General features: G+C 39.1%; 1 protein-coding gene across 1 annotated transcript; it reads right to left on the bottom strand.

The window, feature by feature from the left end:
- Positions 1-94281: 94281 nt before the first annotated feature.
- On the bottom strand, positions 94282-242368 carry Smyd4-3 (SET and MYND domain containing, class 4, member 3). The gene is made up of 9 exons (XM_067151401.2): positions 242030-242368; positions 214758-214902; positions 197493-197665; positions 163921-164152; positions 148344-148560; positions 136807-136972; positions 123889-124093; positions 109624-109963; positions 94282-94509 (listed from the first exon to the last, which is right to left on the bottom strand). Exons 1-9 carry the CDS (start codon positions 242331-242333, stop codon positions 94315-94317), a joined length of 1977 nt encoding a protein of 658 aa, XP_067007502.1. The 5' UTR covers positions 242334-242368; the 3' UTR covers positions 94282-94314.
- Positions 242369-243994: the final 1626 nt, after the last annotated feature.

The following is a 243994-nucleotide window of genomic DNA, read 5'->3' as shown; positions in this document are numbered from 1 at the left end:
ATGTACACCTACCCGTCGAAAGAATATTGGAGCAAACTGAAGCATTTTAGATTACACATTCCACTTATGCGTAATGGTGGTTGCATATGCAGCAAGGCGCATCTTGCCTCGTCTCGAGTTCGAATAATGCACGCCTCCAGTATCCACGTACGTGTACCTACAGTAGCCGTCAGGCTCTGTACATAAACCACTCATTCGTGTACCTACCAGTGCCTACATTGCCAGAATGCGTATCCTTTATAATTATGTTATACTGCGTCAAAATAGAACTCGATTGAAATGAACGCCCTAGTCGCTTGTTGACACGTATTTACGAAATTGAGATGGTCCGTGGTTGGCTATTCGCATACTTGGCACAAATAACATTCAGCTCCGACTACCTGTAGGCCTACTACACTCTGCTCGCCGCACTATGTGGGGACAACGCTCTCGAGATCTCGAAATTTCTCGCGAAAAATAGTGCCTGCATTAGTCTCGAGAAATCATGAGACCTCGTCTCAGATTGCCCATCACTACTTGACATCTCCACTATTCTGATGGATGATTTCCTAGTGAAACAGTCAGTGGTTGTGTTGACTGGATAAAGCTTTTCCTTGACCTTAGTCTAGTTGGTTGCATCCTGATGTCCAGACAGGGGAAGGCGCAAGTTTTAAGTCTGTTTCAGGCTCTTCGGCTGAGGTCTCATTATTACAGGTGGTGGTATTCGTATCAAAGGGTATAGATTTTTGATGGGAGTTGGTTTTAGGCATCCTGTAATGATGCATACCACCTCGTTAATAGAGACAGGTGCTGTATATTCTGCTGCTGAGAAACTTATAGTCGCAGCTGATACGTGAAGAACATGAGGTTGGGCACTTCATGATGTGTTATTTTCTGGATGATATTATTCCTTCCGCCAAACCTTTTGCTTAGCATCACTGGAGTGTTGTTTGAGAGATGAGGTTCGGTCCAGTTTCACAGGTCTTTTGGTGTTACTGTGTTCAAGCTCCTTTTGTCTCCAGTGAACCTTGAGTTTGCTCCTTGCTTCTGTATTCCTTAAATGAAATCACACATCTGGGTTTCACTAGGATTTTGTTTGAGGTGATGCACTGCATAGTAAACTGAAGTTCCTTGAGGGATTGGTCAGTTTTATTTCTGACCTCTTCAGTTGTGCATCTCTGCAGCCATGTAGTCTACATCTACCCCAGTGCTTGACGTCTGGCTGAATAGGCTGGTTATTGGTGTAAATATTATGTAGCAGAGGGGCAAGGCCATTCTTGTGAGATCTGCAGCAGCTGTTTCTGTTCTGAAGTGTAACATAGCGTCCCTTTTGAAGGATACATTTTACAAATCTTATCAAACCATAATCCTTAATTGTGTAGTATACCTCACGGATTAGATGAACTTGAGACAGCCATTTCTATGGCAAAATTCAAGAGAGCATATATATGTGCTTTGCATTTATATGCCTAAAAATGTATTGCATCTTAATTTAAGGATGACTATTGACTATTAAACGTGTTGGCAGAAGGGTGCTGCTCATAGGGAACAAGAAGCTGGGCACATCCAGCTAGAAGAGACCTACATAGATTACTAGGCCCAGTTTTTCACTACCTGGAGAGGTCCATGGTTAAAAGAAAGGCCCATGTAGTGATGGGCAGTCTGAGAAGAGGTCTCGAGATTTCTCGAGAATAACGCAGGCACTATTTCTCGCGAGAAATTTCTAGAGATCTCGAGAGCGTTCTCCCCGTATTGGGTGGCGAGCAGCGTGTCGTAGGCCTACAGGTAGTCGGGGCTGAATGTTGTTTGTGCCGAGTATGCAAATAGCAAACCACGGGTCTTCTCCATTCCGTAAATACGCGTCAACACGCGAATAGGGAGTTCATTTCTACCGAGGTCTATTTTGACGCAGTATAAAATAATTATAAATCATACGCATACCTGGATACTAGAGGCGTGCATTATTCGAACTCGAGACAAGGCAAGATACGCCTTGCTGCGTATGCAACCACCATTACGCATGAGTAGAACGTGTAATCTAAAATGCTTGAATTTGCTCCAGTTCTTTCGACAGGTAGGTGTACATCGTTAAGGCTAGTACACACCTAGCAACAAAGTCGCGGGACATTGTATGGGGGCAGTTGCGAGGCGCTGATCCTAGACTGTTCCGATACTATGTCCCGCGTCCACGTCTATAGAGCCAGTTGCACTACAGGAAGCGGCGCGAAATGGCGCAAGAAATTGCTTTATGTGCTTTTAATGTTGTGAATCTTTTTCTCTATCTCGTGAATGGACACAGTGAACTTTTTAGCCAGAGAGGCCATTGCTTCCCTCCTTTTGTCTCTGTTTTTATACTCGATAGACATAACATCCCAAAGACAAGGGAGGGTGTGTAAATCCTCAATGATTTTTAGAGTAGTTTCCATCGCAAAACAATAGACCACGAAACACAACACCAACACGTGGCGGCTATCTGCACACTGGCATCGGCGTGTCCCGGGACTTTGTCTCGCGACACGTCCAGATTACATCATATTGCGCATCATTTGTATCATGTATCCCATTTCGAATGGGAGATCTGCGACATGCAACTTTTGTATCGCGACAGTCCCAAACACGGAAAAAATATCGTAGAACATCCCTGGAACTTGTCGCGCTACACGTGTTCCGCAACTTTGTCGCTTGGTGTGTACTAGCCTTTATCAGACCCCACATTCAATAACATATGACCACTGCTTGTGTTTATCGATATTTTGGTGACGAAGGAAATAATTCCTTACAATGTTATAGAGTATTCGCGTCATAATTAGGTACTTCGATATATGACGGCGCAGTGTGTAATTGTGTCTAGTTGTACGCGACAACTTGAAGACGATGTCCGAAACGCAATGTAAATCGTGGATGTCTGTTTTGAAGAGATGTCACGTAGCATAGCCCGCTGTATTTATTGTTTAAAAGAAGTAAAATACGTCGGCAGAAATATTTTTGGGATGATCCGGCACTTACAAACGCATAATATCAATGAAGATGAATCGTCACAGAACACCTCCGCACAGTGCGTAATTTCAGAAATCTAGCCGGCCAAAAACCGTATCTCGGAAACTAATGGACCGATTTACATAAAACTTAGTATGTGACTGCTATTATTGGAGGTAATTAAGTGTGTGGTCAATCAAGTGCAAAGAAAAAATCACTACGCCAGGAATATAATTAGTATTCTTTGTAATTTTAACCATTTCTCGTTATAGCTTTAATTAATTAAATAGATGTTAATAGTGAGACATGCTGTTTAGAATCTTTAAAAACAGATATACAGATGTACTTGCCAAACAATTTAGTCATTAGAAGCAGTTACATCAGAATCGCTATCGTCACTGTCATTATCTCCTTCAGCAGAACCAGCTACAGGAGGCTCAGACAGTAAGTTGAGCACTTCTTGTGAAAGCGGAATCAAATTCCTCCTCCTTGATTTCCCTTAGCTGGTAATATTAGGATCTGATGATATAAGTAGCCTATGGAAAAGGTTATTATTTGTGTCTTTCTGGAAGGTTTCCTATTATCTTTATTCCTGGTCTCCTGGGCTTCCTCGGAGAGTTGTCCAATAGGTATAACACAGTGCCTAATGACCTTCTCTCCATGAACCAAGAGTTTGTGCAAAGTTACAGCCATGTTGTACGATTTGTATTTTTATAAGTACAATTGTATAGTTTCCTTTGCGTACATGCCAAATGTCACTTAATCAATGACATACCTACACGAAAGAGTTTCTAAGATGGCACGTAGATGGTTTATTAAATTTATATCTACTCCAGTAATATCCGCAGAAGTGGAAGCCTCTCTGAAGAACCTTCTAGCAGTTTCCATCATTGGTATTGCCAGCACTTCGCTTCGGATATCAACCAATAGATGGGTTTCCTCCCTGAACTTCTGTAGTGAAGTCATCTACAGTATTTATTTACCGCGTGTGTGTTTTAGGCTTTAAATCAGTGCGTAAATGTATTGTGTTGAGTGAGAGTTATGCGATAAGCCTACGTGTGTGATTTATTTCTTTAACATTAATACTGTGATCTTTTTTAGTCATCTGCAGTATTTATTTATTACCGTACATCTGTTTTCTAGCTTTTATTGTCTGAATAAATGCATTAATTGCAATTAATTACATCCCCCGCTCCTCGAGCCCATAAAATTATTTGTCTATTTTCTCTCGCCATGAGCCATATATTTCAGTGCTGAGGTTTCTTATGTGCCGTAGTTTACCTCTGATTCTGTACAAACCAAAAGTGGCCCCTGTAAAACCCACGCCCCCTTTAGTTCATAAAAGTCATTTGTAGCTTACTTTCTTCAGTATTTTGTCTTGAACTTACATACTGAATTTTACAAATTTATGTGCCGCCGTTTTCCCGTGATGGCGTTGAACGGAGCCGTTCGATATGGCAACCCCCTGTTGTCATAAGAGCAATACTGTTTTCTTAACATGGAATGAGCTATAGTACTGGCAAGCACATCCTGACATTGTTGTGATGCACGTCCTTCTGCAAGGTTCATTCTCTGCTCGAACCAACTTTTATACTTCAGCAATTTGTCCTTTTTTCTGCTATATTTTGCCCAGCGTGATCGAATTTCAGCACACAAAATATTGACAGATTTCCTTATTGACTTGGATATATCCTCGGAACAATCCTCAAATCCTAAATGTTCAATGAAAACATTCGCAATATCATCGTTCCGCTTATATTCCCTGCTGTTCCTCAACAGCTCGAAAACCGACCTCCGGGTTACAGAGCACGTAGCTTCTGAAAAAAAATTAATTACTCTCATGCTCGCGCCTGGTCGCAGCAAAAAGTCACTGTTTTCTATTCATTAAGGTATAGATAATTCATCCAAAATATTTTCATTGCGGAAATTAAAGGCAAACCATTTTGAAAGTCAGCTCAAATTAGTATAATTAGATAGCGCTTGGACACCCCGTATCTGACTTTTAAGTGCATATTCCGGACAACAATATAGTAATTTTCAGAAAATGCTACATACTATATAAAATACATACCTTCATCCAATATAACCACATTGCAATCTAAAGAAATATTTATTTCTGCCGTCTTTATTGAGCCCTCACATAATAATAACTGCGCGCTCGCCTCGCCAGAATATGATGACCTAACGGAGGAGAGCCACTTTACGCCTTCGGTAAGATTAGATAATCAGACAGCGCGAATTTTCAGTACTGAATTACTGTAGGTATCCAAGAGTCTTATAAACACGACTCACAGAAAATGCGCACCAAATACAAGGGTTGAAAATATTATTTTTGGGCGGCTGGATGCTAGAAATTACCCACTGTGCTCCGTCCCGATCTGCATCACAAGAAACTACCCTGTTGACAACGATTGCGGGGTATCCAGGTAGGAGTACATCCTATCTACCGTTATTACCAAATTATACGGGTTATTTAGCTAAGAAGTCCACCTGAAATAACTCGTGAACAGTTTAAGATACTGACATTCTGTTTTCACTTACATTAATGGTATTAAGGAGCTCATAGTTCAACATGCAGTGCTTTCCTAGGTTTTTGACAAAATTTATCGTCACACACGTTTCTATATGAGAACTGCTGATGATATACCGTACTATGAAGCTTACACTCGCAGTTACTGGGACGTCGCAAAGCTCGCAGCACACGAGAATTGGTCTCGAAAGCGTTGCCCATCACCCTTGTCGACAGAATAGGAGCAAACTCGGACATTTTAGATTACACGTTCCACTCATGTGTAATGGGGGTTGCATAAAGTATCGCTAAACACACTATGTGAATGGGCAGAGAGAAACGACATCCAGATAAACGAAGAGAAGACGGAATTGGTAGTATGTAGGAAAGGAGGAAGACTCACTGAAGCAGAGAACATCAAATGCAATGGCAAACTACTCAAGAGGGCTAACAATTTTAAATATCTAGGTATCACAATTCAAACAACGGGAAAGAGTTTCAGTTTACATATAAGATCTAGAGCAGTGGCGGCCACTAGGGCTATGAATGAAATCAGAAACATCACACAACTATCGATCAGCACAGCTATGGACTTGTTTAGGTTAAAGATACTACCTGTTCTGACGTATGGCCTAGAATTAGTGAGAGAATACCTCACGTACAAACAGCCGGAAGAATTGGAGCGAGTAAAGGCTAGATACCTGAAGAGAATTTTAGGAGTCCCGCAGAATGCAAGATCGAGGCTAGTGTATGAGCTTACCAGGGAGACCTTCTTAATAGAGGATCTGAGATGCGAGCTCATACTTCAAGCTAGTACCAGCTTCAAACAGCTTATACAAGATCTGCATGAGAAGAAAACCAACATACCAGAGGACTTCTATGCAACATCTGCTATGCAAAAACAGGACCTGGATGGAAGCTAATCATGATATGCGACACGTGACGATGAAATTGGCGATCCATGGTTTCCACCACAAGGTGTGCTGCAACAAATTATTTCACGAACCAAATGACGAATGTGTGTGTGAGTTGTGCTTGGAATTCTGTGATAGATACCATATTGTGAAATGCAGGAATAGACAGAAATCCATCGTAGCTTATAGCAAAGAAAAGTAATGTGTATGTAATGTAAATGTAATGTAATGGTACTCTGCACGGCATGTGCGCGTTTTTTCAATAATAATAATAATAATATGTAGCAAAGCACATCTTCCCCGTCTCAAGTTCGAAGGATGCACACCTTTAGTATCCAAGAAGGTGTAGATCCTCTTTCCAGTCAATCACAAATTAGGCCTCTGCAGGGTTATTCGGCTAAGATGTCCATCCCAAATAAGTCGTGAGCAGTTTAAGATACTGACATTCTGTTTTCACTTTCGTTAATGATATTATGGGGTTCATTGTTGAACATGCAGTACTTTTCCAGGCTTTTCACAAAGTTTATTGGCTCACGCGATTTCATATGAGAACATTATTTCACGCAATAACTGCTAATGATATACTGTCAAGTTTACACTCGTAATTACTGGTACGTCACACAGCTTGCACTACAGAAGAATCGATTTCGCAATTCTCGCGAGAGTCTCGAGCGTTGTGAATGTAGTGAATATTGTCAAGTTTTCCACAGTTGTTGACTGGCCAGAGGAAACTGGCCACGTAGTTCGAGAGTTCGATGCTATTGCTCGTATGTTGGTGTATTGATGGAACACTAATAAACATTGATGCTCCTGTGGTAGTACATGAGAGCGACTTCACTGATAGGCAAGGGAACCATTCCATAAACTGCATGGTAGTGTATGGGCCAAATCTTAAGTTTTACTATGCAAGTGCTAACTTGCCTGGAAGTGTGCTTACCTAAAATATGAAGTGAAATAATGTCTTATAAAAGGCAGCTATTCACACAGACAAACTCCTTTAACCTTTAATATACAGGAGAAAATAATAAAATATAAATGCAAAATCATACATTAGCTTCTTCAGTCACTCAATTTGTTAAAATATAATATACCCCCTTCGCACCTCTTTTATATTCTCATCACACTTTGTACGGTTCTTTGTGTATTGAGACTTGGGTAGGCCCAAGTTTCAAAGCTTCCAGTTTTGATTTACCATATACATTTTTATTTCTAACAGTTCGTTCTGAATGGCTGTCTTCTTTCTCCCCTCAATTTCCAGATAATCTGTGGGGTGAGGTGAAGCCTCAGAGGAAATTATCTTCCATAGATAAGGCAATTTTATGAATATTCCTCCACTCTTCTTTCGTGAGTGAAGTATAGAAAGTGCCAAACAAACTTTCTTTCGCTTCCCTGATTTTATTCAGCATAAAAATTTTGCTTGCAACATGTTTCTGTTTAGGATTACTCATGTTTGACTCCACTTGGCTATTTCACAGAAATCAGCTGACTTGTAAGACTTGTAGTGAAAGGTGGCAACCTTACAATTGTAGAAATTTTGTTTATGAAACAAAAATTTCCTACAAGTATAGGAACATCCACTTGTAACTACAACTTGTACGCTTGTAGACTTGTAGATTTATGAAACAAGCCCCTGCTCTTTTATGGCCTTAGCACAACTATACCGTTTATAAAATGCTCACGAATATGGTAAAAATAATTAGCGGCAGCGTTCTTTCTATTATTTAAACTATAATGAATGTGTAAGACGATCATAGCTCAAAGTAACGCTATCTGTCGTTTGGACAGGAAGTGTTTATAAGTACTACAACGTGCTAGCACTGCACCACGGCTTGCGGTAGCTACGGTGGCTAAATCACGCATCGCTGCTCTTGTATCAACAAATCTGGTTGGTACACTTTTTTTCGATTAACGCCGTGTCAGTGACTGTAATATGGTCACATGGCATCCTGTTCCAAAGAGTGAATTTATATTTGGTCCTGAAAAGGATCGTTTTTATCCGATATTACGTAGCCAGGTTGGACTACGACATGATGGTCTGTAGGTATAAAGTAGGGTACCCCGCATATTCAGTGTAATAAGTGTTCGAAATGTTGACCACCTTGCTTTATGCAGATTTCAACACGACGTTTTAAAGACATTCTTGCATGTTGTAACATGTCAGGTGTAACAGTTTGGCATGCCTTGGTGATCCGTTGCCGGTAGGTGACCAGCATCTTCAGGCTCCGGTGCATACACTACATGCTTTAAGTGAGCCCACAGGAAGAAGTCAAGTGGCATTAGATCAGGTGATCTGGCGGGCCAGTGAAAGGGTGCACCACTCCCTATCCATTTATTTGAATATGAACCATGAAGGATTCTGGACGACTACTGATCCGTCAGGTGGAGCCCCGTCCCGTTGAAACCACATTCGTAATGGATCGCGCAGTGGCACATTCTCCAGCAACTACGGGAGTTCATTTTGAAGAAAATGAAGGTAGCGCGCTCCCGTTAGATGTGCGTCAAAGGAATATGGTCCGATGAGGTAGTCATCCAAGATCACACGCCAGACATTTACTCGCCACTGCACTTGAAATGGGCCCTATCTTACCCAGTGTGGATTCTTCGCGCCCCAATAGTGCATATTGTGCCAATTCACGACACCATTGTTTTCATGATTCGGCTGAAAACAGGACTCTTGACAAAAGGGCTACATTATTGGTCACCCTGAGTAATGTCCATTGACAAAATATTCCTCTAGCATCGAAATCACGTCCGCGGAGCTGCTGGTGTAACTACAGATGGTATTTCACCCGTCCCTGGCTCACCAGGGCATTATTTAAGCAACTTAGTTTCACAAATAAATCTTTGAATGGCAATATGTTAGATGAAGACTTTGGAAGTCAATCCCGGGCATTGAAGTCCCATCCTCCTTACTTTCACTGTCTTAATGGCTAAGCTCAAGAGAATACGGGCAATGGACTGTTCGATAAAAGTGGGCACTAAATTTTAATATATTGAAAGTAGGGTGTTATATAATATGAGAGGAATACACTATTCTACTGAAATGAGAAGAATGTTCACAATTTGAAAACATAAATTTTAATTAACTGATAGTCACAAGAATATAAAATTACACGAGACAATGCCATAATATCACATGCCAGGAATCAATTCCATGGATAATGCCTCCATGTTCCTGTCAGTCCGTAATATCTCTGACTATCATTTGGCATATCCAAATCATCTTGTTAACACGCCCCTCTGAACTTTTCACGTCACATTAGATAAGGGCTTAACTTATTACCGGTACCCGCTGGTATCTATTATATTAATGAACAACATCACATAATTATGTATATACACATGAGTGGCACCTCTCCTGAAGTAAACACTGTCAATTTGTATCCATCATGGTGGTGAGGTATTGTATGAAATACAGCTGCGTACACTCCCTTAATCGTGAAAATCATATCGCCGCATTTTGTATATTAGGTTTACTTGACTACATTAATTATATATTACAGTATCGCCTATGCTTATTTATCCGGGGTTTATCTAATTCTACTATATCACAAAAGTGGACCCAAGCAACGCTGGTTTCTTGTAAATCACCACAAACATCCTCGAATCGTAAACACACATGAAATAACACGAAGAAAGAACAATCACCTGGAATTACATCGACAAATAATACACTTCATACACAAAAATGCATATAGACACTGTGATACTTTCAGGTCTCTTGGTATTGGTCCAAGGTCGTCGCTATGACGCGGTATCGGCTTCGTGTCTGGGACCTTACTTATTGCCAGGTGAGTCATTCATCGTGTTTCTGGAATGTGCTTTGAATGAGGTTATTGACCCTTATGTTACCCGATATCGACAATGCCTGAATGTTTGTGTGTATGTGTGAGAGTCAGCGAGGGGTTTAAAAGATGATGTATCGGTCAGTTAATTTACATTCCTTTTCTTATATCCTTGCGTATTTGGTTTTCACTTCGAGTACGGGGTTTATTATTTAATCTTGGTCTGTGTTATGACCGTTTTGCTTGTTCATGTGGCCGCCATTATTGTTTTATTTTAATTCGGGTGACGCGCACGCCCGTTTGTTTTCTTTGCCTTTCGTGTTACTCTTTGGTACGAAGGTGTTCCATCCCCGGCCATCCCGATACCTGCATACCAACGAGCTAGAAAGAGGACTATAGAGTGGCTAACATGGCTGCTACAGCGCTCTGGGTGGTGCCAAGACGAAATAGCGACTCCATAGTTTAAGCGCCATTCATATAATTTCTTCCGCATACGGTGCGATACTTTTAACAGATTAGATCGAAGAAATTATGCTCTCTACGTGTGTGGCATGCAATTGCATAAATTGTAGAGAAAACACGAAGAATAAATATCATTTCAGATAAGACTTTTTTTTACTAATGTACACAGTTTTGGGCGATTAGCAGAATTACGTTGCCTGTGTAGCACAATCCAGCACGTGTACATTAGGACTACTTTTATTTTCTTGTAGGAACTGGCAGCCAAACACGATAAAAATGTATCCTACCTGACTAAGTGGCTCAGACGGTAGAGCGCTAGCTTTCTGAGCCCAAGTTGCCATATTTGGTATTTGAAGATGCTCAGATAGGTCACCTTTGTGTCAGTAGATTTTCCGGCCCGTAAGGGAACTCCGCCGGGGCAAAACTCCGGCACTTCAGCTTCTCCGAAAACCGTACTAAGTAGTCGGTAGGAAGAAAAACCAAGACCACTATTTATTATTACATTGTATCCTACAGAGCACATTTCCCCAGCATTTTGAAAATAAATATAAAGTGAACAACGGTGTTACAAGTCCTACATCACCACTACTACTGAGCGAGTTGGCTACGTGCTTCGCGGTATATAGCTCAGCTTGCATTCGGGATATAGTGAGTTCTAATTCCACTGCCGACAGCACTGATAGCTGGTTTTCCGTGGTTCCCATTTTCACATCAGGCAAATAGGGGGCTGCTGTGCCTTAATGCCACTGAGACTTCCTTCGCAGTCCTAGCATTTCCCTATCCCATCGTAGCTATAAGGCGTGTCTGAGTGGGTGCTACATAAGGCAAATAAAAATCGGCGTTACCATAATCTTCTTCCAAAGATAACCGAAGTGAATTATTCAGGAAAGTTAACTTATGTGATTTAAGATCATTATCACAAGAAGAACCGTTCTCTTTTTCAACAATTATTTCAAATTGTTTATCCTACAAATTCTTGTTATTATTATTATTATTATTATTATTATTATTATTATTATTATTATTATTATTATTATTATTATTATTATTATTAAGGGATACTTTATCACACCATTGTTCACTTCAAACCTTGTACCCCACGGCTCTAGAATACTTATTTTTCGTAAATTATTATTAGTTTTACGTCCTATTAACTACTTTATCGGATAAGCCGAGGTGCCGGAATGTTGTCCCGCAGGAGTTCTGAGGGATATGAGCACCTTCAAATACCATCGTACTGAGCCAGGATCGAACCTGCCAAGTTGTTTAGGGTCGGCTCCTTGGCTGAATGATCAGCGTGCTGGCCTTTGGTTCAGAGGGCACCGGATTCGACCGGGTTGAGGATATTAACCGGGTAGTCGACAGTTAATTACTCTGGATCCGGGACTGGATAACCTTCTTCATCTACACACAACAGAACATACTACAAACCACTACAAAAACATTCAATAGTAAATACATCACTCCACCTAGGGTTGGCGTCGTCAAGAAGGGCATCCGGTCGTAAAATTAGGCTAAATCCATACAAAATTCCAATTCCAGGTAAATGGAAAGATACTAGGATTTATTATTATTATTATTATTATTATTATTATTATTATTATTATTATTAAAGTTATATGAATTATTTCTCGATGTTATATTACTTTGCTCAAGGTGTTCTGTTCTATATTTTCATTCCCTGTAAGTGGGTCTAAATTTTTGGCAATGTCTTGTGATTTGTTTTGTAATTCGGACTACTGGAAATGCGCTAATTTTCTTTCTTTATACAATATGTAAGTATGTAGCCTGTATCTTGTATTTTTAATGTCCTTTTAAACAGACATTGCGCATCTTTGAGTGCTTTCCTGATTTTTAAAAAAAACTGTGAAACGGTATTTATTCCCGCAGCCTCTGTACTTGCTTCACAAGCCCACTCGATTTGATCGCTTACAATATGGCGGACGTGGCTTTCAAGTAGATTCAAATATGGTGGTCCAATAGCCAGTCTATAGTCCTCTTTCTAGCTCGTTGCTGCATACCTTCATATCTACCAACGAGCTAGAATAACATAGAGGGGCTGTATACCTGACATCAGCGCTCCCTGCTTGAAGCAAGTTGATAAGGGGCAGCCATGTTAACGGTTGTCAAAACAAAGCGAATTGGCGCGAGAGCATACGTTGAGGTGACAGGGAGATCGTGCATGCCAATTTAATTCCATAAGTTTTAAGAAGTGAAAACATAGATTCTCGTTTTCAAGTATGCCAGCCGTAAGCTCAGCGTATGGTTGTACTAATCGGAGTAATTAAACCAAGGATATATCGTACTTTTAGTAAGTATTACTGAATTATAGCCGAGATTACTTTTTGTAATTTCTGTTTGTAATTAAATCTATTTTATTGTTTACTTAGCGAAAGTACGGATACCCACGGTAATTATTTGTCGAATTTTGTTTCAGATTTCGTTTAAAGAACAAGGAATTAACCGAACAATGCGTTGTGAGGGCGAAAAGAGATAAATGGTATCCCACTCAATTCAGTTGCTTATGCTCGGTACATTTCCAGCCCTATTTAATTTTCATTCACATTTACAAATAAAGAAAATGGAGCGCCCACCACCAAGAAAACGTAACCACAAAAAATCACTTATTTCGTTCAAACGTACACCAAGTATGGTAAATACAGTATTTTACTGCTATTTTTGAAAAGTATACAGCCTTTATTGTAGATGTCTGTTGCCTTGGTTTTTAAAACTATGCCACACTTCATAATGGACAACTTTCGAGCTTACCTTTCAGCTAGTAATCCCAGTATGATGTGGTAATGGGAGAAACATGATATCCCCCCTATATTATAATAAATAATCACACTAAATGATTATTGTGGTAAAGTATTCGTGGGCCGCCTCTGTGGTGCACTGGTTAGCGTGAGCAGCTGCCACCCCTGGAAGCCCGGGTTCGATTCACAGCTCCGCCACGAAATTTGAAAATGGGCACGAGGGCTGTAACGGGATTCTAATAGCCTGGGGAGGTCAACTGAGTAGAAGTGGGTTCGACTCCCACCTCAGCCATCCTCGAAGTGATTTTCCGTGGTTTCCCACTTCTCCTCCAGGCAAATGCCGGGAAGGTACCTAACTTAAGGCCACGGCCGCTTCCTTCTCCCCCCCCCACAAGGCCCCTGTTCAGCATAGTAGGTGCAGCCCGCCCTCACAGTTGTATCCCCCGACCCAATGTCTCATGCTCCAGAACACTGTCCTTGAGGTGGTAGAGGAGGGATCCGTCGCCGAGTCCGTGGGAAAAACCAACCCGGGAGGGTAAAGAGATTAAGAAAGGAACACAGTACTCATGAGGATGCAATAAATTTTAAAATATGAACAGAATGAAGTTGTAACCTATTGTAGGTCCCTATGATTTTAAGGTTTCCTGTCATAAATATTTACGTCCATCGTTTTTATTCTAATTTACGCTTAACCACAACAGCCAAGCAGGGTAACGCTTTTGTTCCGATTTCGAGGCCTATTTGTATGTCACGGTGCGATGATTTCGAACTACCCTACAATCAACTGATCGTGATGTTGGCCTCGTGCCGCAATATGATGAAGTGGCGGTATTCGCTTTCATGCTTCAAGCTTTCGGCAACGGTCTTTAATTCTCCCCCAGCGATTCTAAAATGCGCATTTTCTACACTTTTCGTCATTTAAAGGCCATGTCCCCTTGCTTGTGTGACCACAGGAAACATGGCGGACTTTCGTTCTATTAGGTTCACCCAGGCAGCGCTTCCGCCTCTCTATGTTATTCTAGCTCGTTGATATCTACCTTTTATTTTGCTCTACTGCGTGATGTTTTGTGATCTTTTGTCCTCGCAATGGTTATTGTTGTTGTGGCTGTAATGATGGTGGAGCATTGATTAATGCTCGGAAAATATTAAGCGAATTACTTCGCGGAAAGAAAGGACCAAAATAAATCCGTGAGGATTGTTTGCTTTTAAAATGTTTCAGTGTGATGTGATAGAATTCATTCAAGTGGTGAGCACTGCAACCGTCCAGGCTTCTCCAGCCAGACTAATTTAATATACTATCATTTTACGCGATATCACTCGATATCAAGTTTATCCGCCATCGGCAATTATTCGTAATATCATATTTATTCAACGTCAAGCATTTGTAAATAAGGCTTTTGCAATCATATTACATAATTATAACATCATTTATTATTTAAATTATTATATTAGGTAGGATAGGAATTCATTATGTACTGTAAATATGGTCAATATGTTGAGACATAGTTGTTGTCATTTCATCTCATACTTGTGTATACGGAAAAGGTTATTCTTATAGCGGGGGAAAATTACATGAATCATTGGGTTAAACTCATGAGCCAAGGCAGTAAACAGCGACCTGCGTGCAAGTCTAGGCTTGCAGACTACATCATCGTCACGCCTACTGGTCTTGTCAAGAAGAAAGAAGAGGGAGATGATAATGCGATCTACGAATCAGATGCTTCGTTATATAGAGAATTGATATTGAGCTATTATCAAGATTGGGGAGAGCCCGGTGATATATTATGTAGCGCGGAGCATTCCTCGATTCACGGAGTCACGGATACACACTCACATCGCTACTTCTGCTGAGAACCTATCTACTATTAGAACTTCTACTGTGAACATCTACTTTGAACGACGTTATTGATTTTGAGACAGTGTGTGGTCTCTCCGAGACATAGTTATTTTTGTACAGTGTGTTGTCGCTTCAACACTTTACTCAGCTGCGGTTATGTTATCGGATCTGCGTGAGACGAAACAAGCTTATGGCTTGTGTTATATTCAGTAAATCTTCTGGACGAAGAACTAAGTTTAGTTCAAGTCCATGGAATTTGGTACAAGTCTGTACCGTATAAATAGTATAGCTCAGTTGGATTGAGATTTCTACTAACATGGAAAAATTCATATCTCTGAATTTTCTCCTCATACGATCAACGCTGATCAGTTTTTACAAGTATAGGGCCAATGTCTAATTTAAAGACTAGGCAATTAGGGAGTGCTAGTCCAGATAGCCCGTACCACATCAGAGAAGGAAGGATGTCCATGGAGCCAATTCTACATCGAGAAGAAGAGAACGAGTAACCACGGAAACCAGATGACTTCAACGGAAACTGCAATTGGTGAGCTTCAATTAGATAAAGCAAACAATAGTAATTTGAGTAACGTAAATTCTAAATCCCTCCACGCTTTAAGGAACTTTTCCGATTCATCTCATTTTTTGTATAATAAATTCATTTGTATTTTATATTGCGTTAATTTTCTTTCTCAAACGATACTTAATGGTTAATTATTTAAAATCCTACCCCTGTAATTTAAGTATAAGTCTCTATGGTAGTAAATATAAGTTTTGCTTTACAGTTTTGTTTAAAACTGTAACGCTGGCGCCCATACATCACATAGAGAAATGGGAAACCATGGAATGTTAATTGTTTCTATTTGCGTGGCAATTTGCGGGCAAGCCACATATAGTTTATTTGATATTCATGTGTCCCAAGGTATTAACTTTCGTCTCCTCTAGTGAGAAGCTTAGGGTCGAACAGTTACAGCACGTCGTAATTTATTGTTCATCTAAATGTTTGAGGTGTGTCATTCTCGATGACTTACGATTCTAGCTTCGATTAAGCTGAAGGACAAATGTATGTATCCCTTCAATACTTTATTCTTTAATTTTCATTGGTGGCTCCGTTTTATTTTATTTCTTTCTGATATGTTTATTTAAATAAACCCTCATTTCAATTTTTATTGGAATTTCATTACATTTATTTAGTTACTTCCTTGTCATGCATTATTAATGAGGGCCATCTTCAGTTCGGGGCCGTTATCTGCCTTATCCTGATCGGGATCCACGCCCTCGAATCTCCCGTCGTGTTTTATGTATTCCGTCATGTATCATTAGCGAGGGAGGGGTATGGTACAGTTCCATTCCCGTGAGTTCCGGAAACAAATCGCTTAGGAAAAACGTCCCATGAGTTCCTACCGCGTATTCACGCCTGGATAAATAAGCCAATGAGTTCCACCAGTTCCGAATGTCTCTGGAAAACGCAGCTGTCAGTTCTGAGGTTTGACCGGCTAATAAGAGTACGACGCGACCTTGAAGAGTTAATGGCCTTACCACTAAGAGCTATTTTCAAGTCATTTGTGTTTGTGTCTCTGAGTGGAGCAGATAAACATGGACTTCACAACTAGCAGCAACGGAAACCAAATTTTGATATGTAATGGTTACCGTTTTATAAGAAACGCGACAACATATCAAGTAAAGTGTGGATTTGTGCTGCAAAGCCATGCGCCGCAAAAGTGATTTAAAAAAATCGGGAATTGATTAAAGAAGTGGACCATGATTGTGTTCCTGATGTGGTAAGCGTTGAAGTGATCACTGCAGCTTCCATGGCCAGGAAAAAAGCTCGCGAGGAGAATAACACTTAAGTCTCACAGGTAAGGATGATGCATATAACTTTCTTATTGCTTCTCTTTATTTATTTTTTACACGCTATTTTATTAACCAAAATACAGAAAATGTCTATAGGGTTGTTGGATTTTTGAGTCACTTTAAATTATTATATTAAATATAAGGCTAAGATTAAAACATGAATGATTAAATAATAAAATATTTATCTTCGTCTAATATGCTAGAAATAATGTCATCATACTTAGCGATCTAATATGATACATGTGATATGCTTACTTATTTAGCAATTATTGTAATTTAACAATATTATAATAATTAATTACATAACTACAAGCGGTAAAGTGAACCATTCTAATGCCACGTATTTTTTTCAGATATACGACGAAGAATTCGGACACTTGCATCAGACAGGATACGAGTTAGTGACTCAAATGCCTCAGTTCCAAAGTTTAAAGAGTTCCTTGTACAGACAGCGGAGTGAGGCACAAGGAGTGCCGAAAGAACTAATGCATCGAGATGAAGTAAATTTAGCTGAAGAATATGTATGCCCGATGGCACAAACTTCTTATTGGCTGACGTCTTTGAAGGTGACAGAGTATTGATATTTGCGAGCCTTAGAGGCAAAGAAATATTGAAACCAAAACACACTTCTCAATGGACGGCACATTTAAGAGTGTCAGTAAGCAGTTCTGTCAATTGTACACCATTCATGTAGACTTGGGAAGCAACAAAGTGGAGATCAATGTAACGCCTGCTGTTTTCGCACTGCTTCCAAACAAGAACAAAGCCATTTATGTTCACCTCGTCAAAAAATCCTTGATGTAATACCTGAATGGCCACCTCAAATAGCAAAGATGGATTTTGAGGTTGGAGCTATCAAAGCGATAGAAGAAGTATTTCCAAGAGTCGAAATGCAAGGTTTTTTTTTTCCACTTAAGCCAAAGTATTTGGAGAAAAGTGCAAGAAATTGGGCTTTCGGGTATGTATAAAACTAGCCGGGAAATCAGAAACACCATCATGCAGTGTGCTGCCTCAAACCAGAAAAATAAGAAACGGTTGGCTACACATTCATAGCACGGCCCCGGACAATGAAAAGTTAATCGAGTTTCTTGATTACTTTGTCGAGCAATGGCATGAAAACGTGCATATTCGGATTGAAATGTGGAATTGTCATGGGAAGAGGCATAGAATCCGCCTATGTGGTGTAATGGTTAGTGTGTTTAGCTGCCATCCCCGGAGGCCCGGGATCGATTCCCGGTTCTGCCACGAAATTTGAAAAGTTAAACGAGGGCTGGAACGGGGTCCACTCCGCCTCGGGAGATCAACTGAGTAGAGGTGGGTTCGATTCCCAACTCAGCCATCCTTGAAGTGGTTTTCCGTAGCTTCCCACTTCTCCTCCAGGCAAATGCCGGGATGGTACCTAACTTAAGGCCGCGGCCGCTTCCTTCCCTCTTCCTTGCCTGTCCCTTCCAATCCTCTCGTCCCCCGCAACACCCCTGTGCAGCATGGCAGGTGAGGCCGCCTGGGTGAGGTACTGGTCATCCTCCCCAGTTGTATCCCCGGTCCAGAGTCTGAAGTTCCAGGACACTGCCCTTGAGGCGGTAGAGGTGGGATCCTTCACTGAGTCCGAGGGAAAGCCTACCTAGAGGGTAAAGAGATGAAGAAGAAGAAGAGGCATAGAACGAATAACTCTGTAGAGGGTATGAACCATAAGCTGAATTTGAAATGCGGAAAACCACATCCCCGTGTAAGAGACTTGGTGTTGTGTTTGAAGAAGGAATCTCAAAATTCAGACGAAAAAATTATGCGGGAAAAGTCGAATTTGCAAGCCACAAGAAGGAAAAGAAAATATGTTGCAATGGATGACAAAATCAAAAGAGCTACTCAACAGTATTTTTAAAATATGCTTCTTTTGGTGTACATATTCACTAGAGTATAAAGAGAAGAATAATTCAGTTAAAAGATCAATTTGACGAAGCTACGTGCTGATTAGTAAGTGACTTGTAAATAAGATAAAAATTCAGTTAAAAGATGAATTTGACGAAGCGACGTGCTGATTACTAAGTGACTTGTAAATACGATTGAAAAACAGTTCAAAGACGAAGCGACATGCTGATACTAATTTAAGCATTCTATAAATATAACTCAAAACTGATTATTTTGACGAAGGCACATGCTGATACAGATACTGACAAGGCGAAAGCTGCTTATGGGAGCTACCGGTCCATGGCGTCCGTCCCCGATGTTTAGAGGAGTCAATTCATTAAAGAGGGCACGCACGCCCGGCTGGCACTAACAATGGACCTTATTTATTTCCGTAATAAACAAATTAATGCAATTTTTCTGTAGAAAACGAAGCTGAAACTCGTTCAGTTAGTGCTCGGAACTGACGGGACTCCCTCAGGTAGTATAATTGCCAGATAGCTAATTCGCGAAAGGATTCGGAACTGGAGGGAATCGGAACTCATGGGAGGACACGAACGGCCTACCCGAGTAACGATCAAGTCCCTGTAGCTCGCTACGTATTTCCCTCTTTGTAACACGTCACAGTAAATGATTTCTCTTTGTTTTATATGAGCGTCACACGTTCAGTCAGACACCACTCCCTGGCTACTCTAGCACTTCTATTAGTTCGATTAACGTCCCCCGATACTGCTCTTGCCTTAATCACGGTAAGTAATCATTCGTAGAACATAGCCTCTCGCTACGTTTGAGCGATCACCAGAAGTGACCCGCTCTCTAAAGATTACCCCCTCTAGGGACACCATGACCTTGAAGTCGGTGTGGGGGCTTGTGTGCTTGTTGATCCCGAGGGCTGTGCCAGCTCAGGGTTACCCATGCTGGATAGGCCTCGGTGTAGGGCCAGACTAACAAGGTATCCCCCGAGTTGCTTGAGAGGTGTCTGTGCTCTTTATTCTTCATCACTATTTCTACCCTTCTATTCTCACCATCTTTAATTTCATTCCTCTTCCTGTCTGGCCACCCTCTCTGCCTCGGGTAGATTAGGCTAGACATTACAGAAAAATAAAAAATAAAATAAAAAAATTAAAAAATAAATTAAAAAAATAAATTAAAAAAATAATTAGGTTAGTACGGAGGTTTTATCCTCCCCCAATCACAAGTTTCGGGTCGTGGCGAGGTGATGCATGGCTACTGGGAGAGTAGTTCCAAGCGACCCCCTCCAGATACCGGGCGCCCTCTGGAGTATATAGCCTTGCCTCCGGTAAATCTCCTTGGCTCTGCCGGAGGTCGACCTCTTATTTCCGTGAGTACTCGTGGGACAAAAGACGGAACCTCTTTCTCTTTCTTCTTTTACAAAGGGTGGCACCCTTCAAAAAACAGCGTCAAATATTGGTAAAAAACGTAAGTGGTATACTCCAGTTCCTGTAGACTACATGAGTGACGAACGTCTTCCTCGATTCCTGGTTCCTTCCAGGGCCGATGGTAAAAGTTTCCTTGACGAATGTCCTTTTATGATAAGCAATTCAATCGAAGAAATTGTTGCTGGTGAAGTCGACGAGATGCGCAAGCTCCGAGATGGATCCGTACTTATCAAGACATCTACGGCTGAACAGTCCAGACGGCACTTAAAGCCAAGTTATTCGGTAAGGTAGAGGTGAAAATCGAGAAGCACCAAACCCTTAACTCCTGCAAGGGAGTTATATTCCACAGGGATTTGGTTAAGTCTTCCGATGATACAATGATCCGGTACCTAGCACGTCGGGGTGTAACCGATGTGAAGAGGTTGAAGAGGCGTGTGGGTGATAAGCTACTCGATACGGGTGCTTTCATCCTTACCTTCGACGCTGAGACCATACCTGAACGAATAAAAGTAGCTATGTATCGTCTGACTGTTCGTCCGTACATTCCGGCACCAATGAGGTGTTATAACTGTCAAAAGTTTGGCCACACCTCATTGCGATGTACAGGTTCGACGACCTGCAAAATGTGTGGGAAGTGCGAGCATGCTGGGGTTGAATGCACACCACCACCTGTGTGCGTCAACTGCCCGGGGACGCATGCTCCAATCTCCAAGGAGTGCCCCACATTCAAGCGGGAGAAGAAGATCCAGGAGATAAAAACGCTGGATAAGCTATCTTATCCAGACGCCCGGAGGAAGTTCAAGTCCATGGCTGCTCCGGAGTTCTCCATCTCATTCGCGGAAAAGGTCGCAAACGTACGGATCACTCCACAGAGTTTTGTACTGAACACCGGTACTGAAAATGCATTGAAAAGTCAAAGCCAGCAACAAAATTCAGTAACTAAAGAAACTGGAGATTCAGCATATGAAGCACCGAAAAGAGCGTTACTGTCGACGTTGCCTGGGAAGGGCCCTTCCCAGGAACGTTCGGCTGGGAAGTCCTCCCCCAACAGGGCGGGGGGAAAGACTTCCCCAAATAGGGCTGGAAAGTCCAGCCCCCCTTCCAGATAATAAAGGAGGAGAAGGTGAAGCCACAGAGCTCCCTTAAAACATTGGAGAAGAAGCCTTCTTCTACTCAGTCGGGGTTCACAGGATCACCGAAGAAATCCGGCAAGCCATCTGCCGGCTCTCCTCCCAAAAAGAGAGAAACGGTGGGCAAGAGCGAGAGGCCCCGACGTCCTCTTGTTCGATCACTTTCTGGAGAACCTAGTTCTCCCAGGAAGAAGGCCCACTGTTCCAGACCAATGAGATCACCGTCCGCGGAGGGTCCAGTCACCGCGCCTCCTTCTTCTGAGGAGACAATGGAGACTGAGCCACTCATTGTCGTGGATGGTGACGACAATACCGACAACAACGGCGGAAAATGGCAGGTAGTTGACAAAAAGAAGGGCAAGCAATTGTCCTAATTTCGCAACACTACCAATCCACACAATGGCACTATTGCAGTGGAACTGCAGTAGTTACCACTGTCGCCTAGCTGAGTTACGTCAACTGATATCCGTCTATGCGGCCTCCATAGTCTGTCTACAGGAATCTCGATTGAGACCTGGACACGACACGACTATGAGAGGATATCGTCTTTATTCCAAAGACAGAGTAGCTGTGGATGGCGCGGCAACTGGGGGCGTTTGTACCCTAGTTCACTCCGACATCTTCAGCGAAGAAGTACCGCTCCGTACTCAGCTAGATGCAGTTGCAGTTCGCACTCCGTTGCCAGTAATGACAACGGTTTGCAACGTGTACTTTCCACCGGATTATAACCTTGATTTGCATGCACTACAAGATTTGATCGCTCAGTTGCCTCCTCCTTTCCTCATGCTGGGGGATGTGAACGCCCGTAACACACTATGGGGTTCTCCGTCTTCCTGTTCTAGGGGGAGCAAGCTCGAGCGAATGATCAACCTATTTGATCTTTGTGTGCTCAATACAGGGGAATCGACACATTTCAGTAGCGCGCATGGCACATTCTCACACCTGGATGTCACTTTGTGTAGCCGTGCGCTAGTTCCCCTGCTACGGTGGCAAGTTCACGACGACTTCTGTGATAGTGACCACTTCCCGATAATTCTGTCTCTCTTGAATCAAAGACAGTCCGAAGTACCCAAGCGCTGGTTACTTCGGCGGGCAAATTGGCCAGAATTTACAAAACGCGCAGTGATGGCTGATGATATGCTGGAGTCTGTTGACGACCACGTCTCTTCAATTACTACTGGAATTTTGGCTGCTGCAGAGGAAACAATTCCTTCCTCGTCCGGTATTCGTCGCCGGAAACAGGTCCCAAGGTGGACGGACGAAATTGCAGCAGCCATACGTGATCGCCGACGGGCTTTTAAGCATTATCGTCGGAATCCTACGATGGCCAATCATATCGCATTTAAGCGTCTGCGCGCGAAGGCCCGTTTTTTGATTAGAGAAAGTAAGAAAGCTACGTGGGAAAAGTGTGTGTCATCCATCACGGCACATACTCCGTCATCACAAGTGTGGACAAAACTCCGCCGTATTGTCGGAGTACAGAATGTGCCCTCAGTACCCGGAATCTCCATTAATGGAGATATAGTTACGATTCCTTCAGTCATTGCAGACCACATCGCGTCACATTTCGCAGATACGTCCAGCTCTAGGAGATACGACCCTGCATTTCTTCCAATTAAGCGCGAAGCAGAGGCCCACCATCTCTCTTTTGCCTCTAGTGCTTCGCATCCCTACAACGTGCCCTTCACGGAGTAGGAGTTGCGAAGTGCACTTGCGCTATGCAGAGATACGGCTCCTGGACCGGACAAAATCCATAATCAAATGCTTAAGCATTTGAGTGTCAGATGTCTCAAGGATATCCTCACCCTATTCAACAGAATATGGAGTGAGGGAGTGTTTCCATCTCAATGGCTTGAGGAATTGTAATACCAATTCCCAAGCCAGGTAAAGATCCAAAACTTCTGGATAGTTATAGGCCAATATGCCTTACAAATGGCCTCTGTAAGCTATTTGAAAGGATGGTTAACCGGCGTCTTGTGTGGGCCATGGAAAGGGATTGCCTCTTGTCTAAGTACCAGTGTGGTTTTCGGTCTCATCGGTCTGCCACTGATCATCTGGTCAGACTGGAGAGCGCCATTCAGGAGGCCTTTCTCCGGAAGGAACACTTAGTCGCCGTGTTTTTTGACCTGAAAAAAGCTTACGATACTACCTGGCGATATGGGATTCTCTCCACTCTACACCAGTGGGGATTTCGGGGAAATTTGCCAACGTTTATTGAGAACTTCATGTCCCTCCGTCTCTTTCGAGTCCGAGTAGGGAATGCATTTTCTCAATGTTACGTTCAGGAAAATGGAGTACCTCAGGGATCGGTTCTGAGTGTCACGTTGTTCGCAATCGCCATCAACGGCATAGTTGCCGCTGCTGGGCCCGCAGTCGTTCCATCGCTGTATGTAGACGACTTAGCCCTACATTACAGCTCCGGAAGGGTGGCGTTTGCAGAGAGACAGCTACAGCAAGCTATTAACTGAGTCGACAGATGGGCCCTGCAACATGGTTTTCGATTTTCAGCAGCGAAAACCTCAGTTGTACACTTTTGTCGACGTCGGCCTGTGCATCCCGAACCAGAGCTCCGCTTGCGAAACAGTGTCTTACCAGTGGTTGACACCTGCAAATTCCTGGGTCTCCATTTTGATAAGAGACTTACGCGGCAGCCCCACATCCGTCAGTTAAAGGTTGCCTGCATGAAGAGACTTAACATGCTTAAGTTTCTCAGCGGCACTTCGTGGGGGGCTGACCGTGCGGTACTGCTACGATTTTACACGGCGACGGTCCTCTCCCGAATTGACTATGGAAGTGCGGCTTATGGCTCAGCATTAAAATCTACGCTGAGCCTTTTAGACAGTATTCACCATAGTGGAGTAAGGCTGGCAACGGGTGCTTTCCGTACTAGCCCCATTCCCAGCCTACTCGCTGAAGCGGGAGTTCCACCTTTACGGATAAGGAGGCAGCAGTTACTCCTAACGTACGCTGCCAAAATTCGTGAAATGCCGCTACATCCAAGCTATCAATGCATCTATCGCACCCAATATCATCATCGGTGCCAAGACTGGCCGAATGCCACACGGCCGGTTGGGTTTCGGATTGATAGCTTGTGTCATGATTTGAATATTGATATCGGTGGTTGTCTTGAACGAACTCTTAGCGAGGTACCTCCGTGGTTGGTTCCTCGACCGGATATACGTCTAGATCTGCTCCGTGGACCCAAGGTGAACACGGATTCCTCCGTTCATCGGAGGTATTTCCAGGACTTTGTTCACCAATATCCGACCGCGAGACTTATCTTCACGGATGGTTCTAAAATCGGAGATAATGTTGGTTGCTCTTTTGTCATTGATGATATGAGTACGAAGATCTCGCTCCCTAACGTATGTAGCGTGTATACTGCAGAGCTTTACGCCATCTTAGAGGCTCTGCAGTTTGCACTGCGTGACGAAAGAAGCCACTTTCTGTTGTGTACCGATTCGTTAAGCTCTCTGCAGTCTATTGAAACCTGTTTCTCGCAACACCCACTGGTGCAGCAGATACACGACCTTCTAGCCAGGTTAAGCGATGCTAGCACCAGAATTACTTTCGCGTGGCTTCCAAGCCACGTTGGGATTGCGGGAAACGAACTTGTGGATGAAGCAGCAAAGGAAGCTGCACTTTTACCTCCAAGACCCGTCAATGTACCTGCTAAGGATATTTGTTCTCAGCTACGTCAAACCATCTTGGCGTTCTGGGAATCGGAGAGGCTAGATATCCAAACTCCCAACAAGCTGAGAGCAATTAAGAAGACAACTACCGTGTGGCGGTCCTCTTTCCGACCTTCACGGAGAGAGGCCATAGTACTGTGCAGGCTGAGGATAGGTCATTTACGATCCACGCACTCTTATCTCCTAAAGAGGGAAGACCCCCCAGTGTGTTCTTGTGGTGCCGAATTCACCGTGCCCCACATCCTCACAGAGTGCGCCGATCTCTCTGGCCTAAGACGGAGCCTCGGCCTGCAGGAAACACTCGAACCCATACTAGCCGATGACGCGACTACTGCTGATCTCGTCATCCGCTTAATGTGCGACAGTGGACTTATCAAGGGTATGTAAATTACAAGTGTACTGTTACTCAGGGAACGTACGTTCCCTTTTGATACGTTAGTAATCCTTTCGGCCTAGTTTTATAATTATTTTTTGTTTTATTTTGTACTGCGTTTCCAAATTCCTTTGTTGAATAAATAATTTTGTTTTATATTTTAAATTTATTTTCCACTTATTTGTTCAGAGAGGATGATTACCTCGTTGTACTTCCTCTTAAAACAAAAATCACCACCATCTCTAAAGATTATACGGTATACACGAGCCGCTGCTGATTTTAATAGTCTGCATTCCTTGAGTATGTGAATTCGGAAATTACATTAATCTATATTCGCACTCCACACTCATTGTCTTACATCATAACATTGATTACGATATATTTGTATCGGTCGAGCACGGGATAAACTTCTACCTCACACACTTAATTAAAAATGAATAACACATAATATTTTTCAGTATAACTGAGCAACACTAGATTCACTCTGAATAACGAAGTTTCAAACACGAAGGCGTAAAGGCTGCTTTAGAATGGAATAATAGGACTGGTTCGACGGTTTCTTTTATAGGGATCAGGCTTGTCACCTGGGCAGTAGCGGCTTTTCAGGTGCATCAGGTACAGCCCGGCTGCACTAACATTTCTCAAAACAATTGTCTATCATTTTCTGCATCCCTACATTTTCTGTTTAAAACATATTCGTTGAAAAAACCGAAGAGTGTGCTCTATATGTTGTGATTACTCAACATGCGTAGCGCTCATACTTAAGCAAGCACCGCTGTTCGCTTCCTTTACGAGAGCTGCGGACTGAGTGCAGCCTTCTCAATGCTCACAGCAGTGCGGGCTGATTTGTGACGTGTAACACAACGGTTGCCATGACAACGCTCAAGACTGTCTTGAGTACGCATACGGTTGTATTTTGCGGGGTGCAGCCCAGCGAGTCTCTGGGATATTCGGCTGCTTGGCTCGAAATGGGACGATATTATCCGAACCCACCCGAACGTGTAACCCGCCCTCTGCTTAGGTTGAACCACCGCCGTCTCAAGAGGATCGAGACGGCGGTGGGTTGAACACATGCTGGCTCCTACAGCATTGCTGCCAATATTAGTATCTCAATCTCACGCTAAAACACAAGCAAACAGAGACACATTTACTAGTATATTTTGTCGCGAGAATTGTGGCTACTGTTACAACAGCTGTAACAAGAAGCTTCTTATAAATTTGAAAGTGTGGTGCACGGAGTATTCTTTCATAGTGAAAATAAATAACCGTTATTATAATGTGAATCGTGGCCGTGTGGCGGATTAATTGTGAGTGAACTGTAAATAACATAAGCGCATTTGAAGAGCATGTAGTAGCACAGCTCACACGGTGAGCTTTTGGCGTTTTCGTAGTTACTATGTGAAGCGTAGAATAATTACCGGTATTGTCGTATGGATGTTTGGTGAGGAAGTGCGTTTGAAATTCATTAGGGAAATAAATATGTAGTATTATAGTATTTAAATCTTTTCTTATACTGTGAAAGAATAGTGTTCCCTCCAAAGCGTGCTTTAACATGGAACCCTCCGTGGATTCACTTTGTATTTTAAGAGAAACTCCGTTTTCGAAATGGAAGGAGGAGGATAAAAGAGAAATTTTATCAATCGATCGTCCCCAGCCAGTTTTGACTTATCGGAAAATAACAGGTACTGCCTCCGGAAAGATGTACACACGAACTTTCCAAGTATCTTGGTATAGTAGTTATCCGTGGTTATACGGTAGTCATTATTTGTAGAAACACTCTTGTTGGCCTTGTCTTATTGTTGGAGTGAAACAGGGAGTCTGGAATCACACAGCATTTGAAAATATGTTCTGTGCTACTAGGTCTTTCCAAAAGCACGAAGGTTCCTCGGAACATATAAAAATGCAGTGGGATTTAAATAACTTAAGAAGAATCAGAATCAAATTGCTGACGCTTTAAGAGAAAATGCTCGTCTGTACATCACAAAAATTAATGAGAATGTGAGGCTTAACAGACTTTTCATGCGATTACCAATCGATGCAGTTATACTTCTTTCTAAGCAGGAAATGGCATTTAGAGGCCATGATGAGAGCGACTCCTCCTTAAATAGAGGGAATTTCAAAGAACTGTTGAAACTTCTAGTTTCCAACAGCCCATTAGAAATGCAGCAGCATTGTGCTTCTATAAAGAAAGTTTTTAGCGCAGAATATAAAACTATAAAATGTGAGTTAATAAACTGCATCTATACCTTCATTAGGGATGCTGTGAAAGAAGAAATTTTAGAAACCTCTTTCTTTTCAGTTCAGGTCGACGATACAACTGAGAACTGATATCACAAATAAATCGCAGTGTTCGGTGATACTTCGGTATATTACCCACAAAGGCGCGCTAGTTGAACGCTTTCTTGGTTTTTTTGACGTTAGTTCGGACCGTACGGCGATTACTTTATTCAGCTTGCTGCAGACTGTATTGAGTGAAATTTCCTACAAAACTAAATTGATTGCCCAGTGTTATGGCGGAGCTAGTGTCATGGCAGGTCATCTAAGTGGTCTTCAAACTAAGGTCAAGGAAGATGACCCTCAAGCATTATTTGTACATTGTTTGGCACACCGATTAAATCTAGTGGTAAAGCAAAGTATTACCAACATTTCAGTGTGCCGTATTTTTTGCGAGTCTTGGTGGTATTCCTTCATTTATTCATTCATCAGCCAAAAGAACTTTCGTCGCTGATTCAGTAATTGCGAAGCGAATACCATCTGGAGTGGATACACGTTGGTCGTCACATGGGAAACTTTTAAGCGTGGTTACCGAGGAGTGGGAGGGATTAAAATAATTGTTTGAAAGACTCATGTACGATCCTCAGTCAGACGAAAAAACCATTCGCCAATCAGAGGGGTTGTTTAATAACTTCAATAGCTTCCAGTTCACATTTTTGTCAATAGTATTCAATGACATTTTTGAGCATGCTAATATATTATTTAATGTGCTCCAAAAGAAGTCTCTGGACGTTTACTTCTGCATCTCAAAAATAAGCACCACATGGCAACTGATACTAGGTAAAAAGAATGAAGAAACATTTAAAACCTATTTTCGTACGGCTGAGAAGAAAACCAAAATTGAACTAAAAAGACATTCTGGTTTAAAAACAGAAAGTAAAATGCTTTGTTTTCAGATACTGGATTTAGTCTGCGTAGAGATTGATACAAGATTTCAAGATATGCAGAAGCTACAATTTCTTTGCTTAGGGGATAGTTCTAAGTTTGAAGAAATTTCTAAAATCCTCCCTCTTGATGCACTAGAGAAATTAAATATCTCTTATCCCACGACATTTGACACACATAGGTTAAAAAATGAACTTCAGTTTATCTATTCTGATTCCACCATCAAAAATACCAGTTTGGAGGAAATAATTCTTTCGCTCAATAAAAATGAACTCACGGACGTTTTAAAAGAAGCGTATAAATGATTTTGTTTAATACTTACCATACCGTCTACCAGCTCCTCAGTAGAAAGAAGTTTTTCGTGCCTTAAGCGGATAAAAACCTACTTAAGGAATTCAACATCGCCGGAGAGGTTGACTGCGCTGGGAACCATATCCCTGGAGAAGTAACTGCCCAGCGACTTGATGGATACAATGCCCTTTTACGATGACATCATTGAGAAGTTCGCTGCTTCAAAGGACCGAAGAATAGATTTAACGTACAAGCAATAGACGTTACCGAATGTAATATTTAGTTAATGTTATACTGTAGTTACATTGTGCTTTTTAAAGTAATTGCATGAAAATTATACAGCGGATATTTGTAGACCTTACCAAAAGATCACTCCGATCCCTTATTTCCTCCTAGCTAGATTATCCAACACACCTATTCAAAATGTACACGTTTACTACAGATGCGAGTGCTGGGCTGCACCAAACTTACAATCCACGAGCCGCCACTGTTCCTGGGGAGGTAGTAGGTTCCGACCCCTTCTGAATACTCGCTCCGCTAGTACTGATTTCTCAGAGTCGAGTAAGTAGTCAATTTGTAGCCCTTAAATTCTCCTTTCCACTGATCTACCCTAGTTTCCTGCTTATCGAATCACTGAATCTCTCGTAATCTTATAAGATTTCTTTTATAAATTCCCGCGTTGGCTATTATCTTCTGGAGAGTCCTTCACTTCTTTCGAGCGACGGGCCTCTGAAATCTGTTTACCATTAAGGGCACCTATCTAAGGCGCGTCATTACCACTGCATTCATAAAGTAGTACGTCTTCTGATATCATTAAATAGCATAAATTACGTTGATTCAAATGAGTCCTTACTCGTAAATTTCCAAATCTGGTATCAAAACATTATTATTATACATACATTATCATTATAGACTGTTATGCCTTTCAGCGTTCAGTCTGCAAGCCTCTGTGAATTTACTAAATGTCTCCACAATCCTCGATTTGCAACTAGTGTTGTGGCCTCATTTAGTTCTATACCTCTTATCTTTAAATCGTTAGAAACTGAGTCTAACCATCGTCGTCTTGGTCTACCTCTAGTTCTCTTACCCTCCACAGAAGAGTCCATTATTCTCCTAGGTAACCTATCCTCCTCTATTCGCCTCACATGACACCACCACCGAAGCCGATTTATGCGTACAGCTTCATCCATCGAGTTCATTCCTAAATTAACCTTTATTTCTTCATTCCGAGTGCCCTCCTGCCATTGTTCCCACCTGTTTGTACCAGTAATCATTCTTGCTACTTTCATGTCTGTTACTTCTAACTTATGAATAAGATATCCTGAGTCCACCCAGCTTTCGCTCCCGTAAAGCAAAGTTGGTCTGAAAACAGACCGATGTAAAGATAGTTTCGTCTGGGAGCTGACTTCCTTCTTACAGAATACAGTCGATCGCAGCTGCGAGCTCACTGCATTAGCTTTACGGCACCTTGATTCAATCTCACTTACTATATTACCATCCTGGGAGAACACACAACCTAAATACTTGAAATTATCGACCTGTTCTAGCTTTGTATCACCAATCTGACATTCAATTCTGTTGAATTTCTTACCTACTGACTTCAATTTAGTCTTCGAGAGGCTAATTTTCATACCATACTCATTGCACCTATTTACAAGTTCCACGATATTAGACTGTAGGCTTTCGGCACAATCTGCCATTAAGACCAAGTCGTCAGCATAGGCCAGACTGCTTACTACATTTCCACCTAATTGAATCCCTCCCTGCCATTTTATACCTTTCAGCAAATGATCCATGTAAACTAAAAACAGCAAAGGTGAAAGATTACAGCCTTGTCTAACCCCTGTAAGTACCCTGAACCAAAAACTCATTCTGCCATCAATTCTCACTGAAGCCCAATTGTCAACATAAATGCCTTTGATTGCTTTTAATAATCTGCCTTTAATTCCATAGTCTCCCAGTATGGCGAACATCTTTTCCCTCGGTACCCTGTCATATGCTTTCTCTAGATCTACGAAACATAAACACAACTGCCTATTCCTCTCGTAGCATTTTTCAATTACCTGGCGCATACTGAAAATCTGATCCTGACAGCCTCTCTGTGGTCTGAAATCCTGGTTTTCATCCAACTTCCTTTCAACGACTGATCGCACCCTCCCTTCCAAGAAGCCAGTGAATACTTTGCCTGGTATACTAATCAGTGAGATACCTCGATAGTTGTTGCAATCGTTCCTGTTCCCTTGCTTATAGATAGGGGCAATTACTGCTTTTGCCCAATCTGAAGGTTCCTTACCAACACTCCACGCTAATTTTACTACTCTATGAAGCCATTTCATCCCTGCCTTCCCACTATACTTCACCATTTCAGGTCTAATTTCATCTATTCCTGTTGCTTTATGACAATGGAGTTTATTTACCATCCTTTCCACTTCCTCAAGCATAATTCCACCAACATAATTTTCCTCCTCCCCTTGAGCTTCGCTGTTCACAACAGCACCATGATGATTTCCTTTTACATTGAGAAGATGTTCAAAATATTCCCTCCACCTCTCCAGTGATTCCCTGGAATCTATTATGAGTTCACCTGAATTACTCAAAACACTGTTCATTTCCTTTTTCCCTCCCTTCCTAAGATTCTTTATTACTGTCCGGAAAGTTTTCCCTGCTGCTTGACCTAGCCTTTCCAGGTTGTTACCAAAATCTTCCCATGACTTCTTTTTGGATTCAACAATTATTTGTTTCGCTCTGTTTCTTTCATCTACATACAACTCCCTATCTGCCTCGGCCCTTGTTTAGAGCCATTTCTTATAAGCCTTCTTTTTACGTTTACAAGCTGCTCTCACTTCATCATTCCACCAAGATGTTCGCCTTTTCCCGTCTTTACACACAGTTGTTCCAAGGCATTCCCTGGCTGTTTCTACTACAGCATCCCTATATGCCACCCATTCACTTTCTATATCCTGAACCTGCTTAATGTCTACTGTTCGAAACTTCTCACTAATCATATCCATGTACTTCTGTCTAATTTCCTCGTCCTGGAGATTTTCTACCCTTATTCGTTTGGAGACAGATTTCACTTTCTCTACCTTAGGCCTAGAGATACTTAGTTCACTACAGATCAGATAGTGGTCTGTATCATCGAAAAATCCCCGGAAAACTCGTACATTCCTAACAGATTTCCTGAATTCGAAGTCTGTTAAGATATAGTCTATTATGGATCTGGTACCCCTAGCCTCCCACGTGTAGCGGTGAATAGCCTTATGCTTGAAGAATGTATTTGTAACAGCTAAACCCATACTAGCACAGAAGTCCAGCAAACGCTTCCCATTCCCATTAGCTTCCATATCTTCCCCACATTTACCAATCACCCTTTCGTATCCTTCAGTTCTATTCCCAACTCTCGCATTGAAATCGCCCATTAGCACTATTCTATCCTTGCTGTTTACCCTGACTACGATGTCACTCAATGCTTCATAAAACTTGTCAACTTCATCCTCATCTGCACCCTCACATGGTGAATACACGGACACAATTCTAATCCTAATTCCTCCAACTGACAAATCTACCCACATCATTCGCTCATTTACGTGCCTAACAGAAACTATGTTCCGTGCAATGGTATTCCTGATAAAGAGCCCTACCCCAGACTCTGCCCTTCCCTTTTCTAACACCCGTCAAGTACACTTTATAATCTCCTATCTCTTGCTCGTTATCTCCCCTTACCCGAATATCACTTACTCCTAGCACATCCAGATGCATCCTCTTTGCTGACTCAGCCAGTTCTACATTCTTTCTTCCACAAGCCCCATTAATATTGATAGCTCCCCATCGAATTCCATTTCGTTCGCCAAGTTGTTTCCAAGGAGTCCCTCGCCTGTCAAATGGGAGTGGGACTCCGTTACTCCCATAGGTCCGAGACTTGCTTAAAATGTTCTGAGCTCGGTCGATTCATGAAGCAGGATGCTGCCCTACTTGCACATAGTCCAAGTGAGGATCTCTCCTCTAACGGGTTATGGGCCACCGGTGGATTGTATAGTCCTAGCCGCCTGAGCACAAGGAGGACCACGACTCAGAATATGTCCGAGATGCCCACTCCCATTCCATAGCAACTGGTATCCCGACTCTCAGGACCACTTACTAGGCCACTCAGCCGTTGCCCATGGTTCACGAACTAGGACGTGACTACAGTAACCCACAAACATGAACCTATTATTATTATTATTATTATTATTATTATTATTATTATTATTATTATTATTATTATTATTATTATTATTATTATTATTATTATTATTAACAAGTGAACACTATGAGTTGGCATCAGTGAATATACAGGGAAATGACTAAGAATGTCCAACTCTTGCGTTAAAACACTGTAAATAAACTCCGCTTTCTGACCTAAATGTTCACCGCGCTTGGCGTAGGTGTTCTCTTCTCACTTTGCAAATAGCGCAATTCCCAAGGTCTCACTTTACATAGCTCTCTTTCTCTCCGTGCGATTAAATATACCCTCCAGTGGCGGTGGGCCCTTAGGGGCACAGGGGCACGTGCCCTGTCAAGTTTTTGCACTCAGAATTTCAGGAAATAATTTATAATTTAGTTGGGCTACCCTACAGCCGAACAACAGAATTATTTCTACAAATATTATCACGACAAAATGTTATATTCTTAACTGGATTACGGATTTTGGTAGGTATTTAAAACAACCATGTCTTTAAGCACGAAGAGAGGATACCTTTTGTACTCGTATTTAAAGAGACAAGCTGTTGCTGTCAGTGCGACAATAATGACTGCAGGAGTCTTGCGAAGCGAGTGGCAGGCGAAATGTGCTGCTCTGGGCACTAGACCGTCTTGTGCCCAAACGACGCGCCTGCGCATTAGAACACAGTATTTGAAGATGGTGAAAGTCCATGACAGCTGTGGGCTTGTGTGGGTGAGCGGGCGACGGGGAGTACTTCTGGTTGGGCACTCAGATCCTTGAGGCCTTCTGCAGCGCATGCGCATAGAGCAAATAACAGATCACGAGAAATATCCGCGCTTTACAAACATCAGAGTAGCCAATTCACCAATTCTGTAACTAAAGTAAATCCAATAATATTTTAGTCTTGTTTATTTAAAAATGCGTTCATATCGCTCATGCAGGGATTTAGTTGCTTTCAGATGTTTTCATTATTAAAATAAGTTATCTTAAATGAGGTTACCGTGTTTCTAATAGGCCATTTAGCAGCTGCCAACCTTATTCGGGTATCAAGTTTTGGAGAAATTGTACTCTCTTTCCGGAAAATATTCCGCGTCAACCGTAAACAAGTACCCGAAAGTGAACAAAGCCAGGCTCAGGACCGAACTTGAAGTGTTATATTCCAGAGTAGACGTGCGTGCGGCAGATGGTGCTGCGGCGCTTTTGCAACTTTTCCTGCGCAACAATATGCAAGACACTTTCAATGAATGCGTTAGGTTACTGAGCATCATTGTTACAAACCCGACGTCGACAGTGGAAAGTAAAAAGTTTTTCTCTACTCTAAATCGAATAAAGACCTTCTTGAGGAATACGATGAGTCAAGACAGACTAACAGCCCTGGCGATGCTTTCAATTGAAAGTAAAATGGTACGTTCGATTTCCGACTTCAACCAGCGAGTTATCGAAATATTTGCTCAAGCAAAGGATCGAAGAATAGACTTCATCTAAAAATGAGAAGGTTAGTATATTCATTATTACTTGACTTGTAGGGGAACAGGTTATAAACGAAATGAGGATCAGCTTATCCCCTGCCATTTAGCTCAGTGAAATAACACTTGACCGGAAATGGAGAGGTCACGGGTTCGTTTCCTTTGACCCCACCTTTCACTGTCTTTTTCCTTGGTGTTAATATCTAACTGGCACCAACTGTAAACGGAATAAGCTGATTTACAAGTCAGTTGTTAGTGTATTTATTCACATGCGCATTATTGTTATATTTTGCAACCGATACCTTAAATATCTACTTGACTGTCCATATAATTTTATAAGTTGTGCCCCGCCGGATAATTTGGCCACGGGCCGCCACTGATACCCTCGCCCTTCGAGCTGGCGCAGCGCCACTCGTATCCCGGTCTGGGTAAAAGAAATGCTCATTTCAACCAAATATGTCGAAGAATGACGCGGAAAACGGCATATATTATTTGTTGGGCCTAATGACATGCCTATTAGCATGGCGGTGAACGGTTACAGTATGGGTGAAATTTATTGTTATGCAGTGTACAGATACCCGGAAAAGATTCGTACACGTCACATTATGTGAGAACGGGACGTACATGTGCGTAGATTTAGGGGCAAATATCAAAAGGTAATATAAATAAAACACGGATTGCATAGCTTGGATTGTTAGTTGTTTATTACCATCAAGATTTGCTTGCAATATGAATGTACGTCTGAAATAAAAAGGACAACCACATTCCCTTTAAATAATTTCACACGGAAAAAGTATTCGTACACCATATCCAGTCCGAGATGTTTGTTCATTTTTCACTACATCACACAGAGGGGTATTTAGCCCGAAAAGCTGGCCAAAAGTCCATGTTTAAAATGCAAGTCATTTTCGGAATGCATAACTTCCTGTCACAGGCAGATAGATAAGGCGTTGCTACGGCAGAGGTTTGTTTGCGTATTGTGCACTGATAAGCGGTCGAGCTAGTCTGTAGTTACTAGGGATGGGACAAATGGTTACTTTCCAGTATAATGTTTCTGTGTATCCGTTACACTGTAGTATTTGGTTGGAGTATTAGGATATAAAAGTAACATAATAAAAGTTGCAGGTCAACTTCTGGAAGGAACATTCCTTATGCATGTTGTCTCTTGTAGCCCCTAACCACACCTTAGCAAGCACTTATAAATACATTACTATATCTTTATCTCGCTTTCTTCTCTCCCACTGTGTCTTTCACTAGCTCGTCACTCACATTCTTAACTGTTCTTGGAAAAATGTTTGCAGTGAACCATTTACATTCCGAAAACTAATACCAATACTTCGAAACCTTCATGTATAAGAAGCGCCGTGGCTGCTATGTGCATTCATAGATGTGCAAGGATCTGTAGTTAAACAGGATACAGTAGGGAGATCCCTCAAGCTGGAAATGATGATGAAGAGGAGTCTCCAACAGAAACAGAGTGCTCCGATGAACAAGACTGGAAAGCATCATCTGAATAATACATAGTAACAATAATGTCTAATGCGGCGAATGGCAAAAGTGATTACAGGATATACACATGAATTATTTCTTACTTAGTTCAGTCAAAGACATATTTCTTTCGTGACAATGCGAGGCATGATATCTATCACATCGCTTGCCACACCACAAGCACACACATTGAAGATCTGGTACGTGATACGCCTTACGTTAGCAGCACTTACCATGAAATCCGTGAATAGCAAAGCGGGTCACTGAATGTCTCAATTCGTAACCGCTATCTGTCCACTCTGTCACTGTCATCGCATCAGTAGAGTAGAATTCTTCCCATATTTCTTCTTCCTTCCTCTTCAGTTCGTCCAAGATATCTGCATTGCTCGTAGTATTGTAGATAAGAAAAAGCCCGCCTGGTGGCAATGATCGTTAAGGCGCTGAAGTCTAAACAGTGTGACACCGAGGTGAGCAGGTTCGAGTCCCGTTGGTCGAAAAAATGTTCACCATCAAAATGTTGGCCGGCAGGGTAGGGGAGGTGGTGGTATACAACTCCTAATCACTAGATTGCGTGCCAAAAGCCTGGATTAAATTCCAAACCTCTCCGCAGTGCTCATATGGAGTGAGGGCAAATGACGCTGTTGATGGCGATTCGTCAGTCGGATGGGAATGTTAAGCCTTGAGCAGACCCCTTCATGCTATTCAACAGGAGTAGGCTATGTGCCGGCACTGGGTTTCACCCTCTCCCTGCTATCATATATCACGGTATTCATTTCATTTCATCTCATTAACTCATCTGATGAGGTTGACGTCAAGAAGGGCATTCGGTCATAAAAACCCGCCACGACAGATTCATCTCACCTCACACCCGACCCCGTAGGGAAACGGGACAAGGGTTGGACAAACAAACAATTGTAGCTATGACATAAAAGAAATAATGAATCTCATAATAACCCCATTATGTTATTTTATGTACCGGTATGTAACTGCCTTATTATCCAAACACTGTGTTCTCTACGGTTTCGCAGTACAGAAAATATCACAAAATAATTTTGGCCATCTTTTGCATTAAATATCCCTATGTGCTCCGTCGGCTACCCCTTTGCCTTCAATCAATCAATCAATCAATCAATCAATCAATCAATCAATCAATCAATCAATCAATCAATCAATCAATCACTACTGATCTGCATTTAGGGCAATCGCCCAGGTGGCAGATTCCCTATCTGTTGTTTTCCTAGCATTTTCTTAAATGATTGCAAATAAATTGGATATTTATTGAACATCTGCCTTGGTAAGTTATTCCAATCCCTAATTCTCCTTCCTATACATGAATATTTGCCCCAATTAGTCCTCTTGAATTCCAACTTTATCTTCATATTGTGATCTTTCCTACTTTTAAAGACACCACTCAAACTTATTCGTCTACTGATGTCCTCCCACGCCATATCTCCACTGACAGCTCGGAACATACCACTTAGTCGAGCAGCTCGTCACCTTTCTCCCAAGTCTTCCCAGCCCAAACTTTGCAACATTTTTGTAACGCTACTCTTTTGTCGAAAATCGCCCAGAACAAATCGAGCTGCTTTTCTTTGGATTTGTACCAGTTCCTGAATCAAATAATCCTGGCGAGGACCCAATACACCGGAACCATACTCTAGTTGGGGTCTTACCAGAGACAAATATGCTCTCTCCTTAACATCCTTACTACAACCCCTAAATACCCTCATAACCATGTGCAGAGATCTGTACCCTTTATTAACAATCATATTTATGTGATTATCCCAATGAAGATCTTTCCTTATATTAATACCTACATACTTACATTGATCCCCAAAGTGAACTTTCACCCCATCAACGCAGTAATTAAAACTGAGAGGACTTTTCCTATTTGTGAAACTCACAACCACTCTTTTATACCCGTTTATCATCATACCATTGCCTACTGTCCATCTCTCAACAGTATCGAGGTCATTTTGCTGTTGCTCACAATCTTGTAACTTATTTATTACTCTGTACAGAATAACATCATCTGCGAAAAGCCTTATCTCTGATTCCACTTCTTTACACATATCACATATGCAAGAAAACATAAAGGTCCAATAATACTGCCTTGAGGAATTCCCCTCTTAATTATTACAGGTACAGATAAAGCTTCACCTACTCTCATTCTCTGAGTTCTCTTTTCTAGAAACAGAACCACCCATTCAGTCACTCTTTTGTCAAGTCCAATTGCACTCATATTTGCCAGTAGCCCCCCCATGATCTACCGTATCAAATGCCTTTGACAGGTCAATCGCGGTAGAGTCCAATTTACCTCCTGAAACCAGGATATCTGCTATATCTTACTGAAATCCTTCAAGTTGGACTTCAGTGGAATAACCTTTCCTAAACCCAAACTGCCTTCTATCAAACTAGTTATTAATTTTGCAAACATGTCTAATATAATCAGAAAGAATGCTTTCCCAAAGCTTACTTACAATACATGTCAAACTGACTGGCCTGTAATTTTCAGCTTTATGTCTATCACCCTTTCCTTTGTATACAGGGGCTACTATACCAACTTTCCATTCATTTGGTAAAGTTCCTTCACGCAAACAATAATTAAAAGAGGACTTCAGATATGGTACTATATCCCAACCCATTGTCTTTAGTATATCCCCCGAAACCTTATCAATTCCAGCTGTTTTTTTTTTTTTGTTTTCAAATTTTGTATCTTACTGTAAATGGCATTGCTGTCATAGGTAAATTTTGATACTTCTTTAGTATTATTCACCTCCTCTATCTGGACATTACCCTTGTAACCAACAATCTTTACATACTGCTGACTGAATACTTCTGCCTTTTGAAGATCCTCGCATACACACTCCCCTTCTTCATTAATGATTCCTGGAATGTCCTTCTTGGAACCTGTTCCTGCCTTAAATTACCTATACATATTCTTCCATTTTCACTAAAATTTGTATGGCCGCCAATTATGCTTGCCATCATGTCATCCTTAGCTGACTTCTTTGCTAGATTCAATTTCCTAGTAAGTTCCTTCAATTTCTCCTTACTTTTACAGCCATTTCTAACTCTATTTCTTTCCAACCTGCACATCTTTCTTAGTCTCTTTACTTCCTTGTTATAATATAGTGGATCTTTACCATAATTGTTACCATAATTTTTTATTATTGCCTGCAGTCGTCGTGCGATGGAAGCAACTAAGTTCCCGGTAACCGATTACGCATTGTTGTTCCATTCTTCCAGTATGTCAGTTTTGTAGATCATTCCTGTTGGAAATTACCCTGGATCGTAATTTTCTGTCCAATATCTCCCATACTTGCTCTATCTGATTGATGTTGGGGAACTGAAGGGTTGTAGGAAGATGCATTGGCACATTGTAAATTATCCACGTCTTTGTATTGTGGGCGGTGTGTTTTGGACCATTGTTATGCATGAACATGGATTTATATTCCAAACCTAGTTTTCTAGCACAAATACGTTTTGAGAATATTTATGTAGCATTTGCTATCCATGGTTCCATCTATAAATCACAAATTTTCAGCCCCGGCAGCACTCATGACCCCCCCAAACAAGAATCGAGCCCCCTCCATGTTTGACTGTAGCAGTGAGATTTCTGAGGTCCAGTTCTGTGTTCGGTTTTCGCCACACTAATCTTCTCCCAACGGAACCAAATATTTTCATCGATAAAAATCACACGCTTCCGAAATTCGTTCTTCTTATCCACATGTTTAAAGTGAATTCTAGGCGTTTATTGCGGTTCCTTGCACTAACAAATTTCTCCAAGACACTCGACCATTACACACTGCTCATTTCAAGGTATTTCGCACAGTATCCGTACATACCTTTTCGCCCCGCTTCTCCAACTCGGCAGCAATCTAAGGGGAACTAGTTTTCGGATCCTTTTTCACAGTTCGAACAATAAACGTCCTGTCCGTCTGAGTCAGTACTAGGGGACGATCGATTCTGGGCCTGTTCCGTACACTTTTAGCCACACAATACCTGTCAATGATGATTTGAACTCAGTGGCGTGCGGTAAACACATTCGTTACACCAGCTACAAAATGTTTTGAAATATAAGCAATCGTAGCCCCACTACACTCTCTAAAGTCAACATTAGCATTTGATAAGACTGCATTTTTCGTGGAGAGGTCTACCTGAGAGAGGTCTCTCAATAATATTTTCAACCACACACTCGCTCATATTCCCAAATTGATATTCACGGCAAAGACGACACCATCACAACTTCATTTATAGCAGAAACAATGTACTTACAGTTTCAAGCGGTGACGCTTCGTGATAGTACATTTATGGTTTCCACAAAAATACACTGGGGATATTTGTTTTTAATTTAAAAGCCCAGCCTAAACTGAATCAGCAATGCTTAACTCGTATTTTACCGCCACCGAACTTTTATATTTTCACTCGCTTACTGAATGTACGTGAATCAACGACAAACGAGGGAAAATATACGTCATGACGTATAACGCACGTTATATTCACGAAGAATGGGACACAACTCACGAAAACTTCACCTGTTGACCGAGGTGGATTGATTATTCGTGAAATCTCAGACATGGACTTTGTTTCATTGTGAAGCTTGATAATTATTTTCCGTTCCTCTTGTGTTGTTTCGTGCTCTTTCCGTCCCATTGCACTTTTTGGACCTTGCGTCAACTGCAGGCGTACCCAAGCGATTGTACGTGGACTGCAGTATTCGCGTGCCACCGCATGTACACGGGCCTGGAAAGGACCCAACATGTGACTACAAGGCCCTGTTTCTTGGTAAACGAATACTTTTACGAGGTGCGTAATGTCATACTCAACAAGTACAATCAAAGATCTAGACCTGTTGATGCAAAGAAATGGGGCAAAAGATGTTCAGGCATTACGTCTCGTTCTATAGTAATCCATACATTCCCCGCGCATATCAATATATTTATCCAGAGACGTCATGAATGTATAAATAGTCATCATTTTCAAGTGTACGAATACTTTTTCGAATACCTGTACGCATGACTGATGGCAGACTGATGTTAGCCTTTTGTGCAAGTGTACGAGTATTAATATGAAGCTTATTATGGACAGTGTCCAAAATAGCCTCTTCATTTGAACCAGACGTTATAGGAGCATCTTTAACGGAAGTTGCCCTTCCGAGCGCCCCAGTTAACCGCAATCTTCGTCCAAGGTTTCGGAACGCATTGGTAGTCGGTAGTCTTCTGTCAGGAAAAAGCTCGTGATAGAGACGTTGCGACTGGACTGCGCTCTGCCTTGTTTCCCCATAAATGAGCAACGTACTCGTCACTGGAACACATCGTGAGCAGTAGCGGCGATTGGGAATTAGAAGTGGGGAGGGGAAAAATATACAGACAACAGGGTTATAGCGGTCGGGGGGCAGGGGGTTATACACATCAAAACTGAACAAAAAAGCTACAAAATGGTAAGTTTTGATGCTCGTTGATCGAATTTCGACAGCGAGGTAAAAGTTGACAATTTACTTAAGTGCGGCTTAATAATTTTTTGAGATTTTGATTCAATAAAACGTTCACCAAAGAAACAATATTACTACTGTATTACAATTAAATAGAAGTACGGCGTGATTATACAATTAAAAATAATTTACTATTTGACTACACTCTAAGAAACTAACAGACAATATTAAAGAGAGGCAAATTGACGAACGCACGCGGCAAGCAGGTGAATCAAACTTCAGTGTCCACGACCTTAGCAAAAATATACCCCTGTTACCCTTCCTCATAGCATTTACGAAGTCTCCACTACTTGCTGTAGCGCTGTGCAAGTCGGTTAGCCGCGACGAATGCCATTTTGTGGTATTTTCGATAATAATTTGGTTAATAATTAAAATTGCTTTTTAATAATTTCTAGTTTCAGTCGACTAAAATGGAATAAAATGTAATGGCCTCTCTACAAAGTGGGAGAGGGGCGACTGACCCCCTCGCCTCCACCCCCTAGCCTCCACCCCCTAGCCTCCACCCCCCTAGATGTCCCCGCTACTGATCGTGAGTGAACGAATACGTGCTGTGATGTAACATGGTAAGTGTGCATAAACATTGTGTGTCCGCTAAATGGGGCACGATCTCTCGGTCAAGAAAGAATTTTTAAAAAACATGCATAAGGTGGAAATTGAAATACTGCATTACCGATATTCAGACTCGTTGGGTCACGGAGCGTTAATCGATTCAGCCACAAATACAACATACACGACTCTCGCTAAAGGATTTTTACTTAAGTATGGTCGTTCGACATCGAAAGTTAATATCCGTGTCAGTATTCAGTAATGTTTTACAGTGTTCAATTTACTTTTTACCATTACGGAGTACGGGGCATACTTATTAATTCGACCGTATTTTCTCCATAAATTAGCAACAACTCAAAGTACTCTTCATAGGAATACTTCTTTATCTGTTTACCCTCCAGGGACGGTTTATCCCTCGGGCTCAGCGAGGGATCCCACGTGTACCGCCTCAAGGGCAATTTCCTGGAGCGTGAGACATTGGGTCGGTGGATACACCTGAGGAGGATGACCTGTACCTCGCCCAGGTGGCCTCACCTCCTATGCTCAACAGGAGCCTTGTGGTGGGATGGGAAGATTGGAATGGATAGATAAAGAAGAGGGAATGAAGCGGCCGTGGCCTTACGTTAGGAGAAGTGGAAAACCTCTTCCAGGATGGCTGAGGAGGGAATCAAACCACCTTCTACTCAGTTGACTTCCTGAGGCTGAGTACACTCCGTCCCAGCCCTCGTACCACTTTCCAAATTTCTTGGCAGAGCCGGAAATCGAACCTGCGTCCCCGGGGGTGGCAGCTAATCACACTAACCACTACACCACAGAGGCGGACTTCTCATTTTCACATTCAGGCACATTCCGGGACGGTATCTTAGAAAAAGGCCCAAGACAAATTCCTTCCCAATCCACCTCCGTCCATCCATCCATCCATCCATCCATCCATCCATCCATCCATCCATCCATCCATCCATCCATCCGTCCGTCCGTCCGTCCATCCATCCATCCATCCATCCATCCATCCATCCATCCATCCATCCATCCATCCATCCATCCATCCATCCATCCATCCATCCATCCATCCATCCATCCATCCAGGAAAGATGCCAAATCAGAGCGCATCCCTTAAAACCAATTGGAAAAAAAATATTGACTATTATTGTATCCCCTCTAAAATGAAGCGCCTCTGCCGTTCGAAAAATTTGCCTTATGTTGGGCTAGAACCGCTAAGTTGCCTATCATCGCACACTTTATGCTCCAGCCCCAAACCGTTTCGGCCACGAAGTCAACATACATGATACTTGCTAGAGGTTTACTACTGAAGTAAGCCGTTCCACCTCGAAAGTTAATATGCATGTCAAACTCTTCAGTGATGTTTTACAATGTTCATTTAACTTCTTTACATGGAATTACGGGTACCTGCTTCATTTCAAGGCGCAATAAATCACATGTTTGCAGAATGGTCCTTAGTATTTGGTGTTGAATTGTGCATAGTAGTTTCTCCTTTGCTAGGTCCTTGGATCAATTTACAGTGATGACACACACGTAGTGGGGAGCCTTATCAACCATAAGGAGAAATTTCAAGTTTTTGGTGTTCATAAAACTAAATTATAAGGAATTTTAAATTATATGCATTATTTGGCCTGCATGTCTCCAAGAGAAAAGGGGCTAGTGAACCATCCGGGATTGTGTATATAAACACAAACCTGTCTTGATGAATTCCCGTCTTAATTATCACACGATCAGATAATGCTCCAACTTCTCTAATTCTCTGAGTTCTGTTTCCTAGAAATATAGCCACACTTTCAATCACTCGTTTGTCTACTCCAATTGCACCATTTTTGCCAATAGTATCCCATTCTACCCTATCAAATGCATTAGATAGGTGAATAACAATACACTCAATTTGTCCTCCTGGTTCTAAGATATCTGCTATATCATGCTGGAATCCTATAAGTTGAGCTTCAGTGGAATAACCTTTCCTACACCCGAACTGCCTTCCATCGTACAATTAATAATTTTGAAAACCGGTCTAATACAAAGCTTACATGCAACACACATCAAACTGACTGGTCTGTAAATTTTGACTTTATCAACCCTTTCCTTTATACACAGGGGCGTCTATAGCAACTTTCCATTCATTTGGTAGAGCTCTTTCATGCAAACAGTAATCAAATAAATACTTCAGATATGGTACCATATCCCAACACATTGCCTTTAGTATATCTCCAAAAATCTTATCAATTCAGCTGCTTTTCTAGTTTTTTAACTTTGGATCTTATTGTGTCATTTGAGATGAGACACTACCGCCAACTGCTCAGAATATCATATGTTGACAGAATAAGTAACACTAAAGTAATCCAATGCCTGAATAAAGAGCTAGATGACACGCACAACTTCTAAAAGAAGAAACTTGAGTACCTTCCCCGAATCATTCAAAAGGATAAAAATAGACACTTTCAGCTTATCTTACAAGGTAAAACTGAAGGAAGGAGAAGAAGGGAACGACGGAGAATATCTTAACTACGGAATCTACGAGAATGGCATGCGCTCAGTACCCCAACACTTTCCCGAGTTGCTGAGAACAAGAACCACTGCCCTGGCGATAGTCGACATCCAGTGAGGATATGGTACACGAAGGAGAAATATTATTGTAAATGTCTTTGTTATTGTACATAAATGTCAATACTTTATTAGTATTAGTCACCTCCTCTATCTGGACATTATCCTTGTAACCAACAATCTTTACATACACAGTTCAAAATATTAGAGGAACATGCTTTGTAACATCTGGTATGTGAACGTTAATTTGGTAGATGAGGTTCCATTGGTCGTACAACATACCTTGAGACCTTAGCCATTCAGGGTATGTCATATAGAAGTTATACTCTATCTGTAGGCGTAGTCATGCATTAAAATGTCAGTTAACCTCTCCAAAAAAGTGAACAGCGGTGCGTCCGTGTGTCGTTGTGAGGTACACAGACTACTGCGGTCATTTGAGCAAGTTGTACGTAAACCAGCACATCCCATGAGACACCTTAACGAGGTTCAAGTCGCAAGGACCGTCACTTTGATCCAGGAAGGATGGACTTTATGTCCTGTTGCTCAAAGTCCTCCATCAGTTATTCGACAGATCAGTTCACAAGGAGGGTAGGACAAGGTCGTGGACGCATGACAACCCCACAGCATAACCGATATATGACCATTTTTGAGTTGCGGCGTCGTTCAGCAACTGCCAGGGAACTGCAACAAGATCTCACGAGGGTGATTGGAGTCACGGTGTCCGACCAGACAGTAAGGAACAGGATAAGAGTATAAGAGAAGTATCCTACGATCCAGACGTCCTGTTCAAGTGCCCCATTTAACGCAGCAACATCGCGCAGCTGGCCTTCTGTTTGCCCGCAGCCACGTCAACTAGCAACTTTGCCAATGAAGACCTGTGTTGTTCACCGACGAGTCCAGATTTCCCCTGACACAATGTGAGGGGCGTCAACGTGTATGGAGACGCCGTGGTGAGCTGTACATGCCAAATATTGTCCAGGAAGGCGACCGATTCGGATACAACATGTACGCCCTTCCTGCGTCCAGGTCGGCCAACGTACAAGATTCCCAGTTAACTTCCCAGGGCTTATCATTTTACGAAGTTGGAACTTAAATAGTGGCAACTATTTATTTACAACAGATACAAAAGAGTTACATGTTAGCAACCTTTACTGTGCTTCAATGTAGTCACCAGCGTTGTGTATAACCCGTTGCCAGCGATGTGAAAGTCGTAGTATACCTTTAGCAGAGCCTGTTCTGTTGATGGTGCGAATGAAGCGATCTACTCCCCGTCAAATCTCTGCAACAGTTCTGAAGCGAATGCCACGAAGTGGTTCCTTCCTTCATTTTCGGAATCAAATCGAAGTCACAAGGACTTAAGTCCGGGGAGTATGGTGGATGGTACAGTACTTCCCAGTCCCATCGACCGAACAAATCAGCCACCGCTTGCGCTGTATGCGCCCGAGCATTGTCGTGCAAAAATGATGGGTGGATTCTGCAGAAAGTGATGCCGCTTCCTTCTCAAAGCAGGTCGCAGGTGGTGCTAAAACGAACAGTAATACTGTGCATTGACGGTCTGCCGTGGAGGATTGTAATGCGTTAGGATAACATCATCACAGTCGTGCACGAGGATCACCATAACTTTCACCGTACTGGGGCTCTGACGAACTTTCGACTTTCGTGGTGACCCATAATGACGGCATTCGTGCGATTGGCGTTTCAGTAATGGCTCGTGCGATTTGGCCTATGTCTCGTCCAGGGTTATGATACGGCGTAATAAAGTCTCTCCTTCGTGCTCATAGCGCTTTAAGTGCGTCTTAGCAGCGTCGTAAGGCAATTATTTTATTTTTCCGTCAAATCATGCGGAACCCATCGTGATGAAATTTTTCGCATGCCCGGGCGTTCCTTCAGGATGTAAAGCACAGTCGTTTGCGCTAATCCGGTTTCTTGGGTGAGCTCACGAATCGTCTGGTTTCGATCACTGTCCAGTAACGCGGCAAGAGCATGCACTACTTCTTCACTGAAACTCGTAGGACGACCTGCCGGATGAATATCCGCCGCAGTTTGCCGACCATCGTCGAAGGCTTTTACCCAACGTACCACTGTTCTGTAAGGCAATGCCGACTCCACGCAAGCCTCTTGAAGACCTTGATGACACTGTCGTGCTGTACGACCTCTGGCACATTCAATCTTGATCGAACTCCGTTGTTCCTGTTTGGAAAATATAGTGAAAACGTTACCTTAGGGCGCTAGCTCACAAGTGACTGTGTTTCTGTCGCTTATGTGCACGTAGGTAACGTGGGATGTGCGAGTCCATTTGCTCTGAGGTAAGGTAGGTATGTAACCAACATGTGTTATCAGCGCTAATATTAGATTCCGTTGCATAGCGTCTCCACAGCAGTGTTGCCATTATTTGACCTTTACATTGCTGCGCTCGCAATATTGCGAGCGCGGAGTGTGATCCGTGCTCTGCTGCGCCCGTAATATTGCGACCGTGACATTCTTCTGACTTTATCAACGCAATACTCCCAATGTTGACGTTAGAAATCATTCAAACTCCGTGGGCGGATACACGCATCTCTCTGCAGTAGATAGGAGCTTACGAAATGATAATCTGTTGATTCATTCATGAGTTATTGAGATAAATACGACACACTGCTTTACGAGCTGCTCTGCGGTATGCCCGGCGTGCAAGCTAGCAGTGCGGCCCGCGTCAGGGATGAGTAAGCTACAGTATGTCGACCGTCAGTAAAGAGCGCGATCTTACCGAATCCGAGGTTGTAAGAGTGCTATCCACATTGTAATCGGAAGATGAATATTCCGATTTTAGTGATTTCAAGAATAATGGTGATAGTGATGATACCGGTTACAATAAAAGTACAGAAGTTGTCCAACCAGCCAGGGACAAAACGCTTAGACTGTCAGAGAGACATTTTCCTTCCCCTGTACCACCCACCCCGAAGAAGATATTTCCTGCTAGGTACTGCCATGTGTGTTCAAACACCTCGCTTGATGAGAAGAAGAATAAGAAAGTAGATATATGTGTGAAAAATGTGACGTTGGACTCTGTGTACACCCCTGCTTCAGAAACTACCATACCCTAGTAAGGTACTGAAAGAGATGAACTTGTTTCATGCGAATGAACACTTCCAAAGAAGACATGCGATTTGAAAAAATGTAGGCAACCCACAGTTTTGGAATTACCAGTTTTGTAAAACCCTTGATTAACTGGTCTGGACCATTTTTTATTTTGATATCAAACCAAGATGTATAGGATTTTTTAATGTATCCTCAGTGTTTTATCTTGAATAATATTTTACCGTAAAATTTAGATATTTTTAAACTCATTTTCGACACCCCTGTAGTTATTGTCTTCAGTTTAGTTATATATCGGTGCTTGGAAATGGACAGCTAGGACCACCTGTAGTCACTGAAACATTTAAGTTGAGCTTTTTACTGTTATTTTTAATTATTAGTTCGATTTTTGTTCAATTGTTAGCCTTTTATGTTGGACAACCTTGAATTTCCTGCGCAACATTCAGCTAATTTTGTGTTAGAAAAATCAGTTTAGGACCTTCCATATTTAGTATAAAAATATATGACAAGCAAGAACCCTCTGGTTTTTCCATCTTATTTCCGACTTTTATGTATTGAAATTCATTATTAAAAATAATTCAGCACAGGGCTTTTACAAAAGATCATTTATCTCAGCAATGAAAAGGTTAAGTTTCAAACCTCGTAGTTTAACGTGGGACTCGAAAAGTTTTCGACGCATCAATACGAAGTTACCTATTTTCATCTTTCTTGATGGACATCTGCATCCGACGCATCAACTTAAAGAAACGCAGTAACTTATCTCTAATATTCCGCATTCTACTATGAAATCCATAAATAAGTTCTCAAGTAATTCTTTTGAACTACAACTTTATATTGACAAAATAAAAATAGAAAGAAAAGATAAATTGGAAGAAATTTGCATAATGAATATCAAATTGATTATTTGCTGCTGAACAGCTGATCTCTTACTTTCCTATGGTACCATCATGTTTCGCTGTCCTTTCTGCTCATGATGAATTGAAATAGGCCAACCTCTACCTTCATACATTTTCATAAATTGTAATTCTCTAACTGCGACCTACTCTTGAAAATACATTTTTAACTGAAAATGGAAGTATCTTCTATTATAGCTTACAAGGAATTGTAACATTCAATATTTCAATCTCGTTCTCATAACTGAACTACTTTCTTCAATTGACCTAAATTGTTATCTTCTCAATGTCTATAATTCATCATAAGAATAATTTCCCTCGACGTAACATTGCTTCTATTCTTGCATCTAATTAACATAGGATCCATTTCTTCTCATGCTTTCATAGCCTTCGTCCTGTCTATTGACGTTACTCTTCCATAACCAAGCTTAAACACGACGTATAACCTCTTTAATATTCTTAATGACATCTGCATTAACCATAATTACGATTTGGGATCTATACATATTCTCGTAATACACTCCGCTATGGCATCAAATCAGTGGTATGACTGAGATTTATTTATACGTAGGCCACGTCCTACTCCAATATAAATAGATTGGCACATAAGTTTTTCGCGAGAGCTTGCCATATCAAAGAAGTTAATTTCGACGATTATATCGGACACAGCGATTATATTTCAGTTGCAGGTAACGTACAGAATTTTTTTCTACCAAACTATATAGACATTTTAAAGGAACAAGACACTTATCTCTATTCCTCCGTTTTTTGGAAGGTTTGGCCTGCTCAGCTACTGCCTGCGAATCTCGTGGCTAGCACCTGATTCTGCTGTCGTCATCTTTGATCTCTGTTGATCATCTTGGACTGGATCGGGTAGTCCTGGGTAGACCGTTCCCTCATATTGAGCCGTATCCTGACGGCCCATATGAGACACGCAGTTTATTATTTGCCATATTGTATAATTTTATTGAAATAAATTTCAGTCAGGCATGGTAAAAAGCAGTGAATCGCAGGATAGCTGAGACCGGAAGTCTATGGAGACATCAAGTCGCTCGATATTGCGCGATACTTCCTCGGGACCGTGAGAAAGGCTTAGCGTTACCAGAAGTTAGCACATCTCGGCACGTGTAGAAGATGTTAGCCAAGAGGAATATTCAGCCAATGAGAACGCGTGAGTGTGGCAAATATGGATTCTGGATCGCGCGAAATCATAATCCCAGGTTAACCAACATGGACAATTGGACGAAAAAATATGGCTATAGAGGAATCAGTTCTGTTAGTAAATTTCCACAGGTCGGAAAGTGAAATATAATCAGGAGTACGCTATATAAATAATCTGAGTAAATTTGATATCATTTGGAGTGTGTTTTATGGTGTGTTGTAATTAATATTAAGTCATTATGAATGGCAAGCACGTTGATTGGTTGCTCTTTTAAACATGCGGGAATCCCATAGCTACAATGGCGTTAGCCACGCTTCCTTAGCGTCCCAAGCTTTGGAAAGCGTCTTTCTGATTAAGTGAATCGCCGGGAGTGAACATGGTTCGGTATTGCTCTGATACTTATACGTAAATGTTGAGATATATAACAGAGTATGGTTTATGACCGAGAAACAGTGCTTTTAGTTGTCAGGTTTACTGAATTAACTGGTGCAGCACTAAATTGCCGATTATATTATGGCGCAAAGTTTACTCCAGATAAATAGACGGTAATAATAGCTGCAGACTGGAAAATGAAGAGGAAGCGCTCAGCTGTATTGCATTTTCCTGTCGGTCGCGTTTCGCGAAGAACTTTCGAACCGTACCGCGAGCCGCTCTAACTAACTGTATAAAAGAAACCCTAATTGTTGAATTTCAAGTGTGTTTGTTTGTCAGTGTGTTGGCTTAGCTCACAGCTAACAAGTGTTTGTTCGGCACGTGCAGAATCGAGTTGTGAAGAGACATTCACTTAAAGCCTTCTGTGTTGCAGTGTACAGGAACTTTCATCAAGTAGATGGCACCGCCCATAGAAAAAAGAAGATTGTTTCTATGTGTTAAAGCAGTAATCAACATGGAGTAACAGCATACCCTGGCAAGGATGTGAGCAGTGGCAGCTGGTGCATAAAATCAGTTGTGTGCTCTAACCCATTTCCACCCCCCCCCCCTCCGTCCAACCAGCAACGCAGTAATACAAAATACATGTTATGTTGCTATAGTGACATTTATGAACTAGGAATTTTGTAATTAAAGAAAATAAAACATCGAGTCCTAATATTTAGAAACATATAGAAAAACTCACTCAGTGACGATAATTGAAGTCCATACGTCGCTCCTTCTTGCTACAGAATTTGTCGATCACCCTGGCGTTGAACCCGTCCATGCTGGAGACCATCTTTTTCTCAATGGAAAGCATTGCGAGGGCACTTAGTCTTTCTTGTAACATGGTGTTCCGCAGGAAGGTCTTGATCCTCTTCAGTGATGAGAAACATCTCTCAGGCTCTGAAGTAGTCATGGGTGTTGTTACTAATATCTTCAGAAGCTTAGTTATTTGGCAGAATGTACCTTGCAGATTATTAGAAATTATGAACTGCAGAAGTGTAACTGCCCCACCAATATTCTTAAAATCTGGCCTACAATACAGAACCGACAACTCTGTTCTGAGCCTTTTCTATTCCACCATGCTATAGGCCTGGACAGTCACATCAAGTTCTTTATCCGGAAAAGTTTTAGAAAACCGTTCAAAGTTGGTGGATACTAACAATTTTGCTGCTTTCAGGTGATCCAAGGTTTGGAAGCGATCACAGGCCTCACGTGTTATTCTATCGCACACTTCCTTGGCATCAGTACGCCTACATGGTAGCTCTCTGAAACACCCGTTCCTTCAGAAGTATTGGCAATGTTTTCTACCGATTCTCTTATTTAGTTTATCACTTGAATGAAGTGTGACACGGCATATGTTATTTTTACAGCATCAGCTGTTCTTGACTGCAACTGGTTGTACATAATGTCCACATGTGGCATCAATTTATGAAAAAATGATAGCCAAAAGATGAACTCCTCGTCTTCTAAGCTGCGACGAAGCCCGTTTGTTCAAAGCAAGTTTTATAGGATAGGGTTTTCTCCAACATTAATAAACACTCTTTTATGGAATCGCTTTGTTCGTACACCACATTTACGGTGCGTGACCTGAAATTCCATCTAGTCACTGGTCCTGTTGGAATTCTTCGAGCTGCCACTGCTTCTAAATCAGACATCCGTTGGGGAGACCTTGAAAAGAAAACAGGGAACGCTGAAAGGTGAGCGAAGAACACCCTAGCCGACTGATTCTGCGAAGCAGCATGTTCCATTGTCAGATTCAGCTGGTGTGCATAGCAGTGGATTTAATGTGCGTTGGGATAGTAGGCTTTTATCTTTGCTTGCACTCCAGCTTTACCACCGCTCATTACTGATGCCCCGTCGTATGTCTGCGCAATAACTTTGTGCGGTGTACTTTTAAACATTTTGTTCATTTCACTTAAAATGCATGATGCAAGAACATCCGCATCCTGACCTTCTGGTTTAAAGAAGCCCCAAAATCGTTCGTATGGAGTACCATCTTTTTCATACCGAAATACCAACACTAACTGCGTCTGCTCTGAAATATTGGTAGTTTCGTCGGCCATTACACTAACAAATCTGCTTGCTGTATTTCTTCTGCTATCACTTCTCTGCAGGTCTCAAGCATGCAGTCCAACAGCTCGTTCTGGATGGTTTTTGATGTCCCTTTGAAAACTCTATTAGATTCAATGTGCTCCTTTACTGCACTGTCTATGGTAGAAATTAAATCTACTAGGCCCAAGAAAACACCAGGATTGTCGGAACTATCACTTTCATCGTGTCCCCTTGAAGCTAATTCAAGCGCACCACAACACTTAATGCAGTCTACAATTCTTGTTAGCACATACCTGTTCTTTTCCACTTGTTGATTGTGCTTTTCTTTTTCTTCGTGATAAGCACGGCTTAAAAATTCTGCAATATTAACCCTTCCTAAAGCACTTTAAAGTTAATTATTAATGTATTTCTCACTGTCATTATGCTTCTTAATTAAAGCGTTTAAATGTCCCAGATCTTGAACACCCACTGTTCCCGAAGAATCACTATTTCCAAGATACAAACACGGAAAACAGAAAAGGGCATTTCTAATCCCGCATCCGCACACCCAATCGTTTTTATACACTTTTCTATTAAATTTTCTAGTGTATGGAGTTTTATTAGATATGCCTTTCTGAGCAATATCTAAATCTGGGGTAGGTCTGCCTAACTTCTTTACCTTAATTTTTTCTTCCAGAGTTCTGGTTAAAAATGTTCTTTTCAAGAGACTCTCCACTGAAATTTCCATTTTGAACTAACACTCAAATAACCTCAGTACATACACGTTCCTCATACAAAACTAATCAAGCACACAATAACACCTGCAATGACAAAACATTCACGAACTCAGGAACACTTTGTGTGAGCGCGCAAAAACAGAACTTCTCAATGTTACCAAAAGCATTGAAATAAAACCAGCAACGCAGTAATGCAAAATACATGTTATGTTGCTATAGTGACATTTATGAACTAGGCATTTTGTAATTAAAGAAAATAAAAACATCGAGTCCTTATTTTGACAACATAAAAAGTACAATTTTTATCTTCATCGATTTACAAATGTGGCTACGGAATAGGCAAGCTGGGAGTATTAAAAGATCTGGCGGGAACAGCTGATGCCTTCCTCTAAAGTATTTTGTTTTATCGTTTGTTTTGAGTGATTCCCTCTTAATGCTACCACTGAATCCAGAGGGTGCCACCTGTCACGCTCTCATTTCGGTCGAAATGCAAGTGTGATCACTGATCAGTGCTGCCTCTCTGTGGTCAGACGCAGAATCACTAGCAAGTGAGGCCTTGGCTGTTCTTTCCACAGCATATCGGAAGTGTTTAGCACGCATGCACAATACGCAGAGTTCCTGCTTTCTGGCCGAAAACCTTAACGAATTCTCGCTGAGCTGTATACGCACAGCCTCCGGAGTGGGGCGCATGACAGCTTACCTGATTGTGAGGGGAGTTGAATGATTTCCTGTTCTTTGAATAACGTCTTTTTCAATGCACTGTATTTGATTCTAATAGATAACCTTATTAAAGTAATTTATTTTGAAATATACAATGTGCTACAGCCCCTCAGCACATACGGTACGGCCGTCCCTGGATGTGAGCCGTTGCCAATGTCCAGAGAGTCGTCCAAGATAAGACGCATGTTTTTAGATGGCATGTTATATGAATTATGTTCAAATACTAGTGCAGTTTAGTGTAGGAATTTTTCTTCAACATAAATTCAGCCTGACGGCATGTGTTTATTTCACATTTGAGTCGCCTAAAAGCAAAACGGATAAAGTCTACTTTTAACAAAAAATGAAATATTGGTAGAAATATATCGGTAAAAGATGTGTCTACTGAAGCATGAAATGATATACCAGCAAAAGCCATAAAATCCTTAAATATTTTCCCATTAAAAACTCAGGTTAGATGCAAAACAGATAAAGTCCACTGTCGTCCGGGAGAAAAGAGGTGGCAATCACATTTCTCAGAAGTACACCAACAAGAAGAAAGCATTTGTTGCGTATATTAGTTCACTAAAGTGCCTTGAATCCCACTACTGTCGTAGTAACACTCGTAGAAGTTACCTTAGTTCTGATCTGAATTTCCAAAAGCTGGCTAATGCTTACAACGCCCAAGCTGATGACAGTGTGAAAGTGAAGAACTCCTACTTTCGTTACATTTTTAATCGTAAGTTTAACCTAGGATTTGTATCACGCAGGCTCGAATTGTGTTCCACTTGTCTTGAATTTTCAGAGAGAATTAATCCGGAAACTGAGGCTATTACGTTGTCTTCACTGGAAGCTAGCAAGGCAATTCACAAGAAAAGGGCACAAGCCTTTTTTTGTTACTGAGAGAAGTGATCCAGGTGTACTTACCTCCTGTAATTGTCAGAAGAATTTGTCATATCCCAAAATTCCTGATCAGGAAACTTACTATTCGCGCCAACCCTACCTGTTCAATTTCTCTACTGTTGTGGAAATTCTAAGAGCACAATGGCACCGGATAACTGTTTCAGCTACATATGGACTGAAGGGACCTACACGAAAGATTCAAATGAGGTGGCATCTTGAGTTTATCACTGCTTGCAGAACTTGGACTTAACGAACATTAAGAAGATAAAGCTTTTCGCCGACGGATGTGGGGTACAAAATAAAAATAGAACGATGATAGCTATACTCCAAAGGGGGTTCTTGCAAACGCCAAGAGACGTAGACGAGGTAGGTACAGTTAATTTTTTCAGTAAGAGGGCATTCCTTCATTCCTCCTCATCGGTTATTCGGTCTCTGTGAAAAAGAATTCAAGAAGAGAGAACTCATCGAAGATCCATTCGTCAACCAGGGATTGCCATGGATATATTTAACTGGAAACAAGAGGCGACAGAGCACATGAAACCTATTCAACAATGGCACTTTAAATTCGCACCTTGCAAGCGCTACTTTTTCAAACGATCAAAAAGTCTCATCTCGGTCCTTGTGGATGAGGAGTCGTTTTACTATCATAGAACTGGAACCTACAAATCCCTGATGAAAACTAAGAAGAATGTGTCGGCTATGAACACTTCACCTGTTCGAAAGAACACCACATCAGTCAACAAGAATAAAGTGTCAGATGTGAAAAGGCTCCGTGAATTGCACTTTGGCTCTGATTGGAAGTTGAGCCCATCACTGAAATTCTACGTTGACTTTTTTGACTATTGGGTGAGTCATCAGTCAGATGTCAACGAAAATGTCGATAATGAACAGTGCAGTGCAACAGAGGAAGCTCCTGAACTGTGTATTTAAATGTCTACCCAGGGCACTTTTAAACCATAGTGAAAGAAACATGAATATTATGTCTTCTTGTATTTTGTGCTTTTAATAAATAGTAGCAAAACGAGTAAATTCCATACTGCTAATAGGCAAAATGAATAAAATCCACTTCTTAGAAGCAAAATCAATAAAGTCCACATTAAAAAACAATAACAGTCTAAATATTAATGCTATGAGTATTATTACTTGTTCTAATAATCAGTGAAGTTTTGGGTGATTTTATGCTTATATTTCGTAATCAACCGCCTTAATGGAAGGTGGCAGTGGTTTTATGTCATTTTTTCAAAATGTGCTGGAGTGGACTTTATCCGTTTTGCTTTTAGGCGACTCATTCGTAATGTTGTAAATACGGATAAGAGAGGAATGCATGATTTCTATATTTTATTTTATTTTACGATTAGTTAGATGGGATAATGAGGGAGTTGTTAGCATTTATTTTGTTGTTACATTATGCATGATAATTAAATTAGTATTATTCCGATATTCGTGTATATTAGAGATAGGAGGATTAGATTGACAAGATCATCCACGTTCCGAGTTATACAGTTGCTACGTTGAGTGTAAATTCAATTTAATTTTGGTCATTTAGAAAGGAACAGTTAGATTGCATGACGCATGTAATTTCAGGATATGACACTTGTGGAGCTGCATCGGAACGTTGAATGATAAAGAGTCTTCTAATGTAGGTTGGAAACTCTTTCTCACAATGATTTGTAAGGGAATCGAACCTGGATTCATAATGGGAAAGGCTGGTGAGATTGTAAGAAATATAAAAGGTTTTAATGAATGCTGATTTATGAAGTTGATTATGCAGGCCAATTGCATGCCTGATGAAGTGAAAAGAATGATGTGCAGTGAATATGTCCCTGCTGTTGTATTCTGAGAGAATATTGATAATCAGAATTGACGGAAATTGATGCCAGGCCAGTGAGTCTGGTGTGTGTGATAAATTATTGTAGCATGCTAATAAGAAGCACGATCGTATGTGACTTTCCGTGCAGTTGAGGAAATATGAGATCGACTTACAGGTTTACTTATCAGCCGTGTTTACATAGACAGCGTGAATGAGATGTTATTTCCGTGATACAATCTTGGTGAACAGCAACCAAGCCTCAGTGCAGTATTGAGTTCTAATATTTCTTTTCAGCCCACAGCACAGCAGGAAATAGGTGACGGATGAACGCGCTTTTGGGTGCGCAAATGCAGCAGAAAAATGCAATGTTGCCCATTGCTTTCCATATGTTTAATAAAGGATAATAATATGTTTTCTCTTACAGGATGGTGTTTGTGATATTTATGCTGTTTGGATATGTTGTCTTGTTGTTTAATGGGGAACAGCCCGAGTGCTGATTGAATATTGACGGTCAATCTAGTTCTCACTAGATCTTTTGGTGAACCGCGTGTCACGTCGAGTCAGTGTAGTATGTAAGATTTCCCTTTCTTTATCCGATGTAGATATGTGAGATATTTTGCTTATTTTGTGTTCATTGTAAATATAGCGAAGGGAAATGCCACTAGTGTGTTTCAAAATTCATATCGTGTTCCATTGCGTCTTAATTTTTCTTTTTATGTTAATTTTCGCGACGACTCTCTAAAATTAAAACCCGTATCAATGTGATACTTAACATCGTGTTACTCCATGCGAATTGAATACGTACGTGTATACACACACGTATACTATTATAAATATGAACATCGGACAATCAGATGAAGAATTTTTTTAAGTTCACTAGTTTTCATTGTTGTGCTTGAACTTTCATTTTACATTAGATTACGTGAATAATTAACGTTTTAATGTCCAGTTCTTTTCAATTTTTGAGATTATGTTACTATCATTTTATTATTTGGTTTTCTTGTTTTATGTTAATATGACTCGGGGTTATTTTGTGAATAAACTCATCCTGCCCCATATTATTGTTTCTCATTCGAGTTATACCTCCATTTTCCTGTCATTTACTTATAATTAAGTGAGAAACTTCGACTTTTAGACTGGCCGATCGACAACCAACCCACTTCTCTGCCCAAACCTGAGTTAGTCGGATGTTTATACAGGAATAGAGGCATCGTCCTAGAGGGTTACTACCCCTGGGTACGGTACAATATTCTTAGAAGTATTCCATGGAGTCAAGCTCGTTCATGGAAGGATAAAATATAATTTGTGTCAGACAATACATGGTAATAACGTTCTTTAAAACCTTTCAATTATTAAATGTTATCCCCTTATAATTTGCTTGCTTTGGTCTCTAATTTTTCTAGTATTTCCTGTGAAATTTTGCAGTTTTATGAAATTTATGTAGATTAGATTTATTTTATGGGCTATTGTGATGTTAATGCGTAGTTCGAATCTTTCTCTTCTTTGAATGGGTGATTGTATCTGCGTATAATGCTCTAGTTTTCTTCTGATCTTATTTAGTAATTTATATGAAATTACACGTTCTCCCTTCTTATATTTTTCACCGGATAACGATAACTCGACAGATTTCTATTATTGATTTCCTCCTATATCGATTTTCTTCTTTCCTTGTAAAGTTTTATCAGAATATTTTATCCACTTGGCTCAAGTACGTCTGTATATTGGAATTACCGATCAAGAAATCATTCATTTTTTACTAATTTTGTCTTGTTTCAATAATCCAGATACCATTTCTTTGTCTTTTACACGGCCATCGCGATTATATGTAGTCTGGACTTCTGTGACTTTATAAGCTCACTCATTCTGTTTAACGTCGCTGTCTGTACTCGCATTTACTCTGATCTCATTAGATTTCCACTTTAGGGATAGCGTAATGTCACACATGTGTTGGTTGCTGCAAACGGTGTTGGTCCGGAATTCGTACTTAAGCACGACAATGCCAGGTCTCATACAGCGCGCACGCCAGGGCAATCTTGCGAGAACTGGACATTCAAGAGATGGAATGGCCAGCAGTGAGTCCCGATATTAATCCCATTGAGCATGTGTGGAATAGGCTTGACAGAAGTGTTCGTGGGTGTCCTGTTACATCACAGACTCTTCAAGACATCGGACAGGCTCTCATTGAAAAATGGGACCTGATACCGCAACGTGACCTCCGTCGACTTATATGGAGCATGCCACGTAGGTGCCAAGCTGTGATTAATGCTCGTGGAGGACATACACCATACTGAAGCTCTCCAAATGTGATAAAAATCCATCCTAGAAGATTGTTATCACATTGTTTCCGCCCCTATTTGGACATTTCCGTTTGTATTCTGAAAATGAACGCGAATCAATCGATGTTCTTTTGTATAATTTAACGGTATTGTGCCCTACAGGACTCTAAAGTTCCGGCCAGGCGAAAGCCGGTCTCGAACCCAGAGTACAGTAGTGAAAGAACTCTCACAAACGTGAGCTTGTGCACATAGTCTTACCTGAACACTTACCCTTACTCAGCCGGATAATAGCGCTCTTCTCAGGGATGACATGGGTGGACAATGGGCAACATGAAGATAAACACTAGGGTAAGTGACTAATCAGGTAAGAATAAGCTAAATTAAAATAAAAAATCTAACAGAAAACATCGCTGCATTCAAAGTTTAACAAATAGGGATTTATTACATAAAAATTTAAATTATTTACAAATGAAAGAGCTTTCAAAATGCTTGGGTCAAGATAATGTTGAGCCGATGACAACCAGTTCACTGCCTTCACAAAAACAGCTGTGCTGTAACAAGCATGTTACAATTGTGTAAGTAACGAAATCTAGAAAAACGGATATCTGCTGAAATACACATCAAACAGTAATTCCCATAAAATTTACTATGCCTCGTACCATCGAACCCCGGTGCAAACAAATATCACCACATAATGTCACGAACCCTAGTCCCTTGAAGAGTAAGGCGTATAATAATCATATACAAACAATATAAAAAGAACACAACCAACATATCCAAGGTGTCAATATCAAACGGGCCAGTGTTAAAATTAATGTAGAACAAATAGAGCATTAAAAAAATAATCTCTCCCTGCTTTCAAAACATAAAGGTCGTCTCCTCCCCTTAACACACTCGATAAGCTGCAGACGGCAATATAACCCAGTTTCAAGACTCTGACGTCAGGCACAACCACCCTCACCCTCCGACCACTTCACAAGCGACTGTCCACATAATTTACGAGCTCAGCTGGGCTGCAGGCTAAGAAATCTCGCCTTTCAAAAACCTCACGTAATCTGCTGCTAAAAGCCCTCTTTTAAATACACCTGGGCTATCCGCCCTCATCTCAATATCACCAGCAATATCACCAATCTTACTTCCGCCTCCCATGGGCTCAACCTTGGTACTACAAAAACACAAATCACTAAGCGATCGTCACATGGCCTTAATAAGGCATCTCCAATACATCCAATATATTCTCAACTGTGCTGGGCTTTCTCATAGCAATACATACAGTCAGCTACATGCATAATGCTCATATCAAATATTCGGACTCGCTCGCCCTATCAGTGAAGCTAGGTGAATTACGGGTTACATCCTGGTCACAACTATACACATCTACGTCTGCAGAGACAAATGCCTGAACGCGACCTAATAAAAAGTGCCTGCCTGTTAGACTAACCTACTATGACCAAAGGAGTTCGACCTGACCCATAAAGATAACACGTACGCTAATATAATACTATCAAAGGAAATATAAACATACCAACAACGAATCTATAAACAATCATCTACCCTAATGTACGGGGTTCGAGCTTGAGGCCTAGCTCTATATTACCAAGAAATTCCTACCATAACTAATCTGTTGACTGACGGCCCCCCTATTCCTATCTAAATTTAAATGACATGCTTGAAACAGAATTGGAAAGCTCTGACCTTAAGTGATTGATGACATGACGGAGCGGCCCTCCCTGTGGACCACTGAATTTACCACATCATGACAGACTGCGACGCTTGCAGCAGATACTGTTGACAACTTGGAGACATTCTTTCTTGCGTGACTCCTTCGTACAGCTCCTTAGATGGTTGGAAGATGTCCCCTTCGACGTCGCGCTGATCAGGTACTTCCAACGTTCCTGGATCGATGCCCGTTGTCGTGTTGGCTTCAGCTCCGGTTGTGGCTTCCTCGAAATGATGATGTAAAAGCTCGTTCTGGCTTGATGCAGGGGTAACTGAAAACAAATTCATTCATTACAGACTGTCCAAACTCGATGCCTGTTTCCACGACTACCGTGTCTCACACGTTACATTGACCAAGTCTTGTTCAGAATTCTAAACCTGATACACAATAGTTTCTTCACTACTCTTAGTCACTGTTATTCCGTCCTTTCACTCGGATAACATGCAGTTCTGAATTACCCTGAGCCTATATTTATTTTAGCATTACGTCAGTTACAACTTGACCTCACAGAAATATGAAGCTACTAGTTCATCAGTCTCTTATAAGCAGTACCTCATCTCATCATAGCATATCACCACAGGTAAAATCAAGAATTCAGCTGAATATTCAAGTTGATTACTTACTTCCTCGCAGATACAGTAGTACTAGTTGTATGTGCAGCTCGAAGACAAAGCGTTGTTCTCAGTACCAACACACAGTATGACGACTCGTTCAAGCAGCCTTCTGGTCAAAGAATGAGCCTGATATGCCAGGCGGCCTTGTTTTTATAATCCAGTTTAGCGTAACCACGCCGCTTGATCGCGTGCAGGATACGCGTGCCCGCGACTCGAAGTTTTCCCGCACAACGCACATCAAGTACCTTAATTAACGAATGCATTCATGATTGCAGCCCTAATGCATATCAAAATAAAGCAGAAATTATGCAGGTTGCAATTCTTGTATCAAATCCAACGCAACTCTTCCGTAACCAAAGATATTAATTTAATTCTTTCTTCCCTCCTAATGTAAGTTTTGCAGGGATCCAGGAAGCGTCCCCAATCTTCATTAAGAGGCTTGGCTTGGGACATAACTCCCTTTAATGAGGTTCTGGAGATTTCTCACAATGATGCTCTAGCTCTCCTATTCCCCTAACTTTTTAACTGTGTACTTCTGACAATAATTTTACCTTCTGTAGATCCTCATATACATACTCTCCTTGTTCATTAATGATTCCTGAAATGTCCTTCTTGGAACCTGTTTCTGTTTTAAATTCGAGGCTTTAACTATTTCCTGTAAACTGTTGCACTTTTATGAAATTTATGCAGATTAGATTTATTTTATGGGCTATTGTGATGTTAATGCGTAGTTCGAATCTTTCTCTTCTTTGAATGGGTGATTGTATCTGCGTATAACGCTCTAGTTTTCTTCTGATCTTATTTAGTAATTTATATGAAATTACACGTTCTCCCTTCTTATATTTTTCACCGGATAACGTTAACTTGACAGATTTTGTCTTTAACTATGGGTTGGGATATGGTACCATATCTGAAGTACTTATTTGATTATTGTTTGGTCGGAGGTGCTACACCAGATGAATGGAGAGTTTCTATAGTAGCCCCTGTGTATAAAGGAAAGGGTGATAGACATAAAGCTGAAAATTACAGGCCAGTAAGTTTGACATGCATTGTATGTAAGCTTTGGGAAGGCATTCTTTCTGATTATATTAGACATGTTTGTGAAATTCATAACTGGTTCGATAGAAGGCAATTCGGTTTTAGGAAAGGTTATTCCACTGAAGCTCAACTTGTAGGATTTCAACAAGATATAGCAGATATCTTGGATGCTGGAGGTCAAATGGACTGTATCGCGATTGACCTGTCTAAAGCATTTGATAGGGTGGATCATGGGAGACTACTGGCAAAAACGAGTGCAATTGGACTAGACAAAATAGTGACTGAATGGGTTGCTATATTTCTAGAAAATAGATCTCAGAGAATCAGAGTAGGTGAAGCTTTATCTGGCCCTGTAATAATTAAGAGGGGAATTCCTCAAGGCAGTATTATCGGACCTTTATGTTTTTTATATATATAATGATATGAGTAAAGGAGTGGAATCGGAGGTAAGGCTTTTTGCGGATGATGTTATTCTCTATAGAGTGATAAATAAGTTACAAGATTGTGAGCAACTGCAACGTGACCTCGAAAATGTTGTGAGATGGACAGCAGGCAATGGTATGTTGATAAACGGGGTTAAAAGTCAGGTTGTGAGTTTCACAAATAGGAAAAGTCCTATCAGTTTTAATTACTGCGTTGATGGGGTGAAAGTTCCTTTTGGGGATCATTGTAAGTATATAGGTGTTAATATAAGGAAAGATCTTCATTGGGGTAATCACACAAATGGGATTGTAAATAAAGGGTACAGATCTCTGCACATGGTTATGAGGATGTTTAGGGGTTGTAGTAAGGATGTAAAGGAGAGTGCATATAAGTCTCTGGTAAGACCCCAACTAGAGTATGGTTCCAGTGTATGGGACCCTCACCAGGATTACCTGATTCAAGAATTGGAAAAATCCAAAGAAAAGCTGCTCGATTTGTTCTGGGTGATTTCCGACAAAAGAGTAGCGTTATAAAAATGTTGCAATGTTTGGGTTGGGAAGAATTGAGAGAAAGAAGAAGAGCTGCTCGACTAAGTGGTAGTTCCGAGCTGTCAGCGGAGAGATGGCGTGGAATGATATCAGTAGACGAATAAGTTTGAGTGGTATCTTTAAGAGTAGGAAAGATCACAATATGAAGATAAAGTTGGAATTCAAGAGGACAAACTGGGGCAAATATTCATTTATAGGAAGGGGAGTTAGGGATTTGAATAACTTACCAAGGGAATGTTCAATAAATTTCCAATTTCTTTGAAATCATTTACGAAAAGGCTAGGAAAGCAACAGATAGGGAATCTGCCACTTGGGCGACTGCCCTAAATGCAGATCAGTATTGATTGATTTGATTGATTGATTGATTGATTGATTGATTGATTGATTGCTTGATTGCTTGCTTGCTTGCTTGATTGATTGATTGATTGATTGTTTGTTTGTTTGATTGTTTGATTGATTGATTGATTGATTGATTGATTGATTGATTGATTGATTGATTGATTGATTGATTGATTGATTGATTGATTGATTGATTGATTGATTGATTGATTGATTGATTGATTGATATCTGAATCTTTTCGTCAAACGAATGGGTTGTAAGTGGCTTTTGAAGCAAATTGGAAATTATATTCGTTTTAGACTCATCCATCGTTACAAACACAAAACGGGAGAAAACATCGAACACGAGGAATTGCATGGAAATAAAACACACAATGAATGAACACACTAGTCAGCAGTGGCGCCAACTTTGGGGAGGCAATATGTTTTCCGTCCCCACCCCCTGCCAAAAAATCTTAGGTGGGCAGAATTTCTATATTTGTGCCTCCAAAAATTCTTCTCCTAGGTGGTAAATCCCCTTAAAACGCGGAGTTCAGTAGCCTTCAGAGCCCTAGGTGAGAATTATATGGTAACAAGATTACAAAAGAAAGTCCCAAGTCTGGTTTTCTCAGTTCTTCTGGCGATGGGTTGAGCTGTGCTGATTACGTTGTACCCAGAGGATCCAGTGAGCTCTCGCTAATGGGTATGGGAAGAGAGCAGGGCACTTCCCTTGAAATGTTGGTAGAGCAATGAGTTAACGGTTGACTCAGGTTGACTGATCGCTACGACAGCTACCTGGATTCCCTAGAGTAGATGTAATAAGTGAAATTAACATGTTTTCCATGTAAAGTCAAAAGAGGTATAGAATTGCGAGTTAGAGGAAAATATAAGTTTCATCTGTGTTAGTTAATGTAATGCAGTCAGAAGTGCAGATATTCGAGCAAGGCATGTTCAATGGTAGTAACTTACTGTTATTTGTGTCTCACAATCACGAACCATCATACCCGCACGATCAATTGAGATTTCATTTAGAATAGTGTAAAAAGAAAGGTGCGCGACGAGATATGTGAATGGCCATTGAAGTTGCAGAAGTTAATTCACTCAATCTGCCTACAAGGAGAAAGATTCCCAACTGGTATGGCGATTCTGAAGATAATTCAGCAGAGCAGTTTGATTCAGTTAAACAAAGGTACAAGTGTCCATTCTTTGTAATCATAGATACCAATGTGAATTGTTTGGCTCTCCGTTTTGACACACTATTTTACACATTCTTACTTGAATTCGGACACTTTCTACTTGGGATTGATGCAAACACAGACAAAATTTTACAAATTTATGAAGATGATGTAGACTTTAATCACCTTTTGCTTCACAGAGGAATGTTTCGTGAGTCGTTATTTATCCAGGAGAAATAATTGATAACTTAGAGGACATAAGTTATAGGGCAATGTAGGTTCTAAAACAGTGGATGCTGAGTCAGCGCTGAGTCAGCATTTTCCCCTGGGATCATTGACCCCTAGTTGAGTAGTAAGGCTATGACTGTTGTGCCGCGAGGTCATTAAACCATAGTTGAGTAGTATGGCTATGATGGTTCGCGGAATTTGCGTACGAGAGCAAGCCTAACCACACAGACTCTGTTGGAGGGGGGTAATTGGTCGGGGGAATGCCCTGGAAGTGCTTTTGACGTCATACACATACGTACGAGGGCAATGCTAACCTCACCGGCCATCCTGGATTGTTTGTGACTGCTAGATCAGGATATGACCAGATATGACCAGAAAACCAGATGAGCTCTATAGAGAAAACGAAGTAATATGGTATTAGTGATCATGAAGCTGTTTTCGCCGTAGTTAAAAATTAGTGTTATAGAAAGGCTTTACGTCGCACTGACACAGATGGGTCTTATGGCGACGATGAGATAGAAAAGGCCTTGGAGTTGGAAGGAATTGGCCGTGGCCTTAATTACGGTACAGCCCCAGCATTTGCCTAGTGTGAAAATGGGAAAGCACGTAAAACCATCAGGGCTGCCGACAGTGGGATTCGAACCCAATATCTCCCAGATGCAAGCTCAGAGCCGCGTGTTCCTACCCGCACGGCAAACTCGCCCGTCTTAAAAGTAGGACTATTAGGCTGTACCATATGGTTGATAAATCAGGCATAAGGGAGTTTTTGAAAAGTAACTATGAACAGTGGAAAACGGTAAATAAAAATGTAAACAGACTCTGGAATGGGTTTTAAATAATCGTTGAGGAATGTGAAAACAGGTTTGTACCTTTAAAGGATTGCAAGCCGTCCACTTCATGACCGTATCGATGAGTACAATCAACATATTAATTTAAAATTAGGTGGTTTTTAAATTAATTTGTTGACCTTTAAAGGAGGTAAGGAATGGTAAAGGCCCGCCTTATTATAACAGAGAAATAAAGAGACTAAGAAGGATGTGCTAATTGGAAAAAAATAGAGTTAGAAATGTATGTGGAAGTAAGAAGAAATTGAGGGAACTTACTAGGAAATTGAATCTAGCAAAGAAGGTAGCTAAGTATAACATGATGACAAGCATAATCGACAGTCATGGAAAGGTGAAAATGGTGAGGTATATACAGTATATGTACTTTAAAGCAGAAACAGGTTCCAAGAAGGCATTCCAGGAATCATTAATGGACAAGGGGAGTGTGTATGTGAGGATCTTCAAAGGCAGAAGTATTTAGTGAGCAACATGTAAAAATTGTTGGTTACAAGGTTAATGTCCAGATTGAGGAGGTGACTAATGCTAAAGAATTATGAAAATTTACATATAACAAGAATGATATTTACAATAAGATACAAAAGTTTAAAACTAGAAAAGCGACTGGAATTGATAAGATTTCAGGGGATATACTGTACCAGTAAAATAGCCCGACTTTATGAATTAATTTTAAAGTTAGCACGAAGTAGTTCTCAGGGCAATACTGGTGTATTTCTAGCTAGGGCTTTGTACAGGAGGCAGGGTCCTATCTATAATAAATTTTTTAAGATATTGAATAATAGTTTTTAATTTAGAAAATGCATTTCAAAAATGCACATCACCTTACTGTTGATAGTCGCTGTTTTCAACATCGCCTTTAGATGACCTGTGCTCCCCGTTCACCAGGCTGAACGGGGCTGGAACACGTTTTGGAAGTTGCCAACACTACGTTGAGATAAGGCCGGAACACCCAGGTCGGTTTGATATGGGTTTGAGTCTCGAACTTCCTACGTTCTGTACGATCTCCGACGATGTTGCGGGGTAATCACTCGTCACATAACTTACACGAGTGTCCGAATTTACACAGTTCCCCGACACTTTAGTTTAACAGCACTGTTTCATTTAATATGGTTGGAATGTGCCGTCGAATTCACCCTTAATCTTGTAGATAGATTTTATAAGTTTACTAAAGATGAAGATGCGGGTAGCATCGAGATTGGAAGAAAATAAAGCACAGTTCATGAATAGAAATAATGAAACTGACAATTGTTCACGCAGTTGTCACAGTTCTTGATGATTTTCCACTAAATAAAGAAGCACTTGACATTGAAAAATATATATGACTACTCTAGAGTTTATCAAAGACACGGCTGTTAGTCATGCAATAATACAAAACACTTTGACGAAGAAATAAGGTTGAAACGAAAAGCACAGTTCGTTGTTAGGCGCACTTGACATTAAATAATATAGGTGACTGTTCGAGAGTTTATCAAAGACACACACAAATAATTTCCACGCTCTTCAGAAGAAATTATACACAATTTTGTTTGAAATGGATATAGAGCACAGTTTGAGTTCGGAGTGAAACCTTGGTGTCGTAGCACACAATTATGGTAATCACTTGCATTAACATTCATTTAAAAGTTCGAGCACTTTCATAAACTCCCTTGTTCATAAATGAAATTATGCTAACTGAGATTTAACAAAATGTCACAGTTAATAGTATAACGTAGTAGTGTCACATTGTAATTAATGACATGTTTGTTCAGAGGCTAAGTTTCACACAGACAACGTGGTAATAAACTCAGTTCTACAAAACCGAAAGTGAGTTATATCGTGAAGTTTCTACAAGCGCACAAAATACAAGTTCAAGTCAACTGTTGTCACCTAAGTCCAATACATGACTTGTCATAACCAGAGTTCCAACACACGCAAAATTTACAAGTTCAACTAGACGGATAAAATCCGAGTCTACTAACAAAGACTTTGAATAATTTGATCTTCATCACACGCAAAAATTACAAGTTCAACTTGGCTGATAGACTCAGTGTTCATTATAAGGACTTTGTTATACTTTAGAGTTCACACGCGCACAATTTATAATTTCAACACGACTGTCAGAGTTTAAGTCCCACATGAAGACTTTGAATATTCGAAGATAGCCTCTGTCAGCACTTCGACGAACACTGCAGCGTGGAAAGTCAGGCTGGACACCCAGCTATGACTGTGTGATCACGTCAAGTGAGCTCAGCTTATATTCAGTTTGGGGCTCCTACGTCATCATATAACGTGATCCCTTTGAGGCTGATTATTTCGCGAATCCCTCGACGGATTTACTTGAGATTCACAATTTGAGACTTTTATGTTATCCTCTTCACAATGGCGTATTGCTCAAGTCGCTGCGATTCCTATTATAGAAGTTTTAAACATTTTTCAATCGAATGTTCGCGAAAGCGTGACGTTCATATCCAGAACATACCAGGCCGTGCAGGGTACACGTGGCGTCAGGCGGGTAGTCTATATTGTCCCTGCAGCTACGTCACACACACAGCTGTCGCTGGTTCGCCTGCTCGCTCCTCCGAAGGTAAACAAACCAAATTCGCTCTGAAAGTATTGTGTGACGAAGAAGTACAATTAATAGTAAAAAATACGGCATGTACAGGTCGTAACCGGTACAATACTAAAGACAACGGGTTGGGATATACTACCATATCTGAAGTACTAATTTGATTATTGTTTGCATGAAGGAGTTATACCGAATGAATGGAGAGTTGGTCCCTGTGTATAAAGGAAAGGGTAATAGACATAAAGTTGAAAATTACAGGCCAGTTACTTTGAAATGCATTGCACGTAACCTTTGGGAAGGCATTCTTTCTTGTTATATTAGACATGTTTGTGAAATTAATAACTGGTTCGATAGAAGGCAGTTCGGGTTTAGGAAAGGTTATTCCACCGAAGCTCAACTTGTAGGATTCCAGCAAGATATAGCAGATATCTTGGATTCAGAATGTCAAATGGACGGTATCGCTATTGACCTGTTAAAACACGTCATAGGGTGGATCATGGGAGACTACTAGCAAAAATGAGTGCAATTGGACTAGACAAGAGAGTGACTGAATAGGTTACTATATTTCTAGAGAGTTAGAGAAGGCGAAGCTTTATCTAACCCTGTAATATTTTAGAAGGGAATTCCGCAAGGTAGTATTATTGGCCTTTTATGTTTCCTCATATATATACGATATGAGTAAAAAAAATGGAATCAGAGTTCAGGCTTTTCGCAGATGATGTTACTCTGTATAGACTAATAAAAAAGTTACAAGATTGTGAGCAACTGCAAAATGACCTCGATGATGTTGTAAAATGGACAGTAGGCAATGATATGATAAACAGGGTTAAAAGTCAGGTTTGAGTTTCACAAATAGGAAAAGTCCTCTCGGTTCTAATTACTGCATTGATGGGGTGAAAGATTCTTATGGGGATCACTGTAAGTATCTAGGTGTTAATATAAGGAAAAATCTTCACTGTGGTTTTCCGGGGATACTGTGGTGGATAGAGGTGAAAGAAGGTGCGGGCGTGAATGGGTCTATCTAAGACAGTCAAAAGATTAATTAAAATTTGAAAATTAGCGTTATATTTCTTTACTCGGTTAACTTTTGATTTTTTGAAAGACAAAATTTATAATTCAGGTACAAAAGTTCATAAGATAAGGTAGCAATATTAGAATATCGAATAACAACAACTTTGAGCTTGAAGCTTCCTAATTATACATTCTCCACGAGCGCTGCGACTCCTTTCAAAAAACAGTGAAGGAGATGAACTTCCCAATTTCTTTTACATAGTATTCGAAGTATACAATGTTTCGAGAGCCCCTTTTGCCTCACAAAATTATCTAGGAGACTACTCTCCAAACATTATACCACACCGGCCTTCTATAGGCACCATTTAACCACTAGAGAAGGAGCGTCTTTGCTCTATTACAATTTTACTCTTGGAAACCTAGTTTCAGAACGGTCCACGCCTGTCAAAGGCACAACCCACATTTTACAATACAAACATTATTCACTGTCTTAGACACTCAACAGTCGAACCTCTTCACATAAAAGAATGAAATTGAATTTCACAGGAATTTTGAAGACCCATTCTACGAGGCCTTTGTGGAAAACAACAGGTTAAAGTTACTGGCCGAAATATCAAAATGATATGGATGCGGACACTTGCACTGCTTGAAATTTGCAATTGAAAGATTAAAATGCAACTTGGGCTTTTGCCCGAAGTTACAGATGCTAAGCCTAATCTACCCAAGTGACTAGATAGAGAGAACGTTTAAATGACAAAGATTTCAAAGTGAAACACCTTACAAAATCATAGTCACCTAAAAGTGAAATTGATAGGAAACGCGGGAGGTTATCACAATCTCTATTCCATGATTTCGGCTAAGTTCTATTGACTTGTTTGAAAGTTAAAATTTATTAAATTAAAGTTACATTAGTAAAGGTTGGAAACCTTCCCCTCGAGCTATCTTTCAAAGACTATCACTTAAATAGGACTGCTATTACCTTTAGCTGATGGATTGCCCTGCGATATATGAGGTTCTCCGCTTCCTTTATAAACACACACACACTAGGCTGGAGCGATGAATAAGACCCCCTGGTCGAAAATGTGCTAGCTTTTATACCCGAGAGGAAGATAGCTCTGGGCAAAGGCCCGACACAGCCCAATTCTTATTGGGTAATTAAATAAATACTAGACCTCTTTTGATTGGCTGAAAAATAAATATAGGTACAAATTATTCTATTGGCCAGCATCCAAAGTTGGCGGGAAGAGATACAGTAGAAGTGTTGAAACTGTGACGCACCAAAAACAAAGAATCATCAATTCAGTGTAGTAAATCTTAAAATAAAAGAATTACTTAACAAATTTAATAATTCTTCTTTTCACCAGAGAGCATAAGATCAGATGTTGAGACACTGCCCCAAGACGGATAGGATGGTACTCCAGCACGCCGTTATGAAGGAGACGGCCAGAGCAGAGTGGGCCCTTACTCCACACAGCATCACTCGACAGATAGACATCTGTTGACAAATTTTCCGACTTCTTGCACTAGGTGGTGCGAGTTTTAGACTTAAGATGGCATTTCCAACGCGCTTCATTTGAATGAACGGAGCGGGTGTACCTCCCGTTACAGACCCCCCCGCCCCCCAAGAAAATACCTTCCTCGCGGATACAGTTGAAATTTCAGCTTTTAGAAAAACAAATTTAAAGTTGGGTTTTACAGATGGAATATCTTTATGAAAGTTCTATTTTAAGAATTCACATCGAAAACAAGATTTGAAGTCTTCTTGCAGTCACTCAAATGCAGGATGTACAGTTCAGGTTTTGACGGCAAGAGCGGCCGCCGCAGCCGATACCCGGGTGGGGTCCCTCGGACCCTCCAATTACCCTCAGATACGCCTCTCCAAATACCATTAAAGGGGTAGCCATGGTGATGGTCGCCACAGACCAGATATTGAGACACTGTCCCAAGATGGATAGGTGGTCCAATTACTGCACCTCATCCATCGCCGGAAAGGATGGTGCTCCAGCACGCCGTTATGAAGGAGACTGGGCCTGAGCAGAATGGGCCCCTACTCCACACCAGCATCACTCTCCAGATGCTGTAACTCGGCCGCAAATGACAGTGAGGGCAATGAAACACTAATTTTCTTGGCGACAGATATTGTTTGATGGAGAGCGAGAGTTTGTTTATCCTGTAAGCTGCAGGTTCAGATGAGGCGGGCGGCATTGAGGATGCGTGTGTGAATAGTAGTCTAGTTTTTTGGAGGCGCGTGATAAGGTAATGGCAGCCGGGCAACGGAAATGTAAGCCTTATTAGAGGGGAATGTTTGTACACAAGTGGAACAATACAAGGTGATACACTTGCTATGTCAGTGGGGCAGAAGGCCCCATATTAAAATTGACTATTTACCTAATCAATTTTTTAATTTCTAGGCTGTTCATGAAAGAAATATAACCATTTCTTACTGCCATGGTTTAGTGACCTATGTTGCAAATACAAGAAACGTACACCGGTTTAATATGAGAAATATGCACTCTAAATATTCTCTCTATTGCTGGGTTGCTCAGCAAAAATGTGACCGGAGTTAAGAAATCCAAAATAATACATGCCCATGGAATCTGAGGGCAAGCTTGCCTGCAGGTAACCATTTCCGTTTATTACCCTAAATCATCCCTGGCCGAGCGGTCAATCGTAACCTTCGATCTGCTTCGATAGCTTTCCATCATGAAGATCATTTCAGATGGGAGATTTCTCTGCATTGGTTATCTTTTACTCTAAACTCGGCTATTCATGAGTCCCACAAATTCACTCCTGCCTCTCTCATGTTCAAGTTTGTTCCCAACACGCTGCTCTCTAATCTTTGGTCACTCAGTGACATATGCCAGAGACAATAGACCCTGATATCATCAGAGATCAGCGGAAGAAGGCTAAAAGTAACCTTAAGGCTTCTCTTGAAAAGGTTAGTGAGAGATATGATCGTGAACGGAGACCCACCAATTAAAAAGTCAGAGATCAGTTCATGGTTAAGAATTTCGTACCTGCAGGCAAGCTTGCCCTCAGATTCCATGGAACATGCATTATTTTGGATTTTGCAAAATGATTAGAAGAAACTGGGGGAAGTCCTTCGCTCAGCCTATTGTATAAGGTCTATCAAATCTCTAAATTAAGCATAAGATTCGGTGATGGAAGTATAAGAGGCGGGATATAATGGTGGCTGAAGGGCTTGTATAGAAATAAGGGACGGATCACGATTAAAGAGAGCTCACAATGTATCAATTATGAGGAAAAGTCTGATGATCTGTAATTACTTCGTTCTTGTACAGAGACAGAGAAGCTAAGGGCAATGTTCCTAAGCGTGAATTAGCAAGACATGGGTAGGCGAAATGACGAAAAGGAAATATTAGTGTGGAGAAACGAAGGCGGCTTGAGTAAGTCCCTTTGTGCAGTTGAAAACCTATGCTTAAGGAAAGTGAGAGGTAGTACGTGGTTTGGAACTTAAAATAGTGACAACACTGATGTGGAGACGCTATGTAACGGAAACTAATATTGTTGCTGATAACACACGTTGGTTACATACCTATCTTACCTCAGAGCAAATGGACTCGCCATTCGAACATCACCTGCGTGCGCACAAGCGAGAGAAACAGTCACTTTTGAGCTTCCGGTCTAACGTACGTTGTCGCTGTGTTTTCGAAACAGGAACAACGGAGTTGGATCAAGATTGAATGTGTCAGAGGTCGTACAGCACGACAGTGTCATCAAGGTCTTCAAGAGGCTTGCGGAGAATCTGTATTGCCTTACAGAACAGTGGCACGTTGGATAAAAGCCTTCAACGATGGTCGGCAAACTGTGGCGGGCATTCATCGGGCAGGTCGTCCTATGAGCGTCAGTGAAGAAGTGCATGCTCTTGGCGCATTACTGGACAGTGATCGAAACCAGATGATTCGAGATCTCGCCCAAGAAACCGGATTAGCGCATACGACTGTGCTTCACATCCTGAAGGAACGCCTGGGCATGCGAAAAATTGCATCACGATGGGTTCCGCATGATTTGCCGGAAAAATGAATTGGTTGCGTTACAACGCTACTAAGACGCACTTGGAGCGCCATGAGCGCGAAGGAGAGACTTTATTACGCCGTATCATAACCCTGGATGAGACATGGGCCAAATCGTACGAGCCAAAACTGAAACGCCAAACGAACGAATGGCGTCATTATGGGTCACCACGAAAGTCGAAATTTCGTCAGAGCCCCAGTACGGTGAAATTTATGGTGATCCTCGTGTACGACCGTGATGGTGTAATCCTAACGCATTACGTTCCTCCACGCAGACCGACAAAGCACAGTATTACTGCTCGTTTCTTGAGCACCATCTGCGACCAGCTTTGAGAAGGAAGAGGCAACACTTTCTGCAGAATTCACCCATCATTTTGCACGACAATGCTCGGGCGCATACAGCGTGAGCTGTGGCTGATTTGTTCGGTCAATGGGACTGGGAAGTACTGTACCATCCATCATACTCCCCGAACTTAAGTCCTTGTGACTTCGATTTGATTCCGAAAATGAAGGAAGGAACCGCTTCGTGGCATTCGCTTCAGAACTGTTGCAGAGATTCGACAGGCAGTAGACCGCTCCATTCGCACCATCAACAGAACAGGCTCTGCTAAAGGTATACTACGACTTCCACGTCGCTGGCAACGGGTTATACACAACGCTGGTGACTACATTGAAGACAGTAAATGTTGCTAACGTGTAACTCTTTTGTATTTGTTGTAAATAAATAGTTGTCACTACAGCATTAAATCTTCAAACCTTAGTATATGATGTCACGTTCTGTCCCTTTGTAGAGATCTAGCTGAGTGAAATAACTTTACGTTTGATGGGCTTTGGTTCACGGACACGAGCCAGTCACTTGTTACAGTCAGAGTTATGGTTATGTTGTGTATATAGATGTGTCGGAAAAACAGTCTTACCTTGAATAAATTAATTTGTTGTTACTGTTTCCGAAAATAAGAAGTGCCTGCATTTTTGACAAACCAGTCTGCCAGGTAGGTTTTCTGGTTTGAATGGAACATTAGTGGCGACCGTGACAGGACGGATTCGATTCGACGTGAAGAAGCTGTAAGCAAGTCAAGATGGAGAGACTCGTAAAGTCGAGAAAACCCATACGTGCAGCATTTACGAAGACTTTTGACTCGTTGATGACGGAAACACAACTCGACAAGGTAAGATTATATTTAACTAAGTTAGAAAGACTGGCTTTTGAGCTGAAAGAAGCTGATGATAAAGTTTTAGACGTGCTTCTCAACAGTAGTGATGACGCAGATTATGAAAGTGAATACAATAAAGTGCAAGAATACCGCGATAAATTAGACGAAGCATGTCAGAAGGTCGAGAACTCGTATGCAGTGAATGTAGCAACTGTCTCAAGTGAAGGTGTCGATGTGTTGAATAACAATTCCAGTTCCGGTAAGAAAAAACTTAAGTTGCCTAAGATCGAACTGAGGAAATTCAGTGGTGAAGTTAAAGACTGGTTAGGTTTCTGGAGCCAGTTCCGTAGGATACACGATGATCCGGACATAGAAAGGGAAGATAAATTCCAGTACCTAATTCAAGCTACTACGGAGGGCAGCAGGGCGAGAGACGTCGTAAATAGCTTTCCGCCTACAGCTGATAACTATGAGAAAGCAATTTAGTGTTTACAGAGTAGGTTCGGAAGAGAAGAATTATTGGTGGAGTTTTATGTTCGCGAACTGTTAGGATTAGTTATTCAGAATTTCACAGCGACTCAGGAACTCACTCCCTTGCAACTCCATGATCGATTAGAGTCGCATCTTAGGTCGCTGGAATCGTTGGGAATGACCAGTGATAACTATGCAGCCTTTTTATTCCCCCTAGTTGAATCATCGCTCCCAGAAGATCTGCTAAGAGTGTGGTTAAGAACTGCTATTTCTTTGCCTATCAGTGAAACAGCAGAGAATCTTTATTGTGAGAAATTGTCACAGCTATCACTTTTCCTGAAGAATGAAGTAGAGGGAGAACAGAGAATTTCTCTAGCCCAAGGGGGATTCCACATATCCTCACAGAAACCGGGAAAGCAGAAGAGCAAGTCACCTCAACCTGAGTCTATACCTACTGCTAGTAATCTGTTTTCTGGAGAAGCAAGAAGTTCATCAAATGGAAGCAATTGTGTCTTCTGTAAGAGAAACCATGATACGAACGATTGTTTCAAGGCACAGAATATGACTTTGTCTGAGAAGAAAGGTATATTGATGAAAACGGGGTGCTGCTACCAGTGTCTGAAACAAGGTCATACGGCTAAGGCTTGTAAAGCGACTGTGCGGTGTCAGGTATATGGGAAGAGACACCGTGTTCTTATGTGTCCAAACTTGCCATCGAAGGAGTCGAATGAAGAGCGGAAGAAGGAGGAGCGAAGTACGGAAAGACACAGTGCTACTTTGAGCAGTCAAAGCTATGGTCAAGAGGTTCTTCTTCAAACTCTAATGGTGAAGATCCTATTCGGAAGACAAGAACGCATCGTCAGGGCTTTGATCGACAGTGGATCGCAGCGATCTTATTTGTTGGATAAAACTGCTCAGTCTGTTGGACTTCAATCCTCAGGTACAGAGCCCTTAACTCATGCTTTGTTTGGAGGTGCCGAAACAGACAGGCAGTTGCATTCGACCTACCAGTTGAAGATCTGCAGCATGGATGGAAAATATTGTTGTGAGATTCCTGTGCTCAGTCAGCCTGTGATTTGTGGTGAAATTCCTAAGCTCCAGAGGGGTCCCTTAATGAAGGAACTGAAACAAAACAACATTTTTATTTCTGATTGTGGTCCCAATAGACCTGAAATTGAACTGCTTCTGGGAGCTGGCGTGTATGGGCTGTTACTGACTGGGAGAATTAAAACTTTGAACTGAGGGCCAGTAGCTGTAGACACCCGTTTGGGATGGGTTGTTATGGGAAGTTTGGCGGGTCGTCATTCCTCCTGTAGCGCTAATATGTTTGTAACATCCTTGTTGACATTGAATTCTAGTGTGACTGAACTGTGGAAATTAGACACTCTTGGAATCAAAGATCCTGTGGAAAAGAAGTCCCGAGAAGAAATGGAAATTGCCACACTTGACTATTTTAAGAGTACCGTTTCTATTAATAGTGAGGGACGCTATGAGGTCAGCTTACCTTGGAATGAGAGGTTCGAGGATCTGCAAGAAAACCTGGAAATTGCTGAGAAGAGGTGCAGGTCTACTTCAGTGAAACTGATCTGTGAAGGAAAGTATCGTGATTATGATGAGGTACTTAAAGAATGGCAACAAGAAGAAGTGATAGAAAAAGTACCACTCAAAGAAATGAATAAGAAATGCCACTACTTACCACACCGGGGAGTTTTCAAAGACAACTCCACTACATCTGTCAGGCCGGTATTCGATGCCTCCAGCAAGGGTAAGGGATCTCCATCTTTGAATGAGTGCCTAGAAAAGGGTCCCAATTTACTGGAGCAAATTCCACCTATTCTGACAAGATTTCGCCGTGGGAGAATAGGTGTAGTTTCTGCCATCAGGAAGGCCTTTCTTCAAATTTCTGTTGCTCAACCTGATAGAGACTTTCTCAGGTTTCTGTGGTGGGAGGATTTTTCCCAAGGGAAATTCAAGGTTTTTAGGCATAGAAGAGTAGTGTTTGGACTCAACTGTAGCCCTTTTTTGTTGAGTGCTGTACTCAACCTTCTTCTGGAGAAGAGTCCAGCCGAATTAAGGAGTACATCTGAAATGCTAAAGAGATCTTTCTATGTTGACAATTGTGTTGTGTCCGTTGACACTGAAGAAGAATTGATTCAGTTCATTGATGAATCCACACGACTTCTTGTAGAAGCAAAGTTCGAACTTCGAGGCTGGGAAAGTAACTGCTCGGAAAGGACTATAGGACTGCAAAGTGTCAATCCCGTTCTTGGCCTGCTATGGAATAAAGAGAATGATGAACTGTTCTGTGACGTTCGAATGATGACTGAAACCGGGACCATCACCAGAAGAAAGATCCTGTCTATGGCCCAAAGGATTTTTGACCCTGTTGGATTTTCATGTCCGTTTACTTTGATCCCGAAACTTCTTATACAGAGTAGTTGGAACCTCAAGATGGGATGGGATGATCCATTGCCTGAAGAGATACAAAAGAAATTCAAAAGGTGGGAGCAAGAAATTCCGCAGCTTTCTGAGTTGAGGGTACCAAGGCGCATAAGTGCTTGTGAAACTGAAGAAACCTGGAGCCTCCACACCTTCTGTGATGCCAGCAAAAGTGCCTATACCGCAGTTATTTTCCTGAGAAGTGGACTGGAAGGATCTGTCCTGGTGCAACTTGTCATGGCGAAGTCGAGAGTTACGCCTCTGAAGACTTTACCAATGCCCAGGTTGGAACTTCTGTCTTGTTGTATAGGGAGCTGTTTGGCAGCCAGTGTGAGGGAGACTCTAGGTAAAGATATCCCAGAGTATTTCTGGACTGACTCTTCTACGGCCTTGCACTGGATCAAGACAAATGATTCGTGGGGTCCATTTGTCAGTAACCGTGTGAAAGAGATTAGAACACTGACGAGACAACAAGACTGGAGACACATAGCCGGTGACCTGAATCCTACCGACCCTCCATCGCGAGGATATTCTGTGCGATCTCTGATTGACTCCCGATGGTGGGAGGGGCCAGGTTGGTTAAAGCTGGAAGAAAAGGACTGGCCCCTATCACGTATTAATGCAGACGAAGACGAAATTCGGCAAGAGAAGAAAATGTCGTCTCCATGCTTGGTTACTACTTCGCACCAAGACGCAGCATGGTATCTACGACGATTTTCCAAATTTACTCAGATTGTCAGACTTGTAGCATGGATACTACGCTTCGTTGCCAGAACGCTGAGGCAGATAAGGTGTGAAAGCGATGACCCCACAGTTGATGAAATAGAAGAGACTGAAGGAAGCCTTCTGAAGCTCGTCCAGACAGAAGCACTAGGAAAAGGAGAAAGTGACAGTATGAAATCACTTTGCGCCTTCATTGATCGGGATGGCCTTCTAAGGCTGAAAACAAAAATTACTCGAAGGGAGGACGATGAAAACTTCAGATACCCTATTATATTACCTTCCAAACACAGAATCACACAACTTCTGATAGAAGAGTACCATGTGAAACATTCACACGCTGGAGTTCAGATGACGTTGGGAGGGCTAAGAGTAAAATATTGGATTTTGAGAGGCAGGAAGACAGTTCGTGGAGTAATACCCAAATGTGTTACCTGCAGAAGATTTGAGTCAAACAAGATAATGGCTGAGCCTGCACCGCTGCCAAAGGACAGGGTAAATGATGCTTTAGTTTTTGAAGTAACTGGAGTGGACCTCGCCGGCCCGCTTTACCTGAAGAGTGGTGAGAAGGCATGGATCGTGCTATTCACATGTGCTGTCTATCGTGCTGTACATTTGGAGCTGGTTCTGAGTCTCTCGACAGATGCATTCCTCCAGGGTTTGAGGAGGTTTATCGCAAGAAGAGGAAGGCCTCGTGTAATTTATAGCGATAATGGCACAAATTTCATCGGAGCAGATAGCTTGATGGCCTCACTAGACTGGAGCAAGCTAAAGGAGGTTGCAACCATTCAGAGAATCCAGCGGAAATTCATCTCACCCACTGCGGCATGGTGGGGTGGATGGTGGGAGAGGGTGGTGCAGATGATAAAGAAACTATTAAGGAGGACACTTGGAAGGGCTTCTTTGAACTATGAAGAGATGTCTACAGTCTTGTGCGACGTGGAGAGTGTGGCTAACGCCAGACCCCTGACCTACCTGTCCGAAACCCAGTTGACTTGGCACCACTGACCCCTGCAATGTTCCTGCAGGACAATCTTTCAGTTGGGGTGGCAGATCTTGACCACCTGGATGCTATAGATATCAGGAAGAGAGCAAAGTACGCCCAACACCTGCGGGAGCAGCTGAGGAGAAGGTTTCGGGAGGAGTATCTGAGTGTTTTGGTGCAGCAGCAGACTGGGAAGGTACACAAGGAACCTTTGAAGGTTGGTGATATAGTTCTGGTTGGTTCTGATGATAAAAGACGACTGGAATGGCCTGTTGCTAGAGTGGTAGAGGTAATCCCAGGACAAGATGGTCACGTGAGAGTAGTGAAAGTTAGAGTTGCAGGAAGAGATATCATCAGACCTATTCAACGAATTTTTCCCTTGGAGGTGTCTTCACCAGAGGATGTACCACATCTGGAAAGAGATAATGATGTCAGCCTGAGAACTGGCGTTCCAGCTGTAGAGCCTGCAGTCTTGAAGACTAAGAGTGGGCGTTCAGTGAATGTACCAGTTCGGTTTAGGGAGTAATCTAATGATGATAATTTTTTGGGGTGATCGTTTTGATTTAGTTGTATAACAAAAAATCAAGGTGGGAGGTATGTCACGTTCTGTCCCTTTGTAGAGATCTAGCTGAGTGAAATAACTTTACGTTTGATGGGCTTTGGTTCACGGACACGAGACAGTCACTTGTTACAGTCTTAGAGTTATGGTTATGCTGTGTATATAGATTTCCCTCAATCTTCAAGTACTTCGTACTCTGAAAACATTGTCAACTGCATTGGTGTACTACTTCATTGAAATTGTGTGCGTGTGTAGAACTAGTACAAATATAATACAGTATTGTGTCTGGGTGAAATAACGAGCCCAAATCAACTTCACGAACAGAACAGAACTGTGTATATAGATGTGTCGGAAATCATTCGGTGTTCGGCTGTTGTGCGGTGTACACGTCTAGCTCCGGTCACTGGTGCAGCGGCTTTTTTCCTGTTTGTAGATAAGTAGAGTGTTTTTATGTTTGTGTTTGTATCCTAGTAAATTTCTTTTGTGGTTGTTCTGGTGCTAGTATAGGGTAATTCCTTTTGGACTATTATGTCTGTAGATAGTGGTGGTGGCCCTTTAGGCCGACCTCCTGATATTGATAAAGATGCCGTGCGTAAGGATTTACCCATGGACGTTAGTAATACTGTTACTCAACGAGACAGTTCTCAAGATACAATATGTGATTCGGATCAGCGCCCTCAAGTTCCTGTATCTACCTATTCTACCACTCATCTTGGCCCTTACATAGTATTTGTTGAATCGATTGACTCTACAAATAAAATAGGACATATTCACCCTATGGCACTGGGACGGATTTTCTACGAGAGGCAAATTGGTGAAGTCAAGGCCATACATAGGAAGGGACGTAATAGAATTCAAGTTACTTTTATGTCTAGTAAGGCTGCAAACGCCTTTCTTTCTCATCCCATTCTTGCAGAAAAGAAATTGAAAGCTTTTATTCCGTCTTCGAATATTCAGCGAGTAGGGGTCATAAGGGGAGTAGACACTACTATTTCCGAATCTGACATTCTCACCTATTTAGATTCACCTTATCCTGTAGTGAAAGTACAACGTCTAAATAGACGTTCATCTAAAGACGGAAAAACTGAATATATCCCTACAGGTACTGTGAAGGTTGTATTCGAGAGTCAACACCTTCCGAAAAGCGTGTCTATTTTTAAAGTCATGATAGAGGTTCAGGCCTACATATTTTCTCCTTTAATATGCAAACGATGTCAGCGGTACGGACACACCGCTTCTAATTGTCGTTCTAGGGAGCCGAGATGTGGTAAGTGTTCCCTTACTCATTCTACTGAAGATTGCACTCACCAAGTCGTTAAATGTGCTAACTGTGGCGGAAATCATCCTGCGGGAGCAGAACATTGTGAAACCCACAAACAACAAAAAGAAATTAAACGCATTATGAGTGTTGAAAACAAATCATATTTTGAAGTGAAAAACTATTTTGCCCCATTACAGTCCCTATCTAACCCCCTTCTGATACCCCAACATTTTCCTCCTTTACCCACTAGATCAACTCCATCGGAAGAAACTCAACCTCGAAAGCGTAAATTTACTATGGTGGTTAATAACCCCCCCCGCCCACCTGTCACCCCAGGTTATGATAGGGCATCATATCTGCATTTACTAAGTAACCCGAAAACGGTTCCAGAACATTCTGGTACTCCCTTAGTGCGTTTGATACCTGCTCCTCCTACCGAGACCGCCTCTACATCACTGAAGCCAAGTTCTCAAGGGCAAACTTCGGATCCCCACGCGCCAATATCGTTATCTACCTCTGTCATGGCTTTACAGGGTAAATCAAACGTTAACGTTAATGAACTATGTCGACCTCTCTTTAACAGATTTGCAGATGTAATCGCAACAATTGATACAACTGGTATATGGAAGAAAGAGTTAAAATCATTATATGATGATCTTGTTCAAGTTGTGGGACCTCCCCCTACTGTTAAGTAAAACATGCGGATCCTGCAATGGAATTGTCGGAGCATATTAAATAAGAAACATGAATTAGTGAGTTTAATAAATTCTTTTGATCCTGCGGTAATTTTCTTGAGCGAAACGTGGTTAAAATCTCATTTTCATTTTCGCATGAAAGGTTTTACGGTCATACGGCATGATGCACACATCTCTGGAGGCACATGCATTTTCCTCAAACAAGACATCTACTTTCAGGAAGCTCCATTAAACTATAGCATACCGGGCACTCAAGCCCTTGTAGTCAAAATTCAAGACTGGACCTTGGTTTCTATATACTGTCCGCCGTGGATAAAAGGTACCTATGTCCAATGGGACAAATTTTTTTCACAATTCTCACAAAACAACACCCTAATCGGTGGTGATTTTAATGCTCACAATCCTCTTTGGGGGAGTTTATCTAGTTGCCCCAAAGGGCGGAACATTGAACGGATCACCGTAAAACAGGAACTGGTTATCCTCAATGACGGTTCTCCTACTCGGTTAACAGCTCCTAACATTAATAAAAGTGCAGTAGATCTCACTATTTGCACAGTAGATTTGGCACATAAAACAAATTGGAATGTCATTTATGACACCCATCAAAGCGACCATTTTCCCATTTTAATCGATATCGGCCCACAGGTTATCAGGAATGTCTCTCACTTTATTGCATCCCGTAATCTTCGCTCTTTTGATTCTACGCTATTTACGACCTTTCTTGCAGATAAAATCCGCTCTACACTTCCAGCTCCCCATATTCTTGACTACGATCTACTATTATCCTTTATTCACTCTTACTTAGATACTTATCATCCTATTGAACACAAGCGGTCTTTTAAAATGCAGAGAAATGCTATTCGTTGGTGGGATTCCGAGTGTGCGTCTTTAGTTCGTCGTAGACAAGCTGCCTTAAAAGTTTATAGAACATCTGGCTCCTATGATCACTATATCCAATATAAAAAAATAGTCGCTTCCATACAGACTATTTTTAATGAAAAACGACGAACAGCATGGAAAATATTTGTCACATCTATCAATCGACAAACCCCTCTCAAAGATATATGGGCAGCCATCCACCATTTAAGTAATACTCATACAAATCCTGTTTCTCACTCGCATCCTCAAGGAATTGCCCAATTTTACCACCAACTAACACCCGATTACGTGGAACCTTCTTATGAATATAGTTTAATACCTTCCTCCGACAAATTTTCTAGTCTATTACAGAATATCTCCCTCCATGAGCTAGATATGGCACTCGAACATCGTCAAGATACTAGCCCGGGTAGAGATTCTATCACCTATAAAATGTTGAAATATCTGCCGTTCCACGCTAAGCAAACGCTGCTAAATACCTTTAACGCTATACTTGACAGCCATGCCATTCCTGTCGATTGGAACGATTTTCAAATTTTACCCCTCTTAAAACAAGGTAAACATCCTCAAGACCCAAACGGGTATAGAGGTATCGCTTTGGGTTCCTGCCTTCGTAAAACTTTTCAACGAATCCTCTTGCACCGTCTTCTATGGTGCTTAGAATATTATAATATACTTCCAGTGTACCAGTTTGGGTTTCTGAAAGGTCGAAGTACGGCAGACGCTCTGAATATATTTTTTACAGACTTATTACTCGCTCGCAGTCGAGGTGACGTTTTGACGGCTATCTTTCTCGATATAAAAGGAGGATATGATAATGTGGACATAGGTGTACTTCTTGCCAAATTATATCAATGGCAATTTCCTCTTTCGTTTATTAATATTATACGGCAATTATTCACCAATCGTCACATTTTTTTAAAGACCAATGGCCAGAGTTTCGATTCTCGATATACTTCTAAAGGTCTCCCACAAGGTGATATTTTGAGCCCTATCTTATATCTGTTATATACTTTTGACTTAGAGCGGGTGATTTCTCAACAGGCTAGGATCCTACAATATGCTGACGATATAGTTATTTATTCCATTAAAGCATCGGCCCTTGAATCCCGTACTACCATTGAACGTACACTACCGATCCTCTATAGATGGCTGTTCCAGCATAACTTAGACATCGAATTTCAAAAATCCTCTGCCATGATCTTTACGAAGAAACGAAATTATGATCGTACTCCAATTACCTTTGGTTCCTATGAGATTTGTATCAAAACTTCGGTCAAATATTTAGGCATTAAAATTGATAATAAATTACTCTGGAAAGAACATATCGAATATATTCTTTCCAAATTAGAAACTAAATTCCTTATCATTAAATCTCTCACTAAACGCACCTGGGGATCGGATCCATATGTCCTTCTTACGGTATATAAAAATATCATTCGGTCAGTATACGAATATGGCTGTCATTTTCTTGATATAGCATCTAATAGCCAACTACGCAAACTTGATACCTTTCAGTTTAAAATACTCCGCTTAATACTGGGGGCTATGTCCTCCTCCCCAACGAATGCACTGTTAGCTGAAGCATCGGAACCGCCATTAAAATTTCGACGACGACTACTCGCTAGCAAATATCTTCTTAACAAATTAAATAAATATCGCCACCCAATCATCCCGAAATTACAGCTATTACATGAATATTATCAAAACCGGAATGTTAATGAAGATCATCAACCGGCCCTATTATGGGCATTTAACCACTTCGGTCACTTTCGTACTAGCATGGTACAAACGTTAAATCACCCGAAATACTCTATACCTTTTCGAGCTAGTACATTTAAACCTGATATTCTTCACACTATATTCGAAACTAGTCCTCCAATACTCCGTACAAATAACCATGTCACGACCAGTTTATTTCACTTTGCGTTCCATAGGCATAACCAAGAACAATATATTATTTTTTACACTGATGGTTCAAAGACCCTATCCCCTACTGGTGTCGGTGCTGCATTTTACTCCCCCCAACTGGCTATGAACAAACAATTCACTCTCCCACACCTCGCTTCTTCTTTCACGGCTGAAATTTTCGCCATACGCCAGGCTTTATTGCACATAAAATATTCTGGAATATCAAAAGCTCTCATTTGTACTGACTCTTTAAGCACCTTGAAGGCTTTAGACAATCCCGAACATACCAATAATTGGTACATTCAAAATTTACGCAAATTAAGCTATGACTTGTTCCTCCGTAATGTTAAAGTATTATTCGCATGGATTCCGGGCCATTCTGGCATACACGGTAACGTCACAGCGGATATCCTAGCTAAAGAGGCTGCCCAGGGTTCTGGATTGGATTACTATATCGCAGTTCCACACACAGACTTATGGGAACACTGTCGTCACTTCATCCACGATCAGTGGTGTGCAGAATGGCGCCGAACTTCCCAGTTGAAAGGTAAGCACTTATTCACGCTTCTACCTGATATTCCTGATAAACCGTGGTTCGCCTTTGGTACCTACACTCGGCGTCATATTACTACAATTATACGGCTACGCTTAAATCATGTGTGTACGCCTGCTCATCTCTATCGCCTTAATCTTATCGAAAGTAACTTATGTCCATGCGGTCGGGCAGTAGGTACTGTCAACCATATTTTTTTTCAGTGTCAGACATATGAACATCACCGTCGAGAATTCATAGCTAAGCTTCTTCATGCGGGTTACCAACTGCCGTTAAATGTTTCGTGTTTAGTGTTTCAACCGTCTTTTCGCGTAGTAGATTTAATCCTTAAATTTTTAGTTACCTGTAACATCCAATTGTAACTTTTTCCTTTCCTATAGGTATGAAATTTTGCATCCTAACCCTTATTTGTGGTCCGGTCTGGTTTGTTCGTAGTAAAGACGTCGTGGCAGACCACACAGACGTGAAGCATTAGAACCCTGTGTCCCAGTGTTTTTGTGTTGTCCTAGATAGTTTAGCCTCCATATTCTTGGTATTTTACTCAGTTTCATTATCCCCGGCTGTCATTAGCTTCATTACATAGCTAACCCTATTATCTTGTAGTGTACTATTTTCTTCTAATGTTGGTTCCTCTCCTAGACATTAATTATCCCGCACACCAGTGACTGGACGTAGCGTCTTACGACGATGTCCAAAAACTAACCAAGAAGAAGAAGAATGTGTCGGAAATACAGTCTTACCTTAAATAAATTAATTTGTTGTTACTGTTTCCGAAAATAAGAAGTGCCTGCATTTTTGACAAACCAGTCTGCCAGGTAGGTTTTCTGGTTTGAATGGAACATATGATGTAATTAAGCAAACACACAGATGTCCTGGAATGTAAACAGTAGAATAGCCAGCATAAGTCGGTTAATAGTTGATTGGCACTCAGCAAACGTCGGCGTACAGTGGTAAACTCTACCAGATAGAGCAGGATGCAGAAGTCGGTCTGTACATGGTTGCACAATTCTTTTTCTTTCACTATCTTTCGTCTAAATATCATATCATATCATTTTAATACTTTTTATTCTATTTTGTTTCTTTTTTTGCTCATGCTGATTATGTTAATTTAATATCAACTAGATTAGCACATGGATCCACTTGGAAAAGATGGAAGGTACTAATATGCTAATTTTTTGGATTGTTTGTTTTGCCGGAATGTAATCTTTCTTATGCCGTGTTGCCAGCTACTATTCTCAGAATAAGGGCTTAATTTCTGTTTTGTTTACCGTTGCGTAAGTGTTGCCTTATTCTATGTTGTTTTGTAACATTATTATTATTATTATTATTATTATTATTATTATTATTATTATTATTATTATTATTATTATTATTATTATTATTATATTAGTATTATTTGATCATCATTAGGCCTACAGTGTGTATCAGGGCAAACCGCCTGTAATGTTCGATGTTCAATAAACTATAATGAGAAAGATATTCAAATTTGATGTCGGAGAAGACCCTGTCCAACAGTCTAGTGAGGACAGCCGCACCAGTGGGGAGCCCGAAAGGTACGCGGTTGTATTCACACAAATTCCTATCCGTGGCGAAAGCCGTTAAATGTTTAGATTCTTCTGCCAGTGGAACTTTTTTATACACCTGATTAAGATCTAAGATGGTAAAGAACTTAGCCTCGCGCAACTACGAAAAACAAGAATGAAGATCAGGAAGAGGCACAGATTGTAACATGACCTAACGATTCAACGCCCTATAATCGATAACAGGCCTGAATAGTGATGGGTCGTTCATGAACGAACTGACACTTTTGAATGACTCTCTCAATGAGAGTCGACTCTTGTAAGAGCTAGCTCCCTCCTTGCTCCTTGAGAGCTAGCACGAGCCGACTCTTTTATCAACAGCTAGTCGTTCAATTACGAGTCGATTCTTGTATGAGCTAGCTCCCTCCTTGCTCCCTGAGAGCTAGCACGAGCCGACTCTTTTATCAGCAGCGACTCCAAGAAAGAGCTAGCTCGTCACATCGACTCTCGTTCATTTCTAGCCAATGCCATGCCTCAGATAATCACGTGACGTACTGAAGCAACTTTCTTTTTTATAGGCTGCCCAGTGTAGCCTCTTCCCGCATTCAGTCAGTGCTCTGAGTGCAGTGGTTGTGGACTGTTTGTTAGGTACGTTTTTGTGCCATAGTTCTGGCAACTTCAACGTAACGAAACAATGAAATGAAATAAACAACATGTTATTGAGCAATACTTACCTGTTCACTTCCTGTATGCACTCATAATCTATGAAGGATTTAGGGCCTAGTATAGATCCAGTAGGTTAGGAGCAAATAAACGACACGAAGTTCGGGTTAACTAACCTCAACTAAGCACGAACAAACAGTCGTTATCCAGAATACTGAATATACCACTCGGCAAGTAGAAACGGCGTAGTTTTATTCTGTCTGAAATAATTAAGAAATACTCTGATAAATCCTCATCTGTTTCTTAAATGAGTTCGTAGTTATGAATTAACATATTGCCAAAATCTTTCGGTTTTACGGTACAGTGGATAAAATAATATACCGTAGTTTTAAATCGAATTAAGGCAAATAGAAAATAACATTAGTTTTGGCTTTAAAATATAGGCTAAATAACTCATACCAACGTGTATACCGCAGTACATTTTCAAATAATTATTTATTGACGTGTAAGAAATCCGACTCCTTAGCTGGATGGTCAGCATTGAGGCCCTCGCTGCAGAGGGTCCCGGATTCGATTCTCGGCCAAGTCGGGAATGTAATTCTTCTGGCTCGGGAACTGGGTATTTGTGTTTGTCCCAACACTTTCCTCTTCATATTCAGACAACACACCACAATACCAACCACCATAGAAACACGCAATATTGATTACATCCCTCCGCATAAGGTTAGCGTCAGGAAGGACATCCGGTCATAAAACAGGACCAGCCGGGCTGAGTGACACAAACGGTTGAGGCGCTGGCCTACTGACACCAACTTGGCAGGTTCGATCCTGGCTCAGTCCGGTGGTATTTGAAGGTGCTCAAATACGTCAGCCTTGTGTCGGTAGATTTACTGTCACGTAAAAGAACCCCTGCGGGGCTAAATTCTGGCATCTCGGCGTCTCCGAAAACCGTAAATGTAGTTGGTGGGACGTAAAGCCAGTAACATTATTATTTATTATAAAACAGGGCCAAATCCACATTTGCGGAACAGTTCGCACCCGCGAACCCACAAGTGTGGGAAAAGTGGTCGAAGGGGAAGAAGAAGAAGTTTAGATAGTGTAAGGAATGCCAATATATTGAACATATACGACTCATACGGTTTAATCGTTCTTGAAAAAACAAAAAATAGAAGAGAGTGTGACCATACTGTACACGAAAAATAGGCAAAATGCTATGCGTACTGTAGTATACTTGGTTATATGTACATTTGTGCTGATAGTAGTTTCCATTATTTTCGATAAAGATCGCGTTTAATCAGCTATGTTTCCTACGCTGCATTAATGAATGAAAAAATCTGTTGTCCCAACGCGGAGTGTGAAGTGAGAAACTTTCTGCAGCTCCAGTCGAAAGAGGATATTCTGATGACATCTTTTGAGTGAAATGTAAACTACGTGCACAGGAATAGAGATTCTTCTTATGTTTATCTGGATTGCCGGGGTCGAACGGAAGTATTGCCAATATCTCGAACATACGTCCCGTACGGTGCATTCAATCTTGAAAGACATCATTTTAAGGAGAATGGAACTTAGGCAAAGTAAGATTAGATGTCATCAATCAACACTGTATATTTGTGACACGTTTCTTCGTTACTGTGTAGCGTACCAAACTGTACATTGTGTTGCCATCTGTTGTGTAAAAGGTGAACTATCTCGCACCATCTCGCTCCTTCAAATAAAGACGGGAGTCATGATTAATCTAGAAGATGTAAAATCACGCTATTTTGGGCGCTTATGAATAAAAAAACTCATGGCTTAGTGTATACTATAGTAACTTACATCCCATTACATTCTTAAACAATTATTTATTAACGTGTAAGTATTGCCAATATCATGAACATACGTCTCGTCACGGTGCATTCAGTCTTGAAAAGCATCATTTTAAGAAGAAAGGAACATGGGCAAAGTCATATTAGATGTTATCCATTAATACTGCATATTTGTTAAACATTTCTTCGTTACTGTATATAAAGCTTTATCGTTAGATTATTTGCCAATGTTGCCAGGAGTGCATTTGTTTATTTGTTTTATTTCAAGAGAAGCTTTCTGAACTAGACGTTGTGCTGCCATCTGTTGTGGAAAATATAAACTATTTGCGCTATATCGTTCGTTCCCGGAAGTCATACAGAGCGACCGGAGGTCATGAAGAGCGACCGGAAGTCATAAAGAGCCGTCTACCCTAAACCGGATGAACGAATGAACGAACGAACCTGGAGTGGAGAGCGGCCTCTGACTTCCTGGCTCGCTCCTACCTTCCCGCTCCCAAGAGTTGACTCTTTTGAACGACTCTCAGTTAGGAGCGGGAGCGAATGAGCTAGCTCCCTCAAAAGAGCTAGTTCGACCCATCACTAGCCAAGAGTTGGAATTTTACCAGGTACCGGTAATGCTTATATAAGTTAGAGTCTCGGAAGCAATTTTGAGGCATTCCCTAGGGCTTTCGAATAATAAATCAGAGGGGAAATTTCTTCTTTAGGCGATTCGTTGCATGATTTAACGGGAGCTGGGCCTCAAGAAGGTAAACATGGTGACTCCCTTCCTATCTCTCGGGTTAGTGGTGGCAGCATCAGAAGTTGAACGGGGCAGTGTAAGCCTTGGCTAGATGGGAAAACGACCCGCACTTGAAACAACCTTGGCACGGACCCGCTTCGTTCCTAGGTCCACTAGTTTTTACCAAGGGGCATTTATTTCTAAGGTGTTCTGGGAATCCGCACGCATAACAATTGCGTGTGGGGAAGGTTCAGTGCGGTGGTGGCCGAGAACTGTTGGATGACGGAGGGGGCTCCCTGACGACTCGTAAGGAGTCAGCGTACCCCACTCTTTCGGCTACACTGCCAATGCTTCGAGTTACGAGAAGATTTGGGGCTGAGGCGAGACTTAGGTATGACATATAGGGCGGAGAGATTCCTTCTACGATAGTTTACACAATTTGAGCTTCTGGAAAATGAAGAGCAAATATCCTGGTATAAAACTTTATATCTTGAATAAAGTCAGTCAAATTCTCATCTAAACTCTCTACTCTAAAGCAATACTTCTGTAGCAGGGATGACATTGCTCTAGCAGGAATAAAGTTAGCCAGAAGATAGGCATGGAAATCTTCTATCGAAGTTCTGTCAGCTATTGCTTTTACTATTTTGTCCGAGAGGATGCCTACAGAATAGGGGTAAATTATTTGTAGAATTTTGGAATGAGACAGAGCAAATACTAAAGCATGGTCTTGAAAATCGACTAAAAATCTTAGAAATGAAATGACCTCATTAGTTGAATTAATTGAAAATTTGGATGTTCCTTTAAGCAACATGGCAAATGGATGGGGCAAACTGCTAAAACCAGGTGACATAATATGTGACGGCGTTGGAGGTTGAGGAGGTTCAAACACTGCATTACTCATAAAGAAAGGTGGAAGTTGTCTTACATGATCAGACACTTGTTCAGATGGGGCAGATGTTTGTTGAGTAGCCCCAGATTTCCCACCCTCAATAGACCTACCAGAGTCCCTCTTCCGCAGCCAAGTTTACAGTTTGAACAGGGTCACTTGTCACACTAGCGGCCCCAGATAGCAATTGACTAACCCTATTAGACATGTCCGACAGGTGTTCAACCAAGTTACTAGCCTTCTTCACATGATCATCCCTTAGATTTAGAGACAATAGGTCCCTAGCCCTATTATAAAAATGAACCAGTCTAGCTTGAACTCTTAAGTTGATTTGCTGAACTAACTACATAAGCTAGCTCGGTGGTATTATCCGTGATAGTGGAAAGAACCTCATCAATATATTTGTCTCCAAAAGCCGGGATAAAAATAGGAAATTCTTATGATTCCTTAAGTTTAGGAATATCCGCTACAACCATGCTACCAGATTGGAACTTCCTAATTAGAAGTTCGTAAATCAATACATCCTTGCACAAGTACCCAGGTGCAACGAGTTCACGAAGACCAGACATATTGATAGAAAATCTAATGAATTTTGAAAATTTCCAGGAACCACGAACATTTTTAGAGTTCGGAGTTGGTTTTAATTAGTAGCCGTAAAAAGGAGCTTGATCCAGACCCATTAAACCACGCTCTGCTACCACTTGTTCCAGGGACACCGTGGTGGACAGAAGTGAAAGAAGGTGCGGGCATGAATGGTTCTTTCTAAGACAGTCAAAAGATTAATTAAAATTTGAAAATTAGCGTTATATATCTTTTATCGGTTATCTTTTGTTCATTCAAATACTAACTTTATAATTCAGGTACAAAAGTTCATAAGATACGGTAGCAATATTAGAATAACGAATAACAACAACTTTGTGCTTGAAGCTTCCTAATTATACATTCTCCACGAGCGCTGCGGCTCCTCTCAAAACCAGTCAAGGAGACGAACCTCTCAATTTCTTTACAGAGTATTCAAAATATACAATATTTCAAGAGCCCCTTTTGCCCCACAAAATTATCTAAGAGACTACACTCCAAACATTATACCATACCGGCCTTCCAAAGGCGCCATTTAACCATTACAGAGAAGGAGTGACTTTGCTCGCCATCTTTGAACGATCGAGAGTAGCATTAAGGTTTGAGGTGGGTTTGAGGATTGGAGTCAAATCTTGGTCAACGAGCATGGGCTGTATTTTATTTTCAAAACAATTAGAGATTCCTACGAAAAATGGAATAATGTAACCCAAGGTGTCAAAAATGTGCCTATAAAAGTCATTATGAAAAGTCATGGATGTAATGTCGAATTTGTCCCACAAGGATGAGACAAAGCTCATTTTATGCCTCACGATGCAAAGAATAAAACTCGGTAAGGCCCTATGTGCCCCAAAAATCATGTTTTAAGAGCCTAAAACCAACCTTATGGAGATATTGCCATCACACTACCCCGCTCTACGAAATGGATGAAGAAATGACCAGCCCTAACCATGGTAACATCAGCTCAAGGATTCTACAATAGAATACAGGCCTGCGGTTCAAAGTAGGTATCGTACCTGCGTAAATGTAGGCTAGACCAAGGAGAGATTCTGCTACACATATAACTGTCTGGAAGAAAGCACTCTGTGGGTAAGCCACCCCTATGGGTGGAGGTGGGGAGGGATGGCATATGAAAATAATCAAAAATATTGTCAAATTCATAGGTTTTGGAGTTGCTGAGATGAACAGTAACACTCCGCATGCCGTTTAAGTCCAAGTTCAGCCCCTGTTGGCTTGGGGGGGTGAGAAAGGGTGAAAAATGCCAAAATGGCCCAGGTTATGGATTTATGTGTGTGCACGCCTCTGGGTGGGTGGAAATGTGGTGAAGTATCAGTCAATGTCACAATAACAAAATCTACAAAAATTTGCTTCACACATAATAAACGGGTAATAAAGTACCTAAAAGTAAACAATCAATAAAGTGCCCAGGCAGCGCCAGGTTATATAGATAGTTACTAATAAATTGCAGGCGCTCTGCAAGTATGACTAGACATTTTTGGTAGCTTATTTCATTTACTTTTCACTTTTATATTTAGATATAATTTTTGACCGGTAAAACGACCCAAGAAAACCAGTCTGTCTACGGCCTTGAGTAACAGTTTCCACATGGAGTTCACTGTGGATTTCAAAAGCATCCTAATCATTAGTGAGGAAGTTAAGAGAACTATACTAGCTCGTGACATGAAGGCTAAAGTTGGGAGAGAGCAGATATTCCAAACAACGATAGGAAGAAACAGCCTGCATGAGCAGAACAATGACAATATTGCAAGTCATCAACATGACACTGACTGGAATGTTTATTACTAGCATCAACTTCCAGCACAAGAATGTCTGGAAAGAGACATGGGAATCATCAGATGGAAAGCCAGCCAACCACATTGATCATATCACCATCATCGTGCTAAACAACCAAAGGAGTCATTGACTGATATAAACTGAAATGTAGAAATTTATGCTGTCAATAAGGAATTCAAAGATACTTCCTTTAAATTTGGAATTTAAATCAGCCTCAAGTCATTCACTTGTGCACAGTGTTAGTTTTGTTCTTTGAGTCTGCACTAAAAGAAAATTGTGTGGAGAAAACAAATGTTTAGAAACATTAATAAAAAAATGAAATGTTTATAGCACAAGATTTTTTTTTCCCTGTTTGATAAAAGTATCTACATTTATCTCCCTTGTTGGGGGGGGACATTATTATGCAGTAGCTTAGCTGCTGACTTTTCACCCAGGTGGTTGAAGTTAAAATTCCAATGGATTTCAGACTGGAATTTTCACCTGAAAAGTTATAAAAGTAAGCTCGTATCCTTGTCTCGAGATGGTGTAGTGTTTTTCATGCACATCCCTAACGGAGTTGAGTTGCATGTACCATTTTAACCACATACCATCCCTCCTGCCATTCCTAAATCTCTGGCAATACCAGAAACTGAACCCAGGTCCCTGAGGATGGCAGCTAATAGTGCTAACCATTACACTACTGAAAAGTTATAAGGAGTTGGGAATGGCATCTGGCCTTAAATCCCTGGACAAAACACAAAAAGGCCAGGGTGGCTTCAGTGACCCCAGAAATACCTAGGATAAGCAAAATAAAGATTTTATTTCCCTTTCTGTTTCTATGCATAAGTCGCTAATATTAACTGCATTTATCATGAATTGATCTTATACATTAAATGGAATGAATTATATTTCCGTATTTTTTGTTATAATATTATCATATTCAAAATCATCCTCAGCATTCGGAATCAAACTAATCCAAGTCATACACAGCCCATTAAGTGGCCCCCAAGAAGGGAGATAAACGTAGATATCTTCATCAAGCAGGAAGAGAAAACCCTTGTGCTATTAAACATTGAATTCATTTTCTTTCTTACAGTTGGTTTTACGTCACACCGACACAGATAGGTCTTATGGCGACGATGGGATAGGAAAGGGCTAGGAGTGGGAAGGAAGCGGCCATGGCCTTAATTATGGTACAGCCCCAGCATTTGCCTGGTGTGAAAATGGGAAACCACGGAAAACCATCTTCAGGGCTGCCGACTGTGGGGTTCGAACCCACTATCTCCCGGATGCAAGCTCACAGCTGCGTGGCCCTAACCGCATGGCCAACTCGCCGGCGAATTAATTTTTGCAGAAATAATAAAAAAGGGTTTACATTGTATAAAATGCACATTATATAAATCTGAAAAAGTTTAATTTAAAAAACAATTTTTACAATAAACAGTATGTTTAACATTTTTCATTTACAAAGAGATTTACAATTATGATGCATTCAGGGTCTCACACTAGTATTTCCCAAACACAGCATACAGCGGCGTATTGCTTGCTGGCATAAATGATAGTCCCTGAAGGGTGGAGCCAGCGTTTCATCCAGTAGTGTTAGGATCTCCAAAAATTTAGGCAGGGCATGACTAATATCCTTACGTTCCATCATGTATTTAGCTGCCTTGAACATAGCATCAGTGTCCTGAAGCATAAAAAGAAAATTCAGCACCATAAGAAAACCTTACTTTATACTGATATATTTCCAATAAAACAGCATGTTTTACCTTGAAAGTTCATAAGGTGAATCAAATCTATTTGAAATATGAGTAGTGTCATATAATCTCATCATAAAATCTATTTGTGTCCATTCATACTCGTGTACAGCTAGGGTGACCAATAATTTAAGGGAGATTTAGTACCAACAAATTTTGCATATTTTTAGCAAACATTTTCATGTAGTGGATAATACAATTAAAATGTCATCATGTAATATATAAATCACAATACAGAATAAAAAAATATAAATTAGCATGTTTCTTAGTAGGTCTACTAAATTTGTCTACTGATGTTGCAGAACTAAGCTAATCTTCTTGTGAAAAATTCTAAAACTCTTTACAAATATAATCACAATTAATTGCCACCATTAACTCTGACTTAATTACTTCTAAGTTGCACTGATTTCTTCAGCTCATTTGTTGCTCATCAGTGAAGACAAAAACTCTTTCACAGTGAGTAATTTTGAGTTTGCTATGCTTAAAACAACGCCTCAGAAATCTGTGTCTCTTCCACAGTCTCAACGACGAGCTAACCCATATTCCAAATGTTGCGCTCTCCCCCAGTCCCATGTTTAGTCGGATGATCCAGTTCTGTTGTTCAACATGAGACAGCAGCATCTGTCAATAATCAGTGAAGAACACAGCCAGCTGGGTACATCACAAGCAGTGGTGAAGCATGCATTTTCTTATGCTACTAATAACACCTTTTCTAAAAACACAATATAAACAATCTGAGTATTTCAGGAAAACTTGTGACAGGCTCTCATATATTCCAAATAGCTTCAACTCAACTAAATTCTTTTGTATTTCAACACATCCACCTTCTTTCCTGTAAAAATATCAACGACGCCCTCCCTTAAGTTTGGATCACTTGTCGACTCAGCATTGAGCATGGCCAAAGAAGATAAACAGTCTTTCATTACTCATGGAATTTCTCACTCGGTTTAAATCACTCTTACTGCATTCAATAGACACAGCCATCACAGGTAAGCTGGTGTAAAAACTTTGTTATCTGTTTATATGATGCTTGAAGATCATTGCAGGAAATGAATTTCAAAAGTTCATTTGGTGACATATCTTTTTTGGAATCAGTTCTTTTGTAGTTGCTTTACGTCGCACCGACACAGGTAAGTCTTATGGCGATGATGGGACAGGGAAGGACTAGGAATGGGAAGAAAGCGGCCATGGCCTTAATTAAGGTACAGCCCCAGTATTTGCCTGGTGTGAAAAAGGGAAACCACGGAAAACTATCTTCAGGGCTGCCGACAGTGGGGTTTGAACCTACTATCTCCCAAATACTGGATACTGGCCGCACTTAAGTGACTGCAGCTATCGAGCTCGGTTTTGGAATCAGAATAAATAAGTTCATTACTAAGCTGTTCTTCATCAAAGAAAGGGTGCATTTTCAGCAATTTCATGAACTTGTTGTGAGGAAAGGTAGCCCTGTATTTTGCAAACATCATTTAATTTAGAAGTTTCATAGTAAATTGAAATGTAACTTAAAAGCTCTCAGTCTGTTGAAACACACAAATTAAATATAAATATTATACTGAAACATTAGTGCAATAGACAAAAGAGTGACTAAACGGGTGGCTATATTTCTAGAAAATAAATCTCAGATAATTAGAGTAGACAAAGCTTTATCTGACCCTGTATTCCTCAAGGCAGTATTATTGGACCTTTACTTTTCTTAAATGATACGAGTAAGGAAGTGGAATCAGAGCACATGATGTTATTCTGTATAGAGTAATAAATAAGGTACAAGATTGTGAGCAACTGCAAAATGACCTCGATAATGTTGTGAGATGGACAGTACACAATGGTATGATGATAAATGGGGTTAAAAGTCAGGTTATGAGTTTCACAAATAGGGAAAGTCTTCTCAGTTTTAATTACTGCGTTGATGGGGTGAAAGTTCCTAACGGAAATCATTGCAAGTACCTAGGTGTTAATATAAGAAAAGATCTTCATTGGGGTAATCACATAAATGGGATTGTAAATACAGGATACAGATCTTTGCACATGGTTATGAGGGTATTTAAGGGTAGGGGGTTGTAGTAAGGATGTAAGAAGTCTCTGTGGCTTAGGCGGCAGTACGCTGGCCTCTCACCACTGGGTTCCATGGTTCAAATCCCAGTCACTCCATGCGAAATTTGTGCTAGGCAAAACGGAGGTGGGACAGGTTTTTCTCCTGATACTCAGGTTTTCCCTGTCATCTTTCATTCCAGCAACACTCTCCAATATCATTTAATTTCATATGTCAGTCATTAATGATTGCCCCAGAGGAGGCTTCAACAGCTGGCACAATTCCTATCCTCATCGCAAGATGGGGCTTCATTCATTCCATCCCTGACCCATCAATGACTGGAAAACAGGCTGTAGATTTTAATTTCAGTAAGGATGTAAAGGAGAGGGCATATACGTCTCTGGTAAGACCCCAAATAGAGTATGGTTCCAGTGTATGGGGCCCTCACCAGGATTACTTGATTCGAGAACTGAAAAAATCCAAAGAAAAGCAGTTCAATTCGCTCTGGGCGATATGCGACAAAAGAGTAGCGTTACAAAAATGTTGCAAAGTTTGGGCTGGGAAGACTTGGGAGAAAAGAGACGAACTGCTCGACTAAGTAGTATGTAAAAAACATATCAGATGTAAAGCTTTTCAGGTCATACCTTTACATCCACTGAACAGGATTTGTTCATTCTTAAAAGAGTTAACAAAAACAGTCTCATAAACACCTTTGAAATATCTTTCTCGATCATTTTTTTTAGTAGTAACAATAATCTAAATGATGTAATCGACAACAGAAACACAATTAATAATCAAGTCCCACATATACGCAAACAACTCTGAAGAGACAAACATAAATTCAAAATAAACAAACCCTCAGGTCCCAACAGTTCATCTCCTACTTAAATCCTTCCCTGAGCTTCACAATTCCCTCCCCTTCATGCAACACAGTGAACAGATACAATAAGCGTCAAACAACGGCTGCAAAGCAGGGCACACTACCTAAGTGAGTTGGCTGAAGAGCAAATAAACATAGGGGCTAAATCTGGTTAAATTTCTTCTTCCCATTAGCTTGTATTTCTTTAATGCCCATTTCATTCTTTTCCTTCCTTGTTGTATTTCAGATCTCGCACAAGATTATGCCTTTCAAGTTCGTTTTTCACAACCAAGACCACGTTGTCCTAATCTAACTTTAAGGAGTCCCCTTCTCCATACAACCATATATTCTAACGCTCAATATCTTATATTTATTCATCAATTTATTATAAGCATTTAGATACCTACAAGCAACAACGTAACTTATTTACAAGTGTAGCCCCCTATAATATTATGGTGTTCTTCAACAAAAATCAAAGAGACTTCTAAAGTTGTTTTTTAATCGGTTTTTATTTTTCATATTCATTTAACGTTGTCATACTAATGAAACCCTTCAGGTGTCTTCATACCTTTTCATAGTGTTTACTAGACATTGTGAAGAAAAAAAAAAAACGTTTTTCAAGAACTTTTATGAATATAAAGTAAGAAGTGAATTTTAGTGGTTTAATCTTTTCTAATCAGCTGAAGATGCCTGAAATAGGGGCGAAACATATTCTGCTTTTTTAATCATTTTATTATGTATATATAACTCATGTCAATATACACTGTACTGATGAGGTGGAACTGTTTAAGAATTTTTTTTTCTCTCCACTGAAGTCACATATCAAATAGTCAAGCATCTCGTTCCAAGTCTTCCCAGCACAAAGTTTGTAATACCACTCCTCTTTTGAGTTTATTAACTTAACCGTTGTGATTTTGATATTTAAAATGGTCCATATTGACTACAATCTCTACTCCAATAAATATACCTTTGATAGTCAAAAGTCAACCTTGTCAAGTTGTATAATTAATTCTTTTTATATGACATTTAGGATATATTTTATGTTAATTATAACACATATTAGAGTTCTATTAAGAGATTTTTAGAACTTTTGTGATAATTGGTAATGAGAAAAAAACCACTGAGGAACAGGACAGTAAGGTCCTTGAAACATGTACGTTGTATGAGGAGATAAAAGATAATTATACAACTGGCTGACAAGGCTGACTTTTAATTATCAAACAACTCTAAGTACTGACAAGGCTGACGTTTAATTATCAAAGGTATATTTATTGGAATAGACACTACTCCTTTGTCAGAAATCACCCAGAACAAATTGTGCTGCATTCCTCCGGGTCTCTTCCAGTTTTCATATTGAGTAGTCCTGGTAAGGGTACCATACTCTAATTGGGGGTTTACCGTAGACTTATATGCCTTCTCCTTTACATCCTTACTACAACCCCTAAATACTCTCATAACCATGTGAAGAGATCTGTAATCTTCCTTAACAACCTCGTTAATATGATCACCCCAATGAAGATCATTCCTAATATTAACACCTAAAGTACTTACAGTGTTCCCCATCAACACAATAATTAAAAGTGAGAGGACTATTCCTCTTGGTGAAACTTACAACTTGGCTTTTCATCCCATTACCATCATACCATTGTCCGCTGTCCTTCTCACAATATTGTCTAGGTCCCTCTGCAGTCGTTCACAATCCTGCGACTGACTTACTACGCTATACAGTAAAACATCATCTGCAAATGGCCTAATTTGTGATTCCAGTCTACTAATATAATTTATATCTTTATAAGAAAACATAAAGGCCCAATAATACTGCGCTGCAGGACACCCTTATAATCACTACAAGATCAGATAACACTTCACCTACTCTAATTCACTGATTTATTATTATGTTATAGTTTTTACGCCCCACTAACTACTTTTGATGGTTTTAGTAGATGACGAGGTGCTGGAATTTTGTCCTGCAGGAGTTCTTTTAAAGGAGCTGCCTGGCTGAGGTGTTATGGGCATGCTCGGTTCGCCCGGAAGGACGTGGGTTCGAATCCCCGTCAGGAAGTCGTAATATTTAAGAAACAAGATTTCCACTTTCGGAGGTGCATATGGCCCCGAGGTTCACTCAGCCTACACCAAAAATAAGTACCAGGTTAATTCCTGGGGGCAAAGGCGACCAGGCATAGAGCTAACCACTCTACCCCATCACGTGCCGAGATTAACAATGGTGGAAGCCCTTACCTTCCACTCCTCCAAGGGCCTTCATGGCCTGTATGGAGTTGACTTTGCTTTTGCTTTTTAGGAGTTCTTTTAAATACCAGTAAATCTACCAACAATCGGTATTACAATGTAACATTCCATGATGTTAAGATTAGCAGTTTTAAGAATTTGACAGACTTTATGATTACAGCATCAATGTTTGAAACAAAATATTAAGATATGCCTCAACAATACACTCTTTTTATGGATCTTGATCAAAGAAATAGTTATTAAAATTTTTCTGGACAGTTTTCAGCATTTTGAAAATAACTGTTAATAGTTAATCAATCAATAACCACTAATCTGAATTTTGGGCTATCACCCAGGTAGCAGGTTCCCTATCAGTTGTTTACCTAGTCTTTACTTGAATGATTTCAAAGAAGTTGAAAATTTATCGAATATCACCCCCGGTAAATTATTCCTATCTGTAAATACTCTTTGTATAAATGATATATACCCCAATTTCTCCTCAATTCCTATGTTACCTTCCTTCTTTTAAAAACTCTATTCAAGCTTATTTGTCTACTAACATCATTCCATGCCATCTCTCCACTAACAGCTCATATCATACCGCTTGTAATACCAATATAAATATCCGTTATTGGACATTATAAATTTTCAGAGAACTCATTCTTGGTTGCCAGCCATTAGCCTATGCAGTGGCCCCCACGGTATGCACTAGCCATGCATCTTGATGGATGTGCTATTTACCAATTGATGAGCCCAACTTAGCACACTGGGGCGAAACGCTGGCAACCAGGAATGAGTTAGCTGGAAAATTTAAAATGTCATTCCCAAAACATTGGTGTAAATTTGAAGACGTCTTCATATCTCTTCTTTCATTTATGTCCCGTGGAAGAATGTTGTCTACAACAGCTCTGTACATGGTACAAACACAATTAAACCAAGAATCTTCCCACTTTCTCAAATAAGTTTTCTTCTAAGGTAGAATTTTTGCATTGTTTCCTCCACTTTGACTGTCACTGTTCATTATGGATACAATGTGTCACTTAGAACTGGATACACACTGTTCCCAGTAAGAAACATGAATACAAAATATCATAGCCAGGAAATCGATATCCCACTGTCTGTTTAGTGTAATGGTAATAACTTTGTATCAAATGCAAGCTGTTTATCATTATCCATCTCTGAATATAAACTGACAATACCCAATAATAAGAGACTATAGTTGAAATGTGTTTGGCAACAATAATAATATATAGTGTAAATATTGTAATCTTGATTGTTACTGAAATATGGGAAAAATGAAAGATTGACATGGGAGCAGAGAGGATCTAAAATAATGATGTAAAATACCAAAGTTTCTGGGAAATGCAAAAGAGTTACCCAATCAATCAATCAATCAATCAATCAATCAATCAATCAATCAATCAATCAATCAATCAATCAATCAATCAATCAATCAATCAATCAATCAATCAATCAATCAATCAATCAATCAATCAATCAATACTGATCTGCATTTAGGGCAGTCGCCCAGGTGGCAGATTCCCTATCTCTTGTTTTACTAGCCTTTTCTTAAATGATTTCAAAGAAATTGGAAATTTATTGAACATCTCCTTTGGTAAGTTATTCCAATCCCTAACTCCCCTTCCTATGAATGAATATTTGCCCCAATTTGTCCTCTTGAATTCCAACTTTATCTTTATATTGTGATTTTTCCTACTTTTGAAGACACCACTCAAGCTTGTTCGTCTCCTAATGTCATTCCATTCGGAACAAATATTTCAGAATCCCTCTGGGAATCAACATGTAAATCATCTGATGGCCAAGCAAGCATCAAATTTTAGTAGTGAGACAAAGTCTCCCATAATGCATTGGCACTGCTGGTGGTTACAGTTAGCCTACGCAGTGGCCTCCATGGTGTGCACTAGCCAGAGTCTTGGTAGGTGTGCTAGGTACCAACTGATGAGCCCAGCCTGGCACACGGGCCTGATTGCCTGCTGTCAGAAGGGGTTGACATCTATCAGCAGCACTATCATGTGAAGCCATCACATGCACTCCTCCACCTCAACCTCTACGATGTGAATGCTGCTTGCAATGCAACAGTCATAGCACCAATCACTGCCGCACTGAGCGCCCGAACTGCGGGCACTGCAGCCAAGCACACTTCACACCCAGCTGCCCAAATATTCAGGCACCACCTCTATGCCATATTTGCAGCTAGGCTCACGCTGCCTACTCAAGAAAATGCAAAGCTCGTCCTGCACCATCAATAGATTGACCGAACCTAATTGCTCCACTGAGGATCAAGCTGCTTTTCTTTGGAATTTTTCCAGTTCTTGAATCAAGTAATCCTGGTGATGGTCCCATACACTGGAACTATACTCTAGTTGGGGTCTTACCAGAGACTTATATGCCCTCTCCTTTACATCCTTACTACAACCCCTAAACACCCTCATAACCATTTATTTACAATCATATTTATGTGATTACTCCAACGAAGATCTTTCCTTATATTAAGACCTAGGTATTTACAATGATCCCCAAAGGGAACTTTCACCCCATTAATGTAGTAATTAAAACTGAGAGGACTTTTCCTATTTGTGAAACACACAACCTGACTTTTAACCCCGTTTATCATCATATCATTGCCTGCTGTCCATCTCACAACATTACTGAGGTCATTTTGCAGTTGCTCACAATCTTGTAACTTATTTATTACTCTGTACAGAATAACATCATCTGCAAAAAGCCTTACCTCTGATTCCACTCCTTTACTCATATCATTTATATATATATAAGAAAACATAAAGGTCCGATAACACTGCCCTGAGGAACTCCCCTCTCAACTATTACAGGGTCAGACAAAGCTTCACCTACTCTTACTCTCTGAGATCTATTTTCTAGAAATATAGCAACCCATTCAGTCACTCTTTTGTCTAGTCCAATTGCACTCATTTTTGCCAGTAGTCTCCCATGATCCACCCTATCAAATGCTTTAGACATGTCAATCGCGATACAGTCCATTTGACCTCCAGAATCCAAGATATCTGCTATATCTTGCTGGAATCCTACAAGTTGAGCTTCAGTGGAATAACCTTTCCTAAAACCGAATTGCCTTCTATCGAACCAGTTATTAATTTCACAAACATGTCTAATATAATCAGAAAGAATGCTTTCCCAAAGCTTACATACAATGCATGTCAAACTTACTGGCCTGTAATTTTCAGCTTTATGTCTATCACCCTTTCCTTTATACACAGGGGCAACTGTAGCAACTCTCCATTCATTTGGTATAGCTCCTTCATGCAAACAATAATCAAATAAGTACTTCAGATATGGTACTATATCCCAACCCATTGTCTTTAGTATATCCCCTGAAACTGTATCAATTCCAGCTGCTTTTATAGATTTCAACTTTTGTATCTTACTGTAAATGTCATTGTTGTCATACCAAACACTAGAGGGAAATTTGATTGATCCACTGTTTTCAATACATACCACTTAGTCGAGCAGCTCGTCTACTTTCTCCCAAGTCTTCTCAGCCCAAACTTTGCAACATTTTTGTAACACTACTCTTTTGTCGGAAATTGCCCAGAACAAATTGAGTATTATGTATTAAAAAAGGTGAATTAATCAAATTTCCCTATAGTGTATGTTATCTCCTTTCAATACAGACCAGATATGAAGTTTTTTACGTTGATTGGATTGTTGTCATAGGTAAATTTTAATACTTCTCACCTCCTCTATCTGGACATTATCCTTGTAACCAAAAATCTTTACATACTGCTGACTGAATACTTCTGCCTTTTGAAGATCCTCGCATACACACTCCCCTTGTTCATTAATGATTCCTGGAATATCCTTCTTGGAACCTGTTTCTGCCTTAAAGTACCTACACATACTCTTCCATTTTTCACTAAAATTTGTATGACCACCAATTATGCTTGCCATCATGTTATCCTTAGCTGACTTCTTTGCTAGGTTCAATTTCCTAGTAAGATCCTTCAATTTCTCCTTACTTCTACAGCCATTTCTAACCCTATTTCTTTCCAACCTGCACCTCCTTCTTAGTCCCTTTACTTCTCTGTTATAATATAGTGGATCTTTACCATTCCTTACCACCTTTAAAGTACAAACGTATTTTCACATTCCTCAACAATTGCTTTAAACCCATCCCAGAGTCTACATTTTTATTTACCATTTTCCACCAATCATAGTAACTTTTTAGAAACTTCCTCATGCTTGTTTTATCAGCCATGTGGTACTGTCTAACAGTCCTAATTTTAATATCTTCCTTTCTTTCACATTTATTTTTAGCTACCACAAAAAAAAAAAAATCTTTGTGATCACCAATACCATCTATTACTTCAGTTTCTCTATAGAGAACAATACAAAATGTTCTCTTTTGGTTCCACCATCTAGTACTAGGAATCGCACCTGGACATGGATGAGGAGCTGGAACACTATCCTGAGATTACAGTGGTGATCAATATTATTACAACTACATTATTTACAAAACAATACCGAATGTCTCATTCATTTAACTCAGGAGGGAAAGGTGCAAACTGTTAGCAAATGCAGCACGCTAGTAATAGGGCGCTATGCCAGCCTCGCCTGTACGCCTGCCCTAGCAAGCCCAGCCTGCAAAGGAAACCAAGCCCTGTTAGCCGAACTGCCTTGATGTAGCCCTCATGACATAACTTACCCAGTCTCGCTCTGTAGTGCTGTTGCACGATGCAAGCCTAGCTTAGCTGACAGACACACAAGCCCAGCTGAGCCTGCTCATTTCTAATTGGCAAGCAGTAACGCATACGATACCTTTATTCATCATGCACATTTTTGTGTTAAGCCGTTGAGTGCTTAGGTGAAGCAAAGTTCTTTCTTTGGTGTGTGTATTGCTCATTAGAAAGAATTTTCTTTTAGAACTTATATCGTTCAAAGTTCAGCAAATTTCTCTTAGTATTAGTGACTCATGCAGCAATGCCGCGAAAACATTTTTGGGTCTAATGTTCCTGGGTGAAACAGTTGTTAGTCTTCACAATCTAGTTGTTGCTGTTGAAATTCTATGGGCTTATTTTCTCTGTGACGAGTCTCTGTAGGTCAGTCACATCTGCAGGGATGTCCCCCAGTAGAAATAGCAATATATTGATATTTATATTAAATTTCATATAGTGAAGTTACTTTGTAAGTTCATAACAACAAAGCTTCAAGTTACGGCTCATAGTAATTTCATGCTACTGTCTGAACTGAATTTTAACACACTACTGCTTGAAACTGAAAATTCTCCCACTATAGCACTAGTAGCAATGATCCCAGCTGCCACACAGTATGTAACAGTGGTACTTGGAACTATGCCAACTGACACAGAGTACTTAGCGGAAGACTTTGGTATTAAAGTCAAATCTCGATTTTCCATTTTTGGAGGGACCATGGTAAAAAAATGTGCAATACGGAAAAATGGAAAATCTAGGAACATATTAAAACTGTCAAAAATTTGTCTAAACACCACATTGTCTTAGACTGCTTGCTTTCTCCACAGTGTTCTAAGAACTCATGCACATAAACAAGAAATAAATAGATAGAAAATTAATTTTCTTGAAAAACTATAAAAGCTAGACTTAGCGAAGTTTCTGTATTAAAATTTTGATTTTTGATTTCAGATATGCAACAACACTGTATTTTTGTAAGTTTATTTCTGGGTACTGCAATACTAATGTCCAAAAAATATGGAGGAATTTAGAAAAGAGTAGGAATCGGTTCACACTCATAATTTTGATGAAAGCTGACTTAACACAAAGCTCATCAGTTGTCCTGTAAGATTGAAAAGCAGGTCTTTTGGAATAACTCATAAGACTAAGTACTGAGTATAGAGTTCACCTACTGATAAACTAGTCCAAATTTTTATGCTGGAATTGATGGGAAGTTTAGTACCCAAAATATAATGATTTGTATACCTGTTGGTCTCAGTTACTATATGTTCCAGTAAGTCATTTGAAAAAATTAATTTGAAGAAGTCCAATTCCATAAAATTGTCAGGAATGTCCATTTTCAAACCTGCTTGTCCAGTAAATTGTAGTTTATGGGAGATAGGAACAGAATCTACAAATTTGGGGGAATTTACGGTACCTGAGTGTGAAGTTCTGTCACCACCACCTGTTGCTGGTAGAACAATATTAAGAATACCACTGTCATCTTAATCATGATTGATATTTTCATCATCACTAGGTTCACTTGAACTTTCACTAAATGAATCATTATCTTGGTACAATTCACTTTCACTATCATCATATAGCAAAGAATGCAAAACACTGCATGATGAGGAAGCCGTAGTGTAAAGAAACAACAGCTAGCATCATCCTTTTATCTCTAGTTGGGCCATGCAAGGAGGATAAATATCTTCGTGATTCCAACAATGTGCAACAGGTGGCGTTTGCTTTCATTTCTGGGTAAACCAAAGCAAAAAGGGACAAGCCTGAGTACGTACTCAAGCAGACAGTGAAGGAGATAATGAAAATGTATACTGTAATTATAATCTTACAAACCTATAAAATTACATGAGTTAAAACTCTCAATACTTTGAATTCAGTTTTACTGCGGAAACTACATCACCTTCCTGTGAAAATATCTTAAAGGACAAGCAACTTTGATCAGTCAAGTTCGTCAAAAAATATGCTACTAAATAATGGCAAGCCAAGCAATAGTTAATCATAAGTAGCTTTTCAGTTCTCTAATCTAAATGAATAAAGCACAACAGACATGGATGAAAAATTCTATGAAGAGAAAGAAAGATGAACCAGTAAACCAGTTGTTTCCTGAAGTCCAAAATACACCAAAATCAAAAGAAGAGAAGAAAGTAAAGTACATCCAATACAAAAGTGTACAACTTGATGGCAATATTCCTTGCTTTTTTAAAAATCATCCCTTGTTATCTGGTCACCAGTACATGTATATTTTTGTACAGTAAGTCTTGTACTGCATAAATTATCATTAAGCCTACTCAAATTTAAAGGTTATATTGTACTTTTCATTTGATGCCCTTAGGCAACCTGCGTGTCATGATGAGGATGAAATGATGATGAAGACAACACATACACCCAGACCTGTGCCAGCGAAATTAACCAATGATGGTTAAAATTCCCGACCCTTACGGGAATCGAACCCGGGACCCCTCTGACCAAAGGCCAACATGCTAACCATTTAGCCATGGAGCCGGACTGTACTTTAGAATGTGGCTTTGAATGCAAGTATCCATTTGCAAAAGTTCTCGAATGCACAAAATTCATTTTTTAAAAAATCATTAAAAAAGTCAAGAAATTTCAGTTTAATCATGACCTTGTGCTCAGCAGCGAATCACATTAAGACACTCACTGTACGAGCCAGTAGCCTACAGGTGGAAAATGATACAAACTTTCTGAATGTTACGCTGCACATATTAAATTACTGCAGTTTATATAAGGACATTTCAATGTACAATATAAACATAAAAATCCCCATCTTTCCATCTTATATTTGGGCAAATACATAGAGATATCCCAAGACCTCCCACAGCTTTATGTAAGGTGAAGCATCGGTTCAAGTCATGAGTACACAATTGTAATGCCTGATGGTGCTGCCAGAAGATTTAGTGTATTATTGAAAACTGTAGCAACTGTGAAAGGTTCACTTTAGGTAACACATCAAAATTATTGAAAGCACAGAGAAACTACATTTTGTACTTGTCCCACTAACTCACAAGTGAACCAAGTCCAGCCACAGCAATAAGATTATCTCAAATCATGAGACGTGAGATATCTTCCAAACATTTTGCAAACTCTCAAGACTCAATTCCTGTCAGAAAGCCCAGTACTAGCACCAAAAACCTGCACGGAGATACAAATGTAAAAAGTCTGTCAAAAATACATATCTAATCCAGGACACAACGTAGAAATTTTACAGGCATGGACATTTGATTAAACTCATTCCATCTTCACGTCAACCTATCAGAACGCGTTCTGTCTCCTTCCAACTGTTGTGGCCACTCTACTTTATAACTTCCATGGTTTCCCTAAACAATGCCAAGTGAATGCAATGTGAAGATGATACTTTAAGCAAGTTCACCGCTGATTGCTTTTCTGGTACTTGCTCTAATGACAACAATGAGGGGATGTTAACGCAAAGATCCATAGGAATGATGTTACTGTCCGTTTGTTCTTGTTATTTGGTCACCAGTATATTTTTTATAAGTCTTGTACCACAGTACCATTACATCTACCCAACTTAAAGGTTTTTATTATGTTAGGTTATGTTGTGTTGTACTCGAGAATATGGTTTCGAGTGCATGTATTGATTCTTAAAAGTTCCCTAATGCATTACCTATATTAGATTCTGCCCATCTTGAAAAACATTTTATTTAGGAGGTAGTCTTGATGGGGTCAAAATTTCTTGACAGTTGATGCGGTAAATTGTTTCTTCAAGGAATGTATAATGCAGGATTTTTAAAACGTGATTCAATTACAATGTTCGTGGGACCACGTAATTTGAATAAATAATCCATGAAAATGTTGTTTCTGGGAACAGATAATCAAGGTTCCACTGTACTTGAGGAAAATAAGAACATTATGTAAGGAAATTAGTAATTCTATAAAAACTACTATTTTTTTGAGGAACTTTAAATTGTATGCTTTAAAATGAGAGGGTCGCTCATTGAAATCTGTTCAGCGGTTTTCTCATAATTGCTCTAATGACAACAATGAGGGAATGTTAACACAAAGATCCATAGGAATGATGTTACTGTCCTTTTGTTCTTGTTATTTGGTCACCAGCAATGCTTTAAGTCCCTTGAAGATGTTGATATATTCCTTGCATTCGGTACACTGTATCATGAACTCCATGGTGTCCAATGGCACTATGATCACATTTTTACACTTATCACTGCTGCTGCACTTGAAACGAAGGACACTGGCATCCATGTCATTAAAGAGAACAGCTTATCAAATTATAAAAATTAGACTAACGACTCTGACAAGCTGAGGCAGTAAAAGTGTGCTTGATCCACCCAGGAGGATGTGGGTTTTATTCCCTGTCAGAAAATCTAAAAATTTTAGAAGTGAGATTTCCACTTCTGGAGGCACATCTGACTCTGAAGTTCACTCAGCCTACACCAAAAGCAAGTGCCAAGTTAATTCCTGGGGGCAAAGGTGGTTGGACATAAAAAGCTTACCACTCAATCCTACTGAAGCATGGTCTGTATGGGAATAGTTTGGCTCTTTTTTGCCTCTAAGAGATTCATCATACATGTCACCAGTCTCACAAGGTGACACTGATACAGTCCTCTGCATATTTAACTCAGCAAACAACAGTATTTTTCTTCATATCAGTGGTAATATTAAGACCTAGAAGTTTACCATACAGCACAGTCATGATATTGGACAGTTATCAGGGCACCTAATATGAATAATCAGTATTATTTGAAAATGCCTGATGATGTTTTTGCGCCTAGCTGAGTGAGGAATGAGATGAACGTCTATGGCATGAATATGTACCAAAAGTTGTACTACAACAGGACTGCCTGATGGACAAAATCATATTACAGTGGAAATCAGCAGAATTACAAAGCGAGAGCAAGAGTTTGGCTCCTAATAAATTCTGATAACAGGTATTCTATTCAAGACTGATTCCACTTTAAATAAGAGGGCATTAGGACATGTTAATACAGAGTGACTGATTTCCCTGGTTAGTAATATGGAGTGTCCCAAATGGTGGTGGTGGTAGTAGTAGTAGTAGTAGTAGTAGTAGTAGTAGTAGTAGTAGTAGTAGTAATAGTAGTAGTAGAGGTATAAAATTTTAATTTGAACATGTTTTTATTTAAACCACCAATCTGTAGAATTTGGTAAGTAGGCAAATAATATTAATATACTTTCCTACTTGTGTTCATTTAACTGTAGAATAATTTACCTGCAATGCTTTAAGTCCCTTGAAGATGTTGATATATTCCTTGCATTCGGTGCACTGTATCATGAACTCCATGGTGTCCAATGGCACTATGATCACATTTTTACACTTTTCACTGCTGCTGCATTTGAAACGAAGGACACTGGCATCCATGTCATTAAAGAGAGGCCAGTTTTGAATGCAAGGAATGCAATTACAATCAAACCAGTATTGGTCTCTTAATGTAGCCTGCCTCTCTGAAAGAACCGTTTGTGTGAATATGGGACCATAATTCTCAGCAACCATTTCACCAGAGGCAATATTCTTGACTGCACGAACTATAACAGATGTGCCCAGGAAGTATCTGCAAGAATAAAATGATTTGATTTAAAAAACATGAATCAAAGTACAGAAAAGGGGGAGTTACTTCATAACACTCATCACCATCATGTACTTCCTTCCATCTCTACATCCCTCATTATAGCTGACTGCGAAGTGTATGAAGAAGCACATTGAGTATCTGAGGATGGCAGACATCAAATAGTGGATATTGTGTATTGTGGCACTCAACAGGAAAATGAGAAAAGCCCTCATTATGGACCCAACCATCAGAATGGAGCAACACATTCAGCAAGGGACAGAGGTGAAGGACAAAGCCACCCATGCATTCCTCACCATAGTCAAAGTTATAACTTACCTAGTAATACATGGGAGGTCAAAGGCCTAACTTTTGGTGCTCACAGAAGTTGTTTCAGATTCACCAACCAGTAGTTGGCAATTTGGTAATTTGCTTGCAAGTTTTAAGAGACTGATTAACCATTTCACACAATCATCTTTACTATCAAAATAATCATAATAATTATTTTTATTATTTAGTTAATTCATTTAATTATTGATTTAGAATTGATGAAGAGGAATTGGACCACAAATCTGTCATAAGTAAAGCGAAGAAATGCTTGCTTGCTGCATATTTCTCACAAGGTTCAGGTCTCTGAGAGTATATAAGGAGTAAAAGGAGGATGGCTGGGTTAAACTTTGAATATGATAACTTATACAAATGTGAAAGTAGATTTGATTCAATTACCATATATACGCGAATAATCCCCAAACCCCAATTTTAGGAAGGGAACTTTTTTTTGTCATTTGTAAAATATTAATCGAGTAAAAGTCTGTTATAGCAGAAATTTATCTCCTGGTTTTGTTTCCTGCATGGAAAATTGTAACCTTAAGCTTTTATTTGTAATCTGGATCGGTATGGTCACCTGGGATGCCAGGCAGATGTCTCACAATTATGATATACAGTGTAATGTAAATAATACAGTATACTGTATATTTTAAAATATTCAATTTATAAAGAACAAAGTAGATTTTTGTGATGAATTTAAAGACAATATCGGCAAAAAATTGTTTTAAGAAATGTTGACTGAAAGACAAAGAAGAGGAAATCAAACTTTTTGAAGAATGAAAGTTATCTGCTAAAGAGAAAAGAATCAAGAAAAGCATGAAAATGAAGGACAGCATAGGCTTAGCAACCCTAATTCTCTTGAGGTCAAGTATGAACTAGAACTGATGAAGAGGAATTGGACCACTAATCTGTTACAAGTAAAGTGAAGAAATGCTTGCTGCATATTTCTCACAGGGTTCAGGTCTCTTGAGAGTTTATAAGGAGTAAAAGGAGGATGGCTGGGTTAAACTTTGAATCTGATAACTTATACAAATGTGAAAGTAGATTTGATTCATTTACCGTATCATCACCATCACCATCACCATCATCATCATCATCATCATCATCATCATCATCATCATCATCATCATCATCATCATCATCATTTTACAGTTCCAGTTTCCTGGATACTGCTGGCGAGCCTTTTCCATTCTGTCTTATTGAGATACGTTCTGTTGTTAATGACGTCCTCTAGTGTCCTTCCCCGATCTGCAATGTTCATCTTTACGTTGTCCATCCAGTGGGTTCTTGGTCGTTCCACCATCCGTTTCCCTGCCCCACGTCACTCCAAGTTAACATATGCTGTCCTTGTTGGCTCCATCCTCATTACATGCCCAAACCACCTCAGTCTGGACATGCTGATCCGATCTAACAATGATGTAACAATCCCAGCTTCCTTCCTAACCACATCATTCCTCAACTTGTTCAGTCTGGTTTTTTGAATTGTGGACTTAAGGAACTTCATCTCGGATGCCTGCAACCTTGATGAGTCTTTCTTAGTGAGGGTGCAGGTTTCAATACCATAGGTTAAGATTGGTATGAAGTACTGACTGAACATCACCAGCTTTGATTTTGCTGGTACTTTGGGATCCCAGAGGAGTGTACTTGCTGGTAAAACTGAGAGCTTTTCTGCACTCTACTTGCCACCTTCTTTGTGGCTAGTGTATCTCGAGATATTACACTGCCGAGGTACGTAAAGCTCTCCACACTTTCTAGTGGATGGTTTACTGTATATATACGAATAATCCCCAAACCCCAATTTTAGGATGGGAACTTTTTTTGTCATTTGTAAAATATTAATCGAGTAAAAGTCTGTTATAGCAAGAATTCATAATGGAAGAAAAAATTTATTTGCAACAGTGGATTGTCATTATAGACTGTTCAATTTTTTGTAGAAATCACAAAAAAAGAAAATAATGATAATGAAAATAAAATAAATAAAAGCAGTATGAAATGGCAATCAGTTGGTATAAAACATGTTTTCATGGATGGTTTCCATACTGTGGCTTACTCATTACTTTTCTAATTCCGATACTATGTGAATGTGCATATTCAATTTGATTCTTAAAAACTGTGGCAAATTATTCATTTTTCTTACTCAAAGAGTTCCAACAAACCCAACTAAAGCATGTATCATGAAAATTATTTATTATATTTCAGGCCCCAGGAGAGTAACGATATCCTTCTCACTACCATATATATTTATGTGGGAGCAGCCTTTCTGAAATTTAGCAGATATGAGAATATATAACCTAACATCTGAAATCACATTCTTATTTCATTTCATTTAATACCTAGTATTAAAATTAAGTGATTGTTTACTACAACTTTAATTTCTAAAGAGTTAACAAATGCTATCCCTTTTATTTTGAATGTTTATTTACACCAGACAGAATTGCAACTCAATGGATATTACTAATAGACAGCACCTTTGAATGTCTCAGAGACATCTTAACTCTTATTGGAAGAGTGTTTGAAACCGTGATAGGAAGAAAAAAGTCACTGATTTGTGTATGTTGGGTATTCAGCCCGAAGGCTGGTTTGATCCTCCACAGTCCCACCAACAGCTGTCATAGATAGCCTAGGTGTCACTGAAAAGGCATACTAGGGAAATGAGGAGTGAGGTAGTTTCCCGATGCTTTCCTCACTGAGCCTGAAGTTGCTATTAATATCAGTCTGCCAAGCCCACTGAAATGCATGCACCAACCGACCCTATGAGCGATACTTTCACACCATTCATAACAGGGACTAGCTGCATAAGAAATGGTATTACTAGCATCGTTCATACCTCAGTCACTTTCATATTGTCAAAACCAAGGAGGAGACTGTGACAGATCACTGAAAGCAACAAATTTATTCTAGCCCATGCCAGAAGACACAGTGCACTGTAAACACTACGTCTTGCCAGCAAAGGCATATCACTGATTTATTACTATTTAATACTCTTTTACATCTTCCTTTTTTCATTGTTTGTAACATATGAGTTTGCCAATTTAAACAATGAGTTTTCTGCTGAAACTATGTACATTCAGATTTAAGTCACTATTACTTTTTTTGCGACAAGTAGATAACAGGTAAGAGTGACTTACACTCCAACTACTTTCCCCTTCCATGCCATCCATTGCTAGCCACAGCTAATTTACATTTGCAGTCCTAGGAGAACACTGGGTCAACGACAAGAATTATTTTAAAAAGCTAAAACAGCATACTTCAAGACTTATAAATAGACAGACTGTGAATGATATTAGTAAAAATGGACCAACACTAGGAGCTTTCCTTGAGCGCTTTCATGATCTCTTTATGCACGGTGCCCTGCTGGATGCCGCGTAGCACCTTCGTCACTCACCCCTTTCATAATACAGTGCTAATTTTAATTATTAATATTATAGTATTTTACAAGAGTCACACAGAGTTATCTGAGTGGAACTTTGGTTAGCTTAAGATCTTTGACTTGAGAAAAATAGAAATTATATAATAGCTGTGTTTCACTTGTTTGGTTTTATGTAGTGTTGAACATTTTATTAAGATTGCATTTTAATTGAGTCATTGGACTTGGGAATATATTACTTTCGATTAAGTAAGAGAATAATTGATTCTTGAAACATGTACAATGGGACAGATATCTATATATATAAAATAACATGTCCTGACTGACTGACTGATTCATCATCACCAAGCCAAAACTTCTGGACGTAAAGAAATGAAATGTTGAGGATACATTTATATTAGAGTGTAGGTGCTCACTAAGGAAGGATTTATGGTTATTCCATTGCTAAGGGGGTGAAAATGGGGTGAAACTTTTAAATGAGAATATCTATATCTCAAAAACTTAAAAGTATACAGATGTAAAAATTGGTATTTGGAATCTCCTTTAAAAATAAACAAACATGTGTCTTTTTGTTTTTGCAAAATCCCATTAAGGGGGGAGAAAAGGGGGAAAATTGCTTGAATACCTTTTATGAAGATACTTATATCTCAAAAACTGAAGAGACTGAGCTCGATAGCTGCAGTCGCTTAAGTACAGCCAGTATCCAGTATTCGGGAGATAGTAGGTTCGAACCCCACTGTCAGCAGCCCTGGAGATGGTTTTCCGTGGTTTCCCATTTTCACACCAGGGAAATGCTGGGGCTGTACCTTAATTAAGGCCATGGCCGCTTCCTTCCCACTCCTAGCCCTTCCCTCTCCCATCATCGCCATAAGACCTATCTGTGTCAGTGCAATGTAAAGCAACTAGCAAAAATAAAAATAAAAAATTAAAAAACTGAAGATGTTACAGACATGAAAGTTTGTATTTGGAATCTCCTTAGAAAATAAAGAAACACGTATTTTTGTGTTTTTGGATAACCCAAAGAATTTTTTTTTTTGTTAGGGGCTTTACATCGCACCGACACAGATAGGTCTTATGGCGACGATGGGATAGGAAAGGCCTAGGAGTTGGAAGGAAGCGGCCGTGGCCTTAATTAAGGTACAGCCCCAGCATTTGCCTGGTGTGAAAATGGGAAACCACGGAAAACCATTTTCAGGGCTGCCGATAGTGGGATTCGAACCTACTATCTCCCGGATGCAAGTTCACAGCCACGCGCCTCTACACGCACGGCCAACTCGCCCGGTACCCAAAGAATAGGGGGTGAACAGGAGTGACAAATGGGGTGAATTTTTAAAAAAAGATTATATCTGCAACTGATCTCAGACACGTAACATACACTGAAGAAAATGAAAATTGCAACACTCAGAAGGAGTGGTGCTACATTGCTGCAATTGAACATGCAGGACAAGTGTTCGGTTGTGATTTGATGATTACACTTTCAGGACCCTCTGACCGCAAGTTTGGACAACAATCAATACAGGATGTGCCCACCATGAGCTGCAATACATTGATTAATTCGTCGAGGCATGGAGTCAATAAGGCCCTGGATCGCTTCCTGAGGAATTGTAGCCCATGCTTGCTGCACTGCATGGGTCAGTTGTTCCAGAGTTGTGGGTGGCTGAGGACGGTTGGCCAGTTGTCGACCCATTATGTCCAACACATGCTCAATAGGACTGTGGTCCGGGGATCTGGCGAGCCATTCTAAGGTTATGATGTTGTGGAGAGCTTCTCTGGAGATGCATGCAGTGTGAACCCGGGCACTGTCCTGCTGAAACACCCCATTAGCAATGTTCGCCATCATAGGGACAACCATTGGATTGAGTACCCTATCAATGTACAGTCGAGCAATCATAGTGCCCTCAACAAGCACTAATTGTTATTTCACATTAAAGCCAATAGCTCCCCTGACTATAATGCTTGGTGTTGGCGCTGTGTGCCTCTTGACAATAAGATCTGGGCGGCCCCTCTCCCCGGTACATTGGTGCACACGATTCTGGCAATCACTGCGGGCAAGACAGAAGCGCGATTCATCACTAAAGACGACCCTATGCCTTTCGTCGACCCACGTCGATCTTTCTCAACACCAGGCCAGCCTTACATGTCGCTGTTGTGGGGTCAATGGAACACCTTCTGCAGGGACACGGGCTCGTAAGCCAGCTGTACGCAGGCAATTACGAATTGTTTGTTGTATAACGTGGGGTGCCACAGCTGCTCGAAATTTGCGCTGCTGTTGCATGGGGTTCCATCCAGGCCATCCGAATGATGCGGCGATCCTCTCTTACAGTTGTCTGTCGCGCTGGGCCTGTGCGAGGTCTACGAGTGTGGGTACCTTCATTTGACCACTGCTGCCATACACGTTGTACTGTAGATGCCTGTCGGCCAACACGTGCAGCGACAGTCCTTAGCGATAATCCAGCCTCACACAGCCCAATTATCCGAGGCCTCTCAAACGGCGACAATTGTTGATAGCGTGCTCTTCTCTGTCGTCGAGGCATGTTTGACGGGGAACACTTTACTGCACAGACTGCAAGTCAATTACGCTACACCAGAGTCCGTATACTGGAGTTGATTCCTCCGCGACCAATCATGTGGGGAGACCTGTAGCAACAATCCAATGGGTCTGAAACTTTGATCGTTTACATACCTACATGGCATCGTAAAATATTCTGAAAATCAACACAAACAACCAATGCCTTCATGGTGATGCAATTTCCATTTTCTTAAGTGTATTTCAGATTTGAAAACAGTATTTGGAATTTCCTGTAAAAGTAAAGAAACACAAATATTTCTTTTGGAAAATCCACTTAAGGGGAACTGAAAAAGGGGGTGAATTTTTAAAATTAGTACATCTACAGTATATCTCAAAAACTAAACATGTTTCAGATGTAAAAATTGGTATTTGGGATCTCCTTTAAAAATAAGGAAACACGTATTCTTTTGTTTTTGGATCAAACCCCTAATGGGGGAGAGGGGGAAAGAATTGAAAAATTATTTGAATTATTTGTATGAGAATATATATACATATATATATATATACCAAACAAATCTAAAAATCTAAAAATATACAAACGTGAAAACCGGTATTTGGAATAAAGGAACACACATTTTGGTGGGGAATCAACTTGCTGAGGGGGGATGAAAACACAGATGAATTCCTTTGATGAGGATACATACATCTCAACAATTAAAGATGTGAAAATTAGTATTTGGAATCTCCTTTAAAAATAAAGAAACACATTTTTGGAGCGGGTGAAATCAACTTGGGGGTGGGGGCGATGAAAACAAGTTTCAATTCCTTTTTATGAGGATACATATATCTCAAAACTGAAGATGTTACAGACATGAAAATTGGTATTTGGAATCTCCTTTAAAAATAAAGGCATATGTATTTTTGTTTACAGAAAATACTCTCGGATAGGGGTGGGGGTTGGGGAAGGACTGATCAAGGGGTTGATTTTTTTAAATGGGGATACTTATGTATATCTCAAAAACTGAAGATGTTTCAGATGTGGGAATAGGTATTTGGAATCTCCTTTAAAAATAAACACGTATTTATTTTTTCGACTTCAGAGAAGACTGTTTCTATCATGTACAGTTCTATGTCGCATGGACGTCTTAACCCCAAAAGGTAATACCACAAACATGGTTTACAAAGAATTTCTGGAGTAAATGAAACTCAATTTTTGGGTGAGTTTTTATTTAGGAATTTTCAGGTAATGTCTTAGTACAATGCCGAGGAACGATTTCTTTGATCGAATTACGAAATCCACGCGAGCGAAGCCGCAGGTAATTACTAGTCTATATATATAAAAGAACATGTCCTGACTGACTGACTGACTGACTGACTGACTCATCATCGCCGAGCCAAAACTACTGGACATAAAGAAATGAAATTTGAGGATACAGCTGCTCGCTAAGGGAGGATTTTTGGATATTCCTTCATTAAGGGGGTGAAAAGGGGGTGAATTTTTAAAATGAGTGTATCTATATCTCAAAACTTTAAAAGTTTACAGATATAAAAATTGGTATTTAGAATCTCCTTTAAAAATAAAGAAACACGTACGTTTTTGTTTTTGGAAAACACCACTAGGAGGGGTGAAAAAGGGTGAAAAAGGGGATGATTGTCTTTAATGAGGATACTTATATCTCAGAAACTGAAGATATTACAGACCTGAAAGGTGGTATTGGGAATCTCCTTTGAAAATTAAAAAACACGTATTTTTTGTTTTCGGATAACCCCACAAGAAAACACGTTTTTGTTTTTATTTTTGGAAAATCCAATTAATTGGGGTTAAACAGGAGTGACAAATGGGGTGAATGTTTAGAAAGAGTATATATACAGTATATCTCAGAAATGTTAAATATTACAGACCTAAAAACTGGTATTAGAGTCTCCTGTAAAAGTAAAGAAACACTGGTGATTTGTTTTCGGAAACTCCACTCAGGGGGAATTAAAAAGGGGGTGAAATTTTAAAATGAGTATGTATACAGTATATCTAAAAAACTTAAAATGTTACAGAAGTGAAAAGTGATATTTTTAATCTGTATTAAAAATAAAAATCATGTATTTTTTGTTTTCAGGAAAACCACATAGATGGGGGTAAAAATGACTGAAAATGGGATTGAATTCTTTTATTAGGATATGGATATCTCAAAATCTGAAGATGTTACAGATGTGAAAATTGGTATTTGGAATCTCCTTTAAAAATAAAGAAATACATATTTTTTTGTTTTCGGAAATCCACTTAAAGGGGGGGTTAGAATTGTAAAATTAGTTGAATTATTAGTCTGAAGATACTTTCATCACAAAACAAAAGATATTGCAGACATGAAAATTGGTATTTGGAATCTGCTTTAAAAGTGAAGAAACACATATTCTATTGATTTCGGAAAATCCATTGAAGGGTGGGGTGAAAGAATTGAGAAATTAATTGAATTAATTGTTTGAAGATACTTACATCTAATAAACACTAAAGTTGTTACAGATGTGAATATTGGTATTTGGATCTCCTTTAAAAACAAAGAAAACCGCATTTTGGGGGGAAAGTCATCTTGGAGGCGGGGGTGAAAAGGAGTTGAATTCCTTTTACAAGGACACATATCTCAAAAACTGACTATGTTACAGTCGTGATAATTGGTATTTACAAGATCCTTTACTAATAAAGAAACAAATATTTTTTTCGGAAAATTCACTTAATGGGGGGGGGGGAGTGAAAAACGTGAATTATTTTTACGGGGATACATATATCTCAAAACTGAAGGTAACGGATGTGAACATTGGTATTTGGAATCTCCCTTAAACGTAAAGAAATACGCCTTATGTTTTTGGGGGTGGGGAGGTAAATCAAATTAATGGTGGTGGGGTGAAAAAGGAGTTGAGACCAATTGATTTTACTGTTCATAATGTACTTGATTCTGATCATAAACCGATCATTTTTAATCTTTCCTGGGTTCGTTTTCTTGAGCCATCTTTTCCTTTGGAAAACTTAACGAAACATTACAGTAGATTCTCCAGGCATATAAATAATTTAAACACATTTGAAATAAACAATAGGAATGATATTGACCATTCAATATTGTTCACCTCTATAATGAGGTCAATAATATATATATTTTTTTGCTATTTGCTTTACGTCGCACCGACACAGATATGTCTTATGGCGACGATGGAATGGGAAAGGCCTAGGAATGGGAAGGAAGCAGCCGTGGCCTTAATTAAGATACAGCCCCAGCATTTGCCTGATGTGAAAATGGGAAACCACGGAAAACCATCTTCAGGGCTGCCGACAGTGGGATTCGAACCCACTATCTCCCGATTACTGGATACTGGCCGCACTGAAGCGATTGCAGCTATCGAGCTCGGTTAAGGTCAATAATGCATGGAAGTACATAATTCGTATCGCCAGAAATCCTGCGCAATTGCCTACGCGCAACTATGGTGCTGGTCACATTGTCAGCAATGACAATGGCAGCAGATGTAATTTACCGCCAAGTAGCGGACTAGCATCTTGCTGTGGGGTCCAGAATATCAGTAGTAGTAATAATAATAATAATAATAATAATAATAATAATAATAATAATAATAACCTGAATTCAACGAATATCACCCACAATAATAATAATAATAATAATATCCTAGATGTCGTTCAAATGAGCAGACCGTGCTGGAAACAGGTCCTGACCGGGTAACGACTACGAATGCAGTCCGGCCGCGGGTTCAGTACCGCTAAGGCACCCAAGACGACACCACACCGGATCTCCTCAAGGATTTGATCCATATAAATAATAATAATAATAATAATAATAATCGTATGGTCTCAGCTAACATGTGCAGACATTTCAATTTAACGCCATCTGGCTGTCTGCTCGTCAATTTCGATGTTCCGTTTTACTCTAGGCCCACTAGATGGCAGACAGAATATACCGGATCTCTCTTGGGCGTCTATGGCTGAGATTTTTTAATGAATTTTGTCGGGTAAATACCAAATATATCACCAGAGATCTTTTACATGCCTACATCGTACGACATGGAGTATCGAATGGACTTTTTTCCGCCCTTCATAAATCCGACTACCTCTGCCGGGTTTGAACCCGCTATCTTAGGATCCGGAGGCCGACACTCTACCACGGATCCACAGAGGCAGCTTTTGATCCAGATTAAAACTGCTTATAGTTGGCAAAGATTTAGGGACCCAACTGATCGGACGGAATACCTGGACCTAGCACGGGAAGTACGAAATTGTGTTTATTTTATTACAGTATGTTTAATACTGACAAGTCAGATTCCAATTAAATTCCGTGATTCACTGTAAGTAGTCGATATGGACCAATATCAGCCATAAACATAGTCAAGTTTATAGGTCGTGAATTCCATCGATGACAGTGTTGGCAGCATCCTACTGTATATACTCAGGTGATAAGTCACCTAATACCTGTGGGCCAGCTGTTGTACCTTTGCAACAATGCAGCAAATTCCTGCAACAATTCACCTGCATGCTACATTCTCTTCTTCACTTGGATTTGGTATGTGGCTGCCAGCTGGTGATTACTGTAGCATTTCTCGAGCACTCTCATGATCTCTTTATATACGGTGTCCTGCTCGACACTGCGCTGCATTTTTGTCACTCACCTATGCAGCCCAGCAATGAGTTGTACAGCACAGCACTCTTCTCTTGCGTTTGACCATGGTCTTGAATGGGGTCTCGAATGTCATTCATGATGTGCTCCTATTGAAGGGCAGATGTTTTACTTTCTCTATGCTTATACTGCTGTTGCTACTGGTGGGCTTAGAACTGGCTTCAGCGGCCGTCACCCTTCCTGTACATCACTCATTTCTTGTCTCAAGTCTTGAACACCGGGCTCCAGAATCTGAGGTACTGCCTTGAATTGTTTTCACCTCATTCATCACTTGCCTCACGCCTTGAACACAGGATTTGATCTGAGTATTGCCATGAACTGCTTTTCTGCTATTTCAGTTAGATCCTGCATAATGTCATTTTTTAATTTTACCTCAAGAGTATGCACCTCCTTCTCTAATTTGTACTGTCAACTCTTAAGTTCATTCAACTCTGTCTTAATCTCATCTTGTTTTCATTGTGATTTTGTTTTAGCTCTATCTGAAGTTCATCTTGACTGGACTGAAGTTGTGAAAGTTTGGCCTGGCTGACTTTAAATTCATCCTGACTGGCTTTAAGTTCACAAAGCTTATTTAAGAGAACATGGAAACCAGACTCCATCTTTTCAATTATTCTCAAAATTTCATAGTACTAATCAGGCTACTGATTAAATATTGCTGCTTTCAACATCAGTTGTGATGGGTTATCAGGTTTCTTAACATTATAAATTACTACACAAAGTGGTAACATGTTTTGCTATCCACTAAGTTTATTGAACTACTAATTTTATGTTTACTCACATTTTCCACTCAATGCAGTTTTTCATCTCACAGCGCAGTGTCATTCCAGAACAGTTCACAACTAGTAGCCCTTTAGCTGTCTGACAGACTCATTCCTGATGAGTGACTTGTCATGGACTCGCTGCTTAATTGCACTCGCGATTGATCCACTTAGGACAGACTCACTCGAGACTAACTGGCGTGCACCAGTTGCACTCTCTATATAGGCCACAAAAGATTCCAGTAGTTCTCACTTCCAGCTCATTCTAGGTGCCTGGTCCACTGTTAATCAGCTTCCAGCTTCTTCTCAGAGCTTCCTTCTCGCAAGCCAACACTATTCGCCATTGCTATTGTTCTGTTCACTACTGCCACTGTTTACATTTTTGCTGCTACACATGATTATCGTCTCTTACTGGCATTGTTGCTGTCTGCCCCACACTCAGTCTTCAATGTCACAATATTAAGATAGAGTTTCAATGTACTATGTATTTAAAAATAAGGCACATAGTTCATAAACTACTGAAAAATATTGAATGTATTGAAATTTAATGTATTCTTCAGACAATTTTTCAATGAACATTTAATTTAATCGTTCTTATATTTCATTCAGAATGGAAGATAAGTAATTAACCCTCCAGTACTCGCGCGGGGTAATAAATTACCCCAACCTTTGGGAAACGGCCGCCGATTTTTTTCTGTCATATACTGTACACTGGGCTGTTGTGTACCTTTCAAGGACACTGTGTGGCACCTCCTGACCTGTCTGTCATAAATCTTCGTGCGTCAGTACGTTTCCGGCAGTGACACAAAGTTGCCTGGGGTAACATATTGGCCCACGCGAGCACTGGCGGAAGAAAATTGGCAGACTCATGTTTTGTTGATTTTCATTCTTGCGTATGTGTTTATTGTGAGAACGTGTAGCTATTTTAGTACAGACGATAAATGTGAGTCGTGATATAGCCAGGAACATTTACAAGGACCAGGAACGAATTCGTGAACTCCTTTCTGAATTATCTGACAGGGAATTAGTGTATTCAGAAGACAACGGTGAAGAGGACAACATAGAAACATCAGAGCATGATTTACTCTCAGAACAGGATGTTAGTGACTTATCTGAAGAGGACTGTGCCAATACATCAGGGAGTGAAAATGACGACATTTCAAACAGGCCCTGCCAAAACTACATATATGGACGTGAGGGTGTGACTAAATGGAGCACCGTAGTGCCTCCTAAAAACATTCATACTAGTGCTCACAACAAAGTTTCATCGTACTTGCCTGGATCTAGGCTGTAAACACGTGACGTTACGGATCTAATTATATTTTTAATTTTTTTTATTGATGAAAGCTCAATTGCAATAGAACGTGTGAAACCTAGGATAGCCGTTAGAGCGGACCAAACAAGTTTGCCACACAGTATCAGAGTGAAACCCTTGAAAATGAGTTAAAATATTAAGGAAGAAATTTCCCAGACCTCTCTGACTCCACCCTTGAAGAGAAAAACACCAGGATCATCCCTACAATGTGCTGTATGTCCTAGAATTTGGGACAGGAAAAGCAGAAACTCTTGTGTGCTGTGCGAAAAGTATGTGTACCAAGAATATTTCAGTACCGTGTGTGAAGAATGCCTCAAAAAGAAAACCGATAGTGACTAAAAGAGACAAAACATCAGTGTTCAAATAGTAATGAAGTGTGATTGATTTTCATATTTCTAGTTTATAAGACTACATGAACTCCAGTGCTATTATGAACGAGATTTTCTGCTTTGAAATTATGCAAGATATCTATTTTCTGTGTGGCGTATATATTAATGGCAATAATAGGAGTTATATTAATTGCGTTTTATTTATTTATAGGTCCCCTTGTCATGTGAGTCATAAAAAGAGCATAATTTCATTTTTATGTTACAGTAAATATACATGAAGTAATGGGGTAACATTTTACCCCGCGCGAGCACTGGCGTGACAAAACTCCGCGCGAGTACTGGAGGGTTAAATAATCTTTGTCCATTTGGCATACACAAGAACTTTGCTACTTTTCAACGATACACTATTATTTTCCCTATGTTGTATTATGAGTCTTTTTTGTAAATTCTACTTTATGTCTCTTTGTTGGTAAACATTTACATATTTGACTGCCCAGAGATGCAATCAATACATCCTTAATTTCTAATAAAAGTAACTACTAATTAAAGTTACTGCAAGAGATTAATGAGATGAACGAGTATTTTCTCAAATAATTACATTTTTCCACCTATTTTCCATCTACTTATTTCAGACAAATCAAATTCAATATTTGTTTTACCTTGCAACTCCTGGATCACATGAATGATTAAAGAGGGCCAAGGTTGGATAGACTGCTCCTCCAAGGAATACAGAAGATGCTGCATCAAGGCTACCATTCTCTTCTAGCAAGAGTTCTGAAACTTCATGGGCATTGAACTGGAGCAATTGCAAATGGCGCAGCAGTAACCCTCCTATGAAATTCTCATCATCACTTAGTTCACTGTCTGTAATAAACCATAACAACATAATTACAAAATCAAATATAATGTAAGTAATGAACATATTTCTTTTATCCTTTAACAGTTCAATTAAAATCCATTTTCCATAGCAATATGAAACATGTACCAGGAAAAGTTTAAGAAGTTTATGTTAAGTGGTTTGATCTTGGGTGATTGTATCCTTTGGTGTCCATCCCAAGTATGAATATTTTCTGATTTTTCATACTTTCACTCCCAGTAAATGTTGGAACAGTAGACCTACTGTCTTTCAAGTTCTCTGATATCTTCCTAAACCCAAGTTTTATATTAAGACTACTATCAGATATTATTCACTCAGTCATGTACATGACTGACTCCTACTTCGCCCTTGCCATCTATCTTGTCCCCTACTTTTTCGTAACTCCTTCTCTAATTCCTCAATTCGCACGAGTAATTCATAAACCTCATGGAAAACTGTACTTTCTGAAGTGGATGCTGATGGCTTGAGTGGATGTAACATGAAATTCATTGACCAATCTCATTTCCATTATGTAATCAGCCATCAGAGCCAACTTGTCTTGGTACTTACTAATCTTAAATGGTTAATATTTCTTGAATGTTCCAGGAAGTTTGTCAACCCATAAAATTTTAAATTTTTTTCTGAAATGTTTGCTCCTGTATAACCTTTCATTTTATGGAGCAACTGACTTGGTTTTAAGTTTCCAATCTCTAGTTTGCTCCCCAACTTCTTTATTAGATGCCCTTTACTTTCTTTGAAAGTTATCAAGAGTCTTTCCTTCGCCAATGAAAATGTATTTGATTCCAAACTGTTAACCAAGTCCCAAATATTTTCAACAAATCGCAGTTCAAATTAGGCTATTAAATAATTACATTTTGTTGTTTGCGATATCAAATTGTGCTTCAGCCTGGCAAAAAAAAATGTCTGGCTTCTCTACCCAAAATGGAGGCAATTTTACAATGACCTTCACAATTTCAGTTTTACCTCCCATAGTTTCTACAGCTCTGGCTGACCCCATGTTGGTTTTCTTCTTTCTTCCTATAACACTCCAAGTCTAGGGTCACCAAGTTGTAAGGATTTTGAAATATATTATACTTATTATTTGTTAATGCCTTTGCTGGTGGGACCTAGTGTTTACAGTGCACTAAGTCTTCTGGTATGGGCTAGAGCAATTTTGTTACTTTCATTGATCTGTCTCTGTCTTATCCTTGGCTTTGACAAAATGAAAGTGACTGAGGTATGAGCGATGCTAGTAATGCCATTCCTTACGCAGCCAGTCCCTGCTATGAATGGTGTGAAAATATTGCTCATAGGGTCGGTTGGTGCATGCATTTCGGTGGGCTTGGCAGACTGATATGTAATAGCAACTTCTGGCTCGGTGAGGAAAGCAACGGGAAACTACCTCACTCCTCATTTCCCTAGTACATCTCTTCAGTGATGCCTAGGCCATCTATGACAGCTCATGGCGGAACTGTTGAGGATTCAACCAGCCTTCGGGCTGATGACTAAACATACACATTATTTGTTAAGAGTTGGCATAAACACAGGTTACACTTTTTTTTTATTACACCCAAGAAGTGTATAGGTAGCACAGTCCATAGAGTAAACAAAGTTCTTCCACTATTATCCTTTTTTGCACTAAGCCTACCTAAATAAAAGAATCAACAACACAAAAACATTAAATATTTTCACATATAAAAATAACCTAATATTTACATCAGTTTTATGTTCATGTCTTGCATAGTGTTCTTGATCAGGTATTTGCTGAAATATTCATGGTTGTGGGATCAAACCATGGCACTTTTAGTTGGTTATAATAAAATATGCTTCAGTAAACTAGGAGAGGTTTGGGTAAACAGCTCAGTAAAGAACCTATTTCCAGGGCAATATTTTGGTGCTTTAGATTACCTTAATACCAGTATTGTAGTTAAAGGGATGTTAAACCTACCCGTATACAGGGTGGAAGTGAACTCTGCCGATAAACTTCCAGAGGAAGTTCAGGGATGTTGGCCAAGTAATTGGAAATAAGAAAGTCAAGGTCACTGGTGGCTTATTCACAAGTATTGCATTTCTTTCTCTGTTTAAAGCTTCATTACTTTTGTTTAAATAAAGGTACAATGGGTCCACCCATTCAATACAACATTTAATGATAAATATAATCTATATTTTCATTAAAAAATGTTAAGACTAGTTTCAACCTTTAAAATAAGGTCATCCTCAGCCATTCAGTCACTCAAAATTGGCAATGGATAATAAAAATGATCAACACTAAAAATACAAATATATCTAAAATATGATGAAAAAAAGACATTTTAAAAAATTGTGAGTCTTTGGTAATCACTAGATTGCAAAGAACTGAAAATAAAACACATGTCCTTCCAATTTATAGACAAATATTAGTATCTTGTATGAAAATAGTTAAAATGTTCTTGAAGTCAAATGGCACATTGCTAAAACTGTAGGAGTGGAACAACCAGTTTTACACTTGAAATTTGGTGGATAATAAAGGAGATGTAACATTTTTACAAATCTTATAAAGGTTGGCTGAGGGGAAATCATGTAACACTGGAACTGTTGTATTAATTGGCCCAGTTCGATGAAAAGTAGACAGCTGTTAGTATGAATCACGTGTTATTAGACCAGAAGAGATGTCTGGAAGAGACAAAAGAAAGTCAGACTGCTGATGGGTAGGAAAAAGGGAAAGAGAAACAATAACATATATTATTATGAGACTTATAGCCTTTACAGCTTTATGGGTATCGTTTTACAACCGTAATGTGCCCTACACTGGGTGCAAGTTTGAAACAGAGGCTGGCGGTGGGAGTATAGGCTGGAGGAGAGATGGGGTAAGGGAAGTGGAAGAGGAATGGAGGGGTGATGTGACACTGGTTGGGATGTTGGGGTTTCTGTTTGTACTGGATTTATGTTCATTACAGAGTGAGATGATTACATCAAATAAAATATTAGATTTAAAAAAAATTTCATTAAGGTTGTAGTTGGGTTGAAATATTGTTCTAAGTAGATATAACAATTTTCTGGAATGTTGAGCAAGGAATCTTTATCTATGACTTTTAAGATAACCATATCTTGTCCAAAAGATATAAACTTATGATTGGAATCAGACATGTTGACATATGGTAGAAAATCGATTATGCTTCTTGGCGTTAACATGTTCTAAGTAACACGTCATGAAACTTTTGTCTGTCTGACCAATGCAGGTGGCATCGCAATTATTGCATGTAAGTCTGCAAACTACAATATTAAAAATATATTCTGTTGATTAACTAAATGTATGTTATAAAAAATGGATGAATTGTAATTCTCAGTTTTGAAAGCTATATTTGGATTACGTTTCTTGAAAATATTTGTGATATGATTTATGTTAGTGTTGTTGAACGTGAAGGAAGAATATGATTTTTTTGGGTTCTACTTTTTTAATTCATGTGAAAGAAGATTGATTTTTGATTTTATGGATTACACTAGTCAGCAAAAAAACCTTTGTTGTGCAGTACAAGGTAAAACAGGTGAATGAGGTTTGACTGTATTGATTGTTTTAAAGAAATAACTTGACAGTACAATATATCACCCGGTCTAGAAAGCCAAGAATAACGGCCGAGAGGATTCGTCGTGCTGACCACACAACACCTCGTAATCTGCAGGACTTCGGGCTGAACAGCGGTAGCTTGGTAGGCCAAGGCCTAGTGCCATGGGGTTTGTTTGTTTTGTACAATATATCAAGTAAATAATATTACATCAGTCTTGGGACTAGTTTCAGCCACTTAGTGGCCATCTTCAGCCAAATAAAATTAAATAGATTATGTGATAACTAAAACATATGTATACCAGACAAAGACAATGTTGCAGGTATAATTATAACATTAAAATACATTATTATAATAACAAAAATTATGATTATGGTTATGATCGTCTTGTCATAATATGATGTCTTTAAGTTTACCTAGGACCTCAGGCAAAGAAGTATATCTGGAAATGATAGCCAGAATTAGGAATGAATGAACATACAGAAAATAAATTTGAAAAAGGAGAAAAATGATTTATAAAACTCACCTCTAATGTCTGATGTAGAACAAGCACTGACTTGCTGGAGGAAGCAGGTAAGCCATGTAAACAAAGGAGTGGCTAGGGAACAAGCACTGGCTGGTTGTAAGAAGAAGGCAATGTAAACAAAGGAGTAGATAAGGAAAGGAGGATAGGGGATAAAGAAGGGAGTAAGAGAGGAGGGGATGGGAGAAGGAGAGAAGGGGAGTCTAAGGTGGGGCTTAAGGATGCAGAAAGAAAGCCTGCTGCTGAGAGGGGAATTTAAAGAGATTATAAAAGGACATAGCTATAGTAAGTGAGACAGAAGAAGATGCAAAGACACAACTCAACAACTTAAGCAATATAGCCGGAAGGGTAGGACTGAGGATCGCCTACAACAAGACAAAGACATTGAATACCACTGAGGATTGGACAACACCGGAAGGCACCGTGCAAAAGGTGGACAAATTCAAGTACCTAGGAGAATTTATAACAGGAAGGAATAGGAGTAATGAGGGAATAACAGAGAGGATAAAGAAGATGCGATCAGCCTTCTGTATGACCAGAGATATATACAATAAAAAGAATACATCTACAGACGCAAAGATCAGACATTACAAGGCAACGGTGAGAAATGCTGTATTATATGCTGCTGAGACAATAGCACTAGGAAGAAATGGTGCGGAACAACTAGAGAAAGAAGAGAGAAAAATATTGAGGAAAATACTAGGCCCTAAGAGAGGAGGTGAGAGATGGATGAGGAGACCCAGGGAAGAATTATACCGGAACATGAGGACAATCTCAGAAGAAATCAGACTGAAAAGAGCACGGTTTGCGGGACATGTAATCAGGATGAATATGGATAGAATGACGAAAAGAGTATGGGAAACAACAGCGAGGACACGAGGAAAGACAGGAACCAAGTGGGTAGTTGAACTCCGGAAAGATTGGTCAGAATTGGGGATCAAGGTGGAAGAAAAGGAAAATTGGAAAAGCAAGTACATACCGACTAATATGCCAGAGATCAATGATAGGGATGGATGCAGGAAAAGGATTGAGAGTCACCAGTGGAGTAGACAAGAGAAGAGGATACTGAATATCTCGGAAGAAGAGCGGGAGAGAAGAAGAGAAAGGATGAAGAGGTTCTGGGAGGAGAAGAAGAAAATGCAATCCGTGAAGGAGCTGTCCGTGGTCCTACAGAGGCCGTAACGCAAGAAGAAGAAGAAGAAGAAGAAGGAAGAATTATTTTTATCTGAGACATGATTACTAAAGATAATAATTAAAAGGTCAAATAAAATGTCAGATTACTCTGAAATTTAATTTTGATTGAACTTAAGATTGAAAAACTGTTCCAGATGGATAAAACAATTTTCCATAATATTGAGCAGGGACCTTTTTTATAACTTGAGAATTTTCATGTCATGCTTGATATTAGTGAACTTATGGTCAGTATCACCCATATGCTATCCCATGGCCAAAAATCTGTTACATTTTGCTTGTTTGCTTGTTGTTTGAAGGGGCCTAACATGAAAGGTCACCAGCCCTGTTAAATTTCAGGGCGTTAACATGCTCTAAGTATCTTGTATGGAAGTTCCTACTTGTTTGACCGATGTAAGATGTGTTATAATTATTACCTACAATTGAGTCTATAAACACCTGACTTGGTGAACCTATTGCTATGATTAACAGAATTGGTACTGTGTACAATAGTTGAGTTTTTGTTACAAGTTTGGAAGGCTATTTTGATATCATGCTTTTTAAATATGTTTGTGATTTGGTAGACTTGTTTATTATTAAATGTAAAAGTGTATAAAAAATTATTGTGAGTTTTTTCTTTTGTTAAGGTGGTTGAAGATTGGTGTTTATGTTTATTAATGATTTTCTCCATAAAGGATTTCTTGTAGCCATTAAATTTAGCTATACTGCAAATGATGTATAATTTTTTAAAGTTCTTTTTTAGACAGCGTGATGCTAAAAGCACGATGTATCATACTATGTTCTGCTGCACTTTTATGGGCATATGGGTGTATGGAATCTTGATGGATTGTGTTACCGGTTTGCATTGGTTTTCTAAAAATCTTGTAGCACAATGAACTAGGTTCTGATGATCATTAGGTCTAAATAATTGAGCTTTTTATCATTCTCTGATTTTAGTATAAACTTCATATGTGGGTCGATGAGATGAAGACTGGGTAGAGTGGTGATGGCGTCAGGTTCACTTTCGCTTATGATCACAATAGTGTCATCCACATATCTTGTCCAAAAAATAATATTACTAAAGAAGTTGTTATTATTAATTTTAGTCCAACTTGCTGGCTGAATGGTCAGCATACTTGCTTTCGGTTCAGAGTATGTTAATGCCCTGAAATGTAACAGATTTTCGGCCATGGGATAGCACATGGGTGATACTAACCATAAGTTCACTAATATCAACCATGGCATGAAAATTCTCAAAGTTATACAAAAAGGCCCCCTGCTCAATATTACAGAAAATTGTTTTATCTATCTGGAACAGTTTTTCAAATCTTAAGTTCAATCTAAATGAAATTTCAGAAAAATCTGACATTTTATTTGACCTTTCAATTCCAATTTTAGTAAACATGTCTCAGACAAAAATAATTTTTTCTTTTATAATCTCCTCTCAGCAGCAGTCTTTCATTCTGCATCCTTCGGCCCCACATTCGACTCCCCTTCTCTCCTTCACCCTTCCCCTCCCACTGCCTTTTTTACCCCCTATCATCTTCTCCCTATCTATTCCTTTGTTTACATTGCCTGCTTCCTACAACAAGTCAGTGCTTGTTCCTTATCCACTCCTTTGTTTACATGCCTTGCCTGCTTCCTCCAGCAAGTCAGTGCTTGTTCTACATCAGACATTAGAGGTGAGTCTCATAAATAATTTTTCTTTTTACTTTATTTTCTTTTGTTTATTCATTCCTAATTCTGGCTATCATTTCCAGATTTACTTCTTTGAATGAGGCCCTAAGTCAACATAAAGACATTATATTATGACAAGAAGATCATAACCATAATTTTTGTTATTACCGTCAAACCTTGATATCTCAAACCTCCATTACTCAAATTTTCAGTATTTTGAAGTAACATAAATTTTCCGGTTGTTTCTCCTATTCTTCACGTGTATTTATTTCCCTATTACTAGAAATTCCATTACACGAATTTCTCGATTTCTCGAAGCAAACATTTCCTCCCTTGAAGAAAAAAAATATTCTGTAACTCAAATTTTGTACAACATTAACTGTGCAATGTGGCATTCATGGTTTGTGGGGAACAGTAAACAAGTAAGAAAAGGATTACATTGATGCTGGGAGCTAATATGACAGGAACCAAAAAAACTAAAACTTCTTGTGAACAGAAAATCCGCAAAGCCTCGCTGTTTCTCGGGTGTGAATTCATTACCGGTTTACATATGAAAGCAACTCCCGAAGTTGCAGATGACAAGCTCCAATTATGAATCTCGCCTGTGTGGTATTGACAAGAAGTTTCAACGTGAAGAGAGGAAAAGTTAACTGTAAGAAATACCGGGCGAGTTGGCCGTGCGCGTAGAGGCGTGCGGCTGTGAGCTTGCATCCGGGAGATAGTAGGTTCGAATCCCACTATCGGCAGCCCTGAAGATGGTTTTCCGTGGTTTCCCATTTTCACACTAGGCAAATGCTGGGGCTGTACCTTAATTAAGGCCACGGCCGCTTCCTTCCAACTCCTAGGCCTTTCCTATCCCATCGTCGCCATAAGACCTATCTGTGTCGGTGCGACGTAAAGCCCCTAGCAAAGAAAAAAAAACTGTAAGAAACAGAGGAGACTTAACAGATATTTTCCAAAGGTGATAACGTAGGTATGTTTCTTGTTTCACTACTGTGTTGAGACATTCCATAGATGCCTCAATTATGTATTTATTCATTTATACAACGTGGACAGTATTCACATATTTTAAAAGCAAAGAACTGAAGGCGAGGTCGATAGTCCATTGAAACCGCGCGAGGGGGTGAGGTTCCAGTACTTTTCCACTCACTGCAAGCTGCTTCAAATTTTTAAATGAAGTGATTGCTGGCAGAATCAAGTAAGAAAGCCTCACTCCACTGTTCAAACATAGCCAATGACGAGCTGGGGGCATGACTGATTCGGAAGAAGAGAATCCCATAACAAGGATATCAGATTGGCCAACTTTTATTTTACAGTGCTGAGATTTTCTGTATTCATTCAATAAAATCTGTTATTAGCTGCTAATCCACAGGTCTGAAATAACCAGAAATCAGGGCCAGAGTTATTGTCTACTGCTGAGTGAAAATACCAAGTACTTGAGGGCTTTTGCATATTAATTGGTTTAAATGCAAAGTCATTGAACTAGGCTAGGCCTCTGATTGGCTGTAGTCTCACACAGTTGGGAACCCCCAAAGCTACCAAACTTGCTGTTGCTTACTTAAGCTCACTGCGAGGGGAAAGCACCCTCTCCCCATTCTTCCATTTTATTTTGACAGAGTTATGGCACGTTACAGTCTCTGTGAGGAGTGCTTTTCTTTGTGAGAACTTGCATGTAAGAAACATTAATATTTCTGAATAATTATTACCGTGATTTTGGTCTACACCATATACTTTCCTTTGTCAAGTGTGGGTTGGTGTTATTTATGCTCAAATGCTATATAAACTGATAACTTAAATACTCGTATATTCAACTGAAAGTAATAAGCACAACCAATTTTATTATTATTATTATTATTATTATTATTATTATTATTATTATTATTATTATTATTATTATTATCGGTCGGAATGCAATTGCAAACTGTAAACTGTATGAGTGCATTCCAAATGATTTCAAGCCCCTGTTAAGGACTAGTACCGAACCTATGCTTTGTGTCTAATAACGTACAATTTTTTATTTAATTTAATTTCCGGGTTGAACCGTGTTGTACTTGTCTGCATTTTACGTACAGTTTGCCGACATTTCAAATACATTGCAGTATTCTTTGTCAAGGCGACTGAAATACCCCTACTCGATCCGAGGTAATCAGTCTCCCAATCAAATATCTCATACAACAGCTAAGTCAAGTGTAGCTGGTATTAGGTTCAATACTGTGCTATAGAGCATGCTAAGCGGTGAAAAGGGAACTCAAACCCCAAATATCTTGCAGATATCACCAGGAACGAGATCAAGAATACAATGTCAATGCCAGGAGCTGAATCCAGGATCAATCTGCATGTGATACCTGTGACCACAATGGGTTAAAGAGTCAAGACATAGCGGATATATAATCCATTGGCTGGTGCCGTGTAAGCTGCTGGAAGTTAAGTGCCATGATGTTTAACTAGTGCATGATTCTTGTTATACGCAAAGAGCTAGTGAGGTATAAGTTATTTATTTAAATGTAAATATCAGCCAGATCAGCAATTGCTTGATTTGATCTTTATATAAAAATGAATTTGGACAGTGTTGGTATGCATACTTAGTTTTATTTGTGTAAATAATTAGGTAGATGAGAAGCAAGGGAACATTAGGATTATAGTAGATTTTTCTTTGTGTTTTGTTGTGCAGTGTATATTAGTTCTCTATGTTACGAGTGATAGGATTTTCAGGTTGTATTCTTCATGTAATTCACAAGCTATACGCCCACTGTGTTGGATTAAATTTAATTTTATTTGGTGAGATAAATTCAGTAAGGGTGTCATCTGTGCATGTAGTAGGCTTATTTTCAGTGATTACGAGATGCCCTGTGTTTTATGTACGCCATTGTTTCAATATAGGATCATTTAAATGGATTGGAGACTTGTTTGGGGAGAAGGCAAACATGGAATAAAATCAAAGGATGCGAAATGAAGGGTGCATGTCGTAGCATGCTATGTAAAGCTGATTTATATATGTGAAGGCAGAGAGCCATGAAATTATAGGGAGAAGATATTTAATTGGATTGTGAATGAGGCCAGAGTCATTAGAGATATGCCAGGCTGGCAAATACTATTGATTATTTGAGAGAGAAACTTGTCTCCCCACTGTGTAAAGGAAGCCCACTGCTGGCTGATGAATGAATAGCTCCTTGTGGGAGGAATGCAGTCAGCTAATGTCCCGCTAGTCCTGTGATGGTGAAAGTGTTTGTTCTGCTGGAGACCTTCCCCAAACAGCAGGCCAAGCCTAGAGTATCGATCTGTTTTTGTTGTTGACAGCTGACAAGCAAGCACATGGTGTGAAAGAAAGAAGACAGTTGTGTCCCCGGTGACACAATCTTATGCAGCCGATTCAATTCGGGAATGTTACCCGATGCCTTCATCATATTGATATGTTATGTACATGTTTTATTTTCAGAGTTGTGTTATCTATGTGGGTTATTGCTGTGTGTTGTAAGATATGTCTTATGTTGATTAATATGGGATCTAGCTCGCAAGGTATTTTATTGTTGGTTCCCCAGTTTTGGCTGGTCGTTTGATGTGGGGAGCGTCTCACAATTAGAGTCAGTGCTTTTTGGTTGGAAATAGTGGCCACCCTGTGCCAATGTATTTTATATTATTGTGCCCATGTATGACGGATGTAAATATAGGATGGTCGGTGTCTCACTAGTATTCTCGTATATCATGAATGCTTGGACGGTATTTATCGTGGTCTGTAGACCACCTGACATCGGTACTTAACAGATTATGATTTGTCTTGGGTCGTTGCCCAAATTTGCACATGTTTGGGAATATCATTTTCTTTGCTATGTGTGGGACACATTTTGAGGCCGTTTTAAGGCCAAAGTTTTAATTCAATTTTCTTTGATATTTCATTCATGGATCATTTTATATTTTGATTAATAAATCCATTTTACCTCTTTAACAAGTATTTATCATTCAATATGCCTCCATTATTTTTGTCATTATACTAAGTAGTATGTATTGGTTTCAACGTTTTATTTTACCCTTTGACAGTCTATACCCATGCTCTACCCACCTGTGTTAGTCGGAATTTACAGACAGGAAATGGAGTTACAGTTGTGGGTAGTTTTTATACCCATGGTACGGTACAGTATCCTGTCTTTAAAAAAGTTACTATAATAAGGGTTATAATTAAAGTGATGCCGTTTGATCGTATATTTTTAAGTACTGTTAAAAATAATGTGTTCAATACAAGCCCGTAGATACATGTAATTCAATTATGCACTATACATGCTCAAAAATGATATTCTCTATATCTCGAAATTTCGATAACCCGAAATAAAATTTAACTCTCGAGGTGATTCGCGATATCGAGGTTTCACTGTATATGTATTTCAATGTTATAATTATTCCTGCAACATTGTCTGATGTACGGTACATATGTTTTAGTTATCAGATAATCTGTTTAATTTTATTGTGCTGAAGATGGCCACTAAGTGACTGAAACTAGTCCCAAGACTGATGAATTATTATTTATTTGATACCTATATACTGTATTGAAATTCTTGTTAATTTATTTCTTATAATTGCACTTCAATATGGAACAAAAATGAAATTTATAGCTCATAAATAAAAACCCAATTCATTGTTGCTGTGTTGAATGTGAGTAGCTTGTGTGTAGACAGTGCTGGGATAGATATATTTTATGGTGTAACTGACTAGTATTAAATTCAAAGAAATGTAATGAACCCCTATTTTCATTCTACAATTATGTGCTGTGCTGTTAGAAATGTGTTATATCTTTATGGGTATTTCTTAAGGAGCAGATTCATGGACACTAACAGAAGCTTCTTTGAAATAACTTCAGGCATTTGGGATATAGTGCTATCGTTGCATGTTCCGGATCACCTGGATGGATTGAATTAAAAACAAAGATGTTATGACACAGACGGAAAGGGAGCGAGAAATTATCAATACCATCAAGACCTGGAAACTTAACTACTTCGGTTATATGAAGTGACACTCTGAGAAGAATGGTCTGCTCCATCACATCCTGAAGGGAAAGAATGTGTAAGACATGGTCAAGCCAGAAGAAGGATCCCATGGCTGCTTACAGACATGGCACTTCAAGAAAGAGAAGAAGAAGAAGAATATGAATGATTGTTATGCCCATACTGATAAGTAAGAGAAATGTTTGAGTCATTTAATTAAATAAATAAAGTTGCACACATTGGATTCCAAGCTTGTATTTAGATATTTTTTCCCTTCCTTTAAAAAATTTAAATGTTTATGTGCACCTTTTTTCCATATACCTTCCACAAGTCATCTAGGTGTTTCCTTATGACTATTGTTATAGATGTATAATTTTAAATATGTAATGTATGTGTCAAATTATATCTATTCAATTGTAAAATATTATCTTTGTAAATATGTTTGCTTGTGATGTGAAACTGTCGTATACTAAATCAACTTCTAGGATCACTTGAAGATACAGTAACTGTCAGTAACTTGAATGAATTCAATCTAAGGCATGTGTTTCAGTATGAGTAGAGGGAAATATCCATAAAAACACTGGAAAAACTGATGGATAAGATACCTGGAGTGTGTAAACCAGTCATCAAAAAAATAAAAAATTACTTCAAAAAAGCAAAATCTAATTTATTTTATTCTTATACAGTAAAGGTCTTGGTGTGATTCAATATGAAGTTCCTTTGATTTCAGGTTACACCTTGAGGAAAAATTTTCATCATACTGAAGGGTATTCAAAACATATTCTTAGTGAAAAATAGGGTGACATGCTTGACTAAAATGAGATATTCTTAAGCACCTGTAGACGAAGTTCCAACACCAAAGAAGCCAGCTGTTTGAAGACATCGTAAGAGGAAGACAGACATATTTGAGCGATGGAGCAAATCATCTGCAGTTCTCTTGGCCTCATGACGAACTAAATTATACACTGACCGATAGTCTGAGCCATAGTAGACTTTAGGAATCTGTAATAAACACGAACATTAGTGATTAAGTCTGTTTTCCCAATCTTGCATGCTCTATGAAATATATGTTTCAACTGATGCTTTGGAGACCAAATAATCAAAGTGAAACTGTTATGGTGTATTCAACAGGCATTTTTTTAAAATGAAGTAAGCCATTCTTTTTCAGGATTGACTCTGTTAATACAACTTATAAGTTTTTCCAGTTCTTTTTGAAATATTAAATATAGCATTTCAAACACTATAACACCGGGCGATTTGGCCGTGCGCGTAGAGGCACGCGGCTGTGAGCTTGCATCCGGGAGATAGTAGGTTTGAATCCCACTATCGGCAGCCCTGAAAATGGTTTTCCGTGGTTTCCCATTTTCACACCAGGCAAATACTGGGGCTGTACCTTAATTAAGGCCACGGCCGCTTCCTTCCAACTCCTAGGCCTTTCCTATCCCATCGTCGCCATAAGACCTATCTGTGTCGGCGCGACGTAAAGCCCCTAGCAAAAAAAAAAAAACCACTAAAACATATATGTAAAATAAAAAATGTATTAGCAACAGAATGACATGTTTCATTCAACAGGAACATCCTCAGATTCTATCATATCACCTTTAATAATGCATATATACATACAATATTTGTTTACGTGGCATAAACTTGCCAATGATTGTAATTTATATTATGAACAAACGTGACAAATTATGTGAAGTTTTTTTTTATTGACACATTAGTAGATTTGAGAAAATTTTCCGTACATAACTTAAAACTGGCTCTGGCTTCACATCTGTTATTTCCAGTGCCTCAGCTGGTCTGATTGCAGCTTACTAGCCTTGACTGTGGCTTGCTAACACAAACATATCTGTAGGGGTGGTAGGGAAAGGTGGAAGAGGGGCAACTTTGATCAGTGGGGAGAGAGAAGTGCTACATGGCTATAGTCTACCTGTCTTCAAGTGTATTAGAAAATTAATGCATAATAATGACTTTTGGAAGAAACTAATCTTCAGAGCAATGAATTAAAGAGTACTTTGTATAAATTTACTTCAGTCGTAAAGGAATAGACTACCAAATTGTCTTGATCGGGGAGCCACTGGCTAAATTCATAGAATTTAGTGCAGATAGGTATAACCTAACCCACATTCTAGACATACTTTGTGTCAGAGTAACCTACAGTGATATTAATTAAGAGCAAAAGAAAACCAGTGTGAAATATCATTTTACAAACATTTGAATGAATTTAGTAGTGTGAACAGGGGTTGGAAGAAGGAATTTTTCATGTCCGTGTGTGTTAGTATGTGTGTGAGAGAGAGGTTGTTGAAGCTGGTTTAGTTGGCTTCTATAGCGATGTGTATTTCTATTGCCTCATTTATGTTTAATGATTTGCCATTATTTCTGATGTGTAAAATTCTAAGATTTGTGTTGATGTCTGTGAAATAGTGGGAGCTATATATGTGTGTTCTCCAGAGGCTGAATGCCAATTGTATTTTTGTTCTTCATATATGATGTGGAAATTTTGTTTAGACTATATAATTATGTGGTGTTGCAGTTTGCTTCTGGACATCAGAGTTCATAAACTAGCGACTTGGAGAAAAAGTAATTTTTGTTAAGATTGCATTCGCTGATGTTTCTTTGTAGCATGATGTTTGTTCTGGAGGCTATTTTTAGACCCTGCTTTTTCAAAAGGTTTGCTATCTTATGCATGTTCTTGTTCACATAATTGAGGACTATGTATATGTTGTTTTCAGGTGTGGTTTTTCTTTGTTTCCTAAATAATCAATCTACTGTGTCAGATGGGTAGTTGTTTTCTTTCATGATTTGTTTTATTGTCTGTATTTCATTTTTGAAATCTGATGCTCTCATTTGTATGGATGTTGCTCAGTGTATCACTGTGTTCAGTTCTACTTGGGTGATTGGATTTGAGGCTTATTGTATGTGAAGTAGGACACATGGTCTGTACAAGAGGAAAGCCATCTCAAGGCAAGCTAAACTAAGACACTACAATACAGTAATGAAAACAGAATGTCTGTATGCTAGTGAATGCTTCAGAATGACAGGAATATCAGGACTAAGAGAAGCCGAGAAATTTGAGAGGAAGATCCTCCTCAAGATAGGTTATGAGGAGGAGGAGAAATATACCAAGAAAATGAAAGATGGATTTAGTCAATAAAGAAAAGAGGACTCAAATTTTATGGACATCTGTTTAAAATGGATGAGAAGAAGCTGACAAAACATATTTAAAACACTTGACGGTAGACCTAAAGCTTCCGATAAATGGTTCAGGGAGGTAAGAAAGGATCTTGAGCAGTCTGGATTAAATCGGGAAGACATCCTAATAATTATTTTACATATAACTATTCTTATGTTTAGACCCGTATTAAAATTTGCTATAATTTGCATACAAATTTTTATTTTTTATTTTTCTATTCCACCTATTCAATACAATTGATTTTGTGCTGTTAGGAATTCATTTTACTACAAAATTACATTAAAAGGCACATGTTTTGCTCAGTTTCTGAGCATCCTCAGCCTTTGTAACTTGTCTCAAGGTTAAGACCTGTCATTGTTAATCTGCTTATAACTAATTTGTACTCAATTATGATTCTAAAAACTAAGTGGTAAAATACATGAACATAGGCATTTGTAAACACAATGGACAGTTTAACAATTTAAAATGACAGTGCTAAAATTGGGATAGACATTGATTCTAATAATACTGATGTCCAAAACACAGTAATATCCTCACAGTAATGAGATCTGGCTAAAATTCCCAAGTTCTTTGTTTTTTAAAAACAACTGTTAGTTGACTTATTATGTTGAATACATTAAAATTTGAGTCATAAATCCTGTTGAATCTCAATAGTACCTAAAGCTTGAAGTCTTAATATGCGTGTTAAAGGGGTTGGAATATTCTGCATCATGTATTGGTTTGAGGCATGCTTCTGTAATTTATTAATAGTAAACAGTAAAATGCAACATGTTGGTAGTTTCCTCGAACTGGTCTTGATTTGACGAGCAGACTTTACATTGGAAGCAGTTCGTTTTTATGAGTGCTTTATCAAAAGGGACGTCAATCTGAAAATCTTGAAATGTTGATATATTAGCCTTACTCACGATCTTTAAGTGATGGTGCATCTGTAACAAAGGAGATTACATGATAATGTTGTGTGTTATTGTGCTTTCATAGTGATCATATTGGTGTGCGTCACTTACCCCTTTGACTGCTGCTATAATGCCTCGCGGTGCTTGTTACATCACGGTGACCGCATGCTTTCGTGTTTCTACTTTGTGTGTTACACGTATGAAGAAGCTGTTGTGAAGGGCGAGTAGGGGACTTAGGGGAAGAAACAGTAGGTGGGGAGTTAGACGTTGGCTTACTGTGTGGAGAGGAGTCTTTATGTGTTGTCAAAGTGGGAGTAGGGGATGAAACGGTAGGTGGGGCGTTGGACCTTGGCGGATTGTGTGGAGGGGAATCTTTATGCATTGTCAAAGTAGTAATTGTGTCTATTTTTGTGGTGGGAGTTTTCAGATTGCATTTAGAACGATTGCAGCTGTCATGTACCTTAAGAGAGTCCCATCTACTCCCGCCATTTACATGCACTTGGGTACCTTAAGAGAGTCCAGGCTACTCCCGCCGTTTACCCATGCCTGGCTACATTAAGAGAGGCAGGGCTACTGCTGCTGTTCCCCCCCCTTGGTCCCCTTAGAATCAACGAAGCTATACCCTGGCCCCGAATGCTACAGTTGTGGTTAGCTCTACACCAGGCCGTCTTAAAGAATTTACTATTATCTGATTTGAAAGTTTGTAGTAATCAATGTCTATCCTAATTTTAGCACTGTCATTTTAAATAGTTAAACTGTCCATTGTGTTTACAAATGCCTACTTTCACGTATTTTACCACTTAGTTTTTAGAATCATAATTAAGTACAAATTAGTTATAAGCAAATTAACAATGACAGATCTTAACCTTGAGACAAGTTACAAAGACTGAGGATGCTCAGAAACCAAGCGAAACGTCCCTTTTAATGTAATGTTGTAGTAAAATGAATTTCTAACAGCACAAAATCAATTGTATTAAATATGTGGAATAGAAAAATAAAAAAATAAAAATTTGTATGCAAAAAAGACATCTTAAACCGAACAAAGTATAGATCAGTGATCAACAGCTTCAGAGGCTTCCATGATGAACAGAAAATGAATAGGGGATATACAGAGGAAAGAAGACAGGCTGCCAGAGAAAGAATGCCAAGATTTTGGGCTGCAAAGAAGGCTTCCCATAATGTGTGACTGTTGCTTAATGTGGTCTTAAATGGCCGCAAATGAATATACAGTAAGAATAATATCTGCCCGCTTAAGCCACGACTAACATATTAGAGACACGAGACCCCCTCAGGGGTGCTCAGTAAGGGATTGACAGGTCCATAAAAGAAATAGTGTGGATCAAGGAGATGGGCAGATATCAGTAAATAATGAACCATCAAAATACAAATTAATGGTGGATGATTTATTCCAAAATAATTTCGTCCTTCTAAGAATTATGATTGTGAGAGATGATCACTAAAAATTTTAATTTTACGTTAACTCTTGCTGTACATCCAAAAATTAAAGCAAATGGGATGGTACATGTTAATGAATTCTTATTAATTCTGACAAAAATTGTTTTCATAACAGTCACATTTTATCGAATATTATTTTGAATGTTAAATTTGATTTTGCTTAGAGAATGATGCTCGTACGCATGTCAAATCATGCCAGAAATCTGGAACAAGATTTTAAATGCTTAAGTTACATGACTGATCAAAAGATGAAAAAAAAAATTGCTTTTGTCACTTAATTTCACTTTTAATTATTTCTCCAATTTAACTCGACCTTTCAGTGATTATCTGTTCAGCATAACAACAGAATACACGTGACTTTACGTGATAAAAGTAAGCAGAAATTTAAAAAAAAAATTAAATTAAATCTTTAACCATGTGTCATGACCTTAACACAATGCCACAACTAAGAACAACGATGGTAACACACACATCAATAATTCACAATAAAATAAAAATCACTCAACCTGTGGAAATAACAAAATAAAAATGCACGTAATAAGTCTCCTGTTACCATCATCCACCAAAGAAAGAATTGTAACCAACTACAACTAAGGATACTATTTTACAAATAGACACACACGTCCACACATTATCCATTCATTTCATGGGAATGGCAGACTCCCATAAATAATGGTTTGCACCTATAAGTAATCCATCCGGTACAAATAGTCTGGGTAATGGAGACTAATAATATCGTCAATATCTACATCGAACTCAGGACGATTTTGATATTATTGCGATGACGCTCATCCAGAATGACAAAAAAGGCTCTAACCATCTCATACACTCAATTTTATCTTGTAGGAAGACATGTGGTTTACCTCGTGGTTCAATAATATTTTATGAAGATGCTATCGTCTATGGTTCTCTCACGAAAACAACTACTCGCCAATACATCAAAATGACAATAAATTATCCTAAATATCCATTCCTCATTGCACACAACATCGCAGAAATAGATTACATGTGCTTCTGTTCATAGAGACGCGAAGATTCGCCCCCAAATAGCACATAAAATCACCATAATCCATGCAACAATTCTCCACATGGCACAACATGAGAGGTACAATAGCGAAAATAATTCGCAACATCCGTCCAAAATATCACAGGAAAATTCTCATAAATGACTAGAACCACATATAAATATAATAATCAGACAATGTCCTCCCTTAAAAGTATGAAACTGAATCCAAAAGAAAGCTATCCGCATCATTAGCGTAACATTAATATGTCAGATGAGCCTGCACCGTCATGAAAAATGTAGCAAACACTTTCGGCAAAATATAAGAGAAATAAATTCCGAAGAATAAAAATATCACGCGCACACAATCCTCAATATTATAGTAATTGAATGGAAATGTAATATTCCTTAAAGGTTAGCCGATGGCTGATATTTAAACCAGATACTTCTCTGATGACATGACTTATTGAAACCTGCGTGGTCGCTGATGTTGACATACCGTCATCACATACTTTAAGATCGTATAGTAAGAGAAAATACAAATCCAACATCGTATAACACAAGAAACTGACATGGTAAAGATACTAGAAATCTACACAAACTACTGTTCAATCAATAATCCCTTCAAGAAGAAAGTTAACTACTTATTACAGCTACATAGAACAGATAATACCCAGTATAAATGAAATGTCGACTTAACTTGGATGTCTTGATGACCCTGGTCTCCTTCTAGGCTGGATTCATGGCATTAGGATGAAGCCAGCATTGGTCCTGTCTTTTAGTACTGCATCCTGATGTGGGTGATGTCTCCGGGGCACACGAATTTCTTACTGTAGGTCTTCATTGCCTTGGCCGGTATCCGAACTGGTACTGCTTGGTGTGCACTGAAACTTTCACAAATATGTTAGTACAAATTCCTCATTCGTAGTTTCACAATTGACCTGTAATGATACGTACTTTCTTCCTAGACACTATTGACGTCTGTTATGACCGCAGATTGTCTGTTAAACTGCCAAGAAATGACACTGTTCTCCTCGTGGTGCAAGTAACAGCTGTCCAGGTCTATAAAAGACCTCCTTGCATAGTGAGCTTCCGAGTAACACGCGTAGCCAGCATATAAGCAAGAGTAAGAATATTCTAGTTCAGGTCCGCCACCTATATTCTGAGCTCTGGCGTCATACCTCGTGATTCGATTGACGTCCTGAATTCCTCAACGTTGTAATTAACATGTCCCCTAATTTCTTGTTAATTAATTAGATAATTAATTCCACAATTAATTTAATTTCCAAATATTATTATTCATGCCTTCCTGAAATGTGATATCACAGCCTTTATGCACACTTGTTGGAGAATGTTTATTAAGACGTCGAATCTGAAGTTGTAATATTATGAAAGATTTTGCATGTAATACTTCTCGTGGATGAAAAGTTCAGCAGTATTAAAAATTTTCCCGTCTTCTCTTGCAGTGATAACATTGTCTTTCACCCCTCAACAGGTTACACAAGAAGAAAAGAATAAAGTTATCCCTTTGGGTTCCGCTGCCGACAATCTGCGTGGAACACCTGGCATACAGTCCGGTCACATAAAATTCACTGCCAATTACAATAGACCTAAAATGTCACAATATATCGGGGCATAAAGAAATTGCATTTGTGATAAATGCACATTTTTGAATTTTATACTGAATCCAAGCCTGTGGTAATTTTAATGTGAAATAAAATAAGTTTTACACATAAATGAAGCTGTGACAAAATGGGAATTGTGATGCAAAATGCAAAAATACCAAACAGGTGTGATCTCATAGCAAAATTATTTAAATATGCTTGTTTAGTTACAAAAATGTTTCTTGCAACAAAAGAAAATATTAAGTAGGTTGCATAACCACTTGCTAGCAATGCCTCATCTCAGACTCGCAATGTGCTACACATATTGGCCAATACAACCAGTATGAACACCCCCCCCAACTCCCACCATTCCTATGCTCCATGATAAATGTACAGTTCCTTGAGAAAATTTCTGCATCCATAATATCATTTCTCAACCATGATTCAATACCTACTACAATATTTGGTAAATATACATTGTACTGGGAACAGCGGTACGGAACTAGGTCCCCGTAATTAAATTTAAAACTTCGCGTTACGTGCCAGCCTAGCAGCGGAAGACAGACTGGAACGGCAAGCAACAGCTGTGTGTGACGTAGAGCAGAGTGACGTCACAGCCTGCCTGCCTGTAACACCGAGAGAGCCTAAATCAGTATGGAATGTTCCTTGAGTTTCTTTGGTTAATAACTTTCCCCATGATAATGACTAGACAAAATCAACCACATCACCGTGTAGCCTGATATCTTATCCCCATTCCCACAAGGTTTGATAAAAATCCGACGAGAGACAACGAAGTTGTGGAGCGAGATGTGAAGGCATGTTTTGGCGTGTATCGGGTATAAATGGAGAGCTGCTTACCTTATCAGACCAGTGTGTATCGCAGTGGAGCTCGTGCGGCTAGCAGCAAGCGGTCGGCTCATGGGGACTACGATACGACGTGAAGTGATTGTCATATTTCGTGGGGTCCTGGACTTTAACTCTGTAGCGTCGAGTGTGGACTTATACAATTTTCTTTACCTCGTGAGTGATAGAATTCTGCTACAACGGAGAGTGATATAAATTGTGCTTCATCAAACTCTTAATATTCTCAAATGATTGTTTATTCTGAATGAATGTCTAAGACTTGTGATTATTTTTCCAAGTGTTCATAATTCAAAGTTAATGTTGTGGACAGTGATAGGATTTGGAACAGTCTTTGCTCCTTACGAAGTGATTGAATATTTCGAGAAATCTCATTGACGTGACTGTGTTTTAACTTAGAATTCCTCAAATGGCAAACATTAACAAGTGACTGAGTACAGAATTAACTTGAACTTAGTGACTACGTCACTAACTTACAATTTCGTGTGTAGATAATATTCTAAACTGTGTAAATATCTTGTAGATGATGGACTGTAGACTGTGTATTTGAAATGTGCATTTTTCAACTCTACGAACATTCGAACTAAGGACTGGTGATAAATGATCAATCTCACTTTATTTTTTCATTAACATGCGTGAACAAGATTAACTTCACGAGTGAAAGATTCTTATTTCATTTAAATCCAATTGATTTCATTGAACATTGTTCAGACTCAGAAATATGTCATGTGGAATAACTTCAGATTATGCCAAGTATCACAAACTGTAGGTGGCTATTTATTAGGTTGACTTTATTGACATTCGACAACCAGTTTCAAGTGGCTATTCATTTTATGAGTTTAATTTCTGAGTGTTAAACTTATGTGCTTATTCGAGCTTAGTGACATTTTGCCGCATAGAATTCATTTCAAATGATTAATGGCATAACACGGGATAGATTTCAGTGACATTCTACCGTGTGATAATTCTTCAATTATACAGTTCCTATGTGTTACGAACCTTGTCAAAACCGTTGCTATATCCTTTTTTTCATCTGCGCAGAAGCCGCTTTTTGCATTAACACGTCCAAGGTTTAATGGTGTTCGTTCACATTTATCATTTACGTGGTCTATCTCAACGCCCTTACTTTTGCACCGCATGGATCTTCTAGACATCGCATGGATCTTCTAGAAATTCGAGATCTTCAAGAACTTCCATCGAGGGAGGAATGGTGGTTCAATGGTGCAAAGAGGAGCGGAGCAGCCGGAATTCTGGCACATCGCCAACCCTAGGACAAGGAAAGAACACTTCCCACTATTTCTTCTGTACAGATGTGATATGATTTTGAACTTATTAATAAACTCAGAAAAACAACTTACAAATTTTTTTCAAAAGAAAAACCCTCTCCCTCTGTATGCACTTCAATCAGAACGGTACACGCCCTGCGTCTGACTCATGCTCATCAAAGTACCATATTTACTGTTACAATATATTAAAAGAGTTTACTAAAAACAGCTTTGGAAAATCTGTCTGTGTGTTCTACTGGACTGATTTGCTTCATTTTTCTTTTATTCTCTCCGGAATTACCTGCCGGTGAATCATGAGACATTGATAGGTCTTTAAGTTCAACCAACTTGGAGTAATCATAAAGTCAAATAATTAAATGATCACTTCAATAATTGCGAGCAAAGGCTTACCAAAACCCGGAATACTTTCTGTACTTAGCAGGTTGCTAATCAACTAACACTTTCATTAATATTCTGATATACGTGATTTTCATCCTTAGTAATGTCATTGCATGCAGCCATGGCTGATTACTACCTGTCAAGCCAAAGAGTTTGCACTTCCTCTGATAATGGAAGAATACTGCTGGATACTCTTTGATTCTCTGACCTTCTCCAGCTTCTAACTATACTCGACAGATGGCAGAACGTTCTTAATAACTTGCATGCTGCTAAGGGAAAACAGTCGACGTACGCACAGACGGCAAGGTATCTTGTCAACTAGCCTTCTGTATGACAATCAATAAAGCGCAGGGACAAACTCTTGAAAAAGTGGGTGTCTACTTATCTGGACCAGTATTCAGCCATGGCCAATTGTTTGTTACACTATCTCGGGCAAGATCCAGATACGCCCGAATAGTTGAAGCACAGTGAATATTGTATGGAAATAAGTGTTGTAAACTATATCATAAATGAATCGATTATTATGTACTGGTATAAAATGTTCATAATACTATTGAAAAGGCCTGGTAGAACAATATGACTACAACAAACATATCAAGATGAGTTATCTGACCTATTTATAACAAATGCTGCAGAGCAGCACAGGTCCACTAGTATATCTAATAAATTACTTAGGTAATTCTATTCCTTATTTTTAACACTTTCTTCTAAAGTTTAACACTAACAATTTTATATCATTTTACAAATGAAAAAGTTAAATGTATCCTCCAATTTTTCCTCTGTAAAGTGAAAACCGTCAATATATGGAATGATTCTAATATTGTAATTTATATCATTTGTATTTGACTTCCAGCTCTCTATCCTCTCATCACTGTTCCTTAGTCCACCCCATTTCCCTGAATGTACCTCTCTATTACCCTTCTAACCCTAACCCCACCTCCCCAGCAAACATGTCTGAGTTTGCAAGCCACAATCAAGGCCAGTGATCTGAAATCTGTCCTGCTCAGGTACTGGGGATAAGAGGTGTGAAGCCAAAGCTGGTTTTAAATTAAGTACAGAAAACTTTTTCAAGAACTTAACTTCAATAACAGACTTCAAGATTCATATAATTTGTCATAATTGTTCATAATATCCCCCATTCACAATGCCTGCCAAATTTACACAACGTAAACAGCATTGCACATACAGTATATATGCATGGCTGTCTTCCTGGTCTATTCAGTTCGTGGCCTAACTGCACAGAATTCATATACACCTTTCTCTTCTTCATCCTAGCACAATTTACTTGGGAAAATTGAATAACTTTCATTCAGTTTTTGTTAAACAATGGCTTATGAAATTATTATTATTATTATTATTATTATTATTATTATTATTATTATTATTATTATTATTATTATTATTATTATTCTGACAATGTTACACCACAGTGCAAAAACAATATAACTTAATTCAAAAAGATTCTTTGCCTCAGATTATCTGTAAATTATTTGATTATTAATGTCCGACACCAAATTATTTCTAGAACAAAAAAGAGTTCACACTAGAAGATATTTCCAGGATAGTGAAAACATGGAATAACACTGAGTTATCCATGCACACAATTACAGATTACAAAAATGTTTGGGATACTTGCCAAAGAGCTTTGAAAACCAGAAGAATTTTACTATTATTATAATTAAAAATACTGGAGAAGTTACCTGATCTAATAACTTTCTCTGTTTTAGAAAGTACTGCATATCCCTCTGAGAAATGATCCGGAGGGCCATAAGGCATGTCACAGATGCTCCTGATGCCCACAGAGTGGCTAAAATTCCACATTCTACTTTGTGATGAGATGCCATAGACTCCTTCTGACATGACATGCTGCAAAATGCTACTGCACTGCATCTTGGGCAGGGAATGGGTGTAAGAAGCCTGAAAACATTATACACTCACTTTTGTAAAGATTGTAATACCATGAATTTAAGATTGAGAAGCATGAGAAACTTACAGTAAATATAAAGCTAGACATTAGACTTGTAGAGTGATGTTTCATTTTGGGCTGAGTAGGACCCTCTGGACTTGGCATGTTAGTTGTATTATCCCACGAGAGGTCGCAAACAGAGTTTTCCTCCGGGCTCTAAATAATCGCTGATGTGTGATGTCATATGATTGTGCTTATGGGCTGTTCCTCTCAATACCTTTTCCCCAAACTGTTGGCTAGTGATAGGGGTAGTTTTAGTCTGGCAACAATAAAGTTTTCAGTGTTAGCGTGCTTTCCATGAATGCCTGGAGCATTCGTCCGTGTGTGACCCTGCGCATTTTCTCAGCGAGCTGGAGTTTTCATCTGTGTGTGACCTCTTAAGGCAACACCCCCGGAGATAAAGAGATATTTTTACCTAATGCATGGATTTTCATGAAACTTCGTGAGAATGTCATCTACATAAAAGTAGAGATATCACAAAAATTTCATTCATATACAATTAATAGTTTTTCAAAAAGATTTGAATTTGTTTGAAATTAATTCCATTATTTCATGAAATTTAATTGACATGTTAATGTAAATTTGTAATTAAGTAGATAATATGTCTTTTAAAAGCATGATGTATTGATTTTTCTGTACATAATTTATATAAGGAGCTATATCGTACTCAAATTTGTGTAATTTTTATGTTCTAAAATTTCAGACTTAAAAATCTCTACTACTTGAAAAAATTCTGCAATCAAAAATTCCATACACTGGTTTCTTAATATAGCTGTGATACTATACAAATTTTGTTACGATTGGCTGAATATTATGGGAGAAAAATGGGATTTAAATGCAAAAATTACAATTGGTGGGAAAATTAAGTCAACGTTCAAGTGATGTTTTTTTCCTGATACATTACCTAAGAGTCACCAGAACCATATGTTTTTCCCTCCATTCCTTTCTTAGCAGCTTCTATACGAATACTGGTAACTGTGGAAGCTTGTCTCTTTTTCTTCTTCTCCAAAGAATGGAAAATGATTCACCTGCATTTTGTTTTTCACAATGCTACCTTTCCTGAGTCAAAGTTATGGGGATTGTAGTTTCTGTCACTTCATGATTGTTGGCTATAGGTGCAGGACTTACACGGCTTAAAGTTGATGCAACACTTTCCTGATGGGAATAATCTGATTCTGATAACATTTCATGACCTTTTCAATGGAGACTCCTGTTCAGTAATAGCTGATTCCTATCTCTTTCCTATCAAAAGTTCAGCAATTCGTCGCTTAGCTAAGGCTGATTTATGTTTACGCATCTGGTTTATTCCCTTGAATACAAGCTATCAATTATTACAGCACACTGTCTTTCAATAATAACAGTATATTGATACGCAACTACAAGACGTTGCTTGCGCGGATACTTCACAAATGTAAACAGATTGGCTACCACCACAGAACCCACAAAAAAGATTAAACCTACAAGAATAACAAAACTTATAGTTGTTGGCAATATTGTAGAACCATCAGGAATACCAATACAAACAAAAAATTTTGCTCAGTGACAGTTGAGTACTGAAATATCAGTCTGTAACAGGTTTTATAAATTCATTCAGAAAGATGGTAAATCTTACAGCTTGAGTCTGTATAAATATATTGGGAAAAGGAGGATGGGGGGCTTTTGGCCCATGCCATGGATGCGTTAACTGCAAAGAACAAGCATATTTGATTGAATGGAAACATGACAATGACATCATTACCTAACAAAGCAGTTCAGCAGATGACCCGCCCATTTCTGCTGTGTGCAGACTGGCAAACAAAGCATTATTAAAGTAATAAATTGTCTGAATTCAACGAAATAACTTTGTGACAAGAAAGAAGAAACTCAATCCTTTCAATTTCAGTCATTAAAAAAATTGCCAAAATGACCAAAATATCAATTTTTATCTCTGGAGTGTCACCTTAAGTTATGGATTATGTAGATTTTTGTGCATACATTTATGCTTATGTAAATATTTCAGTTTAGTATTGTGCCTGCTGACATTCTGCATTGACATGGAAGAAGAAAATGAAAGAATTCAGAGACTGTTGGACAGTGTAGAACATGAGGAGCAGCAAGAACTGCTAAATGCAAATAGGCAAGGTTCGTTTCAAAGACAGTTATTTGGTGAAGAGACAAAAGAGACACCAACTGATGGAGTAAATGATGACTATGGTAATGCCGAATTAATGGAAGACAGTGTTCACAATTCATGTTTGGAAACTTCTGTTGATGAATTACAGGAACTAAGTGGACTAGATGAGGAAGAAAATGCTGTAAGTTAACCCTTGTATACTGGAAGAGGCAAACATACTGAAATGTTCATGTACTGCCTAAAAATATTTAGGACCCTTGCTCGAAATATAATAAGAAACCACTTACCTCAAGTACGGAGATGAGTCTTTGCAGCATGCACCCACAAGATATATGGAAACTATTTTACACTGACAATATGGTGAGAAAACTCAAAGTAATTATTCACGGAAAAGAGACGCTGTGTCCATGATTACTGCAGAAATTAAAGCAGTTTTTGGTCTTTTACACATGTCAGGAATTTTGAAAGCTTCCCACCTGAATTTGGAAGATCTTTGGGTATTAGATGGCACTGGTGTGGACTTCTTTCAAAACTGTATGGCTCTCAAGTATCTCAAATTCTTACTGTGAGCTATTAGATCTGATGATATAAATAGAAGAAAGGAACAGAAATTGCTTGGTAAATGTGTGCCAATCCAAAAAGTGTTTGAGACATTTGTGGAAAATTGCCAGTGTAATTATTTAATTAGCGAGTATTATAGTGTGGATGAAACGCTGTGGAAAATGTGGTTTCAGACAAAATATAAGTAAGCTGGCAAACCTACTAGACTCTAAACATTGAGATGTATACTGGTAAACAACCTCCAGGAGCCTACTCTGTTTACAATTCTTCAAAAAGTGTGGTAGAGGGGCTGGTTGCAGTGTTGACTCTTGGCCTGTGCAACGCAGGCGCTGCTCTGATTGTGGTGTCGAATCTAAGTTGGGGAAAAGTTTATTTCCAAAAGGACTCTTTTTTTGTTCTTAGCTCAGGCTATGAATATTTTGAATTAAAAATACTGGCATTGGTGCCTTCATTTGCATAGTTGTATTTTTCCCTTCTATGGAGATATACGAAGGGGTACCCAAAAATAAACGGAATAACATTGCCATAGGCAAAGCTTGTGTAGTATGCATTTCTGCCGCTAGGCATGTATAGTGCAACTCATTGCCAGTTCAGTGCTGCCTGTGTTGTTGACCTGGCTTGTTCTGTTCATCTACAGTGATTGTTTTTGCTAGCGCTGTTTTGTTCCTCTTTCGTTTCTTATGATGGCAAATTTAAGTGAACAATGTGCAAACCTTTTATTGGGAAGTTTTAAGAAGATTGCACAACAGTTTCATCATTCCGAAGAATAATGTGAATGGCACAGGAATGCTCGGGAGACAATTTTTGAAATCTCTGGCATAGGAATTGTGTAAAGAGAACATGCAGCTACAACTGATGCATGGAAATCTGCCATGAACATTGCTAGCATGAGTTCAGGAGATTATTGGTGGAACACAAGAACAAGAACATTCTCATCCAGCTGCTCAAAGTGTACAAAGATGTTTCACATGTAACTGGAAGAACATTTGAACAGGCCCTCAAAAATCAGGTGTGCTACTTGTGGTTATTTTATTTTCAGACAGCATGCTGTGGCTACATGTCAAGACTGTGCAAAAAGTGAGCATGCGACTGAACTCAATGATGGGGAGTAGAAGACTTATACGGTAACAAGTATGATGATTGTTGATTGATCGATTGAATATGTCTTGTCTTAGATTGAGTACTTTTCACTATGGTAAAAGAATTATTATGGTAGGCACTCAGAGTCAACAAATGTGGTAGTTAGTGAGTGCATAAACATCTGTTTCTTATGAGTTTCATGTTTTCAATGAAGGTATCCTTATTCCATAATTATGTCACACATTGTTACAGTAGGCAATTATTGAGTTTTATTGAAGTTTTAATTATGTCTTACTACATCCATATAATATACATAGCTTTATAGAAATCCTGTGCCATTAGAATAAATTAAAACAATTCTAGGAAATATTTTTGAAAATGGTACTAAAACATCATATTAATGTAGACATGCGTCACCTATCAGTATTCATTTATGCTACTATAATATTCCAGCTATAAATAAATATCAATTGTGACACAAATAACTCTCTATTTGCCTTGATCATGATCAAGAAGAAAACTTTGTGGAAGACCTCTTGACGTTCGAACATTCCATGTGCCCTCTAACGTGTTAACAGAGGGCTGTTGAGAAGCCATGCAATTAGTGAATCACTGTCAACAGACCCTAAACTTTTCTCCAAAGGTTACTATGCCTATTTAAGATAAAGAGGGAGCTAAATAAACAACCAGCTGAGTTTTGAACAGGAATGAATGACCATTCTGAATAAAAACGGATTTTCACATTACAACACAGTTGCGGGTGTGAAAGTAGTGGCCCTACAAGAACCAGATGTAATGAAAAAATGTCTGTGAATCATGAACTGTGATGACACCATAAGATGACCATGATCGCCACAGCACATTCCTACTATATTCTGGTAAGACAATCCTTGAGCACATGCTGCTAGAAACATTCACACTTTCTTCGAAGCACAATTAGATATGGCATCTTCTATGGTCTGCCTGTTCACCAGACATGCTGCATATTTTTGAACATGTACATGTCAATGTAGCACAGAAAAGTTTAAAATAGTTATATTTGAATCAGCCTTGTCAATACAGTTATTAATGAAAGAAAATTATTTATTCAACCAAACATGTTTCAGGAATTTAACCATTCCCTTCATCAGTGGTCAGAACAAAGGTTAACATAATCAACATGTACATGTCAGTCAACAACTAGGTCATCAAAGTCCTCCAGCAGCCAGTATCAATGAACTGTGAACTCTCATCCAAGCAGGCAATTTCCAGCTTGACATCTAAGGCCTCTTTGATTCAGTGCCACAATGTATAGCAGTTCTCATTGCAGCTCGCGTGAAGGTTTCACAAAATTATGATAGTTTCATGTGTGTTGGTCTGAAAATTTAATCATTTATATACTATGGTCATCTGACGAAAAGTCGCGTGCATGCGGGGTAAGGGGTGCGGAGGGTAAGCATTGTTGCTGCACATGCACCAATCTCAAGTCTCAAGGACTGGCAAGAAGCATCGGTTCCGTCTGTGGTAATTCTTGTGAACTAAGGTGCTGCTGTGAAATTTCAAACTGGTAGTGCAATTGTGCTTTAGGTGCACATTGACTGTAAGTGCTGCATAATGAACAGTTTAATAATGAACACGCATCTCTTTCAGAGAGCTCGTAGTGTTTATCACGATTAATGTTTGTAGCTTAGTATAGTATCTGTTATTCGTGCCCTACCTACAAGCTGCCACGACTTCTCGTGTGAGACACAGATAGTATATCAGTATTAGAAATACACTGCCTGACAAAAAAAAATTGAAGCACCCAGAAGAAATGGTTGGATGTCAATGTAACTTCATACAATTACACACCATCGGCGGATATGCAGCCTAAATGATTAGAGTTGCAATTCTCTGTAACAGAAAGACCACCAGAGTGCATTAGTGTTGTTCGTGATTAGTGTATTAGTATAACAGTGGGAAAATTTGGCTGTTAGAAATAAATATTCATTTATGTAACCCTATTTGTGTAAAATTTTATTTGGTGCAAAAACTATGGGACAATGCACTGTGCTCGAACAGTTGCATCTGGATGCATCACATTCCATCTCCTAGAACTTCTGATTACCAAAGCATCAGCAAGAAAGAAGATCACTCGTATTGACCAAAATAAAAACTGTGTCAATATATGTCAATAGAGGATAATCCTGCACTTTGATTGGATATTCATTTTGATGGAATAAGTTCCTGTCCACCTCAAGAGTGTACCCGCCGAGGTGCGGACATTGGTGTGTTGTCTTACTGATCTGGTTCTCGTAGAGGGCGGATGTGGTCCGTGACCTGTCCCACTCATGTGAGAGTGTTCGGCATTTCTTGTGTAAGCCCTCGCTTCTTTTCAGATTTAGTTTTTTGCTTGTAATGTTGAAGTAACTTTAATTAATTTCAAATGTGCACATGTTTTCCCCGCTGAGGCCTATTGACCAAATTTGTAAATGTCAACCGGTTGATTATTCAATTACCTCCATCCTAATTGTGATGAGGAAAGTGTCTTTTCTAACCTTTTATATGAACTGTAAAGCTAACCTATCTCATGACACTGTCTCTGTAATTCTGTTTCACCTTTTTATCTGTTAAGTATGTGACTTTGTTATTTTTGTGTCTGAGGTTCTTGGTAATGTAAACTAAATGTTTCAACCTTTCTCTAATGTATTTTCTCTTTAATAGTGTACCTGACATGAACCAAGGACTAGGGATCAAGTGAAAATGTATTTCTTTGTCTGGACCCTTTATGTCGCTAAGTTATTCTTATATATTTATTATGCCCACTTGATTTATAACCCAGATAACGACCCTGTAGATTTATTGTGGGAGACTCTCTGGGTAGGGGGTGGGTGCAATAGGTAAGGGGATTTGCCCTCTGTTTTAATGCAGAGCAAGTTACAGGTGGGTGCTATTAGCACCAAGGTGTCATTCTCCACTCGCATGGCTGTAAAGCACGTTTGTACATTTGTTTGGTAAAACTTACGTACAGTATACTTTAATTTATGTCATTCAGTTCCAATATTCAGTAAATGTTGTTTGTTTGTTTGTTTGTTTGTTTGTTTGTTTGTTTGTTTGTTTGTTTGTTTGTTTGTTTGTTTGTTTGTTTGTTTGTTTGTTTTGTTTTGTTTTGTTTTGTTTTGTTTTGTTTTGTTTTGTTTTGTTTTGAATTTTTTAACCAGATTTTTGTACAATAAACAGGGCTCTTTGGAATATCGTTTTTCTTCCCCAAGTTTCAGACATGAAAATCCTTGTTCCGCTGCCTTGTAGGGTTCCTGCCATTTCCCACATCCTGATCTTAGATGCCATTGTTTTCTAACCACATTTAAATTTGATATTACGATGTTTTAACATTTCTAAATTTTATCACATGGTCTTTAATTTCTTATTTTTGTGTAATGAACTTAATTAACTGTTACAGTTACTGTTGTTACTGGGGTATATATATGATGCTGACTAATCACTGTGAGGGACATAGAGATGTGAGATGTGTCTTCATTTGGCCAGCCAGTCAAATCGTGCAATATCTAGATTTGTGGGACATTTGAATGTGACAGTGGCCTGATGTTGGATTTCATAGTAACATGAGGGTAGGCGTACTTGTCAAGTTTCCGGGTGACCGCTTCTGACCACCACATGGGAGGATTGCCATATTGGACGCCAAGCAGATCGTAACCCCTTCACATCTGTGCCTGCCATCCAAGAACAAGTAATGGACTCCCTACAACATTCTGTGTCATCCTACACCACTGGTCGGAGACTAGCAACAGCTGGACAAGGGAATTACCGTCCCATGCACAGGCTGCCGTTAACGCCACAACACAACTGACTGCGTTTGAAGTGATGCTGTGACTGGGAAGCATGGACTAGTGATGAATGACATCGCATTGTGTTAAGCGATGAATCGTGGTTCTGCACTACCCCGGATTATTATTGTCTGCGTGTATGTCGGTGACCTGGGGAGAGGTCCCATTCTTCCAATGTTTTTGAGAGAGCCAGTGGTGTTACTGCTGGTGTCATGGTATGGGGAGCCATCAGGTATGACTTCACGTCACGGCTGGTAGTGATTCAGCAAATTCTGATGGCACAATGGTATACATTACGGACATCCTGCGTCCTCATGTGTTACCTCTCATATGACAGTATTGGTGCAATTTTTCAACAGGACAATGCTCATCCACACACAGCATGTGTCTCTACGAACTGTGTGCATGATGTTGAGGTACTTCAGTGGCCTGCAAGATTCCAAGATCTGTCCCCGGTAGAACATGTGTGGGACCAGCTTGAACATCAAGTTCGTCCCAGTGTCACTATCCACGATATCAAGGACCAGTTACAACGGCTGTGGGCCAGCTTGCTTCAGGAGAGGATACAACAGCTTTATTTCACCCTTCCCACCCAAATCAGTGCATGCATCCAGGCCAGAAGAGGTGTAAGATCATACTGATAAGTTGGTTCAAATGGCCAAGTTAAATTTGACTCGATTTTGTAATCACTGAAATAACATTGCACACCCTCTCAACATGTGAAGTTTAATTTTGCTTCCTCCTCCCCTTCTGGTGCTTTAATTTTTTTGTCAGGCAGTGGATGTAAAATAAATTTGATTAAATAGGATTTCCTATTTCTAACTGTGTAGTTCGTCAATACGGAAATGAAGATTATAGATTACGATAAATTTGATTCTGTTAGTAGGGGGAAAAAAGCTGGAGCTGGCACAGGGGCTAATGTGCAAGATGGCGGCTATACATGGGCTATTATGGGACTAACTCTGGGGAGCTAGTGCAAGAACTACTGTGCAAGATGGCGGCTATACATAGGTTCTTTTATGGAGAAGGCCCAGGGGAGACAGCCTAAAGGTGACTGTGCAAGATGGTGACCACGTACAACTTCCTAGTGCTAGGGTCTTCGAGGCAAGATGGCGGCTATACATGGGCTCTTATGGAGAAAGCTGGCCCAGGGAAGACATAGGACTTAAAGAGACGGCCTAAGGGTGATTGTGCAAGATGGCGGCTATACATGGGCACTTATGGAGAAAGCTGGCCCGGAGGCTACTGCGCAAGATGACTGCTATACATAGGCTCTTATGGAGAAAGCTGGCTCAGGGGAGACAAAAGACTTATGGAGACGGCCTAGGGGCGATTCCACAAGATGGCAGCTATACACAGGCTCTTGTGGGACTAACTCTAGGGAGCTGGCACAGGGGCACTTGTGCAAGATAGTGACTATACACAGACTCTTATGGAGAAAGCTGGCACAGGGGAGACATAGGATTTAAGGAGACGGCCTAGGGGCGATTGCGCAAGATGGCAGCCGCGTACAACTTCCTACTGCTAGGGACCCCAAGGCAAGATGGTTACTATACATTGGTTATATGAGACTAACTTTAAGGATATGGACCAGGAGTTAATGGCGATACGTTGTTCTTATAGGCCTAACTCTACAGAGCTGCCTCAGGGGCTCACAACTTGTAACTTATGAACTATTAGTTTGATTAGCCTGACATTCAAGAACTGAGGCAAGGGCTACTATGCAAGATGACTGCTATACTGTATTCATATAGACCATTACTAGAGGGCTGCCTCAGGGGCTTACAATTTGTAACTTATGACCTATTATTTATATCAGCCTAACTTTCGGGGACTGAGGTAAAGGCTACTATGCAAGATGGCTGCTATAGTCTATTTGTATAGACCTTAACTAGAGGGTCACCTCAGGGGCTCACAACTTGTAACCTATAACCTATTAGTTTTATCAGCCTGAAATTCGAGGACTGAGGCAAGGGCTACTATGCAAGATGGCTGCTACACTGTATTCTCATGGACCAAACTCTAGAGAGCTACGTTAGGGGCTCACAACTTGTAACTTATGACCCATTAGTTTTATCACCTAACTTTTGGGAACTGAGGCAGGGGGTACTAGGCAAGATAGCCACTGTACATTGGTTATATTAGACTAACTTTAAGGAGCTGGGCTATCATTTATCCTTCTAACCACTGCCCTTCAAAACTTTAGTCTAGAACAGGAGCTAGTGGTGATACATGAGCTTTATGGCACTAACTTGGAAAGAACTGTGCTAGGGCTTTTCGAGTATTGGGCTAATGTGGGGGGTTTCATCCTCCTAACTGGATACCCTTCCTAACATCAGTCTAGCGCAGGGGCTCTTGCGTATACATAGGCTCTTATGGGACTAACCCTGGAGGAGAGCTGCACTAGGACTCTTGAGGAAGGATAGTCGCTCAAAGGTAAAAGCATAATCAGAATGATGAGATATAGATAAACATAGAATGTTGTTCTAACCTAGCTTTTTAATCCTGTTAGAAGTGATAAAGTTCATTCAGTGTAGGATTGCAAATGATGAACAAAAAAACAAAAAAAATTGTGCTACATACATGATAGGAAATGGAACCCAGGGGTCAATTCTTATCAGAAGGGCAAAAGGATGAAAGGACTCTTCCTCCTCCTCCTCCTCCTCCTCCTCCTCACTGCGCCCTCCTGCTCCTCCTAGGGATAAAGGGCTAATGGGCTAAAGGGCAATAGGCTTACATTTTTTATATTTAGGGTGCCTCTCTTCTCTTTATCTGGGCTTGAGACCGGCTCTACAGCTAGACAGGGAGTTAACACCCTAAGGAAGGGAGAATGATGGAAAAGAGTCTGTACCAATATAGCTACTCGATCCACTATATGCTACAAAAGGATGACTTAGGTGAGGGTGAGTGTGAGGGCTGGGAATGTAGGAAGGTGTTTAGGCTGTTGTACTGTCGAGAGAGAGCTTACATGTAAGGTCTTCACTTTGAAGAGCTATTACTCAATAATACTCGCACAATGAAATTCTTGCTCTATTTCAGAAATATCTGCTCGGTCGTGGAGGGAAGGTAAGAAAATTAGAGGGAGAACAAGACAACGAAGGTTTCTAATGATTTAAAGATAAGAGGTACAGAACCAACTGGGGCTACAGAGTTAGTTACAGAGGATTGTGACAGAGTACAATAAAATCAATGAGGCTTGCAGACAGAACAGTTTAGAATGAAGATGTATGTATGTAAATAACTAACTGTATAATACATTCAAGTATTGTTTATCTGGCTTTAGAACACATTGTTGACAAATTATTTTGTGTCAAGTGATTTAAACATCATCATTTATTCATTTGGATGGTTTCATTGCAGAGGAATTACCATATTTTATCTCTAATATTGAATTATTTTTATTGCTATTTTTGAAATTTGATTTTATGTTCAGAAAATATATTTTTAACATAATCATTGTTGGTAGCAAGTACATATCATCCTCAACATTCCCTGCAAGTTTAAAGTCAAAATTGTAAATTATGTAGTGCTTTAAATAGGGACTTGCAAATGCTACTAATCAGCCTGGCATTCTTGGCACATTCTCAACATGAGAGCATAACGCTAAGAGGGTTAATGATTGTGATTAGATGCATCTGGCTGGAATTGTCTATGGTGATAGACAAGCTGTACTGGCTCAAATCACATTCAAATGCAATGCAGGAGGTACCAGATACTTATCCAGCAGGTCATTGCAGTGTTCTTTAACGTGGGTGGGATATAGGGACGGAAGACTTATCGGAGTGCCCTTCTTAACATTATGACACTGGGCTCAGCATCTCACCTGGGCACGTGACATTGCTAATTGGACCCTGGAGGACTGGCGACATGTAGCTTGGTCCAATGAGTTACTGTTCTAGTTGTTTTGAGCTGATGGTAGGGTTTGATTGGTGCAGGCCCCATGAAGACATGGAGCCCAGTTGTCAACAAGGCACCATACAGGCTAGTGGTAGGTCTATTATGGTTTGGGGTATGTTCACGTGGCATGGGCTGGATCTGCTGATCCACGTGAACAGCTTTTTGACCAGTGACTGCTACTCTGAACTGCTTGTTGACCACTTCCAGTTCTCCATGGACTTCATTTACCCCCTAAAATGATGAGATATCCAGCAGGATAATGTACTGTGTCATCGGGCCCAAGTTGTGCTGAATTGGTTCAAGGAGCATTCTGGAGAGCTTCAACGGCTGTTGTAGACACCTCGTTCGCCTTTTATGAACCAAACTGAGCATTTATAGGATATGGTGGTCAGGTCCATTCACACCCAAAAGCCTGTACCTACAAATAGCAGCAAGCTGTGGGTAGTTATCCAAATAGGTCAGAATCTTTCTACAGGTGCTTTTTCCATGTGTGGAATCGATGCCATGAGGAGTTACTGCACTTGGCTAAGCTAGAGAGGGCCTACATGACTCTAGACCCCTATCCGATGATGTTTAGCATGTCAGTTTATTTTTATGTACCGTTTTCCACCAATCATAATTGCTTTTTTAAAAATCCCATACAGTTGATAAAGCAGGCATTACTGCCTAAAATTCCTACTTTTACAACTTCTTCCCTACCTTCCCCTCTTCTTGTATGCCTACTGACTGATTGAGGGAGATCTACCATCATTCCTAGAATCCTAATTATCTCCTCAAACTCTCCAATTCTTCCCTCATACTCCTTAATGTCTGCTCACACACAAAGTCCCTCCATCTGCATTTCTTAGCCATACTATCTTCTTTATGAAAATGTGAACTATTATAGAAATCAACAAAAGTTGTTTAAAAAAATGTGTTCTGTGAATAAAAATAAATCAAATAAAGGACATACTGTATACCAAGGCAGTACCCAGGAATATATTGCAGGTGGGGGGGGTTAGGATTTTTCAGCGGAAGTTGTGGGTAGTGGCGCTCCAAAATCAAAAGCTACAGGAGCAATAAAATACTCTCTGGGTGAGGGTGGTAGAATATACCCATGGTATCCCCCACCTAATGTAAGGCATGACTAAAAGGGGGACCTGAGGCTCACAATATGGGAGCGTGGGTTGGCAACCACGGTTCCTGTAGCTGAGTCTGGCATTGCTTCCACTCACTTGTATCAAGCTCCTCACCTTCATCTCTCCTATTCGACCACCCTTGGTCAACGCTTGTTCTCTTTTGAGCCCAACATTATTAGGTTTGCAAGGCCAAGGGAGTCTTTCATTTTCACTCCCTTCATTGACCTTCCCTTTCTATTGTCGATGCCTTCATTCTTTGAAGGTTTTCTTCCACATTCCATTTGATTAGTGTTAACAGAGGCTGGCTGAATAATAATAATAATAATAATAATAATAATAATAATAATAATAATAATAATAATAATAATAATAATAATAATAATAATAATAATAATAATAATAATAATAATAATAATGACATACAGCCTCCGGAGAGGCATTGTGCAGATCTTTCGAGATGACGCCCTATAGGCTATCTGCTCATCTGTGAGGATGAATCCTTACCTAAGATGAATTCTAATGCTGAGCTATCTCCTCCAACTCTCCAAGGCAGCACAAACACCTAACCTCTCAAACCGAAGAATTAACCAATGAATGTTAAAAACCCTGACCTGGCCACAAATCAAACCTGAGACTCACTGGACCAAAGGCCAGCACGATAACCATTTAATCATGAAGACGGACAAAACTCCTGTCCTTGTTCCGAGGTAGTAGAGCTCTTTTCAGAGACAGCCACAATGGAGGTGAGCTACACGTGTCGTTTTAACCTCATACCAGCCGTATTGCCATTCTTAAATCTCTGACAGTACCAGGCCTGTGATGACAATAGCTAGTAGCACTAACAGTTATGCTACAAAGGCGAATGTTGCATGGTTGAACTTCATCTTAAAGCAATAAATACAACCATCAGCAAATAAAAATGTTATGCTTTTACTTATGAAATAAATTTAATCAAATAAAAAGTTCAAACATATTTAGGGTAGCACCATTTACAACTCAATGGGTTAAGTGCAAAGTTAGTCACAGCGGTCAAAACAAGGAGATTCTCCATTTGTTTAAAAATGGAGAAAACCAAATTTATTTACACTAAAATTGTTATAAAAGACCTTTACAGGTTTTATATATTTAAAAAATCTTATAATGGCTCGATAAAAAGAAAATATTTCTGCATGCTTATTAAAAATAATGCCACCCATGTGTCATATTTAATAGTTCATTCTTGTTTTTACATTATAAGTGACCGGGTGAGTTGGCCGTGTGCGTAGAGGCGCGCGGCTGTGAGCTTGCATCCGGGAGATAGTATGTTCGAGTCCCACTATTGGCAGCCCTGAAAATGGTTTTCCGTGGTTTCCCATTTTCACACCAGACACCTTAATTAAGGCCACGGCTGCTTCCTTCCAACTCCTAGGCCTTCCCTGTCCCATCGTCGCTATAAGACCTATCTGTGTCGGTGCTACATAAAGCCCCTAGCAGAAGACATTATAAGTGAATTTCTTTCATTTACATCTTGCACTTACCGATTTTGTAAACACCGAATTGAAAATCATTTGACTACAATTTTCACAATATTTTGAATTTGCAAAGTTACCTATTACCAAAACATTTCATTTACTACTATTAGAGATTATAATTTTTGTATTTGAGTTATGTTGGTGAAATAGGGGGCCAATTCACATATTTTGATTCATTTGTAAAACAGAGCTTAATCAACATTAGTGCTGCTCCCAGACAAAAGAGAAAAGGCCACAACATTAAAAGAATGTCTTGACTACCTATATCTGAAACATGATCCACATGAACTGATAACAAATGTGTCAAAAAGTGAAGATGGTCGGTGGATGCAGAGTGGATTTCGGCCCTTGGGTTTCGTCCCTTAAGAGGCCACGGCTTGTCCGTGGACCAACAGCACTGTACTCTGACTGGCCAACCGAGCAGAGGAAAGTTGGCCACGGCTCTACCGTGGCTCTACGCCTCTGCATTTGGGAGACGGGCCTGGGGCACAGTGCTGGGCTTCATACGCCTGGTCCCACCCATCAACTCCCCTTCAGGGGAGGAATGAAAACGTTTAGTAGTAGTAGTAGTAGTAGTAGTAGTAGTAGTAGTAGTAAAGTGAAGACTAGGCATATAATCATTCAAATATATAGGTATTTAAATCCTTACAATATTTAGACAATATACTTAATGTTTTCCATTTTATTTATTCATATGATGGTAACACAAGGCCCAAGGACAACATTTTATACAATATAATATATAATTGAATGATAGTGCAAAACTTATTTTTTTTTAAAAAAAAAGCAAATCTCCCCAAAATTAATATTTTAATTTATTTTTTCTGTAAATTTATAGATAAACCTTCAAAGATGGTGTAGTTTTATTGGTTAAATTCAATTGTTTTATTTTCTACAGTGTTGATTTCATTATTTTTTATTTAATGCGTTGAATTTTTGATAACCCATATGTGCAGTTTGAATTTTTAAAGTCATTTCAGGGGGTTTTGAACCTCTCTAAACACTCTCCTGTGTACGTCCTTGCTGTATACTACCAAAGATTACATGACAATAAACCAAGAAGTATAAAATAAATACACTACGTACAATACTACTCTTTTGATTTTCCCAAAGTTAAGATTGATAGATATATTCTTCAAAACACTGGTCATTGGAATGAACTATACCATGATACATTCAAATAACAAAGGATCAATATAGAAATCTGAAGGTATTATGAGTATTTTACCTCTTAAAGCAATGGAAGCAATGTGTCCCGGCATACTCTGATAATAACACAGAACAATGAGCTTGTTCTGTCACTAATATGTCTCCAGCTTTTATGTTCCGACCTGCAGCAGCAAATCGCCCCATTTCTGGACTCTCCTGGATCTTAATAGCTGAGCTTGCTGACTCATATCGGGAATTATGCCCTCCTGTCAAAGTTGGCAAAATGGCAGGGCCTTCACCGCTTACAGGAGCTGAAAAGCAAGACATATTATTTAACTGCTCTTTGAAAGAGTCTGTACGCATGGTGGAAAATGAGCAATGTTATAGAAGAAGAATGTAAATGTGTTTGTCTTTTTTACTTTCTTTTCTATCAACAGTTTCATTTTTCAAACAATGTAGGTTCAGAACGTACTTTCTGATGGATTTTATTCATCATATCAACAGTTTCATCTTTCAAACAATGGAGGTTCAGAACGTACTTTCTGATGGATTTTATTCATCATGTGCTTTCTTAATATCGGTATATAACTTTTATTAATCAATAATTCATGGAATAAAGATACATCCACTAAGATCAAAATTTATAGAAGTACCAGATGGAATAAATTAATTTAAAACCCCCTCAAACTCAGAAACAAACAAAGTACACCAAAACTTAATGCGATGTTTATTGTTTAAAGGGATCTAACATGGAACGATAATTAAAACTTCAAAATGTATCCAGTGAGCAGAATCTAAAATGAATTAATTATGAAAAAATGACCATGAATCCAAAACAAACAGTGCATCCAATTCACAATGCCTTATTTTCTTGGATGGTGCATGTTGTCCAAAGGGGTCCAAAATCAAGGTCACTGGCCTCTCATAATAGTACTAATCACTAGTAAAGCAGAACCATGATGTTTCTCCTATAGTAGTACTAATCATAGGTAACGAAGAATCATGGTATTCTTTGCATGGTGGTACTAATCACAGGTAATGTAGACCCATGGTATGCCACACATAGTGGTACTACTGACAGGCAACACAGACCCATGGTGTTTCTCACATAAGGATACTACTCACAAGCAACGCAGATCCACGAGTTTTCTCACATAAGGGTACTATTATTTATCGTACCAGAAGCACTAATATATCATTAATATTAACAAGTGTTTCTGCCTGGAAAGAATCAGCCATCTAGGAAATGTCCTAGTCCGTTGCCCAGGGAATGCCAGGATGAATTTAATCAATATTATAAGGGTACTACTCATAAGAAACATAGACCCATGGTGTTCCTCACATAGAAGTACTAATCATGGACGCCGGCTAGATCCGGGGCATTCCTCATATACCGAAGTGGTACTAATCACAGGCCACACATACTCAAGGCGTTGTTCACATAGTGGTACTCATCACAGGCTATGTATTGTACCTGTCCCGGGCATTGACAGAGTACTAAGTATTAAATCCTGTTTCACAAATAAGTCACGGATGGAGATCTTACGGATGAAGAACTTTGGACAATCAAACCCGGGTATCAAAGTCCCATCCTCCCTACTTTCATTCAGAGCAAATGGCTATGCCCGAGAGCATATGGGTCATGGTTCTGTCCGCTGAAAATAAATTAGGTAAGTAACATAAATATCTTGAAAGTAGGGCATTATAGTAAGAGGAATACATTAATCTAAGAAATGATAAGAATGGATGTTTATCAAATTCAAAAGACAATTTTATTCACTGAGAGATCATTGGTGAAATATTTTATACACATATGAGCTGCCAAATACTTGCCTGCATGGCAATTTTTAAGACCTATTACACTTATCATATGGGTAATGCCATTTAATGTCTTTACGAGTTCATTATACACTCATGAATTGCATTCTGACATTCCCAAGCCGAAGTTACTCAACACTGCACATATTACAAATTCAATGATATAATGATATCATTTGGATTTCCACTGTATGGTGAAAGAACACATAAATTACATGAAGACGGTGCCATCTCAAATGTTTTCTTTTCTTAAGTTGTGGATTTTGAGAGTATCGGATCAATACATTCCTTATTACATCAACAAATTTCCTAGTCATAAAAATCCTGCTGTCACCTATCATTAATGGTTCCTGTAATATCACATTACACATTACCATACTACCGAATATATGTGTCTCCCCAGGGTAACAAACTTATTAGTAATATTTACAAAATGCTGGTAAGCCTGTAACACCAAAAGGAATCATCATACAATTATGCAAAGCACAAACAATAAAATACATAATATAGTGGTGCATTCTCCCTGTAAACAAGACAAATACACTCCACAACTCTCCAGAATCTGTGATCCCACGGAGGTCTTCTGGTATTGATCCAAGGACTTCGATACCAGTCGGGTATCGAACCACGCCTTCTTGACTTCAAGGTGCTATCTGAAATTCCGTAATTACGACTTTATTCTAATACCCTAATTGGAGGAGAGCATCAATTGCCAGCTTATTAAACACAAAGCCTTACGATGGCAAAGACAAAATACTACGCAAGCGAATATTTAAGCACTGTGTTCTAAATGGGCGAGACTATCTCTGCAGGTCAGAAGCACCACATGTTTGAGGACAAAGCCCCTAAGAAACAAACAAGTGAGAGGTCTGGAGCTTCATCTCCCTCTCATCCCTCTACTCAGAAGCCATATATCACTTCGCCTAGGGACCCGCTCCCTGGCTAAAAACAGCTGAGCGGATGTACACAATTAAATCTGGAATAAATGATTAATTATTATTTCATCTATCACATACTTTATGGGCAAAATACCCTCCATGGGCATCATTCACATATCATTCACTTTCTTCCAATGCTTCAGAAAATTACACTACTGGCTTATATTATTATTTCTCATATCCTGCATATCTTCACATATTTTCTCTCTCGCCCTCAATTTCCAACACATGTACTTAATATCCACACTATTGAAATACCTTCTAGAATATTTTAAGATGACCTTTACCAACAGGGAATTACAGTATAACATTTCACACACTCACATATCCTCTAAGTCATTAGTTCGCAACTCGAGTCATCGTTTTCTATAATATCTATAACCATGCAAGATTTTAATTCGTGAAGCACCTGAACTCGGAATTTAACAAGAACCTACTAGCTGATTTTAAATGGAAATACATAGAAGTCAGCCTGAATTATTTCAATCCACTCATCTACGAGTGCTCCACTAAACACACATAACAACTTATAGGGCAGTAATCACTAATTCATGCATACTCCCAGGGATAACTTTGGTGATTAACCACTAATCACCAAGAAGACAAGAAAAATAAATCTAATGAAAAACTGCACCCCTTTGAGAATCATATATCTCGCTATCAACACAATATACAGGGTGAACAAAAAATGCCGCACGTGGAAGTCGGCATGCGGTTCCTCGTTGAAATTCATGACAAAAGTTTATCTTGCAAAACCTAGTCCCACCAATAGGTTTAACAGAAATGCGAGTTAAGAAACGAGGCTCTGACAACGCTATAATGGCGTGCAGCGTGGCCAAGCACAAGTCGCATGAACTCGGCGCTCTGCCGGAGCTGTGTCATTAGCTCAGTGAGACGAGGTAATGCCATAAATGCTGGTTGTGCAGACGCACCAATGTTTGAGTCGTGTTCGCGCCAATTTTTTTTTTTCAGATAATGTACCAAATTGTATCCAATGTACACCTCCACTACGCAATACACTATGTTCTGTCTTACCGTTACTGTTACCTTTATTTAAACATTCAAACATAACATGAACTTCTTACAGATGTAAACGACCACTTTGTTTCGTCCATGGCACAAATACAGCCAATACGTAGAACATATTAGTGGATACAGTAACATCGTCTCTATCCAATGCGGTACAAGTAAACACAATACAGTACAGAAGGTAGGCTATACTGGATTGCCCATTATGCTATGCATAATAATTCCATAGTGTATGTGTGACGTCCAGTCTTATCTTCACAGAGCTGGTACGTACACTTAAGAGCAACGTTCACTTCACAGCAAATGTTCAAAGTGACCACCTTGCATTTGCAAACACTTCACCACTCGCTGGAGTGTACTTTTCCGGACCCTACGCAACACACCTGCATCCACCATTGCCGATGCAGCATGCACGCGAGCTATTAGGATTTGAACATCCATGGGTAGAGTACTAAAAACATGTTCCTTTAACTCTTTCCGGTCTAACTGTGAGCAACGGCTGAAATTACGCTCAGACCGCACTGGGGGCATAGCCCGTAATAAGGTTTGACAATTCATAAAAATCGAGAACGAGCTATGTACGCATTCTGGTGGTTACATCGTGTTTCTTCATGTATTAGTTACGAGAGTATTTATGCAGATGGCAGTATTATATGTCTAAGTCAGAGAATTTATGATATTTTCGATCACTATGCATCAGTAGATGTTGTCACTCAGTAAGCTCTAAGACATGGCTTCTCGCGGCAAACATGTGCTTGACGAAAGTGATATTTTTGATATTTTATTATATATTATAAGTTTATGCGCAAATGAACACATTATTGACATATGAATTTGAAACAACTTCATACATTTCATTATGATTGGAGTTCGTTTTACGGCCTAGCGCATGGTCCCGTGTATTTCAAATTTGCGTGAATGCATAAGATTGTCTACATATTAGTAAACTTGTCTGTTCAGAAGACTGTATTTTCTCTTTCTCAGAAGTCTTTTGTGGTGAATGGAACAATATTTTTACATTTGAGTAACTTTTGGTGAAATTTATCAATTAAAATAAAATTTCATAAGAGCTCCCATTTTCATTCTTGTAATTATTACTATTATTATAAAAAATTATTATTTTTATATCATACTCATTATTGTTGTTGTTTTGTAATTGCAATGCAATTTTATATTAGCAAAATAGGGTAAATATGACAGTATTTCAGAAAGGTGTACTTGCTTAGTTATCCATCAGACCTTTCTCCACTCACAAAACATGGTATAATATAAAAACAATTTAAAATCTCAAGTGATAGTTGACATAATACAAACAGCGTTTTTCAAAACTAGATGCTCAAACAAGCACAAAGAAAAAAGAATCATGCACACATCTCCTACAGGTACAGAGATATAATGTTTTAAATATTCTTAAAAATGGCCAGTCCAGAACGTTTGTAACGGATATTAAGGCCCAGACTGGAATGGGTTAAGTGTCTGCACAAATAAAAATCTAATGGATTAAGGTCCGGAGAACGTGGAGGCCAGAACATTGGCTCTCCACGACCAATCCATTTTCCTGAAAATGCTTCGTTTAACCAGTTACACACAGTCATTCCAAAGTGTGGTGGTGCACCATCATTCTGAAACCATAGCTGTCGCTGAACACCAAGTGGAACGTTTTTTAAGCGTCAGGCAAAGTATTGCCCAGAAACGTACGATAGCAGGGTGCATTCAACTTTTCCAGCAATAGGTAAGGGCCTAAAAGCACTCCTCCCACAATTCCTTCCCACAGGTTTATGCCAAAGCATGCCTGAAAGCCACGATCATGGGTGATATGTGAGTTGTGGTCAGACCAATAATGGCTGTTGTGATGGTTGAAAATACCTTCCCAAGTGAAGCTACATTTCTCACTTCATATCACAATCTTTATGAAATGTTCATTCTTTTCAACTTGTTGCAAAAGCCATTCACAGACCTGTACTCGTTGAATGCGGTCTTCTAGTCGCTGGTGTTGAGTTAACGTGTAATGATATGATGCACTTTTTTGATGTGCAACACGTCAACAACCAGTGTTTGAGATACTTGGAACTGCCTTGCAATATCACAGGTACTTCGCCAAGGTGATTGGTGAATGGCTTCAAGAATGTCATCCTCTGTTTGTGGAGTATGTCTAGTCCTTGGATGACCTCTGTCCACTACTTGAGGACGAAGATTACCGGTTTCCTGCAGGCGTTGTTCAATGCAACGAAAAACATTCTTATCGGGATGGCACCTTTAGGTGTACCGTGCTGCATACTCATGAGCAGCAGCAGAAGCTTGGTTATCGGATGCACCCAACACTAAAAGCATATCGACGTATTCGCCGTTTTTGTACTCCATCAAAAACTGCCCTACATGCACTTGACAGGACCAGTTATGGTTGTGCACTGCGAGGTTAGTCGACTCATGCATTCAGTTGAATGGATTACAATGTCACGTGTTCGACTATTGTCATGTGACAACAGGATGTCATGCTTACAAACGCAGTTACACGACGGGAACTAGGGACCTGACGTCACATATACAAAAGAAAAAAACAACCTGACGTAGATTTGAGCCACAGCTCCATGGTGCACGTGGGTTCGATAACCCAGCCGTCTACTCAGTGAGCTGTGACGGTGGGTGCGGTAGAGTGTGATGATGCACATTTCTCTATTACATTCTGATGCACTGCAGGATGTGACAGTGTTGCCAGCTTCTCATTTTTTACCTGTTTTCCAATGGCACCAGATCCGATTTGGCTATAGAAACTTTTGTCTTGCAATGGGCTGAGGAATCACATGCCGACTTCCAAGTGTGGCATTTTTTGTTCACCCTGTATATGAAATCTAAATGCATGCTGCTGTATCTGTCTACAAAGTTAAATAATGAACATATTAATGCGACCTTTGACGGATTTTCATGCTAAGATATCATTGGAATGTATTTAAAATTTTGGTGTGTAACCTGCTGTCATCTGGCAATACCCATATGGATTTAGGTTATCCATGACCACCATCTCGCTTGTAGAAGGTCCTGGGTTCATTTGACTCCGCGTTGACTCCATGATGTACTGGAAACTGCTACCATCAAGCCGTTGAAATCCCACGCTGTTCTTCCACTCAGGAATACCGCAGGCACATAGGCGTAATCTCGCAGCTGTAGGTCCTAGGTTCAAGGGGCACTCAAGTACATGTGAACACAGGTGTGAGTCAAGTTATTTGAAGTACTGTTTATCTGACTTCAAGATATATGCAATAAATGGTAGTGACCACTCATATGCTCGAGATGGACTACCATAAGTAGCGATTAATGTCTCTGAAGATCGCCACTCGTGCTCCATTCATTACATATAGTGACAATTGATCATTTGTCTATCCCTAAACTGAGTGTCACTCTTCAATTAATCATACCTAGCTAATTTGACTATATTTATTTTGTAGCATTTATAACATCTGATAATTTCACACGGGCTAACCATAGCACACTGATCTTTAGCTCTCTGTACTCACTGTCTTACTGCACACTGATGATTAGAGATAGCTTGATCCGGTCACTAAATGAAAATAATTGATTTAGCCTGTATAGAATATCACAATAATATCTTGTATTTGGTCTATCACAAGAGTAGAATTAATCACTGTACTTGATGTAAGTATCATACACACCTACCACACAATGACTGTAGACAGAAACACTTAGTCTGCACTGTGATGTGAACCACATAAAGAATGATACAGAACAAGATAAAATGCGCTGGGTAAAGCGCCTTATAAAGTCGACTAGTGAATTTTGCTAGGCAGAGGGAACGCTCCTCACACATTTGACATATTCGCTCCGCTAATTGTCATCTTCCATAGTCGAATGAATGCTCAATTTGTAGCTCTTTACACCATCTATCTACTGAAATATTTTAATTCAGATTGGATCGCAGCCTATATGGTAATTATGAATGCGTCCTTCGGTTTTTTAGGCGTGCTGGATGTGGGTAGTGGGGACTTCCTGCTCTGCATTAAGAAAACTCCCAAGGCCATCTGGTCTTCGTCACTGCGATGTTGTCTCAAGTGACATTAAGAATACGTCAAGAATAAATTATATTTTTACATCATTAAATACTGCAAATTATGCAGAGTTCATTGACCCCATTTATGTAGTTTTTCTGGGCTTTTGTATCATTATCATCATCATCATCATCATCATTATTATTATTATTATTATTATTATTATTAGCGAGCTCGCAAAATTGGTGGGTTGGTATCCAAGAAATAGGCAGGAAAGTGATAGTAATATACAGTTCTTAAGTTGAAACACTGGAAATTAACCAAGCCTTCTGACACAGGTAACAAGTCTAACATCATATCGGTAGCTCCCTTGCACTATAGGGAGAGTAATACCAAGGTCTTAGGTACTTAGAGCTTCTCACTCTCCTTACGCGTAATTAGCGGTCATATCTCCGAAAATACAGATGTTGATTCCCCAAAGGGAATTTTAAAATATTTGTCCCGAATGAGTAAATTTATAATACCAATATAATGGTCCGTTATTGGACATTATAAATTTTCCAGCTAACTCATTCTTGGTTGCCTGCGTTTCGCCCTCGTGTGCTAAGTTAGGCTCATCAGTTGGGACTTAGCACACCACCCAAGACGCAAGGCTAGTGCATACCGTGGAGGCCACTGCATAGGCTACTTGAAGCCACCAGCAGTGCCAATGCACTATGAGAGCTATGTCTCATTTCCAAAATTTGATGCCTGCCTGGCCATCAGATAATACAGATCTGTATGCATCAGCCTCATGTCAGTGGGTTTACTGGCAGGTAAAAGAACTCCTGTGTGACTAAATTCCAGCACCTCGGTGTCTTCCAAAACCACAAAAGAAATGAGTGGGATGTAAAGCAAATAACATTATTTATTATTATTACTAATGGTATTGCTCACATAGTGGTACTAATCATAGGCAATGTAGGCCCATAGTTTATCACACATTGTGGCACCACCCACAAGCATTGTGTGCAGTTGTACTGTTAAAGTGTATTAATATAGACGTGCATAATTAATTAGTAATTTCCACATAAATTTGAGTCAGGAGCCAAGGAAAGAAAACAATTATTACTAAACATATGACTACAAGACTAAAAGGAATGATAAATAATATAAAGTATATACAATATATACAGCAGCAAATTCATACATTCCTGGCAAAAGAATGTACAAAATCCACAGCTTCAGAGCTGCATGAGGAGTGCATTCACCCACAGAGTTACAGATGATGGAGCCTTCATATGATCTACTTGTAATCACTGGTATGAGTGCAGTGGACTTTCAGAGAGGATGTGCTCCACAGTCTGGCAGGGTGCTCCCCAGTCACAGTCAGGAGAGCTTCAGAAACACCACTTGTGGAGCAACTATGTAGTGATGGGCAACGCTCCCGTTCGAGAGTGACAGCACAGATATCGAGACTTACGCGAGAATCTCGAGACCAATTCTGCTGTGCTGCAATCTGTGCAACATCCCAGAAACTACATGTAAACTTGGTAGTATACCATAAGCCATTATTGTATGAAATAACATTCTCATATGGAAATGTGTGAACCAATAAATTTTGTCAAAAGCCTGGAAAAGTACGGCATGTTCAACCATGAACCCCTTAATTCCATTAACAAAAGTTAAAATGGGATGTCGGTATCTTAAATTGTTGACGACTTATTTGAAGTGGACACCTTAGCTGAACAACCCTGCATAATTTGTGAATAACTGTAGGTAGGATGTACATCTACCTATGTGGATACCAGAGGCATGCATTATTCAAACGTGGGACGGGGAGAGATGTGCTTTGCTGCATATGCAACCACCATTACACATGAATGGAATGTGTAATTTAAAATGCCCGAGTTTGCTCCAATTTTTTCGATAGGGGTGATGGGCAATGCTCTAGAGACCAATTCTCCTATGCTGTAAGCTGTGCATTGTCCCAGTAACTATGAGCATAAGCTTGGTAGTGTATCGTCAGCAGTTCTCATATCGAAACATGTGTGGTCATAACGTTTGTCATCAGCCTCGGAAAGTACTGTATATTGAATTGTGAGCCCTTAATACCATTAACAAACTGTTCACGACTTATTTGAGTTGGACATCTCAGCTGAATATCCCCGTATAATTTATGAATAACTGTAGATAGGATGTACACCTATTTGGATACTAGAGGTGTGCATTATTTGAACTTGAGATGGGGAAAGATGTGCTTTGCTGCATATGCAACCACCATTACACATTAGTGGAAAGTCTAATGTAAAATGCCCGAGTTTGCTCCAATTCTTTCAACAGGGGTGATGGGCAACACTCTCGAGACCGATTCTCCTGTGCTGCAAGCTGTGTGATGTCCCAGTAACTACGAGTGTAAGCTTGATAGTATATAAGCAGCGGTTCTCATGTGGAAATGTGTGTGTCGATATATTTGCTCAAAAGCTTAGGAAATCACTGCATGTTGAACCTGATGCAAGTGCGATAACAGGTATAACTTGAAAACAATATTCTCTCACTCATGGGTAACAAATGCAGATATCGAGCTTGAATTATTATGGATTATGGTTATTATAATTGTTATTTTATGATTGCGACTATTGTTTTACATTTATTATTATTATTATTATTATTATTATTATTATTATTATTATTATTATTATTATTATTATTATTATTATTATTATTATTATTATTATTATTATTATTATTATTATTATTATTATTGGAGATCTAAGTGCGCAAGTTGGGGTAGACAGACTTGGGTACAAGAACATCACTGGTCCACAAGGATTTGGACAAAGGAACCCAGAAGGAGAACAACTATTAGATCTATGCAGAAGAAATGATCTTATAATAAAAAATACATTCTTCAAAAAAAGAGACAGTCACAGAGTAACAAGGTACAGTTGGGATGGCCAGTATAGAACACTGATTGACTACATAATCACGAATAAACATAGTGGCAGATACATCGCAGATGTAAAGGTCATCTCTAGTGAAAACATGGACAGTGACCACAGATTGTTGGTAGTAGACATCAAACATAAGACTAATGAAACGCAGAAAATTATTATGAAAAAACCAAGGGTTAAAACTTGGAAGTTGTAAGAAGTCCAAATAAAGGAAGAATACAAACTAAGGACTCAACAGAGTTTGCCAAAGGGTGAAGTAACCAACGTTAAGGTAGAGTGGAAGGCCTTCTAATAATAATAATAATAATAATAATAATAATAATAATAATAATAATAATAATAATAATACTTTATTAATGGTAATACCATTTTACATAACAGTAGAGAAGAATAGACAAAACAAAACACACTAAAAAGAAAGTTCAATGGAGTATAAGTAGAAAAATATGTACAGATATATACACAGGTTATATTACAAGTAAGCACAGGAAAGTAATAGTCAATTCTGGAGATTATGTAAGCGATTTCTAAATTTTGACAATGAGCAGTTAAATATATCAATATCCACTTTGTTTAGAGATCTTGACATTCGTTCAATTGGCCCATTTAATGCGTAATTAGTTCTATGCCAATTTATAGACAATGTATTCTTGAACCTTGTGTATCTGTCTGGTACATGTACGTTAACTTTTGGAAGGAGTTGTGGACAGTTCACCAAGGAATGAAGCAATTTAAAACTGAAGAGTGTATCCAATAATTCACGGCATTGTGACAGGCTATGTAGATTTAAGGACTGTTGTAGGGATGTATAATAGAAATATTTGAGAAATTATTGTAGACAACCTCGTATTTTTCAGTAGGCCTAATTAAGGACTTTTTTTTTCTCCGTCCCGTGGAGTAGGGAAAATAATAGTAATCCACCAGCTGTAATAATCACATAACCACATTTCAGTAGAATTGTAGTGAAGATAAGGTATAATATATTAGATAGTATCTTGCCAGTTATATTCGTGTTTTTCTTCGTGTACGGCAATCCTTTTGATACTTGAGCATTTAACCAAACGCAGTGTAGTGTAGATACATTGTAGTATAGATACAGTACATTTAGATCGTGCCGTATCTTGCCTGCTATATTCGTGTGTTATCTTTCGTGTATATCTATTAGACCGTAATACTAATAATAATTTGTCTAAGCATTTAGCTTTTGGTAATCTTTGAGTACAGTAGTTCTTGCAAATTTCATTTCTGTTGTGCTTAGTAGTGACATACGGTACGGTACCGGTATCGTAATTAGGATACGTCTGAAAGTAGTTTAAAAATTACTGTAGTGTACTGTACAGTAGTATACGAGTAATATCCTATTAGAATTTAGTGTGCTTATTTTATTATTGTAAAATATTTGTGTAGTACTGGTGTAGTAGAGGTATCCGTAGAAACTCTTACTAAAATATTGTTGAAATTAGGATAGGCTTAATTGCAGTTTGGAATTGTGTAGTTCTTGTGTATTACTTTCGATATTCAGTAATTAACAGCAGCTTTTATCCTGTTAGGGGTTGTAGGATTTAAAAAAATAGAGCACGACTAAGTAGTATTGTAGTGTAGTCGTATATTAATTACCTTATTGTTGTGTACTATCCCAGACAATATATCCCTCCGTTCATCTATGTTTTGTTTTTTGCAAATAAGTTATTTTATTTTTTAATTTAAAATTCTTCCCCCATAAAGAATGGCTAAGGAGCGCGAGTGTACTTATTGTGGGTGTGGTGAGGCATTGAGGGGAATGAGGGAGGAGTTGGAAAGTTTGAGGGAGATAATTAGGATTCTCACAGAAGACAGGAAGGAAGATAGAACTCCCTCAAACAATGTACAGGTTACAGTAGGTGTACAAGAGGGAGGGGAAAGAAAGGGAGGAGTTGTAGAAGACAGGTGGTCTAATGTTCTAAGGGGAAGGAGATTGCAGGCCAAGGGCTCTATTCAGGATCAGAATTCAGGACAGGTGTCTGTGCGAAATCGGTACGAGTCACTCCAGGTAGAACAACAGAGGGAAGATGAGGGACAGGGAACTGTTGCTGAGATGCGTGGAAGTAGGAGGAAGGGAAAAGGTAGGAAAGGGAAATGTAGAGTAGAGGATAGGAAAAGACAGGTGGAACAAGGTCATGGGAAGGAGAAAAGGGAGGAGGAAGTAGCTTCTGTGGCTATCAGGAAAGATAGGGCTGACAAGGAGGGGAGGGGATCAAATGAGGTGGGTAGGGTTGAGGCTCTGGTCATGGGGGATTCCATCGTTAGACACGTGGGGAAAGTGTGTGGAGGTAAGGGAACCAGGGTAGAATGTTATCCAGGAATTAGGTTGAGGCAGATGTTGAGGAAAGTAGAAGAGAGGGAGGAGGGGAAGGAGAAGGTAGTAGTGTTTCATGTTGGTACCAACAACGTAAGGCAAGCTGATATAAGTACCAACATAGTTGGAGATGTGTGGGATCTGGTAAATGCAGCACGGGTGAAGTTTAAGAAAGCGGAGATTGTTATTAGTGGAATACTGTGTAGGAGGGATACTGACTGGAGGGTGATTGGGGATTTAAATGAGACTATGGAGTGGGTATGTGGGAAACTGGAAGTGAAATTTCTAGATCCTAATGGAGATAGGGATCTGCGCTCGGATGGCCTTCATTTAAACCGCAGTGGTACGTATAAGTTAGGAAATTTGTTTGGAAGGGTAATAGGGAGGTACATTCAGGGAAGCGGGATGGCCTAGGGAGCGGTGATAAGGGAACAGGGAACTGGAAATCAAGTAGGGATGACATAAAATTGTTAGTGTTGAACTGTAGAAGTATTGTAAAGAAAGGAATAGAATTAAGTAATTTAATAGATATATATTTACCAGATATTATAATAGGAGTTGAATCATGGCTGAGAAATGATATAATGGATGCAGAAATTTTCTCACGGCAATGGAGTGTGTATCGTAGAGATAGGATAGGAAAGGTGGGAGGGGGAGTTTTCATTCTGGTGAAAGAAGAATTTGTAAGCTACGAAAAAGTTAAAGATGAGACACATGAAATTCTAGGTGTAAGGCTCATTTCGAAAGATAATAGGCAACTTGATATATTTGGAGTGTACAGATCGGTAAAGGGTAGTACTGATGCGGATTCAGAATTATTTGATAGGATAGTCAGCTATGTGGGAAACGACATGGAAAGAAATGTGATTGTAGCGGGAGATCTGAATTTGCCAGATGTCAATTGGGAAGGAAATGCGAATGACAGGAAACATGACCAACAAATGGCAAATAAGTTAATATGGGAAGGACAGCTGATTCAGAAAGTGATGGAACCAACCAGAGGGAAAAATATTTTGGATGTGGTGCTGATAAAACCAGATGAGCTCTATAAGGAAACTGAAGTAATAGATGGTATTAGTGATCATGAAGCTGTTTTTGTGGTAGTTAAAAATAAATGTGATAGAAAGGAAGGTCTTAAAAGTAGGACTGTTAGGCAGTACCATATGGCTGATAAAGCAGGTATGAGGCAGTTTCTAAAAAGTAACTATGATCGGTGGAAAACGGTAAATAAAAATTTATACAGACTCTGGGATGGGTTTAAAGAAATTGTTGAGGAATGAGAAAACAGGTTTGTACCTTTAAGGGTGGTAAGGAATGGTAAAGACCCACCTTATTATAATAGAGAAATAAAGAGACTAAGAAGGAGGTGCAGACTGGAAAGAAATAGAGTTAGAAATGGCTGTGGAAGTAAGGAGAAATTGAAGGAACTTACTAGAAAATTGAATCTAGCAAAGAAGACAGCTAAGGATAACATGATGGCAAGCATAATTGGCAGTCATACAAATTTTAGTGAAAAATGGAAGGGTATGTATAGGTATTTTAAGGCAGAAACAGGTTCCAAGAAGGACATTCCAGGAATAATTAATGAACAAGGGGAGTGTGTATGTGAGGATCTTCAAAAGGCAGAAGTATTCAGTCAGCAGTATGTAAAGATTTTTGGTTACAAGGATAATGTCGAGATAGAGGAAGAGACTAAGGCCAAAGAAGTAATAAAATTTACATATGATAACAATGACATTTACAATAAGATACAAAAGTTGAAAAAAAGAAAAGCGGCTGGAATTGATCAGATTTCTGGGGATATACTAAAAACAATGGGTTGGGATATAGTACCATATCTGAAGTACTTATTTGATTATTGTTTGGCCGAAGGAGCTATACCAGATGAATGGAGAGTTGCTATAGTAGCCCCTGTGTATAAAGGAAAGGGTGATAGACATAAAGCTGAAAATTACAGGCTAGTAAGTTTGACATGCATTGTATGTAAGCTTTGGGAAGGCATTCTTTCTGATTATATTAGACATGTTTGTGAAATTAATAACTGGTTCGATAGAAGGCAATTCGGTTTTAGGAAAGGTTATTCCACTGAAGCTCAACTTGTAGGATTCCAGCAAGATATAGCAGATATCTTGGATTCTGGAGGTCAAATGGACTGTATCGCGATTGACATGTCTAAAGCATTTGATAGGGTGGATCATGGGAGACTACTGGCAAAAATGAGTGCAATTGGACTAGACAAAAGAGTGACTGAATGGGTTGCTATATTTCTAGAAAATAGATCTCAGAGAGTTAGAGTAGGTGAAGCTTTGTCTGACCCTGTAATAGTTGAGAGGGGAGTTCCTCAGGGCAGTGTTATCGGACCTTTATGTTTTCTTATATATATAAATGATATGAGTAAAGGAGTGGAATCGGAGGTAAGGCTTTTTGCGGATGATGTTATTCTGTATAGAGTGATAAATAAGTTACAAGATTGTGAGCAACTGCAACGTGACCTCGAAAATATTGTGAGATGGACAGCAGGCAATGGTATGTTGATAACCAGGGCTAAAAGTCAGGTTGTGAGTTTCACAAATAGGAAAAGTCCTCTCAGTTTTAATTACTGTGTTGATGGGGTGAAAGTTCCTTTTGGGGATCATTGAAAGTATCTAGGTGTTAATATACGGAAAGATCTTCACTGGGGTAATCACATAAATGGGATTGTAAATAAAGGGTACCGATCTCTGCACATGGTTATGAGGGTGTTTAAGGGTTGTAGTAAGGATGTAAAGGAGAGTGCATATAAGTCTCTGGTAAGACCCCAACTAGAGTATGGTTCCAGTGTATGGGACCCTCACCAGGATTACCTGATTCAAGAACTGGAAAAAATCCAAAGAAAAGCAGCTCGATTTGTTCTGGGTGATTTCCAACAAAAGAGTAGCGTTACAAAAATGTTGCAATGTTTGGGTTGGGAAGAATTGAGAGAAAGAAGAAGAGCTGCTCGACTAAGTGGTATGTTCCGAGCTGTCAGCGGAGAGATGGCATGGAATGACATTAGTAGACGAATAGGTTTGAATGGCGTCTATAAAAGTAGGAAAGATCACAATATGAAGATAAAGTTGGAATTCAAGAGGACAAACTGGGGCAAATATTCATTTATAGGAAGGGGAGTTAGGGATTGGAATAACTTACCAAGGGAGATGTTCAATAATTTTCCAATTTCTTTGAAATCATTTCGGAAAAGGCTAGGAAAGCAACAGATAGGGAATCTGCCACCTGGGCGACTGCCCTAAATGCAGATCAGTATTGATTGATTGATCATATGAGAATCCCGCTCTAAATGAATACAGACGAAGAAATTTATGTTGTACTGAATCTAATCTATGGATAGAGGTCTGATGAGAAGGGTTCCAAACAGGGGTACAGTATTCTAGTATAGGGCGTACCATAGATACATACAGCAATCGATACGTAGCTAAGTTTGAAAATTCTCTAGAATATCTAGTAATGCAACCCAATCTTTGAAATGCTTTCTTAGAAATATTTTCAATACGTTCATTAAATGATAGGTTATAACTGAATAAAACACCAAGGTCATTAACTTGTAAAACAGGAGTTAGAATGTTGTTATTACTAAATTTGTACTGAAATTATATTTTCTTCTTGTGTTTAAAAAACGATATTATTTTACATTTTACATTTCTCATGATTAAGTTTCAACCCATTTTGAATACAGTACTTTTCCAGATGATGTAAATCTTTTTGAAATTTTAAACAATCAAGTGGACAATTAATTTGCATAAAAATGTTTGCATTGTCAGCAAACAAAAGCAATTCAGAATTCTTAAGTATATTTTTAATGTCATTTATGTAGAGAGTAAAAATTAAGGGCACAAGGTGAGACCCTTGAGGAACTCAACTGGTAACAATAATAGGCGCCGAAAAATGATTCCTTATTTTAACAATCTGCAGGCGATTTTTAAGATATGATTCAAACCATGAGAGGAGAGGCCCATTAATTCTGTAGCCCATTAGTTTTTGCAGCAAGATATCGTGGTCGACAGTGTCAAAAGCTTTTGTGAAGCCTGTATAAATGCAGTCTACTTGGGAGTGGTTCTCTATTGCATCCAAGAGGAACTGATAGAATAAAAGAAGATTGCTACAGGTTGACCGTCCTGAAAAGAATCCATGCTGCTCATCAATGATGATGTTTCTAAAGAGAGGTGTGATTTTGTCAAGAATTATTGAGTCAAAAATTTTGGAAATATGAGAAGAAATTATAACTGGTCTATATTGTTTTATGTCAGTTTTATCACCATTTTTGAAAACTGGACTAACAAATCCTTTCTTCCATTCCACTGGAAAAACACCTTGGTTTAATGATAAGTTGAGCAGATAAAACAGTGCTTCACATAAAATAAATGAGCAGTACTTGAGCAGGTAAGTTGAAACACCATCAGGTCCTACAGTTTTCTTTAATTCCAGAGATATCAGTTTGTTGTAAATTTCTCCCTTACTAATGTTTATAACTGATAGATTGACAGAGAAAGGATAATCATGTGACATACTACTACTATTCTAATAAGAAGAATGAACAGATGAAAAGTGGTTAGCAAAAAGATTGACAATATTTTCTCCAGTATCTGCTGTAACTTCATTAAGATGCATTGTTGAAGGAATATTATTACATGACCTTTTAGAACTTAGATATTGCCAGAATTTCTGTGGATTGGAAGTAATACTTCATTCACAGTTGGAGACATACATTGTATAGCAAGATTTAGATTCAGACTTTCATTCATTTCTTAATTTCGAGAAATGCTGATAATCACTATTCTATTGAGACCTGATATTTTGTATCGCTTGTGTGCTTTCTTCTTTTCAATAATCAGCAACTTCAATTTATGATTAAACCACTTTGGGAATTTGGGAGTCTTAAAATTCCGTAGAGGGATGTAAAGTTCCATGCCATAATGTAGTACTGAATAGGTTTCTACTGCTTTATCAATTGATACATTTTGAAACATCACCTTCCAGCTGAACTGTGACATATAATAATTTAGTCCATTATAGACACCATTTAAAAAGTCAAAATAAAAACTATCAGCAGGCAAGGAATTGTATAGCTCATTTATAGGTGAAGAAATCTCTAATGCTGGGTGGTGTCTATCAAGGGGGACAATGCTTTCATTACTAGATTTTACTTCAATGGAACTGGAGTTACTGAAAACCAAACCAAGAAAGTGATTCAGAAAATTTGGGATAGCATTAAACTGATTTAAACAGAGATAACTAAACTGGACTGTATAGTGTGGTTACCTACTGACATAAGGCCAGAAGATGTTCCTTTATTTACAATCCAATTAAGATGTGGTAGATTGTAGTCACCAACAATGAGCAATAAATGGTTGTCGAGATTTGACATAGTTTTTTCAACAGCACTGCAATGTTCGAAATATTTTTGGACAGGAGACTTTGGTGGAATGTATACAGCACCAATGATTAATTTTGTGGTGTTAAGTCAGGGACACAAACAACTGTGCAACTGTGTTAATGCACGGTCGGTATCAGAGTAGGTTTAAACCTCTTGTTAATACAGATCATTACCCCCCCCCCATGGGATGCCTTCGTACTCGTTAAAGAAGACCTATCACCTCTGAAAACTGAATACGTTTCGAGTCCGAGATCCACATCACTAATTTCATCATTTAAGTTTGTTTAGGTTAATACCATGAAGTCATAGTCAGCTAAACATGAAGAAATTTTAAATTCAGTTAGTTTGCTTCAAAGTCCATTTACATTTTGATAGTATCCTGTAACGTGTCCAACTAACCTTTTTATTGATGTTTTTGGTGCTTTCTTAGTATTGCGTATCTGACCTCTATGAAATGATTCCTTATCTACATTTTGCATTATATTCCTGATATAAGTTATGCTTTCTAAATCATTTTCTGTATTACTGAAGTTTTTGCCACTAGGATTAGCATCCCCCCCTCATTTTCTTAATTAGTTTCCTGAGAGCATTCTACTAGATATTCTATTGAGAAGTTTACCAAACTTAGAGGTTCCTTTTCTATTAAGGTGTAGCCCATCTTTTCTAAAATCACTACCTCTAAGCCAACTATTAGCATCGACAAAAAGAGCATCTCCATTACAGCATAATCAGTCAAGAGTGGAGTTTACAGCATCTATATAGCGATAATCAACATCATGCTGATAAGACACCTTTGTGGGAGAAGCCAAAAACCTATGTGGAGTTACAAGTTACATGAAAAGAAAAAAAGGAGACACCAGGGTGGAATGATAGAGTGAAAACAGTGGTGAAAGAAAGAAACCAAATAAAGAAGGCGTTGGACAAGGTAAAACAAAAACAGGGACAAGAACGCAATGAACAAGAAATACAAAGACTTCAAAGAGTATACAGGAACAAGAAACTTGCTGTAAAAAACATTGTAAGGGAAGAAAAAGGGAAGAAATGGAATGTGTTTTCAGACAAACTGGAAGAGGACAGTAGAGAAAATATGAAATTGCTATACAGAGTAGTGAAAAACAAGCAAAGGGATCAAGAGACCATAAAAGCAATAGAACGTGATGATGGAACTCTGGCACAAGAAGAGGGAGAAATTAAACAAGATCTCAAGATCTATTTCGAAAAGCTGCTGAATGGAGGTAAAGAAAACATAACAGCGGATAGAGGAGAGCCAAGTCGAGGAACCACAAATGAACCACCAATTACATGGCTTGAGGTTGAAAATGCGCTCAAGAGCATGAAGAAAGGAAAGGCAGTGGGCATAGATGAACTAAGTGCAGATATGCTGAAAGCAGCGGGAATTTCAGGAATCCAATGGCTCTATAGACTGCTTAACACTATATGGGAGGAAAATACTATTCCTGAGGACTGGAAGATGGGCATCATTGTACCTCTGTTCAAAAATGAAGCCGGCGAAAATGTACTAAATCTCACTACTGTCTCATGTCCTGAAAATATTGGAAAAAATAATAGAGACCAGGATCAGAGATATTGTTGAACCAATTTTGGAAGAAGAGCAGTATGGTTTCAGACCAGGAAGGTCAACTACAGACCTTATATTTGCAATTAGGATGCTAATGGAAAAATACTGGGAGAAGAACAAGCCTTTATTTCTAATATTTTTGGACAGTGTACCAAGGGAAAGAATTTGGCAATGCATGAAAGAACTTCAAGCATGAGACAGCCTCATAGACAAAGTGAAAATGTTGTATAGTGGGAACAGAAGATGTATTCAAGTAGGATGTGGTTTGTCGGACTGGTTTGAAACAAAGAGAGGAATGCAGCAAGGCAGCTCATTGTCACTGCTTCTATTTATTATTGTGATGGGTGTAGTAATGAAATCTATTAAAAGGAAAGAACATGGAGATATCACAGCCTTCACATTTGCAGATGATGTTGCGATCTGGAGTGACTCAGAAGAGGAATTGGGAGAGAGAATGCAAAGCTGGAATCACGAGTTTAAGAAATATGGTTTAAACATCAGCAAGACCAAGACGGTGGTGATGAAAGTGTATGGGGAAGGAGCAGAACCAATAATCATGTTAAATGAAGCCCAACTGGACAGGGTTCCAGTTTTCAAATACTTGGGTAGCGTTCTAACAAATGACAACCTAGCAAAACATGACGTGAACAATCGAATCAATAAGGCAACACAATTTTACCACCAGGTAAGATACCTGCTGTGGGATGAGCAAATACCCATGAAAACAAAAATGACATTGTACAAGACCTATTATACACCAATTCTTACATACAGGCTCGAAACCACAACACTGACCAATAGAGATAATTCCAAACTTCAGGCAGCTGAAATGAAATTCCTATGTACTATGGTCCAGAAAACCAGGAAAGACAAGGTTAAGAATGAGGAAATTAGAGAAGAAGTAGGAATAGATGATTCTTTCCTCAATAAGATTCAGATATCAATACTGAAGTGGTTTGGTCACATGAAGAGGATGCCAGTAAACAGAACTGCAAGGAAGGAATTTGACAGAAAAGTAGAAGGAAGATGACCCGTGAGAAGGCCACAAAGGAAATGGATAGATTTAGTGAAGAACGATGTACTGCTGAGAGGTCATGATTGAGACAAGTTGGTGGAGGAAGTATAGTACAAGGACAGGATGAGATGGAGGAGACTCATATACCACACCTGGGAAACTGGAGATGGTTTAGGATGATGATAATGATGATGAACATGTTAATGCCCTAAAGTACAAAAGATTTTTGGCTGTGGGACAGCATATGCATGACTATAATCACAAATTCACAGACCTAAAACAAGATATAGAAATTCTCAAAACCATCAACAAAGGACCCCTCCTAAACATTATAGGAAGCTGCTTTATACATACAGTATAGATCAATATGTTAACCCAAATTGTAATTTTAATGACATTTCAGAAAAGCCAAATATCCTGTTTGACCTTCTAATTCCCATTTTTAGAAATGTAAAACTTAAAAGTCATAATTCAATTTTTCATTCTATTCATAGTACCTTTACTCAGCAAGTGTCTGTTTTCTCACATCCTTCGGCCCCGCCTTAATTCCCCCATTTCCTTTCCCCACCCTCTCCTGTCTCCTTGCCTCACCTTCTCCCTTTCCGTGTTTCCCTTTGAATCTCAACTCCTCCCCGTTAGTATGAAGCACACAATAGTAGGCCACACATCACATGCCTCAATGAGAGGCAAATCTCATATGAGTGGTGTTATGCCAGAATGAACTAAGCGACATTTAGTTTTGAGAAATAAAGGACTGAAGTTATGCACTTGCAACAACTTGTTTATTCAAAAAGATTTATAGATATACATGTGGCATGGTGCATAATGGTTGTGAAAAGCTTTTACAAGCATTTTGAGCCTTGCAGCACATTAGGTAATTATGATATATAACTTTATACTGCTGGGAAGTTCTGTCCACTTCAGGTTATTTTGTTTTCTCACCACATTAATGCACTTAAAATTAAAAAATATAAAACAAAGTATTTTTTTGGGAGTACATGCATACATCAGAGGTGCCAACTATTACGGATTGTATGTAATTATTACGGGTTTTACCTCACAATTATGGAATTATGGTCAAAGGGGGGTATTATTACAGAAAAGCTGACATTATCACGAAAAATAATTTTGTATGAAAAAAAAGAAAAGAATCCTTTCGAGTCTTTCTCCTAAATCGTCCTCGTTTCAATGCTTGTGAGTTGGCAATGATACTTATTCGATTGTGACTTCCTTTTGCTACCCATAAGCATTGTAAAATTCATTGTGAATGAAGGAGCTCAGGCGCTGCTCTTCTTCACTATAAATCCTTCAGTAATATTGTATTTGCTGTGTTAAGTGTACCTGACAGTTGACAGGAAGATTGGCAAAGAAGTGAGGCCTACATTAAGCACATCTGTACTGGAATCGCTTATGGTTCAGAGGACGAAAATGTCATCACAGTGGGAAGATGCTTCAAGAAAAGCTACACTGAAAAGCAGCTGCTGCGTAAGAAACAAGCTACAAGGAATGTTTTATCACAGAACTAATAGGTTGTGTGCAAATGTTATTGTGTAATATGATATACTTTCGAGTAGATTTGTAGAGGGAAAGGCAAAACGGGTGTCATTATCGAGAAAGAAAGAGCATGCTTTGGACTTGAAATTTTTCTCAGGAGCGGAGGGTGATTACTGATAATTCACTTCAAAAGTTGGCACCTCTGATACATAGATCTATTTTTCAACTGATACACACAGGAACAATTTACTTATTTATGTAAATACTGCTTTAATAAAGAATTACTGGAGTTCGGAAATAACTTTTGACTAAAAGCAAGGCCTATGCTTTCCTATTAGCAATGTAGGTATTGAATTACTCATCTTCTTCATTGCTGCTACTGCTCATTTCTCTTACTTCTGCCGTTTTGAGTCCCTGATAGAATTCATGGTACATGGGGGAACATTCATTATAAGGCTCTGAATATCTTTCAATTTCTCAGGACATAGAGTGCGCCCTGATGGATACAGCACAGGCAGAATAGTTTGACTGAGAGTACAGTGACAACATTCTTGTCGCTTGTTGAAAGTCATTGAAGTATATTCTTCCATGTCATTGTGAGTGTACTTGTACTCCGTTATCCTTGGTTTCTCTTTCAAAAATCCCATTTCCTTAATCCTCAGCCAATGAATCTTTTCTCCAGAAAGATTTATTTTCCTGTTAGTCATTGCTTTTTGCAGTTCCATTGTACTTTTGAAGTCACTCCAATCCATTTTTACTACTTCAAATCTATCTTTCTTTACTCTGGCGATACCAATAATATCATAAAGTAGTTTTGGGGGAAACATTTCTGGATAATTCTGTAGTTTTCTCTCTATATCCCCAAAATCACTGTCATTCAGAAAGTTGAGTGACCATGTTCTGCAAATTTGTGGATGATTTAATCAATATAATTTTTGTCACTCTGTACCAAATACATCCACACTGTCATAATTTTAAAGTTCCTGTTTTGCCCCCCATACAAATCAGACCATGCTATCATCCTTGGACCAATGTCATGAGATTCGACATACTTCAATACACAAGAGGCCACTTCTTGAGCTCCTCTTGAAGCGATACCTTCATTCCAGCAATGCATTGTTGCCTTTCTACTTCTAAAACCATATATGCCCAGAGTTGCCATTCGTAGTATGCAATGCCTGTTGTCAGTTTTGGCAGCAGTAAATGCTTTCTGCAAATCAAACAACAATACTGTAATATTATCTTCAGTCTTGGAGTCCTCCATATCTTTTTTCACACTATCTCTTCCAGCTTCAGCCTTCCTGTGATGCAATTCCTGCTCCTTTCTTAGTCTTAGTAGCTTCTCAGTTTTCCCCTTCGCTAGGTCTAAAAAGGAAACATCGGCAATGGTTAAGTCGCCGATCGCGATGAAACTTGAAACACATTGAGGCACATGTAAAAAAGATGTCAGCTGACATTCATTAAGGCATTAACTAAGGGGCCTAAAAGTTGCAACATTTCAAGTTCCACATGATCAGCGATGAATACCTGCTGGCCAGTGCTAAGCCAGCACACTGCCTGTCTCCCCCCTCCAATTGGTTCACCGCCACATGTTTCCCTTCTCCCCGCATTTGCCGGCTGCTTAGCTGTTGAACGGGACCTGCACTATACTTTGCTTCTTTTCGTACTATAATTATTGAAATCATTTAAATAACATTCTGTTTCATACATAAAGATAATAAATAATATAAACTAATATAAAGCAAAGCAAAGCAAAGTCACCTCTGTACAGGCCATGAAGGCCCTTGGAGGAGTGGAAGGTAAAGGCTTCCACCATTGTTAACCTCGGCACGTGATGGGGTAAAGTGGTTAGCTCTACGCCCGGCCGCCTTTGCCCCCAGGAATTAACCTGGTACTCATTTTTGGTGTAGGCTGAGTGAACCTCAGGGCCATATGCACCTCCGGAAGTGGAAATCTCGTTTCTTAAATTTTACGACTTCCTGACGGGCATTCGAACCCACATCCTTCCGGGCGAACCGAGCACGCCTTTACCGCCTCGGCCAGGCAGCCTCTATAATCTAATATACCCATATTTTATTCAAATTTTATATTTTCATTCCTGCTAATTCCGGTGAGTTATCACATTTGTGGGTACAACCCTGAGTTAAGCACCATCGGGCGTGGTCAAACGTGCGATGGGGTACCCCGTTCGACCTACGCTTAAATTATTATTTACTTCTAAAATGCCTTAAAGCTGTCAGTAGTATCCTTTAGAGTGGACATACATACAAAATTAATTAAAATTAAATCATCCACCATTAAATAAATCACCCATCTTTAAACAACGTTAAATATCTTTTTATTTAAAGAAATTACATGCCCGGGTAGAGGATCTCAATGAATGTAATGAGATTCGGTACCTTGGGATATCAAAACCTGGTTACAGGTCCAGACCTTCTTCTTATGTTCCCTCCGCTCCTCCGTTTTGGTATGCTATCAGTTGTGTCATAACGAAACGAAATCGCGGACAACAACAATTATTAACTCCGAGTTTGAAACATCTGGTATTTTCTGTATTGCATACTATGGTATAAGGAATATAGGTAGAATGTTTTTATTTGTGCTTGTACTGAACAGTTTATTTATGTTTTGCAGTGACAGACACAACACATTTCAATTGCAGCAATGGTTGTCGAATATAAATTGATTTAATGCATAGACAACTTTGATATGAGTATGACACGGAATGTAGTGAAGTTAGACTTAATAAGAAAAGCCTTGAAAAATAAAAAAGATGTGCATTTATATATGCAGTAGATATACAGTAATCACAGGCAGACCTCAACCTATGATTTTACTGGTACTTTTGCATTATACCTGATGAAGGTCTATGTATTCAACAAGTACCGATATTACAGTATCATATTACAGTCTTCTGGGTACAATGGCAGTTACATATGTAAAAATTTAACACTTTGAAGACGATGTCACCCCATGTGGGGTGACAGACCCTCATACAAAATATAGTATGTCACCCCTCATGGGGTGACACGGCAGTGTGTCCAGGCCTTTCAACTTTAGGCTGTAGCACGAAACTAGCGCTACCATTCGCTGTTGTATTGCATTGCTTGTTCACGTAAGGTGTTCATAGAGTGCAGCGCAGTGCCCATTCCTTTCTCAGCACGCTGGGCATTGCGCAACAAACAGTGGAATTTCTCTGACATTTGTCACCCCATATGGGGTGACATACGCAACCATCAGAATTCAATTATTAATGGCAAGGAAAATAATGTGGATTGGAGTCTATTATTGCTTTATTCTTACATACTGGTTGAGATTTAGCACTCAGATGAAATTGTAAACCGGGGTTACGTGTGAATTAAAAAAATGTTTCTGCAAACCTGGGAATGTTCCCCAGTAATTGTCACTGGCTGATGATTTGGTTGAATCATTGCCCGATGCAGCACCGGAATCTTTGCTAGTGTCCTCACTACACAAACTACTGTTGAATTTTGACTCGGAAAAGGTGGCATCACATTGCAAATCCTAAATGTCAACATCTCTTGATTCAACACTCGAACCCTTTTCAGGTTGTTGTTCTATCTCTCTATCGGTAATCATGGCTTACTCAACACAGAAACACATAACATGAATTAATTTCTTGTCACAAAACTGTAAATTACAAGGAACTCGTTGAAAGGCGCGTAATTCAACAGCTCACAGTACAGAGCACAGTGTTCCACAACAACAAAGGTAAAAAGGCCGTCACCCCTGTAGGGGTGACATGCGCTTTCTCTGTTGCATAGTCAACCTAATAACCATATGTCACCCCAATGGGGGGACACAAAAATAGTAACTTTGAACATAAAATATGTCTTTGATTATCATCTACAAATGAAATTACGAACATCCATAGCCCACAACAACCTGAAAAATGGATATGGCATTTCAGCAGTTTACCGCGGAAAAAGCAAATGTACACGTCGACGCTAAAGTGTTAAATGGCTATTGTACGAACTGGTACAACAACAAAAAATTACTAGGCAACACAATAAATAACTCCGTATACATTACATCGGGCAAACAAAAACAATCTTTGGTCTATTTGAAACATTAAAAAATAGTGAAAAGAAAACTGAAACAAAACACAATTAACAACAGACACCATACTTTTATCACGGGACGTATGCTTTACAATAGTGGTGTTCCTCATAGAAGTGTTTGACGCACAAGTCCTTTGTACATCAAGCACATTTGACAAAACTAGTATTTAGGCACAAAGAACGTACCAAGCCAACACTGTCAAAGGAATACACTACCGGGTGTTCAAATTGTCCAGGATGATCAAGGTACCCACTGTGGTACCACAAGTACTTTCACATGTTTTTGAATCCACGAGATGTCAGCTAGAAATGTAACAGTGATTGCAACTTTAAGACGGTTTTACGGTGATGCAGCATGATGCCAGTATTCATAAGTCCCAGCCCGGAATACATTCGTCTTGTATACATTTTCCAAATCTGAAACCTATATACATCAAATGGCTGACAAACTGCTGTCGCGCCGGCTGGAATCGTCATAACTTCTACTTCCATGCCATGAACAAGCGCATTGTGGCCAGAGAAAGAATCTAACAATAAAATATTTTGCCCATCGGGTAAACTTGGTTTCAAGATGCCATTATACCAGCTCTGAACTTCTCCTTTGCCCATCTTTCCAGAGTCCCCCATAAGGCCAACCCCTCATCCACGTATGGGGGACGGGCAATGGTATGAAGTAGGGGGTAGCCTGTAAGGGTGAAGTACAGCAGGGATATTGTGTGTCCCAGGACCGCTACAGTAGCTGTGAAGGCCTTGCATGAACCCTGAAAAGTAATGGCTAACGAGGCTCTGGTGAAGTCCTTAACGGCAACTTCTTTTTGCTCCTTACATGATCATATGCTAGTCTATACAGTGGGTTATCTTCTGCAAAAAGAAAAAAAGAAGAAAAACTTGAAGATCCTAAATTTATATAGTATTTTCATTCAGTTAAACCAAAATTTTATGTATTGATCATTTTTATAATATTTCTTTTTACTCTTTGATATGGTGTATTAGGACAATACTTCTTTAAACTGTCAAACAAAAGATTGTGTGATATTGTTTTGTTCTTTGATCTGACCACTGAGGAAGGGAATGGTTGAGATTTCCCGAAACAGGTTTGGTTTAATAAATAGTTTTTCTTTCATTTAATGAGTGTATTGATCAAGGTGGATTCAAATAAACTATTTTAAATAGTTATATTATACATTCAGACTAGTCAATATGGACCAAACACAATATTAACCTATCATGGTTAAATTTATTAACAACAGTAATTTTTTGGAATGTGATTCCAAATTCGTTTTTGAAGTCGTACAACCAACCTGAGGATGCTTTAAATTCATGGATCCCTCGAGAGCGGGCACTTTGCATTACCCACTGTTTGACTGTGACGTCATGGATGGTGGATGTACGATACTCCGCGTCAAATGTTTCCTTGCAATCCATCGCAGTAAGACCAAATTTGTCTTGGAGAGCCTCCTTCATCCACTACTTTTTTCCAGGTGGAAAGCTGTGCCTCACTATGCAAACGACGGAATTTCTTTTGCACAGGTGCAAATTTCAGATTTTTCTGTTTTCCACTCCTCCAGTAGTTGACTGCACTTGTTTTATACTGTAAGTCCTCACTGTCTGTCGAACTGGCACTGTCTTGACTTTGTCCCGGTTCTGGCTCACTATATTCAGTATCCTTTTCGTTTTCCTCCGACTGATCAGATCTGTACGTCAAATTGTAACGTCCTCCAAATAGAGACTGTCACCTTCAAGACAGTAACTTATAAGCTCTGAAAAGCAAAATAAAAATAATTACAATACATGTTGTTATTTGTATATTTATTGATAGAAACAACCGAGAACACAAATGTTTGTTTTTAAAAAATTGCGAGAGTTATCGGTATCAACAGATCAGATGGTCCAGTGCTGAAAACTAAAATGTGTAATTTCACATGCAGAGCAAAAGACCACACTTCAATCTACGTTATTACGGCCTATGTCATGCAGTGTGACATCACTCTGTGAGCGTTAAAACCGATTTGAAAACAGCTGACTGCTTAACACTCACCCTCAATCGCGTCATAAAGCTGGAGCTCCTGAACGTTCAGCGGACCTTCTTTACCATACTTCCGTGATTTGCTTGGAGATGAAAAATAATTTCTGACACGCTCAACGAAATTGTACTACAATAGTCTATTCACTAAATATGTTCTCCATTCAGTAACAAAGAGAGCAGCATTCTTTTAAAGATTAAGTTAAGGACCATTTTATGAATGTCTTGTTTTAGGTGTAGGTCTTCAGGGACCATGGTATGTGCTGATAGTAATTGGTAGGGTTGGTAACCTAAGAGCAGTGCAGTAAACAATGGAATTGCAAAGAGATATTGGAACCTAAAGCAGGAAAGCCAAAATCTTTGCAGCATGGACCAAGGACTATGAAATATACAGTATATCTGAGAGGTGAGAGTTGGTCAAAATCTGCACATAGGTAAAAAACACAAAATTACTGAACTGGAACAGAAATACTGCTAAAGTAAAATTTTGTACGAACTACTTATAAAATTTACATGGATTTACATACACTAGTTGTTTTTCATAAATTAAGCATGAAGAAAGTAGACGACGACACTGTGCTTAAGGAATCGTTGCAAACATTTTCATAAACATTTCAGAATGTAAACTGAATAATACAATGTGGAAATTACAAAGGAGAGCTATGAGGAAGGCTGATAGAGTACGCAAAGTGTAGCACCGGTTCTGTTCGACAGGCACGGGGAGAAGGGAAACATGCGGTGGTGAACCAGTAGGAGGGCTAGAGGGGAAGAGGTGTGGCACAAGGCAAACAGTGTGCTGGCTAAGCATTGGCCAGCAGGTATTCATTGCTGTTCGTGCAGAAATTGAAATGTCGCAAATTTTAGGCCCCTTAGTTAACGCCCTAATGAATGTCGGCACCCAAAATTGATGCTGACATATTTTTTACGTGTACCTCAATATGTTTTCCAAGTTTCATTGCGATCGGGGACTTAACCATTGCCGATGTTCCCTTGTGTCTCCTCTGCTTTCATTAGTGTGTTTAGCCTGTTGCATGTTTGACATGTATCCTTTGGGGAGGCTTGAAACTGAGACTAAAGTCTGCATGAGTTTTGTGCTCATTGAAGTCTCAAAGCTTCTTCAGCATTTAGATTGACTAGTACCGTATCACAGTAGTCTAAAATTGGGAATAGTAGTGCTTGGATTAATTTTAATTTAAGGTTTTGAGGAGAAGCATTCTTGTGACGTTTCAGGGGATACAGAGCAGCATAAACCTTTCTACATACATTAGTTACATGTTCATTCCAGATCAGATTCTCATTGATGGTTCTTTTACTAATTTACTTATTGCTATGATATTTTTAATTTAACTAGAATTTAAGTTTTTTTATCCTGCCTGCAGACCACCTATCTCATCTCTCTGGACTACAGGCTGAGAAATGCTGATAAGCCACTCAAGTGAGTATTGTACCCGCCCCCTACCCAAAAGGGTTCCGGCATGAGATCTACAGGGCGTTAATGGGTTGAAAATATAATAAAATAGGTGCTTGTCTAACATTACCTTAATGGCATACAGGGTAGGAGACACGGGGCATACTTAACTACAATGAGAACACAATCAAATTAAAGTTTAAATTATTATAAGCGGTTTATTAGACCTTGATGACGATGAGAATGACGCATCTATATTCATAAATGAATTACATTAATTATTAACAATTGTTGTGGTTTATTGTCGACTTGTAGTCGTGTGTGATGGATCCGAGTATTGTTTATCGCAAAGCGATTCGCCGTGATGTGATACGAACAGAAACATTTACCATAAACACTGAGGCTATATGACATTATTGACTATTGAAATTAAAATTCATGCAACAAGTCTGAGCGATCCCTATACTAAAAACACACAATTATTTCCCAACGAAATACCATTAAAGAAACTATACAAATGTGGATCAAACACCCGGGTTTGAACCGCCCCTTAGTTGAATGCAAATTCACCACACCGATGGATTAGACCCATCGCCGACACTAATTATAGTCACAACATGTTACATAAACAACATAGAGAATCATATATTATATACAATGAACACGTGAGGCACCCCATTATTCATTTCAGCACTGTGGAATACCAATGCCGGCGTATAGAACTGAACTGACAACCCCTTGGGATGAAAGTAGGACACTGATATCCCTAGTTAAATTATACTCAAATGAGTAACAACAGTAGTCTATCAAATACTAGTACCAATCACCGTGTCATTTATTAGCAAATACTTCATTCCGGTGTGTTGAATATTTCCCATTATTAGCCAATTCCTACAGGCCTTGTTTTCATAGCTCAAGGCTCCCCTCTTATATGAGCGGACACACACACACACACACAAAAAGTCTGTTTACTAGGTCAAGCGCCTCACCCCCCTACCATAGGTGGTCAATGGCCTTGGCTTTCACAGGCATAACAAGCACTTTCTTTAACAAAATCACCTCATCCCGAGGTACATTCACAATAAACTGAGGTCTATTCCTCATTAAGCAAATTGCATCGGCTTCCAATACATCACCTCGATTCAACACATATTTTTTTATGGCCTAATCATCACTTCAAACATCTTGCCTTTCAACACAACACTGGTTTTTACTATTCCAATATTTGTATGATTACCGTCATTACAATTTTTATTATTATTATTGCTGGATTCATCATTACGCTACCTTCCTACGTGATTTTCCTGGTAATTAGATCATACTGTGTGATCACACCGAACTTCCTCGCAATTACGATGTGATTAACTAACCCAGCGCCAATTCATAATTAAACCCTAATAACTTTGTGATTAGCACATAATTAATTTCTAATTAAATTATCACATGGTAATACAATAATGAATTAAATATTCACATGCTAATCAGCTCAATCAATATTCACACAGTGATTAACCCAATTAAATTTTCACACGGTAATTAACTCAATTAAATTCTCACACAGTAATTAACTCAATTAATTTTTCACATGGTAATTAACTCAATTAAATATTCACACAGTAATTAACTCAATTTAATTTCCACACAGTAATTAACGCAATTAAATGGTAAGTAAATGATGATCAACCTGATCAAATAATCCAGCTTAAATTGTAACACTCCCTAGCTAAATATTTCAAAGGAGGCCTGGGGCATCATTCCATGTATATTTCTCATGACTCTGGGGTCTCACATTACATACTTATATTATTTATCAATCATGCATTTATTGATACAGGATCAACTGTAGCCTAGCTTGAATTACCCTGAATTTACTAAAATATTAGTCTCCTGATGCCTTAATTGAACACAAGTCTCCCAAAATAAACTAACTAAGTAAATCTTCTACTGCATGCAAACCTATTAGATTATTGTCACAATTATTTACAGTTAAATCACTCAGACCTGTTATTAATTAAGTAAAATAAGAAATAAAAGCTACATGCCCCTTTCGGCACTTCAACATTTAAATTAAGTTATCCCTAACATGATACCGTCAGCTTATGATAAATAATTCCCGTCCCCTCTAATCAGGCCATATGATATCACATGATGACACCTTTGATCACTCGGGAGGTCCATTGCTGGTCTACTGCTGATCCATTGGCACCAAAGCAATTACTGGTGGCACCATTCTTCCTTCAGGCTAGAAGTCCATAGTTCCTGGTTGATGAAGCCGCTGGCAGTAATCCTTTTTTACTACCTGACACAGTAGTGCCGTAGTAATAATAATAATAATATTATAAATCATATCCAGTGTTCGCAACACGTCACTGATTTAAAAAAAAGTTTAATCACTGGTGTCACATCTATCAAATCTATGCAATATTTATGCACAGTACGCTATTTCACTTGAAAATTAAGTTTAAAATCACTTAAACAAAGGATCAATGGGAGCTTAGCTAAACATAGCTCCGCCCTTGGTAAGCTGAGAATCCCGAATGACGCGCTTCCATCTTGGCAGTGCTTTTTACAAGGAGACCATTTCTCCCACCCCAAATCTGCATGTAGCCTATGCACGGCGCATTAGAGGTCAAATAGTATGAATATCAGGTGACCAGTATTCACCTGATGTGATTGAGACATATCCGTACGATTATTCTTCGTAGGATCTCCTGTAATTAATTAAAGTCTGTCCGGCTTCCCCTTCCACATGAGGGTGAACTCCCTTGTCAAGGAGGTGTCATGAGAATAAACAGATGGCCCCGGTACTTTTCCACACAGAAACAACACAGAATTCTTTCTTCATCTGAAAGTTATCGAGTAAGAGGACATTAGACACTCATAAATAAATGTCCCAGTGACATTTATCTCTTTTAAATTGGGAGACGACTCCAGAATTCAAATTTCATTAATTTTTAGATCGTAGATAATCAAGTTGGCTAGTCTGAATTAAAGATGGTTTCCATATTTCGTTTTGAAAAAGTTTGCTTCCCCTCATTCTCCTCGTCGTGAAGAAGAGATGTCTTCTCTTGAATTACGTCATGGTAAATCCCCGATTGCAACCCCGCCCGAGTCTAGGCAGGCTTGGCTTCTGCCGTGGGTTCCAGCTACACAAAGGAAGGTATTGCGCAATAGATCGCAAGTAATGAAATCCTGTGGAATAAATTTAAAAGACTCATTTTACCTGTCTTAATGATATGGATATTAATTAGTTTTGGTTTTATTCCCTCAAAGATCATTGCGTCTGTAATTTCAAAGACCAGTATTGACCACGGGTCCTTGGATCATGCCCCTGTCGGGTGCAGTATACATGGAGAAATTTAAAGAGTTTTATTTTAGTTGAACCAAGAACATAGAATAATGAGTTAAGACATAACTAAGAGAAGGAATAATAATTACTGGATATCAGTTATATGTGTACCTTCAATTTTAATACAGGCACTGCATTACTAGTACCACAACTGAAGACAAGGGAATATTTTGAAGTGGATTTCAGAAACAGTTATGACAAAAAAAAAAAAAAAAAAAAAAAAAAAGAACAACTTACCATTGCAAAGATTTGTATTCTTTCCAAGCATAGCCAGCATGATCTGAACATCAGTTTGCCACTTCTGCTTCTTTACCTCAGGTAGTTTGGCAATGTCTAACGCAACAAGGGTTTCACGAAATGCACCCTGTGCATCTTTAAGTTGCTTCCTGGCTAATAGACAGCGAGCCTTCCTGTAAGGACCAAAAGATTAACATACAGAACAATACCAATATTGGAAATTTAAACAATTCATAATAATGTTATTAATTAATTAATTGTTATGGTTTTGGAGATGTCGAGGTACTGGAATTTTGTCCTACAGGAGTTCCTTAATGTGCTAGTAAATCTACCAACATGAAGCTGACATACTTGAGCACCTTCAAATACCACTGGACTGAGCCAGGATCGAACCTGACAAGTTGGGCTCAGAAGGCCAGCGCTCTACTGTCCGAGCTACTCAGCCCAGCTAAACAATTCAGAACAGTTCTTTAATTGAACAGATATGGAGACAGCCTGAGTATCTTGTTATTCACATTAAATACTGGATGTTGGGGCAAATTGACTTCTACAATAAACAACTACCATATGGTGCCAGTGTACTGAGTAGTGTGATGTAAATATTCCTCCCACGTACACATGGAATCATTCTGAGTCTTATTTTGTGGTATAGTCTGAAAATTTACACTTCTCAGCTCTGCTAGAACAGAAATATCTGTTTTTGAACAGAATAGTGAACAAAACCAAACCCAGTTGTACGAGTTCACTAGATTATAAATGTCCCCCATTATATATTCAGTCCATTACCTTTTCAAGTGGAACAGTTATACAGGAAAATAGAGGATGAATGCAGCAGGAATGAGGAAGCAGTAATTCTCCACGTAGGAACTAATGATTAAAAAAGGCAATGGACTGAGTATATGATGGGGGACATTTATGATCTAGTGAACTCGACTAAGACCGAGTTCCCAAAGGTGGTATACTAAGGAGACCAGATGTATCATGCAAGAAGACTGGCTGATTGAACGAAAAGCTTCAGTGGGTGGCCGAAAGTTCCGGATCACTCTTTGTAGATGGCAACAGTTGGATCGACAACAGGGACTTCAGCAGGGATGGACTTCATCTGAACCAACGAGGAGTAGCGAGACTAGGTGAACTCTTTGGGGTTACTGAGTCCGTTTCCACCCAAATGGATGATGGCGCAGAACGGGCAGCCGAATGACGATCCACGACGGGAGCAGATTCAATACAGCTACAACAACAACAGGGTCACCAACAGTATATTGTGAGAGGCAGTGATACCAGATCGGGTAAGTTTCTTAGATTGTTGCAGGTAAACTGCAGAAGTATTGGTAATAAAATTGCAAAATTCAAAAACTTAGTTGATGCGAGTGACCCTGATATAATTGTGGGAACGGAAAGTTGGTTATCAGATAATACATATCATTCAGAAATATTCAGGTAAAAATTTCTAACATTTAGACGGGATAGAGGTCGAAAGGAGGGGGAATTTTCATTTGTGTTAGGTCAGGACTAAGCAGTACTTTGAAATGTGTTCTTGATGACTCTGAAATAACTGAGGTGGAGGTAAATAAATCAACCAATAAACAAAATATAGTCATTATTGGAGCATATCGCTCGCCGAAATCAGGTTTAAACACGATCACTCGTCTTTCAGAACTGACATGTGCAAATATAAGCTATGGGAAAAGAACTATAATTGCAGGGGATCTAAGCCTACCATCAGTGAACTGGGCTGAGTCAACTACGGGGGTGCCTTTCGCAGGAACTTATTAGTGTGGAATAATGGCTTTTTCCAAGTTGCTACAAAGGACACACGTAAACGAGCACTTTTAGATGTTTTTCTAGTCAGACTGAATGACATACGAGGGGGGATCAAATATAAATGGGATTTTATTTTTTATTTAAATTCATTCATTGAAAAATACAAGGCAATTACAATTTATTTTTCCACATAGTTTCCTGCTTTGGAAATGCATTTGTCCCAGCATATGGGCATCTTTTTGATTCTCTCATCATAAAAAGAACAGGGTCGTGTCACCAGCCAGTTGGGCACAAAGTCTTCCATACTCTCATCATCATCATCATCATCAAATAATTGCCCTCCTAGAACTTCTTTAAGTGGTCCGAACAAATGGAAATCGCAGGGCAATAAGTCCGAGCTGTAAGGAGGATGATCAATTGTAGCCCAGTGCATTTCCTGTAGCATGGAGACAGTTAGAGCTGCAGTATGGAGCCATGCATTGTCGTGGAGGAGGATGACCTGTCGAATCGGTTGGTCTCGCCTTTTGCGGCAATATGCAACCCTCGTCTTGTTCAATAGCTTGCAGTAGTAAGCAGCATTGATTGTGCGTCACTCATGCAAAAATACAAATCAGCAAAATGCCTCGCCGATCAAAAAAAAAACTGTTGCAAGAACCTTGCCAGCTGATAGTCGAGTCTTGGCTTTCACTGGTGCTGCCTCCCCTTTCCTCCGCCACTCCTGACTGGCTTGTTTGGATTTGGGAGTGTAGTGGTGGGCCCATGTTTCATCACAGGTGATGATCCGACTCAAAGACCTTCTTCTGCAAACCTTGCTGAAAGCCTCTGAGAGACTTCCAAATGTCTCAACTTCAGATTTTCGGTCAAAAGGCGAGGGACCCATCTGGAAGACACTTTACGGAACTGTAGGTTGTTTGTGATGAATGCTTGACAGCTCACATAACTGATTCCGACTTGTTCTGCAATTTCTGATACTGTCGTCCGTCAATCGTCGTCAATAATGTCTTTAACCGCATTAATGTTTTCGACTGTAATACTGGTCCGAGGACGGCAATCGTGTTGCTGATTTTCTACACGTTCTCGTCCTTCCTTGAACTTTTTATGCCAGGCAAACACACGTGTCCTTAACAATGTTTGATCACCGAACTGCGCAGTCAATCTCTGGCAAATTTCCGCCACTGTAACTCCTTCATGAGCAAGAAATTTTATAATTATGCATTGCGCAGTGGAGAGGTACACCTGTTGCTGCGACGTTGTGAGCATTACTGACGAAACGCTCTCCCGACTCCTAACGGTCCTGCCTAAGCAAAACAGAAGCGCCAGGCCAGTCCTACCAACTGTTGATGTTCAGGAACGAAAATCGTGTTTATGTTTGATTGACCTTCGTAGTTATATCTTGTGACGTAATTCAGGGGATTAGTGATGACAGTGCAGTGGTACTTGATCTCTCTTGGAAAACTTGTAATACGAGGCATGTGGGAATTTCTAAGACTATTTGGTGCTATGCAAGGGGAGACCCGTAGGTTTTCAGAAGTATTTGAGGTTGTGTTATACTAATTGGTTAAAGGAGGGCAAGGGGATGGATGACATTTGGGAGAACTTCAAAACCATGGACTGAATAAATTAGTTCCCAAAAGGATAATTAGGGAAAATTCAGATCCGCCATACTACACCGCAACTATTAGGAAACTTAAACATAACACTAGGAGAGCATTCAACAGCAGAAATAAAAACAATGTGTACAAAGTGGAATATAGAAGTTTGGTGAATCTTTTGCTAGCAGAAAAGAAAGTGGCTGAAGAGAAATATCTTGGCAATATCTTAAACGAAAATCAAAATTCCTGGAACCCTTTTTAAAAATATATATACGAAGATTGAAGGGAGAGAACAAGTCATTTCCTTCTCTTTGTATAGGAGGGGATTTATTGGCGACAACAGATATAGATGAAACGGAAGCATTAAATAAGCACCACGGAAAGGTTTTTAATATGGAAGCACAGTTATTCAGGAACAATTTTCCAAAAACAAATAATGATTTCCATATTAAAGCTTCATTATTGCGTATTGTATAAACTCAGAAGAAGTAAATCTTGTGGGCCAGATTCTATTTCCGGAGAAGCACTTAAACTCAGGGTTAAAGCAATCCTACCATATTTAATAAGAATATTTAATATATCACCGAACAATACAAAGGTTCCGGAAGACTGGAAATCGGCCATTGTAGTTCCTATTCACAAAGAGGGTGACAAGAGTGACTTGAATAACCACAGACCGGTAAGTTTGACATCAATTGTATGCAAAGAAATGGAGCAATTAATAGTACCTAATTTGAGGTTAAAATGGTACTCTTCTTGAATGATATTGAAGGGGCAGCGTGATTTTAGGGAAGGCTTCTCCTGTGAAAGTCAGTTCTGTTCCGTATGTCAAGATATATTGGGTAAGCTCGACAGTGGGTCAAGGACTGATGCAATAATAATTGATTTTCCAACGGCATTCGATCTTGTGCCACATAACATCCTCCTTAACAAGTTAGCGTGTACGAGCACTGACATCAGAGTTGCAAAATGGATACAAGAACTCCTCAATGGAAGAACTCAGAGGGTGCGTGTGAGAGAAACACTATCTTCTCCAATAAGCGTTACGTCTGGTGTGGCCCAGGATAGCGTTATTGGGCCAGTTATTTTCATACATTTCATGAATGATATGCCTGATTCGATAATTTGAAAGTGCTCCTCTTTACTGATGATTGCGTCATATCCAGGAGATAAAGACAGAGGATGAACTATTGCTTCAGTAGGATTTAGATATGATTGAAAACTGGGTGCATGAAAATTGAATGAAAATCCACAGCGGAAAAAGCAAGAAATTGTGTTTCACTAAAAAAGAAAATGTCAGGAAAGAGGGATTGTAAAATTGGAGGAGAAAGTGTTGTTGAAGTTGATAGTTGTAAGTACTTAGATCTTACTATTAAAAAAGACTTAAACTGGTCAGAGCAAGTGGAAAATGAACTTAAGAAATCCTGGAGATTGTTACATTTTATTATGCAGAATCTCAAGAGAGCTAATTCTGGTGCCAAAAGTAAAGCTTATAAATGCTTGGTAAGACCGATTCCCGAATACAGATCTGCATGCTGGGATCTGCAGGGTGGGTTTAATAAATTCTCTAGAAAAAGTTCAAAGAAGAGCGATGCGTTTCGTAACCAGGAATAGGAGGTATACCATTAATTGGGAAAGTCTTGAATCTAGAAGTGTAGTGATTGTTTAGAATTGAAACTCTGGGGAATTTTATATCATGTATTTATTTATTGTTTTCTGAGGGTTTATGTTTTTTGTGTATGAATTTTGGATTTATTTAATTTTGATAGGGCTTTCGCCAGATCGGCGTGGGATGTTTCAGGTTTCATAATATTGCATTAATTTTGAAGTTTCTGGATGTTATGCAATGTTCTTTATCAGCACTAATTACTGGTCCCTAATTGGGTATAATAAAAATTGTTGTGATTGGTGGGCGAAGGAAAAGAACGGACACTCATTGGTTGTTTTATGATTTCCTAATTTCCGGAGAGAAGCGCTTCGCTAGAGCCTAGCTCTTCCGAGGCGTCTTTGAATCGTGACCACTGAAGGGAGAAGTTGCCTTTTGCAGCTGACGGGTCTTCTTGGCCCCTCCAACTGGTAAGCACTTTGTTGTTTTTCATTTGTCAGGTTATCTTCAAATGTAGTATTCCATTTAATTTCGTTTGCCGGAACTTACCCGTTTTTTCCTTCAATTGCCAAAATTTCAGTAAAGTGACTTAGCCTACCGGCAAGTCATATCAGAGTTGTATTAAGAGACATTTCCCATTTTGTTTCTTGATTTTATAAATTAGATATTCAACGCCTTTCGATGTAACCGTAAAATGTAAATTTCCCCTTGGGACTGTCTCATTTATCCCGTTTCATCTTAGTGTATTCCCATTTAGGATGGGCACCCTTTCTCAGAAGCGTTTTTGAGGGTGTAGCCTCCTAAAGGTGTCCTGCACTAGGATATATATTTTATAAGTTGTTTCCCTTTCTTACATGTACATACTTATGACTGTATAATGTTACTTTCCTTTTTCTTTCTGTCAGTATTGTATCATTTAAATGTTTCGCCATGAACAGTGGAATATAGTGTGAGGTGTTCAGACCTAGAGGTTTAAATAACCTAAATTTTACCCTCGGGGTAAATAGTAAACATTTTTAATTACCAGTTTCGATTTTTAAAGGTATTTTGTTTGATTATTTGTGCTCTAATTTGAATATAAATTGTTAAGTAAACTTATGAATTTAAAATTACTATTGATTTCACTTCTTCAGCATTGCCCTTTCACCACCTGGATATGGTTCCCAGCCACTTCCCAATTATCCTTTCTTAGCCGCCATGTTGGTTAACCTGTTTGTTATTGTTTTCGGTGCTTAATGTGTGTATGGTTTCAATTTCATACATATTATCATGTCTCTTTGCGTTAATTAGTGTTGGTGTGTAATGAGGTGGTTGCACAATGGTAGCAATTATTATTATTATTATTATTATTATTATTATTATTATTATTATTATTATTATTATTATTATTATTATTATTATTATTAGACATCGTTATGCCCTACTCAGGAGCACAGTTGAACTTACTTAGCTGATGTGTTGGCCTTCTTTTCCTCCCAAAATCTCTTCATCCTCTCGCTGAGCTTCTTCCTTCGTTCTTCTGTCCAAGTTATAGTAGCTCTGGTGTTGGGTTTGTCTTCAAAGTGGTGATTGTCGATTTTGGTTCTGAATTTACATCTGTCCTGTACAATGTCTTCTGAGATGTTGATTTCCTGGAAATCTGTTTCATTTTTATGAAGCCAGCTGTTCTTGGTTTTTAATGAAAGGGCCAGGTTGAGAATTCTTTTAGTTAGCCTCTTAGTGTTCATTCTGATAATGTGTCCATAAAATTTCAATCGTCTTTTCCGAAAAGTGTGAGAAATTTTTTCAGAATGACAATATATGTCCTGGGATGATTTTTTTCTCCATATTCCATCTATACAAACTGGGCCAAAAATTTTTCATAAAATTTTCCTTTCTTGTTTCTTAATGTCTTTGGTTAAAGATCCGCCACCAATGATTAAGGTTTCTGAGGCATATAATGCTTCAAGTGTCTAAGTTTTGCATTCTGAGGTATTGATTTTTTATTATACCTGTTCCAAGTGATCCTGTATGCTTTCTGTAATTTGGAAATTCTTTCTTTATTTGCTTTGTGGTTTAAACCAGAGGGCTGGATAATTTTGCCCAAATATTTAAATTGGTTAACTTGAATAATGTCCGCCTCTGTAGTGTAACGGTTAGTGTTATTAGCTGCCATCCTCGGGGGCCCAGGTTCGATTCCCGGTACTGCCAGAAATTTAAAACTGGCAGGAGGGCTGGTATGTGGTTGATATGGTACACCCTATGGGGGTGTGCGTGAAAAGAGCTGCACCACCTCGGGATGAGGACACGAATTTACTTTTTACTCGAATAATTTTGCCGAATTTAGTTATCATAGGTTGTCCATCTAAGTATCATGAGGCTCCTTCCATGTACTGAGTTTTCTCATACGTAATTTGAAGTCCCGCTTTGATGGCAAATTCATGTAGTTTTTCAATGGAATGAATTGCTTCATGCCTATTATTGGAAAGGATTGCTATGTCATCAGCAAAGGCCAGACATTGTACATGAATTCTGTCTTTACATAGTCTTCCGAGGGTTATTCCTTTAGTTTCCTTTTCCCAGGTCCTGATTACTTTCTCAAGTATCAAGTTAAATAGTAACGGCGATAAACCATCCCCTTGACGGACCCTGGTGTTAACAGGAAAAGGAATTTAACTTTTGAAGTAGTCCAGTTAATGTTTGTTTGATTAATTCTCTTGTTTTTTTATCCACTTGAAATTCTTCTAGCGTATTGAAAAGTGTTTATTATTATTATTATTATTATTATTATTATTATTATTATTATTATTATTATTATTATTATTATTATTATTATTATTATTATTATTATTATTATAAACTATTACTTGTAACCTTATTTAACCCAGAGGGTACAAGAATAACTAGAGCTCGCCTGTGTGGTCTTTATAACAGCTATACAGGAAGGGCTGCATGGAGTAGTATCAGGAATAGGTTGGAACCTTCCTCATACTTATCGAGAAATGATCATAAGCATAAAATTAGGGCCAGAAATCAGCATACAGATGTGGGCAAGTTTTCTTTCATAAGCAGAACCATAAGGGATCGGAATAAATTACCTGCAGCAGTCTCTGATAGATTCCCTTCCAGTATCAAGTCATTTAAGAAAACCATTAGTGCTAGTGTAAAGTGAAAAGTAATAAATTACAGACACTAAATTCGTGATTTTCTTCTTGGTTTAGATTGTGAAACTAGTAGGGTTTTTTTTTTGTATTCTCTTTCCAGGGAATTGCTTGTTGTACTCATGTTGTTGTTGTGGGTAGTACTGTAAGCTGTAGTGTTAAGCACTGGGAAATACTTAAGATGTGTGTGAATTTGTATATGATGATGATGGATTTAAAATTTTAAATTTAAACTAGTAGTATATGGTTCATGGTGTGGGTTACTGTAGTCACGTCTTAGTTCATGAACCATGGGCAACGGCTGAGTGGCCTAGTAAATGGTCCTGAGAGTCGGGATACCAGTTGCTATGGAATGGGAGTGGGCATCTTGGACATATTCTGAGTCATGGCCCCCCTTTTGCTCAGGAGGCTAGGACTATACAAGTCACTGGTGGTCCATAACATGTTAGAGGAGAGATCCTCACTTGGACTAGTGCAAGTAGGGTAGCATCCTGCTTCATGAATTTACTGAGCTCAGAACATTTTAAGCAAGCCTCGGACCTATGGGAGTAACGGAGTCCCACTCCCATTTGACAGGCGAGGGACTCCTTGGAAACAACTTGACAAACGAAATGGAATTCGATGGGGAGCTATCAATATTAATAGGGCTTATGGAAGAAAGAAAATAGAACTGGCTGAGTCAGCAAAGAGGATGCATCTGGATGTGCTAGAAGTAAGTGATATTTGGGTAAGGGGAGATAACGAGGAAGAGATAGGAGATTATAAAGTGTACTTGACGGGTGTTAGAAAGGGAAGGTCAGAGTCTGGGGTAGGGCTCTATATCAGGAATATCATTGCACGCAACATAGTTTCTGTTAATCATGTAAATGAGCAAATGATGTGGGTAGATATGTCAGTTGGAGGAATCAGGACTAGAATTGTCTCCATGTATTCACCATGTGAGGGTGCAGATGAGGATGAAGTTGACAAGTTTTATGAAGCATTGAGTGACATCATGGTCAGGGTCGACAGCAAGGATAGAATAGTGCTGAAAGGGCGTATGGCTTTTAGTGCCGGGAGTGTCCGAGGACATGTTCAGCTCGCCAGGTGCAGGTCTTTCGATTTGACACCCGTAGGTGACCTGCGCATCGTGATGAGGATGAAATGATGATGAAGACGACACATACACCCAGCCCCAGTGCCAGTGAAATTAACCAATGATGGTTAAAATTCCCGACCCTGCCGGGAATCGAACCCGGGACCCTTGTGACCAAAGGCCAGCATGCTAACCATTTAGCTATGGAGCCGGACAGAATAGTGCTAATGGGTGATTTCAATGCGAGTGTTGGGAATAGAACTGAAGGATATGAACGGGTGATTGGTAAATGTGGGGAAGATATGGAAGCTAATGGAAATGGGAAGTGTTTGCTGGACTTCTGTGCTAGTATGGGTTTAGCTGTTACGAATACATTCTTCAAGCATAAGGCTATTCACCGCTACACATGGGAGGCTAGGGGTACCAGATCCATAATAGATTATATCTTAACCGACTTCAAATTCAGGAAATCTGCTAGGAATGTACGAGTTTTCCGGAGATTTTTCGATGATACAGACCATCTGATCTGTAGTGAACTAAGTATCTCGAGGCCTAGGGTAGAGAAAGTGAAATCTGTCTGCAAATGAATAAGGGTAGAATATCCCCAGGACGAGGAAATTAGACAGAAGTACATGGATATGATTAGTGAGAAGTTTCGAACAGTAGACAGTAAGCAGGTTCAGGATATACTGTAGAAAGTGAATGGGTGGCATACAGGGATGCTGAAGTAGAAATAGCAAGAGAATGCCTAGGAACAACTGTGTGTAAAGATGGGAAAAGGCGAACATCTTGGTGGAATGATGAAGTGAGAGCAGCTTGTAAACGTAAAAAGAAGGCTTATCAGAAATGGCTCCAAACAAGGACAGAGGCAGACAGGGATTTGTACACAGATGAAAGGATCAGAGTGAAACAAATAGTTGTTGAATCCAAAAGGAAGTCGTGCGAAGATTTTGGTAATAACCTGGTTAGATGGAAGAGAAGGCCTGAAGGCCTTAATCTTGCCAGGTAAAATAAAACATTACTAAACTAAACTACTAAGCAGCAGGGGAAACCTTTCTCGACTGTAATAAAGAATCTTAGCAAGGGAGGAAAAAAGGAAATGAACAGTGTTTTGAGTAATTCTGGTGAACTCATAATAGATCCCAGGTAATCACTGGAGAGGTGGAGGGAATATTTTGAACATCTTCTCAATGTAAAAGCAAATCATTCTGGTGGTGTTATGAACAGCCAAGCTCATGGGGAGGAGGAAAAGGATGTTGGTGAAATTACGCTTGAGGAAGTGGAAAGGATGGTAAATAAACTCCATTGTCATAAAGCAGCAGGAATAGATGAAACGAGACCTGAAATGGTGAAGTATAGTGGGAAGGCAGGGATGAAATGGCTTTATAGAGTAGTAAGATTAGCACGGAGTGTTGGTAAGGTAGCTTCAGATTGGACAAAAGCAGTAAGTGCACCTATCTATAAGCAAGGGAACAGGAAGGATTGCAACAACTATCGAGGTATCTCATTGATTAGTGTACCAGGCAAAGTATTCACTGGCATCTTGGAAGGTAGGGTGTGATCAGTCGTTGAGAGGAAGTTGGATGAAAACCAGTGTGGTTTCAGACCACAGAGAGGCTGTCAGGATCATATTTTCAATATGCGCCAGGTAATTGAAAAATGCTACGAGAGGAATAGGCAGTTGTGTTTATGTTTCGTAGATCTAGAGGAAGCATATGACAGGGTACCGAGGGAAAACATGTTCGCTATATTGTGGGACTATGGAATTAAAGTTAGATTATTAAAATCAATCAAAGACATTTATGTTGACAATTGGGCTTCAGTAAGAATTGATGGTAGAATGAGTTCTTGGTTCAGGGTACTTACAGGGGTTAGACAAGGCTGTAATCTTTCACCTTTGCTGTTCGTAGTTTACATGGATCATCTGCTGAAAGATATAAAATGGCAGGGAGGGATTCAGTTAGGTGGAAATGTAGTAAGCAGTCTGGCCTATGCTGACGACTTTGTCTTAATGGCCGATTGTGCCGAAAGCCAGCAGTATAATATCTTGGAACTTGAAAATAGGTGTAATGAGTATGGTATGAAAATTAGCCTCTCGAAGACTAAATTGATGTCAGTAGGTAAGAAATTCAACAGAATTGAATGTCAGATTGGTGATACAAAGTTAGAACAGGTCGATAATTTCAAGTATTTAGGTTGTGTGTTCTCCCAGGATGGTAATATAGTAAGTGAGATTGAATCAAGGTGCCGTAAAGCTAATGCAGTGAGCTCGCAGTTGCGATCAACAGTATTCTGTAAGAAGGAAGTCAGCTCCCAGACCAAACTATCTTTACATTCGTCTGTTTTCAGACCAACTTTGCTTTACGGGAGCGAAAGCTGGGTGGACTCAGGATATCTTATTCATAAGTTAGAAGTAACAGACATGAAAGTAGCGAGAATGATTGCTGGTACAAACTGGTGGGAACAATGACAGGAGGGTACTCAGAATGAGGAGATAAAGGCTAATTTAGGAATGAACTCGATGGATGAAGCTGTACGCATAAACCGTCTTCGGTGGTGGGGTCATGCAAGGCGAATGGAGGAGGATAGGTTACCTAGGAGAATAATAGACTCTGTTATGGAGAGTAAGAGAAGTAGAGGTAGACCAAGACGACGATGGTTAGACTCAGTTTTTAACGATTTAGAGATAAGAGGTAGAGAACTAAATGAGGCCACAACACTAGTTGCAAATCGAGGATTGTGGCGATGTTTAGTAAATTCACAGAAGCTTGCAGACAGAACGCTGAAAGGCATAACAGTCTATAATGATAATGTATGTATGTAACTAGTAGTATTTCTTGTAATATTTTCTTTCCAGGGATTTGCTTGTTGTATTCTTGTTGTTGTTCTTGTAGGGTAATTATGTTTTTAACTTTACTTTATTATCATTGTAATGTTAAGCTAGTAGTAAGCTCAACCCATAGTATTGTAAGTCATAGTGATAAGCACTGGAAATACTTAAGTTTTGTATGAAATTTTATATGATGATGCTGGATTTAGAATGCTAAACTAGTAGTATTTCTTGCAATGTTTTTTTTTTTTTTGCATGCAATTGCTTGTTGTACTCCAGTTGTTGTTGTTGTTGGGTAGTTAGGTTTTATGTTTACTTTATTATCACTTGTAGTGTTAAGCTAGTAGTAAGCTTAACCTATAGTATTGAAAGCTGTAGTGTTAAGTACTGGAAATACTTAAGTTGTGTGTGAATTTCTATATGACGATGCTGGATTTAAAAATTTAAACTAGTAGTATTTCTTGTAATATTTCCTTTCCATGGAATTATTGTTGTTGTTGTTGTTGTTGTTGTCGTCGTTGTTGTTGTTGTTGTTGTTGTTGTTTTTGTTGTTGTTGGGTAATTATGTTTTAACCTTACTTTATTATAACTTGTAATGTTAAGCTGGCAGTAAGTTCAACCTATAGCATTGTAAACCATAGTGTTAAGTACTGGAAATAATTAAGTTGTGTATGGAATTGTATATGATGATGCTGAATTTAGAATGTTAAACTAGTAGTATTTCTTGTAATATTTTCTTTCAATGGAATTGCTAGTTGTACTGTTGTTGTTGCTGTTGTAGGCTAATTATGGTTTAACTTCACTTTAATTCTCTAGCTTCCTTTTTAATATTAATGTGTAATATTTTTAAGATTGTATTATGGCTGAGGATGCCCTATAAAGGAGGGCGAAACATGTCCCGAAAGTGTTAAGTGTTAATATGTATTTGTAACCACATATAAGTGGACATAAAGTATTGAATAGGTGGTTTAATAAATACTTTCATTGGTTTTTAAGTCAGAACAACTTTCAATACGGATTTGTCATGAGGTTTATAACATGAAATAATCTTCACCTTTTTCATGAGATATTCTCGTAATCACGTCTTCAGTACTTTTTTCTTGCCATTCATTGGAAGATTTCTCTTTGTGAGTTCGTATATGACTTTTTGTACAGATATATTTTCTAGTATCACTTGCATTTTGTTCTATTTCACACGTACACTCATATTCAGTCAAAAATTATTCTTACATCCTAGTCACGGTCGCCAATTGATGTATTTAAAGATAAAAATTTCATGGTGTTCCGTATTGAAATGTATCACAATTAAATTGAAATAACAAATAACGTAGTTCAACCTATTCAATACAAATAAATTAAAAATGTAGTGTTACGTTTTTATATTTACTAAATTGTATTGTGACTTTGCGGCTGATAACATATGCATGCTGCCTCACTTAACTGTTCACCTCTTCTCGTAAACATTTTGAGACAGTGCCGAAATTTGCGTGTGTAGTGCTACTATTCAGAAGATCATGCCTTACTTCATATAAGTGACTGACCTTCTACTTCTAGATTTTACGATTTAAATCGCACAGTGCCAATCCCCATTATGTTATTTTGCCTCTTCAACAGTTTTTGTGAAAGACTCATTATTTAATTTCTTATTTACCCCTGCATTGTTTTTGCATTTTATTCGGCTGATGATGACCCAGATTGGAGTCGAAACCGGTACCGCTTCCGCTTATAATTAAATAGAAATGTAACATTACATTTCTCATTTATTTGTATTGAATAGGTTGAACTACGTTATTTGTTATTTCGATTTAATAGTTGATGTATTCACAAAGATGCACACAAAATGCTATCACTTGTGTACATTGTTTTATTTACAAGTTATTTACACAAATTCACACGCATAAACTAATAAGCTGCCATCTTAAAACAAAACACGAAAAATAAGGAGAGACTGCAACAGATGCATGTCGACTACCAACCCAACAAAACCGATTCACATACTTGACTTCAAACACTTGGCTAACATGACTTCCACACAAGTCTCATCAAAACAACCCCACTCTCAGTCACAAGACTGCCTCTTTATATACGTTGCCTGACCAGGCTTCTAGAAGAATATGACACAACATATCATCAGCGTTCAGGCAGAAGTGATTAATTGGACTTAATTACTTAATATGTAACATAGTAGAAGACATAGCAAAAAGAACCAGCCCAAATGGTGCGATAGCCTTGCAGTCATAAAGAATCATATATCACTGATTTCTTAAAACCAATTTATCTCAAAACTATGCTTTTGGACTTGGTAACTTCTGCCAGAATGCTGACGATATCTTCTCGTAAATTTGAGAATTTCCAATATCCTAGTTACAATGTAAGGAACTTTCTACATATTTCTGGTCACATATAGCATTGTTCTGGACTTATTACAGTGTGTTGTACAACGTTACATTGGATTATACATCATATATACAGGTAATAATAAATTATATACTATTAATTCCATGTTTTTACATTAAATAAACTCATATTAATATGTATATACAGCAAATGTTTCATGACATAACCTCACAAATAATATAATTGTCCATACATAAATACATAAATGATAATAATACTAATAAATGGATGTACATACTTCATACCCATACCTTAAAAGTCATAATAATAATAATCATAAAAATCAATACTTGCATTATTTACCCATGGATTAAAGAATATTGTTTCCACTTGCATCATAATAAAGGCCTGCTAATTGGTGTCATCCTTGTGTTGGTTCAATCTGACCCAGGCTTTACAACTTTCTTCTATGGCCTGGTTGCATTCTGTGATCTACCAGGAATGCTTGCCTTTGCTGGATGAGGTAGGAACAGTTTCTTGTTCAGCGTCTAGTAGAGGTTTCTACAGAGCAGGCCACCCTTGTTTCTGTGTGCTTCTCCTGAGGGTGGTCTGGAAGTCATAGTCCTCATCACGCTGTTACAGGATGTCGAACCTGGGTATCTTAGAGCTCTTTGTGATAACGGGTGATCTCCTCAAGAGTTTTAGGTTGGTCTTTACTATGGAGAGGTAGTGGTCAGAGTGTAGGTTCAGTACCTTGACATTCTGTATTTCCCTGTGGTGCCTCTTGTCCATAGCCATGTGGTATATCTATAATTCACCTAAAATTAGGTTTGGGCTCTTCCTAGGTAGGTGTTTGTAGATGGATGACTTTACGACTATATTTGTTGCAGAGGTCTGTGAAGCACTCTCCATTCCAACTGGTCCTCACATGGGCTGGGTAGAAGCCCAATATCCTGCAATATTTTTGTTCCTTGCCAACCTGTATGTTGAAATCAGTGTGGTGGTATGGGATCTTATCTAGGGCTTCTTCTAGGATGTTCTAGGTTTTTCCTGTCTGTATTGTTTGTGGGTATGTAAAGGTTCCCTATCATATAACTCTGCTGTGGAACCTGAAGGGCAGTGAGGGGGTCTTTCCATTTGGCAAAGTGAACCCTATTATGTGATCGATTATCCTATGGTGTACACCAAAGCCAATACCTACAGTAGGGGTGGAACTATGTTCATCATCCTGTTACTTGGTTTCCCTTTGTAGATCATGTATCTTTGGGATTCCAACACATCTTCCTCTATGAACCGAGGCTCCTGACGTACTGCTACCTTGATGTTGTACTTGTCCAGCATGTCAAGGACGTGTTTGTGTTTATTCACTTTGAGGAAGGAGTTGATGTTTACTGTAGCTAGGTGGCTGATAATTTTCTTGTTTTTCTCTTGTTGTTTATATGGAAGCAGTAATGGTAGAGTACCTACATGAAAGTGCAAGCTCATCAGAATCCGATGTCGTGCTGGCACCATCACAAGCAGAGGTGGATTGGTTACCACCAAGGTTCTATCTGTTAATATTCCTCTTAGTGCCAATTCCAACGAGCATGTATGTATGTATGTATGTAGGCCCAGCCATGGGTAATGGGTTGTTAATTTTCAAGATTGCTGGTCTCGAGGTTTATTTATCAACTGCTACAAACATGTGGTACAGACACTGTTAGGATACCACCACAGACATGTGAAACATTCATGTCCTCTGTCCATTTTAGGCATGGATAATAGGTTGCCTTCTTTGCCAAATCTGCCATAGTGAAGTCTGTCTTCTTCACCTTCACCATCATTGACATCTTCACCATAATTCTACAGGGTGATGAGTTTATGTGTCATTTTCTATAAAAAGGCCTCATCAAATCTCCTAAGGGAGAGCTCTTCTGTTCGAAGCTGTTGATTCACCCTTAGTTTGGCAAGTTTGGTATTGGCCACCTGATTCTCAGCCTGACCATTGCAGGTAGCAGGATTGCTCCTCACCTGATTAAATAATACAGAGCCTACTGTGTTATTATAATAGTTGTGATTCTTCAGAGGGAGGGAAGAAGGTTGCATGTCTCATTTCAGATGGCAAAAGGCTTAAAGTGTCTTAATCCTTATGCTGTGTGATTATTTTTGGACTTGTTTAAAAAGGAATACAATATTATAATGCAAAAAAATATTATGTTATAAAACATGCTGTATTCTATGTACTGTATGGTAGGTACTTATTTTATCAGGTGACAGGAACCATCTCAAGTAAATTCTGACTATTGATGGACTACAACAATGCATTCTTGTTGACTAAAGACAGTGACTTCAGGCTTTGTTACTTGATAACAACAGAGTTAACTACTATCGATAATAACATACAATGCACAAGTTGTCAATACAGTGGCACCAAGAGTGTATTTTTAGTTGAAAGATTAAAGGAAAGCAACACGGCAAACTGTGACATTGTTACTATAGTGGACTATAGTTGAATGTCGCAGCTTAAATGTTAAACTTATTCAGAGTTTTATCACTAGATAGGTATTGCATTACCGTACTGAGTTTTATCACTAGATAGGTATTGCATTACTGAGCAACTAGAACTTGAGTTTTGTTAGCACATTGATAGTGCTTGGCCAATATGAAGATGATTGTATTTAACTTTTCAGACAAGCTGGATTTTTTAAGCTTTATTTTTTAAGTATTTTACATAAATACTGTATAATTGTTGCACCTGTGAAAACCGCTATATGGTAATATTTTTGGTGAAATACTGACCCGAAGCACATATATTATTAAAAGCAAGAACTGAACCTTAGATTACAGAACCTTACCGACCAAAGTTCTAAGCTATATTTCACATAGTGGTTTCTGCAGGTGCAACGATGGTATGTAAGTATATATGTAGGTATAACTGTTACCTATCAAAGATCTTGTAGCGTAATTCTTGAGGATAATTAAGAGAGATAGCAAATGCTACATCCTGAAGTGCCAGCAAATGATGCTCCAAGTGATAGAGTGCTGCTGACCGATTGGCAACTGCTACTGCCAAATCCTGACCTGAGCCTGTAACATGTTAGTGCAGTTATCAACCATCAATATTTCCATAATAAACACAAAAACACAAGCCAAAGCTTCTTTAGGATCAGTAGCTAGTCATTATGTTATATATCCATTGGCTTAAAAAACTGCACACCAAGAGGGAAACATTGGATTCAAATGAAATTTTATTAGTGTAATGGTACAGACAAAAGAAATAAGTTATCACAACATTAGGAAAATGTTCTGCTGACCTTTAAGTTTTTACCATTAATATCTCTTTTTATTAGTGGTAAATAAATGGCATATGGCTTTTAGTGCCAGGAGTGTCCGAGGACAAGTTTGGCCCGCCAGATGCAGGTCTTTTGATTTGACATTCGTAGGCGACTTGCACGTCATGATAAGGATGAAATGATGATGAAGAAGACACATACACCCAGCCCCCATGTCAGAGAAATTAACCAATTATGGTTAAAATTCCCGACCCTGCCACAAATCGAACCCGGGACCCCTGTGACCAAAGGCCAGCACGCTAACCATTTAGCTATGGAACCGGACTGTATTAGTGATGTCAGCAAAGAGCAGCATGGAATTGTACAGAATTGTGATGTATAGTCTTTAACAACAAATTACCCTTTCTTGTTTCCAAAAACAACAGCCTGCCCCTCTTTTAACATTTTTCCAGCTTCCCATGGTAGGTTTGAAATTTTTCCAAATCCTCTGCAGCCTTTTTGTACACTACTACATTTATGTTATCTGCACAGAATTTTTCCACACTTGTGAGCAAAGGTAATACTGGGATATCTATTTCTTATTTACACTGCAGAGGAACCATAGAAAACAATTACTCAAAAGTAAAAATGGAAAGGGAAATGAAAGATACCTATGCAAATATAAACTAGCTGTAGGCCTATTACCTATCACTGAACAACTTACGAAACATAGTGTTAGGAGAAGATAATTAGATAACACTCATATGGGCCCTCAAAATATGAGCAGGGGACAACACAATTTTGTACCTTACAAAAACAATTACAACAAAAATAACCACCTCCATCACCAGTTAACTTGTTTCCATGACAAATGAATAATATTTCTATGTCAGCGATATTCACCATTGATGGACTTATAGAGGAATAAATGTATTTAATATGGATGATCAGAAATTGCGTTTAATGCAACTTTTATTATTTTAACTTTTTAGATGGAACTAATAGTTCCAAGATTTGGAAGTGTGTGAAAATGTAATAATCGTGGATATCTCCACTGTTATTCCCCGTATAGTAAACGCACATGAAACATAAAATAATGGAAATTATTTTGCATAACTTTTATTAAACCATATATATATATTGTACCAGGAAAGCCTATGTCCTGGCCCATATCAATCGAAAGAAACGTTATTCCAGCATAAAATATCCGTCCGACGTATGAACATTTAAATAAAGGAATGTTCCAGCATGTCCCAGACTTCACGAGTGCACTAGGCGAAGTCAAGTGACGTCACCTGTCGCTCGAAGCTCACCTCCCCTAGAGATATTTCTCGAAAAGAATTTTCTTTTCGCAAGCTTTTCAATGCCTTAACCAATTTCAACGGGACAAACGCTGAATCGTAGCGGATGTCATAAAAGTTAATCCCTGTGAATTTCGAATTAATCCATCCCATGGTTGTTGAGCTATAATAATTTAAAGTCTAAGAAAACTATACACTCACGGTCACATGGCCAAGAGAAACCACCCCTCCCAGCGCCAGCATATATATGTCAAGGCTAACAAGCAGAGCAGCGCAACCACCCCTCCCAGCTCCAGCATATATATGTCAAAGCTAACAAGCAGAGCAGTGCAGTACAAGGACGAGTACACAGATGTGTCGTACAGTATGTTCGCGCAGTCACGGTGAAAGTACTTGCCGTCGCGTTTCCGGAACACGAAGTTATATCGCCGACAAAATTATAAAAGACGTCGCACTGTATTTAGTACATCGTGTCGCGACTACAGTCTAATTCTAAAGACATTTGAGAATATAATACGAGTGAACTTATTGAAGTGCAAATACCAAATATTTAACGTTCATTACGTGTGGACTTAGTTTACTTCTCATGATATTGAACTTCTAGAGAAACTAATGTGTAGAATCACCAGAACTCATTTCTTTTCGAGTATTGAACTGTATTTCTTTATTCACGCCATATTAGTATACGACTTACAGTAGTAATCTGGGTGAATACTAAGAACTTTTTCTGAGGTAATATGACGTTATAATAACAAGATAATCAGAAAATAATCCTTAGTGACTTAATGACCGTGTTCAAAGACTGTGATTATAGACTATGATTTGCCTTTTCAAGTGTGAACTGTGTAATTATAGACATTTCAGTAACGACTTTAAATAGTATTTCATACAGGAAGGACTGTGATTATTCATTTAACGTCTTAAAGTTCAATTACGCCATAAACTGTGTTCAACAGTAAATGACAGTGTCAGTGATAACTACTCGCACTAAGTGAATTTTTCGTGTGCGAAAAATCACCTTAACAAGCTGCAATTCTACACGATCCAGTTCCAGCCGTCATCACCTCATCGGGGGACGTCAACATGGTGTGTTAAGGGAACACCGCCGATCCTGATTCTCCACGGAACATTCCAGATGTCCATCTTTCAACATTTGTAGCAACATTTCTTTCATTAAGTGAGTAGTAACAAACCGACTAAAATTTTCTCATTAATTTTGAACAAGTGGAAACTTCAATGCCGCGTGTGAACAAATATTTCAGAGTTCTCATAGTTTCTCAGAAGTGATTAATTTAATTTCAAATTTCATTTTCATATCTCATAGAAAGACTTTAGGCTTTTCAAGTGTGCTATACATCAAGGTTTACAAACTGAAAAACTGAAAACTTTTAACAGAAATTTAATTTCTCATGTCAATATGCAATTACAAGTGTGTGCTCATATTTAGAAAGACTTTAGGTGGAAATCTAATACCTCGTCTTCTCACATATGAAAGACTTTGGAATCAGTGATATTCATTTAATTTTCATGAACAGAATTCAGGAAGATTACGTTCAAACTTTCAATTTCAATGCCAGATTTGAGTCCAATAATCACATTGCAGGGTGAAGAATTAATAAATTGTTAAGAAAGAAAATGTTTAACCATCTATTATTCGCTCTGCGAGTCTATCCTACTCTGTATCGGCTCCAAAACCAAGTTCCACTCCCTGAGGTCCTACTCATGCCCTTTCCCCAAAAACTTTTCCTGGTACAATATATATACATTATTCTATAGGAGTGACACATACAACATGCCTACAGTACGGCACGGTAACGTTCATTTTCCTTTACACATCGCCATAGGAAAGTGAACAAAATGAAAATTGTTGTGGTTGACTGCATATCCGTATGAGGCTAAGAGGTGCGACTAGTCTTGAGGGGAAATAATGAACAGGAACAGCATTATCAGATATGTGGTATTAGAACTAGGCCATCAATATACAGTTTTGCAATACAGCTAATATTAATGAATAAATATGACATTTCCAATGTTGATAACCTTAATGTTGCTATGCCACTAAATTGTAATCAAATAATATATATGGCTGTACCTTAATTAAGGCCACAGCCGCTTCCCTCCAACTCCTAGACCTTTCCTATCCCATCGTCGCCATAAGACCTATCTGTGTCGGTGCGACGTAAAGCCCCTAGCAAAAAAAATATATATATAGCCTAATGCCGTGCACAACCTGGCTATCCTTGATCTTAAATATCAACCAAGTTTTGAGATATTCTGTTTGAGCTGTTTTCCTGTAATGTCATAACAGACAGACAGACAGACATTGAACTGAACCTTTAAGTCACTTCAAGTGAGGTTTCACCTGTACGTGAAGCCTCTGAGCACGTTAAACTAAGTCATTCTATCTCTTCCCAGCCCATTTAGATTCTGTCACTGGAGTCTCTAAAACATAGTTCTACAGTATTCCAACATGCTATTGGGTTGCTAGAATGAACACTTTTTCATGATCTTCAAGAAGGTGGCAAATACTGAAATATGAATTTTAACATATGCTATTGTGGTTGCATCCTGTGAGAGTTGAACTCCCCCAGACTTTGTCATTAAAATATTTCTTTTTCAAAAATAGTTGTTGAGGGTAAAGATTTGCTTGTGCTAGGCATCTGATAAGAGAAATACTGTGTTTAGTGAGACTATAACATGTTTCTGAATGGGGGACATGGAAGCTGTCAGATCTGCTCATGCTTGTCTAATAACAGACAGTTCTCCCTCCTGATAAATGACTGGAATTGTTCAGTACTGGATTGTCATACATGAGTATTTTCACATGTCTACTGTTCCAAACATATTCTGACTTTGAATTGTTCAAAATGCAGTTGATTTCATGACTACACTTCCTTTGGAAGCCCGGTGATACAGACAGCTCTCTCAAACTCTGTCATGTGATATCGCATGTATCTTCTAGGCATCCCTCTTGTTCAGGGATCATGCCTGAAAGGTTCATGAATGTCAAATAACATGTGCTTCTCTGAGGATTGTTTGTATAAGCCATGCGAAGAGTTACTGAAGTGCTTCTGTATAATCTATATGCATGGCTGTAACACAAAAGTATAATAGCTGTCATATATTAATGACTTCGCAGTAAAAACTAAATTTTGCTTTTACTGGATACTTATGAGGGGCATTCAATATATAATGCAACACATTTTATTTCTCGGCCAATTTCGGTTTTAAAAAATTGGAATTTTGTTTGGGACATCTTTGAATATTTTCGCTTCATCTCGTGGTGTTTCATTAATTTCTGATAGGTGGCAGTGCTATAACTAGCTTTCAAAATGGCGTCTGTTAATGGAGGTGCATACCAAACAGTGAGGAGGTATCGAGTTTCTTTTGGCAGAAAACCAGAGTATCACAGATATTCATAGGCACTTGCAGAATGTCTACAGAGACATGGCAGTGCACAAAAGCACAGTGAGTCATTGGGCAAGGCATGTTTCATCGACAGAACAAGGTCAAACAAACCTGTCTGATGTCCCGCGTGCCGGCCGGCCGTGCACAGCTGTGATGCCTGCAACGTTGGAAAGTGCGGACACCCTATTCGACGTGATCGGCGGATCGCAGTCAAACACCTTGCTGCTGAACTTGACATTTCTGTTGGTAGTGCTGACACACTTATCCACCAGTTGGAGTATTCGAAGCTTTAATCCTGCTGGGTTCCTCAACACCTAAAGGAAGACCACAAAGAGCAAAGAAGAAATATCTGTGCAGAATTGCTTGCTCGTTATGAGGCTGAAGGTGACAATTTCTTGTCAAACATTGTCACAGGTGATGAAACATGGATTCATCACTTCAAACTAAAAAAAAATAAAAAGGCAATCCATGGAGTGGCACCATACTAACTCTCCCACGAAGAAAAAGTTCATGACTACGGTCTTCTGAGACTCTGAAAGGGTTATTCTGTTCGATATCCTCCCTCATGATGAAACGATTAATTCTGAAGTGCATTGCACTACTCTAAGGAAATTGAAGAAACAACTTCAGCATGTTCGTAGCCACAAAAGTGCAAACAAACTTCTCCTTCTCCATGACAATGCAGGACCTCACACTAGTCTACGCACCCAACAGGAGCTCACAAAACTTCAGTGGACTGTTCTTCCTCATCCACCCTACAGTCCGGATCTTGTGCCTTCTCACTTCCATGTGTTTGGCCCAATGAAGGATGCACTCCGTGGGAAGATAGATAGATTATGTATTAATCACCAACAGGCTATTCCCAAATACAGATGGCGTACTACACCTATAATCTATTTCCTATAACTAACTTGTTATATACATATAATTTACATATTATTTACAAAGAATCACAAATTATAACGTAAAATAATTAACATCTTACAATACTACATAGTGATCTATTATTTTTCCATATGTAATACTGTCTTTCTAATTGTCTTCATATCAGAACAGAAGCACTATGTGGATGATGGGGAAGTTATCGATGCAGCACGACGGTGACTCTGACATCAACTGGTTAAGTTGTACCATGCAGGCATACAGACCTTCGCATTGCGGTGGTGTAAGGCTGTAGCACTGAACACAGATTTTGAAAAATAGGGTATTGTAGCAAAAGCATTGGGGGATAACACGGTGTATTTGAATCATCAATAAAACCAACCTGCTAATTAGAAAAATGCGTTTATTATATATTGAAGTCCCTTCATATATGTCACTCAGTACATTATACTGGGCTCAGATCCTGTATAGAGTACTTTTGTTTGTTGATAAATACAGTGAATTCATTCTCTGGAGTTCCAATAATTCAATTAGGATCTTTTGTGGTAACATTTTCCATGCCTCATTGCACCACGTCGGCCTTTCACCACTGAGTTCCGTAGTTCAAGTCCCGGTCACTCCATGTGAGATTTGTGCTGGACAAAGCAGAGGCGAGAGATGTTTTTCTCCGGGTACTTCAGTTCTCTGTCATCTTTCATTCCAGGAACACTCTCCACTATCATTTTATTTCATTTCATCTGTCAGCCATTAATCATTGCCCCAGAGGAGTGCGACAGGCTTTGGCAGCCAGCACAACTCCTATCCTCGCCACTAGATAGGGGCTTTATTCATTCCATTCCCGACTCAGTTGAATGAATGGAAACAGGCTGTAGAATTTCAGTTTTCATTTATGGTAATACCTGGATTGTTCTCTGCAGGAAGACTTTGCTATTATAATATGCCTGCAAATGTGAGATTTTGGCCTGTAACTTTCTGAATCTATTGCCCATGTATGTACACAATTTGTGATTAACTTAAAAATAATGAAAATATATTATCCATCGTCTTCACCACCAGAGTCTGATTCTAAATCTTTAGGAAGAGTGGACTCATTAAACAGTCATTAAGCAACCCAAGATTTAATCTTCTATATAAATAAAATCATAATGACCGTGTGTCTGTACATTGACTATTTTGGCAAAATTTCCATATAGTTATCCGTTTCAGGTGTAATAATGACCATCTGCATATTTTTTTTAGCTTTGGTGTCTGTTTGTCTTTTTGTTTGTCTGTTTGTCTATAAGTTGAAAACTACTGGATATACTTTTACCAAACTTCATATTTAGAATCCACCTGTCCTTGGGTAGTTTTCAAGGCCAGTAGTGTATCTAAATCCCTGAACTGACAGGGGGTTTATACAAAGCAGAAACCATGATTCTGCACTCCCACGACATATACACAACCAAACTTCACGGATATCTACCTGACTTAATGGAAATTAATTTCTAAACCTTTTTTCTCATGTGCATTATTTTACTACGTAGATTAATAAGGGAGATATCATTAACAGACCGTTTTTCGGTACAAGTCCACTGGACTTAACTCAAGAGTGCGTGCATGTAGAGCGTATTTCTTATAACTTGAAAACTACTGCAGATATTTCAACGAAACGTTATATTTAGCATCCACCTGTCCAAAGGTAGGTTTTAAGGCCCATACCAATTCAAATTCCTGGAACTGACTGGATGTTTATAGGGAACCAAAACAGTGATTTTACTCTTCCACAATATATACGAGCAAGACCAATCTGATTGGAAATCGACCAACCTTTATGGAAATCCATTTGTAAAACTTTTTTTTCGTGTGCATTTTTTTGACAGGAGGATTAAAAAGGGAGATATCATGAACAGTCGGTTTTGCAGTCCAAGTCCAGCGGACATAGCCCAAAAGGTGTTGTACGTGGAGCAGATTCCTTGTCTATCTACATAAATAAAATCGTAATGACTATGTGTCTGTGCATTGACTATTTTGGTGAAATGGTCATACAGCTATCCGTTTAAGGGGTATTAATGACCATCTGTATATTTTATAGCTATAGTTTCCTAAAGTCCTAAATTTAACCCCGCTTGCCCAAAACCGAGACTGTGGCACAATTTGCCAGACGAGCTAGAAAATTGAAATTAGGCAAAATTATACGTTTCAGCTTGTAACTGATGGAAAACTTCCAGGATCTTAAAAATTTTTCACATTTATCTCCGAAGACGGTGCAGACTTTCGTTTCGAGGTATTTTGGGGCTAAACGGCAAGTCCTATCACAAAACGAATGGCACAATCTCTGTTCAATTTATTGTGATCTATAACTTTGGTCCTACGACTTTTTGTTGTCTCTCTCTCTCTCTCCCTTATATATTAGATTTGGCTTATTTCTCGACTGTTCGTAAATTTTGTGCTTTTTACATGTGTATTACATAGTTTGACACACTTATAGGAAATAAAGAGTCTTCAAATTTGGTGTGCACATTGACACGATCAAAGGCCATATGTGTTCCAAATTTCATGATGCTAACTTATACATAAGTATGCAAAAAATGATGTAAAATATTAAAAATATACCCAAATTTCACCCTATTCAAATTTTCGAACTCAATCTAACCCATAAATATGGGAGATACGAGAAAATGTGTTAGAAACAAACATGTAGAAGGAGAAAGGGGACATCTGAAGGTACAAACTGTTTCTTGATATGGTGTACCGTTTTGGAGTAGTAAATCTCGAAGTGGAGGTGTGCACTTTTAAACGTGCTCATGCTTATCTGTCATCTATATACGAGGGTCGAGTCATAAGTCATGGCAACTTCTTTTTTCTCGCGAACAGGAGACAACAGGGAAAATCTAAGATATGCATTTGGATATAGGGCATGGATGTAGTGCCTGAAGACAAATGCTGACTTCAGGAGATTCTCGTAGGAAAGTGACAGAACACAGGCCATTGGTAAACAGTGCTTTATTATGGTATAGACAGCAAATACACAAGACTACATAAAAAAGGACAGATCTCCACTGGTTACAGACCTTCGAAATAATCACCCACGGTTTCCACTGTGTGTTGCCAGCGGTGGGGCAGGCGCTGAATACCATTCGCTGCATGTGTATCGCTAACGTGTGACACCTCTCTCCAAAAGGCTGTTACGATGTCCTCTTTGTTGAACATCTCCACCCACCTCGCCACTGTTCTATAGGGCATGGCATGCACACCTAATGCTTCCCGCAGCTCTACATGGCATTGGCGTGCATTTCTGCCACGGAGAACTGCTATTTTAATATACGATCGTTACTCCTGCTTGTTGACTTCCATTTTGTGATGCTCTCACTCACGCACTGAACTTGGGGGCATGCTTAGACCCACACTGTTGTTTTACATACACCATCTAGTAACATCATACACAAGTACATACTGTACGTTTCCAAATGCATATCTTAGATTTTCCGTGTTGTCTCCTGTTTGCAAGAAAGAAAATAGTTGCCATGACTTATGACTCGATCTACGCATATAAAAGCAAGTCGGTCTGGAGTAATCTACATATAAAGGTATAAAAGTGAAAATAGATGTGAATTAATGAAGCACTTACAGAAATCTCTGAAATTTGAAACTTGGCACCGGAGATGCTGATCACCCCAGGATCCCTAGAGAGATGGAAAATTCTCAAAATTTCCTGAAGGGGGCATGCTGGGGGCAAGGTTTCAAATTTTGGGCTCAGCATAAGAACGCAGTCATATAATTTACCCAAAGTGACAACCTATAGGTTTCATGGGCTTAAAAAATTTTCAGGAACTGCCTAATTTTTATCCCCCTTCCCCCAAATCAAGATGGCACCACAATCTGCCACCAGATGTGTTAGAAAATTGAAATTTGGCAAAATTATAGCTTTTAGCCCGTAACCAATGCAAAAATTCCAAGATGTTCAAATTGTTCACTTTTTACCCCCCAAAAATATTGAAATATGGCAGCAATTTTAATGACTGTGCAGGCATTCCTTTTGAGGTATTTGTTGGATAAACGGTACATCGTATCACAAAACGGATGGCACTATCTTGGTTCAATTTGGAGTGATCTACAACTTTGGTCCTATAACTTTTTGACGTATGTCTCTCCCTTATACGTTAGATTTGGCTGTATTTCTGGATTGTTTGTAAATTTGGCGAGTTTTACATGTATATTTCATTGTTTGACACGCTTATAAGAGAGTTAGAGTCATCAGGTTTGGCGTGTACATTGAGAAGACCGATCGCCAAATGCGAGCCAAATTTCATGATTCTAGCTTGCACATATGTATGCGAAAAATAATGTAGAATGTTCAAAATATGCCCAAATTTCATCCTATTCAAACCTGTAAATATGGGAGATACAAGAAAATGTTTTAGAACCAAACATGTAGAACAATAAAAGTGGTGTCTGATGAAGCAAACCATTTGTCGATATGATGTACCCTTCAGGAGCAGTAAATCTGTAAATAAATATCAATCCAGAAAGGTGTGTCTGTCATTATTATTAATACTTTAGAAATTGATAGTGACTGTAAGCAGGAGGGCATCTCCTGTTGTAATCAATTCTCCCCACATCTTACTCAGACTGGCAGTAGGAATGTTGTCCTTCTCCAACTCCCGTGTAACTGGCATTAGTAAGGAGGGCCTACCATTTTAATGAAGAATTCCCTTCTCGGTTTAACTAGCAGAAGGCAATGGAGCATGCAATTTTGACCAAATCTCCCCTATCCGATTCTGTCTGGCAGTAGGCAAGGGTGCCCACCATTATAAACAAGTTTACCCATTTAAAATGTGACTGGCATTAGGAAAAGTGGCCTGCTATTATAATTGAAATTCACAAACTCGAGTTTTACTAGCAGTGAGTTGACTGGCATTAGAAAAAAGGGCCTGTCATTATAATGATACAGCATAACTCAATTTCGACTGGCAGTCATGAAGGTGCCCGCCGTTATAATGATAACCCCTCAACTGGAATATGTCTGGAAGTAGGATAGGGGTGGCCAGCCATTTTAAGGAAAACTCTCCAAATCGATTTTGACTGGCAGTAGACAAGGCAAGCTCACTTGCCGACTGAAATTCACAATCAAGTTGGGAAGTTTCATTATAATGACAGGCCTGCCATTATCATCTCAGCTCTACATCTTGCACCTTACACGGGAAAGAACGTATGGGAACCTTCCCACAGCGTTTCCTCGATAATGCTAAGTGGCATGCAAAATTTAATAAAATCTCAACCACCGCGTGTAAAGTAATTTACGTAGAAATCCATATACGATGTAAAAAACCGTAGCAAAGCATGGGCACATTTGCTAGTGAAGTAAATAAATGTTTTTCTTAACTTGGAGAACCAGGTTAAAAAAAAAAAAACAATACTGGAACCACCCATACACAAGTACCACACATGAAATATACAAACAATCTGATTAACTATTTACTGGTTATCTTTTACAACCTGTTAGTTTATGGTATTCAAAATGCCACATTACTCACGTTATTTTGCACTAGGAACAACTACATAATTGTAATATAATCTACATATATAAAAAATAACTTGTCCTGACTGACTGACTGACTGACTGACTGACTGACTGACTGACTGACTGACTGACTGACTGACTGACTGACTGACTGACTGACTGACTGACTGACTGACTGACTGACTGACTGACTGATTCATCATCGCCGAGCCAAAACTACTGGATATAAAGAAATTAAATTTTGGGGATACATTCATATTACAATGAGGTGCTTACTAAGGGAGGATTTTTGGATATTTCATCGCTAAGGGGGTGAATTTTCAAAATGAGTGTGTCTATATCTTGAAAACTGAACAATTTAAAGACATGAAAATTGGTGTTTGGAATCTCCTTTAAAAATAAAGAAACACACATTTTTTGTTTTTGGAAAATCCTGTTAATGGGAGTGAAAAAAGGTGAGAAAAGGGTTGAATACCTTTTATGTTGATACTTATATCTCAAAAACCAAGAATGTTACATTCATGAAAATTGGTATATGAAATCTCCTTTAAAAATAAAGAAACATTTGTTCTTAGCAAATCTACTAAGGGGTGGTGAATAGGAGTGATAAAGGGGGTGAATTCTTAAGGTGAGTATATCTCAAAAACATAACATGTTACAGACTTGAAAACTGTTATTGGGAATCTCCTGTAAAAGTAAAGGAACATGCATAATTTGTTTTCTGAAAATCCACTTAAGGGGAAGTGTTAAAGCGGGTAAATGTTTAAAATGAGCATATATACAGTATATATTAAAAACTTAACAAATTACAGACGTGAAAATTGGTATTTTTATTATCATTCTTTTTATGTGGATACTTATATCTCAAAAACTGAAGATGTTATAGATATGAAAATAGGTATTTGGAATCTCCTTTAAAAATAAAGAAAAACATATTTTCTTTTTCAGAATATTCACTTAAGGGGGTGGGGCAGGTGAAGAGAAGTGAAATTAGTTGAATTCTTTTTATGGGGATACTTATACATCAAAAATTGAAGATGTTACAGAAGTGAAAACTGGTATTTGAAATCTCCTTTAAAAATAAGGGAACAAGTATTTCCTTTTTTTGGAAAAAAACTCTATAAAGAGGGTGGAAAAATGTGAGAAAGGGGTTGAATACCTTTTTGAGGATACTTATACCTCAAAAACTAAAGATGTTACAGTCATGAAAAGTTTTATTTGGAATCTCCTTTAAAAATAAAGAAATATGTGTTTGTTTATGTTTTTGGAATCCCTACTTGGGGGAGGGGGGTGAACAGGACTGACAAAGGGGGGTGAATTCTTAAAATGAGTATATATCAAAAACAGAACATATTCCAGACTTAAAAATTGGTATTTTTAATCTTTTAAATATAAAGTAACACATACCTTTTTGTTTTTGGGAAAATAGTTGGGGAGGGGGGAGGGTAAAAAGACTGAAAGACGGGTTGAATTCTTTTTATTATAATACTGGTATCTCAAAATCTGAAGATATTACAGACGTGAAAATTGGTATCTGGAATCTCCTATCAAAATAAAGAAATACAAATTTTTTTGTTTTCGTAAAATCCACTAAACAGGGGTGTAAAAAGGACTGAAAACTGGTTGAATTCTTTTCATGAGGAAACTTACCGGTATATCTCAAATTGAAGATGTTACAGACATGAACATTTGTATTTGGAATCTTCTTTAAAAATAAAGAAACATGCATTCTGTTGTTTTTGGAAAATCCAACTAAGGATGGGTAAATTAATTTTAAAATGAGCTAAATTCTTTGTATGAGCAAACTTATATCACAAAAACAATGGATGTTACGGTCGTGAAAATAGGTATTTGGAATCTCCTTTAAAAATAATGAAACATGCATTTTTTGCTGGGGGAGAGGGAATCAACTTAAGGGGGGTGTAAAAGGAGTTGAACTCTTTTTATGAAGATACAAATAAGAAGTGGACTTAAAAAAGTACACCGCTAAGGGCTTTTGATTGGGGATAAGGAATGATGACAGAAATATACGTTTATATGAAAGCGTTTGAATTACAAAGTTAAAATGTCAAATTATATCCTAGGTGTTAAATAACAGAAGGTTTAAAACAAATTCAACCCCTCAGAGAGTTAAATGGGAGTTAAGGTCCAAAAATAAATATATTAATTCCTTCCTCCAAAACAGTTTAAGTACAAAGACAAAATTCCAAACAGCGGTATATATTTTAAATCCTAGATGTGAAATAGGAAATATTTTCAAACATTCCACCACTAAAGTGTAAAGTGTAAGCTAAATTATTCATCCCTCCAAAACCGTTTGGCGTACAAAGTTGTAAAGTTGTAAGGTGTAAAATACTGTATACTTCAAAACACTTCTCCCCTAAGAGGTTTAGATTGTAGTTGACTCTCAAAAACACAATATCCATTTTTCCGAAACCGCTTCAGGAATGAACATAACTTCTTTTTAAGAAGGGTTGTCTTCTATATCCTATATTTCAAAACAGTCACCCTTAAAAAGTATTCATTTCTCCATTACTGTTCGATGTACAAAATCAAAATTTCACAAGTTGGTCTCTTTTACGTCCTAGACGTTAAATCAGATAGGGTTTAAAACATTCAAATTCTTCCATACAGAGTTCAAATGAGTGGTAGATTATAAAATAAATAATCATTCCCCCAAAACCATTTGACATGCGAACTGAGGATGTATTTTACAGGCTTAGCTGACAGTGGACTCTCCAAAATGTAAAACTTTGAATAATTTCAAAGTCATAGCAAAGCACAGGTATCTTGCTATTATGTTTATATTAGGGCTTGCTTACTTCCCAATATTATGGGTTGGCATTTTGATTTGTAAATTAAAATTTTGAGAACATACCTTAACCTGAATTACTGGGAAATTTTAATTAAAATGACATAGAATATGAATGTAAATTGTATTCTCGATCACAAAGAAACAGGCATGCATAGGATATTCTAATGCAGTAGTGGCAGGCTGGGGAGAAATGTCTTCTATGGATTAACAGGAACCTAAAGAGTGACAAGTGATTCATCGGTATCAACTGAAGGCATAGACAAAGTTGGTTGTAGTGGCTGAAGAACAATACATGGATTAATGGCAGTCTCTTACATAATAAATGTTCATTTGAAGCATAGACAGAGCTTGCAATGCTGCAAGTAACACTGAAAGGACAACCAGAAGGTGGCAGTGCTGCATAGCTTGGCATTTGTACTAACAGCTCAAAATATGAGAAATGCATCTGCTATGTAGAGGAAAAGGTTGAAGCAACATTCATCTTAAATAGTTAGCATACATCTAAATGAATACAACATGGCATGATTCATCTTGGGGAAAAGTTATACGTTACGCTCAAATGAATGCAATGTGGCACGATTCAATTCTCATGCAAAGAAGGTCCTCTGACAAGGAAAAATGTCACGAAGTGTGCTTGTCCTCCATTGTAATACATGTCAACATGCTGCCAACACAACAACAGACTGTTTTGCCTGGGATCTTATCGATCATTCGCCTTACAGCCAAGATTCCATGCAAGAGTCACATCTTTGGTCTGTTGAAGAAAGCGCTGAAGAGAACCCATTTCACCACTGATCAAGTAGTTCCTGATGCTGTGACAGGGTGCTTCAACCAGCATCCTTCATTGTGGATGGTATAGAGAAACTTGGTTCAGCACTGGAACATGTGCCTGAACAGTGGGAGAGATTATCTGTAAGCACACTCAAACTACCATCAGTATGTTGTAATTCTGATATAGCATGCGTTGTCCAATTAGTGTAAGTTTCTAGATACTAGTCTATTCTTCAATTGAACAACCTTTACACTAAATGGAAGACTACTTCTGCCAAGACCTACAAATGCAATGCCAAAAAACAAAGTCACATTATTTGCAGCCACATTTAGTGATAGACTAGCTGATGTACGTGTGCTTCGCTACTGAATTCTCAGAAGAACTGTCTTTGTGGTTTTCCCAACTGAAGTCAACATAGATGATTACAAAGACGTCAGTAGGAATGTTGCAATTAAAAGCAATGTTATCATACAAAATAATCAATCAAATGAAAAATAACACATTTTCTCACTTTTAAGAAACAGGGCAACGCTGCCCATCTAACAGTCCCATGTTCCCGAGCTGGAATTACCAGGCCGCAGACAGCTGTTAAATGTGCAATCAATGCCTCAGAGTAGGGATTGAACAGCTGGAATGCTAAGATGAATCAATGTGTTATGTACTAGTAGTATCAGAAAATTTATGAACTGGAGAAATGGCATACTAAAGAAGAGAGAGATCTAACTCCCCAGCTACTTCCCACTAATATTCAGGCAGGCTGTTATACTCAGTACACAGCAAAAATCCCATCTATCGGAGATCAGTGGCACCGGAAGACACAAAGCACATCACAACAAACAATGGTCAATGTAATGTTATTGTTGATCAATTTTATGAGCTTTCTATATTATAAGACTTCATAGACTGTAGTTCCTTATTTCCCAACTTTAAATACCGATTTCCATTAAAATCTCTTTACCCACTTTCTCGTGACTCGGCGCTGATATAGACTTACAAACAAAAATCCTAATTTAATAATTTATAACTTTATTTATGTAGTATTTATCGATAGGACCACTAATAACATAAAAGCAAAGCAAAGCAAAGTCACCTCCGTACAGGCCATGAAGGCCCTTGGAGGAGTGGAAGGTAAAGGCTTCCACCATTGTTAACCTCGGCACGTGATGTGGTAGAGTGGTTAGCTCTACGCCTGGCCACCTTTGCACCCAGGAATTAACCTGGTACTCATTTTTGGTGTAGGCTGAGTGAACCTCAGGGTCATATGCACCTTCAGAAGTGGAAATCTTGTTTCGTAAATTTTACGACTTCCTGACAGGGATTCGAACCCACGCCCTTCCGGGCAAACTGAGCACGCCTTTACCGCCTCAGCCAGGCATCCCCTACTAATAACATAAATATTTGAGAATTAAATTTTAGGCCTTCTCCTAAACTACAATTTCACTCAGCGTGGATAAAATTATTTATGACTTAGATTGTGTCAACATATTCATATTCCCCGACTTTACATACCGATTTTCATGAAATTATCTTCAGCCATTTTCATGTGATGCGCGTACATACAGACAGACAGACATAACAAAAATTAAAAAAGTGCATTTCCTTGTTACTGTGGACATGAACAATACAATACAATTATTTTTAAATTCTGAGTAATGTAGACAAAACTCTTATTGTAATGAGGACAGGATGCTGAGATTCTCCCATTAATAGAATCAAGATACATGACCAAACTATTGGTGAACATTACTTGAAAACGGCAGTGTGTAAAGATATGAAGTTTGTACTTATCTATTTATGTTTCCATGTTGGTATCCTTGTCTCTCTTTTAATTGTTTCATCCTCTTACATTACCTGTTATTGTGTGTACCCTCTATGTATCCCTGTTCCTATACCAATGCAGTATTTTATTTTATTAAGCCTATTGATAAGTGTTCATAATTTTTATGAAACAGGACTGGGAACAGAATACAGTAAATCTATCTGAATATAGCAATGTTGTGGAGACTGTCCTTGTCCTTCTTTGGTTTTCTTCTATTTCTCTCTTTTCCTACTCTGATCTGTCAATGCATTTATCCTATTATGTGTTCCTTTCAATGTTTTTTTCTATACATGTCAAGATGAGGAACCAAATAAATGGGCAGTTGCTATAGGTAGCCCCTGCGTACAAAGAAAGGGTGATAAACACAAAGCGGATAACTACAGGTCAGTTAGCTTGACACGTGTTGCTTGTAATCTCTGGGAAAGCATTCTCTCTGATTATATCACACATGTCTGAAAAATTACTGACTGGATTGGAAAAAGGCAGCTTGGGTTTAGGAAAGGTTATTCCAGAGAGGCTCAACTTTTAGGATTTCTGCAAGATATACCAGATATTTTGGATTCAAGAGGTCAAATGGACTGCATCACTATTGATCTATCTAAAGCTTTTGATAGGGTAGATCATGGGGAAACTACTAACAAAAATGAGGGATATTGCACTAGATGAAATAGTGATTGAATTGGTTGCTAAATTTCTAGAAAACAGATCTCAGAGAATTAAGAGTAGGTGAAGAATTATCTGATTCTGTAATAATAAAGACAGGGATTTTCTACAAGGCAGTATAATTGAACCTTTATCACAGATAAGACTTTTTCCAGATTATGTTATACTGTATAAAGTATTAAATAAGATACAGGACTGTGAGTAACTGCAAAAGGAACTCAGTAATGTTGGAAGATGGACATCAAACAATGGTATGGTGGTAAACGGGGTGGAAAGTCAGGTTGTAAGTTTCACCAAGACGAAAAGTCCTCTGAATTACAATTACAGTGTTGATCCTGTGTTTATCCAACTTTCTTTTTATCCTACACTTCATGCATCAAGAATGAAAATCTGTCAAGATGGTCTCTCAATGAGTGAAGAAGTCTGCCCTCCTGATGATCATTGTAAGTAGGTACTTAGATGTTTATATAAGGGAAGATCTTCACTGGGGTAATTGCATAAATGGAATTGTAAATGAAGATTACATAACTCTTTTGATTATGAAGGTTTGAGGGTTGTAGAGAGGATGTGAAGCAGAGGTTTTTCTATTATGTAACTTTAATGGCCTTCGCGTTTGATTTGTATGTTTTATATTGTCCAGAACTATCTGATACTATATCTATTAGCTAAATGTTAGAGACACATCTCCCTGTATTAATCAGAAGCCTAAAATGCTTCATCCTGTTAATTGTTATTAATTAGAAGCCTAAAATGCTTCATCCTGTTAATTGTCATTAAACAGAAGCCTAAATGCTCTATCTTGTTAATTGGGCTTGGTCCCTGCTGAATTTTGAACACTGATAGCTTAAAGCTATTTATCTTATTATATTTGATTACATTAATGTTTTTGTATTTACATTTTTGAAAGCAAAAACAAAAAACAAAAAATGGAAACTTGAAATAAAATTAAGGTGAAACTTGTAATACTTGTGCTTTCCGTGTCCATTTTTCCTGCTACATGGTAATAGCCGGAACAAGTTGTAGCAGAGCAGTGGTTAAATGGGTCTGGACAGAGCACTATTTTTACTGTTTTGAGTTAACTTCAATCCCTGTACTCTAAAAATGTTCTGGTCTTTCTAAATTTTGTTTATTTTCCTATCCAGCTTCATTTATATTATGGCTACTCATGACATGCCACATCCAGGGTCCTTACGGAAGGAGCTACTTTACGAGTTGCTTATTTGTAATTTAGAATCAAAGGGGGCCGTTAAAAGTGATGAAGTTTTACTTAGATCTAATTTAGGCAAAACTATTTCCATGCCTTGTTATACTGAGTGCGAGGTTGGTAATTTGGTGTCTCTGATTAAGGCAAAGTTTACTGAAACTGTATCTTTCATGGATTTCTTAGGAAGTGACGAAGCTTCTCTTCACCAACTGAGAAGAGTACAAGGTCGATTGACCCATTATTTACAGTGAACTGAAAACCAGCTTACTTTAGAGCTTAAGGAAGAGCTTAAGAACCAAGTTGAGACCCTCAGAGCTAAAACTTCTAAGTTATTGGAAGAACAAAAAAAAGATTCTTGGGTGTCTAAGGTTACTACTAAATCTAAGTCTGTGCATTCTTCTACCGTCCAAGTAGAAGAAGAGTTAAATAAGTCTACCTGTAGCACCGAGTAAAATGGGCAGCAAGCTTTGTCCAAACATCAAAAATGAATACCATTAACTCCCAGTGGTTCAGCATAATGTTCAACACCCTAGCTTTATTCCTCATAGTCCGTGTTTTTATAATTTGCCCCATCCGTTAAATTTAATGTTGAAAGGTGCCCCCCGTTACTCAGTAAATTCAGTGAGTGATGTTATTTCATTTCTCTGTTTTCTTGTTGGGTTTCAAGATCATGCTTTAGTTTTTGGTTTGTCACATGCTCAGATTTTACAAATTATTTACCCTTATGCAACAGGAGTGCTTTCAGATAAAATAGTTAGTGCTATGGCTGATGAAACTTCCTTATAGCATTTTCACGCCCATTTGTTAACACACTTTATTCCTGCTCATGCCCTCAACTCTCTAATCCAAGAATATTATTTCAGGGCATAACACTTAGATGAAAGCCTATCCGATTTCATCTTAGACATTAACTTTTATGCCAGAGTTTTTGCTCTCCAATATATGGAAGAGCAAAGGGTTTCCACTATTGTAGAGGGTATCTCTCTGCCCTACCGGTCTTATTTGTGTTTTGCTGCCCAACCCCGTAATTTTGCTGAACTGGAGGCAATGGCAAAATCCGCTGAAGGAATTCACCATGCCGATTCTACTCCCATGCCCACTCTACCCCGACACCCTTAAGGATGGCGATGATGAATAACACAATGCTGTGTGAACATAATGTTTCTGTCAACGAAATGTGATATGACACTCACGAACATAATACAGGTAGGTTATGTAAATAATATCTATATTAATACTGGATGTGATATTGTTCATTGATAATAAAGCTAATTGATATCCATATTACTGTGCAGAATTGCATTATATTACTAAATGCAGGTGTGCAAAGTGTGTTAAATCATAATTTATTCAACAACTTGCGTTGTTTGGCTCCCTAATTATGTGAATTTACTTGGAATTTATTATGGCGAGTTACTCCATTGTTGTGAATAGTATTAGGTGCCTGAAGATATAATTCAAATTACTTATATTCCATAATTTGATTTTGGGTTTAGAATTGAGCTTTAAAAACTGATTTTCTCAAAACTAGTAAATTGTGACATAACACACTTTACACACCCACCCGTCAATTATTATCTCACTTTGCAGAAGTAACAAGGCTGAAACGGAATAATGTGATGAAGACCTGTATTGTGGGCCATGGAAATTTGAAGAGAGATTTCAATGGAGCAAACTAATTTCAGCACATCTACTAGTGCGTTGAGTCGTTTCAAGAAAAAGTATAAAAAATAGAAAAAAATCACTAAATTTGTATCCCGTGCATATCTGCAAGAAGAAGACGAGAAAGATAGTTGCAAAGAAATTTGTGGAAGCAGCTACAGAGTGATTTTTAGATGTTTAGACTACACCCTTTCTTCAATATGAAATTCAGATCAGAGTGGTTTTGTGCATTGAAATGAAAGCGAAAAAGACTCTTCTTGTTTGTTGGTGAGAAACATAGAGAAACAGGTGCCCAGTCAGTATGTGCACTCGCCCAATCGTACATAGTTATGCCTACAATTAGTATGACTGGTACTCTTTTCCCAAAATTATTCATTGTACTACAGGTGGCAACTGGAACTTTAGGTCCGAGAGTTTCCAAAGAAGTGTTACATGCAAGAAATATAATTTTAACAGTCAAAAAATCAGGAAAAATGGGGAAAAAGGAATTAAAATATTGGTTTAAGGAATTATTCCCATTCGTGGAAGAGAAGTACTTGGTACTGTTAGATTTCAGGACTACTTATAGTGAGAAAAGCTGTCTTGAAGACATTCCTCCAGAGAACAGTACAGAATTTGTCCAGATTCCTCCCAGCTCTACAGGAAAAATACAGCCCTTGGATAAGTTTTTCTTCTGGCAATGGAAGGCTTCGTATCACTGTTTAACAGACATTGTGCCAGCTTGTGAAGACTTTCATTTTGATGTTTATCAGAGAAACAGCATAATGAAAATGCAATCCTTCAATCGTTTCCTTACAAACGGTTCAAGTACATGATTAAATATTTGTGGTTTGCAACCAATTACACAACGGAGAGACCTCCTGAGTTCAAAGTGCCTGTGAAATATTGCCTTCAACTAAGTAAGGAAAACTGTGAAGAACAATGTGGCCTTAAAGTGCATATTCGTTGTGCATGGTGCCAAAAATATTTGTGCTTTTATCATGCGATTAACACACCACATTTATGTTTCACAATCGTTCCCTAACAATAAAGTGGCCTTGGTGTGTGGCAGTCTACCAGTTCGTTCTCTCTCTCTCTCTCTCCAGCTCAACTGCAACTCCACTCCACTTGCGCCAAGCGAGCCAGCAAAATGCAAGGGTTGTCCAGTAGCTGCATTACGGTATTTGTATCAAAATTTTGACACCTTCCAGTTCAAAATGGCAGCTAAATTTTTGTATATCGCTATTTTATGGTCTCCTTTTTTCAAAATTTCATTGTCAATTTCGATATGACCGTATGGATAGTTCCCTTGTAAGCTTACACCTATAATCTTTAAATTGTTAATTGAGTCTAACCATTGTCGTCTTGGTCTCTCTCCACTTCTCTTACCCTCCTTGCAGGTGCACCATATCAGATGGGTGTCTGTCGAGAGACCAGAATAACGAATGGTTCATTGAAAGGGGGGTAGCAAGTTTTCGGAAATTGAAAGGGCAACAGTGCAGATGTTGAATGATATGACCTTGTATTATTATTATTACTATTATTACTACTCCTGGCCTTTTCCCAATGCAATCTACTGGTGCTAAATTCCCCGGTCCTTCATGCGTTATAACAGTCGTCCTCAAAGTGGGGGGCCACAGGGAGTGATAAAGGGGGGTGCCGGCTTTAATCGAGATATTCATATTTCACATTCTGTAACAAATATTGCAGTCCTCAGATTCTCACATCCATGAACCTAGGCAGGAAGCCCTTCCACCACCATTCATGACTAATATACTCGTACTTTTGCTGTCTTATTTCACAAGAACTGACAAGTAGATCCTGCCAGCATGTGTTCTGAGAAAAGATGCAAGTAAAATTTCCCACACAGCACCCTTTCACCTGCCACCTGCAGTGGTATCACCTTGCTAAACACTTAAGAAACACTAATGACAATAAGTCACTTGACAATGTGACCACCACTTCCTTACAATAATAGATTCTTCTATTTTTGCCATTGTCAACTCGATTTCAGCCAGGCCTTTGCAGTCAGTTCAAAGACAGTAAGTGTGAGTGAACAGGTGAATTCTAGTGCACGTTTAGTGGAAGTGGGTAGCCCGATTTACAATAAACTGATGCAGTACAAGTATCACCATACCAATGGATAAGTGGCTTATTAGCAGTGGTAAAAACAAACCCCATGGAAGTAATTTATCGAGTGCTCACCCCTCCTTCCAAACTATTCAGTTGTAATAAAGAACAAGATTCAAATTTAATCAAAGCACATTGTTCTTCCACTTATACTTCTGCTCCCACCAGCAACATTAATTCTACACCTTAAAACAAACTGCGTAATTATCAAGGCGATTATTTGAAACTAGGCTTTACCAGCATTCTTTGAATAATAGACAGAAGCAAATACTGTAGATCTCATGATTCGTTTTTGTGTGAAGTAACCTATGAGAAGTGCTAAGAAAGGAAAGAAGAATAAGGAGGGGGAGGGGGCACTAGATATTTCATGTTTCAGAAGGGGGCTGCAACCAAAAAAGTTTGAGAAACCCTGCGTTATAACATCCACAAAACATCATCACAGTTCACAGCTTCCCTCGGTCCCATCATTGTGGACACAAACTAATCAGCATCTGTCATTTGGGACAACCTGTTTGGTGAAATACATGTTACAGCTACTGCCATGCTTGGGAAAACAAAGCTAGGGATATAAGCCATTGATAAGTAAGTGTAGTGGCGGAACGAAAAAGTGCAGGTGGCTGTGAAGGATAAGAAGAAAACATTTAAAGCATGTTCCAGTCCTGCACCAAATAAGATCTTCAGTATTACAAGGTGTAGAGTCAGGTACCAAATGAGCAGTAACTGCAGTCAACGCTGCTTACTACTATCATGTATGGGCTGAATTGGACTTACCTGAAGGAGAAAATAAAATCTACAGTTTGCATGTCATCAAGAAAGTCAGGAGATTGGACATGGCAAGGACATAATGAAAGAAGACCACCATCTCCTCTGAGACCCACCCTCCATCCTTTGATGGAGCGACTACTCTTCAAAATGAATAATGATGGATTCAACCATCCTCCAATCCAAGCTGTGAATCCAACCTCTTGGCCTCTACTGCCAATTACCATCAAGAAGGTCAAAGAAGCGACAAAGGAGATGAAAAATGGATATGATACTGGCTCCGATGACATCTCAGCCAAAGTGTGGAAGATACTTGTCGACCAAGGAGGCAAGGTCCTTGCTGCCCTCTTCAACCAAATCATTGATAATGGAGTGCCCCCAGCAGTTTGGACAACTAGGATTACAATGCCAAAATGATTGATGATTGATAATTGATTCCAGGCTCTATAAGATTGTCTCTAATTTTGAGCCAATGTGGTTTTGTCGAAGGGAGTGGAATGATGGATGCCATTCTCGCAGCTCGGTTGCTTTTGGAGGAGCATCATGAGAAGACCAAACTCTACCATATGGCGTTCCTTGACTTGGACTAGGCCTTCAATCGCGTCCTACATGCACTCATTTGGCATTCTGTATGGTTCTACAATATTCCCAAAGCTTACAGCTAGTGAATCCAGCTACTGTACCACATTTCCAGCATGGTCTGATGTATTGCAGGATCATTGCCTCCCTTTGCCACCATTGAAGGATTACATCAGGGGTTAGCACTTACACCTTTACTGTTTGTCCTTTGATAGACACTATTATGCGTGACCTGCAAACACCCCACCCATTAACTCTCCTCTATGTCGATAACATATTTTTGCTGGATGTATGACGTGAAGGCCTCCAGGAGAAAATGCAGCAATGGAAAGAACAGCTGGGAAAATTTGGGCTTCCATTTAATCTCAAGAAGAATATAAGGAATGTGGCACACAAGCTGATTGTACCATCAGCACTGGTGGAGAAGAAAGTGGAGAAATTCAAATAATTCATATGCAGAAATGGCGACAGCCTTCCAGATGCCCGCATACCAGTCAACACCACCTGGATGAAATGGTGCCAGGTGACTGGAGTCCTGTGTGATCATCAGATGCCCCTTTGTCTCAAGTCAAAGGTATACAGACCCTGTTGCCCTCTATGGATCAGAGTGCTGGCCAGCAACAGCAAAGCATGAGCAGGTTCTACTTGGTATGGAAATGAGAATGCTCTGACAGAGGCTAGGACTAACATGATTAACCACACAAAAAACGATGATGTTCAATGATGACTAGGAGTTGCAAGAAACTACAAGAAGGTACTCCAAGATGGTATAGACATGTCTTTCACAGCAAAGAGAGCTCTGTAGCAAGGACAGTCATGCATCTAGTGGTTGAAGGCTGTGCCACAAGACTGACCAAAGAAACAGTAGATGGATTGTATCAAGGAGGACATGGAATATGAGAATGCCACCGCAGAAGATGCCTTGGATTGGTCTGAATGGAGACAGATGTGCTGATAAGCAGACCCTGTCACTGTGCAGGAATAATGCTAGGAAGATGATTTAAACCGGCCCTGTGGTGTTGGGGTAGTGTGCCTGCCTCTTACCCGGAGGCCCTGGGTTCGATTCCTGGCCAGGTCAGGGATTTTTACCTGGATCTGAGGGCTGGTTCGAGGTCCACTCAGCCTACGTGATTGGAATTGAGGAGCTATCTGATGGTGGGATAGCGGCCCCGGTCTAGAAAGCCAAGAATAATGGTCGAGAGGATTTGTCGTGCTGACCACACAACACCTCGTAATCTGCAGGCCTTCGGGCTGAGCGGCGGTTGCTTAGTAGGCGAAGGCCCTTCAGCACTGTAGTGCCATGGGGGGGGGGTAGATTATGATTTAAAAATCTAGCAATAATAATTCTCCTTGACCCTCAATGGATAAAATTACTGGAGGAAAAATACCAGCCAAAACCTAAATTTAAAATGAAAGGCCAATTGAAAAATACAACACACATTAATGTTTTGGTGTTAAGCAGGAGAAAGTCATACCATACCAGTACTGTCAGATTTTAAACAATTCTTAAGTCTTTGGTATTCACACAGATTTAGATAATTATTAAAATGTTTAATAATTTGTAAATAACAGATGTAAGTCTCAGAGCGGCCTACTGCTTTATTTAAGAGCAGGCCCTAACATTCTCGAACTACAGACCTTAATAGCTGTTTTGAAAAAACGGTCAAGGCTATAACGGCTTTACATTTAAAAACTGGTACCTTAAGCACTACGTTATCTATGGTCTAGTGGCTAGGATACCTGGCTCTCACCAAATAGTTAAATAACTGAAACAACTGGTAAACAGTATTTGAACATGAGTGAGATACAGGCTAATGAAAATCAAATGTGCTGAAACTTTGTACTGAATTATACAGAGCATTAAATTAGAATTTGAGTGTTTCCTAAAACAACGTGTCAAGTGAGTCCTATGACATTATGATAACACATGCCACATGTAAATTCTGGGTTGTAGCTTGATTAGCACAGTGGCTTAGCTGCTTGCCTTCAACCCAGATGGCCACAGTTTGAGTCCCTGAAAAAACCCATGGTGTCAGGAAGAGTATTCAATGCTAAATCCCAAGCTACAGCCACAATGGTTCCAGAGATGGGAGAAATGGCAAAGATAAACTGAAGAATCTTCCCCACATGTTTATTCCAAGGTTCTATGGTGACATTTTTTCCACATGGAGAAAGTTTCAGACCTAAATCCAAATCCTGTGCTGGGAAGGAAGAGACCAAGCCTAAATTAAGGTACTGGTGCTGTCCCAGCATCTGTGTGGTGTAAAAATGGGAAACGAAGGAAAAGCACTTTCAGGGCTTCTGACAGTGAGGTTCAAAACCACTAAGCATCTGTGTGGTGTAAAAATGGGAAACGAAGGAAAAGCACTTTCAGGTCTTCCAACAGTGAGGTTCGAATCGATTATCTCCCGAATGCAAGCTCACAGATACGTGACCTTATGCAGCCAAGTCGTTCGGTGAAAGATAATTTAATTTGCTCAATATCTGCATTGATAATAATTAGATTGTCAATCAATTGTTCATGTATTAATTTATTATCATTCGGAATTTACACATCCAGACAAGATCTGGTGTTGCGAATTTCTAGACCTGCGTTCATAGATTTTAGAATTCCGTTATATTACTTTACTGTACTTGGCGTATTAACTGTTTGAACATCACATATATGAAGTCCCTACATCTTTGCTCCGATATCCTCTTTTTTCCTTCCTTTTCTTTTCTTTTTTTTGTTTTTTTTTGTTTTTTGTTTTTGTTTTTAGTTACGCGGTCTGTCCTCGAAAATAGTCTGTAATGTTGTGAAAGAAAGAACGGGGATTCAAATCCCGTTCGTTCTGTCCCCAATTTTCCCTCATCAAAACTTACATGCAAAATACAAAACTTTCCAACAAATTAATAAACTGGGACTTATAATACAATTGTTTTCCCTCTTAAACCAACAACCACACTATGATCCCTGACCACCATTACCACCACCTTGACAAATGTTAATTAATTCATAGCTGTCGTTTTTTTAAATTTTATTTTTTAATAAAAATGCTATTTGTTCGGGGCGTCGACTCATGTTTATCTTTTTCCCCTACTAGCACCATATTGTATGAATCTGCGTGTATAATTGTAATGGCGGTAGTGTGGAATGTTGTGTGTGAGGAAAGGAAGATTAAGGATGTCACAAACACCCAGTCCCCAGACCAGGGATATTAATCATTACAATTAAAAGTCCCTGACCCGGCCGGGAAAAGAACCCGGGCCCGCCGGGTGACAGGTTGCCCCCTACACCGCGGGGCCGCATAGCTGTCGTTAATACACCTGTAAGTGGTCTTTACTAAGCTACTTAGAATACCACTCGTCTACAACAAACCAGGTATCCATAACTTAAACAATTAACATTTATATTACGAAAACATAGCAGTTAATTTTATAAAATAGTCTCTTGAAGATTATAATGAAATGAATGTAAATACGGTACCTGCTTCCCATGGTGTTTTCAGTATACATTTTGAATACAAACGCAACGCACACCGATAATCACCACTCTGGAATGCCTTATTGCCTTCATCTTTAAACTTTCTAGCAATTTCAGCATTTTTTCCACATGGAGAAAGTTGTATATCCAAACCACGTGCTACTGGAAGATTATATACAAATCGGAAGCGCTCATCGTCGTGTTCTAATAATGAGAATTCCTTTAATTGATCGTTGCTAAGAGAGCTAACAACTTTGCAGTGGTGGGCTTTAAAAAATCCCTCACTTGATGTTTTATTTTCTGACATGACTTCCTATACTTTCAGCTCGAGATTATCTTGAACTATCTCCCATGCACTACAAACAGTGTTTTGTGAGGAAGGCACGATGGTTAAATTTAAACTGTTCTATTTTAACGTAGCCCTGCTGTGCATTAGTTCCCTCGAGTGCGTTGATCTCACTTTATCTGTTGAGCTGTGCGACTGAGAAGCCTATCATATAAAACAAAGAATGGATTACACCAGTAAGAATAGCAAATTTGTGTTGTATTTTAAAAAGTATGTTGCAAAAGGGAATGAAACAGAAAAGCACTAATAAAAGAACGAAAAGATACCAAGCACAAAGTCAACTTTTAATATTAGGTTTGTATTGTTATTGTCTTTGTTATTTTCCTTAAGGTACGGTACCGGTACCGTAACTATGTTTGAAATTACACGTGAATTTGCTTAGGTCACAACAGATGAAATGTTCTTTCCTCAGTTGCTGGAGCTCCGTATCTGTAGGATGAAAACCTCCATTCATTCAATAATAAGGGATCTCTCCGCTGTAGGTGGTTATCCGTGACTGGGAGAGACTCTTTTCTTTCATGCATACATGAATTCAGATCATTCGTACATTCATTCACATTGGAATTATCGCACCTTATCTGTTGGTTTTCCGTAGATGAAGTTGAAAGCATTAATTCATTCAATCATTTATTCATTCAATCAGTAACGGCTAGTTGCTTTACGTCGCGCCGACACAGATAGGTCTTATGGCGGCGATGGGACAGGAAGGAAGTGGCCGTGGCCTTAATTAAGGTACGGTACAGCCCCAGCATTTGCCTGGTGTGAAAATGGTAAACCACGGAAACCATATTCAGGGCTGCCGACAGTGGGGTTCAAACCCACTATCTCCCGGATGCGAGCTCACAGTTGCGCGCTCCTAACCGCACGGCCAACTTGCCCAGTAAATCAATCAATACCGGTAATAAGAGTTTCTCCCCAGTTGGTGGTTATCCGTAACTGGGAGAGAGACTTTTTTTCATGCACCAATTCAGCTAATTCATTCATTCATTCATTCATTCATTCATTCATTCATTCATTCATTCATTCTTTTATCCATCCACATCGGAACGTTCTCACTTTATCTGCTGGATTTCCGTAGATGTAGGCTGAGTGCATTCAGTTCATCCAGTCATTCAATCATTCATTCAATAATAAATACTCTCTTCCCAGTTAGTGGATATCCGTGATTGAGAGAGAGGAGTGTGTATTCATTCATGCATGCATGCATACAATACAATCATGCAATTCATTCATTCATTCATTCATTCATTCATTCATTCATTCATTCATTCATTCATGATTCATACAGTCATACAGTCATTCAGTTAATTCTTAATATCTATTGTAAAATAAGGATAAATCTGCCCAGAAACCCGACGAAATAAATACTTGCAATAATACAAATTAATAAGGGTAAGATACATATCCTCCCCTGAGAACCATGTGACCATGCCGTGGTGGGGAGGCTTGCGTATCCCAAAGCAGCAGATAGCCGAGCATAGGTGCAACCATATCGGATGGGTATCAGTCGAGAGACCGGTATAACGAATGTTTCATCAGAAGGGTGGTAGCAGACTTTCGGACGTTGAAAGGGCGGCAGTCTATATGATTGAATGATATGACCTTGTAATAATACTCAACAT

Source organism: Anabrus simplex, chromosome 1 (genome assembly GCF_040414725.1).
Source record: "Anabrus simplex isolate iqAnaSimp1 chromosome 1, ASM4041472v1, whole genome shotgun sequence".
In the NCBI taxonomy this organism is placed as follows: Eukaryota; Metazoa; Arthropoda; class Insecta; order Orthoptera; family Tettigoniidae; genus Anabrus; species Anabrus simplex.
This window is presented reverse-complemented; position numbering and strand designations above follow the sequence as displayed.

What these genes read in the sequence shown, in the direction of transcription:
- Smyd4-3 (XM_067151401.2), bottom strand. Translation starts at nt 242,333, where the DNA reads ATGTCAGAAAATAAAACATCAAGTGAGGGATTTTTTAAAGCCCACCAC. An exon ending in TGCTTCCATTGCTTTAAGAG is followed by an intron (nt 148,561 to 163,920) that starts GTAAAATACTCA and finishes TAATGTTTTCAG; the next exon opens with GCTTCTTACACCCATTCCCT. An exon ending in TGTTGGAACTTCGTCTACAG is followed by an intron (nt 124,094 to 136,806) that starts GTGCTTAAGAAT and finishes GGTTTATTACAG; the next exon opens with ACAGTGAACTAAGTGATGAT.